Source organism: Hemitrygon akajei, chromosome 4 (genome assembly GCF_048418815.1).
Source record: "Hemitrygon akajei chromosome 4, sHemAka1.3, whole genome shotgun sequence".
Taxonomy (NCBI): Eukaryota; Metazoa; Chordata; class Chondrichthyes; order Myliobatiformes; family Dasyatidae; genus Hemitrygon; species Hemitrygon akajei.
Window position 1 is genome coordinate 120,338,543 of NC_133127.1, and position 271,274 is coordinate 120,609,816.

The following is a 271,274-nucleotide window of genomic DNA, read 5'->3' on the forward strand; positions in this document are numbered from 1 at the left end:
TGGCCCATGGAAACAAAACAGAACCTAGGCAATCTTTCCTGATCTACTTCTGCCCCAGATCACAGAAATGACAAGGTTGCAGATGCCTCTGCCAGTGGTTTCTTCACAGCGCAAGGACACTGGAATTTCAGTAGCTGGTTTATTTTCTTCATCAGTTGATTCTTCTTAGTGAAGTGACATAATCTCGTAAGTGTACATACATCAGCAGATTGCCAGTGGCAACAATCTGCCATGTTTGCTTATTTTATTGCACTAACTCTTTCTGTTCTGTTCCACTGTTCGCTGTTCAACAAATTCAGTTGTTCACCTACATAATTTGCATGCGTGCAACCTGATGCAGTCATTGGCCTACACAATATGGGTGTGACACTCCCAGCAACACTCTGGTATATATTATGAATCAGAATCAACAGAACTTCCTCAATCTTCAGAAGCCATATTTTACTGCAAGAAAACTCAACCTTTCCCATGGATTTTTTTGAACTACAGTCTAGAAGATAACTTAGACAGTAAAGTAAGTAGTGTTGCATCAAATTATCTGATCAAAAAGTGTGTAATTGCTGATTGTAACTTTTCACCTGGTGATACTGGACAGAGAAGGTGGGTTAATGCAGCATCTTGATTTTTAAATATACACTCTATGGTCACGTGTTTTTCTGTTCAATATCGAGGATGAATCTGAGATGTTACTTATAGGATTTCATCTGTTTTGATTGGCAACGTACAAGCTGTGAACTGAAGTGACAAATGACAGTAAAGCCGGTCTCTGATGTAAGCAAACAGTCCTTGGTGGTAACTGAAATATTCATTAAGTAGGCCCACTCAAGTACATAATCAGCAAAATCAATAGAGAATTAATTAGTATTACAGCATAAATAGAGAAGCTTTCAGCTGCATGTCAAGAAACCCCTTACATTTCAAATAATTGTAGGAGTGATTAGACTTGAAAGTAAAGGGAGTGGCAGTAAAAGACTTGCTAAACTATTTTCCATTAATCACTCTAAGTGATACAGGTTCCTCTCGGCAGCTTGAATCGCATTCGAATGTCTCTAGCTTAAGAAGAATAATTAATCCTTATGCTATTTGTGCTCTTTGCTTAGTTCTGTTCAATTATCCGTACGACATGGATCTGACCCCATAGGTGCCTCTGTGTGGTCATTCCATTAACACAATCATGTGCATTCTTTTTTCACCGGATTCTCTAAGATTATGAAACAGTTTTTTAAAACAGCACAGCATTCAGTGTGTGGACCCTTGCACAGAAATATGATCCACTTTGTGTAAACTGTTTATTTAGAGCCTGTTCCTGGAGCAAAGTGCAGTCACCTGACCAAACAGTCCTCCATCTCACCGTCGAGCGAACAGGAGCAGGCCAGTCTTTCCCACAAACCCAACACCAGCTAGTTATATCAGGTAGAAATGTCAAATACTGGTGCTTTAAGGTGAGAAGGACGACTTCAGCAGCAAGAGTTTTACTCAGTGCCAGGAACACGTTGCCAGGGGAAGACATGAAAGCAATGTTTTAAGAGCAGATGTACAGGCCAGCAGTGCAGGCAGATGGGATTAGTTTTGATTGGCACTATGGTTGGCACGGCAACATGGGCTGAAGGGCCTGTTCTTGTGCTGTAATCTGTTCCGTGATCTTTGTACTTAATCCTAATCTGCCCAATTTGTGTCTGTGCCCTTTTACACAAAAAAATACCAGTGTGTATGTTTTTTTAATTAATTAAGTTCGTATGTCAAGAGACAGATTTCCATCAGCCATCATGCAACAAAACACTGGCCCATCTTCCATATTAATTCCTTCAATCTCCTCAATTACTTTATTAATCCATTAAACTCAAAAGGGAATATATCCAGTCCTTAACTTCGAGAATTGACATTTATTTTGAATGAATGTTTCAGAATCAACATGTCAACAGTATGAAATTACTTACACTATGAATTTCCAACAAAGGTTCAAGTTTTCATTTATTTTTCCTGCTAAAACACCATAAAAGTCAGTAGCTATGCCCTAGTGTCATCTCAAACTCCTCCAGCTACACTGGACTTACAAACTCCTCCAGTTACACTGGACTTACAAACTCCTCCAGTTACGCTCCACTTACAAACTCCTCCAGTTACACTGCACTTACAAACTCCTCCAGTTACATTGCACTTACAAACTCCTCCAGTTACATTGCATTTACAAACTCCTCCAGTTACATTGCACTTACAAACTCCTCCAGTTACACTGCACTTACAAACTCCTCCAGTTACATTGCACTTACAAACTCCTCCAGTTACACTGCACTTACAAACCCCTCCAGTTACACTGCACTTACAAACTCCTCCAGTTACATTGCACTTACAAACTCCTCCAGTTACACTGGACTTACAAACTCCTCCACTGGACTTACAAACTCCTCCAGTTAAACTGGACTTACAAACTCCTCCAGTTACACTGCACTTACAAACTCCTCCAGTTACACTGGACTTACAAACTCCTCCAGTTACACTGCACTTACAAACTCCTCCAGTTACACTGCACTTACAAACTCCTCCAGTTACATTGCACTTACAAACTCCTCCAGTTACACTGCACTTACAAACTCCTCCCGTTACACTGGACTTACAAACTCCTCCAGTTAAACTGGACTTACAAACTCCTCCAGTTACACTGGACTTACAAACTCCTCCAGTTACACTGCACTTACAAACTCCTCCAGTTACACTGGACTTACAAACTCCTCCAGTTACACTGCACTTACAAACTCCTCCAGTTACACTGCACTTACAAACTCCTCCAGTTACATTGCACTTACAAACTCCTCCAGTTACACTGCACTTACAAACTCCTCCCGTTACACTGGACTTACAAACTCCTCCAGTTACACTGGATATACAAACTCCTCCAGTTACACTGGACTTACAAACTCCTCCAGTTACACTGGATTTACAAACACCTCCAGTTACGATACACTTACAAACTCCTCCAGTTACACTGGATTTACAAACTCCAACAGTTAAGCTACACTTACAAATTCCTCCAATTACACTGGACTTAAAAACTCCTCCAGTTACGCTACACTTACAAACTCCTCCAGTTACACTGGACTTACAAACTCCTCCAGTTACACTGCACTTACAAACTCCTCCCGTTACACTGGACTTACAAACTCCTCCAGTTACACTGGATATACAAACTCCTCCAGTTACACTGGACTTACAAACTCCTCCAGTTACACTGGACTTACAAACTCCTCCAGTTACATTGCACTTACAAACTCCTCCAGTTACACTGGACTTACAAACTCCTCCAGTTACACTGGACTTACAAACTCCTCCAGTTACACTGCACTTACAAACTCCTCCAGTTACATTGCACTTACAAACTCCTCCAGTTACACTGGACTTACAAACTCCTCCAGTTACCCTGGACTTACAAACTCCTCCAGTTACGCTGCACTTACAAACTCCTCCAGTTACACTGGACTTACAAACTCCTCCAGTTACACTGGATTTACAAACTCCTCCAGTTACGCTACACTTACAAACTCCTCCAGTTACACTGGACTTACAAACTCCTCCAGTTACACTGCACTTACAAACTCCTCCAGTTACACTGGACTTACAAACTCCTCCAGTTATGCTACACTTACAATCTCCTCCAGTTAAACTGCACTTACAAACTCCTCCAGTTACACTGAACTTACAAACTCCTCCAGTTACGCTACACTTACAAACTCCTCCAGTTAAACTGGACTTACAAACTCCTCCAGTTACATTGCACTTACAAACTCCTCCAGTTACACTGCACTTACAATCTCCTCCGGTTACACTGGACTTACAAACTCCTCCAGTTAAACTGGACTTACAAACTCCTCCAGTTACACTGCACTTACAAACTCCTCCAGTTATACTGGGCTTACAAACTCCTCCAGTTACACTGCACTTACAAACTCCTCCAGTTACACTGGACTTAAAAACTCCTCCAGTTAAACTGGACTTACAAACTCCTCCAGTTACACTGCACTTACAAACTCCTCCAGTTACATTGCACTTACAAACTCCTCCAGTTACACTGGACTTACAAACTCCTCCAGTTACACTGCACTTACAAACTCCTCCAGTTACACTGCACTTACAAACTCCTCCAGTTACATTGCACTTACAAACTCCTCCAGTTACACTGCACTTACAAACTCCTCCAGTTACACTGGACTTACAAACTCCTCCAGTTAAACTGGACTTACAAACTCCTCCTGTTACACTGGACTTACAAACTCCTCCAGTTACGCTCCACTTACAAACTCCTCCAGTTACACTGGATTTACAAACTCCTCCAGTTACACTGCACTTACAAACTCCTCCAGTTACACTGGACTTACATACTCCTCCAGTTACACTGCACTTACAAACTCCTCCAGTTACATTGCACTTACAAACTCCTCCAGTTACACTGGACTTACAAACTCTTCCAGTTACCCTGGACTTACAAACTCCTCCAGTTACGCTGCACTTACAAACTCCTCCAGTTACACTGGACTTACAAACTCCTCCAGTTACACTGGATTTACAAGCTCCTCCAGTTACGCTACACTTACAAACTCCTCCAGTTACACTGGACTTACAAACTCCTCCAGTTACACTGCACTTACAAACTCCTCCAGTTACCCTGGACTTACAAACTCCTCCAGTTACGCTACACTTACAAACTCCTCCAGTTAAACTGGACTTACAAACTCCTCCAGTTACACTGCACTTACAAACTCCTCCAGTTACACTGGACTTACAAACTCCTCCAGTTACGCTACACTTACAATCTCCTCCAGGTAAACTGCACTTACAAACTCCTCCAGTTACACTGAACTTACAAACTCCTCCAGTTACGCTACACTTACAAACTCCTCCAGTTAAACTGGACTTACAAACTCCTCCAGTTACATTGCACTTACAAACTCCTCCAGTTACACTGCACTTACAAACTCCTCCAGTTACACTGGACTTACAAACTCCTCCAGTTAAACTGGACTTACAAACTCCTCCAGTTACACTGCACTTACAAACTCCTCCAGTTACACTGGACTTACAAACTCCTCCAGTTACGCTACTCTTACAAACTCCTCCAGTTACCCTGCACTTACAAACTCCTCCAGTTACACTGGACTTACAAACTCCTCCAGTTAAACTGCACTTACAAACTCCTCCAGTTACACTGGACTTACAAACTCCTCCAGTTACGCTACACTTACAAACTCCTCCAGTTACACTGGACTTAAAAACTCCTCCAGTTAAACTGGACTTACAAACTCCTCCAGTTACACTGCACTTACAAACTCCTCCAGTTACATTGCACTTACAAACTCCTCCAGTTACACTGGACTTACAAACTCCTCCAGTTACACTGCACTTACAAACTCCTCCAGTTACACTGCACTTACAAACTCCTCCAGTTACATTGCACTTACAAACTCCTCCAGTTACACTGCACTTACAAACTCCTCCAGTTACACTGGACTTACAAACTCCTCCAGTTAAACTGGACTTACAAACTCCTCCTGTTACACTGGACTTACAAACTCCTCCAGTTACGCTCCACTTACAAACTCCTCCAGTTACACTGGATTTACAAACTCCTCCAGTTACACTGCACTTACAAACTCCTCCAGTTACACTGGACTTACATACTCCTCCAGTTACACTGCACTTACAAACTCCTCCAGTTACATTGCACTTACAAACTCCTCCAGTTACACTGGACTTACAAACTCTTCCAGTTACCCTGGACTTACAAACTCCTCCAGTTACGCTGCACTTACAAACTCCTCCAGTTACACTGGACTTACAAACTCCTCCAGTTACACTGGATTTACAAGCTCCTCCAGTTACGCTACACTTACAAACTCCTCCAGTTACACTGGACTTACAAACTCCTCCAGTTACACTGCACTTACAAACTCCTCCAGTTACCCTGGACTTACAAACTCCTCCAGTTACGCTACACTTACAAACTCCTCCAGTTAAACTGGACTTACAAACTCCTCCAGTTACACTGCACTTACAAACTCCTCCAGTTACACTGGACTTACAAACTCCTCCAGTTACGCTACACTTACAATCTCCTCCAGGTAAACTGCACTTACAAACTCCTCCAGTTACACTGAACTTACAAACTCCTCCAGTTACGCTACACTTACAAACTCCTCCAGTTAAACTGGACTTACAAACTCCTCCAGTTACATTGCACTTACAAACTCCTCCAGTTACACTGCACTTACAAACTCCTCCAGTTACACTGGACTTACAAACTCCTCCAGTTAAACTGGACTTACAAACTCCTCCAGTTACACTGCACTTACAAACTCCTCCAGTTACACTGGACTTACAAACTCCTCCAGTTACGCTACTCTTACAAACTCCTCCAGTTACCCTGCACTTACAAACTCCTCCAGTTACACTGGACTTACAAACTCCTCCAGTTAAACTGCACTTACAAACTCCTCCAGTTACACTGGACTTACAAACTCCTCCAGTTACGCTACACTTACAAACTCCTCCAGTTAAACTGCACTTACAAACTCCTCCAGTTACACTGAACTTACAAACTCCTCCAGTTACGCTACACTTACAAACTCCTCCAGTTAAACTGGACTTACAAACTCCTCCAGTTACATTGCACTTACAAACTCCTCCAGTTACACTGCACTTACAAACTCCTCCAGTTACACTGGACTTACAAACTCCTCCAGTTACAATGCACTTACAAACTCCTCCAGTTACCCTGGACTTTCAAACTCCTCCAGTTACGCTACACTTACAAACTCCTCCAGTTAAACTGGACTTACAAACTCCTCCAGTTACACTGCACTTACAAACTCCTCCAGTTACACTGGACTTACAAACTCCTCCAGTTACACTACACTTACAAACTCCTCCAGTTAAACTGCACTTACAAACTCCTCCAGTTACACTGAACTTACAAACTCCTCCAGTTACGCTACACTTACAAACTCCTCCAGTTAAACTGGACTTACAAACTCCTCCAGTTACATTGCACTTACAAATACCTCCAGTTACACTGCACTTACAAACTCCTCCAGTTACACTGGACTTACAAACTCCTCCAGTTACCCTGGACTTACAAACTCCTCCAGTTACACTGCACTTACAAACTCCTCCAGTTACACTGGACTTACAAACTCCTCCAGTTACCCTGGACTTACAAACTCCTCCAGTTACGCTACACTTACAAACTCCTCCAGTTAAACTGCACTTACAAACTCCTCCAGTTACACTGAACTTACAAACTCCTCCAGTTACACTGCACTTACAAACTCCTCCAGTTACACTGGACTTACAAACTCCTCCAGTTACACTGGACTTACAAACTCCTCCAGTTACCCTGGACTTACAAACTCCTCCAGTTACGCTACACTTACAAACTCCTCCAGTTAAACTGGACTTACAAACTCCTCCAGTTACACTGCACTTACAAACTCCTCCAGTTACACTGGACTTACAAACTCCTCCAGTTACGCTACACTTACAAACTCCTCCAGTTAAACTGCACTTACAAACTCCTCCAGTTACACTGAACTTACAAACTCCTCCAGTTACGCTACACTTACAAACTCCTCCAGTTAAACTGGACTTACAAACTCCTCTAGTTACATTGCACTTACACCTCCTCCAGTTACACTGCACTTACAAACTCCTCCAGTTACACTGGACTTACAAACTGCTCCAGTTACCCTGGACTTACAAACTCCTCCAGTTACGCTACACTTACAAACTCCTCCAGTTAAACTGCACTTACAAACCCCTCCAGTTACACTGAACTTACAAACTCCTCCAGTTACGCTACACTTACAAACTCCTCCAGTTAAACTGCACTTACAAACTCCTCCAGTTACATTGCACTTACAAACTCCTCCAGTTACACTGGACTTACAAACTGCTCCAGTTACCCTGGACTTACAAACTCCTCCAGTTACGCTACACTTACAAACTCCTCCAGTTAAACTGCACTTACAAACTCCTCCAGTTACACTGAACTTACAAACTCCTCCAGTTACGCTACACTTACAAACTCCTCCAGTTAAACTGCACTTACAAACTCCTCCAGTTACATTGCACTTACAAACTCCTCCAGTTACACTGGACTTACAAACTCCTCCAGTTACGCTACACTTACAAACTCCTCCAGTTACACTGCACTTACAAACTCCTCCAGTTACACTGCACTTTCCAACTCTATGATTTTAAATCCCTTAGGATAACAATTCAGATTACTTACTTTTTAAAAGTAAGTAATTTTCCCTCCTACCGATCCTACTGATATGAAATTTCATCTAATTAAGGAGGAAGAAAATATAGCCCTTTGCAAAGAAACTATTCGACATCAGGGAATATCTGGAATGTGAAGAAGGCCCTGGATAATGTGGCCTAAGGAAATGAACCACCAATTGCTGACTGTGCTCCTTTGATTCTTGTCTTTTTCATGACTGGCCTCTTCCAAAACTCTAAGACAAATAAGAGACTGGCAAAAGCTCAATGCATTTACATGCAGCACCAGCAAAATGGCAACACATTCAAATCATCTTAGCCTATTACGTGTTCTATGCGTTAACATAATCAGTAGGTTTAAAAGTATAACTCTAATAATAACACTGATTATTTAGAAATCCCAGTGGTTCAGTATCTGCCCCTAATTGCTGAAGTCTCTAAAAATTCACCAGGGCATCAGTCCCCATGGTCCTTGAAACTCAGCAGCTTTCCAGGAATGTATATCGTACAACAGCACTCGTTCATTCATTTGTTACGTACCATGTCCGATGACGTGGCCGATCATGGTCTTTCCACGACCATGATTGTTCTTGACAATGTACAACAGAATAACATCTAAAAACAAGATAATAGTTACTGCATCCCAAAAAAAATCCTTAGGGACTGAATTAATGGAGTTTTTTTCATATAGTACTGCTTAGGTATTTCTTACATTGGATTAACTTAATGGTTAATTTGTAATTCTTAGTTGGTTTATTTTTGTCACATGTGCTGAGATATTGTGAAAAAACTTTTGTTTGCATTCTATTCAGACAGATCATTCCATACACAAGTATATCTTCAATTTGCAAATTCCTTTTACGTTTTAAATCACATTCCTGCATGAAAAGATGCAATACACGAGGCAAGTATGAGGCTACCTAATATCAAACCTAACATATCACTAATATATACAGCATCTATGGAAAGGAATAAACAGTCGATGTTTTGTGCCAAGAACATAGAACAATACAGCACAGTACAGGCCCTTTGGCCCATAATGTTGTGCCGACCCTTAAACCCAGCCTCCCATATAACCCTCCACCTTAAATTCCTCCATATACCTGTCCAGTAGTCTCTTAAATTTCACTAGTGTATCTGCCTCCACCACTGACTCAGGCAGTGCATTCCACGCACCAACCACTCTCTGAGTGAAAAACCTTCCTCTAATATCCCCCTTGAACTTTCCACCCCTTACTGTAAAGCCATGACCTCTTGTATTGAGCAGTGGTGCTCTGGGGAAGAGGCACTGGCTGTCCACACTATCTATTCCTCTTAATATCTTGTATACCTCTATCATGTCTCCTCTCATCCTCCTTCTCTCCAGAGAGTAAAGTCCTAGCTCCCTTAATCTCTGATCCAAAGTTCTCTAGGATCACAAAACTTTGCCATGCTAGTGCTATATGTTTTCTGGATGGTAAACACTGCAGATCTGATAGGCTGTAGGCTGGCTGTCTAGCACAGAAATAATTAGGATGGCAGATGGTTGATACAGCTAATTTGTCTGGATGTTCCCAATCCTCTTTAATGCTGCTGGAAACGCACTAATCTAGTTAAGTTTTTTGCTATCCATCACACTCCTGTTGACACCTCATGGAAAAGCATCACTCAGCGTAGAACACAGCCTCTAATTTGCTGCTAGTATCGAAGTATTCATGTGATTGGTTCCTTTCAATATTAACCCTCAGAATGATGATGGTGGGGTGAGTGATCGCAGCAATGGCATTTAAAGATTATACTCTTCCTGAATATAGTCATTAGCTGGTACATTACTGGCAAAAATGTAACTTGCTGCTAACCTGCCAAAGCTTGATCTCATTCACATTTTGAAAACACAAGGGTGTACAGTACTTAGCTATCCAAGAAGTTACAGATAAAGGCAAATGCTGCACAATGTTCTGCCAATACCTGACTATAGAATGCAAGGGAATCCATTAATAAAATAGCTGAAGATGGTTGGCCCTAAAACACTGTCCAGATGAATCCTGCAGCAATGGATGAGATGATGAGATCAGAGATCTTTAGGGAGCAATTATCTGGATGAGGTAATTGCTCCTGAGTAATTGCAATGATTTTCCTTCATGCTCTGCTTGATGAGTTAGTTGAGGACCTTCCACTGACTTCAATACTCCTGAGGCTTTGTTGTGACGAAGAGAGTCAAGTGTTCTTTAAAGATTGTAAAGATTAGCTTGTCACATGCATATCAAAACATACAGGGAAGTGCGTCATTTGCGTCAGTGGCCAAGACAGCCCAAGTATGTGCTGGGGGTAGCCCACAAGTCTCACCGTGCTTCTGGTGCCAAGGAGCATGACCACAACTTACTAATTCATTAGTCATTGGAATGTGGGAGAAAATTGGAGCATTCAGAGGAAACCCATACAGTCACAGGGAAAACGTTCAAACTCCTTATAGACAGCAATTGATAGACTAACTGTTTCACTACAGTGTCACCCACAGTGATTCGAGTTGGAAACACTAATCTGGAAATTTCACAAGGCATCCCTTGGAGTAATTTTTCCCAGTATGCCTAACATGATTTTAGTCCTGTCTAGTTGTGCACAAATAATGTAATTTCTCCAAAGAATGATTGTTCAGGAGCCTTATGGGGAAATTGGATCATGCTGCCCCAGGAACTCCTGATATAATGCACTTCTGGGACAGGCAGAAGTTCTGGGTTTTGGATGTGGGACTTCCAGGAGACACCTAGCCTCCCTGATGGCCACATCTGCACCAGGTGCATCGAGATGAAGCTCCTTAGAAACCGTGTCAGAGAACTGGAGATGCAGCTCACTGACCCTCTGCTTGTTCAGGAAAGTGGGGAGGCGATAGGCAGGACCTACAGGGAGGTAGTCACCCCAAGGCTTACAGGAGACAGATAAATACGTGACTGTCAGGAGAGGGAAGGAAGAACATCAGATAGTGGGGAACACCTCTGTGGCCATTCCCCTCAACAGTAAGTACTCCATTTTGAGTACTGTTGAGGGAGGCGACCTACCTGGGGGATGCAACTATGGTCATACCTCTGGCACTGAGTCTCGCCCTGTGCAGCAGAAGGGCAGGAAACTGAAGAGGCAGCAGTAATAGGGGACTCTGTAGTTAGGGGGACAGATAGGTGATTCTGTGGACAGGAAAAGCAAATATGGATGGTAGTTTGCCTCCTAGGTGCCAGGGTCTGCAATGTTTTTGAATGCGTCCACTTGGATTTGCTTGGATTTTCAGGCATTTGATTAAGTGCCACACATTAGGCTGCTTAACAAGATAAAATCCTATGGTGTTACAGAAGATAATCTGGCATGGATAGAGGAATGGCTGACAGGCATGAGATAGTGAATAAAGGGGCTTTTTCTGGTTGGCTGCCCGTGACTAGTGGTGTTCCTCAGGGGTCAGTGTTGGGACCGCTACTTTTCACATTGTTTGTCAATGATTTAGATGGTGGAACTTATAGCTTTGTGGAAAAGTTTGCGGATGATAAGAAGATAAGTGGAGTGGTAGGTAGTGCTGAGGAAGCAATGCAATTGCAGCAGGACTTAGACAAATTGGGAGAATGGGCAGAAAAGTGCCAGATGGAATACAGTGTGGGGAAATGTATGATAATGCATTTTGGTAAAAGGAACAATAGTGCACATCATAATCTAAATGGGAAGAAGGTTCAAACATCAGAGGTGCAAAAGGACTTGGGAGTCCTCGTGCAAGACTCCCAGAAGGTTAATTCACAGGTTGAGTCTTTGGTAAAGGTGGCAAATGTAATGTTGACATTTATTTCAAGGGCAATAGAATATAAAAGCAAGAAGATAATACTGACCCTTTATAAGACACTAGTCAGGCCGTACTTAGAGTATTGTCAACAGTTTTGGGCCCCTTATCTCAGAAAGGATGTATTATCATTGGAGAGAGTCCAGAGGAGGTTCACAAGGATAATTCCAGGAATGAAGGGGTTAACATATGAGGAGTGTTTGGCAGCTTTGGGCCTGTACACACTGGAATTTAGAAGATCTCATTGAAACCTTCCAAATGTTGAAAGGACTAGATAAGGTGGATGTGGAGAGGATGTTCTCCTCTGATGGGGGCATCTGGAATTGGAGAGCACAGACTCAAAACTGAGGAGTGACCTTTTGGAACAGAAGTAAGAAGGAGTTTTTTCGCCCAAGAGTGGTGAATCTGTGGAATGTTCTGCCACAGACTGCGGTGGAGGCCAAGTCTGTGGGTATATTTAAAGTGGAAGTTGATCGATTCCTGATTGGTTGGGGCATCAAAGGATATGTTTAGAAGGTATATGGGGTGAATGGGATCCAGGATCAGCCATGATATAATGATGGAGCAGACTCAATGGGCTGAATGGCCCAATTCTGCTCCTATGTCTTATGTGTAAGCAACTTTAACCTCTTAGTGGTGACTGGACTCCTAGAAGGTTAGTCCCAAACTCACATTTTGATCCATCAGTCTGTTCCTACTCCTTCTCATAACGTGGCACTGACACACAACTTTGTCTCGGCAGTCTTTCTGTTTTCCAAAACCCAGATGGCCCCAGTTTCAAAACTCCACTGCAACTTACCAATGGATCTCCAGGCACAACTCAACCAAAGCCACAATGACCTCCTCCACTAACTCTTCTTCTGCTTGAAAGGCCACCTCGTTAGGCCGGCATCATTGCCCATCCCAGCTACTTCTATGATCACAGCCTGAACCTTCCTGAAACTGATTGCGGTCACCCTCCTGCACATCCCCCCATTGCTCCTGACATCAGTTCCTCTTGCAGCCCAGACGCTAATCGAACCTGAAAAGCCAGCACAGAAACAGGCCCATCTAGGCTATGCCAAGCTATTAATCTGCTTATTCCCATTAACCTACAGCCAGACCACAGCCCTCTATGCCCCTCCCTTCCATGTACCCATCTACATTTCTCTTAAATATTGAAATTGAACCCATGTCCACCACTTCCACTGGCAGCTCATTTCACATACTCAACACCCTCTGAGTGAAGAACTTCTTCTTCATCTGACTTTTAATGGTGGTTGGCAGTCCACCTTAAAGGTGTGTTACTGAATCCAACTTGACCGGAGTGTGTTGTAGAGAGTTGGGAAATAAAATCCCTACTTGTTCTTTATCAAATGAAAACTAGATTACCCTAAGTTAGCCTGATTGATTGTAAATAATGAAAGACAATAGTGCAAATTAAATTAAAGTCACTTCCATAAGTTCAAGTTTTTAAATGAAAACTATCAATTCCCAAAGATAGGAGTGAGGCTTGCATTTAATTTATTTTCAACCTTATACGCTTCACACTGTAGTAGAATGTGTTTGACTGTTTCATAATGATGACAAAACCTACACACCCCAGAGTGATGTTTTCCAACAAGATATAAGGAATAATTAAGCATAATATGCGCAAAGTCTCCACCCATCTCCGTTTTTCCGGGTTCTGAAGCAATTCAGAACAATTAATTGCTTAAACTGCAATTATATTAAAACAAATGATTTGATAAATGAAATTCAGGTCACCTGAAAGCATACAGCAGAAAAGACAGGTGTTAGTATTTCTGAAGACATTGCCCTTTTAACAAACGCAATCCCGAGCATTTTGGCCGCCAGCCCCACTTAAAACAGGATATTCAAATGCACGTGACCTTTGCACCGAGCGTCTTTCGCCAATGTGCTATACAATGAGGAAACAAAAGTGATTTATCATGGAGTTTGTTTTTGAAAGCAGCTCTGGCACTTCAGTGAAAAGCTTCTGAAGTTCTAAGAGGAGATAATATTGCATGATTTAGTTTCCTAACCTGCAAGGAGGGATAATGCAACTTATATGAGCGGCAGTAGTGTATTAACCCTATAGGTGGTGCAAAGTACTACAGTCAAAAAGAGTGCAGTTGTTTTTCCTTCACTGTTTGATATCAAGGGGAGGAGGAAGAGTGTTGTACTAAATATGTAGACTTGCAAGTAGCAGGCAACTTACTTTTAGGTGTAAAGTACTTTATACTAAAGTTAAAAACATATGGTTATGCATAGGATGTGTATGATTCTCCACATTTCAACAGCTGTATTTTAAATCCACTTTAAATACTTATTCAGTTTAATATTTTGGGTAAAAGGCACTTTCGTATTGCTTTCCTGTTACAACAAAAGAATTTCAGAGCAGAGTGGAAAGTAACATCCCTTTGTCGTCACAGCAGCTTTTGAGCAACTGTAGCATCAGGGAGCCTAAATACAACTGAAATCTAGGAGAAAGATATCAGCTGAGGGTAAACGTCATAGCCGTCTGAGGCACATCCTTCCTTTCTCAACACTGAGGTTTTATACGTCTACATAAGTTTGCATCTATTTTAATATAGTAAAAACTTTCCAGTTTGCTTCATAAGAGGATGTCAGTAAAATAAACTAACAATTTATGGTTAGGCCAGGTCTCCGAAAGTAAGTTAGTCTTTTGGAGTTATAAAGGGGAAGACATATGTGGAGAGGATAAGGAAGGGAATTCTGGGAAACAAAGGGTACAGCTGTAGCAAAGCCATGAATACCTCAGAATGCCAGTGAGTGCAGTTATCAGAGTATTGTCACACTGTGTGAAGAAGGTTGAAAAGTATTATTTTATATCTTTCCAAGATGGGAGCCGATGAAGAGTCATTATGCACCAGGGTGGTGAACTTATAATTGCATGACTAATAATGTATGAGGAATGTTAGTCTTCTGATTGGATTTCAATTGCCTGATTTCCAACTGCATCATTTGTTTGTCAACCCTGATCTAGCCTTGTTTCAAACATGGACAAACAGCCTTGATTTCAAAGGTAAAGGGAGCACATCTTTCCTTGACATCATGGCACCTTTTAACTGAATTGGGCATCAAGGGACACAATGTCCATGCAGTTTGGACAGCAGGCAGCTCAGAGCCATATTGCTAAGATCCTTTGCTGGCAACAGCAGCAAGAAATGTAACATGCAGCAAATTCTACTCCTCTGTTACTTGGACATTGACTTACTGATTGCAAATAGATTAGTATTGATATTTCTACTAAAATGCCAACCAGATGTTTCTGAAATTATGAGGTTAATTTCCTGTGTGATAGATATTCACTTTCCTGGACCCGAGAGGCTTATTGTCAGCCTCGGCTTTCTGCTGTAGAACCTTCCCAAAGAGTCAGAGCTGTTTGTGACAAAGTTAAACATTTAACATATATTCTTTGCTCAACTTCTTTATGCAATTTTTCTTCAGTTCTTAATTTAAATTGCAAGCAGAAATCTGTTTGAAGTTAAAAGGACACTGGGGCTGGCTGCTAAGAGATGTGGTATATGAAGTAAAGTGACCATGACCACCTTGTCTGCATTAGCTAAACAATGACAGTGGGGCTCAGTTAATCGGTCTACATTAAATCAGACAACTACAGCTAAATTACTTGCACCATTGTCCTCAGACCATCTATGTAAATTACTTTATCCCTGCAAAGGTATCATGCACATAATGTCATTTAGTAGCAAAACATTATAAGTATTAGAAAGCATTGGGGACTGTTAGGAATGACAAGCAGAATGACAGAAAGATGGAGTGACAGAAAGAAGAACGAGAATTCATTACTCAACCTTTGGTTTCTGCAACGGTTGACTTGTTCAGCTGCAACTCATTGACATATTGTTTTAGTTTGTAAGAATTGTACCTGTGTTTTGAAATCCTTTATAGTCTGTAAATCTTTTGTAATTCAGATATCTTTTATAAATCAGAAATCCTCTGAATGTTAAATTCATGTTAAAAACTATTTCTCTAAATGTAAACTGTCATCCATCACCCAGACTCTGAGTATTTGCAGCTAGAACTCACAGCAGAGACTAGACAGGGAAGTAAGCTTGTCCTTGGAGTAGATGGATAACCTCCCTAAAATGAGGTTACCCGTAGATATCTATATTGAATAGGGCTTAAAATCTTCTTTTGAACTTAAGGCTTTGCAGACAAGGAACCCAATACCATCACACTTGATTGGTCTTTAGCTTGAAGTGACTCCCTCAGGTTAAGAGTAAAGTTTCTTAATTTTGTACATTAATTGGGGCATCATATTTAGAGTTATTTAATAGAGGCTCCACCTGATCTCCCATGTTGATACAAATAGTATTATTAGGAGGATTGGTTGAGGAAATAGCCTTGGTGGCCTGGCCGATATTTATCCCAAATTTAAGTTACTACAGTAGGTTATCTTGTCATTTGTGAAAACTTTGTTCAAAACTGGCTGATTTTTTCCCTACATTACAACAGCACTGTATTTCAAAAATATGTCATTGATTGTGAGGTTCTGTAGCATGTACTGGAGTACTGCAAGATGCAAACTGGAATATTTAACTATTCTGTAAGCTCTGTAATTGGAATCCTACATTCTCACATTTCAGGGACAGAATCAGGATAACATCACTGACTTGTATGCCATTAAATGTAATGTATTGCAGTATCCATACGGTTCAGAAAATTACTATAAGTTCCAAAAGAAATAAATAATGCAAGGAAAAAGAAATAATGAAATAGTGTTCAAGGATTCTGAAATCTGATGGTGGATGGGAAGAAGTTGTTCCTAAATCAGCGTGTGTAGGTCTCCAGGGTCCTATACCTCCTTCTGGATGGCAACACCTAGACAGTGAGGAAGACATCTTCTTGAGGCACCAGCACTGGATGATGTCCTCAATGGTGGAGAAGTTTGAGCCCGTGATGGAGCTGGATGAGTCCACGAACCTCTGCGGCCTTTTGCGACACTGTACTGAGATAAACTCACCGGTTATGCTTACTTACTGCCCGTTACACTGCTGGCATTTAGGACAGCAATGAATATCCTCCATGTCTGTCTGTGTAGAAGTATTGTTCATTGCTGTTTCTGTCACAATAGTTTTTTGACCAATCAGTGTTGTTTACCCTGAGCTGAGCCCCTGAACCTGGAGGACTGATGAATCACTCTTAGTCTGGCCTCTACCCTTTGACCTGTTAGGCATGAGTGACCCTACCAAGAGCTAAAGAACAAGGTCCTGACTCCAGTCAACATAGCTCTCCGGGTCATTGAGGCATGTAAGCCTCCAAACCTTACGACAAGGTTGAGGTCCTCTTGGAGGCACTTTCCATAGACTCATCCAATTTCCAACAGCCATTGGCTGCACTAAGAGGCAAGCTTTTTTACAATGAGGGTGGTGTGTGTGTGGATCTTGCTGTCACAAAACCTGGTAGGTACAGCTGGAAGGTTTGAAAGAAATTTAGAAAGGTACATGGATTCAGAGAGACAAGGGCCTCAGATTTACTATGCTGATTTAAAATTCAAGGGAAGGGTGATCAAGTCAAATTTACAAAGATTTGAAGTACATTTATTATCGAAGTATGTCTGCAGTATACAACCCTGAGATACGTCTTCCCCACAAACAACCACAAAACAAAGAAAAACCATGGAACCTATTCAAAGAAAAACATCATCCACCCCTGCCCCCACTCCACGCACAGAAAATAAACAAATCACACAAATGGCAAAAAAAAAGAGTGAAAAACACAACAATTGAAAGGGTCCAGGCATATTCAGTTCAGCTCAGATTTGTTATCAGCAGGCCACCCCAGTTCAAAATTGCCCAAAATAGCAACAAAAAAAGGACCGGCCAGAAATCAGAAACACGTTAAACGTGAATTACAGAGTCCAATCCACAAAACCCAGTCTGGCACCATCCTCCGATAGCGTTGAAAGAGAGACAGACCATTCAAATGCAGGAAACTTGTCTGCGATTGGCCCGTGTCACTCCGAATCCAGCTACATTTATAAATGTCTTGTAACCCTCCTATGTTAAACACTGGCATTATTTTGATCCAGAGAAACTATTTCTCCTAGTAGTAGGTAGGCCATTCAGAAATTACATCTAAAAGCAGTTTTATGTAGTGATACAATATAAATCTGGGATTAAATTCTTAACAGACTATGGATAATGTGGTATTATCAAGACAGTGTAAAAGAGATTTTGGTGGTAATGCCATCAGGAAATATGAATCAAACACACGAATTGTACATTGAGGACTAGGTGAAAAATTAACTGACCAAATCGTGGAAACTGGAGAATGTTCCTGCTTAGAAAGAGGAGTCCTGTTCTTATTATCCCTCATGATCTCAGAATCAAGTAATTTTATAGCCATGGTTTTAACAAAATGACAAATGGATTAAGGCTCCCTGCATTTAAAAGAAAGTTAAGATATACCAAAAAAATCAATGATTAGGTTTCAGGTTTGAGCAATATTATTCATTCCTAAATATTAATATAGCTTCAAATCTTCTATGTGATGAGCAATTGCTTATAATCAGCACATTTTCCTCCTCCATTATTGATCAATTGGCTGGCTTACAAAAACAGTTATACAAAATGTATTATATTAATAATAGCAATGAAAAATGCATGAAAATAAAGAGTAATAACTTCCAGATATGCAGGGTATTTTTAGTAATCTGAGATTGTTACAATGCTATCTTGGCAGCCAAAGAAGTCCTGTAGCAGCACAGTTACATCTGATAAAGTCAGCAGTAAATTTGTGTACAGTAATCTCCCACTAATATCAATGAGTTAACAACCAAAATATTCTCTTCAGTGATATTGATTGAGGAGTAAAGTCTGAAGATAATTCACCTGCAACTTTTCTAAATATAGTGCATTCTGGTTAATTGGGACACATTGGGATCTGTACATTTTGGCCCAGTTAAGCAACTGCTCCAATTAGCTGAAGCTTCATGGAAATAGTTAAAAACATATTAAAAAAAACAAACTGAGTAACAAGTAACATATTTAAATGAAATACGAAAAATTAGAACACTACCAATACTGTTGCAGTACTATAAAACTGAGTATTAGTTCCTAATACTAATCAATGGAGGAATTCATCCACATCATGTTGTTTTCACTGTAAATACCCAAAATCAGCATGGACTCCTTGTGCAGATAATGGTCTGCCTTCATATAATGCTATTGACGATTGCATCCTCCATGTCCTCATTTTCATTGTAACATTTAAAATGATTGTTGATACCTTCAAATTCTTAGTAGTTCCTAACTTATTGAAGTAGTGAAATAATTTCATTTTCACTTCTGGCCGTTTCTGATATTTCCAATCTTGAATGTTTGAAACCGCAGTGAGCAAAACAGTTCTGAATAGTTTAATTGTTTATTTCTTGCCAACTATCAGTGCCAAAAATTGTTGCTTTTTGAACACAAACACACGCATCTGACTCGATTTAAAAACGCAAACAAGAGAAAATCTGCAAATGCTGGAAATTAAAGTAATATACACAAAAGGGTCTTGGCCCAAAACATTGACTGCTTACACTTTTCCATAGATACTGCCTGACCTGTTGAGTTCCTCCAGCATTTTGTGTGTATTACTATTTAAAAAAATCTTTGCTCAAAGTATGATTCTGTGTCTATGCAAGTGCACACAACTGACGCTATTTAGAAGGTGTTCGGCAGCGGTCTTCTGCCTAATTAACTGGCATGGTGTCCCAGATAAACAAAGGGAATCCCAGCTATTTTCTTGATGAGTTTTTGTTCTTTAAGAGTTGTCCCAAATAAGTGGTTGCCATGATTAACCGAATCTAGTGCAATGCCATGGGATCTTTGACGTCTACCTGGGAGGGCAGAGGAGGCCTTATTCTAATGCTAAAATAAGAAACGAAATCAGCAAAATGTTGGCACTTCTTAGCACTGCAAGCATTGTATCTATTGAAATATGATAGCCATATTAATATTGGAAATATGTATTTAATTGTCACTCCCAAATACCTCCCAAATAAATGAAGTTATGCTGTGATTTCATTCCAGAAATGATGAAAAATGAGCAAATTCTTGCCTTCATAAAAGAAATATCACCCAAATACCCCTCCTTTTGATAATTCAATCTATGTTCTAATAGAAATAATGGATTTTATCTGTGCTCCTCAGTCATGAATTAGCACACACAGCTATGCTTCTTTTCAAATAATTTGCCCTTTTTCAGTTGATGGGCAGGACACAGAGCCATTAATGCTATCACACATATTCATTGGAGCACAGTGTGTTTGTAGCACAATATTGGAATCTGTTTCAGCGGTACAGTTGTTTGTTTCTACTAGTTATAAATCCTTTCTGCAAAACAAAAGATTAAAAATGATGCCTTCTTTAATCTCATTTTAATGGTGTTTTTATAACTGGAAAGAGATTTCACACAAATAAAAACACTTTTTCATATGTTTTCCAGATCCCAATAGCTCTTGTATTTTCAGTAAACTCAGTGGAGAAGCACTGAATCCACAGACGTCATACACTGAGCTCCTTAGCTTTAATTGTATAGGACACGCTGATCATTCAGGTGTGTATAGTGAGGGAAGGAACAGCTCCCGTGACCTATTCACCGATTGTTGTTTCTAGTTGCCTTGGTTATGGTTCACAATGGAATCCAGAAGAAAAGTAATGTTTCACAAAAGGCACCCAAGTATATCTCCAACTGCTGAACAGATACATGAGATATGCAAATGCAAAGGCCCATTTGACAAAGCTATGGCCGAATAAAGTTGTGAAGTACTTTTATGTAAAGATGGTTGATATTAGACAATGGTTGCTGATACATAAGTCAGCATGATCTATAAGCTTATATGATCAAATATCTATACTTATTTTGTGTGGAGAATCCAGAATCTGTTAGAACAGCTTTTGAAATGCAGCACAAGTGTAGTTAGCGGTCTAACTGACAGGAAGTAGAAGCAGAGAGTGATAAGCATGTCTTCTCATAACATTTACACTCTGCAATAAAGGTTCTATATTTAGCTGTTGTTGGTAGCTGCTATAGTGGTTTTAATTTTCAGTAACAGCATTCACCCTATTTAAAGGTACAGCACTCTGCCATCAATTCCTGTTGTTGCAGCTACTTCCTGGCTAATGAGCTGCCATTATAACCACAGGCTCTCATTTATACTCCAAAATATATTATCAACTGCTATGTGAAAACAGATCATGTTGTTTTAATTGTATCAATACAGTTTTTCTCTGATAATTTGTCTATCTGTATATTCTTTACTATTGTAATATGGCTTTTATTGACATACAATAAATACTAGCTGTCTACCAGAAGACTTCCCCTGGGAGAACTAACACTTATTTATTAATTGCTATTGAATTCTCAGGAAATCACATGGCATCTTTGCATCAGGTTTGCAGTTTTGATGTGTTTTACATTAGTACTAATAGTAGTATTCAATATTGGAAAAGACAAGTTTCCCAAATGTTTCAGTTCAAGTTCTTGATTCCAGAATTATTTTACGTCCCATTTAAATCCACTTCCTGACCTAGATACTTCCATTCAACCAAAGCATGAGTATACTGCATAAGGAAAGCAATGAGACCTACACAAAAACTCAAAAATATCAGAGCAAAAGTAGTCCACATTGTCCCTCAAGCATCTCTCATCCCAGAAATTAGCACTGTTAGTTGCCTTTGGACTGCCTCCAATGCTACAATATTAATTTTTATGTACAGGGAGAAACACTTTGCACAGTACTCCAGGTATGGCCTCACTAGCGCCCTCACAGTAGTAACAAAAGCCTTCTTAAACTCAAACCCCTTCACAATAAAGGCCCGTTACTTTTCTTTTGTCTTCTTATCTAACAAATCACCAATAGTCTAAAACTTACAGAATTTTATCAAAATGCCTGTGGCCCCATAAATCCAGCAAATGGGAGGTACATCTGGCCCCACTTATTTCAAACAAATATGTTTAATCATAAAACTTGTAATAAATAATACAAATCATTCTCAATTTCCCATGTCCTTCCATTCTCACCATTGATTCGTGTTTCAAATGAACACAACAATTGCCATTCCACAGGTCTCTGGCTGAAGAAATGTCTCTCATCTCACCACAAATGGCCTCTCACTTATTTTGAAACTGCACTCCTGATCTGGGATTACCCAGTAGCGGTAACCTCCTTCCTGCATTTAGTTCTTTAACTATCTTGTTTATGTTAAAACACAAAACATAAAAACAGTACAGCACAGTATAACCCTTTGACCCAGAATGCTGTGCCAACCTCTTAATGTACTTCGAGATCAATTTAACCCTCTCTCCTACATATTTTTCTCTCATCCGTATGAGTAAGAGTCTCTTAAATATCCTAAAGAAAGCCTTTGAACACATTAGCCTCCGTAAATCAATGTATTGAGTACAGAAGATGGGATACTTGGTTGAAGTTGTATAAGATGTTGATGAGACCTAATCTGGAGTATTGGTGATCCTCACAGCTACCTGGACTCCACCTCTTCCCACTCTGTTACTTGTAAAAATGCCATTCCCTTCTCTGCCTCATCTGCTCTCAGGATGAGGCTTTTCATTCTAGAACTAATGAGATGCCTTCTTCAAAGAAAGGACTTCCCTTCCTGCTCTATCAATGCTGCCCTCACCCGCATCTCTTCCATTTTGCGCACATCTGCTCTCACCCCATCCACTTGCTGCCCCACCAGGGTTCCTCCTGTCCTCACGTACCACCCCGCTAGCCTCCTCGTCCAGTACATAATCCTCCGTAACTTCCACCATCTCCAATAGGATCCCACCACCAAGCACATCTTCTCCACCCCCCCCCCCCCCCACCTTCTGCTTCCTGCAGGAATCGCTCCCTACGCTCCTTGTCCATTCATCCCTCCACAATGATCTCCTCCTGGCACTCATCCTTGCAAGCAGAACAAGTGCCACACCTGCCCCTACACCACCGCCCTCACTACCATTCAGGGCGCCAAACAATCCTTTCAGTTTCTCCTATCACTCAACTTCTTACTCTGACTTCTCGTCTCTTTTTCCAGTCCTGCTGAAGGGTCTCGGCCCAAAACGTCGACTGTACTCTTTTCCGTAGATGCTGCCTGGCCTGCTGAGTTCCGCCAGCATTTTGTGTGTATTACTTTGATTTCCAACATCTGCAGATTTTGTCTTTTTTGAAGTATTGTATCCAGTTTTGGTCATCTACCTACAAAAAAGAAGTACAAAAGGTTGAAAGAGTACAGAAAAAATTTATAGTAATGTTGCCAGGTCTGGAGGACTTGAGTTATAAGCAAACATTGAATAGGTTAGAAGTATTTTTTAGAATGTAGTAGATTGAGAGGAAATTTGTTAGCTGTATACAAAATTCTGGGTAAGTGCAAGCAGACTTTTTCCACTGAGGTTGGGTGGGATGACAACCAGAGGTCATGGGTTAAGGGTGAAAGCTGAGAAGTTTAAGGGGAAAATGAGGGCAACTTTTTCACTCAGGGCCATGAGAGTGTGGAATGAGCTGCCAGCACAAGTGGTGCATGTGAGCTCAATTTCAATGTTTAAGCAAAGTTTGGACGGGTACATGGACGATAGGGGTGTGGAGGGCTGTGATCCCAGTGCAGGTTGATGGGAGTAAGCATTTAAATGGTTTTGGCATGGACTAGATGGGTCAAAGGGCCTGATTCTGTGCTGCCTTTCTCTATCCACCTCTACCACCACCCCCAACAATGTGTCCATGCACTTGCCTTCCTCTCTCTGTAAAAGAATCTACATCTGACTTATCCCTACACAATCACCTTAAAAGTATACCTTCTGGTATAAGACATTGCCGCTCTGGGGGATAAAAATCACTGGTTAACTCCACAATCTATGCCTCTTATCATCTTATATGCCTCTCATCCTCTTTCACTCCAAAGAGAAAAGCCATAGCTTGTTCCACCTATCCTCATGAAACATGTTCTCTAATCTCCAGTGCACTCTCTCTAGAGCTTCCACATCTGTCCTATAATGAGGCATCCATAACTGAGCACAACACTGCAAGCGTAGTCTCCCTTGATTGCGATGAGATCACCACTCATTTTCTAAACAATACTGTCTCAATCTACCCAATATTTCATCATATGGCAAATCTGTCATCCTGGAACCACTCTGGTGAAATTTCTCTGCACTCTCTCTTTTGCAAGTGTATCAGTCCTTCAGTAATGAGACCAAAACTCTACCTGTTACCTAATGTGGTAAAGATTATGTCAAATGCAAACCAAAAGAACAGCACCACATATTCAAAAGACAAGAGTTTCTACAGATGCTGGCCTCCTCTACTGCCACAATGAGGCCACTCTCAGGTTGGAGGATCAACACCTCAAATCCGACCTGCGTTGCCCTCAGCCTGTAGACATGAACATTGATTTCTTCGCCCCCCCCCCCCACCCCACCTTTTCCTATTCCCCTTTCTGGCTCCCCTCTCACCCCTTCTTGCCACTCCTTCTTCTCTTGTGCTCTCCTATCAGATTCCCTCTTCTTCCTCAGCCCTTTACCTTTTCTACCTATCATCTCCCAGCTTCTCACATCATCCCCTCCCCCAACCCACCTTACCTCCCCCATCACCTGACTTCACTTATCACCTGTCAGTTTGTGCTCCATCACCTGCCCCATCTTCTTGTTCTGGCTTCTTCCCATTTATTTTCCAATGCTGACGAAGTGTCTCGGCTTGAAATGCCAACTGTGTATTCCTCTCCATAGATGCTGCCTGGCCTGCTCAGTTCCTCCAACAGTTTGTGTGAGTTGCCCCATTTAACCCTAGCCTAATCACAATTTACAATAACCAATTCACCTACAAACTGGTACCTCTCTGGACTGTGGGAGGAAACCAGAGCACCCAGAAGAAACCCACATCGTTGCAGGGACAACATTTGAACTCCTTACAGGTAGAGCCGGGAGTTGCACCCGTGTTACCTGGACTATAAAGTGTTGTGCTAACCACTACGCTACCATGCCGTCCTTAATTTTCTGTAATTTCCCTGGTGGAAATCACCCTTAATTTTCTGATGTTGAGACACACTGGGACACCACCAGTGATGTAACCTGGGGTCATCAGGTATTTCAGCATCAGATACTCTCTCCTTGGTGACCCAGCCAGTGTTGATCAGGCCCTGGCTTGTGACCCAGCAGCATTGGTCCATGGCCCACACCCCTTGATCCACAGCCATCTGGAGGCCACTCACCAGCCTCTGTGACGCTCCTGACGGCTCCTTTCTTTGCAGCTCCCATAATGCCAAGGAGAGAGTGGGTTCTGCGTAGCAAGCAGAATCAGTTCTGAATTTATTACATTCCAAAGAGAAGTTTCTTAGAAGTAATCTGCGTTGAAGGAGAATGTAGCAGCACAACAGATTAAGAAATGAGGTGGTATTTAACTCAGCTTTGCTCTACACCAATCTGCACTGAGATTCAATGTAGCAGATGTAGGGCAGAAGCATACAGATTTGACAAGGATTTCAGCTTCGAATGATGGCTTCAAAGGCTTTCATTAGGTCAAAAAGACCTCAGTAATATTTAATACATAGAACAGTACAACACAGGAGCTGATCCTTCAGCCCGTGCAACATCTGTGCTAATCGTGATGCCAATTAAAATGAACTCCATCTTGCCTACACATTGTCTGTATCCTTCCATTCCCTGCCTGTTTGTCTGCCTTAAACATTACTGTCATATCTGTTTCTACCACCTCCTCTGGCAGTACACTCCAAGCACCTACCACTCTCTGCGTAAAAAGAAAACTTGCCTTGCAAAGCTCCTCGAAACATTTTCCCTCTCATCTTAAATGTTTACCTCTAACATTTGATGTTTAATCATGGGATTCTGGTCTCTGAATCTTGGAGTTGCCATGCAATGGAAGATGTGAGTGTGATGAAGAAGTTAAAGATTAGCTTTAGTTGTCACTTGTACATCAAAACTTGTGGTTAAAAGCATTGTTTGCGTCAATGACCAACTCAGTCCAAGTTGCTCTGCTTCTCATGCTAACAGGGTATCCCCACAACTTCCTATCCCTAACCTGTAAGTCTTTGGATTGTGGGAGGAAACCAGAGCACTGGGAAGAAACCCATGAGGTCACAGGGAAAAGCTATAAACTCCTTACAGACAGTGGTAAACATTGAACCCTGATTGGTGTGCACTGGTGCTGTAAAGAATTGCACTACGCTAATCCATACTATTACTTCGGGAGCAGCTCTTCAGCCACAGGGAGGAGGTGACTGAGGAGACCCTTGTGATGTCTATTTGAGATATAATCAAAATATATTTACTGTATATATTTAGAGTTTTGTGGTTATCGCTATCTTCATAAAGGTGCAGGGGTAAAGGTAATGTGGTTCAAGCTGAATGAGTTGTGGAGGCAAGCAGGCAAGCACGGGCAGATCTTGGTTCTGGTATGTAAAATGTTTAGTTGACTATAGCATTGTGTTGCATATTTCTCGTACGATGTAATTGGAAACCCTGCTGAAATAGTAAGCAAAATGGAGGTATGCAATGTGAGAGAACTGGATTTTCAAGTCCTTTCAAACAATTGCTTGTTGTTCCTTCTGGTTAATACCAGTGTCTGTGACTATGCACATTGACAGCAAAGGAGCTGCAAAGGATCCTTTCTGAAACCACACTGAAATAGGTCAGTCTGTGAAGGTAAGGCAAACTTCGCAATATAAATTTCTCCTGCTTGCTGGCAGACATTAAATTTACTGTAGAGATTGTGAGTTAACCTTATGGCCTGCCCTTATTTTAGGTAATGGTTCTGCTGTGTATGTTGAAAATGGGTAAATCAATATCATAAATGGAGCTGAGTTAAGATAATTTTGTTCAGAATGTTACCATATCACATTTCTTGTGAGTAATTGTTGGAGTTCTTGTAAGGAGTTGTTTGCAATCAAGCACAAAGCCATAGCAAAGCGATAAATGTAATGGAAGACAAATGTAAGAGGCACTTTTGGGTGTGAATCAGCAAAAGGGATTTGTAGTGTTATACATTCCATTATACAGCATTATGATAGAAGTAACAGACCAATTACAATTAAAACATGGTTGCTTTTTAGAAATAATTCCAAATCTTCATTCATATAATCTGTTACAAGCATCTGCCTGAATATTACTTAAAGTTTCTCTGATGTTTAACTGGATTGGTGAAGGAACTCTGCTAAACTCCTACAGTCAACCATCCCACTTTCACCATAAGTGGAGAATGCGTGTATCTTTTGTCACCAAACTGAGTCTGGTGAAAACTTTTTTTTCTCCTTAGGTTCATTACTTGATGTTGTTTTTCTCTTTCTTGCTATATTTGTTTTCCTTTATTCTTGTTTGATTTCACTCCCTCAAACTCCAGATATGAGCCTCCTCCCTGTCTTCTTCTTCCCTTGCTTCACAGAACATGCAGGGAGTGTCTTAATTCTATAGATGCGCCAGATGCTTTGCTATTGCAGCATTGTTTTAGCTGGTAGGTATATGCTCTAAATCCACATGTAGAGTCAGATCTAGAATTTCAAATATCACTGATTAGATGTGACGTTCTTGTTAGTTTCAGATGTGACCTGATTTAAGATCATCAGTGTGTCTGTGGGTGAACTGAATTTCAGTATCTCTATTAATCATGATGAACTTCTTGGCATGCTTTTCATCATTTCTGATATCCTGCTTGAATCTGAAAATGAACAGTACAAAAATGATCTTGATGTGATATTTACAGCATATTTACTGGACAGGACATATAAGGAAGGTAGAGTTTTGGGATGGAAATGCTGAAGTTGGGGTTTTCCTGGGGGTTTTAGAGTTTGACATATTTCTGATCTGTTTCATAAATCCAAAAGACTCTGTATGTGCTGAATCGATCAACATGTACAACAGTGCTGGAGGAACTCAGCAAGTCAGGCTGCATCTATGAAAGGGAATAGACAGTCAATGGTTCAAACCAAAACCCTAAATCAGGACTGGAAAGGAAGGGGAAAGAAGGCAGAATAAGAAGGAGGAGGTGGGGAAGGCATAAAGTTGGCAAGTGATGAGTGAAACCAGGTGACGAGGAAGGTGTGTGGGATGTATTTTTGGTTTAGTTAACCATGTTCCTCTTCCATCAGTGTTTCTCCTTTGTCATCCAGCTGGGTGGGCACAGACTCATCTGATTCCATTCTTAATTGTCCAACAGAAACAGAGAATCAACTTCACTATTTTCTCATCTTACAACCATATTTACATCTTTTGCATTCTCTACTGCCCGATCTCTTACCCCCATGATAGGTGAATTGCACTGGGCCAATGGCCCCATGATCATCTCCTTATACATATCTGATATTATTCATACAACAATTGATGTTGTACAATGTGCAGCCTCGTTTATACATTTGACTCAGAAATTGGCCATGAAAGGTAGATTCTGGTGCATTTTTCACTCTCAGTTAATCAAGATTCTAACCCTACAGAAAAGCATCAAGAGATCTGAATTAGAAGGGTCCATGCATTGTGCACATGGCCTCTTGTAGATACATTTTTGTCCACAGACCTCACTGTGGTATCTCACACATCATGCACTCCAGTGATCATTGGGCTCGTTTTGAGTTTGTAATGCAATGGCCTGGAACTCCATACGGAATGAGGGGTTGAACAAAGTTAGACATAGCCTTGGACAAAGTAACTCCCGTAGGTGAGTGGCATTGCACCTTTTCACCCCTCCCCCATGCAACCCTGACAGCTTTTTCTCACCTCCACAGCTTTCTTCTATGCTGATATACCGTGACAGCCATGAAAAATACACTTTAAGAGCTGATTGACTGCCCCATAAGCCTTACAGCCAGCTCCATCAGAAAACAGAGATAAACTGTTTTAGTAGATGAGTCAGATGAAAACAATAGCAGCGGATTTTTTTTTGCAAATTTCCCAACCTGTTGTGTGACTTTCAGCAACAGTTGCAGGAACTTTTGACAGGCCCTGGCATGTTTTTGGCCATCCTCAGCTGGTGCTTGCCACTCAGAAAATTGGAGCTGGAAGCACAACTCGTGTGTCCATCTGTACTGGGTCAAATGGTCAATCGTGCATTACACTTAATCAAGGCGTTTATCAATATTATTCACATCAGTTCCTACATCCAGCAAAAGATGAAGGGTTCAAGGCAACTTATGAGGCAAAGAGTAGTGACTGACAACATAAAGTAGTTGAGAGACTATTAGGATAGTAATCTGTAATCAACTAATTTACTGTGACCTGATTAATTAATTTTGCTCCATTTTTTTCTGCAAACAGAATCCACAATGGAAAATGTGGGATTATTCTGAAGAATGTTCAAATGGCACTTACTTGTTCTGTATTTTAGATTTAAAATGTGGCTAAAATTAACCTGGATGCAGAATTACTTCACATTCATAATGTCAGCAAAATATTAAACCACCTTCTAATTACAGGAATACATCAATTTTGCTTCCAAGCTTTCTTCCAGTGCATATAAAGAAATGAAACAAAAGAAAAAATGCAATAGATAGCAGGTCTGTTCATGTCCATGAAGTGAACAGGCAAGTTATTTATTCAGGGAGGCACCCCTTCTCAGAAAAAGAAAATATGATTTCTAAACAGTCAGATTGTGACTGCAATCAGTGTCATAGAGTTTGTGATGAGGTATGAACTAGAACTGGTACAAGCCAGAAAATAGTAACTGTGTTTTCAGAAATGAATAGGCCACTAGGAGATCATACTGGGGATAAAATCACTCTTGCTGATTAGTTGAGCTGATCTGGTTTATTAAAAACTTCCAGAATTTCTTGTTTGAAAGCTTTGTTGATACTTCACCATCACTGATCCTACCTTCACGTTGCCTTCAGCCGATTTCCTCATGATCTCCCTTCGAGCCAGGCTCAATGAGAATCTCTCATTTAGCTTTGTCATGACCTTTCATTGAATAATGGTAGGATGCTGTTACAGAAGCATGGCTTCGGAGTGACCAATGTCAGACATATTCTAGGACTAGCAAAAAATCTAAACAAATGGAGCAATATTGCAAATTAGGATGGCATCAGTATAGTAGTTAGAAAGGACCTCATATTGGCAGCCTCTTTCTTGATGTTGGATTTGGCATAAGTAAGGAAATCAGAGAGTCATGTAACAGGAGTATAGGCTATCCCTTGGGATACAACACTGTACATATGAATGAGCTCTCATAATATTAAATACAGGTCTAATATACATGATACGTTAATTCCTACAAACAGCAGAAATCATTTTCTCTGTCTCTCTGTCTCTCCGTCTCTCCACTATTAATAATTGTTCTCTCTAACAGTCTTATGTGCTTTTGATGCCATCTATTACAATACCATGCTGGTATGGTTACCATAATGAGGGACTTATAGACAAAATTAACTTGTGGACATTATTAAAAAAATACTGAAGGGTCTCAGCCCAAAGCGTCGACTGTACTTTTTTTCCATAGATACTGCCTGGCCTGCTGAGTTCCTCCAGCATTGGGTGTGTGTTGCTTGGATTTCCAGCATCTACAGATATTCTCTTGTTTGTGATTTTTAAAAAATGAAACCTGTTTGTTACCCAGAGGCAGCATGTATCCTGGGGTCCTAATCTACATACAAAGTGAGCAAATGAAATTAATTCTGAAAATCCCAAGAATACATTCCTTGATTATTTATAAAGTGGACTTTTGGATCAGTATTTTAAAGAAACAGTAGGTAACAGGCCAGTTTAGCTCTGGTAGTGTCTAAAGAGAAAGAGTTAATGAATAATCTTGTTGTAGAGGGGTGTCTGTAAAACAACCATGATGTATTCAAATACCATATTAAGTTTGAAAGTGACACAGCTCAGTGAGCAACTAGGGTTTTCAATCTAAACAAAGGAAACAATGAATGTATGAGGGGGCAGTGTGGCTGTGTAGGTTAGGAAACTAGGTTTAGGAGTGTGATGGTGAAAAGCCATTAGCTAACATTTAAAGAAATAATGATTCGTAACAGGTATAGAAGAGGCACTCAGGCAGGACAGGAAAAGTGGTGCAAGACATTACAGGGAAATTAAAGATAGCATGAAATCCAAGCAAAAGGCTTTTTAGAGGTGTCAGGAAGAATATTCAGACTCAGGAATGGGAACATTTTAGAATACAAAGCTTGGACAAGACATTGATAGAGAAAAAGGAGAGTGGAATATCAGGGAAACTAGCAAGAAGCAAAAAAATACATGCAAGAAATGTTTTAAAACTCAAAGATGTAAGAACAAAGGACTCCTGTTCTACCTTGGTTGCTCTCTTCTCCCTTCTCCCATCAAGCAGCAGATCTAAAAAGCCTGAGAGTGTGAACCACCAGACACAGGGATAGCTTCTATCACTCTCTTAAATGAAGCAAAGATAGTCGGTGCACTAATTATCATCTTATATAATCAAAATTCCACAGATTACAAAACTGTTCTCACAGACTGGAGGGTGCTAAATGTGATTCCCATTTATCCCACGCTGAAAGACTCTTGATCTCCCAGCCTATCTCGTCATGGCCTTTGCATTTTGTCTACCTTCACTGCACTTTGTCTGAAATAGCAACACTATATTCTGTATTCTGTTTTCTATTTCTGTCTTCCATGTAATTATGTATGGAATGATCTGTCTGGATAACATGGGAAATGAGAAGTTTTTCACTGTATTTTGGTGCATATGACAATAATAAACAAATATGATTAGATATGTAAAAGGAAAAGACCAGTTGTGAGAAATGTAGAGGCACAATCTGTCTCTACCAGCTGGCTAGTTGGAGATTCATTCTCCTGAGGTTGGGCTCAGGCTGCAGGCTGTAGACAATGTGACTGCTGAGACTGATCAAGGGAGGAAAATGAACGACTGTGGCAACCTCAAAGAGGTTGAGTAGCTGCAGTGATAGCAAGGCACTCAACAAATATCATCAAGCAGATTCAGCTTAAATTTATAAACAGAAAATCAAGTTTATTGGACTACTTGGAGGATCTATCTAGCAGAATTTGTTAGGATGGACTAGTGGGTGGAGTGTATCAACGTTCAGAAGGCTTTTGACAAAGATCCACATTGGATGGTGGTGAACACAGATAAAACTCATGAAATCAGAGGTAATGCACTAGTATGGACTACAAGTGTTTTTGCAGTAATAAGACAAGTGTTAGGAATAAGTGAGTTCTTTCTGATTGGAAGGCTGTTTGCATAGCAGGATACTGCAGTGCCTGTGCTTGGGCCCACTCTCTTCACAATTTATATCAGCAATTTGGATGAGGGGACCAAATATAATAACTCCAAGCTTGCTGATGGCACAAAAGCCAGCGCTGGACTATGAGGAGTGATGAGCCTACAAAATGGTACAGACAAGGAGGTACAGACAGTTTGAGTGGATTGGGCAATAACTGCAAGATAAGAAAAAAAAAAATGGAAACGTGAAGACATGCATTGAGTGGGGAAAATCTGAAGTGCAGAGTCTCTTTGGAACAGTGAGACATTGGGAAATGATAATATTCAAAAACCTGTGTATTGCTAAACCTAGAATGTTTGCCTTTGTTTTCTAGAGTAGAAGATTAATGATGACTTTCTATAATAATACAAGCTTTTGGTGAAACCATACCTGGGGTATTCTGAACAATTTTGTTCTCCTTTCATAAAATGCAATATATCTGCTATAGTTCAGTGAAGGTTCGTCAGACTAGTTGCTTGGTTGGCCATTCTGTCAGCTGAGGAGAGACTGAGAAGATTAGGCCATTGAGTTCAGAAGATTCACAAAAAAAAAGCTTAAAAATAAAGTTTAAGTTGATCTCTGTGAGGGAAAAAATTGAGGGCTCAACAGGAAAAATGGAGGAAGTGTGTTCTCTGGCTGAGGAAGCTAGAGCAAGAGTTGTCAGAATCAGAATAACAAGTATGCATGACATTTAAGAAGGAGGTATGTCTTCACTCAGAGAATGATGAATCTGTAAAATTGTCTTCCATGGAGGACAGTGGAGGTTCAGTCAGTGACTTCATTCAAAACATAGATTTGTATATTTCTGAATGTGAATGTAATCAAGAAATGTGTGAATAGAGCAGGAAAATGATGTTTGAGGTAGAAGATGAATTATGGTTGTCTTGATTTGTTGGTTAGGTTGAAGGGGCCAGCATTAAAGTAGATTATCTAGTCATTACTTAATGTCTTTAAGGGGAACTTCCTGTGTGAATTTGATGCAACTATAACCTTCACTCCAGAGGACAACCCTTGGTGTTATTAACTTTGTGGTATCAAACTTGAAACAAGTTCAGCTCTTTCTTTCACTGAGCTGTAAGAGAAGACATGTTTTTTTTAACGTTGTAAAACTGAAACAGCCATTTTGAATGCACATCAGCTGTAGCGATGAGTGGGCTGCTGGAAAGTTGACTAGGGCCCAGAATGGAAAAGTGATGATGTGCAAGAAGTTGTGCCTGTGCTCTGCAATTTGAGGTGTAGCAGATAAACCAACCTGCAACGGATTTCCCAAAAGTGATCTCAAATTTGAGTCAAGGGTTCCTGTTTTCAGTTCTCAGATAACACACCATTTAAGGAACGTCAAGTGAAAGAGTTCATTCAGAGTACAACTGAAAAACAGCAGCAGAAAATGAGTTGTCCAACATAGACCTGGGAAAGCATTAGAACAAAGAATAAACGCTGGGACTACAGTTACAGAGAAAAAGGTGTATTTATATAGCGTCCTGTACAACTGCTCATGCCTCAAACATATTGTCATGTAGTAATATGGGAAAATTACAGCCCAGACTTCAGAATTAACAGTAATCTGCAAAGTCAGTTGTACCTTTGACATCGTGCAGTCACAGAATGCTATGCTACTGATTTTTATTGTAACAGGCATACTACTTGAAAAATATCTGAATTAAATTGTATAGTCTATGTCTGAGATATAAATCTTGATCTTGTACAATGATGAGAGCAAACACAAAGACTTCTTCAAGGCCAAAATAACATGAAATAAGTAAATGGATTGCCAACTCAGTATCATCTGTTTTACTCAATGGGAGATGGTCAAGCTGTAACCCTCTGAGATAGTGTTCAGGATTGTATTCAAATGGCACACATGGGCTCAGCTTATTATCCTATATTATATGCATATTAGTTTCCTTCTAATTAATGTAAAACTCTTCTGGAACTCTGTTTTTATTCTGATTTTAAAATATTTCTGCTTTAATTTTCTCCTGAAATGAATAATCGTCACTGCTTTGACAGTCATTACTTGTTCATTTGCAGTATCTATATCTACATTTTCCAAAAACAATTCTTCCATCACAAAGTTCAAATAATACACAAATATAACTTTGGAAAAGAAACAGATACTAGACCAATCGGGCTGAGACTATCAAGGGTGAAATCCAACTGAGGTAATTTCAGAGAAGGCAAAGCCCAGACATCAGCATTATTTCCCAACTTGATCATATAGGGCAAAATACCTTTCTTGGTCATGGGGTCAACAGCGATTCTAATGATGAAACAGCTCAATATTTGATACCAGTGGGAGGAGCATCAAGACAAACAACCTCAAATATGTGTCCCTTACAATTCAATCCAGGGTTCTAACCAACTCATAACCTATTTCCTGAAATTGACAGGTACTCAGCAAATATCCTTTTAAATATATGATGTTTTAAACAAGATGTTAGCCTAATGAAACATTTTGTGGAAATCATCCCTAACAGCAGCAACTTTCCATGATCTTTAGTTCCCCTTTCCAGAATGTCCCAGTCTGACTTAGAATGAGAATGCTATTATAAAAAAAGGCAAGAGATAGGAAAGGTTCACAATGTTAAAATCAGCTTGCATCAATCTATACCCTTTGAGTGCCCTTGGAGTAAATGCAAACTGACATTTACGGGCTTCCCAAGTCAAGCACTGAAAGATTTAATTTTGAACTTTCATCACCAAGAGTTAAAAATTCATTTTTTTTCAAGTGGGTCTATTGATATTAAAAACAGCTGTGAGTCCACAGTGATTGCTTGAGGGAAAGTTACACCCATTAATGTTTTACCACCACCTCAGTGAGCTTCATCAGGAATGATTACAAGTACACAAACTATAATACATAAGTGGATTATTCATGACTGTGAATATTCATCCACATTTAGAAGTTAACAAGGAAGGAGTTGGTTTTGTATTAATATACCCAATATGACAGGAAGCTTTTCAAGTAAGTACATTCTTGGCTGAAATAAATGGTGTAGATTTATAAGTCACAGATTCAAGCAACTCAGAAGGAAACCTATTAGTCATCACACTGCTGGCAATTCTTTCTAATAATTGTTTAATTAGTCTATCTTTGATTTGCCTTACACCCGCAAATGTCCTTGCTTTTCAAGGGCATAGCCTAGTACCTTTCAAAAGTTGTTGTTGGATCACCTTCTGCCATACTTTCATGCAGAGCATTTGAAATCAAAATAAGTGGTAGTGCAAAGAAGTTTCTCAGTCGTGATTCTTTATCCGATTATTTTTGAACTGTAGTTAGCAGCACCTCCAGTGGTAGAAAATGCTTCTTGGAGAAACCTAGTTTGATTAGGGATAGACATGATGGCTTTGTGAGGGGCAGGTCACACCTCACGAGCCTGATTGACTTCTTAGAGGAAGTGTCAAAGCACATTCATGAAGGTAGAGTAGTGGATGTGACGTAAATAGATTTTAGTAAGCCATTTGGCAAGGCTCTCTTGGTAGGCTTATTCGGAAAGTCAAGAGGCATAGGATCCAGGTAATCTGGGCTGTGTGGATGCAGAATTGGCTTGCCCTCAGAAGGTGGGGGATAGTAGTATACACAATGTATTCTGCTTGGGGTTTGAAGACCAGTGGTGTTCTCAGTCCCCTATTCTTTATGATTTTTATTAATGACTTGAATGGCGAAGTGGAAGATTGGATGAGTAAGTATGCAGATGACATAAAGGTTGGTGGTGTTGTAGGTTACAAACGGACATTGATTTGATACAGAGCGGGGCTGAGAAGTGGCATATGGAGTTCAATCCTGAAAGGTCTGAGGTGATACACTTTGGTAGGTCAAATCTGAAGGCAGTGTACAGGTTTAATAGCAAGATTCTTCGCAATGTGAATGAACAGAAGAATCCATCTGTAGATCCCTTAAAATTGCTGCACAAATTGATAAGGTGGTTAGTCAGGGGATTTAATTCAAGGGCTGCAAGGTAATCTTGCAGCTCAATATTACTCTGGTTAGACCACACTTGAAGTATTGTGTTCAGTTCTGGTCCTCTCATTATAGAAAGTACAGTGCAGAGGAGATTTACCAGGGTGCTGCTGGAGGAATGATAAATAGAGGGATGGAGGGTGATGTAGGGGGGAAGGGTTAAATTGATCGTAGAGTCGATTATTTATTTTTTATTTAGAGATACAGCATGGAATAGGTCCTTTGGGCCCACCAACACTCTCCCACCGATTTGACCCTAACCTAATCATGGGACAATTTACAAGGAAAAAATAACCTATTAGCCAGTACATCTTTTAGACTGTGATTAGAAACTGGAGCACCCGGAGGAAACCTATATGTTCACAGGGAGGACAGACAAACACCTTACAAATGCCATCAGAAATAAACTTGGGAAGAGTGAGCTTGTATACTAAAACCATGTTTAAGTGTTTAATTTGAAAACATATAAATGCTTTAGTGCAAAATATTTCTCCTAAAATCTATTCTCTTCTTCAAAGATATTAACTTTGACTGAGAAAACACACACGGGCAAAGTAGCGATTAGCATGATGCTGCTCCAGCTCGGGTCATCAGAGTTTGTTTATACTGCAGTTGCCCCTCTCAATTGTTTTGAACAAGGGTTAATAACGGTTATTGAACTGCTCCATATATTGTGTTATGAATTTTTTTTCTGATTTAACAAAATACATGCTAATATCATGGAGAATATTTGAGCTTTTTCACAGAATACAACTTTGGTCAATCTCAACCAAAATCTTCAGACCAAAGAAAAGTTATTTAAAATAAAAACTGAACATTAAAATAATCGGAGACTTATTTTTCCCTCTGACTGAACTGGAGCCTTGTATTTTTCGTGCAAGCCAATGGAGAATGTTTGTTTGCAGTTTCTGGTTTGCCATGACGTAGTCAATGCTGTTTCCTTCCTGCTTCTTGCAAGGTTGCAGCAGAGATAAGGAAACAGTAGAAAGCAGCTGAACGTTGTTTTATAAACATACAATCCCGTGAAGATTCTTCTGTGACAGTCCATAGGACTCCTGTAAAGGGTCTGTTTCATTTTAAAATTGTCTTGTCATTAGTTGTTGAAGAAATTAGCTCCCATTGATTGGTACATCGTGAAAACTGACTGTTATCAATATTGTGTTGGCTGTGTTCATTAAAGTTTGACCAAACTTTTGTGAATCCAGTCTTTGGCTCCAGTCATATTCACTACAAATTTAAAATCGAAGAAAACCATCTGGTGTGTTTTTATACATTGATATTCTTAACTTTTCTTTCATTCTATGCTTGTTTTAAATGACAGAATCTATTTCTTTTCCAGAACAGAACAACTTGGTCTATACAGGAAACATTTGACTGTGGAAACAGGATCCAGGGCAGGAACTTGTTGCTCTCACACCCGAAGTCTCATAATCCTCTTTGCTGTTTTTGAAATTTTGAAATTCTTTGGGACTTATATCAACCCTGAAAGCTTCACCTTATCATCAGTACCCACAGCCAGCTATGAACTGAAATATTTGTAATCTAATGGGAACTCATATACTTCGATGAGAAGGACTTTCTCCATATCAAGTGGACCAACTCTTCTATTGCTGTAGCACAAGGAATGTACTGCTATGGCGACAGCAGTCAGACAAAATGAACTTGTATTTGAGTTTGCAAGTAATGACATGGAAAATGCACAGGAGGTAAGATGCTATCCACACATAGGTAGTAAAGATTGTTGATAGAATACCTAGAACAGTAGGAAAATGTTTTCCTTGGTGAATGATTAATGAATTTAATTTCCACATAACAGTAATTTGTACTTCTTGTTGGAAAGTTACAGGAAACCTGAATTCCTTACTCCAGGCAGAAGGTTAGTGTGTGTAATGCAGGCTGTAAGAATGAAATTGGTCCGCCTTCTCTCATCAAATTAGTTTGAGCTGAGCTTTGAAATGAGAACAATTTATAATGGCTAGCATGCCATCCTTGGATTCAAATACAATTTTACTGCAGCTTCATGAAGCTTATGCTGCTACACAGGGAATTAACATGCAGAATGTGCAGAGTAGTGCAGAGTAATGCACAGGAAACATGGAGAGTTCTACAGTGCACAAGAAAGGAGCTGAAGTTAATTGGAAGAGGGTGGTAGCAGGGATGATGGCAGAGCAGCAATGGCTGGAGGTTCTAGGAACAATTCAGTAGGTGCAGGAGAGATACATCCCAAAGAAGATATAGTATTCTAAATGAAGGATGAGACAACCATGGCTGGCCAGGGAAGTCAGGCAGCATAAAAACAAAAGAGAGGGCATAAAATACAACACAATTAGTGGGAAGCTGGAGGATTGGGTAGCTTTTAAAAGCCAACAGAAGGCAACTAACAAGCAATAAGGAGAGACAATGAAATATGAAGGTAAGCTAACCAACAATAATTAAAAGAGGATACCAAAAGTATTTCAGATACGTAAAGAGTAAAAGAGAGGTGAGAGTGGATATCAGACCACTGGAGAGATAGTCAAGTCAAGTCACTTTTATTGTCATTTTGACCATAACTGCTGGTACAGTACATCGTAAAAATGAGACAATGTTTTTCAGGACCATAGTGTTACATGACACAGTACAAAAAACTAGACTGAACTACGTAAAAAAAAACAACACAGAGAAAGCTACACTAGACTACAGACCTACACAGTTCTGCATAAAGTGCACAAAAACAGCACAGGCATTACAATAAATAATAAACAGGACAATAGGGCAGTAAGGTGTCAGTCCAGGCTCTGGTTATTGAGGAGTCTGATAGCTTGGGGGAAGAAACTGTTACATAGTCTGGTCGTGAGAGCCCGAATGCTTCAGAGCCTTTTCCCAGACGGCAGGAGGGAGAAGAGATTATATGAGGGGTGCATGGGGTCCTTCATAATGCTGTTTCCTTTGCGGATGCAGCGTGTAGTGTAAATGTCCGTGTTAAAGTCTCTCCCGAGCCATATAGGCTCATCAGGCTGGTGCTTATTTCCGGTTTCCGTGGCGTGAAGCGACTGAGAGTACGAGACTCTCCCCCGGATAGGATGCCAGTCTATCGCGAGGTTAACCCCCAGCATTTTTGCCAGTACCCATTTTCAGCTGGGTGGACTGGAGCAATGTGTGGTTAAGTGCCTTGCTCAAGGACACAACATTCTACCCTGGCTGGGGCTCGAACTCACGACCTTCAGATTGCTAGTCCAACACCTTAACCACTTGGCCACGTGCCACACAAACGTCCGTGTAATGGGGGACAAAAAAATGCTGAGCGAACTCTAAGTATTTTGCATCAGTCTTCACTGTAGAAGATACCAGCAGTAGGCCAGAAATTAGAGTGTGGGGGGCAGAAGTGAGTGTAGTTACTATCAATAAGGAGAAGGTGCTTGGGAAGCTGAAATTTCTGAAGGTATAAAAGTTACCACCCCATGGTTCTGAAAGAGATAGCTGAAGAGATTGTGGAGGCACTAGTATTGATCTTTCACTAGATTCTGGAACGGGTACAGAGCAGCAGAAAACTGCAAGTGTCACCCCACTGTTTAAGAAGGGAGGAACACAAAAGACAGAAAATTATAAGCCAGTTTGCCTGACCTCAGTGGTGGGGAAGATGTTGGAGTCACGTGGCCAAGTTTGCAGATGAGTGGAGGATGAGTAGTACTGAGGAAGCAGTGAGTCTCTAGGGAGTTAGACAGATTAGGAGAATGGGTAAAGAAGTGGCAGATGGAATATAGTATAGGGAAGCGCATAGTCATGCACTTTGGTAAAAGAAATAAAGGCATCGAATATTTTCTAAAATTCACAAATCAGAGGTGCAAAGGGACTTGGGAGTCCCCATGAAGGATTCCATAAAGATTAACTTGCAAGTTGAGTTGAGTTGAGTTGCAGGAAGGCCATTTATTATTAATGTTAGTATTTATTTCGAGAGGACTAGAATGTAAAAGCAAGGTGTAGTGCTGACACTTGATCGGGCCACACTTGGATTACTATGAGCAGATTTTGGCCCCTTATCTAAGAAAGGACGTGCTGGCAATGGAGAGGGTCCAGAGGAGGTTCACTAGAACGATCCCAGGAATGAAAGGGCTAACACCCAAGGAGTCTTTGGTAGCGCTGGGCCTTTACTCATTGGAGTTCAGAAGAATGGGAGAGGGAATCTCATTGAAACCCATCAGATATTGATAGGCCTGGTTAGAGTGGATGTGGAGAGGATGTTTCCTATAGTGGTGGATCTAGAACCAGAGGATCCAGCCTCAGAATACAAGGAAGCCCCTTTAGAACAGAGATGAGGAGGAAGTTCTTTAACCAGCTAGTGGTAAATCTCTGTAATTCATTGCCACAGATGACTGTAGAGACCAGCTTATTGGGTTTATTTAAAAGGAGGTTGATAGGTTCTTGATTAGTCAGGGAGTCAAAGGTTACAGGGAGAAAACAGGGGGATGGGATTGAGAAGGGATAATAAATCAGCCATGATGAAATGGTGGAACTGAATTGATGGGTTGAATGGCCTAACTTTGCTTTTATGTCTTATGGTCTAAAAGGGGTTTCTGATTTATTTGAGGTTTTCTTGGACTGCATTTGTGGACAATGATAACACGTGATCAAGTCCAACATACAGTGACTTTACACATAGCTGCATGTGCTAAACATTCAGTGAAGTGAAATCTTATTACACTGAAAATGTTTCTACATTATTAATACCCTGATGCAGAGTCACTGTCTTTATATTCTACATTCATAACTCTGTTTCTAAACCTAGCCTAGCATTCATGCCATTGACAATTCCAGTAGCATTTGATCCCAATTTTGACTTGGTCTCCTTAATCTATAAGGCATCCTGCAGAACAGTCATGAAATTCAGCTGTTGACATAAAGGTGTTTGCACAATAAGAAATGTATTAATCCTAGATCTACTGACGAATGTATTATCACAGAGCAGCAAAGATTGACGGCACAGCAGATCATTAAATATTACTATTTTAGTTTTAGTAATCCTACTAGAATTGTTCTAATGTTAAAATAACAGTCAACTGCTTTCAATATACTGTATTTGTCAAATAGTTGGATGTCATCAATCATAATCCATGATTGATACCTTATTGGCTCTGCTGGTGCTAAAAGTTTTAAAAGGTGGGACTTATAAATTAGCTGATAAATTGTGCTCCTTTATAATTTTAGTATTTCTGATGTAGCTGTGATTACAATCCATTTAGCTAGGTAAAGAATGCTCAGGCATCTTTAGTTTTATGAGGTTAAATTCTATTTGACAATATATTACCATAAATGTTGATTGTTAGATATGCTTTATTGATAAATAATAACACATACATAACATGCAGGTAACATATTAGCCTCACAATCTGAAACAGGAAAATCACCTAATACTTAAATTGTTAAAATTTAGCGAAGGCATAATTTCTGGTGACACTGCTACTTTAGAATTGCTGCACATGACGAATAGTGATCAGCTACAACCACAAACAAACTGAATCATTGACCAATCAGGATTCTGCCACGGTCTGCTGACATGGTGCTTAGTTTTAATTAAATAACATAGTTTAATTTAGTCTTCAATACATATGAAACTAGGATAGGTGCCACAATCAGCACACTGAAGGACTAAAAGGAATTACCCTAAACCTAAATGGCTGAAGTCGAGTTGTGTTCTACTGGAATTATTGGACTATTTTGAAACTTAAAATCCTGCTGTCTGGAAGGGATATTTGAATGATCATGTTGACTACCTATTTCTTTTCTAATCTTGTATATGCAATTCCTATTCAATATTATCATTTAATATTTTTTCTACATTCCTAACAGGCACTCACTCCTCTGTATTTCAGAATGATTTATTTCACAAAATAGCCTCCTCTCATTTCCTCTCCAGTTTGTTAAGAAATACTAAATCTGCACTTTTTTGGATACAAATACATTGATGTTGCATGAGGAAAAGAATTAAATATTTAATTTAATGTCATGTGATTTAATGACATACTTCACAACTGCAATGATCATTTTCTGTATGTTCAAAAAGAGCCTGGAACCGTCTGTTCTGGTTGCAACCTTTGTGCTATACATATCCGATTGATCTCAGAGGGAGAACATGCAGAGGAAGAACTTTCATATATTTAACACAGATGATTTGTAAAAATATTAATAAAATATTGGTAAACTCGCTGTGTTTGTTTGCTAGAGCAGTTTGGCTGTGGTCTATCTAGAGCTTTAACTCTGAAAAGCACTCTCTGAAGCTTTCAACCAATTGTCCCTTCTTATGGATGCCTCCATTTGAACTAATCTTATTGGCTTATGTAAGCAGAAGTTCCTGCAGATGGTTAACCTTTGTCATGTTGCCTTAAAATTGTGAGCAGTTGTTGGCTTAGTGAAGTTAATGAAATCTGTGACTAAATTGAACTTTAATGTAAAAGTTCTGTTAGTTGGCAGAATAACTACGAATGCAAAGATAAACAATTTATTGGTTACAGGCTCTCGCAGGGTTACAAATACCCATAGACACCCTGTGCATGTGAGTGAGTGTTTGGAAGGATGGTGGTTTGGATGGAAATGGTTTTGTGGCTGCCACAGGGCTGCATGTACTCTCTCCCAGGTGGGAACAGAGTATTTCCAGGTGCCCTCTCACTCTCCACCCACATCCCCAGCCAGAACAACTGGGGGCTGGGTCCAGCTGGCAGCTGCAGGTGCCCAGCAGACTCCGTGAGGTGGGCTGGTTTCTGATCTCCCCTTGCCTACTCTCTATCTTGTTACAGAGTTTCCACGATCCCTTCCCACACAGTTTTTATTCATTTCTGACTTAACGAGCATTTTCAGTTACAAATTTTGAGAACAGCACCCTGTCATAACTTGGAGACTGCCTGGACTTCAATATTTATAGAATTAAATAGGCTGAAAAGTATACTGTATATGAGTAGCACTGGGCAATGTAATAAGTTGTCCAGGTATATGTTGAACATAATCCATTTCCTATAGCATTCCAGAACCTCAGCACCATCCAGGATAAAACAACCCATGTAATTGCCACCCCTTCCATTACCCTTAACTTTCATTCACTACACTGTTGTGCTTGAGAACTGGATCACTGGAGACTGAAAGCTGGTAGATATAAAAGGTCTTTATCCGTCCCAACAAGCAGGCATTCTCTTAGAGATTCTCTTATTAAAATCTCTTGAAATCAAGCTTTGTACTCTTCAGAACAAAGATAATAGCAGATGATCTAATACAAATTCAATAGCCAAGTGACATTGTGTACTTCTATATTTTGAATCTGATAAACGGTTCCATTGAATTACATACTTACAATAGAAGCATACTATAAATGACAGATTGTGCAAACATTTTTGCTGGGACAAAGTAATTCACATGGATGGTAAAAAGCTTCTGATGGATAACTCAGACATCCAAAATTAGGAGGGTGAGAGAGAAAGCTGGGGTGAAATAGTGGGAGGTGGTTGTGAAAAGATTGGCAGAGGAATTGATAAAACAGCTCAAACTCTATAGTGGATCCTGATAAGCCATCAGATTGCTGGGCACTGTTAGTTGGAAAGCAGTTTATGAATAGTCTGCAGGTAAAGTAGCCCAGCTCCACTGATTTACAAGTAACTCTGAAAATGTAATTTCCTTTCCTGGACAGTGGTTCCCTGTTCCCCTCAGTTTCCAGGCTTCCTGATGCCCAGGCAACTTGGACATCATTGTCAGAAATTAAACTGATGAAATCTGCATTATTTAAATAATTGTCTGAAATAATTAGCAACTTGGTTCCCAGGACACACCAACCTGAAAGAGTGAAAACCTAACTTTAGAAATGGATTAAGTTTGGGTTTAAATTTTTTTTATTATTATTTCTTGTTTGAGATATAACCATGAGAGTAAAAATCAATCAATCCCAGCCCCTTTCCCAACTCACAGAATCTAAACCGCAAGATAAAATTATGTGAAGATAGAGAGTGACCAATAGAATTAAAAGAGGAAACAATCAAAGCAAAAGAAAGATATTTTAAAAATTAAAACAATTTTTTAAAAATCTTCAACAATCATTAGAATCAAAAAGAATGAAATCCTACAGCTACAAAAGTTTATTTTCAATTGTCAATAATTACTTGGCTTTATTTAAGATTTCCAACTCTTTAAAGACAAGCTAAATGCTTTTTGTTGTGTTTATTGGTTTTTTGTCAAGTGCCACAGAACCAGCACCAACCACTGTATGTGCTCTTTTAATTTTAGCCTACCCAGGCCTTAAACTCCGTCAGTCAGGAGAGAGTTCCCCAGATGGAGCTACATACAGGAATTCATTCCAGTCTACGTTTGACTCACGTCAGCATGCTGAGACTCTGGAAATCATGGCCCACTTCCCATTTCTCTTGGTGAAGGCCACCGTTGCCTTCACTATGCATGCACAGCCTGTGTTTGAATGAGCAAAGAGCATTTGAAAACCAAGATCTCAGAGCTAAGGTGGTATGGTAGCATAGTGTTTAGCACAACGCTTTACAGTGCCAGCGACCCTGGTTCCATTCCCATTGCTGCCTGAAAGGAGTTTGTCCACTCTCCCCCAGACTGTGCAGGTTTTCTCTGGGTGCTCTGGTTTCCTCTCATAGTCCAAAGATGTTCTGGTTGGTAAGTTAATAGGCTAGGATTAAATCAGGGGATTGCTGGGCGGCACAGCTTGAAGTGCAGGAAGTGCCTATACCATGCTGTATCTCAAATAAATAAATTAACTTCATGGTCCACAAGGCTGTGGTGATCCCTGCTCTCCTAGATATTTCTCAACAATCTACACCAAGCACTCAAGGTATTGGGAAAATGCCACCAACATTGTCTCTGCTAAATCCTCCAAATTCGCTGGTTGGACCAAAATCAGAATCAGAATTATCGTGAGATTTGGCAACTTAACAGCAGCATTTCAATGCAATACATGATAATACAAGAAGCTAAATAAGTAACTCAATTACAGTAAGTATATATATGTATATTAAAGAGTTAGATTACAAATAGTAAAAAATAAAAATAATATATATTAAAAAAAGTAGGTTGTGTTCATGAGTTCAATGTCCATTTAGGAATCAGATGGCAGAGGGGAAGAAGCTGTTCCTGAATTGCTGACCGTTTGTCTTCAGGCTTCTGTACCTCCTTCCTGATGCTAACATTGAGAAGAGGGCATACCCTGGGTGATGGAGGTCCTTAATAATGGATGCTGCCTTTCTGAGGCACTGCTGCTTGAAGATGTCTTGGATAATACAGACGCTAGTACTCAAGATGAAGCTGACTAATTTTACAACTTTCTGTAGCTTCTTTGTCCTGTGCAGTAGCCCCACCCCACAATACCAGATAGTGATTCAGCCTGTCAGAATGCTCTCCACGGTACATCTATAGAAGTTTTCAAGTGTTTTAGGTGACAAACCAAGTCTCTTCAAACTCCTAAAGAAGTATAGCCACCGTCTTGACTTCTTTATAGCTGCATCAATATGTTGGGACCAGGTTTGATCCTCAGAGATCTTGACACCCAGGAACTTGAAATTGCTCACTCTCTCCTCTTCTGATCCTTCTATGAAGATTGGTTCATGTTCCCTCATCTTACCCTTTCTGAAGTCCACAATCAGCTCTTTGGTCTTATTGACAATTCCTGCAACAACACTCAACTACAAACGTTTGTTGTTGGTATGTTTGCAAGTTCCCACTGAGCAGTTTTTTCATAATGTGAACGCTTTTATCCTGGTATCACTGGCTTTTGGAAGAGCAGATATGTAATCTGTCATGTTACAGACCAATTTACACTTTCATTAGTTTGAAAGCCCTACCATTTTTCTTGCTGCAAAATCCAAATCATTGTTTTGAATTTCTTTTAGAGTATGTTTTTTCCAGTGTAGAAATAGCTAATACGTACCAGAGAGCATGCATTGAAGGTGAGAGGGGGTAGGTTTAAAGGGGATATAAGGATAAGTTTTTTTTTACTCTGAGTGGCAGATGCCTAGAATGCGCTGCCTGATATGGTGGTGGAGGCAAATACATGAGAGGCTTTTCAGCAACGTAGAGATAGACACATGGATATGAGGAAGATGGAGGGATATGGGCATTATGTAGGTAGGAGAGATTTGAATTTGTGTTTTTTTGAATCAGTTTTTTGCTGGTTCAGCACAATATTGTGGGCCAATGGCCCTGTTACTGTGCTGTACTGCTCAATTTTGTATAAAAACAATGTATCAAGGAATTCCTGCAGCAGTAAGTTTAAAACTGCAGAATGGGATATAACTTCAATAACTTTAAAATAAACTAGGGTGATCAAGGGAAACATGAATGGAGTCAGGCAGACAAGGTTCATGGACGTTCAGAGACTTTGGGAATTGCAGAGAATGTTCTGTGTAGGAAGGGAAAAAAATGAGGAGAGTATTAATGATTTACGTTTGTTGAGCACACAATAGCTCCTCTCATTGACTAATCAGCATATTAGACATGAAAGTTAATTTTTAACTATTAACTACTACCATTGAACCAGTGAGTGAACATGTTCTGAATGGGATAGGTCAGCTGGATATTTACCATGACATAGATTAACAATCAATACTCTACAGAGCAGCAAGCTTTCTGTTTTTGTGGAAACACTTTGAAATGAGGATTCTGTTTCACAGTCACTTTCAGCCATTACAAGTAATCATTTGGTCAAAGCAACCCACCTGTTGTCTGAACCTGCAAGAACCCGTGAACAGCTACATCCAATGGTGGGAATGAGGAGTTAAAAAGGGCATGATTAATGTTTTACTGATTTTAAAAATTGGGCTGTGGTTTGCACAGTTCAATTCATTATGGTTAATATTTACTAAAAAACTTTTATAACTGTATGCATTTGAATAGAGTAAGTCTTTTATTTTCTAAAGCTTTGTACTGTAAGGCTGGCATGGTGACACAGCCCAAGCAAATCAGGTTCAATCCTGACCTCTGGTGTTGTCTGTGCAGAATTTGTACATTCTTCCTGTGACCGTGTGGATTTCTCCAGCTTTTCTAGTCCCCCCCCCACATCCCAAAGATGGCCGGGTTTAATTGGCCTTTACAAATGACCCCCCCTCCCCGTGTGTGGTGAGTGGCCAGATAATCAAGGGGAGGTAATGGCCATGTGAGAGAGAGAAAGTGTACAGAGAGATTAGTAGATAATTGGAAATGAATATTTGCTGACAGTGAGCATGGATTGAATGGGCTGAAAGATTTTCTCTGCCAAAGGAAATATGGAAATATTTGCTGCTTTGTACACTCTTGGAGGTCTGATCTGGTGAACTTAGTTTTAACAGGTTGCTCCAATATTTGTTCATGCTGGTTTGATAGGAGAAAATTGATGCAGTTGTGCTAGAGCCAGAAGCAGGGCCAATATTGGTCCTCAAACCTTACTTAAATGTATGGATGCATGCTGCTGAATAGCTGGCAATTAGACACAGTTACTGCACCCTTGGACAAATGCTGGAAAGGGGCAGGCTGATTAGGAGAAATGAGTGAGAGAAAATAGTTTGGGAAGAAAAGGCCATGTAGGGGTCTGATGATCATCTCCACGTCACAGTGCAATGTGATGAGCTTCTAGATATGTATCTATGCAGATGTGTTTAAGGCAGACTAACTCTGTATAAAGGGCATAGGGTCCAATTTTGCAGAAATTTGCAAGATCTTATTTGTTTCATACAATGCTTAATCATCTCTTTTTCTGGATTGTTTTTGGTGAAACAATCCTGGCATATTGGGCTCTTTGCCACACATGTAATGATCTGCAAAATAGATATGGCATCTCCCAATGTCCAGATAATTATTTTCCTTATGTTGTTGAAGCATAATTAGTCAAAACAAAGCAGCATGTCCAATGAATGGATAAATTAATTAGAACTCCACTGAAGCAAGTATTGTGTTGACTGTAAGGTTGCTGCTATTCCTGGATACTTACTCCTGGAGGCATTTTGTGTAATTAGTGTTTTTATGTTAGATTAACAACATTATTTCTTTTTGTATCTCCCAGTTCCTGCATGCATTACAGACCTTTTTTAATGATTCATTCAAAAATTTAAATGCACTCAAATAGATAATTACATAAAGTAAATAAAAACTCATTTTAACATAAGCTGGAATAAAAAGAACCCTCATTATTTGATGTTATTTATTTGCTGCCTGGTGCTAGAACCAATTCCTGATGAATGAATGTACTCCAGCGTCAGACACTGGGGAATTACATGAGGAATTTTTCTGGCAGATACTGTGCAGTTTTCTCCTCTTCCTTTAACCGTTATCTCATCTGAAGATCCCAGCCACCCTGCTTTAGTGTGAAACACAAACTTGCCTGTTTCAAGCAGCAATGTATTAGTAGAACCATAGAACCATAGAACACTACAGCACAGTACAGGCCCTTCAGCCCTCCATGTTGTGCCGACCCATATAATCCTTTAAAAAATGTACTAAATCCACACAACCCCATAACCCTCCATTTTTCTTTCATCCATGTGCCTGTCCAAGAGGCTCTTAAATACCCCTAATGTTTTAGCCTCCACCACCATCCCTGGCAAGTCATTCCAGGCACTCACAACCCTCTGTGTAAAAACCTTACCCCTCATGTCTCCCCTAAACTTCCCTCCCTTAATTTTGTACATATGCCCTCTGGTGTTTGCTACTGGTGCCCTGGGAAACAGGTACTGACTATCCACCCTATCTATGCCTCTCATAATCTTGTAGACCTCTATCAAATCCCCTCTCATTCTTCTATGCTCCAAAGAGAAAAGTCCCAGCTCTGCTAACCTTGCTTCATATGACTTGTTCTCCAAACCAGGCAACATCCTGAATCCTTCCTATAATGAGGTGACCAGAATTGAATATAATACTCTAAGTGTGGTCTCACAATCCCCCGTTAATGAAGCCTAGCATCCCATAGGCCTTCTTGACTACCCTAGCAACCTGAGCAGCGACCTTGAGGGATGTATGGATTTGAACCCCAAGGTTCCTTTGTTCATCCACACTCTTAAGTAACTGACCATTAATCCTGTACTCAGTCTTCTGGTTTGTCCTTCCAAAATGCATCACCTCACACTTGTCCGGATTGAACTCCATCTGCCATTTTTCTGCCAACTCTGCAGCCTGTCTATATCCTCTTGTAACCTTCGACAACCTACAGCTCCATCCACACAACTCCTCCAATCTTCGTGTCATCTTCAAGTGCATTCGCTTTTATCTTGCTAGGAGATGGTAAGGAGCGACCACAAATATGAATTTTATCTAGGATCGAAAGTTGTCACTTCTTTATTTGCAATTATGATCTTTTTTTGTTTCTCACTGTTGGTTATCTGCTTTTATTTACACTGATCTTTTTCTCTTCACATATTTATAGAAGCTTTTCAGTTTCATGTTCCCTGCAAACTTTCTCTCATACTCCTGGCTCCCCTCCTAAATCAGTCTTTTTGCTTTTCTTTGATGAATTCCAAGAGGTTCTCATTCTTCAAGCTGACTGCTTTTCCTGGCAATTTTGTATACCTTCTCTTTGGATCAATACTCTTCTTAATGTCCTTCAATATATATGATTGAGCATCTTTCCTGATTACTTATTGTAGCAGATTGGAATGAATAATTATTATGATGCATGTATACATTTTAAAATATTATCCATTGCCTATCCACAGTCAAGTAAACTTCTCTAATCCATCATAGCTAATTCATGCCCCATATCATTGTAGTTTCCTTTGTTCATACTTTGACTCCACTATCTCCATCCTAATGAAGAATTCCATCATTTTACAGATGCACACTTCTATAAAGAACTGCATGAAGTAAGATTATTACCTATTCCGGTCTTGCTATACAATACTAAGCCTAGGATAACCTGTTATCAGTTTGGTTCCGTAACTTTCCATGCAAGTGCCTCTAAACACCTATTTAATTCTGTCCACAATATCACCACTCTTGTCAGGGCAGCCTCCACCATTTCTTTCGGCCTCTTAGAATTTTATTCCAATTCTTTCCCAGGTCAATGCCAGCAGCAGAAATTTTAACAATTAAATATAGTTTGTTAGATAAGCACAAATTTTGGGGTTGAGCTAGATTTCCAACATTATTTAATACTGGGCAAGTGAGCTTCCATCCTGAAAGGTCTGTGATAAACTGGCAATGCAAAGAGAAGCCTGCATGAGTATTTTTTGTAAGGTCTCTCTGGCTACCAAAGTGAGTTGAGAATGGGACCTTGTGCATTATGTGCAGTTTAGAATTGGTCTTGCATGCTACATGCAAGTAAATGCTTTTCTGTCAGCTTTGTGCAGTTCCTCCTATACTTGTAAGTGTCCAACTTAAGTGAAGCCTGTATAGATGAATAAGTATTTGGAAGACCAGTGAGATGGACATGCTGCCTTCTGCAGGGATGCAGGGAACTCAGTTTGTGGCTTGCAAGTTGTCTGGGCTATGAACAATTTGCAGGAATGAAACTCGGTTGTAACCTGGGGAGGACCTGTGACGGTGAGTCAGATAGCCTGTGTAGAAGAGAGGGTATGCTTGAGGGAAGAGGAGAGATCAGGAATGTTTGAGGGATGGTGGCGAGATCAGGCAAGTGGACACACAATCAGCCCCTAGATCTAGAGATGGATTTGAGAAGTTTGGAGAATTATTCTGATTTCGACAGGTAATGGAGAGCAATACCAAGGAAACCCTTTAAAGTTGAATCGAGCTCTCAGCTGATAGGAACTTCAGGCTCCACAATAGCAGGCAAAGTAAAATCAGAAAGTACTCAACTATTTCTGAAGCACACTTAATTTCTGCTACTAGGGCTTGCTTCAAAGTAGGGGATCCATCTGGAATCAGGATACATTTCACAATTTGTTAGCACTGCACCTGCCCGGCAACCTCTGTCTGTGACTGTGTCATGTACACGGAGGATCTTTGTAAGGGTCAAACTTGTGTTGGGTCACATGTACTTTGTTGCAAAGTGTGCACTCCTGCTCATAGGAACTGAGGGATTGAAGCAACATCTTGAAAGTAGATGGAGGGTTAAAGAGATTAATGAAAGGGTGATCCTTGATGCTGAAATATCTGAGTAACAGTTGGTGTTGAAACAGGCCATGCTTTCCTCCTAAATAAAGCAGAAGTGGTCACAGGCAGTGAAACAACAATGGAAAGTCCTTGACTTCCTTTGCAATAGTATTTGTGACTATACATCTGAATTAGCCTCTGGAATTACCTGTCCAAAGATCTTGCCTCTTTATCTCTCCATCTGCTGTGGAGCTGCTGGTTTGAAAAATCAATGTACTTGATCAAGATTTGTGACCTGTGTCAAAGAGCCCTCCTTTAGTGTGGTGCATTATGTCAAGTCGCCTAACGGCAGGTAGTCTTTTTTGCTAGATTGGGCTGAAGTACAGAAGTCACAACCACAGTATCCTTCACAACCACTTTGTAATGCTGGATGTCCTTATGATGGATGCTGTTTGCCAATCGTGAATCAGCTGGTGAAATAATTTGTAATTGGTTTATTATTGTTACATGTACTGAAATAGAGTGAAAAACTTTGTTTTGTATTCAGTACACCACATCAGTACAAGGAAAAAGCAATAACAGCATGTGGAATATAAAAACACAAAATGCTGACAGAACTCAGCAGGCCAGACAGCATCCATGGGAGGAGATAGTGACGACGTTTTGGGCCGAAACCCTTCATCAGGAGGGTTTGCTGATGATGAAGGTTTTCGGCCCGAAACGTCGTCACTACCTCCTCCCATAGATGCTGTCTGGCCTGCTGAGTTCTGCCAGCATTTTGTGTTTTTATTTATTTCCAGCATCTGCAGATTCACTCATGTTGCATGTGGAATATAATGTTACAGTTCTAGAGAAAGCATTTTGCAGGAGAACAATTAGATGTAGGGCCATAACAAGGAAGATTGTAAGGCCAAGAGTCCATCTTTTCATAAAAGTGGTCCAACCAAGTTAGTAAATTGGTTGATTATTAATCACATGTAGCAAGGTAGAGTAATAAACTGCACTGATAAAGCTTTGTACTGATCAGTTCATTACAACAGTCCATCAGGGTAAAACAATAACAGAATGCAGAATAAAATGTTACAGTTACAGAGAGAGTGCAGAGTAGGAATCCAGGCCAAAACAAAGCTTGTCAAAGGCAGCTCTCCTCTGCCATTCCCAAGTAGATAGGCTTAGTCAGAGCACTACAGCACAGAAACAGGCCATTTGGCCTATCTAGTCTGTGCCAGCTAGGTTTTCTGCCTAGTCCCATCTACCTGTATCCATACCTTTTTTACTCATGTACCTTCTCCAAACTTTTCTTAAATGCGACAAATGAACCACATCTGCTGGCAGCTCATTCCACGCTCTGAGAGAAGCAGCTTCCCTTCAATTTCTCATTATATGTTTCATCTTTCAGCCTAAACCCATGATCTTTAGTTCCAGTCTCACCCAGACTGTGGGGTGATGTGTGCATCTTTGTTGTCCAGGTATTCCAGGGTTCAGTGAAGAGCCGATGAGTTGACATCTGCTGTAGGCCTGTTGCTCGGGTAGGCAAGTTGGAGCAGATCTAAGTCATTTCTCAGGCAGTAGTTGGTATGTCTCATCACCAACCTCTAGAAACACTTCATCACTGTGAATGTAAGTGGTACTAGATGATGGTCAACGAGGCAGGTCACCACATGAGCTGTGAGAGCCTAGTCAACCATTGTAAAAAGACATGTTTTCCCAAGCTTGCATGTCTTATGCTGTCTCCCACCACATTATCTGAAAGAAATTTTACAAATTTACATTTGAATTATCTTTTCCGGCTGCTTCCACCAGTAGCACGTCCAGTTCCATGGTTTGTCCATTCACACAGTGAAACAGTATTTCTATAAACTTGTTCTGAATATTCCCCTCTGCAATCTGTGCTCTGGTTTTGCTGTTAAGAAAAAATGTAATGTTATCTATTGTTATCTATTCCTTATGAACCCAATTACATCAGAAGGGTGCGTCTGAAGATTTTGGCTCAACATTTGACCCATAGTTTGAATTCTTTGCATAGAGTAAACTGTTGGATGATAAGACTGTTCACTCCAGATATCTTGGCATAATTTGAAACTTTAACAAGAACTGAACCTTCAAAAAGGTTCAGGAATATGTTAAATTTAATGACATGTTAAATGCCACAGGACATTAATTATTTGTAATAGGTTCCATGAACACCTTGTAAAAGTTCATTCCTGGTATTCTTAAGTAGCCTCTTGCATTGACTCAATGATACTTGTGAATTACAATATAGTAATCCAATGATGTGCTAATTAATTAATAACTAATTAATAGCTAACATTGGTTTAATTAATAGTAGTTTAACTTCATTCAGCACTTCTGCAGAAATTCCTTCCAAATCTTTATAGTAATCTACTATTAGTATTAATATTCAGTACATCCAATATGTTATCAATTTGCTTTCTATATTAACCTATTTTCTAGTAATGTGTTTCTGAAATACACTGATTTCTTTTTAAATTAACATCTAGTATTCATGAATAACCTTTTAGAAATCTATTGTTTGGTATGTTTGTAGAGGATGATTAATTATCCCTATTATAACAGAAAGGTCATCATCTGCAGATGACACACAGACGTAGTACTGCACATGGAGGCAATGTGGAGTGATCACATGTTCTGCAATTTTATTTGGGTATCAATGATAAATTCACTTTGGGAGATGATTATGTGGGTAAGAGGTTGGATTGCATAATCAGTGCATTCTTTGTTCATTCTCTGTCATTGCCCTACGAACAATTTTCAGCAAGCTCAGGTAATCTCATAAAATGTCAGTGCAAATTTCAAGTAATTTAACATATTACCACAATGGTTTCCCATTCATTTCGACCATAAACAGTCCATGTTTGTTGTGTGTGTGTATATATGTTTTAATTTGAATATAAATACAAGTAAGTCCAATGTCTTCTTAGATTGAACTACACTGGTGTGAAGTTCGATACATATCAGTCATGTGTCTGTAATGACAGACATATTTAGTCAAAGCTGGGATAATCATCAGGGAGATTGCTATATGTTTCACCAGCTAGATACCATATATATTTTAGTGTAGAGTGACTGGAGGTACTTAATTGCAGATATTACTGAAGATTTTATTAAAAGTGGCACAGTTAGAATTGAAATAGGAATGAAGAAAATCCACTAAGGCCTGGTTGGGAATTTGATGAGATCTATATGGCTGTACATTTTGCCTTATCTGCTGATGAGATGCAAAAAAGTGAGATTGTCAAGTCAAGTTTATTGTCATATGCACAACTACAGCGAGGTACAGATACAATGAAAAACTCATTTGCAGAAACTTCACCAGCACATAGATTCAAACAATAACGCATAAAACATAACATTTACTGGACAGTGGAGAAATTAAAAAAAACAAGACATTCATGTGAAAAAGAAGCATAATCAGGGACAAGTCCATGGTAGTGCAAGAAGTGACCTGTAGTGTTCTGTGGTTGAGGTGGGATTAGGATTGTGCAGGTCACTTTAAGAACCTGATGGTTGTAGGAAAGTAGCTGTTCCCACACCTTGTAGTGTGGGACTTCAGGATTCTGTACCTTCTGCCTGAGGGTAGCAACCAGAAGAGAGCATGACCATTTGGTGAGGATCCTTGAAACAAAGGCTTCATTATTTCCCTACTTGAATCACTTTTCCTTTGATTTCCTAGCTTACTCTAATGTTGTACAATCCAGCCTCAAAGGACATTACCTCACCTTCCATCTGAGCAGGTTGCAGCCTCGAGAATGAGCTGATTACTTTAGCAATTCCAAGCGACTACTCTTTTTTCCCCTCTTTCCACAGGTGTGGCTCCATTGTTCTGTTACAAATACAGTAATTTATATTTTCTGTCACTAACTGCCAGCTTTTAAATTAATTATCTCTTTGACAACTTTGGTCTGCGATTTATTTCAGAATTCCCTTTCTTCTTATTGTCCCCTTCCTGTGGAAAATACAGCATTCCTCACTCTTCCAATTCTGATAAAGGGTCTTTGATCTGAAACATCATTTCTACTTTATCCCTGCAAATGCCCGCAGCATTTTTCTGCTTTTGCTTAGAATCTGCAGTTTTTCTTCCAATTGCAACTCATGTTTTGTTCCTATCTGATTCCAGATAATTCTGTATGCAAATGTCCAATTACTTAGGGTAAACCTCATGAAGTAGGGAGCAGGAAGGTGAAAACGTAACATAGACCATTTGGGACCATGGTCAATGTGGAGCTCAGTTTCACTGCGTGCAGCTAATTAAACATGATTAAGAGCCACTACTTCATGTCCAACTGTAAAATGAACAGTTGCTTATTGAACTATTTTTCTTAGGTGTCTCCAAAGCCCATTACAAGCATTATCCAGTTAGTGTCATATGCCTGCAATTCCCTCAAAGCCATGCACTATTTTTCTCTTGATAAATATCAGTTTCTTCCCCCAGCGGTGGAGGTGGAGAAAATTACCAATGGGCCAATTACAAAACACAATAGGACGGAAGCCCTGTCTAGGGTATCGCTAACAAGCGAAAGAGCAGAATTCCTTATTGTATGGTAATATAACTTATTACCATTCCTTTTCTTTGTATTGTCAATGCTCCAGTCCGAGGCCTGATTGTTCATGACTATCCTGAAGATCGATCAATGAGGTACAACTTCTGGTGACTGATCTGATCACCAGTTCTCCAATTGCAGTCTCTGTTTCACAGTTTCAGCTATGGACTTCTCTGTGACTGACCACAGTGGCTCTATAAAATCATTAACAACTACAACTGCAGCTTCCTCTTTGATCTACACCTTGCACTCCATTTTCTGGTCAAAGAAAAGAGCATTTTCCACTCATTTCTCTTCTCTTTCTTGGTATTTGTCAACTGTTTAATAGAATTTAAAGACATTGTGAATGACATTCCAGGTGGTAAATCACAATTTCAATAGTCACCATGGCTTTGCAATCATAAAAGGATTTCAAGTGGAGAGAAAGTACAGTAAAGCTCTAATAATCCACTATCTGACTAAGTGGTAATAATAATGTTGTCATAGCTAGCTCAGCAGGTAATGTTTGCCCTACTGCCTTTCAACTCTCCTGGACCCTTGCTCCTGCATTGTCATGAAACTGGAACAGTTATAACAATACTGCCTAACATTAAACAAAGTGAATGGTGAGCAACAAACACAAAATTCTGGAAGAAGTCAGCAGGCTAAGCAGAGTCTGAGGAAAAGAGTAAACTGTCGATATTTTGCACTGTGACCCTTCATCGGGACTGGAAAAAAAGATGAGAAGTCAGAGTAAGAAGGTGTGGGGGGGGGGAGGGGAGGAAGAAGTACAAGGTGGTAGTGATAGATGAAATCAGGAGAGAAGTAAAGAGTTGGAAAGTTGATTGGTGAAAGAAATGAAGGGCTGGAGAAGGGGAATCTGATAGGAAAGGGTAGAAGACCATGGAAGAAAGGGAAAGAGGAGAGGCACCAGAGGGAGGAGATGGACCAGGAAGGAGAGAGAAGGAAATGGGAATGGGGAATGGTGAAGGAAGAGGGTGGCAATTATCAAAATTTAGAGGAATTGATTTTCATGCCATCAGGTTGGAGGCTACCCAGACAGAATATAAGGTGTTTCTCCTCCAACCTGAGTGTGTCCTCGTCACGGCAACAGAGGGGGCCACGGGCTGAATGTTGAGTTTTGAAGTTGAGTGTGCTTAAGCATTACATTCAATAGTCCATAAAACTGACTGATCCAGCACCACCGCACTCCAGAAAGTTACAATGGGATTACATTTCCAGTGGGAAAGTCCAAAGTTCAAGATCTGCTTGGCTACATTCCTTTGTGGAAAAAGCATTTCACAGCATATTGAAATGAAATCCTATTTGTACATAATCAAATCATTACCACACATAGACATAAAGTAATAACACTTGGTTTATCTACAGTAGATGGTTGAAGTTTTCATTTAATATTTTTAACTACTGTCATTCAAAGTATTATAACTACTATATTCAAAGATTTTGAATATAAAAGTAGACAAATTAAAAACTATTCTTAATTGTACTGTGAATATTTCAGACATATAGATAGCCAAAAACCACAGGAAATCTGAGAAGAAAAGATGCAGTTAAATTTTTAAAATGCATGCCTCTCCACTTCAATGCACCACCTGCACATTTTCAGAGTTCTCAGTTCCCTATAGAAGATTAAACTTCTGGTAAGTTTTTGCATATGTGGATCAGAAACTGTGTTTACAGTACAACCTTGCCCATGAATCGAGCTATACAGTCATTAGCCGTACTACATAATATCACCCTCAATACCTTGATTATCTCTTAAGAAATCCTGCCGAGGCTTCATCCATCACTGTTTCAAACGATACACTGAGATCAAAACAACCACCTTGGTTAAATGACACCTCATCTCCCATCAGATTCCTTTGTTCTTTGATTACCAGTCCTCCCACTGGTGGAAACAGTTTCTCCTATAACCACAAAATTTCTTATTATTTACCTTCTTTGCTCTGAAGAGATCAATCACATATACAGAGGTCCCTTATCCCTGGGACATTCCAGTAATTCTTCTCTCCATACACACCAAGACCAAAATGTATTAATCATTGTCTATTTACATTAAAAGATTCATAAATATCATTCAGCAGATATAATTGTACCTACTCATTACTTCAGTCAATTAAGGTTGTTCTTTCACTAAGCCTGCCTTCCTATCCAGTCCAACTTGTAGTTTGCCTGCTTTGCAAAGATTTCAGTGATCTTGCCCATCACACAGGTTTAATACAGTCATTCCTTGTCACTACTCTTTCTGTGAGAGTCTTGACTTTTCCATTCTTTCAGCCTTTGTTAACAAAGTGGGTTAGTTTTGCTGTGATATACAAGTCTTGTTATACACTAATGGAGAGTCTTAAAGTAATAGTTTGACACAGAAGGCCATCAGCCTATATTGTCTGTGCTGACTCTAGGCAGAGGCATTCAATTAATCCCATGCCCCTGCAGACATGCAGCCTCTCTAATGCACATGCTCACCATCTTTCCCCCTTCAGTTCTTTTGACACTTACTCTGCATCAAGGGGCAGTTTGCCATAGTCAGTTATCTAACAGGACATCTTTAGGATATGGAAAAAACCTGAGCACCCAGAGAAAACAAGCAGCCTCCAAACAGACAGAACCCGAGGTTTAACAGAACATTTTTAGTGTGGTTAAGTTCCCCAAGGTTCTTCATGAGTACTCTCACATAAAACATAAACATAAAAACATAAAATTCTAGGAGGAGATACTAGGACAAGCGACTAAAATTTTGATCAGGGAAAAGGATTTGAAGACAAAAGAATGAGGTTTCTGGGAGGAACTTCAGAGCTTAATTAGCATGGAAGCTGATGGCTTGGTTGAAATGGTGGAGTACGGTAATTAAAATGGGAGAACAGGTTCAAGTGATTCTAGGGTTGAGGCAGAATGCACAGAATCGCATACCAGCACGTGGATGAAATTGAAACAAGAAATCTGAATCTTGAAATCAGGGTATGTTTTAATAATGAGTCAATGCAATTTATTGCAAGTTAAGACAAGGGCAACATATTTTGGAATACCACAAGATTATTTAGTGGGGATAGTGAGAGGGACATGGGTTACATTGGAAAAGTCAGATCACACAAGTACATAGATCTGGTTCGGCAGCAGACTTGCAGAGATTGCATATTTTCCCTGTGATTATATAGCTTTTCTTTAAGTGCCTCACTTTCCTCCCACATTTCTAGATCAGGCTGGTTGGTAGTTTAATGAGTTACTTCCTGTACTTGGATGATAGAGTACCAGGATGGGTATGTGGAAGAGAATAAGTTACCTGAAGATGAAAAGCTGGGATTGTTGTGAGCCAGTATCGACTCAATGGGCTAAACTCCTTCCATAATATAATAAAATACAAAATGAACACGTTTACAGATGTGTATAATGTTATTGAGTTGAGAAGAGGCAGAAAGAGCAAGGATGTGGTCCAAAGCTCATCTCAAATAAAATATGGTATGAAGGGTTGCCCTCAAATAGTTATCTGCCAGTAGGCGGAGTCACTAAATAGTGAAGTGATGTCTAGCCACGTCTGATTCCTTAGCACTCTCTGTCATGTACCTGGCCCTGACCCACCGAAAGAATAAGGACACTGACGTCAAAATTCTGTTTCTGGATTTCATTTTGGCATTTACTGCTATTGTCCCACAGACCTTGGTGAACAAACTTCTGCTCCTTGGTCTAAATATGCAGTTGGGTGTTGGAACAGTGATGTGACGACATAGGGGAGGTGGAAGAGCTCCAAGCCCGGTGCTAGGCAAATAAATTCTTCCTCAACATCAACAAGACCAAGGAGATGGTTATTGACTTTAGGAGAACTTCTGGCACTCACATCCTCTTTACGTTGGCAGCACAGCAGTGGAAACTGCGAGCAGTTTCAAACTCATGTGAATGCGCGTCCCACATACACTCTCATGGTCCTACACAATCAGGAAACCTCACCAACTCCTCTGCTTTCTGAGGATGCTGAAGCAAGATGGACTATGCACATCAATACTCGTGACCTACAGATGCACAGTAGAGAGCATCCTAAAATGCTGCTTCACTGCATGGTATGAAAACTGCACTGCAGCAGATGACGGGTAGATAGATATACATCTATATATGTGTATTAAAGTCCTGAAAAAAGACCAGCAATATCATGAATGATTGCACCCACCCTGTTCATGGACTGTTTATTCTACTCCCATCAGGGAGGATGCTACATAATATCCAAGCCAGGACCACCAGATTCAAAAACAGTTACTTTCCCCAAGCAGTAAGGCTGATCAACACCTCCACCCACTTATCCACTCCACTACACCCTCCTCCACCACTTCTTTATTGTCTCCTGTCAGAATCACCTTATGTTCAGTCACTTTTTGTATATCCAATCAATGTCTATAATCTAACTATGTATTTATATTTTTAATGCAAATTTTATTATTGTGTTCTTTATGTTATTGTGATTTTTTTTTGTGTGTGTGTTGCTTCAGATCCAGGGTAACAATTATTTTGTTTTCTTTATGCTTCTCTACTGTATGCTTGTAATGAATCTTGAACTTTCCTCGAGGTAATTTCTGCTCAATGTGTGAAGGAGTAGGGCTGCTGAAGAGACTGAGAGTGAGGTTTTGGTGTGGTACAGCTGAATTGTGTAAGTATACATGTCTTTAATGACATACATAAGGATGGGAAATAGGAGAGTGCAATAGGTCTTTTAGTTGGGGAGAGTTGTGGAGTCTGTCACCAGAACTAACTACTCCAGGCACCTCTGCCTGTGACTTGAAAAACAAGAGTGGAATTAACTAAATATCATCCAGTGGGCTAAGCACTAAGAGGGATTGGAGGAGGATATTGTCATCAGCTATGTCAAGGGTGTAGACCAGCCTTCCTCAGCTGTTTTGCCATGGAGGAACCCTTGAAATAATTTTCAGCTCTCGGGGGGAACCCCTGCATTAACATTATATATCTGCAGCTCACAGATGTTAGCGTGATCAGTAAGTTGTAGACATAATAATCGAAATATAATTGTCAATGTTTTTGAGTAGAGAATGAATTTTTAGCCAACCTTTCTTGAAAAAAACCCAGATAGTTAAGCGTAGCTAACACTTCTTGAAATTACCTCTTTACTTCCCTTTCATAAATTTTAAAAACTCATGAGGCGAACATAATAAGTTTTCAAGTCTGAGTCGAACTTGAGAGAAGTACACACGGATTTCACCTTCAACTGAAATGAGGCTATTTCTGTCCTTGCTCTTGATGCTTGCTCAATAAGAAAAAGCTTGCTCACATATTTCAGAAGTTGAAAACTGTAGCAAAATGTTCATTGCTTTCTTATGAATGACAGGATACTCTTCTTTCACAGAAATCTAGAATTTGTCCAAGAGTAGGTCAGTTAGCTCTCATCTTGAGCGCATGATCAGACTACAGCTCACAAAGTTGTTCATCTTTACTCAAAGTCAAGTTCTCAGGCTGAGCAGAAGATTCAGACAAAGGGTCCTCACCCAGTCATACACTTGTGTTGAAAGGGAGGAAAATACAGTTCAGTTTTGTTCTGCAGTTCTTCCAGGTAGTTTTCAATAAGACTCAAAACGTTCTGATATGCTTCCACATTCTCAAGCCCAATCAACAGTGGAAACATTTCAAGATTTCCTTTTGCAGTATGATTTTTCCAAAGATTCAGTTTCCTTTTAAATCCAAGAATCTTGTCACTTGAAGTGAAAACATTTTCTCCAGGGCCTTGCAGAGACATCATTCTTCATATGATGAAAAATGTCTGCTAAGTAGGCTTTGTGATATGGTGCAACTCAAACTACCTGCATCTCAATATCACCAAGACCAAGGAGATGGTGGTGGACTTTAGGAGATCTAGGCCTCATATGGAGCCAGTGATCATTAATGGAGAATGTGTGGAGCAGGTTAAGATCTACAAGTATCTGGGAGTACAGTTAGACGAGAAGCTAGACTGGACTGCCAACACAGATGCCTTGTGCAGGAAGGCACAGAGTCGACTGTACTTCCTTAGAAGGTTGGCGTCATTCAATGTTTGTAGTGAGATGCTGAAGATGTTCTATAGGTCAGTTGTGGAGAGCGCCCTCTTCTTTGTGGTGGCGTGTTGGGGAGGCAGCATTAAGAAGAGGGATGCCTCACGTCTTAATAAGCTGGTAAGGAAGGCGGGCTCTGTCGTGGGCAAAGTACTGGAGAGTATAACATCGGTAGCAGAGCGAAGGGCGCTGAGTAGGCTACGGTCAATTATGGAAAACCCTGAACATCCTCTACATAGCACCATCCAGAGACAGAGAAGCAGTTTCAGCGACAGGTTGCTATCGATGCAATGCTCCTCAGACAGAATGAAGAGATCAATACTCCCCAATGCCATTCGGCTTTACAATTCAACCGCCAGGAGTAAGATAGGTTAAAGTGCCGGGGTTAGGACTCAATGTATTTAAGTAAACTACTTAAGAACTTTTTAAAAGCTATTATTAATGCTTTTTGAGAGGGTGATTTTAGATGCATATCATATTTTTACTGAGTTAAGTATTGTATGTAATTAGTTTTGCTACAATAAGTGTATGGGACATTGGAAAAAATGTTGAATTTCCCCATGGGGATGAATAAAGTATCTATCTATCTATCTATCTAGTTTCTGCAGCCATTCTTCATCTTCAAAGCACTTTGCAAAATCTGGTCTACTATTTTCTTGAAACTACTCCTGCAATTCACCTTTCAGCTCAAACACCTTGTTGAGAACTCTTCCTTTGCTACACATATGTAGCAGTAGATTGGTGTGCTCTTTGTCCAAGTTTTCAGCTTTTTAAACACTCTCAAATGAACTGGTCTTAAAGCTACTAAATAACCTGCTTCCTGAATCCTTTTACTGACTGTGACTTTACTTTCAAAAGCTTTCATCTGTTTTGAGATTCCAATTGTCATTATAAATAATCAGCACTTTTACATGTCATATGACTGTGATTTGTAGTTAAGTGTAGTTAACTTTGCTGGAGCCATTACTACAGTTGTACATTATTTGCCACAGACGGGGCACAATGGAACAGGACAACTCAGATCACCAGTAAAGCCCATTGATAAGTAGCTTGGAAAGACAGGCAACACTCACAGAATGCCAGAGGAAAGACAGACTTTTTTGTGTCCGTTGTTGCACTAGTGCAGTGAAATGACTCAGATTGTAATTCTTCATCATTAACCATATCAGAATTGCCCAGAGGCCTAGGCCTAGGATGCGCTTCTTCCATCTCATACGTCCTTTTCAAAAATCGCCACTCTGGACCTTCTTTAGAATGAAAACTTCCCTCAATTTTCTACTATACAAGTAGTTTGTTCGCTCACATAAGTCAGTTACTGATGCATAAGGGCAAGTTGGGGGAAGGAATTCAGGAGGGACAGATTAAAATAGCAGCCCAATTTGGGCAAATCTATTCAATGCTCAGAAAAAGTGCATCATGCTCATCAGCCTACTGTCTTCTCCCTCCGTGCAATACAGCATTCATCAATAATCAGCCTACTGTCCTCCCCCTCCGTGCAATACAGCACCCATCAATTATCAGCACACTGTCTTCCCCCTCCGTGCAATACAGCACTCATCAATTATCAGCCTACTGTCTTCCCCCTCCGTGCAATACAGCACCCATCAATTATCAGCCTACTGTCTTCTCCCTCCGTGCAATACAGCACTCATCAATTATCAGCCTAATGTCTTCCCCCTCCGTGCAATACAGAACCCATCAATTATCAGCCTACTGTCCTCCCCCTCCGTGCAATACAGCACCCATCAATTATCAGCCTACTGTCTTCTCCCTCCGTGCAATACAGCACTCATCAATTATCAGCCTACTGTCTTCCCCCTCCGTGCAATACAGCACCCATCAATTATCAGCCTACTGTCTTCTCCCTCCGTGCAATACAGCACTCATCAATTATCAGCCTACTGTCTTCCCCCTCCGTGCAATACAGCACTCATCAATTATCAGCCTACTGTCTTCCCCCTCCGTGCAATACAGCACCCATCAATTATCAGCCTACTGTCTTCTCGCTCCGTGCAATACAGCACCCATCAATTATCAGCCTACTGTCTTCTCCCTCCGTGCAATACAGCATCCATCAATTATCAGCCTACTGTCTTCTCCCTCCGTGCAATACAGCACCCATCAATTATCAGCCTACTGTCTTCTCCCTCCGTGCAATACAGCACCCATCAATTATCAGCCTACTGTCTTCTCCCTCCGTGCAATACAGCACTCATCAATTATCAGCCTACTGTCTTCCCCCTCCGTGCAATACAGCACCCATCAATTATCAGCCTACAGTCTTCCCCCTCCGTGCAATACAGCACCCATCAATAATCAGCACACTGACTTCCCCCTCCGTGCAATACAGCACCCATCAATTATCAGCCTACTGTCCTCCCCCTCCGTGCAATACAGCACCCATCAATTATCAGCCTACAGTCTTCCCCCTCCGTGCAATACAGCACCCATCAATAATCAGCACACTGTCTTCCCCCTCCGTGCAATACAGCACCCATCAATTATCAGCCTACTGTCTTCCCCCTTCGTGCAATACAGCACCCATCAATTATCAGCACCCTGTCTTCTCCCTCCGTGCAATGCAGGACACTCCAATTATCAGCACACTGTCTTCCCCCTCCGTGCAATACAGCACTCATCAATTATCAGCCTACTGTCTTCCCCCTTCGTGCAATACAGCACTCATCAATTATCAGCCTACTGTCTTCTCCCTCCGTGCAATACAGCACTCATCAATTATCAGCCTACTGTCTTCCCCTCCGTGCAATACAGCACTCATCAATTATCAGCACCCTGTCTTCCCCCTCCGTGCAATACAGCACTCACCAATTATCAGCCTACTGTCTTCCCCCTCCGTGCAATACAGCACCCATCAATTATCAGCCTACTGTCTTCTCCCTCCGTGCAATACAGCACTCACCAATTATCAGCCTACTGTCTTCCCCCTCCGTGCAATACAGCACTCATCAATAATCAGCCTACTGTCTTCCCCCTCCATGCAATAGAGCACCCATCAATTATCAGCCTACTGTCTTCCCCCTCCGTGCAATACAGCACCCATCAATTATCAGCCTACTGTCTTCCCCCTCCGTGCAATACAGCACCCATCAATAATCAGCCTACTGTCTTCCCCCTCCGTGCAATACAGCACCCATCAATAATCAGCCTACTGTCTTCCCCCTCCGTGCAATACAGCACCCATCAATTATCAGCACCCTGTCTTCCCCCTCCGTGCAATACAGCACTCATCAATTATCAGCACCCTGTCTTCCCCCTCCGTGCAATACAGCACCCATCAATTATCAGCACCCTGTCTTCCCCCTCCGTGCAATACAGCACCCATCAATAATCAGCCTACTGTCTTCTCCCTCCGTGCAATACAGCACCCATCAATTATCAGCCTACTGTCTTCCCCCTCCATGCAATACAGCACCCATCAATTATCAGCACCCTGTCTTCCTCCTCCGTGCAATACAGCACTCACCAATTATCAGCACCCTGTCTTCCCCCTCCGTGCAATACAGCACTCACCAATTATCAGCACCCTGTCTTCAACCTCCGTGCAATACAGCACTCATCAATTATCAGCCTACTGTCTTCCTCCTCCGTGCAATACAGCACTCACCAATTATCAGCCTACTGTCTTCCCCCTCCGTGCAATACAGCACTCATCAATAATCAGCCTACTGTCTTCCCCCTCCATGCAATAGAGCACCCATCAATTATCAGCCTACTGTCTTCCCCCTCCGTGCAATACAGCACCCATCAATTATCAGCCTACTGTCTTCCCACTCCGTGCAATACAGCACTCACCAATTATCAGCCTACTGTCTTCCCCCTCCGTGCAATACAGCACTCACCAATTATCAGCCTACTGTCTTCCCCCTCCGTGCAATACAGCACCCATCAATTATCAGCCTACTGTCTTCCCCCTCCATGCAATACAGCACCCATCAATTATCAGCCTACTGTCTTCCACCTCCGTGCAATACAGCACCCATCAATTATCAGCCTACTGTCTTCCCCCTCCGTGCAATACAGCACCCATCAATAATCAGCCTACTGTCTTCCCCCTCCGTGCAATACAGCACCCATCAATAATCAGCCTACTGTCTTCCCCCTCCGTGCAATACAGCACCCATCAATTATCAGCACCCTGTCTTCCCCCTCCGTGCAATACAGCACTCATCAATTATCAGCACCCTGTCTTCCCCCTCCGTGCAATACAGCACCCATCAATTATCAGCACCCTGTCTTCCCCCTCCATGCAATACAGCACCCATCAATAATCAGCCTACTGTCTTCTCCCTCCGTGCAATACAGCACCCATCAATTATCAGCCTACTGTCTTCCCCCTCCATGCAATACAGCACCCATCAATTATCAGCACCCTGTCTTCCTCCTCCGTGCAATACAGCACTCACCAATTATCAGCACCCTGTCTTCCCCCTCCGTGCAATACAGCACTCACCAATTATCAGCACCCTGTCTTCAACCTCCGTGCAATACAGCACTCATCAATTATCAGCCTACTGTCTTCCTCCTCCGTGCAATACAGCACTCACCAATTATCAGCAGCCTGTCTTCCCCCTCCTTGCAATACAGCACCCATCAATTATCAGCCTACTGTCTTCCCCCTCCGTGAAATAAAGCACCCATCAATTATCAGCCTACTGTCTTCCCCCTCCGTGCAATACAGCACTCATCAATTATCAGCCTACTGTCATCCTCCTCCGTGCAATACAGCACTCACCAATTATCAGCACCCTGTCTTCCCCCTCCGTGCAATACAGCACCCATCAATTATCTGCCTACTGTCTTCTCCCTCCGTGCAATACAGCACTCACCAATTATCAGCCTACTGTCTTCCCCATCCGTGCAATACAGCACCCATCAATTATCAGCCTACTGTCTTCTCCCTCCGTGCAATACAGCACTCATCAATTATCAGCCTACTGTCTTCCCCCTCCGTGCAATACAGCACTCATCAATTATCAGCCTACTGTCTTCCCCCTCCGTGCAATACAGCACCCATCAATTATTAGCCTACTCCCTCCGTGCAATACAGCACTCATCAATAATCAGCCTACTGTCTTCCCCCCTCCGTGCAATACAGCACTCATCAATTATCAGCCTACTGTCTTCTCCCTCCGTGCAATACAGCACTCATCAATTATCAGCCTACTGTCTTCCCCCTCCGTGCAATACAGCACCCATCAATTATCAGCCTACAGTCTTCCCCCTCCGTGCAATACAGCACCCATCAATAATCAGCACACTGTCTTCCCCTCCGTGCAATACAGCACCCATCAATTATCAGCCTACAGTCTTCCCTCTCCGTGCAATACAGCACCCATCAATAATCAGCACACTGTCTTCCCCCTCCGTGCAATACAGCACCCATCAATTATCAGCCTACTGTCTTCCCCCTCCGTGCAATACAGCACTCATCAATTATCAGCCTACTGTCTTCCCCCTCCGTGCAATACAGCACCCATCAATTATCAGCCTACTGTCTTCCCCCTCCGTGCAATACAGCACTCATCAATTATCAGCCTACTGTCTTCCCCCTCTGTGCAATACAGCACCCATCAATTATCAGTACCGTCTTCCTCCTCCGTGCAATACAGCACTAATCAATTATCAGCCTACTGTCTTCTCCCTCCGTGCAATTCAGCACCCATCAATTATCAGCACCGTCTTCCCCCTCCGTGCAATACAGCACTCATCAATAATCAGCCTACTGTCTTCCCCCTCCGTGCAATACAGCACCCATCAATTATCAGCCTACTGTCTTCCCCCTCCGTGCAATAGAGCACCCATCAATTATCAGCACCCTGTCTTCTCCCTCCGTGCAATACAGGACACTCCAATTATCAGCACCCTGTCTTCCCCCTCAGTGCAATAGAGCACTCACCAATTATCAGCCTACTGTCTTCCCCCTCCGTGCAATACAGCACTCATCAATTATCAGCCTACTGTCTTCCCCCTCCGTGCAATACAGCACTCATCAATTATCAGCCTACTGTCTTCCCCCTCTGTGCAATACAGCACCCATCAATTATCAGCACCGTCTTCCCCCTCCGTGCAATACAGCACTCATCAATTATCAGCCTACTGTCTTCTCCCTCCGTGCAATTCAGCACCCATCAATTATCAGCACCGTCTTCCCCCTCCGTGCAATACAGCACTCATCAATAATCAGCCTACTGTCTTCCCCCTCCGTGCAATACAGCACCCATCAATTATCAGCCTACTGTCTTCCCCCTCCGTGCAATAGAGCACCCATCAATTATCAGCACCCTGTCTTCTCCCTCCGTGCAATACAGGACACTCCAATTATCAGCACCCTGTCTTCCCCCTCAGTGCAATAGAGCACTCACCAATTATCAGCCTACTGTCTTCCCCCTCCGTGCAATACAGCACTCATCAATTATCAGCCTACTGTCTTCCCCCTCCGTGCAATACAGCACCCATCAATTATCAGCCTACTGTCTTCAACCTCCGTGCAATACAGCACTCATCAATTATCAGCCTACTGTCTTCCTCCTCCGTGCAATACAGCACTCACCAATTATCAGCACCCTGTCTTCCCCCTCCTTGCAATACAGCACCCATCAATTATCAGCCTACTGTCTTCCCCCTCCGTGAAATAAAGCACCCATCAATTATCAGCCTACTGTCTTCCCCCTCCGTGCAATACAGCACTCATCAATTATCAGCCTACTGTCATCCTCCTCCGTGCAATACAGCACTCACCAATTATCAGCACCCTGTCTTCCCCCTCCGTGCAATACAGCACCCAACAATTATCTGCCTACTGTCTTCTCCCTCCGTGCAATACAGCACTCACCAATTATCAGCCTACTGTCTTCCCCATCCGTGCAATACAGCACCCATCAATTATCAGCCTACTGTCTTCTCCCTCCGTGCAATACAGCACTCATCAATTATCAGCCTACTGTCTTCCCCCTCCGTGCAATACAGCACTCATCAATTATCAGCCTACTGTCTTCCCCCTCCGTGCAATACAGCACACATCAATTATCAGCCTACTCCCTCCGTGCAATACAGCACTCATCAATAATCAGCCTACTGTCTTCCCCCCTCCGTGCAATACAGCACTCATCAATTATCAGCCTACTGTCTTCTCCCTCCGTGCAATACAGCACTCATCAATTATCAGCCTACTGTCTTCCCCCTCCGTGCAATACAGCACCCATCAATTATCAGCCTACAGTCTTCCCCCTCCGTGCAATAAAGCACCCATCAATAATCAGCACACTGTCTTCCCCTCCGTGCAATACAGCACCCATCAATTATCAGCCTACAGTCTTCCCTCTCCGTGCAATACAGCACCCATCAATAATCAGCACACTGTCTTCCCCCTCCGTGCAATACAGCACCCATCAATTATCAGCCTACTGTCTTCCCCTTCCGTGCAATACAGCACTCATCAATTATCAGCCTACTGTCTTCCCCCTCCGTGCAATACAGCACCCATCAATTATCAGCCTACTGTCTTCCCCCTCCGTGCAATACAGCACTCATCAATTATCAGCCTACTGTCTTCCCCCTCTGTGCAATACAGCACCCATCAATTATCAGCACCGTCTTCCCCCTCCGTGCAATACAGCACTCATCAATAATCAGCCTACTGTCTTCCCCCTCCGTGCAATACAGCACCCATCAATTATCAGCCTACTGTCTTCCCCCTCCGTGCAATAGAGCACCCATCAATTATCAGCACCCTGTCTTCTCCCTCCGTGCAATACAGGACACTCCAATTATCAGCACCCTGTCTTCCCCCTCAGTGCAATAGAGCACTCACCGATTATCAGCCTACTGTCTTCCCCCTCCGTGCAATACAGCACTCACCAATTATCAGCCTACTGTCTTCCCCCTCCGTGCAATACAGCACTCATCAATTATCAGCCTACTGTCTTCCCCCTCCGTGCAATACAGCACTCACCAATTATCAGCACCCTGTCTTCCCCCTCCGTGCAATACAGCACCCATCAATTATCAGCACCCTGTCTTCCCCCTCTGTGCAATACAGCACTCACCAATTATCAGCACCCTGTCTACCCCTCCGTGCAATACAGCACCTATCAATTATCAGCCTACTGTCTTCCCCCTCCGTGCAATACAGCACTCACCAATTATCAGCCTACTGTCTTCCTCCTCCGTGCAATACAGCACTCACCAATTATCAGGCTACTGTCTTCTCCCTCCGTGCAATACAGCACCCATCAATTATCAGCCTACTGTCTTCCTCCTCCGTGCAATACAGCACTCACCAATAATCAGCCTACTGTCTTCCCCCTCCGTGCAATACAGGACTCATCAATAATCAGCCTACAGTCTTCCCCCTCCGTGCAATACAGCACTCATCAATTATCAGCCTACTGTCTTCCCCCTCCGTGCAATACAGCACTCAGCAATTATCATCACCCTGTCTTCCCCCTCCATGCAATACAGCACCCATCAATTATCAGCCTACTGTCTTCCCCCTCCGTGCAATACAGCACTCACCAATTATCAGCCTACTGTCTTCCTCCTCCGTGCAATACAGCACTCACCAATTATCAGGCTACTGTCTTCTCCCTCCGTGCAATACAGCACCCATCAATTATCAGCCTACTGTCTTCCTCCTCCGTGCAATACAGCACTCACCAATAATGAGCCTACTGTCTTCCCCCTCCGTGCAATACAGGACTCATCAATAATCAGCCTACAGTCTTCCCCCTCCGTGCAATACAGCACTCATCAATTATCAGCCTACTGTCTTCCCCCTCCGTGCAATACAGCACTCAGCAATTATCATCACCCTGTCTTCCCCCTCCATGCAATACAGCACCCATCAATTATCAGCACCCTGTCTTCCCCCTCCGTGCAATACAGCACCCATCAATTATCAGCCTACTGTCTTCCCCCTCTGTGCAATACAGCACCCATCAATTATCAGCATACAGTCTTCCCCCTCCGTGCAATACAGCACTCATCAATTATCAGCCTACTGTCTTCCCCCTCCGTGCAATACAGCACTCATCAATAATCAGCCTACAGTCTTCCCCCTCCGTGCAATACAGCACCCATCAATTATCAGCCTACTGTCTTCCCCCTCCGTGCAATACAGCACCCATCAATTATCAGCCTACAGTATTCCCCCTCCGTGCAATACAGCACTCACCAATAATCAGCCTACTGTCTTCCCCCTCCGTGCAATACAGCACTCATCAATAATCAGCCTACAGTCTTCCCCCTCCGTGCAATACAGCACTCAGCAATTATCAGCACCCTGTCTTCCCCCTCCGTGCAATACAGCACTCACCAATTATCAGCCTACTGTCTTCCCCCTCTGTGCAATACAGCACCCATCAATTATCAGCACCGTCTTCCCCCTCCGTGCAATACAGCACTCATCAATTATCAGCCTACTGTCTTCTCCCTCCGTGCAATTCAGCACACATCAATTATCAGCACCGTCTTCCCCCTCCGTGCAATACAGCACTCATCAATAATCAGCCTACTGTCTTCCCCCTCCGTGCAATACAGCACCCATCAATTATCAGCCTACTGTCTTCCCCCTCCGTGCAATAGAGCACCCATCAATTATCAGCACCCTGTCTTCTCCCTCCGTGCAATACAGGACACTCCAATTATCAGCACCCTGTCTTCCCCCTCCGTGCAATACAGCACCCATCAATTATCAGCCTACTGTCTTCCCCCTCCGTGCAATACAGCACTCACCAATTATCAGCCTACTGTCTTCCCCCTCCGTGCAATACAGCACTCATCAATTATCAGCCTACTGTCTTCCCCCTCCGTGCAATACAGCACTCATCAATTATCAGCACCCTGTCTTCCCCCTCTGTGCAATACAGCACTCACCAATTATCAGCACCCTGTCTTCCCCCTCCGTGCAATACAGCACCCATCAATTATCAGCACCCTGTCTTCCCCCTCTGTGCAATACAGCACTCACCAATTATCAGCACCCTGTCTACCCCTCCGTGCAATACAGCACCCATCAATTATCAGCCTACTGTCTTCCCCCTCCGTGCAATACAGCACTCACCAATTATCAGCCTACTGTCTTCCTCCTCCGTGCAATACAGCACTCACCAATTATCAGGCTACTGTCTTCTCCCTCCGTGCAATACAGCACCCATCAATTATCAGCCTACTGTCTTCCTCCTCCGTGCAATACAGCACTCACCAATAATCAGCCTACTGTCTTCCCCCTCCGTGCAATACAGGACTCATCAATAATCAGCCTACAGTCTTCCCCCTCCGTGCAATACAGCACTCAGCAATTATCATCACCCTGTCTTCCCCCTCCATGCAATACAGCACCCATCAATTATCAGCACCCTGTCTTCCCCCTCCGTGCAATACAGCACCCATCAATTATCAGCCTACTGTCTTCCCCCTCTGTGCAATACAGCACCCATCAATTATCAGCATACAGTCTTCCCCCTCCGTGCAATACAGCACTCATCAATTATCAGCCTACTGACTTCCCCCTCCGTGCAATACAGCACTCATCAATAATCAGCCTACAGTCTTCCCCCTCCGTGCAATACAGCACCCATCAATTATCAGCCTACTGTCTTCCCCCTCCGTGCAATACAGCACCCATCAATTATCAGCCTACAGTATTCCCCCTCCGTGCAATACAGCACTCACCAATAATCAGCCTACTGTCTTCCCCCTCCGTGCAATACAGCACTCATCAATAATCAGCCTACAGTCTTCCCCCTCCGTGCAATACAGCACTCAGCAATTATTAGCACCCTGTCTTCCACCTCCGTGCAATACAGCACTCACCAATTATCAGCACCCTGTCTTCCCCCTCCGTGCAATACAGCACTCAGCAATTATCAGCCTACTGTCTTCCCCCTCCGTGCAATAGAGCACTCATCAATAATCAGCCTACTGTCTTCCCCCTCCGTGCAATACAGCACCCATCAATTATCAGCCTACAGTCTTCCCCCTCCGTGCAATACAGCACCCATCAATAATCAGCACACTGTCTTCCCCTCCGTGCAATACAGCACCCATCAATTATCAGCCTACAGTCTTCCCTCTCCGTGCAATACAGCACCCATCAATAATCAGCACACTGTCTTCCCCCTCCGTGCAATACAGCACCCATCAATTATCAGCCTACTGTCTTCCTCCTCCGTGCAATACAGCACTCACCAATAATCAGCCTACTGTCTTCCCCCTCCGTGCAATACAGGACTCATCAATAATCAGCCTACAGTCTTCCCCCTCCGTGCAATACAGCACTCATCAATTATCAGCCTACTGTCTTCCCCCTCCGTGCAATACAGCACTCAGCAATTATCATCACCCTGTCTTCCCCCTCCATGCAATACAGCACCCATCAATTATCAGCACCCTGTCTTCCCCCTCCGTGCAATACAGCACCCATCAATTATCAGCCTACTGTCTTCCCCCTCTGTGCAATACAGCACCCATCAATTATCAGCATACAGTCTTCCCCCTCCGTGCAATACAGCACTCATCAATTATCCGCCTACTGTCTTCCCCCTCCGTGCAATACAGCACTCATCAATAATTAGCCTACAGTCTTCCCCCTCCGTGCAATACAGCACCCATCAATTATCAGCCTACTGTCTTCCCCCTCCGTGCAATACAGCACCCATCAATTATCAGCCTACAGTATTCCCCCTCCGTGCAATACAGCACTCACCAATAATCAGCCTACTGTCTTCCCGCTCCGTGCAATACAGCACTCATCAATAATCAGCCTACAGTCTTCCCCCTCCGTGCAATACAGCACTCAGCAATTATCAGCACCCTGTCTTCCCCCTCCGTGCAATACAGCACTCACCAATTATCAGCCTACTGTCTTCCCCCTCTGTGCAATACAGCACCCATCAATTATCAGCACCGTCTTCCCCCTCCGTGCAATACAGCACTCATCAATTATCAGCCTACTGTCTTCTCCCTCCGTGCAATTCAGCACCCATCAATTATCAGCACCGTCTTCCCCCTCCGTGCAATACAGCACTCATCAATAATCAGCCTACTGTCTTCCCCCTCCGTGCAATACAGCACCCATCAATTATCAGCCTACTGTCTTCCCCCTCCGTGCAATAGAGCACCCATCAATTATCAGCACCCTGTCTTCTCCCTCCGTGCAATACAGGACACTCCAATTATCAGCACCCTGTCTTCCCCCTCCGTGCAATACAGCACCCATCAATTATCAGCCTACTGTCTTCCCCCTCCGTGCAATAGAGCACCCATCAATTATCAGCACCCTGTCTTCTCCCTCCGTGCAATACAGGACACTCCAATTATCAGCACCCTGTCTTCCCCCTCCGTGCAATACAGCACCCATCAATTATCAGCCTACTGTCTTCCCCCTCCGTGCAATACAGCACTCACCAATTATCAGCCTACTGTCTTCCCCCTCCGTGCAATACAGCACTCATCAATTATCAGCCTACTGTCTTCCCCCTCCGTGCAATACAGCACTCATCAATTATCAGCACCCTGTCTTCCCCCTCTGTGCAATACAGCACTCACCAATTATCAGCACCCTGTCTTCCCCCTCCGTGCAATACAGCACCCATCAATTATCAGCACCCTGTCTTCCCCCTCTGTGCAATACAGCACTCACCAATTATCAGCACCCTGTCTACCCGCCCGTGCAATACAGCACCCATCAATTATCAGCCTACTGTCTTCCCCCTCCGTGCAATACAGCACTCACCAATTATCAGCCTACTGTCTTCCTCCTCCGTGCAATACAGCACTCACCAATTATCAGGCTACTGTCTTCTCCCTCCGTGCAATACAGCACCCATCAATTATCAGCCTACAGTCTTCCTCCTCCGTGCAATACAGCACTCACCAATAATCAGCCTACTGTCTTCCCCCTCCGTGCAATACAGGACTCATCAATAATCAGCCTACAGTCTTCCCCCTCCGTGCAATACAGCACTCAGCAATTATCATCACCCTGTCTTCCCCCTCCATGCAATACAGCACCCATCAATTATCAGCACCCTGTCTTCCCCCTCCGTGCAATACAGCACCCATCAATTATCAGCCTACTGTCTTCCCCCTCTGTGCAATACAGCACCCATCAATTATCAGCATACAGTCTTCCCCCTCCGTGCAATACAGCACTCATCAATTATCAGCCTACTGACTTCCCCCTCCGTGCAATACAGCACTCATCAATAATCAGCCTACAGTCTTCCCCCTCCGTGCAATACAGCACCCATCAATTATCAGCCTACTGTCTTCCCCCTCCGTGCAATACAGCACCCATCAATTATCAGCCTACAGTATTCCCCCTCCGTGCAATACAGCACTCACCAATAATCAGCCTACTGTCTTCCCCCTCCGTGCAATACAGCACTCATCAATAATCAGCCTACAGTCTTCCCCCTCCGTGCAATACAGCACTCAGCAATTATTAGCACCCTGTCTTCCACCTCCGTGCAATACAGCACTCACCAATTATCAGCACCCTGTCTTCCCCCTCCGTGCAATACAGCACTCAGCAATTATCAGCCTACTGTCTTCCCCCTCCGTGCAATAGAGCACTCATCAATAATCAGCCTACTGTCTTCCCCCTCCGTGCAATACAGCACCCATCAATTATCAGCCTACAGTCTTCCCCCTCCGTGCAATACAGCACCCATCAATTATCAGCCTACAGTCTTCCCTCTCCGTGCAATACAGCACCCATCAATTATCAGCATACAGTCTTCCCCCTCCGTGCAATACAGCACTCATCAATTATCCGCCTACTGTCTTCCCCCTCCGTGCAATACAGCACTCATCAATAATTAGCCTACAGTCTTCCCCCTCCGTGCAATACAGCACCCATCAATTATCAGCCTACTGTCTTCCCCCTCCGTGCAATACAGCACCCATCAATTATCAGCCTACTGTCTTCTCCCTCCGTGCAATTCAGCACTCATCAATTATCAGCCTACTGTCTTCCCCCTCCGTGCAATACAGCACTCTCCAATTATCAGCACCCTGTCTTCCCCCTCCGTGCAATACAGCACTCACCAATTATCAGCACCCTGTCTTCCCCCTCCGTGCAATACAGCACTCACCAATAATCAGCCTACTGTCTTCCCGCTCCGTGCAATACAGCACTCAGCAATTATCAGCACCCTGTCTTCCCCCTCCGTGCAATACAGCACTCACCAATTATCAGCCTACTGTCTTCCCCCTCTGTGCAATACAGCACCCATCAATTATCAGCACCGTCTTCCCCCTCCGTGCAATACAGCACTCATCAATTATCAGCCTACTGTCTTCTCCCTCCGTGCAATTCAGCACCCATCAATTATCAGCACCGTCTTCCCCCTCCGTGCAATACAGCACTCATCAATAATCAGCCTACTGTCTTCCCCCTCCGTGCAATACAGCACCCATCAATTATCAGCCTACTGTCTTCCCCCTCCGTGCAATAGAGCACCCATCAATTATCAGCACCCTGTCTTCTCCCTCCGTGCAATACAGGACACTCCAATTATCAGCACCCTGTCTTCCCCCTCCGTGCAATACAGCACACATCAATTATCAGCCTACTGTCTTCCCCCTCCGTGCAATAGAGCACCCATCAATTATCAGCACCCTGTCTTCTCCCTCCGTGCAATACAGGACACTCCAATTATCAGCACCCTGTCTTCCCCCTCCGTGCAATACAGCACCCATCAATTATCAGCCTACTGTCTTCCCCCTCCGTGCAATACAGCACTCACCAATTATCAGCCTACTGTCTTCCCCCTCCGTGCAATACAGCACTCATCAATTATCAGCCTACTGTCTTCCCCCTCCGTGCAATACAGCACTCATCAATTATCAGCACCCTGTCTTCCCCCTCTGTGCAATACAGCACTCACCAATTATCAGCACCCTGTCTTCCCCCTCCGTGCAATACAGCACCCATCAATTATCAGCACCCTGTCTTCCCCCTCTGTGCAATACAGCACTCACCAATTATCAGCACCCTGTCTACCCGCCCGTGCAATACAGCACCCATCAATTATCAGCCTACTGTCTTCCCCCTCCGTGCAATACAGCACTCACCAATTATCAGCCTACTGTCTTCCTCCTCCGTGCAATACAGCACTCACCAATTATCAGGCTACTGTCTTCTCCCTCCGTGCAATACAGCACCCATCAATTATCAGCCTACTGTCTTCCTCCTCCGTGCAATACAGCACTCACCAATAATCAGCCTACTGTCTTCCCCCTCCGTGCAATACAGGACTCATCAATAATCAGCCTACAGTCTTCCCCCTCCGTGCAATACAGCACTCAGCAATTATCATCACCCTGTCTTCCCCCTCCATGCAATACAGCACCCATCAATTATCAGCACCCTGTCTTCCCCCTCCGTGCAATACAGCACCCATCAATTATCAGCCTACTGTCTTCCCCCTCTGTGCAATACAGCACCCATCAATTATCAGCATACAGTCTTCCCCCTCCGTGCAATACAGCACTCATCAATTATCAGCCTACTGACTTCCCCCTCCGTGCAATACAGCACTCATCAATAATCAGCCTACAGTCTTCCCCCTCCGTGCAATACAGCACCCATCAATTATCAGCCTACTGTCTTCCCCCTCCGTGCAATACAGCACCCATCAATTATCAGCCTACAGTATTCCCCCTCCGTGCAATACAGCACTCACCAATAATCAGCCTACTGTCTTCCCCCTCCGTGCAATACAGCACTCATCAATAATCAGCCTACAGTCTTCCCCCTCCGTGCAATACAGCACTCAGCAATTATTAGCACCCTGTCTTCCACCTCCGTGCAATACAGCACTCACCAATTATCAGCACCCTGTCTTCCCCCTCCGTGCAATACAGCACTCAGCAATTATCAGCCTACTGTCTTCCCCCTCCGTGCAATAGAGCACTCATCAATAATCAGCCTACAGTCTTCCCCCTCCGTGCAATACAGCACCCATCAATTATCAGCCTACAGTCTTCCCCCTCCGTGCAATACAGCACCCATCAATAATCAGCACACTGTCTTCCCCTCCGTGCAATACAGCACCCATCAATTATCAGCCTACAGTCTTCCCCCTCCGTGCAATACAGCACCCATCAATAATCAGCACACTGTCTTCCCCTCCGTGCAATACAGCACCCATCAATTATCAGCCTACAGTCTTCCCTCTCCGTGCAATACAGCACCCATCAATAATCAGCACACTGTCTTCCCCCTCCGTGCAATACAGCACCCATCAATTATCAGCCTACTGTCTTCCCCCTCCGTGCAATACAGCACTCATCAATTATCAGCCTACTGTCTTCCCCCTCCGTGCAATACAGCACCCATCAATTATCAGCCTACTGTCTTCCCCCTCCGTGCAATACAGCACTCATCAATTATCAGCCTACTGTCTTCCCCCTCTGTGCAATACAGCACCCATCAATTATCAGCACCGTCTTCCCCCTCCGTGCAATACAGCACTCATCAATTATCAGCCTACTGTCTTCTCCCTCCGTGCAATTCAGCACTCATCAATTATCAGCCTACTGTCTTCCCCCTCCGTGCAATACAGCACTCATCAATTATCAGCCTACTGTCTTCCCCCTCTTTGCAATACAGCACCCATCAATTATCAGCACCGTCTTCCCCCTCCGTGCAATACAGCACTCATCAATAATCAGCCTACTGTCTACCCCCTCCGTGCAATACAGCACCCATCAATTATCAGCCTACTGTCTTCCCCCTCCGTGCAATAGAGCACCCATCAATTATCAGCACCCTGTCTTCTCCCTCCGTGCAATACAGGACACTCCAATTATCAGCACCCTGTCTTCCCCCTCAGTGCAATAGAGCACTCACCAATTATCAGCCTACTGTCTTCCCCCTCCGTGCAATACAGCACTCACCAATTATCAGCCTACTGTCTTCTCCCTCCGTGCAATACAGCACTCATCAATTATCAGCACCCTGTCTTCCCCCTCTGTGCAATACATCACTCACCAATTATCAGCACCCTGTCTTCCCCCTCCGTGCAATACAGCACCCATCAATTATCAGCACCCTGTCTTCCCCCTCTGTGCAATACAGCACTCACCAATTATCAGCACCCTGTCTTCCCCCTCCGTGCAATACAGCACCCATCAATTATCAGCCTACTGTCTTCCCCCTCCGTGCAATACAGCACTCACCAATTATCAGCCTACTGTCTTCCTCCTCCGTGCAATACAGCACTCACCAATTATCAGGCTACTGTCTTCTCCCTCCGTGCAATACAGCACCCATCAATTATCAGCCTACTGTCTTCCTCCTCCGTGCAATACAGCACTCACCAATAATCAGCCTACTGTCTTCCCCCTCCGTGCAATACAGGACTCATCAATAATCAGCCTACAGTCTTCCCCCTCCGTGCAATACAGCACTCAGCAATTATCATCACCCTGTCTTCCCCCTCCATGCAATACAGCACCCATCAATTATCAGCACCCTGTCTTCCCCCTCCGTGCAATACAGCACTCATCAATTATCAGCCTACTGTCTTCCCCCTCTGTGCAATACAGCACCCATCAATTATCAGCATACAGTCTTCCCCCTCCGTGCAATACAGCACTCATCAATTATCAGCCTAATGTCTTCCCCCTCCGTGCAATACAGCACTCATCAATAATCAGCCTACAGTCTTCCCCCTCCGTGCAATACAGCACCCATCAATTATCAGCCTACTGTCTTCCCCCTCCGTGCAATACAGCACCCATCAATTATCAGCCTACAGTATTCCCCCTCCGTGCAATACAGCACTCACCAATAATCAGCCTACTGTCTTCCCCCTCCGTGCAATACAGCACTCATCAATAATCAGCCTACAGTCTTCCCCCTCCGTGCAATACAGCACTCAGCAATTATCAGCACCCTGTCTTCCCCCTCCGTGCAATACAGCACTCACCAATTATCAGCACCCTGTCTTCCCCCTCCGTGCAATACAGCACTCAGCAATTATCAGCCTACTGTCTTCCCCCTCCGTGCAATAGAGCACTCATCAATAATCAGCCTACTGTCTTCCCCCTCCGTGCAATACAGCACCCATCAATTATCAGCCTACTGTCTTCCCCCTCCGTGCAATACAGCACCCATCAATTATCAGCACCCTGTCGTCCCCCTCCGTGCAATACAGCACTCATCAATTATCAGCACCCTGTCTTCCCCCTCCGTGCAATACAGCACCCATCAATAATCAGCCTACTGTCTTCCCCCTCCGTGCAATACAGCACCCATCAATTATCAGCCTGCAGTCTTCCCCCTCCGTGCAATACAGCACTCACCAATAATCAGCCTACTGTCTTCCCCCTCCGTGCAATACAGCACTCATCAATAATCAGCCTACAGTCTTCCCCCTCCGTGCAATACAGCACTCAGCAATTATCAGCACCCTGTCTTCCCCCTCCGTGCAATACAGCACTCACCAATTATCAGCCTACTGTCTTCCCCCTCCGTGCAATACAGCACTCAGCAATTATCAGCACCCTGTCTTCCCCCTCCATGCAATACAGCACCCATCAATTATCAGCACCCTGTCTTCCCCCTCCGTGCAATACAGCACCCATCAATTATCAGCCTACTGTCTTCCCCCTCCGTGCAATACAGCACCCATCAATTATCAGCCTACTGTCTTCCCCCTCCGTGCAATACAGCACCCAGCAATTATCAGCACCCTGTCTTCCCCCTCCGTGCAATACAGCACTCACCAATTATCAGCACCCTGTCTTCCCCCTCCATGCAATACAGCACTCATCAATTATCAGCACCCTGTCTTCCCCCTCCGTGCAATACAGCACTCATCAATTATCAGCACCCTGTCTTCCCCCTCCGTGCAATACAGCACCCATCAATTATCAGCACCCTGTCTTCCCGCTCCGTGCAATACAGCACTCACCAATTATCAGCCTACTGTCTTCCCCCTCCGTGCAATACAGCACCCATCAATTATCAGCCTACTGTCTTCCCCCTCCGTGCAATACAGCACCCATCAATTATCAGCACCCTGTCTTCCTCCTCCGTGCAATACAGCACTCACCAATTATCAGCCTACTGTCTTCCCCCTCCGTGCAATACAGCACTCACCAATTATCAGCACACTGTCTTCCCCCTCCGTGCAATACAGCACTCACCAATTATCAGCACACTGTCTTCTCCCTCCGTGCAATACAGCACTCACCAATTATCAGCCTACTGTCTTCCCCATCCGTGCAATACAGCACCCATCAATTATCAGCCTACTGTCTTCTCCCTCCGTGCAATACAGCACTCATCAATTATCAGCCTACTGTCTTCCCCCTCCGTGCAATACAGCACTCATCAATTATCAGCCTACTGTCTTCCCCCTCCGTGCAATACAGCACCCATCAATTATCAGCCTACTCCCTCCGTGCAATACAGCACTCATCAATAATCTGCCTACTGTCTTCCCCCCTCCGTGCAATACAGCACTCATCAATTATCAGCCTACTGTCTTCTCCCTCCGTGCAATACAGCACTCATCAATTATCAGCCTACTGTCTTCCCCCTCCGTGCAATACAGCACCCATCAATTATCAGCCTACAGTCTTCCCCCTCCGTGCAATACAGCACCCATCAATAATCAGCACACTGTCTTCCCCTCCGTGCAATACAGCACCCATCAATTATCAGCCTACAGTCTTCCCTCTCCGTGCAATACAGCACCCATCAATAATCAGCACACTGTCTTCCCCCTCCGTGCAATACAGCACCCATCAATTATCAGCCTACTGTCTTCCCCCTCCGTGCAATACAGCACTCATCAATTATCAGCCTACTGTCTTCCCCCTCCGTGCAATACAGCACCCATCAATTATCAGCCTACTGTCTTCCCCCTCCGTGCAATACAGCACCCATCAATAATCAGCCTACTGTCTTCCCCCTCCGTGCAATACAGCACTCATCAATTATCAGCCTACTGTCTTCCCCCTCTGTGCAATACAGCACCCATCAATTATCAGCACCGTCTTCCCCCTCCGTGCAATACAGCACTCATCAATTATCAGCCTACTGTCTTCTCCCTCCGTGCAATTCAGCACCCATCAATTATCAGCACCGTCTTCCCCCTCCGTGCAATACAGCACTCATCAATAATCAGCCTACTGTCCTCCCCTCCATGCAATACAGCACTCATCAATAATCAGCCTACTGTCTTCCCCCTCCGTGCAATACAGCACCCATCAATAATCAGCCTACTGTCTTCCCCCTCCGTGCAATACAGCACCCATCAATTATCAGCCTACTGTCTTCCCCCTCCGTGCAATAGAGCACCCATCAATTATCAGCACCCTGTCTTCTCCCTCCGTGCAATACAGGACACTCCAATTATCAGCACCCTGTCTTCCCCCTCAGTGCAATAGAGCACTCACCAATTATCAGCCTACTGTCTTCCACCTCCGTGCAATACAGCACTCATCAATTATCAGCCTACTGTCTTCCCCCTCCGTGCAATACAGCACTCATCAATTATCAGCCTACTGTCTTCCCCCTCTGTGCAATACAGCACCCATCAATTATCAGCACCGTCTTCCCCCTCCGTGCAATACAGCACTCATCAATTATCAGCCTACTGTCTTCTCCCTCCGTGCAATTCAGCACCCATCAATTATCAGCACCGTCTTCCCCCTCCGTGCAATACAGCACTCATCAATAATCAGCCTACTGTCTTCCCCCTCCGTGCAATACAGCACCCATCAATTATCAGCCTACTGTCTTCCCCCTCCGTGCAATAGAGCACCCATCAATTATCAGCACCCTGTCTTCTCCCTCCGTGCAATACAGGACACTCCAATTATCAGCACCCTGTCTTCCCCCTCAGTGCAATAGAGCACTCACCAATTATCAGCCTACTGTCTTCCCCCTCCGTGCAATACAGCACCCATCAATTATCAGCCTACTGTCTTCCCCCTCCGTGCAATACAGCACCCATCAATTATCAGCCTACTGTCTTCCCCCTCCGTGCAATACAGCACTCATCAATTATCAGCCTACTGTCTTCCTCCTCCGTGCAATACAGCACTCACCAATTATCAGCACCCTGTCTTCCCCCTCCTTGCAATACAGCACCCATCAATTATCAGCCTACTGTCTTCCCCCTCCGTGAAATAAAGCACCCATCAATTATCAGCCTACTGTCTTCCCCCTCCGTGCAATACAGCACTCATCAATTATCAGCCTACTGTCTTCCCCCTCCGTGCAATACAGCACCCATCAATGATCAGCCTACTGTCTTCCCCCTCCGTGCAATACAGCACCCATCAATTATCAGCCTACTGTCTTCCCCCTCCGTGAAATAAAGCACCCATCAATTATCAGCCTACTGTCTTCCCCCTCCGTGCAATACAGCACTCATCAATTATCAGCCTACTGTCTTCCCCCTCCGTGCAATACAGCACCCATCAATTATCAGCCTACTGTCTTCCCCCTCCGTGAAATAAAGCACCCATCAATTATCAGCCTACTGTCTTCCCCCTCCGTGCAATACAGCACTCATCAATTATCAGCCTACTGTCTTCCCCCTCCGTGCAATACAGCACCCATCAATTATCAGCCTACTGTCTTCCCCCTCCGTGCAATACAGCACCCATCAATTATCAGCCTACTGTCTTCCCCCTCCGTGCAATACAGCACTCATCAATTATCAGCCTACTGTCTTCCTCCTCCGTGCAATACAGCACTCACCAATTATCAGCACCCTGTCTTCCCCCTCCTTGCAATACAGCACCCATCAATTATCAGCCTACTGTCTTCCCCCTCCGTGAAATAAAGCACCCATCAATTATCAGCCTACTGTCTTCCCCCTCCGTGCCATACAGCACTCATCAATTATCAGCCTACTGTCATCCTCCTCCGTGCAATACAGCACTCACCAATTATCAGCACCCTGTCTTCCCCCTCCGTGCAATACAGCACCCATCAATTATCTGCCTACTGTCTTCTCCCTCCGTGCAATACAGCACTCACCAGTTATCAGCCTACTGTCTTCCCCATCCGTGCAATACAGCACCCATCAATTATCAGCCTACTGTCTTCTCCCTCCGTGCAATACAGCACTCATCAATTATCAGCCTACTGTCTTCCCCCTCCGTGCAATACAGCACTCATCAATTATCAGCCTACTGTCTTCCCCCTCCGTGCAATACAGCACCCATCAATTATCAGCCTACTCCCTCCGTGCAATACAGCACTCATCAATAATCAGCCTACTGTCTTCCCCACTCCGTGCAATACAGCACTCATCAATTATCAGCCTACTGTCTTCTCCCTCCGTGCAATACAGCACTCATCAATTATCAGCCTACTGTCTTCCCCCTCCGTGCAATACAGCCATCAATTATCAGCCTACAGTCTTCCCCCTCCGTGCAATACAGCACCCATCAATAATCAGCACACTGTCTTCCCCTCCGTGCAATACAGCACCCATCAATTATCAGCCTACAGTCTTCCCTCTCCGTGCAATACAGCACCCATCAATAATCAGCACACTGTCTTCCCCCTCCGTGCAATACAGCACCCATCAATTATCAGCCTACTGTCTTCCCCCTCCGTGCAATACAGCACTCATCAATTATCAGCCTACTGTCTTCCCCCTCCGTGCAATACAGCACCCATCAATTATCAGCCAACTGTCTTCCCCCTCCGTGCAATACAGCACTCATCCATTATCAGCCTACTGTCTTCCCCCTCTGTGCAATACAGCACCCATCAATTATCAGCACCGTCTTCCCACTCCGTGCAATACAGCACTCATCAATTATCAGCCTACTGTCTTCTCCCTCCGTGCAATTCAGCACCCATCAATTATCAGCACCGTCTTCCCCCTCCGTGCAATACAGCACGCATCAATTATCAGCCTACTGTCTTCCCCCTCCGTGCAATACAGCACGCATCAATTATCAGCCTACTGTCTTCCCCCTCCGTGCAATAGAGCACCCATCAATTATCAGCACCCTGTCTTCTCCCTCCGTGCAATACAGGACACTCCAATTATCAGCACCCTGTCTTCCCCCTCCGTGCAATACAGCACCCATCAATTATCAGCCTACTGTCTTCCCCCTCCGTGCAATAGAGCACCCATCAATTATCAGCACCCTGTCTTCTCCCTCCGTGCAATACAGGACACTCCAATTATCAGCACCCTGTCTTCCCCCTCAGTGCAATAGAGCACTCACCAATTATCAGCCTACTGTCTTCCCCCTCCGTGCAATACAGCACTCACCAATTATCAGCCTACTGTCTTCCCCCTCCGTGCAATACAGCACTCATCAATTATGAGCCTACTGTCTTCCCCCTCCGTGCAATACAGCACTCATCAATTATCAGCACCCTGTCTTCCCCCTCTGTGCAATACAGCACTCACCAATTATCAGCACCCTGTCTTCCCCCTCCGTGCAATACAGCACCCATCAATTATCAGCACCCTGTCTTCCCCCTCTGTGCAATACAGCACTCACCAATTATCAGCACCCTGTCTACCCCTCCGTGCAATACAGCACCCATCAATTATCAGCCTGCTGTCTTCCCCCTCCGTGCAATACAGCACTCACCAATTATCAGCCTACTGTCTTCCTCCTCCGTGCAATACAGCACTCACCAATTATCAGGCTACTGTCTTCTCCCTCCGTGCAATACAGCACCCATCAATTATCAGCCTACTGTCTTCCTCCTCCGTGCAATACAGCACTCACCAATAATCAGCCTACTGTCTTCCCCCTCCGTGCAATACAGGACTCATCAATAATCAGCCTACAGTCTTCCCCCTCCGTGCAATACAGCACTCAGCAATTATCATCACCCTGTCTTCCCCCTCCATGCAATACAGCACCCATCAATTATCAGCACCCTGTCTTCCCCCTCCGTGCAATACAGCACCCATCAATTATCAGCCTACTGTCTTCCCCCTCTGTGCAATACAGCACCCATCAATTATCAGCATACAGTCTTCCCCCTCCGTGCAATACAGCACTCATCAATTATCAGCCTACTGTCTTCCCCCTCCGTGCAATACAGCACTCATCAATTATCAGCCTACTGTCTTCCCCCTCTGTGCAATACAGCACCCATCAATTATCAGCACCGTCTTCCCCCTCCGTGCAATACAGCACTCATCAATTATCAGCCTACTGTCTTCTCCCTCCGTGCAATTCAGCACCCATCAATTATCAGCACCGTCTTCCCCCTCCGTGCAATACAGCACTCATCAATAATCAGCCTACTGTCTTCCCCCTCCGTGCAATACAGCACCCATCAATTATCAGCCTACTGTCTTCCCCCTCCGTGCAATAGAGCACCCATCAATTATCAGCACCCTGTCTTCTCCCTCCGTGCAATACAGGACACTCCAATTATCAGCACCCTGTCTTCCCCCTCAGTGCAATAGAGCACTCACCAATTATCAGCCTACTGTCTTCCCCCTCCGTGCAATACAGCACTCATCAATTATCAGCCTACTGTCTTCCCCCTCCGTGCAATACAGCACCCATCAATTATCAGCCTACTGTCTTCAACCTCCGTGCAATACAGCACTCATCAATTATCAGCCTACTGTCTTCCTCCTCCGTGCAATACAGCACTCACCAATTATCAGCACCCTGTCTTCCCCCTTGCAATACAGCACCCATCAATTATCAGCCTACTGTCTTCCCCCTCCGTGAAATAAAGCACCCATCAATTATCAGCCTACTGTCTTCCCCCTCCGTGCAATACAGCACTCATCAATTATCAGCCTACTGTCATCCTCCTCCGTGCAATACAGCACTCACCAATTATCAGCACCCTGTCTTCCCCCTCCGTGCAATACAGCACCCATCAATTATCTGCCTACTGTCTTCTCCCTCCGTGCAATACAGCACTCACCAGTTATCAGCCTACTGTCTTCCCCATCCGTGCAATACAGCACCCATCAATTATCAGCCTACTGTCTTCTCCCTCCGTGCAATACAGCACTCATCAATTATCAGCCTACTGTCTTCCCCCTCCGTGCAATACAGCACTCATCAATTATCAGCCTACTGTCTTCCCCCTCCGTGCAATACAGCACCCATCAATTATCAGCCTACTCCCTCCGTGCAATACAGCACTCATCAATAATCAGCCTACTGTCTTCCCCCCTCCGTGCAATACAGCACTCATCAATTATCAGCCTACTGTCTTCTCCCTCCGTGCAATACAGCACTCATCAATTATCAGCCTACTGTCTTCCCCCTCCGTGCAATACAGCCATCAATTATCAGCCTACAGTCTTCCCCCTCCGTGCAATACAGCACCCATCAATAATCAGCACACTGTCTTCCCCTCCGTGCAATACAGCACCCATCAATTATCAGCCTACAGTCTTCCCTCTCCGTGCAATACAGCACCCATCAATAATCAGCACACTGTCTTCCCCCTCCGTGCAATACAGCACCCATCAATTATCAGCCTACTGTCTTCCCCCTCCGTGCAATACAGCACTCATCAATTATCAGCCTACTGTCTTCCCCCTCTGTGCAATACAGCACCCATCAATTATCAGCACCGTCTTCCCCCTCCGTGCAATACAGCACTCATCAATTATCAGCCTACTGTCTTCTCCCTCCGTGCAATTCAGCACCCATCAATTATCAGCACCGTCTTCCCCCTCCGTGCAATACAGCACTCATCAATAATCAGCCTACTGTCTTCCCCCTCCGTGCAATACAGCACGCATCAATTATCAGCCTACTGTCTTCCCCCTCCGTGCAATAGAGCACCCATCAATTATCAGCACCCTGTCTTCTCCCTCCGTGCAATACAGGACACTCCAATTATCAGCACCCTGTCTTCCCCCTCCGTGCAATACAGCACCCATCAATTATCAGCCTACTGTCTTCCCCCTCCGTGCAATAGAGCACCCATCAATTATCAGCACCCTGTCTTCTCCCTCCGTGCAATACAGGACACTCCAATTATCAGCACCCTGTCTTCCCCCTCAGTGCAATAGAGCACTCACCAATTATCAGCCTACTGTCTTCCCCCTCCGTGCAATACAGCACTCACCAATTATCAGCCTACTGTCTTCCCCCTCCGTGCAATACAGCACTCATCAATTATGAGCCTACTGTCTTCCCCCTCCGTGCAATACAGCACTCATCAATTATCAGCACCCTGTCTTCCCCCTCTGTGCAATACAGCACTCACCAATTATCAGCACCCTGACTTCCCCCTCCGTGCAATACAGCACCCATCAATTATCAGCACCCTGTCTTCCCCCTCTGTGCAATACAGCACTCACCAATTATCAGCACCCTGTCTACCCCTCCGTGCAATACAGCACCCATCAATTATCAGCCTACTGTCTTCCCCCTCCGTGCAATACAGCACTCACCAATTATCAGCCTACTGTCTTCCTCCTCCGTGCAATACAGCACTCACCAATTATCAGGCTACTGTCTTCTCCCTCCGTGCAATACAGCACCCATCAATTATCAGCCTACTGTCTTCCTCCTCCGTGCAATACAGCACTCACCAATAATCAGCCTACTGTCTTCCCCCTCCGTGCAATACAGGACTCATCAATAATCAGCCTACAGTCTTCCCCCTCCGTGCAATACAGCACTCAGCAATTATCATCACCCTGTCTTCCCCCTCCATGCAATACAGCACCCATCAATTATCAGCACCCTGTCTTCCCCCTCCGTGCAATACAGCACCCATCAATTATCAGCCTACTGTCTTCCCCCTCTGTGCAATACAGCACCCATCAATTATCAGCATACAGTCTTCCCCCTCCGTGCAATACAGCACTCATCAATTATCAGCCTACTGTCTTCCCCCTCCGTGCAATACAGCACTCATCAATAATCAGCCTACAGTCTTCCCCCTCCGTGCAATACAGCACCCATCAATTATCAGCCTACTGTCTTCCCCCTCCGTGCAATACAGCACCCATCAATTATCAGCCTACAGTATTCCCCCTCCGTGCAATACAGCACTCACCAATAATCAGCCTACTGTCTTCCCCCTCCATGCAATACAGCACTCATCAATAATCAGCCTACAGTCTTCCCCCTCCGTGCAATACAGCACTCAGCAATTATCAGCACCCTGTCTTCCCCCTCCGTGCAATACAGCACCCATCAATTATCAGCACCCTGTCTTCCCCCTCCGTGCAATACAGCACTCAGCAATTATCAGCCTACTGTCTTCCCCCTCCGTGCAATAGAGCACTCATCAATAATCAGCCTACTGTCTTCCCCCTCCGTGCAATACAGCACCCATCAATTATCAGCCTACAGTCTTCCCCCTCCGTGCAATACAGCACCCATCAATAATCAGCACACTGTCTTCCCCTCCGTGCAATACAGCACCCATCAATTATCAGCCTACAGTCTTCCCTCTCCGTGCAATACAGCACCCATCAATAATCAGCACACTGTCTTCCCCCTCCGTGCAATACAGCACCCATCAATTATCAGCCTACTGTCTTCCCCCTCCGTGCAATACAGCACTCATCAATTATCAGCCTACTGTCTTCCCCCTCCGTGCAATACAGCACCCATCAATTATCAGCCTACTGTCTTCCCCCTCCGTGCAATACAGCACTCATCAATTATCAGCCTACTGTCTTCCCCCTCTGTGCAATACAGCACCCATCAATTATCAGCACCGTCTTCCCCCTCCGTGCAATACAGCACTCATCAATTATCAGCCTACTGTCTTCTCCCTCCGTGCAATTCAGCACTCATCAATTATCAGCCTACTGTCTACCCCCTCCGTGCAATACAGCACTCATCAATTATCAGCCTACTGTCTTCCCCCTCTGTGCAATACAGCACCCATCAATTATCAGCACCGTCTTCCCCCTCCGTGCAATACAGCACTCATCAATAATCAGCCTACTGTCTTCCCCCTCCGTGCAATACAGCACCCATCAATTATCAGCCTACTGTCTTCCCCCTCCGTGCAATAGAGCACCCATCAATTATCAGCACCCTGTCTTCTCCCTCCGTGCAATACAGGACACTCCAATTATCAGCACCCTGTCTTCCCCCTCAGTGCAATAGAGCACTCACCAATTATCAGCCTACTGTCTTCCCCCTCCGTGCAATACAGCACTCACCAATTATCAGCCTACTGTCTTCTCCCTCCGTGCAATACAGCACTCATCAATTATCAGCACCCTGTCTTCCCCCTCTGTGCAATACAGCACTCACCAATTATCAGCACCCTGTCTTCCCCCTCCGTGCAATACAGCACCCATCAATTATCAGCACCCTGTCTTCCCCCTCTGTGCAATACAGCACTCACCAATTATCAGCACCCTGTCTTCCCCCTCCGTACAATACAGCAACCATCAATTATCAGCCTACTCTCTTCCCCCTCCGTGCAATACAGCACTCACCAATTATCAGCCTACTGTCTTCCTCCTCCGTGCAATACAGCACTCACCAATTATCAGGCTACTGTCTTCTCCCTCCGTGCAATACAGCACCCATCAATTATCAGCCTACTGTCTTCCTCCTCCGTGCAATACAGCACTCACCAATAATCAGCCTACTGTCTTCCCCCTCCGTGCAATACAGGACTCATCAATAATCAGCCTACAGTCTTCCCCCTCCGTGCAATACAGCACTCAGCAATTATCATCACCCTGTCTTCCCCCTCCATGCAATACAGCACCCATCAATTATCAGCACCCTGTCTTCCCCCTCCGTGCAATACAGCACCCATCAATTATCAGCCTACTGACTTCCCCCTCTGTGCAATACAGCACCCATCAATTATCAGCATACAGTCTTCCCCCTCCGTGCAATACAGCACTCATCAATTATCAGCCTACTGTCTTCCCCCTCCGTGCAATACAGCACTCATCAATAATCAGCCTACATTCTTCCCCCTCCGTGCAATACAGCACCCATCAATTATCAGCCTACTGTCTTCCCCCTCCGTGCAATACAGCACCCATCAATTATCAGCCTACAGTATTCCCCCTCCGTGCAATACAGCACTCACCAATAATCAGCCTACTGTCTTCCCCCTCCGTGCAATACAGCACTCATCAATAATCAGCCTACAGTCTTCCCCCTCCGTGCAATACAGCACTCAGCAATTATCAGCACCCTGTCTTCCCCCTCCGTGCAATACAGCACTCACCAATTATCAGCACCCTGTCTTCCACCTCCGTGCAATACAGCACTCAGCAATTATCAGCCTACTGTCTTCCCCCTCCGTGCAATACAGCACCCATCAATTATCAGCCTACTGTCTTCCCCCTCCGTGCAATACAGCACCCATCAATTATCAGCACCCTGTCGTCCCCCTCCGTGCAATACAGCACTCATCAATTATCAGCACCCTGTCTTCCCCCTCCGTGCAATACAGCACCCATCAATAATCAGCCTACTGTCTTCCCCCTCCGTGCAATACAGCACCCATCAATTATCAGCCTGCAGTCTTCCCCCTCCGTGCAATACAGCACTCACCAATAATCAGCCTACTGTCTTCCCCCTCCGTGCAATACAGCACTCATCAATAATCAGCCTACAGTCTTCCCCCTCCGTGCAATACAGCACTCAGCAATTATCAGCACCCTGTCTTCCCCCTCCGTGCAATACAGCACTCACCAATTATCAGCACCCTGTCTTCCCCCTCCGTGCAATACAGCACCCATCAATTATCAGCACCCTGTCTTCCCCCTCCGTGCAATACAGCACCCATCAATTATCAGCCTACTGTCTTCCCCCTCCGTGCAATACAGCACCCATCAATTATCAGCCTACTGTCTTCCCCCTCCGTGCAATACAGCACCCAGCAATTATCAGCACCCTGTCTTCCCCCTCCGTGCAATACAGCACTCACCAATTATCAGCACCCTGTCTTCCCCCTCCATGCAATACAGCACTCATCAATTATCAGCACCCTGTCTTCCCCCTCCGTGCAATACAGCACTCATCAATTATCAGCACCCTGTCTTCCCCCTCCGTGCAATACAGCACCCATCAATTATCAGCACCCTGTCTTCCCCCTCCGTGCAATACAGCACTCACCAATTATCAGCCTACTGTCTTCCCCCTCCGTGCAATACAGCACCCATCAATTATCAGCCTACTGTCTTCCCCCTCCGTGCAATACAGCACCCATCAATTATCAGCACCCTGTCTTCCTCCTCCGTGCAATACAGCACTCACCAATTATCAGCCTACTGTCTTCCCCCTCCGTGCAATACAGCACTCACCAATTATCAGCACACTGTATTCCCCCTCCGTGCAATACAGCAATCATCAATTATCAGCCTACAGTCTTCCCCCTCCGTGCAATACAGCACCCATCAATTATCAGCACCCTGTCTTCCCCCTCCGTGCAATACAGCACCCATCAATTATCAGCCTACTGTCTTCCCCCTCCGTGCAATACAGCACTCTCCAATTATCAGCACCCTGTCTTCCCCCTCCGTGCAATAGAGCACTCTCCAATTATCAGCACACTGTCTTCCACCTCCGTGCAATACAGCACTCACCAATTATCAGCACACTGTCTTCCACCTCCGTGCAATACAGCACTCACCAATTATCAGCCTACTGTCTTCACCCTCCGTGCAATACAGCACTCACCAATTATCAGCCTACTGTCTTCCCCCTCCGTGCAATACAGCACTCATCAATTATCAGCCTACTGTCTTCCCCCTCCGTGCAATACAGCACCCATCAATTATCAGCCTATTCCCTCCGTGCAATACAGCACTCATCAATAATCAGCCTACTGTCTTCCCCCTCCGTGCAATACAGCACTCATCAATTATCAGCCTACTGTCTTCCCCCTCCGTGCAATACAGCACTCACCAATTATCAGCCTACTGTCTTCCCCCTCCGTGCAATACAGCACTCACCAATTATCAGCACCCTGTCTTCCCCCTCCGTGCAATACAGCATCCATCAATTATCAGCCTACTGTCTTCTCCCTCCGTGCAATACAGCACTCATCAATTATCAGCCTACTGTCTTCCCCCTCCGTGCAATACAGCACTCATCAATTATCAGCCTACTGTCTTCCCCCTCCGTGCAATACAGCACCCATCAATTATCAGCCTACTCCCTCCGTGCAATACAGCACTCATCAATTATCAGCACCCTGTCTTCCCCCTCCGTGCAATACAGCACTCATCAATTATCAGCCTACTGTCTTCTCCCTCCGTGCAATACAGCACTCATCAATTATCAGCCTACTGTCTTCCCCCTCCGTGCAATACAGCACCCATCAATTATCAGCCTACAGTCTTCCCCCTCCGTGCAATACAGCACCCATCAATAATCAGCACACTGTCTTCCCCCTCCGTGCAATACAGCACCCATCAATTATCAGCCTACAGTCTTCCCCCTCCGTGCAATACAGCACCCATCAATAATCAGCACACTGTCTTCCCCCTCCGTGCAATACAGCACCCATCAATTATCAGCCTACTGTCTTCCCCCTCCGTGCAATACAGCACTCATCAATTATCAGCCTACTGTCTTCCCCCTCCGTGCAATACAGCACTCAGCAATTATCAGCCTACTGTCTTCCCCCTCCGTGCAATACAGCACTCATCAATTATCAGCCTACTGTCTTCCCCCTTCGTGCAATACAGCACTCATCAATTATCAGCCTACTGTCTTCTCCCTCCGTGCAATACAGCACTCATCAATTATCAGCCTACTGTCTTCTCCCTCCGTGCAATACAGCACTCATCAATTATCAGCCTACTGTCTTCCCCCTCCGTGCAATACAGCACCCATCAATTATCAGCCTACTGTCTTCCCCCTCCGTGCAATACAGCACCCATCAATTATCAGCCTACTGTCTTCCCCCTCCGTGCAATACAGCACCCATCAATTATCAGCACCCTGTCTTCTCCCTCCGTGCAATACAGGACACTCCAATTATCAGCACCCTGTCTTCCCCCTCCGTGCAATACAGCACTCATCAATTATCAGCCTACTGTCTTCCCCCTCCGTGCAATACAGCACTCATCAATTATCAGCCTACTGTCCTCCCCCTCCGTGCAATACAGCACCCATCAATTATCAGCCTACTGTCTTCCCCCTCCGTGCAATACAGCACTCACCAATTATCAGCCTACTGTCTTCACCCTCCGTGCAATACAGCACCCATCAATTATCACCCTACTGTCTTCCCCCTCCGTGCAATACAGCACTCATCAATTATCAGCCTACTGTCTTCCCCCTCGTGCAATACAGCACCCATCAATTATCAGCACCCTGTCTTCCCCCTCCGTGCAATACAGCACCCATCAATAATTAGCCTACTGTCTTCCCCCTCCGTGCAATACAGCACCCATCAATTATCAGCACCCTGTCTTCTCCCTCCGTGCAATACAGCACCTATCAATTATCAGCCTACTGTCCTCCCCCTCCGTGCAATACAGCGCTCACCAATTATCAGCCTACTGTCTTCCCCCTCCGTGCAATACAGCACCCATCAATTATCAGCCTACTGTCTTCCCCCTCCGTGCAATACAGCACTCACCAATTATCAGCCTACTGTCTTCCCCCTCCGTGCAATACAGCACTCACCAATTATCAGCCTACTGTCTTCCCCCTCCGTGCAATACAGCACCCATCAATTATCAGCACCCTGTCTTCCCCCTCCGTGCAATACAGCACTCGTCAATTATCAGCCTACTGTCCTCCCCCTCCGTGCAATACAGCACCCATCAATTATCAGCCTACTGTCTTCCCCCTCCGTGCAATACAGCACTCATCAATTATCAGCACCCTGTCTTCCCCCTCCGTGCAATACAGCACTCACCAATTATCAGCCTACTGTCTTCCCCCTCCGTGCAATACAGCACCCATCAATTATCAGCCTACTGTCTTCTCCCTCCGTGCAATACAGCACTCATCAATTATCAGCCTACTGTCTTCCCCCTCCGTGCAATACAGCACTCATCAATTATCAGCCTACTGTCTTCCCCCGCCGTGCAATACAGCACCCATCAATTATCAGCCTACTCCCTCCGTGCAATACAGCACTCATCAATAATCAGCCTACTGTCTTCCCCCTCCGTGCAATACAGCACTCATCAATTATCAGCCTACTGTCTTCTCCCTCTGTGCAATACAGCACTCATCAATTATCAGCCTACTGTCTTCCCCCTCCGTGCAATACAGCACCCATCAATTATCAGCCTACAGTCTTCCCCCTCCGTGCAATACAGCACCCATCAATAATCAGCACACTGTCTTCCCCCTCCGTGCAATACAGCACCCATCAATTATCAGCCTACAGTCTTCCCCCTCCGTGCAATACAGCACCCATCAATAATCAGCACACTGTCTTCCCCCTCCGTGCAATACAGCACCCATCAATTATCAGCCTACTGTCTTCCCCCTCCGTGCAATACAGCACTCATCAATTATCAGCCTACTGTCTTCCCCCTTCGTGCAATACAGCACTCATCAATTATCAGCCTACTGTCTTCTCCCTCCGTGCAATACAGCACTCATCAATTATCAGCCTACTGTCTTCCCCCTCCGTGCAATACAGCACCCATCAATTATCAGCCTACTGTCTTCCCCCTCCGTGCAATACAGCACCCATCAATTATCAGCACCCTGTCTTCTCCCTCCGTGCAATACAGGACACTCCAATTATCAGCACCCTGTCTTCCCCCTCCGTGCAATACAGCACTCTCCAATTATCAGCACACTGTCTTCCCCCTCCGTGCAATACAGCACCCATCAATTATCAGCACCCTGTCTTCCCCCTCCGTGCAATACAGCACTCATCAATTATCAGCCTACTGTCCTCCCCCTCCGTGCAATACAGCACCCATCAATTATCAGCCTTCTGTCTTCCCCCTCCGTGCAATACAGCACTCACCAATTATCAGCCTACTGTCTTCACACTCCGTGCAATACAGCACACATCAATTATCAGCCTACTGTCTTCACCCTCCGTGCAATACAGCACCCATCAATTATCAGCCTACTGTCTTCCCCCTCCGTGCAATACAGCACTCATCAATTATCAGCCTACTGTCCTCCCCCTCCGTGCAATACAGCACCCATCAATTATCAGCCTACTGTCTTCCCCCTCCGTGCAATACAGCACTCACCAATTATCAGCCTACTGTCTTCACCCTCCGTGCAATACAGCACCCATCAATTATCACCCTACTGTCTTCCCCCTCCGTGCAATACAGCACTCATCAATTATCAGCCTACTGTCTTCCCCCTCGTGCAATACAGCACCCATCAATTATCAGCACCCTGTCTTCCCCCTCCGTGCAATACAGCACCCATCAATTATCAGCCTACTGTCTTCCCCCTCCGTGCAATACAGCACTCACCAATTATCAGCCTACTGTCTTCACCCTCCGTGCAATACAGCACCCATCAATTATCACCCTACTGTCTTCCCCCTCCGTGCAATACAGCACTCATCAATTATCAGCCTACTGTCTTCCCCCTCGTGCAATACAGCACCCATCAATTATCAGCACCCTGTCTTCCCCCTCCGTGCAATACAGCACCCATCAATAATTAGCCTACTGTCTTCCCCCTCCGTGCAATACAGCACCCATCAATTATCAGCACCCTGTCTTCCCCCTCCGTGCAATACAGCACCCATCAATTATCAGCACCCTGTCGTCTCCCTCCGTGCAATACAGCACCCATCAATTATCAGCCTACTGTCCTCCCCCTGCGTGCAATACAGCACCCATCAATTATCAGCCTACTGTCTTCCCCCTCCGTGCAATACAGCGCTCACCAATTATCAGCCTACTGTCTTCCCCCTCCGTGCAATACAGCACCCATCAATTATCAGCCTACTGTCTTCCCCCTCCGTGCAATACAGCACTCACCAATTATCAGCCTACTGTCTTCCCCCTCCGTGCAATACAGCACTCACCAATTATCAGCCTACTGTCTTCCCCCTTCGTGCAATACAGCACCCATCAATTATCAGCCTACTGTCTTCCCCCTCCGTGCAATACAGCACTCACCAATTATCAGTCTACTGTCTTCCCCCTCCGTGCAATACAGCACCCATCAATTATCAGCCTACTGTCTTCCCCCTCTGTGCAATACAGCACTCACCAATTATCAGCCTACTGTCTTCCCCCTCCGTGCAATACAGCACCCATCAATTATCAGCACCCTGTCTTCCCCCTCCGTGCAATTCAGCACCCACCAGTTATCAGCACCCTGTCTTCTCCCTCCGTGCAATACAGCACCCATCAATTATCAGCCTACTGTCCTCCCCCTCCGTGCAATACAGTACCCATCAATTATCAGCCTACTGTCTTCCCCCTCCGTGCAATACAGCACTCACCAATTATCAGCCTACTATCTTCCCCCTCCGTGCAATACAGCACCTATCAATTATCAGCCTACTGTCTTCCCCCTCCGTGCAATACAGCACCCATCAATTATCAGCCTACTGTCTTCCCCCTCCGTGCAATACAGCACTCACCAATTATCAGCCTACTGTCTTCCCCCTCCGTTACATACAGCACCCATCAATTATCAGCCTACTGTCTTCCCCCTCCGTGCAATACAGCACTCATCAATTATCAGCCTACTGTCTTCCCCCTCCGTGCAATACAGCACTCATCAATAATCAGCACACTGTCTTCCCCCTTCGTCCAATACAGCACTCACCAATTATCAGCCTACTGTCTTCCCCCTCCGTGCAATACAGCACTCATCAATAATCAGCACCCTGTCTTCCCCCTCCGTGCAATACAGCACTCACCAATTATCAGCCTACTGTCCTCCCCCTCCGTGCAATACAGCACTCATCAATTATCAGCCTACTGTCTTCCCCTTCTGTGCAATACAGCACTCATCAATAATCAGCACCCTGTCTTCCCCCTCCGTGCAAGACAGCACTCACCAATTATCAGCCTACTGTCCTCCCCCTCCGTGCAATACAGCACTCATCAATTATCAGCCTACTGTCTTCCCCCTCCGTGCAATACAGCACTCATCAATAATCAGCCTACTGTCTTCCCCCTCCGTGCAATACAGCACTCACCAATTATCAGCCTACTGTCTTCCCCCTCCGTGCAATACAGCACCCATCAATTATCAGCCTACTGTCTTCCCCCTCCGTGCAATACAGCACTCATCAATTATCAGCCTACTGACCTCCCGCTCCATGCAATATAGCACCCATCAATTATCAGCACCGTCTTCCCCCTCCGTGCAATACAGCACTCATCAATAATCAGCCTACTGTCTTCCCCCTCCGTGCAATACAGCACCCATCAATTATCAGCCTACTGTCTTCCCCCTCCGTGCAATACAGCACCCATCAATTATCAGCACCCTGTCTTCTCCCTCCGTGCAATACAGGACACTCCAATTATCAGCACCCTGTCTTCCCCCTCAGTGCAATTGAGCACTCACCAATTATCAGCCTACTGTCTTCCCCCTCCGTGCAATACAGCACTCATCAATTATCAGCCTACTGACCTCCCGCTCCATGCAATATAGCACCCATCAATTATCAGCACCGTCTTCCCCCTCCGTGCAATACAGCACTCATCAATAATCAGCCTACTGTCTTCCCCCTCCGTGCAATACAGCACCCATCAATTATCAGCCTACTGTCTTCCCCCTCCGTGCAATACAGCACCCATCAATTATCAGCACCCTGTCTTCTCCCTCCGTGCAATACAGGACACTCCAATTATCAGCACCCTGTCTTCCCCCTCAGTGCAATTGAGCACTCACCAATTATCAGCCTACTGTCTTCCCCCTCCGTGCAATACAGCACTCACCAATTATCAGCCTACTGTCTTCCCCCTCCGTGCAATACAGCACTCACCAATTATCAGCCTTCTGTCTTCTCCCTCCGTGCAATACAGCACTCATCAATTTTCAGCACCCTGTCTTCCCCCTCTGTGCAATACAGCACTCACCAATTATCAGCACCCTGTCTTTCCCCCTCCGTGCAATACAGCACCCATCAATTATCAGCACCCTGTCTTCCCCCTCTGTGCAATACAGCACTCACCAATTATCAGCACCCTGTCTTCCCCCTCCGTGCAATACAGCACCCATCAATTATCAGCCTACTGTCTTCCCCCTCCGTGCAATACAGCACTCAGCAATTATCAACGGCCTCCCGTCTTGCATTGAAAACTGAGATTGGACTCAAGCAAATAAACACGGTCCGACTGCACACTGCCATACTGGGCTGAGAGACCTCTAGCAAGATTGCCAACGGGGCTGCTCGGTCACAGTCCAGCACTGCGAGCGCTAACATAGCACATTGTATAAAGTTCAAAAAACAATGTTTTTTTTAAATCATGATCTCTCCTGGAGCCCCTGGTGACCTCTCACAGAACCCTGGCTGAGAAACCTTGGTAAAGGCAGATCCAAAGGAATAATAATAGTTAGTTTAGCTTTCCCACAATCGCATGTCATTTTTGATTTTGCAAATTGTTTCACTTATGTGGTGTGAAACTGATCAAAATGATTCTAAACAGAAGTTCCAGAAAATTAGATAGATGGTTAGACACTTTATTGAGTCCAAGGAAATTATCATGTCACAGTAGCATTACAAGTGTACAGATTTACAAATATTAGAAGAGAAGTAAGAAAGAATAAAAACAAGTTACCTCAAACAGTCTAACAGGAGGGGGTCATCACTTCCCCGGCTACAGGTTGACCTATTATAGACCCTAACGGCCAAGGGTAAGAATGACTTCATATAGCGCTCTTTGGAGCAGCACAGTTGTCATCGTCTACTACTAAATGCTCCTCTGTTCAGCCAAGGTGGCATGCAGAGCGTGAGAAACGTTGTCCCAAATTGCCAGGATTTTCCATATGGTCCTTTGTTCTGCCACAGTCTCCAATGTGTCCAGTTTGACTCCTGTAACAGAGCCAGCCTTTCGAGTCAGTTTATTGAGCCTAGTGGCATCACCCATGTTGATACCATTGTCCCAGGGCACCACCACGTAGAAGATTGTACTGGCAACAACAGACTGGTAGAACATATGAAGGAGAGGCCTGCATACTCCAAAGGACCTCGGTCTCCTCAGGAAGTAGAGGCAACTCTGGCCCTTCTCGTACACAGCCTCAGTGTTGGTGCTTCACTCAAGTCTGTCATCCAGGTGCACCCCCAGGTACTTGCAGCAAGAATATGAAAGGTGGAAATAATGTTGAAAGATCTTGGTGGTGAAAGGATGTCTGGAAATGCAGGAGCAGTTTGCAAGGTTAAACCAGCAAAAAAAATCATTTTTGTTTGAGTGACATAGAGTAGGTTCTTACACTGAAGTCTTAAAGGCTTGGACTTACGGAGGGAGTGGAAATCAATGAATCACAGCTAAATAGCCTTAGCTGAGTTACAGCTTGAGACAAGCGGCATTGATAGAATTTTCCTAGTCAAGGAAAATAGACATGTTTTTGAATTGTTGATTGTTTTTGTATGAAAACCCACTATCTATCCAAATGAATGTATATTTCAGTTTCACCATTCTCATTACGAAATATTTTGTAATTTATAACAATGTCTTTTTCATCAATATGAAACTGAAAATTAATGTTAGTCTGTGATAATTGGATTGTCAATTGAAATTTCTCAATGAAATTTGACAGGATCCGCATTAGAATGTTTAGTATTTTCCAGGTGTCAATCATGTATGCAATATCACTGGGCACCTGTTTTTCCCAGGATGGTGGTCTTGGTCTACAAATCAATTGAGCCATAGGAATGCTGCTCTACAAAATGAGTATCTCTGTCTGGATTCCACTTGACTGATATTGAGAGACTTCAGACATCACTGGAGATTGCTTCCACACTAAAACCAACATTTAGAGATCCTTGTTAGCGAACGTAATAAGTGCTTACGTGGTCATACTTCTGGTAGAACTCTGAGTTGGAGATTTACATTAGGCATCATAGACAACAAGAAAATTCTCAGAAGTGCACATATACAAAGTTACTAATCCAAAAGATTATCTCAGATATGCAAATCTCTTTTGACGCCCTTGAACAACACTCATTCTGCAACCTCAGTTTTGCTAACCAGTCCTTGCTTAGATAAGTGATGTTCTGTGGGAGACCTGTAGCCGTGTTCATGGGACTAGACTGCAGTCACTATAAAGGACAATGTCATAGTCCCTCTCCACCATCAGCCACCCTTACTAAGTCCCACAATTTAAGATCTGCTGCTCACTGCTCTGAGAAGTCATTCAAGCTCGATACTCAAGGAGAAGTAACTTCTTATGCTTTGACTTAATTAAGGTGGTGGAATTGTGTGCATGGGCATTGTCAACAATGACAACTTCCCCAAGGGTGAAGCTCTATCAACTCTACTGCTGTGACTGTATAGGTTCTCCTGGTGAACCCTGAGCTCTCATGATTAGGAAGGCTTTCTACGTTTTCAACATGGCTGTCATTGCAGACTATAAAAAAACATTGTTTGTCATTGGTCTTGTGTTCCCTGATGGCTGATACAACCCTTCCATTATTTTGGGAATATGCTTTGCTAGGCATCTTTAGTAGATATTTTTGTCCTGAACCATGGATTTTGGAAGAAAAGAGCTTCTTGATGCATGCATGGCTTCCAACTCCATAATGCACACCTTGCTTTCCAGCTGTGTGTCAGTATCACAGCTACAGCATTACCAGGACAGTGGTGGAGAATACTAACAGCTTTCTCAGGATGAAAATCCACTGTCTGCACCAGTCCAGGAGCACACTCTAGTCTGAACTCAACAGATGCTGAGGTCTATTCTGAATGCTCCACATCCTCACTAATGCAGGGACACAATCCACATTCACAGATGCACTGCTTGAAATTTCAAGGAGTTCGTGCTATTCATGTAATCATCGCAGGTTGGAGATCTATGTATTCTAACAAGAAACCCTGATCAAAACTGTATTGAAGGTTGTAACTATGCAACATAGAAGGAGATCATTCATTCTTTCTTAGCTGTACCAACCCTTTGAAAATGTTATTTAATTAACATCCACCATTTTCTATCACCCTGAAAATGCTTCCCTCTCGTGCATATATGCAGTTCCTGTTTGAAAGTAACTGTTGAGTTTGTTCTAACAGTTTTCCAGGAAGTGCAGCGCTGATCATAACTTGCTGATTTGCTGTTTAAAAATTATCTCATTTTTCCACCAGTGTTGATTCTCCTCTGTGGAAACCGCTTCCCCCTTTTTAAATCCTCTCTATATTAAATAACTCCCCTGCCTTGTGTGAACTTACTTGGCTTAACTCCACATCACTGAATTTAATCGTAACTGGTATGTCTGAGATTAATGTTCTTTCATGATACTGGGTCTTTTAATATTGATCAACTAAATGAACAAATAATTTATTTAATGATGTTAGTTGGAAGACAGATGTCAATAAATATTGGCCAAGATGCCCAAAGATTTTACTGCTCCTGGAACCAAGTCATGGAATACTTTATATCCATTTAAGGATATAGACTGGTTCATAGCTTAAATCTGATCCAAAATGTGAGACATATAGGAATATACTGTAGTTCTCCCTCAGAGCCACTCCAGTCACTTGAGCATGAAACCCAGCTATATTTTAGACCAGTGCATAGAGTATACTTTCAAGCCATAATCTGCTGATTTAAGAGATGAATCTGACAACTCTTCAGAAACTTTTGTATCAAACCATAGAGCTGCTGTGAATAGAGCCCCATTTCTAACTATACATTCAGAATATTTTCAGAAAGACAAATAATGGATGCATACAGCAGAATGATCGACTAACCATAAATTCAATAATACATTTATTTCAATATATTTTTAAAAAGTATTAGCTATGATTCTGCTCATCCTTATTAACTCCTACCTACCTAAAACTGTAAAGGCAAGCAAATAATTTATATGAAGATCTCGTGCTGATAGGTTAATGCAGAAGCTGGTCTCTGAGACTGGCCCGCGTTATCAGGCCCCTAGATGAAAACCCAGATGTGTGTTTAGAACACTATTGGTCACGAGAAGCCAACATTTCTTATCACAACAGCTGGCTTTACAGATATAAGCACACAACATTAATGCAATAAACACCATACTTCATTTGATATACAGTATGTAATCTATTTACAGTTGCAAATTTTTACTTTATAGAGAATGATCAGAAAATAAACATCGATAATTTTAAAGCTGGGGTCTGTCGAATCACGGATTCTAGTTTCATTTTACTGTGACATTGGGATCAGAGATATGCACTGCAGTTACTTAGCTTGTCAGCCGATGAACAGAACAGAACTTGGACAACCAAGCCACTCCCAGAATCTTCCCAATTAAGATAAGAATGAATTTAAGTTTCAGAACATACGGCTGTCAGTAACTCATTGGTTGTTTTGCTTTTGCAGGTTGGTGGGTCATGTATTTTCCCCGCAGTCATTGTGGAGCAAGTGCCCAATGCAGACCTGCTACAGGACTACTCTGGTCTTGCTTCTGATGAAGAAACAAACGGAATAATTAATGACAGCTCACTGGATGTTGTTGAAGAACAAGTTATTGGAGAGGAGATCACAGTTTCAGGTTGGTGTATTCACCTTTAATGAAAATCTGTTATATTGAGATCGAAGGAAAAGGTTTTTCCACTAAAAGTAAGAAAAGTAATTTGAAAATAGAAACTAAAAAGGAACCATTAGAGTGTAAGGAAAATGAATGAATTAACAAAAAAGTGTAAGAAAATTAAAAAGAATGAAAAATAATAATTTAGAGGAATTAAAGTTGATTGCCCAAAATACAGGTGTGCTTCTGTAGACACTCACAGTAGAGTCTCTCAAATTCAAAAGTACATCACATTTTTATACCCTTAAGGTCAAAAGTAACAGTAGGTGATGCAATACAATTTCAATAGTGACAATGACATTGCTTACTTGAATAATTTGGGCAGACAATGCTTCCTTTGAATTACGTATCTAGAGTGGGAGACACCTCTGAATTTTCACCTTTGCTCGGTCAAACAAATTCACATAGATATTCTAAAAACTTCTGTGAAGGCAGAAATCCCAGACACCAAAATTAATGTTGTCAGGACTGTCTATGCGTACTCAAATATCCCATCTATTGATTGCCTATACCCGTGACCTTGTTGCCTCCTTTCCTGCTGGCCCATTAATCACATCCTTCTCCTTGCCCCTTTATTCTCTGATAGCTAAAGCTCAAGTAATGGCTATCAGCAGATACTCAGTGGGCAGGGGAACAGTGAGCTAACTTTGTTTTAGGTTCACAGGCAACAGTTCACTTTCCATGCCATGTCAGTGGATAATCTGATAACAAGATTCTCAGCCCCTTTGATCGATCTACAGGAGAGTTAGGGGTAGTCTCTATTGCGATGGCTGCAAGGACCTCACCCCAGTGGCACCCTCTCCTGAACTAACCTTTCGATCGCTGGCCTAACTGCTGAAGGGGCCCAGCTCATTGAGTCCACCTCCATTCCAGGCTGGGGCGAATGCCTTCGGACACTGTGCAATTTTTCTCTTTCTCAGCCTGCGTTAACATCAAGGTTGTGGAACTTAATGTCTCTGCCGAAACTAAGCTACTTTCCCCTCTATTGATTCCCACACGCTGTCCCAGCTCAGGGCTGCTGTCTCTCTGTAGGACATGGTGTCTATTCCATGGGTCACACACATTGGCTGGCCCTGTCTTGTTTTTGGCACTTCTCCCGTTCCTGAATCTATGATAGTGTGTCTATCCCCAGGACATTGTTTGGGCACACTCAAGAATCTACAGGAAGCTGCACCCTCTATTTCTAGTACCTGAGGTTTACTTCACTCTGCCTTCATTATTCCACCCCCTGAACCGGGAACATAGATCACCTCTCCAGTGTTGGCAAGGGTGGATTAGTTATCGACACTGACCCTGTGTCCACTAACATATCACATTGCTGGCCCCTAATAAACCTCTTGTGTACATTTGTGGGTGACCAGTACTAGCAATGGAGACTGCTGACAGCTATTGGTCTGTCCTAGATGCTGTCAACACTTGCCAAATCAGACAGAGAATGCATTGCTTTCATTTCTGCCTGTTGTGGTGGGTAACTCTCATGTCCTTCGCTCTTTTTAGGACATTGCCTCCGACTCTGAGAGGCCACGGTGTAGTAAATCATCTCCTTTACATTTCTGTGCCCGTTCTGGCGTTTCCTTGCTAGGTGTCCTGGTTGCTGGAACACAAAGCAAGTCCTCTGCATCTTCACAGCAGCTGCAGTGCATTCACTACAGCCACTTTACGATCTCACTTCCCCCTCCTCTGGTCTATCTCACCAGCCCATGATACTATCACTGGGCAGGTCAACCCCACTGCTATCCCCAAATCTAAAACTTCCTGGTGGGCTGAGCTCAGAACTCCTTTCAGCATTTTCAGGAAGACCAGATCATTCCTCCCTGGATTGACCAGCCCTGAGTATTCATCATGTGCTTGGTATTTATGCTGTGTGGTTGGGAGTAAATTGGTCAGTTCTAGGGACTACATTTTGGAGAGGAAGTAAGGTCTTGGATAGGTAGCAGAAGATGTTTTCTGGGTTGCAGGCTTTTTAAAATCTCATCTGGAATGGGCAGTGTTACCGGCATTTGGATAAGCATGGATGTGTGTGAAATGAATTGAATAGTTTTTCCAAACAACCTAACCTAAAAGCTCTCCTTAGTTGCTGGTAATTTTATATGTCCATTATTATTTGACTAAAGAATGAAAAAAATATGATCTGCAAATTATTATGGGGAAGGACAATGAACAATTAAATGTAACAAAGAATTCTGAAGATCTTGAGAGATCTTAATAAGTCAATAATGGTGAAATAGATTTCCTTCTGAGGATAACTGAGCCCCTGCTGGGGACAAACAGAGACATGAACAGTAAAATAAACGTTGCAGAATATTCAAGCCGTGGATTAGGTCTGAATTCTGAACTGTTTCTGTTGACTGTTGTGTAGTATGCATCCATTATCTGGCTTTATTTTTCTGAAAATATTCTGGTAAAAACAAATCCTAAGCAACAACAACCCAAATCAGATCAAATATCATTCAAACCATACACAGATACAGCTAAATGAAACAGCATTCTGGGACCAAGGTGCATTTAAAAATAGTGAGTAACATAATTCAAAATATCAAGCTAAGAAGCAGATTCACTTGGAAAAGAAATATATAAAGTCCAAGACCCTGAGCGACAACGTCCAGCAATCGATGATACAATCTCCCGACAGCGTACAGATGCATGCAATTCAGCCTGTCGTTCCACTGCTTGAACGCAGGAGGGCAGCACCAATGGGAAAGGCCAGGTCCCAGCGGAGCTCAGAAGCCATTCTGTAAATGCCTCCGCGTCTCTCACCTGGTCTACAGCAGCAGGCAAGCCTGAGGTTTGAGGCCTAGACCTCGCTACGACCCAGACTACACAGCCCCCGTGCTGTCTACACCTCCACCAGACAAGGGTAACAGGCTTGTGGCAACTTGCATTACCACTGCTCAACAGAGTCTTGCGACTGCAAGTGAAACATCCGACACAATCTCCCACTGTCAAACTGCACCAAATTCGATGCTTACGAGTGGCAGACAGAAACACGGTCTGTAGCCAGGTCAGCTCCTCTGACACAGCGACGGGCTCCTCCGACACCATTCTGGCTCGCCCCTTCGACGCCTCAGCCGGCTTTCTCTCCAGCAGTCTTTGACACGTCAGCCGGCTCCGCCATCGACACGAGTCCAGCTACTCTGATCCACGAGCAGCTCACTGATGCCCTCCAGTACCCGCTGTTCTTGGAGTGGAATAGTCCAACACAGCAGTTACGGTGTTGTGGAGCCACATATCTACTGCTATACACAATTGCTAACTTCAGAATAGAGTCCGTTTGACCAAGCCATTTGATGACCGTTTCTGAGATCTTACTGCACCTGCCACTTCCAACACCAGAAGTTTCAACAGGGACAGTGATTGAAGTCATGTGCTTAAAGGCAGCAACATAAACATCTTCACCAAAGACATGATTTAAGTTGTACCAGCAGAGGCAGCAATACGATCAGTGCAAAGACATCAATGTAAAGAAAGCCAAAAGATCAGTGACACCAGACAAAGGGTTACCAGATATTCCAAAATAAACAATGTCATCAAAGACAGCAGTGCCAGCGATCACCAATGCCAGCGATATCATCAGTGCTCCTCAGACAGCAGTTTCAAAAAACCCATTAGAAGCAGCAGTACAAAAAGTACAAATAAAGACGGCAACATAAAGAATGCCAGGAGAGACATTGATACAATCTGTGATAGCAGATAAACCAGAGATTACCAGAGATTACAACATGCACTGCACCACCATAGACACAATGTCACCTGGTGCATCGATGTAAATTCTTCCTCCAGCAACTTAAATATAAACAGTGCTGCGTCAAACACAAACATTAAAGCTCCTAGAGGAAGCAATTGAAAATGTACCAACAGAGACAATGGAAACAGTGACAACTGAGACACTATGGAAGTTACAATATTTAAAATGCTACTGTCAGAGAATTATGAAGAGTTTCACTGGAGAGGTCAATGAGCGGCCAAGCTATCCGTGGCACAGGGTAAGCCTTCCCCGCAGAGAATCTGCACCATAATATAAACTGTCTCCGGAGGGATGGCTAGATAAACTGTGGCACAAGAAACAGTAGTGTTGACATGACAGTCAGGATATCAGACACAGAGGAAAGCGAGCAATGCAACTAGAGACAGTAATTTAAAGACTACCACCAGAGGCCACAATACAGCTGTTCCACTACTAGAGGCGGCAGTATAAGCTGTGTCACAGGCAGCTGCAGTACTGCTGTATCACCAGAGACAGCAGTATGAACAGCTCCATCACACTTCCACCAGAGACAGCAGTATAAACTGCGTCACCAGACTGAACAGTACGAACTGCTCCACCAGAGGCAGCGGTACCAAAGGTGTCACTCGATGCAGCAGTGTAAGCTGTGTTAACGGATTACTATCGCTAAGCAGTGCAGTCGGCAGAGATAAAGCCGGCCAAAGGCATCTGTTTCTGAGCTGACAGGTTTATAATTCTGCTAAACAGTGTAATACGTGCCACTAGAAGCAAGTGTCACCAGAAACAGCAGTATAAGTTGTTCTGCTGGAGGCAAGAACATAAATTACGCTCTGAAATGCAGCACTATCAGTGTTCCAGACTGTAACATGATGTGTCTGAAACACCTGTAAACATGGCGCCATCCGAGAAAGCACTGTAGGTACTGCCAGCAGATACCTCAGCAGAAACCATGCCCTGTTTGCTGGGATATCAACAATGCCTTCAGATACAGCAACATTGACTGTCCCAGCAGCAGCTGTAATAGAAATAGCACCTCTAGATATACATTATAAAGTATAACTCTAAAAAAAGGAATCATTTCCTTAAATAAAAACACAAAATGCTGGCAGAACTCAGCAGGCCAGACAGCATCTATGGGAGGAGGTAGTGACGACGTTTCGGGTTGAAACCCTTCATCAGGAGTGAAGTAACATGGGATGGTCGAGGGGGGATAAGAAGTGGGGGGAGAGATAAAGTAGAGAGCTAGGAAGTGGTAGGCTGGAGGGAAATGGGCTGGGGGAAGGTGGAGAATTATGGGAAATAAAAGAGAAAGAAAGGTAGGGCTGGGGGGGAGATTATAGTGAGGGGGGAAAAAAGAGAAGGAGAACCAGACTAAAATAATAGATATGGATGGGGGTAAGGGGGAGCAGGGGTATCAACGGAGGTCTGTGAGTTGAATGTTCATGCCGGCAGGTTGGAGGCTACCTAGGCGGGAGATAAGGTATTGCTCCATTGACCTACGTGTGGCCTCATCTTGACGGTAGAGGAGGCCATGGACAGACATGTCGGAGTGGGAGTGGTCTGTGGAATTGAAGCGTGTGGCTACAGGGAGATCCCGCCACTGCTGGAGGACCGAGCCCCGGTGTTCGGTGAAACGGTCTCCCAGTCTGCGGCGGGTCTCCCCAATGTATAAATGGCCACATCGGGAGCACCGGATACAGTATATCACCCCAGTTGAATCGCAGGTAAAGTGGTGCCTCACCTGAAAGGACTGTCTGGGATGGTGGTGAGGAAAGAAGTGTGGGGGCAGGTGTAGCACTTATTCCGTTTGCAGGGATGAGTGCCCGGAGGGAGGTCAGTGGGGAGGGATGGGGGGGATGAATGGACAAGGGAGTCGCATAGGGAGCGATCCCTGGGGAAAGCTGAGAGTGGGGGGGAAGGGAAGATGTGGTTGGTGGTGGTATCACGTAGGAGGTGGCGGAAGTTACCGAGGATTATGCGTTGGATCTGTAGGCTGGTAGGGTGATAGGTGAGGACAAGGGGGACTCTATCCCTGGTGGGCTGGCGGGGGGATGGGGTGAGGGCAGAGGTGCGTGAAATACGGGAGATGTGATGGAGGGCAGAGTTGATAGTGGATAAAGGGAAGCCCCTTTCTTTAAAAAAGGAAGACATCTCCTTTGTCCTAGAATGAAAGGCCTCATCCTGAGAGCAGATGTGGCAGAGGCAGAGGAATTGAGAGAAAGGGATAGCATTTTTGCAGGGGACAGGGTGGGAGGAGGAATAGTCTAGATAGCTGTGGGAGTTAGTAGTTTTGTAGTAGACGTCGGTGGATAGGGTGTTTCCAGAGATAGAAACAGAAAGATCTAGAAAGGGGAGGGAGGTGTCAGAAATAGACCAGGTGAATTTGAGGGCAGGGTGAAAGTTGGAGGTGAAGTTAATGAAGTCGACGAGCTCAGCATGTGTGCAGGAAGCAGCGCCGATGCAGTTGTCGAGATAACGTAAGAAAAGAGGAGGACAGATACCGGTGTAGGCTTGGAATATAGATTGTTCCACATGGCTGACAAAAAGGCAGGCGTAGCTAGGACCCATGCGGGTGCCCATGGCTACACCTTTAGTTTGGAGGAAGTGGGAGGAGCTAAAGGAGAAATTGTTAAGGGTGAGGACTAATTCCGCGAGGCGGAGAAGAGTGATGGTAGAGGGTGACTGGCTGGGTCTGGAATCCAGGAAGAAACGGAGAGCTTGGAGACCTTCCTGGTCGGGGATAGAGGTATATAGGGCTGGACGTCCGTGGTGAAAATGAGGCGGTGGGGGCCAGAGAACTTGAAATCTTTGAAGAGATGTAAAGCCTGGGAAGTATCACGGACATTGGTGGGAAGGGATTGAACAAGGGGAGATAAAACAGAGTCAGATAGGCAGAAATGAGTTCAGTGGGGCAGGAGCAAGCAGAGACAATCATTTCCTTGCTGTTTTTCTCCATAATATTACAGTTCCTACTCCACATGCTTCACAACAGTATTCCATGCGTTGCCCTGCAATTATCTTACTTCTCTGGAGTGAACAGTAGCTGAAAATGACTGTAGAGGCTATGCTTTAACAATATTTATTGGTAGATCACCTTCTACAAATGAGACCCATTATTCAACATTAACAGTCAATGACAGAATTTACGTAGTCCTTACAAATTAATCTACCATTAGTACTTGATTCATGAGGAAGCATCAGAAATTAGAACAGCACAGCGAAGAGCTGGTAGAGCCACTACCTCATTGCTTCATCCTATACTTAATTGTCTGCGGAGACATACAACCCTCCTCCTCTTCTAGGATACGGCACTCTGGTTCTCTGCCTGTTCTGGATCTTTTCATTTCTAATTGCCAACGGGACATCAACCAGCTCGACTTCAGCACTTCTCTCTCCTCTTCAAACCTCCGAATGTGCTGCCCTCCACTCTCTCTGCACCAATCCCAACCTCCTCAGCAAACCCGCAGACAAAAGGGGTGCTGTTGTAGTGTGGCAGATTGATCTCTGCATTGCTGAGGCTGGCTGGCAGCCCTCTTAGTTACCCCTTGAGGAGGACCCCACTCAGAACCAGCAGAAAATTGTCTCTGACACCAATACCAATCTCATCAACCCTGGAGATCACACATCCACTGCCACCAAACGCCTGTTTCTCTTACCCTGCACTGCTTGCTTCCAACTCAAACCCAACATCTACAAACTTAACTCTCCGGGTAGGCCAACACCAGGAAATCTGCAGGTGCTGGAAATTCAAGCAACCCACACAAAATGCTGGTGGAACGCAGCAGGCCAGGCAGCATCTATAGGGAGAAGCGTTGTCAACGTTTTGGGCCGAGACCCTTCGTCAGGACTAACTGAAAGGAAAGATAGTAAGAGATTTGAAAGTAGGAGGGGGAGGGGGAAATGTGAACTGATAGGAGAAGACCGGAGGGGGTGGGGTGAAGCTGAGAGCTGGAAAGGTGATTGGCGAAAGTGATACAGAGCTGGAGAAGGGAAAGGATCATGGGACAGGAGGCCTAGGGAGAAAGAAAAGGGGAGGGGAGAACCAGAGGGAGATGGAGAACAGGCAGAGTGATGGGCAAAAGTGATGAGAGAGAAAAAAAGAGGGGGGGAAATGTAAATATATCAGGGATGGGGGTGAGAAGGGGAGGAGGGGCATTAACAGAAGTTAGAGAAGTCAATGTTCATGCCATCAGGTTGGAGGCTACCCAGACAGTATATAAGGTGTTGTTCCTCCAACCTGAGTGTGGCTTCATCTTGACAGTAGAGGAGGCCATGGCTAGACATATCAGAATGGGAATGGGACATGGAATTAAAATGTGTGGCCACTGGGAGATCCTGTTTTCTCTGGCAGAGCGTAGGTGTTCAGCAAAACGGTCTCCCAGTCTGCATCGGGTCTCACCAATATATAAAAGGCCACACCGGGAGCACTGGACGCAGTATACCACACCAGCCAACTCACAGGTGAAGTGTCGCCTCACCTGGAAGGACTGTCTGGGGCCCTGAATGGTGGTGAGGGAGGAAATGTAAGAGCAGGTGTAGCACTTGTTCCGTTTACAAGGATAAGTCCCAGGAGGGAGATTGTTGGGAAGAGATGGGGGGGGGGGGGGTGGAAACAATGGACAAGAGAGTATCTTAGGGAGCAATCCCTGCGGAAAGCAGAAAGAAGGTGGGAGGGAAAGATGTGCTTGGTAGTGGGATCTGGGTAGGCTGATTGCTTCTGCCCACTGACTTCATGTCTGCATACCTTGACTCCATTTTATCCCCCTTGTTTCAGAGTCTTCCCAGCTATATTCACAACATTTCACATGTTCTCCATCTCCTCAATATTCAATTCCCTGGCCCCAGTTGCCTCATTTTCACCACACTGGTTGAGTCCCTAAGTACTTCTATTCTCCCTTCAAGAAGGCCTTAAAGCTCTCCACTTCTTTCTTGACAGTAGATTTGAACAGGCTCCCTACACCACCACCTGCCTCTGTCTCCCAGACCTGGTCTCCACCCTCAACAATTTCACTTTCAGCTCCTCCTACTTTCTCCAAACACAAGGTGCAGTCATGGGCACCTGCATGGGCCCCAGCTATGCCTTGCCTTTTTGTTGGCTACATGGAACAGTCCATATTCCAAGCCTTCCCTGGTAATGCTCCCCACTTCCACCTCTGTCACAATGATGAAGCATTGGTGCTGCTTCATGCACCCAATTTCATCAACTTTGCCTCCAACTTCCACCCTGCCCATAAATTTACTTGGTCCATTTCTGACACCTCTCTCCTCTACCTCCATCACTGGAGACAAACAGCCTACTTTTATATTTTATAATCCCACCACTCCCCACAGCTCTCCTGACTATACCTCTTCCCACCCTGACTCCAGTAAAAATGCTATTCCCTTTTTAGTTCCTTCATCTCTGCCACATTTGTTCCCGGGATGAGGTTTTCCCATCAGAGATGTCCTCCTTCAAAGAATGGGGCTTCCCTTCCTCCACCATTGATGCTGCACTCACCCACATCTCCTCCATTTTCCAGATACCCACGTTCACCCCATCTTCCTGCCACCTTAACAGTGATAGTCCTTCTCTGTTCTTACCTATCACCTCATGAGCCTTCATATCCAACACATCAATCAGAATCGGAATCAGGTTTATTATCACCGGCATGTAATGTGAAATTTGTTAACTTAGCAGCAGCAGTTCAATGCAATACATAATATAGAGGAAGAAAAATAAATAAATTACTGTATATGTATATTGAATAGATTAAAAACATGCAAGAAACAGAAATACTGTATATTTTTTTAAAAAGTGAGGTAGTGTCCAAGGGTTCAATGTCCATTTAGGAATTGGATGGCAGAGGGGAAGAAGCTGTTTCTGAGTCACTGAGTGTGTGCCTTCAGGCTTCTGTACCTCCTCCCTGATTGTAACAGTGAGAGAAGGGCATGCCCTGGGTGCTGGGGTCCTTGGACGCTGCCTTTCTGAGCCACCACTCCCTGAAGATGTCCTGGGTACAACTTTCACGTCGCACGCTGGTGATAATAAACCTGATACTGATACTTCTTAGGCTAGTGCCCAAGATGGAGCTGACTAGATTTACAACCTTCTGCAGCTTCTTTCGGTCCTGTGCTGTAGCCCCCATCCCCCATACCAGACAGTGATGCAGCCTGTCAGAATGCTCTCCATGGTATATCCGTAGAATTTTTTGAGTGTATTTGTTGACATGCCAAATCTCTTCAAACTCCTAATGAAGTATAGTCACTGTCTTGCCTTCTTTATAACCACATCGATATGTTGGGACCAGGTTAGATCCTCAGAGATCTTGACATCCAGCAACTTGAAGCTGCTCACTCTCTCCACTTCTGATCCCTCTATGAGGATTGGTATGTGTTCCTTTGTCTTACCCTTCCTGAAATCCACAATTAGCTATTTCATCTTACTGACGTTGAGTGCCAGGTTGTTGCTGCGGCACCACTCCACTAGTTGGCATATCTCATTCCTGTACGCCCTCTCATCTCCATCTGAGATTCTACCAACAATGGTTGTATCATCAGTGAATTTTTAGATGGTATTTGAGCTATGCCTAGCCACACTGTCATGTGTATACTGAGAGTAAAGCAGTGCGCTAAGCACACACCCCTGAGGTGTGTCAGTGTTGACCTTCAGTGAGGAGGATATGTTATCACCAATCTGCACAGACTGTGGTCTTCCAGTTAGGAAGTCAAGGATCCAATTGTAGAGGGAGGTACAGAGGCCCAGGTTCTGCAACTTCTCAACCAGGATTGTGGGAATTATGGTATTAAATGCTGAGCTATAGTCGATGAACAGCATCCTGATGTAGGTGTTAGTGTTAGTGTTGTCTAGGTTGTCTAAAGCCGTGTGGAGAGCTATTGAGATTATGTCTGCCATTGACCTATAGTGGTGATAGGCAAATTGCAATGGGACCAGGTCCTTACTGGGGCAGGAGTTCAGTCTAGTCATGACCAACCTCTCAAAGCATTTCATCACTGTCAATGTGAACGTTACCAGGCGATAGTCATTAAGGCAGCTCACATTATTCTTCTTAGGCACTGGTATAATTTTTGCCTTTTTGAAGCAAGTGGGAACTTCCACCTGTAGCAGTGAGGTTAAAAATGTCCTTGAATACTCCGCCAGTTGATTGGCACAGGTTTTCAGAGCCTTACCAGGTACTCCATCAGGACCTTCCACCTTGTGAAGGTTCACTTGCTTTAAAGACAGCCTATTATCAGCCTCTGAGACGGAGATCACAGGGTCATCAGGTGCAGCAGGGATCTTCACAGCTGTAGTTGTGTTCTCCCTTTCAAAGTGGGCATAGAAGGCACTGCTTCACTACCAGATGAACTCATTGCTGCTATTCATGCTATTGGGTTTCGCTTTGTAGGAAGTAACGTCTTGCAAACCCTGCCAGCATTGCCGTGCATCCGATATCGCTTTCAACCTCTTTCGAAATTGTCTCTTCACCCTTGAAATAGTCCTCCGCAAATCATACCTGGTTTTCTGGTACAGGTCTGGATCCCCAGACTTGAATGCCACAGATCTAGCCTTCAGCAGATGACATACCTCCAGGTTCATCCACGGCTTTTGGTTTGGGAATGTACAGTAAGTCTTTGTGGGCACACACTCATCCACACAGGTTTTAATGAAGTCAGTAACAACTGCAGCATACTCATCTGGGTTCGAAGATGAATTGCTGAATACAGTCCAGTCCACCAATTCAAAGCAGTCCTGTAGGTACTCCTGTGCTTCTCTTGTCCATACCTTCTTGATTCTCACTAATGGTGCTGCAGTCTTCAGTCTCTGCCTATACTCAGGGAGTGGAAGTACAGCCAGGGGATCAGACTCTCAGAACTGAGGGCGTGGAATAGCACGGTAGGCATTCTTGATGGTGGTGTAGCCATGGCCCAGTGTGTTGTTTCCTCTAGTCTTCGCAACCTCTGCAATCCTCTATGGGACCCTACCACCAAACAGATCTCTACCTCCCCTCCACGATTCCCTTGTCCATTCATTCCTCCTGGAACTTACCCCTGCAAGCAGTAAAAGTGCTACAGCTGCCCATTCACCTCCTTTCAGAACCTGCCCTTCCAGGTGAGCAAACATTTCACCTGTGAATCTGCTGGGGTGGTCTACTGTACCCGGTGCTCCCAATGCGACCTCCCCTACATTGGTGAGACCCGATGCAGACTGAGAGACTGCTTTGTCAAGCATCTCGGCTCCATCCACCAGAAGTGGAATATCCCAGTGGCCAACCAGTTCAATTCCTATCCCCCATTCCCATTCCAATGTCGGTCCTTGGCCTCCTCCTCTGCCATGTTGAGACCACGCTCAGGCCGGAGAAGCAACACATCATTCCATCTAGGTAGACTCCAACCTGATGGCTTGAACGTCGATCTCTCCAACTTCTGGTAATTTTTTTTACCCTCCCAATCCTCATTTCCCCACTGGCCTCTTATCTCTTTTCCTCAACTGCCTGTTTACTCTCCCTGGTGCCCCTCCTCTTTCCCTTTCTCCAATGATCCGCTCTTCTCTCCTATCAGATTCCTTCTTCTCCAGCCCTTTGCCTTTTCCACATCACCTCCCTGATTCTAACTTCATTCCCCCTGCCCCACCCACCTGCCTTCACTTACCACCTTCTAGATCAGGGGTTCCCAACTTTTTTTATCCCATGGACCTATACCATTAAGCAAGTGGCCTGTGGCCCACAGACTGGTAACCCCTGCTCCAGATTATCTTCTGCTTTATTTTGGCTTCTTCCCCTTTCCTTTCCAGTCCTGCTGAAGGGTTTCAGCTGTTCGTTCATTTCCATTGGATGCTGCCTGACCTGCTGAGTCCCACTTGCATATTGTGTATGTTGCTCTGGATCTCCAGCACCTCTTGGGGGTTCTGGAGTCTGCAGGCTCTTCTTGCATCCACGTGTTTCCTCCACGCTCTCTGGTTTCCACCCACATGCCAAACACATATTAAGTTACTTGGCCATTTGTAAATTGCCCCTAATGGAATAGGCTGATAGAATTGGGTGGGGGAGGGGCAGAACATAGTGGCTGTTGAGATTGTGTGGAGAATAGATCACAGAGAAGATCAGTGAAATAATGGGATTGCTCTGTGAGCTAGCATAGAGTGAGTGGACTGAATGGCCTACTTAACCAAAAGGAAATATGAAATTGTGAAACCACATTGTAATGAAACAGCATGCTACATTGATCATTTCTATTGTTCCACATACAGTATGAATTAGAGTTTTAGTGTTTTTAGGAAAAGTTGCAGTTTTTCTTTTTGTTGTTATACCATAATCTCCAGGAATTTATATGATTTCATTCTGCATATGCTGAATAGTAAACCCTCCGTTAACATTACCTGCCATGTGTACTATGTTATAGAATCATCTTTAAGGCCTTTGATCACCAGTCTATGATCAACCCTGCACACTTGGTTCCACTGACTGGATTTAACTTGTTCACCTTCCACACTCTTAACCAAACACCCGACATGCCGAAATGTATCGGATACAACAGCTCTCACTTGAGTAAAACTTTTATGGAGAATGGGACTGAATGCTTTGGCTCACATGGGGTTAAACAGTGTGCCTTAATGATTCCAAGAATTCTATGAAGCCAGCACACAGTGCTGGGCTCTACTGGTAGCAGGTGAGCTGGATGCCAAAAGCCAACAAATACTGCAGGTGTGTTTTTGACTCACTCCAGCTTTAACCTTCTTCACTGACCAATTGTTTTGCTGATGAATTGAATACAAAAATCTGCAACAGAATACTTCCTGTTGCTGGTGTCGTACCCTGTCGGGGGCAAGACGCTGATTTCCGCTCCGGTGTCGACCAAGAAGCGGCGTCCCGACTGTTTGTCCCAGACGTACAAGAGGCTGTCCTGGTGGCCAGCCGCCATAGTCATTAGTGGCTGCTGGCCCTGTCCCTGGCCCTTGCAGGGCAGACGACAACGGCGGGCTTCTGTGCCCCACCGCTGGTGGTAGAAACACCACTGTTCACTGTCCTCCGCACTCCTGCTCCTGTGTTGTGTGCGCCCCCCTGCCAGGCCTGGTCTGGTCTGCTGTTGGGCACGTGGCCTGGTAATCTGACCGACGGACGCCACGCTCTCCCCCTTGGCTTTCCACAGCACGTCTGCCCAGGCCGCCACCTTCTGGGGGTCACTGAAATCTGCATCGGCCAGCAGCAGATGTATGTCCTCGGGCAGCTGCACTAGGAACGCTTGCTCGAACATGAGACAGGACATGTGTCTGTCAGCCAGGGACAGCATCTCATTCATCAATGCTGATGGCAGTCTGTCTCCCAAACCGTCCAGGTGAAGCAGGCGGGCACCCCGCTCACACCGTGAGAGGCCAAAGGTCTCAATGAGCAGCGCCTTGAATGCTTCATATTTGCCTTCTTCCGGGGGCGACTGTATGAAATCCGCAACCTGGGCGGCCGTCTCCTGGTCAAGGGCGCTCACCACGTGGTAGTAATGCGTGGAATCAGAGGATATCTGCCGAATCTGGAACTGGGCTTCTGCTTGGCTAAACCACACGCCTGGTCGCAGCGTCCAGAAAGTCGGCAGTTTTAGCAAAACTGCACGAACAGATGAAGAGTCGGTCATCTTTGGTCCAAATCCCGTTTGGACCGTCGGGGTCACCAATGTAGCGATGTGCTATACACAGCGCTGAAATAACGACACGCAGTCGGTAAGTCGTTTCGAGACTAGTTTATTCAAACTTTACAGTGCTGGCATTTAAATCCCTAGCGCCCGCCCTCTCTGGGCGGAAAAGACATCAGAGGTGCATTACCAAAGTCTCTCCCCGTGCACTGGCTATTTGTGAGCCGGTTCGCCTGTGCAGAAAGTGGGTCGCCACAATAGATTATTTGATCAGGTGCTTCCAATAGTCCCATATCTCGTTCCCAAGAAATCCTCATGCACCATAAGGAGCAACCACTGTTTTGGTTCTCTGGTGAAATCTGCCTTCAGTGTAACATTCCATACGTAGTGGCTGCTCGCTTCTCCTTCCTGATGCCCCAGCTGGGAGGGAAATGACTATGATCAAAGGTTGGCTAGAGGTCTTGGAGCTCAGTGTTTGCTGGTGAGGTTTGAGGGATGCTCGGCGATTGATATAGTGGAGGGAATGGTGGCCAGCAGTACATTTGATGGAGGATTGTGAGTGACAGGCATCAGCTGAAGGGGTCAGGGGTGAAGAGTCTGCCACATCATCGTGCACGGTTTGAGTTCCGAGTGGGCGGGATGGAAGATCATGCAGCTAAGGTGACTAAATACGCAGAAATGCGCTGAATTATCTGACTCACAAATTAACCAACTGGCCTTCACTAAGTTTCACGCCAGAAAAATATTATATTTTTCATTGGCATACATTTGAGAAGTATAGTATATTGAGATTATATGCAACTGAATTTCTTTTCATGTGCTTTTAACCAACGACAGGTCATGAGTTTAAAACTCACACTAAATGACTCACTTTTCTGCTGCACCATGATGCCATCAAGCTCATGTGCCCGGGCACTGGTGATCCTGAACCACCAAGAACATCGATAGCTCCTTCCCGCTGCCCATACCCGAGCTGATTGGTAGTCACAGACGAGTTTAAACAAAGATCATGGAACTGAGCGTATATTGCCTGTGATAGAGCCCACATAAACCCAATGTCATCAACATCACATGTTCTTCTTACTTTGATGGCTTACTAACTCTGAAACGGTCCATAGGTAAGGCCCTGTGCTCAGATTCAAACATGTTTGGGTCCACGCCACAGTCTCATGTTCACGACAACACATTCAGTCGCGAGGTATTTCTCATATTCACAGATCACAGTTACAGTCCACATGTACAGTACCAAATTATGTTTCATAAGCACAACCCAGTTACAATCCACATGCTAGGCCCTAAGACACACTTCACGTGTACTGCTCCAAGTCACAAACCATGTGCACAACTCCAAGTCATAATCCAACTGCAATCCACATGCATTTTCTTGTCAATCTTTTTGTTTATTTTATCATTGATTCTGCTGTATTTATTTGTCCTACTGTGAATGCCTGCAAGAAAATAAATCTCAGGGTTGTATACAGTGACATATATGTACTTTGATAACAAATTTCCTTTGAACATGCAAAACCCAGAATTATGATCCACACACAGCCCTAAGTTATGATCAACAGAGATAGCTCCAAATGTTCCTAAACTACAGTCTATACTCACAGCCCAACTACAGTATGTGCTAACACCCAGATTCCAGTCTGCCACATTACTTGGAGCATAAGCTGCAGTTCACATACTCTGGGCCGAGTTCAGGTCTACATACACAGCAATCAATTCAGACCCACACTTGCTGCTATTTCTGATATACACGCACAGTTCAAGCCCCCATGCAGAGCCTTGTGCTCCAATACGCAAATTCAAGGTCAAGTCTGGAGTTTTCACCGTGTACCACTGCACTCCAGTTATTTTCTCAAGATACTGTACTGAAAGAAACTCATAAAATCTTGACGTGTGTAAATTGGCTGATGCATTTCTTTTGTATCAACAATGAAATTACTTCGGAATGGCATTAGTTAAGAACACCCTGATACTAGGAAAGGCACAATATAAATTTCCGGTCAGCATTTAACAGAATTTTGAACTTTTTTGAAATATGCACATTTAGTATTTTTGCCTGCCGAAATTTAAAATCACAGTAAATTTACAAGCACAAATTTTCAAAAAAGTAGTCTATAAAAACGTTCCTTGAAACACTGAATATTTAACGATAAAGGGGAGGGCTAAAATCATGTCAGCTGACTACTTCTCAAATCAAATATTATTCTGGTTAAAATAATCTGAAATAAAGAGGTAGAGGATGCGATGCGGGCGTGTTGAAGCGTGTGTCCACAAATGTGGCTTCTGTTTCCCCTTCCCCCCGAGCGTGGGCCAGGACGGCCGGGTTCTGGCTTCTTGTCCAGGGGCTCAGCGACGATGAGCGGCGCCTCACCAAGAGCCGCTGCCTGCACTAAACCGCCCATTCACTCTCCACATGGATCGACCTTTCTCCAGGAAGTCTAGCAAAACATTGGCGCCGACCATTGCACCGGGCGCCGGAGGTGGCTGGGCTGCAGCCCCGCCGTACCCTCCCACGGCCAGAGACATGGGGCGGCGAATGGCAGCCTCGGGCGGTAGCGGGCATCCAGTACAAGGGGCAACCGAACTCCCTTCCCTGGTGCAGGAGCAGTCGGCAGGGTTGGCGCCCAACGCGCTTCCCTCTCCACCCCTATCTGGAGTTGCCGAGTTTGGTCTGCAGCTGATTTCCGGATGGTTTTCCCCTTTACTTTGGCTGAGGAAGACTGCATCATTGCCCGAGTCCTGCAATAAGAGTTTCTGCTCTTTTATTGCCATTGTTTAGGGGGCGGGGTGGGGGTTAAGATGGCCACAGCCCTTTACGAGGGACGTAATCAGCTGGATCTGTTGATAAAAGCAGGTAAGAACTAAAAGGGAAAGAGGTGTCAGGGGTGGAGGCTACAATCCAGTTTGGAGCTCTGCACGTAAAAGGGGGAGGGAAAGGGAGCAGTCAGGAATCTTGAGACCAGGAAGTAAGATTAGTAGCGCGTTTCAGTGAATGTGCAGCGTTAATGCAGCGCTTCCTTTACCGTGGGTGAGGGTAAAGCGGCACAAATGCATTGTTAGTGAACGCTGGAGAGAGTAATACTATACTGCAACGAATTTGTAGAATTTATTACTTCCCTCTCGGTGCCAGGTACTCAGACGGCAGCGCGATTACAACTCTGCCATTTCAATTCCCATGCACACCATTTACTGGTAAAATCCTTCCAGACACTAACAACTTCCATAACTCTCAGCAGATCCGTTCAAAAGGTTGGATTTGTATGCCACTGACTGTGCATTTCATCCTCGATCACTTTTATTTGTTGTTTATGCTGTTTCTGGAATTTCTTCCAAACATAATATTTCTTTCTTCCTTAATGTTGTTCCTTAAAATTTACTTTGCATTGGTCTAAGCACTTGTGGAGCACTTTGGGGCATTTTAAAAAGGTAAAGTTGCTGTGTAAATTCAGGTTGTTGGATGTTTCTGGGTGGGTTTTATACACAAGACAAATTGCAACAGGTGGAAGTGTGAGTGTGTATGGAGTAGTGGCCACGGTATCTTAAAGCAGAAAGTATGTGTTGTAACACAACTTCAAGTAGCACCAGCTAAGTTGACTGGAGAATTTCACCATTGTCTCCAGCAGATACAGTGAGTGCACAAGGTTTTGCCACGTTTATTCTGCTATGATTCGTGTGCTCAGCATCACTGCAAAGCACAGGGCCAAAACTAGGCTTCACCCAGTGGTTAATAATTACTTGCCTCAAATGATTTATGTAACCATCATCTGTGCCATGGTACCTGGTCTTTAATTATCTGTTTCCTTGTTTATGTGTCACTAATGAACTGTTCATTAACTCATGCCATGGAGAAATTTGAGCTTAATTAGATTTCTTTTAAGAGTGGGATGGCAATTTTGTACAATACACAGTAAAGCTACGGTGTGTTTAAGTACCTCAGTATCTTTCAGAGATTCTCCATTGAAATCCATACTACTTCAGTTTCCAAGATTCACTTTTAACTAATCAGCACATCAAGTTTTTCCATTCTTCTCAATTTCAAGTCTTATTTCCAGAGCAGACAAAATTTTAAAAAATGTCTTCTCACATCAATAAAATGCAGTTCTCTAAATGCACAAGGTAAAGGAATTTCTTGACTCACCAATGGAGGAATGGGGTGATGATGTGTTGGCATTCTTGCTGAACTACTGTGGTCCATCTCCATTTATGTACACTGAACTAATGTCAACATAGGTTTCCAAACTTAGCACAGTGTGTGAAGTAGAGGGTGTCTGCCAAAATAATGGGCAGCTGATAGAGCTGCGAATCATACGCTGGACACACTGACTTGTTTTCAGTTGCATTGCAAACTGGAGTCATGAAACAGTGCCTCCCTTCCTCGAAATTTTGTTAATTCCAATTATATTTTAATGGCAAACTCTTTAATATATACAAAAGATTATTTTAGGTAAGTACATTAGTTGCCGTTAAGTCAGATATTGACTGCATTTCAGCTCACTGCTGAAGTTTATTTTTAGAAGGAAAGTCATTGGTATTCCTTCAAGTCAATATAATTAATTATCCCTTTATTGATTTTTTTATTTCATCAGTCAGTTCTGTTAATATTGAAGATAACCAACTGAGAAGAATTACTGAGTTTCTTATTAATTAAATAACACTTACAATTCAGTTTTTTGTAATAAACGAAGGTAGTGTAGGTAACTATACAGTTGACATAAGTTGCACAATAATTAGATTAAGGCAAACAATACCATTGCAGGTCAAAAACATAAATATTTGACCAAATAGGCATTGGAGCACATTGAGTACATTTTAAGTAAACAGATGTTTGTATTTTTACTGCAACCAAAAACACAAACTGCTGAAGGAATTCATTAAATTGAGCAGCATTTGTGGAGTTGAAGGGATAGTCAATGTTTTTGGTTCAGGACTAAGAGTGTAGTGGAAACATCGTCTGTGTACAGAGGTGAGGCAGGAGCCAGTGGTGAGTTGGGAGATGGTGGGCAGGTGGAGAATTGTGAGATAGATAAGGGGGGCAGATTCTGATTATCAAGGAAGGTGGTAAGTGAAACCAAATGAAGAATGGGTAGTGGGCACTTTTTCTTCTCTACTTTTAATCCACCTAGGTACTCACCTCCCTACCTGGTTCCATCTGCTTACCATCCACACACTATACCCTTCTGATTTCTTACCCTTTCTCCCAAGTATTTCATCTGCCCACCATCCCTTTATTTAGTTCCACTAATCACCTTCCTTAATAATCAGATTCTAGCATCTACAGCTTCTTGTACCTCCTCTTCATCATCCTACAGCCTGTCTCCCTCTGCCCACCACCCCCCCCCCCCTTATTTAGGTGTAACATCAGTCGTATCATCTTTCCATCTCTTTCTGCTTTTCGTGGGGACCTCACTGTCTGTGAGCCCTGGGTTACACATCCATTCCAGTTCCTTATTTTCCCTGCAGCCATGGGGGTAATGCTTATCCCTACACCTCTACTCTCACCACCAGCTCAAATAATTGGGAGAACTACCTACTTGTCTCTCCTGTGTCTAGCTATAGAATTGTCATATCTGGCTGTACTGGAAAAAGGCATTTAAATTTGAGGGATTTATTCAGGAAGACTTAAAGAGGTGAATTTTTCAAAGGCATCTTAAAGGAGAAAATGGAGGGATATTTTTAAATTATAATTTTCAGGATCTTCCCTTGAGACAGTACCAGCACTTTTCCCCATCCCTGACTTTCTTTTTGAGGCTACTGGTGAACCACTGCAGTCCTTTTGCTGCAGCTGTGTCTGCTGTGCTGCCGGCCGTGAGTTCCAAATTTAAATGCTTGAAACCTGAAGTACTTTTTCAAGTCGAGGTGCTACACGAGTTGGAAGGGAACCAGTTCCTGGTTCATGTTCGGAGTTTACATTTCCTGGCAAACTTGGCCTTCTACGATGTGCTACATGAGTAATCTAGGCAGGTAACTGGAATGTATGTTTGTTGATGCTACACACTGCAGGCACCTGGTGTGAAGGGAGTGAATGTTGAGGGTAATGGAGAAATTCTGGGGGAGAGTATCTGGTAAAATATTTGTGACTTCAGGAGAGGAGAAAGTTAGGTAACAGGGATATGCAATGTTCCAGGATTAACTGGGGCCTTAGAATTTAAACACCTAATTGAAAATTTCAAATAGAGTAGATTGGGAAATGTGGAGTTGATTATTAGCATGGTCAGAAGTGTAACAGAAAAATATCACGTGCCACAAATTGAGTGAGGGTAGCTTGTGGTATTTTCTAGATGGGAGGTCATTGGAGGTGACGATCACGCAAGGATCTTGCAGTTTGGCAAATACGTAGTCACTTGTGTGAGGGATGCAGTAAGAGGAAGCATTGCGCCGGTTGATGCAGCCAGACTTTGTGACACAGACGATTGAAGCACAAGTTCATCTGGGACTAAGTGTTGAATAGAAAGCTGAGACTGACTGGCAAAGTGGTTGGGAAGTTATTGAAACTGGTGTTTGGGGGGGTGGGGGGGGGGATACGTAGCAGGAACCAAAGGCATAACAGCTGCAAAGATACTAATGTTGAACTCTATACTTTAAAAACCTGTTTTATTCAGTGACAATGATATTACCAGCTGAATCTCAAGGCTGATGCAGTACAGAAGCATTGTGTTTTGATGTTGTAGTTGTCACAAAGCAGGGCTTCGGCCCAGTGATCTGTGTATTGTTTGATTCTGCCATTCACCAGCTGGATGATTCGCCCTTAAATTGGCCAGCATAACATTTAAATGACAATCGGAGGGTAGGGTTTGGGCATGGAGGAGGAAAATAAATAAATACAATTTAGCCTTCAGAATTTAGAGTTTAATTGATAGCTTCAATTAATAGAGATGTGCAGGTAATTATTAGGGAAATACAGTTACTCCAATCACTGTTTATGCAGTGAACCTTAATTTGAATTTTTTGTTATAATTTTCATAAGCTGGGCTTGATAATATTTCATAGTAAAATGTTCTGTTATTGGCTTTTTGCTCCAATGTTTATAAGACAAAATGTGAAATAATGTTCTGCTGGTAACAAAATCAGTTTGAACATAGCCACTCTGGATGTATTTTCAGACTATTTTTATAAGAATTTACTAAGAATTGATTGCATTTTCTCAGACTTCAGTGAGCAATATTCATCCCTGGTGCCCACTGTATTATAAATGAGAGGCATCCACATATTAAGCAAGAAACTTTCAGCCCAAGCCAAAAAATGCAAGTAGATTCTGTTGCCAAGATCTAGATAGCCTGAACTGATAAACAAGCATTTAGAAAGCAGGCCTGGTGAAAGGCTGCAAGCCTGAAGCACTAAGCTTGCAGTCTTTGCCTCGTATGTTACCCAATTTGCCGAATAATTTCTGTATTTTTTGTTTCTCTTTCATCATCCACATTTTGTTTTCAGCACGTGTCCCTTTGAAAGAAGTGAACAGACATTAGACACAGTAACAAAAGGTCTTTCACTCTCTTATTTCTTCTCCCATTCACTTAGCTATTGGTTTACTTCCCTATGCTAATAAATTTTCCCCCAGATTGCCTGAGCTCAGGTCTGTTGACTTCTTTTAGATCACTGGTCAATTTTCTGCAGTTGGCAGAATCCAAAACAAATTTATGCAATCTCAGACATCCCACCTCTCCCGGAAGTTCTGGGAGTCTCTCGCATATTGATAGTGACTCCCTGATGCCCGCAAATTATATACAATATCCTGGAAATCGTTTCTTTTCTTTTGAGAGAGAGAGAGAGAGAGCGAGTGACAGACATAGTGAGAGAGTGACAGAGAGAGCATCCTGATTGGTCTCTCTTTGTGCTAAGTAAACCTATCAGTTTTCTCTGTGGGCGGGCTTTACAGTCGACCTCTCTCTCTTTCATTGTCCATCAGTTCAGTTTAGTGTCCTGCAGCGCCATGGCAGTATTCCATAAAGAGAAAATATAAAACGTACTTCACCCCTGCCTAATAGGGGTCAAAAATAATGACAGTGTTGCTCGCTGCACTGTTTGCAACAGTGACTTTTCTATTGCCCATGGTAGGTTAAGTGACTGTAAAAGACATGTTGAGTGAGTTTAACAGGTGTCATTTGTTCATTAGCATAGCTAGCGTTATTTAAACTAGCTGGCTAGCTGCTAAGGAGCTACTCTATTGATGTCCTACGTGATGAGGCCAAACTCCCTGTAGACTTGCAAATTGTCAAATCTGCCAAGCAAGCCACATCACAGTACAAGGAAAGTTTGCAAAAGAAACAGAAAAGCTACTTGCATTATCATTTAGCTACTAGCTATGAGACTGCCAATAGTTTCAATATGTGATCAAATAAATTGTTGTGTTCTTTCATAATCAAATGTCCTATACACCCTTGGAGGTCGATGGGGGGGGGGGGGAGGGATGTTACCTCCCTGATAATGAGCTTTTGCAGGGTGGGATGTCTGCAATCTGACCTTGAAAAGCTTTGTATCATTATGACAAATATGCTTTCTGGTAGGTCCTCTTTGAGGTGACACTTGGCATTAAATGCAAATGCACTAAATGGGATTGATCTAAGCTTCTGTGAAACTATAATGTTTCTCCCTTCCCCTGAATTTCACTTAATGAGACAAAGCTCAGTGATGCTTTTTAATCATGGTCCACTGTTGTGTGGTACTACATTAGTTTGTGTACCTAGACATCCATTCCCTTTGTCCTTTTGCTTTTTAACTGTCTCTTTTCTGTTTAACTACTGTGCTCAGTTTAGAAATTTGGGACTGATTTTAGCTGATTCTTCAGCAGAAATTTGTAGTTGGGGTGTTAGAGTTGAAGGACAACTTTGCTCATAATAAAGTGCCTATTTTCTGTCAAAAATGGAGTTGCTTTTAATCATGCTTTTTTACTCCACATTTGCTGTACTCTATTGTTATGTAAATTGTCACTGTGTAGCTCCTTGAATCAAGGCTGAAAAGTCTTGATCCTTGCCAGACTCCAGACTGTTCAGACCAGCAAGATAAACCCTTAACGCCTAACTCTGTTGAGCTTGGAAGAATGGCCATTCAGGCCGGGGCTTACCTGTAATTTCCAAAGAAGAATTTGTTATCAATATTGCAGAAACAGAGGAGAGAGGTAAAGGAACTGAATGTGTTTAAAAATAAAGTCAATGGCTGGCAGTCACTTGGTCTGAATGGTCCAGGCTACCTAGACTGTGGCTGCAACCTTTCAGTGCTCCTTGGATTTAGAAATGGGGCTGGAGGACCCGAAGGTTAAGAACATTACATTCTTGATTAAGAAAGCAAATGGAGACAGGTAGGATAATTATTGGACACTGATAGTGGTGAGAGAGGTTTAAATAGTTTAAATATATGTACATAGTTTCTGATACATGGAACTATGTATTTTAATGGATGTCCACCTGCAGTGCTTCCACGGTTAACAGCAATCTTGGCAGAAATTTCATGATCACTTCTTATGAGGGGAGACTTTGATTTCAAATTTCATGAACATTTTTATTGCTTTTCCGAAACAAGTTTATTATCATTGACTTGGATGATGTGAAATTTGTTGTGTGGCAGCAGTCCAGGGCAAAGACATAACTATAAATTACAAAAAGAAAAAATGCAAAATAAAAAGGAATAACAAGTTAGTGTTCATTGGCTGTTGAGAAGTTTGATGTCAGAAGGGAGATATGTGTTTCTTCAGGCTCCTGTGCCTCCTGTCTGATGGCAGTAACAAGAGGAGGCATGTCCTGGTTGGAGTGGATCCTCGGCAGTGGATGCTGACTTCTTGAGGCACCTCCTCTTGAAGATGTCCTCAGTGTTGGGGGCGGTTTTGTCACAATGGAGCTGACTGAGTCCGAAACCATCTGCAGCCTCTTGCAGTCCTGCACATTGAAAGCCCCGTGCCAGACTCTGGGTCAGCACTCTCCATCATACATCTGTAGAAATTCATAGGAGTCTCTGGTGCCATTACCAAATCCCTCAAATTCCGTACAAAGTCGAGCCCCTGGCAACCCCTCTTTGTGATTGAAGCACCGAGTTGAATGCGGAGGTGGCCGGCGATCACTCCCAGTGGAGGCTACTGAGGTGACAATGGTTAGTAACCAGGTCGGCGGCATTCAGACCTGGCATGGTGGTTCCTCTTCACAGAAGGACTGAGTTTGTGTGGCTGCTCTCCTCGTATGCTGACAGAAAGACGCTTTCGATATTCTGAGATTTATGTAGTTACTGGTCTCCTTCAGTTTTTCAGTGCTTTTCTTGTGGCCAGTTGGCGGGTGGGTGATCTGTTAACTTGGTGTGAGAGAGGGGGTTGGGGGTTTTGATGCTATTGTCAATGTTCTTTTTGCTGTGGTGAGGAGATGAGGATTTGATGCCATTGTAGCTGTTTTTTTCTGCAAGGGAAGGGGTGGGGGGGGGGTCTTGGGGTTTTTGGGGTTTGTGAGTTTTGTTCCTTTTCCTGCCAGGGGAGGGGAGGAGTTGATGTCTTTTCTTCAACAATACCCATGGTCTTTCTGTATCTCATGGCTCTTTGGAGAAGACTCATGTCAGAGTTGTATTATACATGCATACTTTGACAATAAATGAAACTTCGATTGCATCAATGTGCTGAGTCCTGGATAAATTCTCCTGGGATGTTGACACCCAGGAACTTGAAGCTGATCACCCTTTTCACTGCTGACCCCTGGACAAGGACTGGTGGGAGCTCACCCAACTTTCCCCTTCCTGAATTCCATAACCTGTTCCTTAATTCATTGCGAGCTATTTGTTGTGACCATCTGTCACCATCTCGTCACCATTCGAGATCCTACCAACAACAGTGGTGTTAGCTGTGAATTTATAAATGCTACTTCAGTGTAGAGGGAGTAGGGCAGTGAGCTAAGCATGCATCCTTCAAGTACACCTGTGTTGATTGTCAGTGAGGGCGATGTGTTATTGCTGATCTGTTTGATACAGTCCTTTTGAAGTTGTCTGGCCAAGGTTATTGGCAGATAGTGGGAATCTTCTCGTTAGTTCACCTCGACTTTAGATAGCCCTGGCCCCTCTCAAAATCTAATTTGCCGCAAAACTGGGGAGCATTGCTGCTAAGCATCTCTCTCACAGTAATTGATGTTATTTTCTGGAGCTAGGATAGTCCTTAATCAAGGATGTGATTGATCTAAGTGTTTGATTGCACTTAGGAAATGAGTTGGGAGTAGATTTTTTTGGCACATTTGTTTAAGATGACAACAGTATTCCTCAAGGAGAAGGGCGTGTATTTGAAGAATATGCTTTTACATTTTATAATGTACTTCAAGCATCTCTGTTTGCTCCTGTAATTTTCCTGATATCAATTAAATAGGGCCTTGGGAAGAGGACTATTGAGCTCATTGTGAAGCATTGGCATTGAGTCAGCATGGGTCCTGCGGTGACATAAACATAAATCTTGGAGAATTGAGCACAGAAGTCAACACATCCAATGCCCATTGCTTTGATTTTCCATTTGAGGAGTATGACTGACTTGCTGAAAAATAAGAATGACCAATTTTCTAATTGGTATGCTTGTCCTGCGGGACTCAGTTCCCAGAGAAAACTTTAGCTAATGCAGCTTCATCATCCCTCTGGGTTTAACTCATTCATCCAACAGGTGAAGGAATAGAGGTTGAAGTTTATTCTGTATTCAATTATGCTGCTGTTCTGTCATAGCAATTAAAAGTCAGATCTGATAAAATTACACTATATGTATTGAAAGCAGGCAGCAATAGTTTCTGACTGCAATTTCTTATAAGGTAGCATAATAGCAAGGACATATGCAACAACAGATGCCTCACAAAATTGACCCAGATGGTGATTGTAGGCAGCACAATGGAATGGGATTTTTAGTCAGCAAGTCATAAATATTGCATATTCCAATAAAAGTTAGTTAATGTTAGATCAGAACAATGTGCTGCTTACAGTTTGTAGTTCAAAGTTGTCTAACTTGAATTACTATTCTTCAAAAACTTAAACTACAAGAAATTAGTGAATTAATAAAGCATACTACATTCTCTACTGTCAATATTTACTCAGCAATGTCGCCTGCTTAGCAGGAGGCAAAATGCAGCAACATGAGAAATTGGTGAAGCTAATTGTCAGTTTCTAGAAAACTCGTTGTTCACAACTGTAAGAAGTTTGTGTCATTCCCCCTTATTTTACTACTAATAACCTTTGATATGTTTACATTCAAAGATTATTTTTTCTATGCAATGAATGTGAGCTTTGCATTTTGAGCCAGTATTTAGTTGTCTTCCCCAATTACCTTTGGGAAGCTGGTGGTGAGCTGCCTTCTTGAATGGCTGTTATCCTTGATGTGTGGGTATACCCACTATGCTGTTCAGGAGAAAGTTACAAGGTCTTAACCCTGTGGTAGTGAAGTGATATTTCCAAGTCAGGGTGGTATGTGCTTGGAGGGCAACTTCTAGCTGGTGGTGTTCCATACCTTGGTTGCCTGGTCCTTTTGGCTCAGCAATACTGTGGATTTGGAAGGTGTCCTCTAAATATTCTTGGTGCGTTGTGGAAGTGAATCCATATCAGGACCACAGCGTGCATTGATCTCCTTTAAAAATGTTAATGCATTGTATATAGTTGTGTATCTCATGTTTTACTAGTTACTATTTGGAATAAGCATGTTATCTTATGCTGATAAGTTGGATAGGCTTAGTTAGTGTGTGCTAGAATAAGTAACAATGAGAAGAAACTTGGTTTAACATACAAGGTCCTGAGGGGTTTACATAAAGTAGGACATAAGGGGACTTTTCCCCATGGAAGAATTGAAAATCTGGATCATTATTTTGAAATCAGGAGCCATTTGAGACAAGTGAGGTGAAGTCATTTCTGACAGAGTTATATAAAATATCTTCAAATGATGGAAGCAAACATTTTAACATGTGTTAGATAAATGCACGTTAACAAGGGTTAAAGGTCATGGTCACAGTAGTTTGATATGCAGAGTTGAGGTGACAATAAAATCAATATGTTCATTAAGTAGGTTCAGTGGGCTGATTGGCCTATTCCTCCTCCTCATTTGTATGTTTCATACTCATAAGAACAAGAGGAACAATGCACCATCAAGGTTGCTGTTCAACTTTTTTTATTTATAAACAAACTGATCTTTTAAGTTGCGTGCTCAGTGGTTATACTCCTGCATCTGTCAAGAACTCATGGGCTCAAGTTTCACACCAGATATGACCAAAGCTTAAGACTGTCCCATTGTTTTTTTTTGGATCTAACTGTCCCTATGCTAGAACAGTATTCTCATTTCAAATATAACTAGCTACATCTCACTCCAGGATAATCAAAGGATCACGTTGATAGAAGTCATCATTTTGTTGTGTATGCTGCAGAAGACATTGTGTGAGAGACAGATCTTCAATGTTCATTTTTTAAACAGATTGTGGTAGGTAGCACCGTAAATGGGAGAGTTTCATGAGGAGAGATAGTTGTGAAGATTCATGGTTGAAGAAGCGCTTCAGTCAGACTAGAGTAGGGCTTAGTTTGCTGGAATGTGGAAGATTGAGGTGTGCAAGATCATGAGGGGCATAGGTGATGAAAACATTGTCTTTTTCCTAGTGAGGAAAAGTTTAAAAACAAGAGGGCATATATTTAAGATGGATGCAGGAGGTTTGAAGGGGACATCAGGGGCAGCTTCTTTATGCGAAGGCGCCTGTGTATTTGGAATGAGCTGCCAGAGATGGTGGTTGAGGCAGGCACATTATCAATGTTTAAAAGCCATCCAGATAATTGCATGGATAGGAGAGGTTTAGAGGTCTGTGGGCCAAATGTGGGCAGATGGCACCAGCTTCCTAAACAAGGTTGGCATGAAGGATTTGGACCAAAGGGCCTGTTTCCATACTGCAAGACTCTAAAACTTTCATAGCGTTAATATCTTGCATCCAACTGTTGTGTTGGCTCATCTGTCATTTCATTCATTTATTCACCAAACTTTCCATCATTTCTGTTCATTCTGCTTCCATTTGTACATTAACTTTATCTGATTTTTTTTCTCTCTACAAGTTCTGCCTCTATTGTTTGACTTCTGTATTCCTCTACATTTAATGTAATTGATTACTGTACTTTAATTTGTGCATAAATGTATGTTCAAGCTGAGTATATCCATCCACCAGCTGTCATAGATGGTGCTATAATCTATACTGAATTGACACCCTTCCTCATTCACTTTTCAAAATTTAGAATTTCATTTGCTAAATTGCAAAGTATCTCAGGGACTCTTGTACAAGTGTGTGCTGCGTTATAATGCTGCAATTAGGCATTTAGAGTTCTGCTTTATTCTGGACAGCAAATATAGTGAGGCTGGAACAGTCATAAAAATTGTTAATTGATTGCCATACAAAAGCCTTATTGGACTGCAGATCATGGTCTCTCTTTGGGGGCTTTGCTATTGCTTGCTTGGTGGGTGGTGGGCTGCTGATGCTTGTACTTGGGGGAAGAGAGGTGCTTTAGGGTTCTGTTGTTTTTTTTTCTGTTATTCATTCTTTGGGGCTCTCTTCTGTTTTCATGGATGTCTATGAAGTGTAAGAATTTCAGGTTGTGTACCAGGTAGGTTCTCTGATATTAACTGGAGCCATTGATTGAACCATTGAACTAAAATTCTTATTGTCTTTGAAGCACTTGAATTGGAGGACCATGTCAGAAAATTATGTGGCCCTACAAGAGCTGCTCACTACTTCACTGAAATAACTTGCTCCCTCATGTACATTTTGAACATCTATTGCTTCTTGTGCTATTTCTTTTCCTTGCATGCTCTCTTTATGCTGCGTTGTCCTTTTGTGTAGCCCTGTTGCATTTGATGCTTGCCTATATTCAACCTTCTAGTTTCCTATTCTCCCTCCTCTACATTTAATATAATCCCCAGCTGTGTTTTTATACTTTAATCTTGTCTTCTTGCTCCTCTGTTTCTCCCCTCTCTTCTTTGTGCATGTTTTAAGATGTATTTATTTCAACTTCTTTAAACAAGCATGAGCAAGTCAGAAGTACCGTAGCCACTTAAAACAACTTACATCCTCCTGCAATGGTGAATCTTTCCATGGGCACTTCATAGCGGATGAAATAGAGAGAGAGAGAGAAGTAGTCTTGTAGTCATAACAGAAGATACATGACCAAGTCCCTGTGTGATACTTTGAAGAGACTGGGAAGTGGTGAGCAAAGTAGCTTGTATGTTTGCTTTGGGTGACACCGATCTGAGGCGAGGAGGCTAAATGTCTTCAAAGTGGGTCAAGTCTTTATGTACATTTAAGGCAGAGGTTGATCGATAGTTGATTGGTCAGAGCGTGAAGGTATGGGGAGAGGGCAGGAGATTGGGGCTGAGAGGAGATGGACATCAACTGTTCAGAGCATATGGCAGTGATAAGATTGAAAGATCATGAAGTGGTTTGCAGCTTGGACTCTTAAAGTTTTGTCTGTAAGGGAGTAGGTAGACTATAATGGAGAAGTGCATGGGGGAAACACGGGCAGAATAGAGAAGATGTGGTAGGATTTTGTTTTTCATTTTGGGTCAAAACCCTAGTGCAGATCCGACAGCTGGGATAACAATAAGGCTTTTGTATTGCAATCTATTTGTTAGAGAATTTGGATAAGTTGGAATTGATGAGGTAGTGTTAGCTCTACAATCAGACAATTCTATGGGAAGATTTGAAATAATCAAGTTCTTTGACTGGATTTGCATGAATGTTTTAAATAGAAACTTTGGTCATTGCATCACAAGCATTTTAATCTATTGAACAAACCCTTGAATAAAACAGTAAATAAACTATCAAAATTATTCAGTCCACCATTCACTTTGGCAATGAAATATATTCAGGTATACACTCAAGATGTTTATTGCTTTTATTGTATTGCCAGATTACAGAAAGAGATTCCACCTTCACTGAGAGTATTATCTTGTGCTAGGAATTTGTCAGGTTTTGTGACCGTAATGTTTTCTGTGTTTCTGATTGGCTGCAGTGGAGGCTTCCTGTCAGAATGGAGATGAATCCATGGAAACAATTGAGGCTGCCGAGGCTCTGCTTAACATGGACTCACCTAGTCCTGCCACAGAAGAAAGGAGAATAAGTGAGTTCTATTTCAGTACTGTCTGTACATCTGCTAAATATGAAGATTATTAATAGCAGTGGATTACCAGTGAAACAATAAAGCCAATTAGATTACTGATCTTTATTGTTAGAAAGGATGTGTCTATCTTAACTTCCAAACAGCAGACCTAGATTCATAGTCAAACATCCCTGACAGTTCCTTGTCCCACTGTCTGTAAGGACCATTGTACACCTATTAGTCCAAATACTGTTTTATTCTTCGTACATTCCATTAACTTTGGAGGCAGTCTGGAGGAGGAACAGTTAAGAACCTATCACCTGTCCCATCTCCTTTGCATCCTCACTTACTCCTACAGCTCTGTCCATGGTTCTTGGTGTAACTGTACACACATTGCTAAAGAGATTACCCCTTCCAGACAAAACTTTAACAGAGGCCAAGTTGTGGTGTTTGCTGCAATCCACTTTATGATCTTTCAGTCTTTAATTTGCGTTATTGCATCATTATGCTCAGAACTGTTAATGTCCAACTTATTTCTGCCAATTTTCCTTTCAGCCCCAATATCCTGCCTTCTCCCCATTTCCCTTCGTGCCCTGACCAATCAAGAATCTATCAACATCTGCCTTAAATATAAAAAAAGAATTGACCTCCACAGCTGCCTGTGCAAAGAATTCCACAGATTCATCACTCACTGGCTAAAGAAATTCCTTCTCATCTCCGTTCTAAGAGGACAGCCCTCAATTCTGAGGCTGTGTCCTCTGGTCTTAGACTATCCCACCATAGGAAACATCCCCTCCACATCCACTCTATCAAGGCCTTTCACCATTCAATAAGGTCCAGTGAGGTCACCACTCATTCTTCTGAATTCTAGTGAATACAGGCCCAGAGCCATCAAACTCACTTCATATGACAAGCCATTCAATCCAGGAGTCATTTTTGTGAATCTCTTTTGAACCTTCTCCAGTTTCAGCCCATCCTTTCTAAGATAAGGGGCCCAAAACTGCTCACAATCCTCCAAGTGAGGTCTCAACATTAGATCCTTGCTTTTATATTCTAATCCTCTTGAAATGAATGCTAACATTACATTTGCCTTCCTCACCACAGACTCAACCTGCAAATTAATCTTTAGGGAATCTCCCAAGTCCCTTTGCACCTCAGTTTTTTTGTATTTTCTCTCCATTTAGAAAATAGTCAACCCTTTCATTTCTTCTACCAAAGTGCATGGCTATACACTTGCCGACACTGTATTCTATCTGCCATTTCTTTACCAGTTTTCCTAATTTGTTTGTCCTTTTGTAGCCTCTCTACTTCCACAAAACTACATGCCCCCTCCGCCTATCGTCATATCATCTGCAAACTTTGCAACAAAGCCATCGATTCCATCATCCAAATCATTGACGTATAATGTAAAAAGAATCAGTCCCAATACTGTCCCTGTGGAACATCACTGGTCACTGGCAGACAACCAGAAAAGGTTCCCTTTACTCCCACTCTTTGCTTCATGCCAATCAGCCACTGCTTTATCCATGCTAGAATCTTTCCTGTAATACCATTGACTCTTAGCTTGTTAAGCAGCCTATGTGTGGCACCTTGTCAAGAGCCATCTGAAAATCCGAGTACAGAACATCAATCAATTCTCCTTCGTCTATCCTTCTTGTTATTTCTTCAAGGAATTCCCTTGAGGAAACCACGCTGACTATGGCCTATTTTATCATGTGCATCCAAATATCCCAAAACCACATCCTTAACAATTAACTCCACCATCTTCCTAATGACTTCCTAACTGGCTTATAATTTCCTTTCTTCTTCCTCTTTCCCTTCTTGAAGAGTGGAGTGATATTTGCTATTTCCCAGTCTTCCAGAGCCAGTCCAAAATCAAGTGATTCTTGAAAGATCATTAGTAACGGCTCCACAATCTTGTCAGCCACCTCTTTCAGAACCCTGGGATATATACCATCTGGTCCAGGTGACCTATCTATCTTCAGACCTCTCAGTTTCCCAAGAACTTTCTCTTTAGTAATAGCAACTTTGCACACTTCATAACTCCTGACACCTGGAACTTTCACCATATTGCTCGTGTCTTCTACAGTGAAGACTGATGCAAAATACTTACATGAGGAAATCTGCAGATGCTGGATACTTATTCAGTTTATCCGCCATTTCTTTGTCCCCCAGTTCTACCTCTCCAGCATCATTTTCCACTCTCTTTTACACTTCATGTTTCTGAAGAAACTTTTGGTGTCCTCTTCAATATTACTGTCCAGCTTACTTTCAAATTCCATGTTTGCCTTAATGACATTTTTAGTTGCCTCCTGTTGTTTTTTTTAAAGCATCCCAATTCTCTGACGTTGGCTCTATTATAGGCCCTCTCTTTGTCTTTTATGTTAGCCTTGACTTCTCTTGTTAGTCACGGTTGTGTCATCATGCTTTTAGAATACTTCTTCCTCTTTGGGATGTATATGTCATGTCCCTTCTGAATTGCTTCCAGGAATTCCAGCCATTGCTGCTCTGCTATCGTCTCTGCCAGGTTATTGAAAGAAAGAAAGGGGGCTTGAATGATGAGACAGAAGAGATGAGTTACCCTCTGTCAGGCACTCCTACAAGGTCTGCAGTGATTTATAGGTCCTAAATATGTGGAAGATTATGCATAAGTAAGGGTAACATGGTGCAGATTAGTTTTATTTTGAAGTGGTGCTTCCTCTCCAGAGTGAATTGTGTATTTTGTGTAATATGTTGATGTCACAATATTTTTGATATGTTGTCAGTACCTTTCAGTGCAACTGTTCAATTTGCTGTGACAGATTTATTCAGGAAATTCTGTGTAATTAAAGTACAGAATAGATGTGTTAATTGAATTTTCTTTTACTTTGTTTCCACAAACTCCAGCTCATGTGTTCATGCCATCAGCAAGTGGGGTGATCACAGCTCCCATCACACACATCTCTGTGCGGGCAGATGGAGTTCCTGAGGTGGTAGAGAATGCAGAAGAGATTATACTGATGGAGGAAACTGCACAGCAGGAGGTAGCTAGCGAATCATTGGAACAGAACAAGAAAAGAAAAGGCAAGTCTTTCATAAAATTGGTTTGAGTCTCCTCAAGTATCCACATGAAGTAGTTCTCAGGTAGATGTGATTGGCCAGTTGGCCGGTGTTTGACCCAGTCTAGTGTGTGTGAATAGAATCTGTACCTTAACGCTGCTGACATGTACATTTTGGATTACCTGCCTGACGGCAGCCAGGTTACTCAGAGGTGATAATCTGGTGGATTTTCATGTGGCCATTGAGTCAACAGTGATTGGTGACAGGTCAAGGGTTTACAGAACATAGAACAGTACAGGCCCTCTGGCTCACAATGTTGTGCCAATCTTTTAACCTTCTCCAAGATCAATTTGACAATTCCCTTCCACATAGCCTTCCCTTTTTTTGCTGTCCATGTACTTACCTGAGAGATTCTTAATTGCCTCTGAAGTCTCTACTTCTACTACCTTCCCTGGTAGCACGTTCCATGAACCCACCTCTCTCTGTGCAAAGGGGAAAAAAACCAAAAAACTTTACTTACCTCTGGCATCCCACCCCCACCCCCATTCTTTCCTGCAATCACCTTAAAATTATGCCTCACGTATAAGCCATTTCTGCCCTGGGAGAAAGGTGTTGGCTGGCCACTGTATCAATTCCTCTTATCATATTACACCTCTATCAACTCAGCTCTCATTCTCCTTCGCTCCAAACGGAGAAGTCTGAGATCACTTAACCTGTCCTCATATGACCTACTCTGTAATCCAGGCTGCATCCTGATAAATCTCCTCTACACTCTCTAAAGCTTCCACATTCTTCCTATAATGAGGTGACCAGAACAGAATACAGTGTTCAAAGTGTGGTCTAACCAGATTTTTATAGAGCTGCAATGTTAACTTGTGGCTTTTGAGCTCAATCCCCTGACTAATGAAAGCCAATGCTCCAAACGCCTTCTTAACTACTCTATTAATTTGCACATCCATGGACCCCAAGATCCCTCTGTTCCTGCACGCTGTTAGGAATCCTGCCCTTAACCCTGTACTCTGCCTTCAGGTTCAACCTATCACTACACTTTTTCAGATTGAGCTCTGTCTGTCACTTCTGGAGGAGTACAGTCTGGAGTAGTGTAGCCTGTATTGTGCTGGATTATTCTATATTCTATGGCTCTTCATTCTTCTTTGCACCATGCTTCTACTGTTCTTTGAATTTGCATTGGTGTGAAACAGGTCTATTGTCATCTTGACTGTTGAGTTTCCCACAGTGCATTAGTGACTTCATCTTAAATACTTGCATTGTGGTTTGAAGCGTCCTAGAGTTATGAATAATTTTAAATGCACTTTTTCTTTCTTGTGAGGTAACTCAGAGCAATTTCAAATTGACTACTTTTTCCCCATGTTGTTTTCTTGTCTCAGGCAGAGATTCATTTTTCTACCTCCAAAACAGTGTTTGTATGACTTTTATATTTTCATTATCTGACCACTTGAATTTTATAAATGGAACAGTCATAAATGTCAAAATAGAACCGATTACCGAACATTGATTGACTTCACTCTTCAACCTTTAATTCGTAAAACTTGCATATTTATATTGGGATTGTCTTGACGCAAGATTCCAGTATCACTGGCTGTTAAAATACGTTATATTATAACTGGATTTCAAGAGCAAACAGCCAAACTGGGCAATAAATGTTCCATTTTCATTGACAGTTATACAAGTACATTTTACTGATAAAATGGATTCATCAAAGGAATGGATGAAACTTGTAAATGAAGACATATTCTTTTTGAAACCGATTCTTACTACATGATATTGAGATCCGTCTTTGATCATTACTATTAACTATGCTTGTTGGATAGTTTGTAGAATGTAGGTTAATTAGAAGCACACATTTAATTATCAGCTGGGGAAGATGGAGAGTGGGCTTTGTCAACTGCCTTTCAGAGGATGGACCCAATGTGATGCTATACATAATAGAAACCCATTCATCCCGAGTAGCCTTGCCATGATGTTGGAGCCAGCCTTGTCATGGTAGTTTCCACTAAAAATGAGAGGAGACAGCTGGGTACCAGGATACCCTGGGCCTTTATTTCTTACTGCTAACATTCAAAATTTATTTAAGTTCTGGAATTCTAATCCATTATATGGTATACAAAATGCCCAATGTTTCTTTTTGGCTTAAATCTTTCATAACTGCACTTCCAAGTTCCACATGGACAAATCACTGCCAAGCCATCTATGATATTAGTCTCCATACATCCTGAAGAGCTATGTGCTGCCAACTTGAGACCAAACCTGGAATATCATGTACAGGGTTAGTCTCCCAGTGTAAGCAGATATACTTGGGTTGGAGGACTGCAATAAAGCTTTATCAGATTTCTTCCTGGGGTGGTGGATTTGTAGTAACGGAGAGAATCAGCAGAGTGAGAATACGATATACTGTCATCGTAAGAATGCAAAATCATCACATTGAAAATATAAAATTCTTATGGGGCTTGACAATGTAAATAGGAAAATGTTTCCCCAGTTCAAAGTGTCTAGAATTAGAGGTTAAAATCTCTTAAGTAAGGGAGAAACCATTCAGGACCAAAAAAAGAACTCTTTATACATGGTGAATCTTTGGAAATCTGTACCCAGGAGGGCTGTAGTTGTTCATTTATTGATCATATTCAACACAAGTACTGATTTATCTTTAAATACTAAGGGCATTGAGGGTTACAAGATTATTACAAGAAAGGTGCGCTGAAACACAAGACCAGCCCTTATTGGATGGCAGGTGCACTTGCTCCTCTGTCACCAATGTTCTTGTGTCACAGTGTGCAAGTCTCGTATAGTGTAATGTTCATTGCTGCTTGGGGGCTTTAAACTACGAAGCATCCACCATCTATTTGGCTCAAGTAAACCAACATGTGTGTAACCACAGAAATTAAGCAGAGGAATTTGTTTGCAGGCACTGACCGACATGTAATGCAGTGATGTTATCGCCTCTTGCTGAGAATTGCACCTTTTTCCTCTAATGAAGTTGGTTGGTCATACCATGGTGTCGATGTTTCTAAGAATTATCCACAGTTTCCTTTTGTGATCCACACACAAATACTGACACACGCAACGTGTACCCCTCTTCTGAATGCTTGCACTCCATTTAATTGTACTTGTGGCTGCTGTCCTGATCCCAACTTCAATCCACTCAGTTACCTCCACTGAGTTTTCTGCTCTACACCAACTCCTTCTCTAATGTGGTCTTGATTTTGGAAATGTTCGTCCTTTTATTAAAATCCTTGTCCTCCAGTTTCTGACTCTGCTGTGCCTCTGCAGCCGTTTGTGTACCCTGCATGACACCAGCTTGGCCCAGGGAACTTCACTTGGCCTGCTAATTAACCATGCTCTCTTTTTCTTTGATGCTGTCTTTGTCAGTCACAGTTGACACATCCTCCTTTTAGAATACTACTTCATCTTTGGGATGTATCTATTCTGTGCCTTCTGAATTGCCAGAGAAATTCCAGCCATTGCTCTTCTGCCATCGTCCCAGTTGGTGCCCACTTGCAATAAACTTTGGCCAGTTCCTGTCTCATGCCTCTGTAATTCCCTTTACTCCACTGTAACACTGATACATCTGACTTTATCTTCTCCCTCTCAAGCTGCAGAGTGAATTCTATCATATTATGACCACTACCTTCTGTGAGTTCCTTCACCTTATGCTCCCTAATCAAATCTGGTCCATTACGTAATACGCAATCCAAAATTGCCTTTTCTATCGTCCATCGTATTTTGTAGTCCCCAACCTTGCTACTATTTGGAGGCCTGTATGCAACTCCCATCAAGGTCTTTTAACCCTTGCAGTTTCTTAACTCTACCCACAAGGATCTTCGATCCAAGTCATCTCTTTCTAAGGGTTTGATTTCATATCTTACCAACAGAGTCACCCTCACCCCCCCCCCCAACCCACTACTGCCTGTCATTTTGATACACTGTATATCCTTGGATATTAAGCTCTCACTATGATCTTCTTTCAACCACGACTCACTGATGCCACCAAGTCATACCTGACTATCTCTAACTGCATTATAAGATCATCTACCAAATTCCATATACTGCCTGCATTCAAATATAACACCTTCAGTCATGTGTTTATTGCCCTTTTCAGTCTTGCCGCATGTTACACTTCAGCTCATCCTACTGGCTGCAATTTTGCCCTATCATCTGCCTGTCCTTCCTCACAGTCTCACTCCATACTGTAGCTAATTGTGTAACAATTGCCCCATCCTCTGCCCTATAACTCTAGTTCCCATTCACCTGCCAAATTAGCTCAAACACTCTCCAACAGCTCTAGCAAACCTGCATGCAACAATATTGGTCCCCCCTCAGGTTCAGGTGTAACTTCTTTTTTGTATAGGCCATACCTTCTCTAGAGGGGATCCCAATAGTCCAGAAATCTGAAACCCTGTCCCTGCACTAATTTCTCCGCCACACATTCATCTGCCGACTCAAACTATTCTTGTCCTCACTGACAAGTGGCACAGGCAGCAATCCAGAGATTACTACCCTGGAGGTCCTGCTTTTCAGCTTTCAACCTAACTCCCTATATTCTGTCTTTGGGACCTCTTCCCTTTTTCCACCTGCGTCATTGGTACCAGTAATCACCACAGCTTCTGGCTGCTCACCCTCTTCCTTTTAGAATGTTGTGGACTCGATCCAAGACATCCCTGACCCTGGCACCTGTGAATCAGATTGTCAGGTATAATGCTGTGGCTATCACTGAATCATGTTTGTAGTTGGTAGCTGAATGTCCAAGGTTACACATTGTATCAGAGGGATAAGAGGGGGTGTCATGGCTCCGCTGGTAAAGAATGGCATCAAATCAGTAGAAAGATGTGACATAGGATCGGAAGATGTTGGATCTTAATGGGTTGAGTTAAGAAACTGCAAGGGTAAAAGGACTCTAATGGCAGTTATATACAGGCCTCCCAACAGTAGCTGGGATGTGGACCACAGATTACAACAGGAAATAGAAAGGGTGTGTCAAAAGGGCAATGTTACGATAGTGATGGGAGATTTCAACATGCAGGTCGATTGGGAAAATCAGGTTGGTAATGGATCTTAAGAGAGTAAATTTGTTGAATGCTATGAGATGGCTTTTTAGAGCAGTTTGTCATTGAGCCTACTAGGCGATCAGCTATACTGGGTGCTATGGAATGAACCGGAGCTGATAAGGGAGATGAAGGAAAAAAAACCTTAGGAGACAGTGATCACAATATGATTGAGTTCAACTTGAAATTTGATAGGGAGAAAGTAAAGTTTGACGTAGCAGTATTTCAGTGGAGTAAAGGAAATTACAGTGGTACGAGAGAGGAGTTGGCCAAAGTAAATTGGAAGGAGCTGCTGCCAGGGATGACAGCAGAGCATGAGTTTCTGGGGAAAAATGAGGAAGATGCAGGTTGGATGTATTCCAAGGACAAAGAAATACTCAAATGGCAAAATAGTACAACCGTGGCTGACAAGGAAAGTCAAAGTTAATGTAAAAGCCAAAGAGAGGGCATACAACAAAGCAAAAATTAGCAGGAAGACAGAAGATTGGGAAGCTTTTAAAAACCCACAGAGAGCAACTAAAAGACTCATTCGGATGGAAAAGATGAAATGTGAAAACACGCTAGCGAACAATATCAGAGTGGACAGCAAAAGCTTTTTCAAGTATATAAAAAATAAGGGAGCTGAGAGTGAATATGCTAGAAAATGAGGCGTGAAAATAATAATGGGGAACAAGGAAATGGCAGATGAACTAAAGGAGTATTTTGCATCAGTCTTCACTGTGGAAGATTAGCAGTGTGCCAGGTGTTGAAGGGTGAGGAAAGAGAAGTGAGTGCAGTTACTATTACAAGAGAGGTGGTGTTCAAAAAGCTGAAAGACCTAAGGGTATATAAGTCACCCAGGCCAGATGAACTGCACTAAAGGGTTCTGAAACAGGTAGCGGTAGAGATTGTAGGGGCATTAGTAATGATTTGAAAAAATTATTGGACTCTAGCATGGTGCCAGAGGACTGGAAATTTGCAAATGTCACTTCACTCTTTAAGAAAGGAGGAGGGCAACAGAAATTAAATTAGAGACCAGTTAGCCTGACCTTAGTGGCAGGGAAGATGTTGGAGTCAATTGTTAAGGATGAGGTTATGGAGTACTTGGTGATACAGAACAAGATAGGACAAAGTAAGTATGGTTTCCTTAAGGGAAAATCTTGCCTGACGAACCTGTTGGAAAATCTTTGATGAGATTACAAGTAGGAGAGATAAAGGAGATGTAGTGGATGTTGTATATTTGGACTTTAAGAAAGCCTTTGACAAGGTGCCACACATGAGGCTGCTTACCAAGTTAAGAGCCCATTGTATTACAGGAAAGTTACTGACATAGTTAGAGGATTGGCTGATTGGTAGGAGGCAGCGAGTGGGAATAAAAGGATCCTTGTCTGGTTGGCTGCCAGTGACTAGTGATGTTCCGCAGGGGGCAGCGTTGGGACTGCTGCTTTTTATGCTGTATATTAGTGGTCACCAACCTTTTTAAGCCCAAGATCCCCTACCTCGGCCTTTAGTGAAAGGCGAGATCAACCCTAGAACGATTAGTTACACTCATGTGCATTGGGGCAGAAAAGACCAGAAGTAAAACCCCGCAACCCGGAAGTAGAAATAATGTATAAACACCAGGGGTACCCACCCTTTTTTTTGCACCATGGACCAGTTTAATATTGACAATATTCTTGCGAACCGGCCGGGGGTAGGGGGGGTTAAACACGACCGGAATACAGCCATACCCGAAGCAGATTCCTTATGTCTAGTCTATTCCGCAATTTAGTTTTCACAGCTCTCGGCATTTACCTGCTGTCACGCTTGCTCACGTTTTTTTCCGCTGGAAAAACCTCAACGGGTTTGTCTTTAAGTGCAGGGTGCTTGGACTCAAGTTTTGAGGGCTTCGTTGCCTCATTAGACAGCCTCCCACCCGCCGCCAGACGCCTTGGCCAGGTGCGGCTGGTCGTGGGTGGGGTGAGAGGACGTTCAGGGCCGGAAGTCCCCATGCTGGGGCCGCGGCGGTGGCAGTCCAGAGAGAGCGACCGACCGAGCGAGGAGTGTGACAGGGCGCCCGCCCCCCCCCCCCCCCCCCCAGTTGGATCTATAGGCAGACGAAAGTTTGTTTCAGTAGGTCGCAGCGCAGTAGCTACTCAGGTACTTACGGAACACTGAGCTCGAATTAGATCGTCTGCGAATATCTTAGCACTGGGTTCCCCACAAACATTCGATGTGGTAAACAGGTTTAGAGGCGGCGCCCATCTGTCCACGCTCCAGGCCAGTAGCAACGGCACTTCCCACCGGCCACGCAAGGCGGCCAGTGATCCCTGGTGCGAGGGTATCACGGCGTTTAGGCAACTGATGACCTCAAGTGGGTTCAAGTTCAACAGTGGGCGTGACAGGGAATGAGGAAAGATGCAGCTGACTCATCGTTTCCTCACAGCCCAGTGGTTGGGGACCACTGAAGTACACTGTAGTGCGTGGCGGGGGAGCTACACGCATGCGCACTGGGCAGAAAGAACGGAACTAAAACCCCGCAACCCGGAAACAATCTCTCAACAGTATTTGTGCATTTGTTTTTCTTTTTTTTTTGGGGATCTACTGAGAAAGTCTCAAAGATTGACCAGTCGATCGCGATCGACGGGTTGGCAACCACTACTTTATATCAGTGATTTAGATGATGGAATAGATAGCTTTGTTGCCAAGTTTGCAGATGATACAAAGATTGGTGGAGGGGCAGGTAGTGTTGAGGAAACAGGTAGGCTGCAGAAGGACTTAGACAGATTAGGAGAATGGGCAAGAAAGTGGTAAATGAAATACAATGTTGAAAAATGCATGGTCACGCACTTGGTGAAGAAATAGATGTGCAGACTATTGTCTAAACGGGGAGAAAATCCCAAAGTCTGAGATGCTTGGGAGTCCTTGTACAAAATACCCTGAAGGTTAACTTGCAGGTAGAGTCAGTGGTGAGGAAGGCAAATGCAATATTAGCATTCATTTCAAGAGGTCTAGAATACTAGACCAGGGATTTGATGGTGAGGCTTCACCTTGAGTATTGTGATCAATTTTGGGCTCCTAATCTAAGAAAAGATGCACTGGCATTGGAAAGGCTTCAGAGGAGGTTCATAAGGATGATTCCAGGAAGGAAGAGATTATCATACCAGTAACATTTGATAGCTCTGTGTCTATACTCACTGAAATCTAGAAGGATGAGGTTTCAATCTCATTGAAACCTTTCAAAAGTTGAAAGGCCTAGACAGAGTAGATGTGGAAAGTGTGTTTCCTCTGGTGGGGGAGTCTAGGTCAAGAGGTCACAGCCTCAGGATAGAGTGCGTCCATTTAAAACAGAGATGCAGAGAAATTTCATTAGCCAGAGGGTGATAAATTTGTGGAATTTATTACCACAGGCTGCTATGGAGGCCAGGTCGTTGGGTGTATTTAAGGCAGAGCTTGATAGGTACTTGATTTGACACGGCATCAAAGGTTATGGAGAGAAGGCCAGGGTGTAGAGCTGAGGAGGGGAAAAAAGGATCAGCAATGATTGAATGGAGGAGCAGACTTGATAGGCCAGATGGCCTAATTCTGCTGCTATGACTTGTGGTCTTATAGTCTAAAATACCTCCCAGGTGTCATTTTCACATCCACAGAACCTTATGTCTGCTCCTCTAACTATAAAATACCCTATCAGTACTGGACTCCTCTACTCCCCTCTTCCTTTCTGAGCCACAGAACCTGAATCACTGTGGCTTCCTCCTGGTAGGTCATCTTCCCCCAACGGTGTCCAAAGTGGTCCACTTATTTCTGAGGGGAATAGCCACAGGGGGACTTTGCACCAGCTGCCTAATCACTGTAGCTCCCATCTATCACCTCATTCTCCCATGTGAGCTGAAGGTCATCGAGCTGTAGCTCCAGTTCCTTAATTTGATTTTTGAAGAGCTGCAACTTGATGCACTGTGTGCAGATGGAGGAATCAGGGAGACTGGAGGTCTCCCAGAGCTCCCACATCTCATGCAAAGAACATGCCATAAATTCTGGACATATTCTTGGCATACTAACTATGTACTAATAGAAAAAGAAAGAGGGCTTGTTTAGAATCTCTATCTGTGCTTGCACGAGCCCATTCTCACCAAAGGCTTTGGCTTCAAAGTCTAACCACTTTAACACTGGCCCACTGCTACAATGGCCTCTCTAAATTATGACTCACTCCTGGTAAGACTTGTTCTTTTCAACTCGTTCTGTCTCTCACATTTGAAGTAACCTTTCTAAAAACAGGACCTTTTCTTTTGGTTGTGTTGCTGTTGATCAAGTACATATTGTGTCAGAACTCTTCTTGGGTCTTTGGAAGAAATGAGGACATAAATCACTGTGAGGAGATACAGTTTACATCAGTATCTGACATTCTCCATATGTTGAGGCTGGCCAGCTAGGAAGGAGCCAAAGGCCTGGAAATATTGTATAGAGGCCAGCGTGTGGAATAGAGAGCTGTGTATAGTGAATTAATGATTTAGGGCATGTTGTATTTGATTGATGCCAGCTGAGTTCCACTTAGTGTCTGTAAATGATTTTGAAAATAATTTCCTGAGTGCTCCCTAGCTGATGGAGGAAATGACTTCGGTGACATGACTGCAGTACCCATTAACTGTCCAACACTCCTGTAGAATTCAGGTCCTGCTGCCTCACTGTTTTCCGAAAAGTGGAAGTAGAACTTTGTGCAAAATGCAGGCTGTCAGATTATGTTGATCCTTAAGACTGTAAAAGTAAGTCATATCAAGGCAAAACCAGAACACAGGAATCATCCATTTCTCTTGCAAATATGCATCATTATTGAACTTCTCGTTAGCCCTTCTAACAACCTTGGGTTTTAGATGAATATTAGACCACAAGACCATCAAGCATAGGAACAGAATTCAGCCCAAGGAATCCGCTCACCATTCCAGAATGGCTGATTTCTTATCTCTCAACCCCATTCTCCTATCTTCTCCCTATAATCTTTGACATCCTGACTAATCAAGGACCTATCAACCTCCACTTTAAATATATCAAGTGATATTCATTGAATTCCACAGATTCCAACCTTCTGGCTAGAGAATTTCCTCCTCATCTCTGTTCTAAATAGACATCCCTTTATTCTGAATTTGTGCCCTCTGGTTCTCGACTCCCCCACAATAGGAAACATCCTCTCCACATCCACTCTTTCTTGGACTTTCAAAATTCGATAGGTTTCAATTAGATCCCCCCTCATTCTTCTAGCTCCAGTGAGTACAGGCCCAGAATCATTAAACGCTCCTGATACATTACCCATGTCATTCCCAGAAACACTCTCGTGCTACTCCTCTGCACCCTCTCCAATGCCAGCACATCTTTTCTTAGACCAATGCCTTATAAAGCCTCAGCATTACATCCTTGCTTTTGTATTCTAGTCTATTCAAAATAAATGCTAACATTACATTTGTCTTCCCTATCACCAAATTAGCCTGTAAGTCAACCTTTAGGGAATCCTACACAAGAACTCCCTTCTCACCTCTGCTTTTTGAATTTCCTTCCCATTTAGAAAATAGTCTACACCTTTATTCCGTCTACCAAAGTGCATGACCATACACTTTCCTACACTATATTCCGTCTGCCACTTTTTTTTTTGCTCATTCTCCTAATCTTTCTAAATTCTTCTGCAAGTTCCCTATTTCTTCAACGTTACCTGCCCATCACCCTATCTTCATATCATCCGCAAACTTGGTGACAAAGCCCAACAAGAAGGGGCACTATTATTTCCACTCTTTGTCTTCTGCCATTCATCCAATCTTCTATCCATGCTTGTATCTTTCCTGTAATACAATGGGCTCTTGTTAAGCAGCCTCATGTGCAGCAACTTATCAAAGGCCCACGGAAAATCTAAGTAAACAACTTGCACCAACTCTGCTTTGTTTATGAATGTGAGGAAGATGGAGAGATATGGACGTTGTGTAGGTAGGAGGGATTAAGGTTTGGGTGTTTTTGATTTGCTTTTTAGCTGGTCCAAAGCTCCTTTTCCTGTGCTGCACTGTTCTGTGTAAGTGTTCTTTCTTGCCTGTTATTTCCTCAAAGAATTCCAACATATTTGTCACGCAATCCTTCCCCTTAAGGAAACCAATCTGACTTTGGCCGACTTTATCCTGTGCTTCCAAGTATCCGGAAACCTCATCCTTAATAATTGACTTCAACGTCTTCCCAATCAACTGAAGACAGGCCAACTGGCCTGTCAGTTCCTTTTCTCCAGCTTCTGTCCTTTGCTAAAGAGTTGAATGACATTTGCAATTTGCAAGTACTCCAGAACCATTCCAGAACCCAGTGGTTCTTGAAAGATAACTACTAATGCCTCCACAATCTCTTCAGCTACCTTCATCCCCCCCCCCTTAGAATATTTCTTCTTTGCAGTATCTATACTGCACCTTCTGAAATACTTCCAGAAACCCCAGCTATTACTGTTCTTCTATATTCCCTGAGAGTGTCTCCTTCCAACCAACTTTGGCCAGCTCCTCTCTCTTTTCTTTGCAATTCCCTTTACTCCACTATAATACTGACACATCTGATGTTACCTCTCCCCTCTCAAACTGCAGGGTGAATTCTATCATATTATGATCACTGTTGTCTAAGAGTTCCTTTACCTTCACCTCCATAATTAAATCTGGTCCATTATGCAACACCCAATCCAGAATTGCCTTTTCCTAGTGGCTCAGCCACAAGGTGCTTTGACTTGAGGTTGAGAATTCATCTGATATTGTCATCATATTATAAATTATTCATGCATTTTTTGTAATTTATTTTTTATTGAAGTTCATCATCAAACAAACATTTCCCTAAGATGTATTTCAGATATTGTGCATATATATCATATAGTCATATTTGCCACAAATCTCCACATACAGTTCTGGTCACCGAATTATAGGAATGATGTCAACAAAATAGAGAGAGTACAGAGGAGATTTTCTAGAATGTTACCTGGGTTTCAGCACCTAAGTTACAGAGAAAGGTTGAACAAGTTAGGACTTTGTTCTTTGGAGCGTTAAATGGTTGAGGGGGGACTTGATAGAGGTATTTAAAATTATGAGGGGGATAGATAGAGTTGATGTGGATAGGCTTTTTCCATTGAGAATAGGGGAGATTCAAATAAGAGGACATGAGTTGAGAGTTAGGGGGCAAAAGTTTAGGGGTAACACGAGGGGAAACTTCTTTACTCAGAGAGTGGTAGCTGTGTGGAACGAGCTTCCAGTGGAAGTGGTAGAGACAGGTTAGATATTGTCATTTTTTTTAAAATGGATAGGTATATGGACAGGAAAGGAATGGAGGGTTATGGGCTGAGTGCAGGTCGGTGGGACTAGGTCAGAGTAAGCGTTCAGCACAGACTAGAAGGGCTGAGATGGCCTATTTCTGTGCTGTATTTGTTATATGGTTATAATATTTATCTGAGGTATACACTTATAGAAAAGAGTGGAAAGAAAGAACAAGCAAAAGGAGTAAACTGTACAAGTAGGGAGTGGTCCTTTTCTTTACAACATATTCATTGATTTGTGAGAATAAAATCAGGCCTATGAGGTGTTATGTAGTTAAACCATTTTTCCCAGTATGAATCAAATTGTTCCAACTTATGATTAACAGATACTTTTATCTTCTCCATTTTGTAAATGTCCATTGTAATTTCCATCCATGCATTTAAAGCTGGGTTCTCCTGTGATAACTATCTCCTGGTAAGAGTCTTTTTACCAGCCACCAGCTGGTTAAATATTTATTTATCACTTTTCAACCATTCTTGAGGTACATACCCAAAATATATGGTCTTACTCTCTAAGGGTATTTTTAAGCATATAATGAGTTCAGTTGTGTGGACCTAAATTGACAGTGTTTCTCATTATTAGATCAGTCAATGTCAAAGAAATATGCAGAATTTTTATGACCAGCAATAAACAAGCTATTTTAAACAAAAAAGCTCAAATTATTTTTACATGGGATGTTGGGTTAAATTTAGGCCATCTTTTTTTTTAAACAAAGCAACTGCCATTCAGTAGCTATCATGAATGTGGGAAGTCATATGTTTTACTGCTATGCACTTTGGACAACTTTGCAGTTCAAGTTTGGATTAGCAGAAAGGCAGAAGTTTCTTTAGGCACATGCAAGTTAAGATGAGAGATTTTATTTCCCCTTTGTGTAAATAATATTAGTTATTGTTTACATGGAAATAGGCCATTTAGCCCATTTAACTCAATGCCAGCTCTCGAGCATTCCCATCAGTCCCTTTTTCCTGTAACCTGTTCTCTCCCTCTCTCTCATTCCCATTCACTTGTGCCAATTCCCCTACACCTATTACATTACAGATAATGTACAGAAACCAATTAACTGACCAGTCGAAGTGTCTTTAGGATGAGGGAGGAACCAGAAGTTAAACCATATGGTTCCAGGGAGAACATGCAAAGTCTACAGTCAGAACCACACACCAAGGTACTCCAGTAGAAGAGAATATTTGAAGGAATGAAGAAGATCTGGAAAAATAATTGATATAGTGAATTGTTTTGATCTGAAGTGCACTCACATAATGAGAAGGAAGCAAATTCATCAGCTTTCAAAATGGAGTTAGATAAATATTTAATAAGGTAACACTTGCAGGCCAAATGGAAGGGGCTGGGGAGTGCGATGACTGCTTCATGGTCTCAGCTTTGCCCCAGTATTTCCAGCAGGCTTCATTTAACACTGAAAATGTAATGTTGAATATAATGATAACATTATTTGAAAGTTTAAATGTTTTGTTTCAAGGGCGAAAACTGAAAGCACCTCGTCCAGCTTCACCGGTGGCAAATGCAGACTTCCCTGTGAAAAGGAAAAACAAAGATGGCAAAGGTAATGCAATGTAATGGCACCTTGACGATCCAGGGCTGAGCCTTGGCTCTCAGGTTCAAGTGAGTGGGAAGCTTATACGAAGAAAATATAGAGTAGAGATACTTCATCAGCCTGCTTTCTTCTGTTTTTAAAGGAAGTGAGTTGAGGCTTTGTTGGATAAATATAATAGTGAGGCATCATTTTAACTATCATGTCAACAGGAACACTTACTGCTTTTCCTTTGGGAAATGGTTATTTGAAGGAGTTTGAAGAGTGTGAGCTATGAGACAATGCTTTAAGTGTGTATCAGTTAAGGTCTGACGTGCAATTCACTCTCCTCCAGTCAGGTTGCATCAGAACAACGTTAAATTCTGGAAGATGCAGAGGATCCAATCGTTTTTCCAGTGAGGCTCTCCATAGGCCAGAGTCGACCATGGATATTGCATCCTAGCTCTCAACATGATACGCAAGCCAGGACAGCTTGATATGGAGAGCAAGCTGTTGCCTATTCAGCAGGCAACCCCTCTCCACGCAGCCGATGAATCCAAAGGCACTGCAGAGACCGACACAGTTTGACAGCAGCGGCATCGCAGGAGTTGCTAGTCAGCATCGAGCTCAATCTAGCGACTCCAGCTACGGACTTTTCCTCTGGGTTTACTCCCAAAGCCTTCCCCTTGAGTGGGTAGCAGAGGTTTCAGATGAGGTTTCTTTCTCCTAGATGAGCTGTCATACCACAGCTGTCAAGCCCCATCTGCCCAAAGAGATAGGCTTAAAGTCCAGCTCCCGGCCTTCATGTGTGGTTTAGCTACCAAGACCTTTGCCCTTTCTCTTGTCAGTAGAATCAGCTCCGCTGAACCACACATGAAGACCGGGAGCTGGACTTGGTTGTTAGAGGCTATTTGGGACGCACGCCATTGAGATACTGTAATAGGTAGTGGGAGTTTATCCCCACTACCACCCCCTTCTATGACAACCTTAAAGAACCTTTTTCCATTAGAGTGTGCAAAATGGGGTGCCAACAAGATCATTTGCAAGACGGTGAACAATGCACATTATTTTTATTTTCCAGTACTTCTTCACAAGGCCAATGTTGAGGTTAGCAACATGCAGTGTGCCAGATCGAGAGCAATCTGGGCCAGCAACCCACACTCTCTGTATATGATGTGGGTATCTCTGAGGTCCAGGCTTTGTTGCTTCAAGGAGAGCTGGCAAAGAGTGGAACTTTGGAACTGCTTGTAAATCCTTCCAATGACTAGAGACATTTCAAACAGGATGCAGATAATTTGAATAACAAAAAAATTGATTATGAAATGGAATGAATTTCTTTAAGGGCACATATAAATTTAATTGAAGGTATCATAATTAATTTAAATAACATTTATAAAGGATCAGCTCTCTTGCCTGCATGAGCCCATAAGGGCAAAGCAGAACACTTGATTATCAGCCGCCTTTAACCCTTCAGCTGCCACACCGAGTGCAGTGTGTCCTACCGACACAATTCACTGCCGTTACTGGGCTGGGCCAACAGCACCTTACAAGCCTGCAGCCAGGAGCATCAAGAAGAACACTGCCCCTTGTAGATTTCCCCTGACGGCCAAGACCAGCTCCTGGCCTTCACATGTGACTTAGCTACTAAGCCCAGCGGAAATGTTTCTACTGACAGGAGAAGGAGCAAATGTAGGGTACTGGTGCCTTAAAACCACTCGCTTTAGGCAGATGGGACTCATCCTCCATGGTTGGCAGCTCATCTAGGAGAAGGAGAACTCTGATCTCAACCCGCCACCACTTTGTGGCAATACCCACCCATAGGGAAGGATTCGAGAATAAGGCTGTCCTGTGTTGAGTTCAGTATTGACTGGTATCTCCTGCCGAGCTGCTGGTGCCAAACCGTTTCAGTCTCGGCCATTCCTTTGGCTTCATCAGATACATGAAGAGGGGGAGCTTGCTACATGGGCGACAGCTTGCTCTCCACATTGTACTGCCCAGGCTGGCATCTCTAGACAGCCAGGACGCAGTATCCATGGTTGTCCCTGAGTGACAGAGGCCTCATCATTAAAGTTCAGTGAAGAGAGAGTCTCACTTCTTACTGCAGCAGGTGTTGTTCACCTCTTAACCAATATCACTCGCTGTTGATGCAACACCAAGGCTCGTGGGGAGCACTGCCCTGTGAGCCCAAAAGGTCAAAGATCTGAACTGAAGTCAAGATACTTGACCATGGAATCCAGGTGGACCAAAGGAGGGCAGAAGATGTCATGAGACTATTGCAAGTTGAGCCGAGGAGCTCTACCTGATGTCCTTCCTCTGACGGAGACCCCAACCTAACATTAACTAAAGCAAGTTTGCTGGTGGATATCTCACTGATTGTTCTGATAGAAATTGACTTTCTTGTTTCCTTTGTAACTCTGCACTTTGAAAACCACTTTATTGGTCATAAAATATCTTGGGGTAAACCTATTATTGTGAAAGCATTATACAAGTATGAATCTTAATTTCTGGTCATCAAAGGAAAATCATCAGATGGATTGTAACATCCAAAGCAGCTCAGTATATGAATACTTAGCTTAGTATGCACAATGCTTTACATGCTGTTAAATATTTGCAGGAAACACAATCTACCTCTGGGAGTTCCTTCTGGCTTTGCTCCAAGACAAGAATACATGCCCCCGATATATCAAATGGACTCAGAGAGAGAAAGGCATTTTCAAGCTGGTTGACTCGAAAGCTGTGTCCAAACTGTGGGGTAAACACAAAAACAAGCCGGATATGAATTATGAGACAATGGGCAGAGCTCTCAGGTGCGTTACGTTAGTGTGGTGAGTATAGAAATACACCATTCATCTGCGAAGGGTTTACTCTGTTTATGGAATTGTCAAGATACAGCTCTGTTACTAGTGATTTCCGCACACAGGCCTGGTCAATCATCCTTATGAGGCTGTATACTGTCTAGTGTTGACTTTTTAATCACACTTGTCCTAGTTGAAGCATCATAGACTACAAGGTACAGAAGCAAAATTAGGCTGTTCAGCCAGTAAGTCTGTTCTGCTATTCAATAGTGGCTGATGTTGTGTTTGTTTTTACATAACTCCATTCTTCTACGTTCTCCCTGTAACTCCTAAATCTGCCCCCCCCCCCCATATCCAACCAAAAACCTACCAATCTTTACTTTAACTATCCCAAATTACTTAACCTTCAGCCATTCACGGCAACAAATTTCACGCTTTAGTGAAGAAATTACACTTCTTCATCTTAGTTCTAAAGGGATGTCTCTTTATTCTGAGGCTGTGCTCTCAGATCCTAGATTTTCCTACTAATAGAAGTATCTGGTCCACTTCCGTTCTGTCTCGGCCTGTCAGTATTCTGTTGCTTTCTACCAGATCCCCCTTTAACCTTCTGAACTCCTAGCAAGTACAAGCCTAGCGCTGTCAAATCCTCATCAACCTTGCAAATCGGGCAATCTCTTTCTTCAAGGTTTGTGACCATTTTCATCGCCAAGTTGTACACTTCTTTGCTGTTCTTTTTTTCTTCAATTACTCAAAGGTCTTCTTCCTATGAAAACTGAGCAAGTCCAGCCTTTGTTCTTTTTAAACCAATCTGTCAAAACTTTGCGTATTGAGCTCCATAAGTATTTTTTCAAGTTTTTTAAATCCATTTTTATGTCAGTCTACCTCAGAAACAGTGGAATTTGTATCAATTTTTACCCTGAGAATACAATTATAGAATACTTTTCATTAATCCAGCACATTCTCCAAATATAAAACAGGGATTCAGTGGAAAATTCATGGGTATTTGTAATGTTTGTTGCCTAACATATGGCAAAGAAGTGGTGTTCTGGCTCCCAGTCCAGTTAAACAATAATGTAATTGTGGTCGCTTCTGTTGTGAAGGCAATGCCTTAATAAAGGAAAAATTAACATTACTGCTGAGTTCAGTTTGAGCTGGTATGCCTCAGGAAGGATATACAGTAATTTGGAGAAGGCGCTGAGGGCCGATCTGCTGGAAATTCTCTAAAATTTTAAAAATAATTTGATGAAGTAGACACAGAGAAACTCTTCTCTGATAGTGGGAATAATTCATAATGTATAGCAACTGAATTATGTGGGATTGTATTAACATTGCAAATTGAAAATCAAAACTTGGATGTCAGAAATTTAAAATTAAAACAGCAGGGCTTTTGAAAACAATTTCTTGGGCTAACAATATCCTTTGAGAAATGTATTCATCCCTTCATGTCACAAGGCATCCTTGCAACCCTGGCATAACTTTAGTTGCAAAGGATGGTACAGTAAATGATGACTGGGGAACACAATGGTGATCCCACACTACCAGGCAGGGTGACCTGCAGATAAGAACACAATCAGTGCAGACCCCCACTAGCTTACCAATGCTTCTTCTACTGTAACCCTTTATCCTGCATTTTGTTATTACTTTTCCCATGTACAGCATCTAGGTACTGAGGTAATGAAATGATCTGGATAGATGGCGTGTAAACATGCCATGTGACAGTAATAAACCAATTTACCAGTCAGTGACTGTCAATTCCACTACACACCTCCAGTTGAAGATTAGCATTGATTTCCTGATGTTGCTAGCTTGCCTGCAACCCTAGCCTGATATGACACCCTCCCCACCCGCCCCACAAACTGGTCATTGACAGAATTAGACCTGCGGATGGTCTCCTGAGTTTGACCTTCCAAGAACACCGGGCAGTATATTTTTAGTACATTTACATTTTTAATGTAGTCACATGTAACAATATTAAAATTGGAGCAAATCCATTGGACAAATCAGAGAACATTTGCCACTGAAGTTTAGGAAACTGTAATTCTCGTGTCTTCGTGGCAATGGATACTAACAAGTCCAAGATTTAGATGGATAAGAGTATAAAGTAATGTGGAGCAAAAGTGTGTGGGGGAATTGAGTTGCAGATGAATTGAAAAGGGTAGCATTTATCAGATGAATAACTCGTGTCCCTGATGTTCCCTGTCCACTAGCTGAGTTCTTCACATCTCCGGCTGGTTACAGGAGAGCTCACTTGTCTTGGGTATCAGAGTTGTGGAAGAGGCATCTCGTGTAGCAATTTCTGTGTAGCCAAATTAGTCAGCTAAGACAAACCAAACTAAAATTGTAGGAAACTAAACTTTGTTTCGGAGAAACTGGGAAGACTGGTTGAATGCCTGTATCAACTGTGATGCTTGAAACTATTGGCCTCATATTTGCATAATAATGACGGCAGTCTGAAGGATAGACTGGTGCAGCTTTCCTAGATCCAATCAACACAATTGGTGATTTGTTGGAACGGCAACTAATTATTGCACAGTCACACTAAATACCATTGAACATGTTAAGTGTTTTCAACAGCTTTAATTGTGTGCCATATTAGACATGTTTAGAGATTTAGAACAAGGCAGCACTCTTTGGCCTAATGTGTCCATGCTGGCCCAGCTGGTCCTACTTTTCTGCATTTGGCTCACATCCCCCTAAGGTCTGCCTTGCCATGTACTTCTTAAATGTACATGCCACTCCTCTGGCAGCTCCTTCCATAAGCTTACCATCCTCTGCATGGGGAAAGAAATGCAAATCTTCACCCTAAATCTATGCTCCCCAGTTTTGGTTTCCAACCCTCAAGGGAAAACACAGTTACCATTTGTCTCTCATAATCTTAAGCATTTCTATATGGTTGCCCCTCATTCTCCTCTGTTACAAGGAATAAAGATCTAATCTGGCCACCTCTCCCTGTAACTCAGACCATCTGGACTTGTAACATCCTCTTAAATCTTTCTTTTAGCTGAGCAAATTGCTGTCCCAAAAAAATTGTCATTTTAGTCTATAAGATATAGGAGCAGAATGAAGCTATTCAGACTATTGAATCTACACTGCCATTTGATCATGACTTATGTACTTTACTTCTCTACTCCATTCTCCCCCCTTCTCCACATAACTTATAATATAAGAACCTACAACTCTCTGCTCTAGAGTTCAATAGTCAATAATTTAATGTCAGAGAAATCTATGCGATATACATCCTGAAATTCTTGTTCTTCACAGTCATCCACAAAAATAGAAGAGTTCCCAAAGAATGAGAGACAGTAAAAACGTTAGAACCCCAAAACCTCTCCTGCTCTCCCCTCCCACACACAAGTAGCAGCGAAGCAACGACCCTCCCCCACTCTACCCACTTCTGCAAAAAAAGCATCAACACCCTCCACCCACCAAGCCAGCAATAGCAAAACCTCCAAGAAAGACCATGATCTGCAGTAGAACAAAAACTAATTTGACACACTCGCTCTCCCTGATAATGGGAACTAGAGGTATACCCCTTTCACAGTGAACTTGATGATTTGCGATGATCAAGTCTGTCACATTGCTTTTCTCCAACTTCTCAAACTCAAAAATCAGCAACAAACTCTCCCCCACCAATGAGAGAGGGAGTGCTAGATTCGCTGATTACAGAGCCCCTGTTCCTGATTTTCCGTTTTCTCCTGCGATGCTTCCTTTGGTGGCGCCTGCTTGGAATCAGTTCATCTACAGGGTGGCGAAGCCTCAGAAACCCCAAAGGAGCACTTTTCTTCTAGGCCGCGTCCTTGGGATTTTGAAAAGCGGCTGGTCATGAGCCCCCGGGAGTAGATCCCACCACCGCAAAGAACCAAAATCCAACAGAGCCCCACCCACCCTGAAAATGGAAAAGAGAGACACTAAAGGTAGAAATTAAGCAGCTTCTGCAGATGAGCTCAAAGGAGTTGCTGTTAAGTGCCGTCATAGATCTACTCTCAATATACTCAATGAATTGGCTTCCGTAGCCATCTATGGCAATGAACACCACAGATTCACTACCCTTTGGCGAAAAGAAATCCCTTCTCATTTCCATTCTAAACGGACATCCTTTTATTCTGAGGCTATGCCCTTTGTTGCTAGACTCTTCCACAATAGGAAACATCCTCTCCACTCTATCTAGGCCTTTCAATATTTGGTAGGTTTTAACATGTCCCCCCCCCCCCCCCCAATTCTTGTAAATTTCAGTGAATAAAGACCCAGAGCCATCAAACACTTCTCATACATCAATCCTTTTATTCCCAGGATCATTCTCATAAAGCTCCCCTATACCCTCTCCATTCTACATCCTTCCTTTGATATGGAGCCCAAATTGCACACACTATTCTAAGTATGGTCTGACTTAAACCTCGGCATTACATCCTTGCTTTTATATTCTAATCCTCTCGAAAGGAATACTAACATTTAATTTGTCTTCTATATTACTGACTCAACCTTTAAGGAATCCTGCACTAGGGCTCCCAAGTCCCTTTGCACCTCTAGTTTTTGAATTTTCTCCCCGTTTAGAAACTAGTCTATGCCTTTTTTCCTTCTACCCAAGTGCATAACCAGACACTTCCCTGCACTTCTGCCACTCCTTTGACAATCTCCCTATCTAAGTCCTTCTGCAGGCTCCCTGCTTCCTCAACACCACCTGTCCCTCCACCTATCTTTGTAGCATCCGCAAACTTGGCCATAAAGCCATCGATCCATCATCCAGATCATTAACATGTAACATGAAAGGTAGCGGTCCCTACTCAGACCCCTGTGGAGCAGCACTAGTTACCAGCAGCCTACAGGAAAAGGCCCCTTTCACTCCTGCTGTCAATCAGCCTAGTACTGAAGGTGTTGGAACTTGGAAATAAAATAGTAAATGCTGATGAGAGGCAATCAGCTGGATTAATAATTGTTTTTTTCCTCCGTGAATGAGGCCTGGTGGCGCTGAGTCTTTCCAACACTTTCATCTGTTAAGCTGTATTTGTAAATCAGAAATTCTACATTTGGCAATAATAAATTTGACAATAATAAAATGTCTTTATAGACATTTTGCTCCAATGCTGATTGGAAAAGCTGTCTTCAGTAGGTTTCTTTGGGTGGTTGGGCAGTGAACTTCCAGCTGAGGTTAACCTCTTCAAGTGAGGCCATTGTACATTTGGAGGGTGGCTTTGCACACTAAGATCTTGCAGAGAATTTCCTGTGTTTAAGTGGTTTGCTGCAGTAATTCAGGAGCCACTCACAAAGTTGTTCATGAACAGTAGATGCAGGATTCTAATGCTCTATTGACAGGAAGTTGTTTAGATCCCAAAATGAGAACCAGGGAAATACTGGGGGTTTGCATGGTTGAATATACTCCAATAGCTGGAAAATCTGAATATTAACCTGCATCCAATAGAGATTTCTTTCAATTTAAAAAATATCTTTCAGTAGCATTAAATGTGCACCAATGACTATCTCACATTGTCATGTTGAGAATTACTAGCAAGGAGGCTTTTGTAGATCTCCAGCTCCATCCTTGTTACTTTTCACTAATTGGCATCATCTTCACTGATTGTGCATTTAGATGTTGAGGGATGTCAGATGTCCTGTCGGTATTTGGTGGCATTTTGAAGAGTCATTGTGTGCTGCACCTGAGGACCAGGAACTTAATAAAACCATGCAACCTAATTTCCAGGCAAAATCTTGAAGGAGCATTGTGTGGCGAATGGGGCTTTCTCACTCCAATCTAACACACAAAATTATATGGAGTGATATAATTTGAATCAATCTTGTTCTGTTCTAAAATTTTAGTTTGTTTTCAAATGCACCATATGACAATGTTTTTAGACATTTGTTGGTCTATATAGATCTCCAAATAAATCTGTGGCAGGCAGTGTAGTCAGTTATGTACTGTAGATGAGCTGACTTTAGATTAATCACAAGGTATTTTGCAGTCATCACAAATAATATGGTTACAGGAGATATGCTGTGGTTGTCAAAGATCTAGTATTGTCTTAGAAGTCATTTTCCTAACCAACTCAGAATGTTTGAACTCAAAATGTCTTTGTTTTCATGGTTCTCAATCAAGTTGTTGATTAGCTTGGTCAGATTTCAGCTTGATTACTGCCTTCATTTGGAGAAAGGAAATAGAATTGCAAGGAGTACAACATAAACTTGATTTATACTTTCTTGAGCGTAATTGTTTATGCAGTGCTCAAGACTTGTGCATAGTACTGAGGTAATTTTCTGTACTGCTGCCACACAAAAAAAACACAAATTTTATGACATGGGTGATGCTAAACCTGTTTCTGATATTGGTCTCTACTTTGGACAGAGAGTAGGAAGGTGGCAGGGAGAGGGGAATCATGGTTAGGCAGAAGGGAAGCACCAGAGAAACATTCTGTAATGATCAATAAACCAGTTGTTTGGTATCAATTTATCTTGCCTGGTGTCTCAGGGATGGGTGTGTCTGTACACGCACCATCCCCCACCCCAACCTGCCCTGTCACTCCTTCTCTGCCACCTGTCCCACAGTGCTCCACCCTCGCCATTCCCAACATCCTTTGTTCCCACCAGATTTGCAATCTCACTTTCCGCTACATGTTAACGATGCTTAACTGTGCTATATACAAATGTACCCTGGCTCTATGTGTGTGTGTGTGTGTATATATATATATATATACACACACACACACACACATACACACACACACACACACACACATATACATATATGTATGTGCCTAAGACTTTTGAGATTAATAGGTTGAAGTAAATGAAAATTTAAACAAAACTGCAGATATTAGAAATCTGAAATAAAGTAGAGAAAATACCAGAAACATTCAATAGCCCAACAGCATATGTGGAGAGATTGTAAGTATAAGAAGATGGAAGGAGTGGATGTCTAGCAGGTAGAGCCAGGTTCCAGGCAGATGAAGAAGAGTGGAAATAATATGGAAAGCTGGGAGCTGATGGGTGGAAATTACAAATGACTGAAGAAAGAATCTGAGGGCAGTGCCCCATCGAATAGAAGGAAGGAAGAGAAGAAGGAAACTCAAGGGAGGGGTGTGTGTGGTTAATGGGCAGAGGAAAGGAAAGGGAAGATGGGAAACATCCTTTTCTGTCACTTATGGTCAGTGCTTCCCTGTGCCTCTACTTTTTCCTTCATTCCACCAGCACCATCACTCCTTTCCCTTCCTCTCACCTTTCATAGCACATTGTGCAGGATGTTTCCCACACTCTGTCCTTTCATAACACATTGTGCAGGACGTTTCCCACACTCTGTCCTTTCATAACACAATGTGCAGGATGTTCCCCACACTCTGTCCTTTCATAACACATTGTGCAGGACGTTTCCCACACTCTGTCCTTTCATAGCACATTGTGCAGGATGTTCCCCACACTCTGTCCTTTCATAACACATTGTGCAGGACGTTTCCCACACTCTGTCCTTTCATAGCACATTGTGCAGGATGTTCCCCTCGCTCTCCCCTTTCATAGCATATTGTGCAGGATGTTCCCCTCGCTCTCCCCTTTCATAACACATTGTGCAGGACGTTTCCCACACTCTGTCCTTTCATAGCACATTGTGCAGGATGTTCCCCTCGCTCTCCCCTTTCATAGCACATTGTGCAGGATGTTCCCCTCGCTCTCCCCTTTCATAACACATTGTGCAGGATGTTCCCCACACTCTGTCCTTTCATAGCACATTGTGCAGGATGTTCCCCACACTCTGTCCTTTCATAGCACATTGTGCAGGATGTTCCCCACACTCTGTCCTTTCATAACACATTGTGCAGGATGTTCCCCACACTCTGTCCTTTCATAACACATTGTGCAGGATGTTCCCCTCACTCTGTCCTTTCATAGCACATTGTGCAGGACGCTTCCCACACTCTGTCCTTTCATAACACATTGTGCAGGATGTTCCCCTCGCTCTCCCCTTTCATAACACATTGTGCAGGATGTTCCCCTCGCTCTCCCCTTTCATAACACATTGTGCAGGACGTTTCCCACACTCTGTCCTTTCATAACACATTGTGCAGGATGTTCCCCACACTCTGTCCTTTCATAGCACATTGTGCAGGATGTTCCCCTCGCTCTCCCCTTTCATAACACATTGTGCAGGATGTTCCCCTCGCTCTCCCCTTTCATAACACATTGTGCAGGATGTTTCCCACACTCTGTCCTTTCATAACACATTGTGCAGGATGTTCCCCTCACTCTGTCCTTTCATAACACATTGTGCAGGATGTTCCCCTCGCTCTCCCCTTTCATAACACATTGTGCAGGATGTTCCCTACACTCTCCCCTTTCATAACACATTGTGCAGGATGTTTCCCACACTCTGTCCTTTCATAGCACATTGTGCAGGATGTTCCCCTCACTCTCCCCTTTCATAACACATTGTGCAGGATGTTCCACACACTCTGTCCTTTCATAACACATTGTGCAGGACGCTTCCCACACTCTGTCCTTTCATAACACATTGTGCAGAATGTTCCCCACACTCTGTCCTTTCATAGCACATTGTGCAGGATGTTTCCCACGCTCTGTCCTTTCATAACACATTGTGCAGGATGTTCCCCACGCTCTGTCCTTTCATAGCACATTGTGCAGGATGTTCCCCACACTCTGTCCTTTCATAGCACATTGTGCAGGATGTTCCCCACACTCTGTCCTTTCATAACACATTGTGCAGGATGTTCCCCACACTCTGTCCTTTCATAACACATTGTGCAGGATGTTTCCCACACTCTGTCCTTTCATAGCACATTGTGCAGGATGTTCCGCACACTCTGTCCTTTCATAACGACATTGTGCAGGATGTTTCCCACACTCTGTACTTTCATAACACATTGTGCAGGACGCTTCCCACACTCTGTCCTTTCATAACACATTGTGCAGGATGTTCCGCACACTCTGTCCTTTCATAGCACATTGTGCAGGACGTTCCCCTCACTCTGTCCTTTCATAACACATTGTGCAGGACGTTTCCCACACTCTGTCCTTTCATAACACATTGTGCAGGACGTTTCCCACACTCTGTCCTTTCATAGCACATTGTGCAGGATGTTCCCCACACTCTGTCCTTTCATAGCACATTGTGCAGGATGTTCCCCTCACTCTGTCCTTTCATAACACATTGTGCAGGATGTTCCCCACACTCTGTCCTTTCATAACACAATGTGCAGGATGTTTCCCACACTCTGTCCTTTCATAACACATTGTGCAGGATGTTCCCCTCACTCTGTCCTTTCATAACACATTGTGCAGGATGTTTCCCACACTCTGTCCTTTCATAACACATTGTGCAGGATGTTTCCCACACTCTCCCCTTTCATAGCACATTGTGCAGGATGTTCCCCACACTCTGTCCTTTCATAACACATTGTGCAGGATGTTCCCCACACTCTGTCCTTCCATAACACATTGTGCAGGATGTTCCCCACACTCTCCTTTCATAACACATTGTGCAGGATGTTCCCCACACTCTGTCCTTCCATAACACATTGTGCAGGATGTTCCCCACACTCTCCCCTTTCATAACACATTGTGCAGGACATTCCCCAGACTCTGTCCTTTCATCGCACATTGGGCAGGATGTTTAAACTCTTAACAGCATCAGAATACAAGAACATCCCTTCAGAACAGAAATGAAATAGATTTCTTTTAACCAGAGAATGATGAATCTGTGGAATTCATTGCCACTGACGGCTGTGGCGGCCAAGTCATAGGGTGTAGTTAAAGCTGAGATCTATAGGTCCTTGATTAGTGACTACATCAAAATGTATGTGTAGATGGCAGGAGAATGGGGTTGAGGGCGATAATAAATCTGCCATGATGGAAGAATCCTGTGATGTTGTCTTTCACAAACTGCTGAACATCCCCAGCTGTGTTCTTCAGCACTAAACAATCTGTTCAAACTTCACACAGCCTGGCAGCTGCAGCCAAAACACTTGACATTCAAATTTTAAATCAGTCAATGTTTCAGGCTGAGACCCCTTGTCAGGACCCTCACAAAGGGTCTCAGCCCGAAACGTTGACTTTTCATTTCTACAGATGCTGCCCGACATGCCAAGTTCTTCCAGTGTGTTGTGCTTGTCAGTTACTAACCGAAGGCATTTTGCTGCCCACCTTATGGTAGATCACAGTGGGTTAACAGTGTTTGAGCTGGACCACTCTTCCTGGTGCTGAAGTAATTCATACCAGGTGGTAAGCAAAATGAGGCTAAATGGTTTTGGCACAGGCTGTGAAGGAACTTCTGCAATTTTGGCTGAGCCAATGATCTAGGTGGCAATGGTGTTCTGAAATGTTGGTTGTAAAATGACCCCAGAACTGAATATTTCTGTTGGGGTTGGAGACCTGCCAGTTTTCATGAAGTAAGCCCTGTATGAGCATAATGCATATTATAAGCCAATGAAAACCTGTATTGTAACTTAGAGTCGTAGTGTTGTTTAGAACAGATACATGCCCGTCAGCCAAGCTTGTCCACACCGACCAAAGTCTCTAACTGAACTAATTCCATTTTTTTGCAATAGAGCTAAACCTTCTCTGCTTATAAAACTAAATAAAATAGCAAAAAACAATGATGAGGTGCCAATTAGATGAGAAATCTAATTTTTAAGCCCTTCACTCATAAAATCATGTGAAGCAAATTATACCTTCAAACACAGAAACACCAGTCATATTTCCTGGCATTTTAAGTGAGGAATTCTTGGTGTTTTACTGTTTGAGAGCAGTTCAAATAGTAATTAGTTTAAAAAAAAGACTTTTATGAAGTCACATCTGGCTAGACATGGTTGGAACAAAGTAAGTTTCATGTAAGTAGCCCTCAGAAGTGATCTAGGTTTTCATTCCGGCCATAGCCACCTGAGCTGACAGTCTAGGACTTTCAGCATTTGAGAGCATGTCAGTGACAGACAGAGAAGTGATGCAATTACGATGTTTTACTCAGAGTCTGAATAATGTGAAGGCCACATATGAGAACATTGTAGTCGGTATGCTGTGTTGCCTTCACTTAAGACGTTAACTAAGAGCTTCAGTTCTCTGTCTCCAGCTTATATTGTTGAAATTAGCATATGGGCACTTTGGGAGGAGAATAATTTCTTTCAGAGGCGAAGGCCAAAAGGAAAACCACACACTTGATTTCAGGCAGCGTGCATTAGTGAAGTTGTAACACAAAAACGAAGAAGTAGTAATTCTTCGTGAATCAGTATTTAGACATGGACAGGTTGGCTTTTTGCACTGAAGATGAAAAATTCAGGAAATATTCAACAGGTCTGTGGAGAGAGACCTTTCATCAGAACTTCCTTCATATCACTCATTTTGTCAATGTTTATTTGTAATGAGATTCCAGGGTGTGCAAATTTTCACCTTTTCCGATTGTGAATAATAATGGTAGTTCTGTATTTTGAGAGATTTCTGCTAGCAAGAATTTGTAAGCTATACTCCTAGTACCATAGTGCATGACTGTGTTTCTATTAACTAGAAATTTTGATTCTCTTGCACAATAAAGGAATTGTAAGTAAGTTGCTTTGTAAATCTACAAACCAGTTCTTTCCTTTCAATTACAGATATTATTACCAAAGAGGAATCCTGGCCAAGGTGGAGGGGCAGCGCCTGGTCTATCAGTTCAAGGAGATGCCCAAGAACCTCATCTGCATTGATGACGATGAGCCCAGTTCTATTTCTGAAACACAGGAAAATCCTCCAAAACTCTCAGCATACAAGCTTCCCTCGGCTTCAGAAACACCTTTTTCAGCAACAGTCTTGCCGTCGGTAGTCACAAGTTGTATCCAAACCCAGAAACCCAGAGTTGCCTCACATGTGATGTCCAGTGTGAGGGAAGCTTCACCCCAGCCCTCCACTGTAGTCAAGTCAATGAAGACAAGTTGTGTTGGAGAGACTGAGCAAGGGTCAGTGCACATACTGTCACCAGAAATGTTGAAAAATGTTCAGTCCCTTCCCAAAGTGCAGCAGCCCAGTGTTCTCAAGACTGCGCAGGGGGTACACCCGGCTCTGATTCACCATGAGCAGCAGAAGGTCACCAGCAGGAACATCCCATTTTCAGCATCGATGACTCCGTCAGCACAGTCAGTGAGGTAAAGAGCAAGTACTATTTTAAAAACCTGAGCTTAGAGGTAATGGCATAGCTGGTGGTATGGCAGCCTTGCATCTTCAGAGATCAGGATCAATCCTTGCCTCTGATACTATCCTTGTGGAGTTTCCACAGCTCTCCCATGTCCCAAACTCACGCTGGTTGAAAGGTTAATTGGCCACTGTAAATGACACCTAACAGGTATGTGGAAAGTCAATCGACCACTTGTAAGGGTAAATAAGAGAAGGGGACAACATGAAATGGGGTTGTTCTGAGAGCTAGAATATACTCAATGACCCAAATACCCCCCATGTCATCAGAGATAATCAAAGAATATCCATCGATAGCAAACTCTTGAAAGGCTTAATTCTCTTAATAATAGCAGAAGAGAGTAGAGCTCAATCATTCAGCTGCTTTTGTCAGAAAATAGTTAAATCATTTGCCAGGCATATCCATTCAACCTTAGACTAATCTGGGAGCAGGGGTCGGTGAGATCTTGTAAGGTTTTACTGCAGACTGTTGTTAGATGTGATAGGCCGAGTAATCTGTCAATCTGAGTAAACTGTCACTGAACTCATTAGCAATGCCAAGATGTTGATCAGCCAGTTTGCGTTGTTATTGTGATCCTATGCTGCACAATATAATCCAATAAGATAACCTCTTAAACGTTAGTGTGGTCTCAGAAGAACATGGAAGAATTTTGCCAGTGCTACGCTTTTTTTGTTGGCTGAAGGTTCGCACTTCCTCTGCACAGAGGTTTCCGGGCTTTTGGTTATTGTCATTCTTGGTCATGAATTCTCTGGTCAGTGTGGTGGGAACTGTTCTCAATGTCGGGCAAACAAAATTTCTTCCCATATGCTTTTCTCCATGGTTTGCTTTGGAGACTTCTGGGGAATGGCACTGCAGGATGAATGCACCAGACCTGAGCTTAGGGAAAATAGAAAGTGTGTTCAATTACACAGAGGAAGTATTAAAGATCAGTTTCTCTTCCCTGCCATATGATACCCCTTTGGTCTGAGGCAAAGAGACACACGGACACTCAGGACCGTGGTAGGCTGGTATTCATTAATGCATAAAATGCAGAATCTATCAATTACTTTAACAAAATGCTCATATTGTTCTCCTAGCATATGAAGTGTTTTATGGTAGCAGCTTGTATCCTTCCGCCGTCAAGAAATGACTGGCAGTGTTTGAGTGGAGAGTAGCAGTCATGTATACCAAGGAGGAGTATGGTTATTTGATAGGCTGCAAGTTGTAGACAGGCTAGTCTTTAATCAGTGTCTATACAGTTACACTTTCCATTGGAGTTGCATCAGAAACCTTAGTTCTTAGTTATAGAAGGTTAACTGGTTTGCCCAGTAGGTTAGCTAAGATCTGACTGTGCCGTACCAAACTGGAGTTTGCATATTCTTCATGGGACCACATGCATTTCATCCCACATTAAAAGGCGTGCAGGATGGTCAGTTGATTAAACACTGACAATTGCTCCCAGTGTGTGAAGGGTATAATCTAGGAGAGGGGGATAGCTGTTGGGTCAGTAAAATGTGTTCAAGTAGAATTAGTGCAAAAAAAGGGGCAGTTAAAACGGACCTAGTGGGCAAAGGGCCAGTTCCATGGTCTATGGCTGAGTCTGTGGAACTGGGGAAATGTTCAAAACAACAATAGTTTGAAAATTGTGGAAAACATTTCTAATCTTCTAATTTTGTTCTTTCCCCAGAACAATAAAGACTCCGTCACAGGTTCCAGTGGTTGTATCACCAGGAGCCCAGCGAATCAGCACTGTTACATTGCAAACTGTCCCACTCACGACTGTGATCACAAGCACTGATTTAGCAACGTCCTCTCCCAAGTTCATTTTCCAAACAGTTCCATCTTCCCATCAGGGAACGGTGCTGAAAGAAAACGTTGCCTTGCAAGGGGACTCGCTCATTGCAAAATTAGTCACACCCACCTCTCTTGCTGTCCATGGTGCCAGCATTCAGCAGGTTATTCCAACTAGCCCACAGCTACCAGATAATACAACACAAGGTGCGTCTTTGTACAGTGCAGTAGGGGCCGCCACTCCCGTGGTAACCTTTGCATCTACCAGTCAGCCACAAGGCACAGTGTTCACATCGGTGATCAAAGCACCTGAAACTAAGCAACCTGTTATACAGACTGCAGCCAAGCAGGAAGATCAGAAAGGGACCATGGGACCCAGCCAGCAAAGTGAGCATAGAACCCAACAGTCCCAAGTCATTGTGCTCACAAATTCAGCAATGCTCCCTCATCACATGCTTTTTGGAGCAGGGGAGCACAGGGAAGTGGACTCACAGTGACACTGCAAGCTTTCCCTCTCAAGTCTCCTCAGCTCCATTCCCAATCCTTTTTAAAGTTAGAGCTACAAAAAAATATTTTCTGGGTGGTTTACTTGAAGTAATGTTCAACTCGATCTGTGCTTAGTTTTAACGTTATAAATAGAAGGTTACAGGGCAAAGGTGCTACTAAACTGGAGGTAATGACAGAAGTTAAAAATATAATCTTAAAAGAAGCTTTTGCTCTTTTAATTTTTTTTTGGTTTCTGGATGACTTTGTTAGAAGAATTTAGAACATTTTTCAAAACTGAGTTGCATTTCTTACAATTATAGCACACTACCATACAGAAACGAATTGTAGACCAGTCAGCTTTTGTGGATTGGCACACTATGGTGATAAACTGGTATCGAGATTGTTTGCGCTGATAATTATCCCTGTGTTACATGAAAGCTATCAGTTAAAGAGGTTAGACGAATATAAAAGGCAGCTCTTTTAATATCTAGATCCACATGCTCAAGCATAAATTTGGTTTCTTTGCGATTAAGTATTTTTTTCTCTGTTCGATTTAAAAAGAAGGCGAATATTTGGCTGGTTTATTTCACCATGACCCCTATTCTTTCTATTATAAATATCTACAAACTTTGGTATGAATCCAATGGGTAAAGAAAGGAAACAGTATTTGCTTATTAGATGGGCTTTTGTCAATGGGATTTTTTTTAAAAAGAATTATCCAAGGGATTTTTATTTTCGCAGGAACCTTCAGCTCCATGATGTAAATATTTTTTTAAACTTTTCCTTGATTTTGTAAATAATGTATTTTGTGTTCTATTTTTGAGGTTGAAAAAATATTTGAAAATTCCAATTACTAGCTCTTTTTTTAAAAAAAAAAGAGGTACATTTTGTATAGTTTTGAGATTTGATGTTAAAACCATGTTTCCACTGGCATTAGTGAGCATATGTTCAAGGCAAAAATAAATAATTTTAGTTGCTATGGTTGTGTGTGTTTTAAATTTTAAAATGTGTATTGCTAGCATTTGCTGTATGGCAGATGGAGGATTCTTCATTGTATTACAATCTCCTGCTGAAGGTACAAAATAGGCCCCACTAAGTACACATTTGAATGGTTATGTATTTGCCTGCACACCTACAGTGGAGCAGATTTTGTCTTCCAAACGTACTTTTTCCATTTCACCATCCTACAAATCATTTATAAAGAGAATGTGGACTTTTCTGGCCTGCAAAAATATGACCTTGTGTACCGCTGTGTCATACCTTATTGGAGTTTTTAAAAAATATAATCCATATGCAAACGTGGAATTTTCACTAAGAACGTGTTCCTTCACAATGTGAAGGTGGTCTTTGATGCACAGTTTGCCGGTATTCTCTCAAACCCATTACATTCTATACTTAACAATCCAGATATTGTTACAGAATTGACCGCAGAGACCTTTTGTCAGCTCGTGTATAGTTGCAACTGATGGGTCTATCCTTGGCTCCTTCATTTTTCACATCTGACTGCTGCCTTTCAGCATATTGTCCAGATACATGTCAGTTTCATGATATCACCCACTTCTACCACCTCTTTTGGGTGCCCTTATTCCAATGGCAAATGAAATAAGGCAAAGTGTAAAATAGATTAATTTCAGCTTGGTTATGTATGTCAACCTCAGTCTCTGCATACTACTCAAACTCTTCCTTGGCCACTGATCCTTTTCTCCCAGGTGGATCAAAAATTGTTGTTATAGAACATCCAATTGCTCAGAATCCCAGTGGTTTGACACTGCCTAACTCATTTGTTCAATGTGAGGCCAGAGCGAGGAGCATTGGCTGGATTGTGGCCAGGGATGAGATCTGGATTGTTTCATCCTGCTTCTATTTCCCGTTTTCCTTAAGCTCATATGGATAGTTTTATTTAGATGTACACCATGTATTTCAGCATTTTAGGTGTAATTTTTCAATTTTAGATAACTGTAGTTTGAAGTGAATTGCTATTTTCCCAGTTAGCAGATGTTCCTTTTATGTGTCTGACCAAGCAGCAGTATTTATAGGTCTTGTGTTTTGTCCACCAATTGATAGTTCATTGTAGTCTAAGATCATGCATAAATAACAGATGAACACACCACCCAGGACATACCCAGTTCTCATTGTTGCCATCAGGAAGAAGGTACAGAAGCCTGAAGGCACACATTCAACAATTCAGGAATAGTTTCTTCCCCTCTGCCATTATTTTTCTAAATAGGCATTAAACAACACCTCACTAATTCTTTTATTTCTGTTTTTACACTACTTAATTAACTATTTAATATAGTTGCCATAATTCAGTTTTTACTATATTTATCATGTATTGCATTGTACTGCTCCGTAAAGTTAACAAATTACATGACATACGTTGATGATCTTAAACCTGATTCTGAGACTCAGGGTTGTATCACTAGTGTGAGAAGAGCTGGGATTACACAAACCTGGACACAATGACTACACTTAAATGCTTTTGGAGTCTGTTCCTTAGTTCAGTATAATTTTAGTTTGGTCTGAACTGCACAGTATAGTCTTATTAGCATTAACTTTGATTCCAACAGTTTTCAAATAGTCTTAAATACAGTGAAGGCAGAGCCCACCCCACCCGCGTTCTCTGCAATAAAGACAGGCAACACTTTGAAAGAAATTCTTCCTTGTCTCAGTCTGAAGTGGCAATCGCCTTATTGTGTGACTAATTCCATGCCCAGAATTTGAATTAGAAAAGGTTTTTTTATATATATATTGAAGAACTGGGAACTGAAAATACACGATAAGGTTGTGTCACAGATTTAAGGCTGGCACTGGGGTTTGTGTCTCCATGGGGAAGCACAATAGACTCCAATTGCATGAGTAAAGACAGACTACACAAACAAGAACTGCAAGCTTTTCTACACCAACTCTGACCTTTAGCTTCCCTCTCCATTGGGTGTAGAAGCTTCCATTAAACATGAACTTTGCAAGTAGGCTTTAAGTTATGCAGCTTTGGTACAAACAGCTGAAGCCAGGTTTTCCTGTTTTGATTTATAATTGGACAACATTTGGGGAAAAGCATGACTGAGAAAACAGTGCTGTCAGATTTGACATAACTTGGTTTGCATTAGACAACAGATATCACCAGTGCAAATGCAAATCATTCCATGAAGTGCTGAGATGAATTTATGGAGCAAAATAACTTGGAAATTGTCAATACTCTGTTTAACCGGGCTGGGGGGAGAAAACTATTTTCAGTTAAGTGACGTTGCATAAAATTATATATACAATTGAATTCCTTGAAGGAATCTTTGATATTTTGGACTTTAAACATTTAGGAAATGTAGATTGTGAATGCTTTGCAATGTTTAATTAACCATAAGTGAAGAGCGTGACTGTCTCCAGGTGATAGTGGGTGTTTTGGGAGGAGGGTACTGTTCAAATCAGCTGTGATTGTGTAGAAGCCATTTCACTCTGCGTTTGTATTTTGTGCAAAAGGAAACCATGAAGTAGTTCCTAAAACCATGTTCTTTTAAGTGTGGCTTGTGGTTGTGATTGAAGATGACGATCTCGTACAGCACAGCTCGATGGAATCGATTAAATATTCCCCTTTCAGCATGATATAGGTGAGAAGGTCTGTACAGTTAATAAAGAAGTTTTAGTGCGATTGAATCATCTATCGCTGCATAAAACCCACAGAAACCGATTGTGGCCGCACTTCTCGCCGGACTCCTCGTAGGAAATGTGGCAGCTGGACAGGGATACAGGTGCGTTTAAGAAAAAGGGCTTTTCGACTCCCTATGCCAACTATCTGGATAGCAGACGTACAGTCTTTAGGAAATAAAATCGAAGAACTCAGACATAGAGGGGCATTAGAACTGCTTATGCCCTCGTTTCACGGAGTCCTGGTTAACCTCTTCCATACCGGACGCAGCGATTCAGATTGACGGGATCACTACACACTGTCGTGTCTCTCAGAGTTGGAGGTGTTTGCCTCATGATCAATTCCTCGCGATGTGCTGATGTGTCAGTGACGTCCCAATATTGCTCACAAGACCTGGAATACCTCGCAATGAAGTGCCGTGCATTTTACCTGCCGCGGGAGATCTCAGCAATCATTTTGGCAGGGAGGCGCAGTACGTTCCACTTCAGGCCAGTGTCAAACAGGATACACATGATCTGAACAATGTGATCAACGTGCCTGAAACAGCACACCCTGAGGCCTTCACCATTTTAACCAGGTAGCTTGAAAAAGTCACTAAATTATTACCATCATCAAATCACTTGTAGAGCCAGAGGAAACAACACGGTGGACACTGTTACACCACCATCAAGAATGCCTACGGTGCTATTCCACGCCCACCACTAGGAAAGTCCGATCACTGGCTACTCCCTGAGTACAGTACAGTACAGGCAGAGACTGAAGACCGCAGCACCAGTAGTGAAGACAAGATGGACAAGGGAAGCACAGGAGCGTTTACAGGACTGTTTTGAATCAGTGGACTGGACTGTATTCAGAGGTTCATCTTCAGATCTGGATGAGTAAACCACTGTGTTACGCTGTCTTTCAGGCTCTGAAAACTTGTGCCAACCAACTGGTGGGAGTATTCAAGGACGTTTTGAATCTCTCGCTGCTACAGTTGAAAGATCCCACCTGCAACAATTATACCAGTGCACAAGAAGAATTGTGTGAGCTGCCTTAATGACCGTCGTGCAGGAGCACTCACATCTACTGTGATGAAAGGTTGGTCATGGCTAGAATGAACTCCTGCCTCAGCAAGGATCTGGACTCACTGCAATTTGCCTATTGCCAAAATAGGTCTACGGCAGACACAATCTCAATGGCTTTTCACACAGCCTTAGATCACCGGGACAACACAAACACCTATGCCAAGATGCTGTTCGTTGACTATATCTCAGCATTTAACACCATCATTTCCACAGTCCTGATTGATAAGCTATAGAACCTGGGCCTCTGCACCTCCCTTTACAACTGGATTCTCAGCTTCCTAACCGGAAGACCACAATCTGTGCGGATTGGTGATAATATCTCCTTCTCGCTGACGATCAACATTAGCTCTACCATGGGTACTAGTCTCAATAGTATCCAAAACATCTTCAGGGAGTGGTGCCTTAAAAGGGGAATGTCCATTATTAAGGATCCCCATCAACCAGGGCATGCCCTCTTTTCATTGTCACCATCAGGAAGGTGACGCGGAAGCCTGAAGGCACACAGTCAGCGATTCGGGAACAGCTTCTTCCCCTCTGCCATCTGATATCTTAAGTGGACATTGAATCCATGAACACTGCCTCAATTTTTTAAATACATATTACTTCTGTGTTTTGCACTATTTTAATCTATTCAATATACGTCTATATACTTACCGTAATTGATTTACTTATTTCTTTCTTTCTTTCTTTCTTTCTATATTATCATATATTGCATTGAACTGCTGCTGCTAAGGTAACAAATTTCACATGCCGGCAATAATAAACCTGATTCAGATCAACTGTGATCGTAGAATGATGAACTCTGCCAGGGTGAAATTGAGTTCCCCAATTTCATCAAATTAAACCCAATGTCTTGATTGGCAATCAATAAAAACAGATCTACACTTGTGTAGCATCTTTCATAATCTTGGACTATTCTAAAGCACTTTGTGAAAAAAGATCTTTGGAAGTTTTGTAGTGATGACTATATAACAGTCAATTTGCAACCAATTATGACCTTGGCTTTGCTTATATATTTTCAATGATAGCAGAGAGCAAAATATTGGGGATACTGGGAAGTATATTAATTGACAGAATGCTCAAGATCTTTTAAATTACCTGAGAGGTTTAAGATGTAATCCTTCTCCCTTTCTCCCTCAACTGAACCAAAGTGTTCTGTTAGCTTTATGTGCTCAAATCTCTGAAACAGAATTCAAACTCATTTCCTTCAGTTGCTTGCGATAAGTACTGTAATAAGTAATCCTTAAATTCCATGTACTTCCAAGATGGCGGCGCGACGCAGCTTACAGTGGCCACTCCGAAGCTGATTATATGTGAAGAGGGGTGCAGTGCACAATCATAATTGGATGAAAAACGGACGTGGGAGCACGGAGGAACATATGGAAAACCCCAGGAAGACCTTCTTCATTGCTGCTGCTGCGAAGAACAGGCCCCCAGTCCTCGGGGTCGCATTGCCGATGGCCGTTGGCGGGGGCATCTTAATACACTCGGCAGAGGATGGTGCTCAGAGGAGCTGTGCCAGAGGGGATGGTCGGAGGTTCGGCGGACTTGGAGTCCACTGTGGTCAGGTCGCTTTCGGTGTGTGCTGTGTCTGCGAGGCTGGGTTCAACGGAGCTTTCATTGTGTGCTGCGTCTGCGAGGCTGAGTCAGGCGGTGCCATGGAAATCCATAGCGGGTGTATTCCCTTCTGCCACCAGCGTGGGATTACGAGTCTATCGGGACCCTGGGGACTTGTGGAAACTGTGTGGTGGTTTCTTTTGAACTTATAGTCTTTTAACATCTTTGGACTATTTTTACTGTGTCCATGGTCTGTTTTTTTTTTATCAGTTATGCTATTGTTTGCGCTGTTGTAACTATGTGGTTTTGTGCAGATCTTGTAGCTTTAGTTTTTGGTCCTGTTTAGTCTGGTGGGATTGAAGCTCCTTTCCGGGGAACGCGCTAAGATGGTAGCACGATATTAATACATAGCAGCCTCTCTGGACTCTGGATTGGGGATTGCTAAACATTACGTGGATTTTCTGGTGTAGTCTGTTTTGTCACGTGCTTTTGTGATATCATTCTGGAGGAACATTGTCTCATTTTTTAACTGCATTGCATTTGTGGTTTCTAAATGACAATAAACTGAATCTGAATCTGAGCTTTAATGGAATCAATGTTTCAGACTGCAGAATGTCAGAAATATTCAGTATATGTTGTCACAGATTTTAGAAACATAGAACATAGAAACATAGAAAACCTATGGCACAATACAGGCCCTTCAGCCCACAAAGCTGTGCTGAACATGTCTTTACCTGAGAAATTACCCAGGGTTACCCATAGCCCTGTATTTTCCTGAGCTCCATATACCTGCCCAGGAGTCTCTTAAAAGACCCTATTGTATCCACCTCCACCACCGTTGCTGACCGCCCATTCCACACTCTCACCACTCTCTGCAAAATAAAAACTTACCCCTGATATCTTCTCTGTACCTACTTCCAAGCACCTTAAAACTATGACCTCTCATGCTAGCCATTCTGTCCTGGGAAAAAGCCTCTGACTATTCACACAATCAATGCCTTTCATCATCTTATACAACTCTATCAGGTCACCTTTCATCCTCCGTTGCTCCAAGAAAAAAAGGCCGAGTTCACTCAACCTATTCTCGTAAGGCATGCTCCCCAATCCAGGCAACATCCTTGTAAATCCCCTCTGCACCCTTTCTATGGCTTCCACATCCTTCTTATAGTGAAGCGACCAGAACTGAGCACAGTTACTCCAAGTGGGGTCTGACCAGGGTCCTATATAGCTGCACTATTACCTCTCAACTCCTAAACTCAATCCCATGATTGATGAAATCCAATGCACCATATGCCTTTTTAAGCACAGAGTCAACCTGCACAGCAGCTTTGAGTGTCCTATGGACTCGGACCCCAAGATCCCTCTGACACTGCCAAGAGTCTTACCATTAATACTATATTCTGTCATCATGTTTGACCTACCAAAATGAACCACCTCACACTTATCTGGTTTGAACTCCATCTGCCACTTCTCAGCCCATTTTTGCATCCTATCAATGTCTCTCTGTAACCTCTGACAGCCCTCCACACTATCCACAACCTCCAACCTTTGTGTCATCAGAAAATTAACTAACCCATCCCTCTACTTCTTTATCAAGGTCACTTATAAAAATCACAAAGAGAAGGCGACCCAGAACAGATCCCTGAGGCACACAACCAGTGTCCAACCTCCATGCAGAATATGACCCGACTACAACCACCCTTTGCCTTCTGTGGGTAAGCCATTTCCCCTTGGATCCCATGTCCCCTTACCTTCTCAATAAGCCTTGCATGGGGTAACTTGTCAAATGCCCTGTTGAAATCCATATACGCTACATGTACTGCTCTACCATCATCAATGTGTTTAGTCACATCCTCAAAAAATTCAATCAGGCTCGTAAGGCGTGACTACCTTTCAGGAAGCCATGATGACTACTCCAAATCATATTATGCCTCTCCAAATGTTCATAAATCCTGCCTCTCAGGATCTTCTCCATCAACTTACCAACCATTGAAGTAAGACTCACTGGTCTATAATTTCCTGGGCTATACCTACTCCCTTTCTTGAATAATGGAACAACATCCACAACCCTCCTATCTTCCCGAAACTCTCCCATCCCCATTGATGATGCAAAGATCATCACCAGAGGCTCAGCAATCTCCTCCCTCACCTCCCACAGTAGTCTGGGGTACATCTCATCTGGTCCCTGTGACTTATCCAACTTGATGCTTTCCAAAAGCTCCAGCACATCCTCTTTCTTAATATCTACATGTTCAAGCTTTTCAATCCACTGCAAGTCATCCCTACAATCACCAAGATCCTTTTCCATAGTGAACACTGAAGCAAAGTATTCTTTAAGTACCTCTGCTATTTCCTCTGGATCTGTTGTGATGGAAAATAATTGGTTCTTTGAGTCTCAACAGTAGAGGCCTGGACATACACAGTTTTAATAATAAGGAATTTATTTACAAGGGGAAGTCGGGTCAACACAAGCAACTACAATATTCTAACAAAAAAACACTTAGGGTTAACACGTGTGGGGAAGGTCAGGTTGGCTGTACGATACACAGAAAGTGGTGTGGGGACAGGGTACAGTTACACATACAAAGAACAAGGGAAAAGCACTACGACAGCTACCCCTTGACCTTGGATAGCTGTGGCTCCCTTACCAGGACAAACGATAAACCTTCCCAAACATAAATCAATGCACTTACCTTTAATGAGGTGGTCTGTAAGAGAGACCGAGCCAGGCACATGTCTCACCTTTTATAGCATGGGGCTGGGCAAGATAATCCAATTAAGGTGACCAATAATTTAGGTGTGCATTGATTAGTTGGGAGGGACCAAATGTTGATTGGCGTGTGGTGTGTCCTCCGACCAGCCAGGTGGCAGTGCGTCTGTCACGTGGCCGGAATCTCTGGATACAGGATCCATACGCACTTTTCCATTGTCCTATTCTCTCACATCTTATCCTCTTGCTCTTAACATACTTGTAGAATGGGGTTTTCCTTAATCCCGTCCACCATGGCCTTCTCATGGCCCCTTCTGGCTCTCCGAATTTCCTTCTTGAGTTCCTTCCTGCTAACCTTATCATCTTCTAACTCTCGATCATTACCTTGCTTTTTGAACCCTTCATAAGCCCTTCTTTTCTTCTTGATTGGATTTACAACAGCCTTTGTACATATTGGTTCCTATACCCTACCATCCTTTCCCTGTCTCATTGGAACGTACCTATGCAGAACTCCATGCAAATATCCCCTGAACATTTGCCACATTTCTTCCATACATTTCCTTGAGAACATCTGTTTCCAATTTATGTTTCTAAGTTCCTGCCTGATAGCCTCATATTCCCCTTACTCCATTAAATGCTTTCCTAACTTATCTGTTCCCATCCCTCTCTAATGCTATGGTAAAGGAGATAGAGTTGTGATCACTATCTCCAAAATGTTATCCCACTGAGAGACCTGACACCTGACCAGGTTCATTTCCCAATACCAGATCAAGTACGGCCTCTCTTGTACGCTTATCTACATATTGTGTCAAGAAACCTTCTTGAACACACCTAACAAGGTCCATCCCATCTAAACCCCTCGCTCTAGGAACATGCCAATTGATATTTGGGAAATTAAGATCACCCACCACAACAATCCTGTTATTATTACACCTTTCCAGAATCTGTCTCCCTATCTGTTCCTCAATGTCCCTGTTACTATTGGGTGGTCTATAAAAAACACCCAATAGAGTTATTAGACCATAAGTCAAAGGAGCAGAAGTCAGCCATTCAGCCCATCGTCTGCTACACCATTTTATCATGAGCTGATCCATTCTCCCATTTGGTCCCACTCCCCCGCCTTCTCACCATAACCTTTGATGCCCTGGCTACTCAGATACCTATTAACCTATTGACCACTTCCTGTTCCTAACTTCCACCCACAGAGACTCCATAGACAATCCCTCCATGTCTTCCTCCTTTTCTGCAGCTGTGACACTATCTCTGATCAACAGAGATAGTGTCACATCCCCACCTTTTTTGCCTCCCTCCCTGTCCTATTTGAAACATCTAAAGCCTGGCACTCAAGGTAACCATTCCTGCCCCTGAGCCATCCAAGTCTCTGTAATGGCCACAACATCACTGATCCACGCTCTAAGCTCATCCGCTTTGTTCATAATACTCCTTGCATTAAAATAGACACATCTCAAACCATCGGTCTGAGCACCTACTCTATCACCTGCCGATCCTCCCTCTTGCACTGTGTCCAAACGTTCTCTACTTGTGAGCCAACCACCTCTTCCTCTGTCTCTTCAGTTTGGTTCCCATCCCCCCTACAATTCTACAAACGTAGTTTAAACTCTCCCCAACAGCCTTAGCAAACCTCCCTGCGGGGATATTGGTCCCCCTGGGATTCAAGTACAACCCGTCCTTTTTGTACAGGTCACTCCGGTCCCAAAAGAGGTCCCAATAATCCAGAAGTCCGAATCCTTGCCCACTGCTTCAATCCTTCAGCCACGCATTTATCCTCCACCTCATTCTATTCCTATACTCACTGTCACGTGGTGCAGGCAGTAATCACAAGATGATTTTTTTGTTAAAGTTTACTCCCTATTTGGAATATTCACAGGAATAAGGAATTTACAATGGAGTGGCACCAATTGTTCTCCAATTGGTTACACTTTGAATATTATATCCAGTCCACTTGCTGGAAACCAAGGGTAGTTCAAGATCTGGCGGCCATTGGTGACAATACAAGTTATGAGGAACAAATGGGGAAGTTTGTATTTCCTGACATCGGTGGTGGGGAAAATGCTAGAGTCGGTTATCAAAGATGTGATAACAGCACATTTGGAAAGAGGTGAAATCATCGGACAAAGTCAGCATGGATTTGTGAAAGGAAAATTATGTCTGACGAATCTTATAGAATTTTTTGAGGATGTAACTAGTAGAGTGGATAGAGGAGAACCAGTGGATGTGATATATTTGGATTTTCAAAAGGCTTTTGACAAGGTCCCAAACAGGAGATTGGTGTGCAAATTAAAGCACACGGTATTTGGGGTATGGTATTGATGTGAATAGTGAATTGGTTGGCAAACAGGAAGCAAAGAGTGGGAGTAAACCGGACCTTTTCAGAATGGCAGGCAGTGACAAGTGGGGTACCGCAAGGCTCAGTGCTGGGACCTCAGTTGTTTACAATATATATTAATGATTTAGACGAGGAAATTAAATGCAGCATCTCCAAGTTTGCGGATAACACGAAGCTGGACAGCGGTGTTAGCTGTGAGGAGGATGCTAAGAGGATGCAGGGTGACTTGAATAGGTGTAAGTGAGTGGGCAAATTCATGGCAGATGCAATTTAATGTGGATAAATGTGAGGTTATCCACTTTGGTTGCAAGAACAGGAAAACAGATTATTATCTGAACGGTGGCCGATTAGGAAAAGGGGAGGTGCAATGAGACCTGGGTGTCATTGTACACCAGTCATTGAAAGTGAACATGCAGGTACAGCAGGCGGTGAAAAAGACAAATGGTATGTTGGCATTCATAGCAAGAGGATTCAAGTACAGGAGCAGGGAGGTTCTACTGCAGTTGTACAAGGCCTTGGTGAGACCACACCTGGAGTATTGTGTGCAGTTTTGGTCCCCTAATCTGAGGAAAGACATTCTTGCCATAGAGGGAGTACAAAGAAGGTTCACCAGATTGATTCCTGGGATAGCAGGACTTTCATATGAAGAAAGACTGGATCGACTAGGCTTATACTCGCTGGAATTTCGAAGATTGAGGGGGGATCTTATTGAAACGTATAAAATTCTAAAGGGATTGGACAGGCTAAATGCAGGAAGATTGTTTCCGATGTTGGGGAAGTCCAGAACAAGGGGTCACAGTTTAAGGATAAAGAGGAAGCCTTTTAGGACCGAGATGAGGAAAAACTTCCTCACACAGAGAGTGGTGAATCTGTGGAATTCTCTGCCACAGGAAACAGTTGAGGCCAGTTCATTGGCTATATTTAAGAGGGAGTTAGATATGGCCCTTGTGGCTAAAGGGATCAGGGGGTATGGAGAGAAAGCAGGTACAGGGTTCTGAGTTGGATGATCAGCCATGATCATACTGAATGGCGGTGCAGGCTCGAAGGGCCGAATGGCCTACTCCTGCACCTATTTTCTATGTTTCTATTTGAAAATACAACGTATGTAAGAGGGTCATTATAGCATTGCTACAAAAACATTAATGGTAAATCTATGCTGATTCTAAGTTATAAACATATACATCATTTCAACGGTGAATTCTGCACTGAGATCAAAAAAATTGTAATCATCCAGAAAATGACTGGGTATGCAATCAACTGACAGTGTACAAGAAGGGCCAGAGTTGCCTCTACTTCCTGAGAGGACTGAGGTTTCTTTGGAGTATGTAGGCCTCTCCTTCACATGTTCTACCAGTCTGTTATCACCAGTACAATCTTGCATGCGGTGGTGTGCTGGAGAAATGGTATCAACCTGATTAGAAAGGCTGGCTCTGTTATAGGAGTCAAACTGGACATACTGGAGGCTGTGGTAGAACAAAGGATCCTACAGAAAATCCAGGCAATTCTGTACAATGTTTCTCATCATTTTAGCTGAACAAAGGAGCACTTTTAATAATAGATAAAGACAACTGCGCTGCTCAAAAGAGCACTATATGAGGTCATTCTTACCCTCAGCCATCAGGCTCTATGGGTCAACCTATAGCCAGGGAAGTGATGACCCCCTCCTGTTAGACTGTCTGAGGTAACTTATTTTTTATTCTTTCTACTTCTCTTTGTATATTTGTATATCTATGCACTTGTAGTGCTACTATGACACTGCAATTTCCTTTGGGTTCAATAAAGTATCTATCTGTCTATCTAAAATTCATATTCTAGCATGTTACTGTTAAAAAGAAATCCTGTGGATGGGGTGGGGGGAAGGGGGGATAGAAATCATCTTTCTACCTTTGTGTAATGTGATTGTCCTGGTGTAACAACATTTATTCTGGGTCTATGTGTCGAACCTTCCAGGTATAAAACTAGAGATGCCATATTTCTCAATAAACATGGCTCGTGCTGCCCCTTGCAGTATTCTTACTGTCCAATAATGTCTAATAGAGGGAAATTAGAGACAGAGAAAGAGTGGGGAGTTTATAAACTACAAAGTAATGTCTTAAACACTTAAAACATTTATTGAAGTTGGTGCAAGTCAGATCTTTAAGTTGAATATTTAATTAACAATGAAAAATTGAATATTTTTGTTGGCACCAGTATTGCGGAAGAAGAAAGATGTTCCGATGAGATGGGCTCCACCTGAACCAGTGCCTTAGCAAATCGTATAACCAGGGTTTAAACTAAATCGTGTGTGTGTGTGTGCTTGTTTTTTTGGTGGGTGGGGGTGGGGTTCAACAACATGGGAAAGCGTGGATAAAGTAAAAACGAGAGTGCAGAAGAGGTTACTGACATCCCAGAATTTTAGAAAAGCTTAATAATTTATCCCAAGGCAACAAAGTTGAGAAATGAGAATACAGGACTGCAGGTGTTTTATTTGAATGCACACAGTATATGAAATAATGTAGATGAGTTTATAACACAGATAGAAATTGGCAGGTATGATGCTGTGGGAATCACAGTCTTGGTTGAAAAGATGCGAGATGGGAGTTAAGCATCCAAGGGTACACATTTTATTGAAAAAACAAGCAGGTGGGCAGAGGGGTGGGGTGGCTCTTTGGTAAAAGAATGAAATCATAACTTTACAAATATAAGCAATATAGGATTAGAAGATGTGGAGTCCTTGTAGGTAAAATTAAGAGACTGCAAGGGTAAAAAGACATTGATATACAGGCCTCTGAAAAATAGCAAAGAAAGTCAGGTTGGTGTGGATCCCAAGAGAAGAAATTTGTAGAATTCCACAAGATGACTTTTTAAACAGCTTATGGTTGATCCCACAAGAAATAAGGCAATTATGGATTTGGAGTTGTGTAATGAATCTGGTTTGATATGGAGCTTAAGGAAAGGAACCCTTAGCAGCCAGTGATTAGAATATGATGAGAATTCACTCGGAGGTGTGAGAGGGCGAAGCTAAAATTGGATATATCGGCATCACAGTTGAATAAAGGTAACTACAGAGACACAAGAAAGTTCCTACCAGGAATGGCAGAAGAGCAGCAATGGCTTGAGCTTATGGAAGGCTGGAAAGTATAGGCCAGTTAGCCTGACTTCAGTAGTTGTTAAGATGTTGACTCCATTATTAAGGATAAGGTTTTGGTGTATGTGGAAGTACATGATAAAATAGGCTGAAATCAGCATTGTTTCCTTTAGGGGAAATCCTGTCTGATCAGTCTGTTGGAATTCTCTGAGGAAGTAACAGGCGGGATAGATAAAGGCGTGTCAGTCATTGTGGCTCACTTGGATTTTCAGAAGGCCTTTGATAAGGTGCCGCACATGAGACTGCTGGACAAGACAAGACCCCATACTATTACAGGAAAGATTGGCTGGCTAGCAGAGAAGGCAAGGAGTCGGGAAAAAGGGAGCCTCTTCTGGTTAGCTGCTGATGACTAGTGTTGTTCTGCAGGAGCCAGTGCTGGGTCTGCTGCTTCTCACGTTCTATACACTCATGATCTAGACGATGGAGAAGATGACTTTTGAGGCCAACATTGCAGGTGACATGAAGACAAGTGGAGGGAATATCTGTTAAGGAAGCAGATATTCTGCAGAAGGACTTGGACAGATTAGGAAATGGACAAAGAAGAGGCAGATGAAATACAGCATATGTAAGTGTATGGTCTTGCACTTTGGTAGAAGGAGTAAAGGTGTAGACTATTTTCTAAACAAGGAACAAATTCAGAAATTGGAGGTGCAAAGGGACTTGGGAGTCCCAGAGCAGGATTCCCTAAAGACTAACTCGCAAGTTAAGTTAGTAGTAAGGAAGAATAATGCAATGTTAGCATTGATTTCAAGGGAAGTAGAATATAAAAGCAAAGTTGTAATGCTGAGGCTTATGAAGATGTTGGTCAGACCACCTTTCAAGTATTGTGAGCAGTTTTGGACCCCGTATATAAGGAAGGACATGCTAACCTTGGGGAGGGTCCAGAGAAAGTTTACAAGAATGATCCGTGGAATGAAAGGGTTGATGTACAGTATGAGACGTGTTTGACAGCTCTGGGCTTATACTCATTGGAGTTTAGAAGATTAAGGGAGAATTTAATTGGAACCACTCAAATATTGAAAGGCCTGGATAAAGCGGAGAAAGAGCAGATGTGTTTTAATAATTGTACATTATACAATCAAAGGGCACAGCATCAGAACAGAAGGGCATCTCGTTAGAATAGAGATAAGGAGAAATTTCTTTAGCCAGAGGTTGATAAATCTGTGGAATTCATTGCCACAGATGGCTGTGAAGGCCAATTCATTGGGTATATTTAAAGTGGAGGTTTAGAGGTTCTTGGTTATTAAGGGTATCAAAGATGGGGAGAACACAGGAGAATGGAGTTGAAAGGGAAAGTAAATCTGCCAAGATGAAATGGCAAGAAGATTCAATGGGCCAAATGGTTGAGTTCTGCTCCTATGTCTTATGATCGTATTATGGTCTTAGATTGTATTTCACACTTCTTTTGTTTGGATTTTATAATGTTTTTATATCATTTTTCTTCCCTGGATATGTTTTTTTTTCATTCATCTAGATTACTGCCAATCTATATCTATCTCTTCAAACTAAGTTCCACTGAGACATATACAGTAAATTACCAGAACTTTTGGAGGTTTGACGTACAGAGAAACCTGGAGTGCAAGTGTATAGTTCCCTGAAAGTGGTGATGGGGACAGGGTAATTTTTACAAAAAAACATTTAGTACGTTTGCTGCTTTAGGCTGAAGCACTGATGTCATATTGCAGTATGACAAAACGTTGGTTTGACTGCACTTGGATACAGTCCTGGTTGCCATGTTACAGTGCAGCAACTGAGAGTGTGAAAGTGATTCCCCAGCGTGATGTCTGAAATGCAAGGTTGTAGTTCGGAGAGATTGGATAAGCTGGCTTTATTCACATTGGAATGCAAGAGGCTAAGGGGAGACCTAATCGAAGTTTACTAAATCATGAGGGGCATGGATGGTCAGGATCTTTTCCATTGGCAGGGGGTGTTTAGCACCGGAGGGTGCAGCTTTAAGCTGAAAGAGGAGAAATTTAAAGGAGATCTGAGTATCTGTTTTTATATAAAGTACAAGTTGGTGAATATCAGGAATGAACTGCCAGGTGAGATGTGGGGGCTGATACAACTACACCCTTTGAAAACTATTTGGATAATTACTTGGACTGGAAATGCACATGTTGGCAAATGAGATTAGAGTAGATAACTATCATAGTTAGCTGCTCAGTGGTGTAGTGGCATCTCATCGGACTTCAGGGTGCGTGGTTCCAGCTTCAGATCTGGCCGCTCCTTGCGTGCTTTCCATCCTCGCTGGGTTAAGCATCAATCTCGCAACTCGGCTTCATCAAAACAGACAAATGATAAAGAAACGGCAAGGTTGCCACCCGATGTGCGAAGTGGAACAACGGTCATAATTCGTGAAGAGTTAAAGAGATGAAGACATGGAATCCACCCCCAAACAGAAAAAAATCTGCAGATGCTGGAAATCTGAGCAACAAACACAAAGTGCTGGATGAACTCAACAGGCCAGGCAGTTTCTATGGAAAAGAGTACAGTCGATGCTTTGTGCTGAGACTGTTCGGCAGGACTGGGGGAAAAAGCTGAGGAGTAGATTTAAAAGGTGGGGGAGGGGTGAGAGAAACACCAGGTGATGGGTGAAACCTGGAGGGGGAGGGATGAAGTAAAGAGCTGGGAAGTTGATTGGTGAAAGAGACAGAAGGCCACGGAAGAAAGGAAAGAGGGAGGAGCACCAGAGGGAAGCAATGAGCAGGCAAGGAGTTAAGGTGAAAGAGGGAAAAGGGAATGGGGAATGGTGAAGGAGGGGGGTTGAGGGTTGGAGGCTAACCAAATGGAAAATAAGGTGTTGTTCCTCCAACCTGAGTGTGGCCTCATCACAACAGTGGAGGAGCCATGGACGGACATGTCAGAATGGGATGGGAAGTGGAATTAAAATGGGTGGCCACTGGGAGAGCTTCCTTTTTCTGGTGGACGGAACGTAGGTGCCAGGCAAAGCGGTCTCCCAATCTACGTCGGGTCTCACCAATATACAGGAGGCCACAACAGGAGCACTGGACACAGTATTTGACCCTAACAGACTCACAGGTAAAGTGTCACCTCACCTGGAAGGACTTTTTGGGGCCCTGAATGGTAGTGAGGGAGATCTGGGGGCAGGTGTGGCACTAGCTCTGCTTGCAATGATAAGTGTCAGGAGGGATATCACTGGGGAGGGACAGATGGACAATGGAGTCACGTAGGGAGTGATCACTGCGGAAAGCAGGAAATGGGGGGGGGAGGAGGGAAAGATGTGCTTGGTGGTGGGATCCCATTGAAGATGGTGGAAGTTTGGAAGTTTCAAAGAATTATGTACTGGCGGCAGAGGCTGGTGGGGTGGTAGGTGAGGACAAGAGGAATCTTATCCCTGGTAGGGCGGTGAGAGGATGGGGTAAGAGCAGATGTACATGAAATGGAAGAGATGCAGTTGAGGGCAGTGTTGTTGGCGGAGGAAGGGAAGCCCCTTTCTTTGGAAAAGGAGGACATCTCCTTTGTTCTAGAATGAAAAGCCTCATCCGGAGAGCACTCCTCAGTCTTGACCTGCAAAGGATGTTTCGTCTCCTTTTTGCGACAGACATGTTCTTCCGCAACTCAATGGTATGATTTACTAGCTTTATGAATTGTACTTGTGGTTGGAAATCCTTTCTAGAATTATAATCTCTGTTAGATTTGTTCATCAAAATAGATGTGTTCCGCTTTATATCTATGCTTTGCTAGCTGGAAGCATCTCCTCTTTGGTTGGGAAGGAGCACTAATTACTTTGGAAATTAGCGGGAAATTGCTTCTATTGATATCTGTGCAATGGTACTCTAAAAACAATTTAATATCCATTGACCCTTAAAGTCCATTGAAACTAGTCATTGAGCAGAGACATTTTCATTCTGTACCACTGTAACAAGGCAGGGGAGGATGAATAAATGTTGGCTAATAGTTTTTATTCATCAATATACATCACAATGCTGTAGGAGTGTGGTTACTGTAAAGGATCAAAGTACTGTTGCACTGTACTGCTGCAAAGAAAATCTAACATCATCTCAGCCAAAGATATAAAAATCTGATGGAGGGGAGGGGGGGGGGGGGAAGAGAGAGCGAGAGAGCGAGAGAGAGAATGAGAATGAATATCGGAAGGTCCCCACATGCTCCATGGAGTTCATAATAGCTTTAATATATATATTTATTTCTTTCCCCAGATAACCAATAATTTTATCTTCGGAGCACCTATATATTCAATCCTATTTTTTGTAAATAAGGGCGCCAAATTTTCAGAAATATTTCATACTTATCTCTTAAATTGTAAGTAATTTTCTCAAGTGGAATGCAGCTAAAAATTTCATTTTTCCAACGATCTATATTCAAGTATGAATCCGATTTCCAAGTAACTGCAATAGCCTTTTTGGCTACTGCCAATGCAATGTTTATGAATTAACCATATAACCATATAACAATCACAGCACGGAAACAGGCCATTCCGGCCCTCCTAGTCTGTGCCGAACTCTTAATCTCACCTAGTCCCACCTACCCGCACTCAGCCCATAACCCTCCACTCCTTTCCTGTCCATATACCTATCCAATTTTACCTTAAATGACACAACTGAACTGGCCTCTACTACTTCTACAGGAAGCTCATTCCACACAGCTATCACTCTCTGAGTAAAGAAATACCCCCTCGTGTTTCCCTTAAACTTTTGCCCCCTAACTCTCAAATCATGTCCTCTCGTTTGAATCTCCCCTACTCTCAATGGAAACAGCCTCTTCACGTCAACTCTATCTATCCCTCTCAATTTTAAATACCTCGATCAAATCCCCCCTCAACCTTCTACGCTCCAATGAATAGAGACCTAACTTGTTCAACCTTCCTCTGTAACTTAAGTGCTGAAACCCAGGTAACATCCTAGTAAATCGTCTCTGCACTCTCTCTAATTTATTGATATCTTTCCTATAATTCGGTGACCAGAACTGTACACAATATTCCAAATTTGGCCTTACCAATGCCTTGTACAATTTTAACATTACATCCCATCTTCTGTACTCAATGCTCTGATTTATAAAGGCCAGCGTTCCAAAAGCCTTCTTCACTACCCTATCTACGTGAGACTCCACCTTCAGGGAACTATGCACTGTTATTCCTAGATCTCTCTGTTCCACTGCATTCCTCAATGCCCTACCATTTACCCTGTATGTTCTATTTGGATTATTCCTGCCAAAATGTAGAACCTCACACTTCTCAGCATTAAACTCCATCTGCCAACGTTCAGCCCATTCTTCTAACCGGCATAAATCACCCTGCAAGCTTTGAAAACCCCATCATTATCCACAACACCTCCTACCTTAGTATCATCAGCATACTTACTAATCCAATTTACCACCCCATCATCCAGATCATTTATGTATATTACAAACAACATTGGGCCCAAAACAGATCCCTGAGGCACCCCGCTAGTCACCAGCCTCCATCCCGATAAACAATTCTTTCTGATATTTATTTTATTTGGATTTCGATTTTATCCCTTCAATATCGCCTAGTAAAAATAATGTTGGATTATGTGGAAGTTGTATTCCAATAATTTGTTCCAGTAAAACTCTTAAATTTGTCCAAAAAGGTTGAATTTTAAAACAAGACCAAGTAGAATGTTAAAAAGTACCAATTTCTTGATTACATCGAAAACATTGATCAGATAAATTTGAGTTTAATCTATTTATTTTTTGTGGTGTAATATATATTTGATGTAAAAAGTTATATTGTACTAATCTTAGTCAAACATTTATTGTATTTGTCATACTGTCAAGACGCAATCTTGACCAACTTGTTTCATCAATTTTAATATTCAAATCAGTTTCCCATTTTTGTCTTCATATGAATTCCTTGTTTAATTGCCTGTTTTTGAATCAAATTATACATACCAGAAATAAATTTAATTTTTCCTTTATGAATTAAAGTTTCTATTTCATTAGGTTTTGACAATAACATTGTTTGACCCAGTTTATCTCTTAAATAAGCCCTTAATTGGAAATAACAGAAAAGAGTGTTATTTGATATTTTATATTTATTCTTTAATTGGTCAAATGACATTAATATACCTCCTTCAAAACATTCTCCTATATATCTAATCCCTTTGTGAAACCAGTTATATAAAAGTTGATTATACATTGTAAAAGGGATAAGTTTATTTTGAATTAAAGGTCTCTTTGCTAATAAAGATTTCTTTATCTCATCATCAACATTTATCTTATTCCATAAGTCAATCAAATGTTTTAGTATAGGAGATTCTTTCTTTTCCCGTATCCATTTAGATTCCTATTTATATATAAACTCTTCTGGTATATTTTCTCCTATTTTGTCTAATTCTATTCTAATCCATGCCAGTTTATCTTCATCAAAAAAATGCAATAAATCTAAGTTGATTTGCTTTGTAATAATTCTTAAAATTTGGTGATTGTAACCCTCCTAGGTCAAATTTCCATGTCAATTTTTCCTCACACATTTATTTAACTCTTGAAAAAAACTGAAAAATCTAGAATTGTAAGTATTTAATTGTAATAGTTCAATGTGTTGACCATCCATTGTAAAGAGGTTACAATAATTATTGGCGGCCCAGTAACACTCACACTATAGGCTCTGCCAAACCTTATGTATTTAGAAATATTGGGATCCACAAAAAATAGAGGATGACTTAAAAACATAATGGCTTTAAATGTACAAACAGGTAGATTTTAAATAATAATTCAATTAATGTTATAAGCAGTACTCTTAGAAGAAACCTTTGTGGGAGACAATAGTGCAGGATTTTTAATGAACTCCCCATGTATGTATTACTACTGAGATAAACTTGTTCCGAGTATCCATTTAGTACTCACTTTGGCCTGGTGAAATCTAATACATTGACACAGCTGTTTTAAGTAGGCATTACTCCCCTGCTTGTCTTCGAATTCATGGCCATTTCAGATATACCAAATTAGATCCATCCATGGAAACCGTAGCAGTCCATATTTAACTCCTTACTTAACTGTTCATTAAAATATCCTCTTACCAGCCTTCATTTTTATGTATTTCATTTGAACACTCAATATTTCAATTCAACAACTTCCAGTCTGACAGCTTCTTGGCAGGGCAGAGTTTATATAAATATGAGTCTGTCAAGTTCAATAGCTGAGCCATATCACTTACAGCCCAGAATATCACATGAGCAATAGCCTCCTATCTACACATTTTCACAATTCACACACAATTTTAATTAATTTTGATTGTGCACACATTGATGTACAAAAAAGCTGTGTCCCTGTTGATATTTTCACTACACACAAAACTGAAGTCTTACTCCCAATACTGCAGGTCAAATACTTGGGCCAAGGTTCCATTGAAGTACTGAGGTACATCAATGTTTTAAGAGTCCCCTTTCTATTAAGTCAGGAAACTGGGATGTCATTTACTCAAGCATAGATGATTCCATGGTGCTATTTCAAAAGAAAAGTGCTTTAGCTAATATTTAGTTCTTAATGAGCATAACCAAAAAAGATTACTTTTCCACTTTCATGTTGGATTTTGTAGCACTTCACAATTAATCTAAAAGGTGGTTTATCAATGTAATACTTTTTCGTCATTTTTAGAAAATAATCCTTTTCTTCCTTGTAAGAAAACAGCACACAAAGCAGGAATACAGCTTCTTGAGGGTTGTAAGCTCCTTCCTACTGTAAGAGTAACACACACGAATTACTGGAGTAACTCAGGAGGTCAGGCAGCACCAGTCGAAAAGAACAGTCGATGTTTTAGGCCAAATCCCTTCATCAGGGCCACTAAAGGGTCTCAACACAAAACGTTAACTGTTTATTCCCCTCTCCACAGATGTTGCCTGACTAGCTGAGTTCCTCGAGCATTTTGTTTGTGTTATTCTGGCTTTCCAACAACTGCAGTATCTCTCGTGTTTATCATAGTGCAAGATCTACTTATTGAGGTTGCCGTGCAGAACCACAGATGCATCACAAATAGAAGGAACATTCAGCTACTATAAGACTATGCACTGCGTGTGATAAAGATTGTGTCAATGTCTTCTACTTTCACCAGTTTGCTACTGCCTCACAAACCAAAAGTTCTCCGTGAAGTTACTTTATTTATTTTGAGATACATCGCAGTAATGAGACTTCCCAGCCCAACAAGTCTATGATGCCCAATTACATCCATGTGACCAATTAATCCACTAACCTGTACATCCTTAAAAGATGGGAGAAAACCAGAGCACCTGGAGGAAACACATTGACAGGGAGAACGTACAAACTCCTCACAGAGAGCGACAGGAACTGAACTCGGGTTGCTGCTGCTGTAAGCGTTATGCTAAGTACTATGCTGCCGAGCAGCCATTACTTCAACTTTTAGTTGGCCATTGGCTCATCAGGACGTTCTATTCAACTATCCTGTCCAGTAAAGGTACAGAGGTTACAGTGCAGAGTTAGTGGACAAGTAATCTAGATATCCAAGTTCAAAACCGACTGCAGTAGCTGGTGAATTTAAATTTCTGGCATTTACCTTGCAGAGTTTTTATTCTTTATAATGATGGTCAGGAAACTACTGTTTTGGTACAAATGCCCTCGTGGTTCACTAATGTCCTTCAGGGGAGGAAATAAATTCTCGTTGTATTATCTGCTCTGACCTATGTGCAACTCTCAATCCTTTCACCACTCTGAAGTAGTCACTGAGTTCAATTAAGGTTGGGCAGGCATCCAATAAAACAGGAATAAAAAGTGCCCGTCAGATGCAAATTGATAAACAGGCAATTGTTGTTTGCTGAGTGGTTTAATATCTTGAACCATTCCAGGGGAATCCTGCAATATTCAGCAGTGGAGGTTTCAAATTCCACTGTGACCCATTGTATGGTGCAGAAATTATAATCATGAGGGCTGCAACATTTCCATAAAGCACAAGGAGCGAGATATGGACCAGGAACAAGAATGGAGGACACCCCGTGAAACCTGGCCTTTGTGTGCATTCCAAAGTCAAATCGTCAGACTGTGAAAGCAACCTCAATCCCCAACTCGTAGGAGTTCCTACCTTACTTTCCATTTATCGCTGACCACAATGCAAAATGAAAGTTAATGCAAAGTCAATACTCCAGATCATACTTATATATCAATCCTCACAGAAATAATCACCTAGTGCATACCATTCTTTGCTGTCTTTCATCGGCCCTTGTTTATCCTGGTGCTCCTAACAATGCTTCCCAATAAATTCAACTTGACTGATGGGAGGCTATTAATGGAGGCTTCAGCTGGTCTTGCAGGACATCCTTCAAAAAAGTCCGGACCAGGAAACCACCTTCAATGTACTAGCTCAATGTGAACATGCATCTGACCTGGTCAACAGAGAACAACAGAAACTAATGGAGTGGCAGTAGGCAGACCTATGGATGAGATGGTGGCAGACTTGGAACCAGAGATCTATTGCTACTCCCAGCAATGCCTCATAAATACTAATGAGAGTGCTGCAATATCGTGAGATACTGTTTTCCCTTGAATCCGACCATTCGTTGCCATGGTGACAGGCTCCTGAGCTTCCACTGACCACCTGCCTGTTAAACAGAATGCCCTGCTAGAAAAGATGTGCTCCACACAATGCTCCTGCCCTCGATTGAATTTGTTGCTGAACAACTCCAGAACTCTTTAGCATTGTACTTAAGGGCTTTTGGAAAGAAGATAAGGCAAGCAATAGCACAATTAGCACTGGCTGGGTGTTGGAATTGTGGTAATGAGTAAGTGCGTGGTACCATCTGCAACAGATCTTGGCTTCTGGCTCACTGACTCCAGCCCAATAGAACTCAATTATACATGCCTGAGACTCAACCATATGTATTCACTTCCCAAATTTCTCCTTTCTTACAAAGTTATAGGACTTTATTCCCTGGAGCATAGAAGAATGAGGGGAGACTTGATAGAGGTGTATAAAATTATGACGGGTATAGATAGAGTAAATGCAAGCAGGTTTTTTCCACTGAGACTAGGGGAGAAAAAAAAACCAGAGGACATGCGTTAAGGGTTAAAGGGGAAAAGTTTAAAGGGAACATTGGAGGGGGGGGGGGGGAGCTTTTTCACACGGAGAGTAGTGGGAGTGTGGAAAGAGCTGCCAGATGAAGTGGTAAATGTGGGCTCACTTTTAACATTTAAGATAAACTTGGACAGGTACATGGATGAGAGGGGTATGCAGGGATATAGTCCAGGTGCAGGTCAATGGGACTAGGCAGAAAAATGGTTCAGCGCAACCAAGAAGGGCCGAAGGGCCTGTTTCTGTGCTGTAATGTTCTATGGTTCTAACGTTGATGAAGTGGCTACATGATATGCATCTGGGTGAGGATTCTCTGAATTATAACATGCTTGGTTCGGGCAAGAGTTTTAAGGCACTGGGATTGGGTTAACTTCAAGTTGGTTATAGTTGGATACAGTTCAGCTCTGATTCAAATTTTATATCCAAGCAGTTGTCCATGTCACAATTCTCTTACATATTTGTTTTCAATGTTTTGCAATTTAACCTCCAGTTTAATACCGGCAGTTCTCTCTAGGACACTTCTAAGATTTACTAGCTTCTGCAACAGTTTTAACTCCCTTAATCCAGTACATTTAGGATTTTATTGGTGCCGCACATGCAGATTTTCTGACTTTTGGATCTTACTTTCCTAATATTTCAACGGAGTTCTAATTCACCCTTTTAAGGTTTTTTTAAAATTGTTATTCAATAACTCTTCAGTAAAGCTGGTAAATTTAAGGAAGAACAGAAACTGAGGTCCTGACAAGTAGTCAGGGAGCATGGGAACAGGGGCTCTGCAAGTGACTGGAAAACATGGTGCCAGTTTTCCCTGGGAGTACATGGGGAGCATTGGAGTTTTACTGAGCAGCCAGAATTTCCCATGATCCTCATCACCCTTCCTCCCCAACACGCTCACGCCCCCACCCCCCCACCAATATAGGCCTGTATTTGGGACTACGGAGATATGGGGCCAGCCTAATGTGATACAGACAAAGATATTGATGAATAAACCTACTTTCATTGACATTCTGTATACATTTCCACATGAGGAACTTGCTTTCACTGTACAGTTCAGCATATCCCTGAAGGTTTTAATCACATGATCATCATTCTAGACAATTACTTCTGAGTGTGGGTGGATGGTGGAAGAATTGAACGTGACAAAGTGTAGGGTTGTGGTAGTGTGTTCCCGGTGCTCAGTACTGTGGAGTTTTTTCAGATAAAAGAAAACCTTAGGAGGCAGTGATCACAATATGATTGAGTTCAGCTTGAAATTAGATAGGAGAAAGTAAAGCCTGACATAAGCAGTATTTCAGTGGAGTAAAGGAAATTACAGTGGTATGAGAGAGGAGTTGGCCAAAGTAAATTAGGAGCTGCTGGCAGGAATGTCAGCAGAGCAACAATGGCACAAGTTTCTGGGGAAAATGAGGAAGGTGCAGGACATGTGTATTCCAAAAATGAAGAAATAATCAAATGGCAAAATAGTACAACCGTGGCTGACAAGGAGAGTCAAAGCTAATGTAAAAGCAAAAGAGAGGGCATAAGACAAAGCAAGAATTAACAGAAAGACAGAAGATTGGGAAGTTTTTAAAAATCCACAGAGAGCAACTAAAGACTCATTCAGAGGGAAAAGATGAAATTTGAAAGCAAGCTAGCAGACAATATTAAAATCGATAGTAAAAGCTTCAAGTATGTAAATAATAAAAGAGAGCTGAGAGTAGATATGGAACCATTAGAAAATGAGACTGGAGAAATAATAACAGGGGACAAGGAGATGGCAGATCAACTAATTGAGTATTTTGCATCAGTCTTCATAGTGGAAGACACTGGCAGTGCACGAGATGTTGAGGAGTGTGAGGGAAGAGAAATGAGTACTATTACAAGGGAGAAAGTGTTTAAAAAGCTAAAAGACCTAAGGGTACACAAGATACCCGGACCAGATGAACTACACCCTAGGGTTCTGAAATGGGTAACAGGAAAGATTGTGGAAGCATTCCAAAAATCATTGAACTCTGGCATGGTGCCAGCAGACTGGGAAATTGCAGATGTCACTCCACTCTTTAAGAAAGGGGGAAGGCAGCAGGAAGGAAATTATAGACCAGTTAACCTGACCTCAGTGGTTAGGAAGATGCTGGAGTTGATTGCTAAGGATGAGGTTATGGAGTACTTGGTGACAAGGACAAGATAGGACAAAGCCAGCATAGTTTCCTTAAGGGAAAATCTTGACCAACGAACCTGTTGGAACTCTTTGAGGGGATTACAAGTAGGATAGATAAAGGGGATGTAGTGGATATTGTATATTTGGACTTTCAGAAGGCCTTTGACAAGGTACCACATATAAGGCTGCTTACCAAGTTAAGAACCCATGGTATTACAGGAAAGTTACTGGCATGGTTAGAGCATTGGCTGATTGGTAGGAGGTAGAAAGTGGGAATAAAAGGATCCTTTTCCAGTTGGCTGCCAGTGACTAGTGGTGTTCCACAGGGGTCAGTGTTGGGACCGCTTCTTTTTATGCTGTATATCAATGATTTAGATGATGGAATAGATGGCTTTGTGGTCAAGTTTGCAGATGATATGAAGATTGGTGGAGGGGCAGGTAGAGCTGAGGAAATCAGTAGGATACAGAAGGACTTAGACAGACTGGGAGAATGAGCAAAAAAGTGGCAAATGAAATACAATATTGAGAAATGCATGGTCATGCACTTTGGAAGACTATTTTCTAAATAGGGAGCAAATCTAAAACTCTGAGATGCAAAGGGACTTGGGAGTCCTTGTGCAGTACACCCTGAAGGTTAACTTGCAGGTTGAGTTGGTGGTGAGGAAGGCAAATGCAATGTTAGCATTCATTTCAAGAGGTCTAGAATACTAGAGCAGGGATGTGATGCTGAGCCTTTCTAAGGCACTGGTGAGGCCTCACCTTGAGTATTGTGAACAGTTTTGGGCTCTTCTAAGAAAAGATGTGCTAGCATTGGAGAGAGTCTAGATGAGGTTCACAAAGATGATTCAAGGAATGAAGGGTTATTGTATGAGGAATGTTTGATGTCTTTGGATTTGTACTTGCTGGAATTTAGAAGGGTGATGGGGAGATCTCATTGAAACCTTTTGAATGTTGAAAGGTCTTGACAGAGTAGATGTGGAAAGGATATTTTCCATGGTAGGGGAGTCTAAGACAAGAAGTCACAGCCTCAAGGTAGAGGGACATCCATTTAAAACAGAGATGCGGAGAAATTTCTTTAGCCAGAAGGTGGTGAATTTATTACCACAGGCAGCTGTGGAGGCCAACTCATTGGGTGTATTTAAGGCAGAGTTTGATAGGTCCTTGACTGGACAAGGCATCAAAGGCTATGGGGAGAAGGCTGGAGAGTGGGACTGAGGAGGGGAAAAATAATCAGGCAGGATTGAATGGTGGAACAGGCATGATGGGCCAAATGGCCTAATTCTGCTCCAATGTCTTATGGTCTGACTACATTCATTTAAGGACTCTTGTTATTGCATGTTTGTTATTGATTGCTATTTATTTATTTATTATCTGCATTTGCACAGTTTGTTCACAGTTTACAGATCCTGTTTACAGTTACTGTTCTATAGATTTGCTAATTATGCCCGCAGAGAAAAAATTCAGGGTTGTATGATGTGATATGTATGTACTCCAATAATAAATTTTACTTTGAACTTGGAATAAATCTATTACTAAATCTGGGCTGTTAGTTCTACTGTTTGTTGATCTCCTTGGAATAAAATGTTTGTTCACTTGTACAGTACTTGGTAATACCGATAAATTCCTTACCTCCCTCAAAGCAAAGATGGCTTATTGACATCAGTGGAAGATTCAGGCACACAAATAAATCCTTGACCCAAGAAGTTCTGTTACATCCCATATCTGTCCTAAAAAGCTACTCCACAAAACTGTGTTTTAAAAATGTTTGATTTCTTATTTTTTTGTCCTCAAGTTCCCCTGAATATTGTGCAAATTGTGGCCACAGACTATCTGCAGAATTGCTTCAGACTTGTGTTAAGCATATCTGCAACAGAACAAAGAGGAGTGTGTCAGCACACAGTTCACTCATTTTGGAAATCTTACAGTTCCTCACATACAAGCTGTGGAGGAACTCAGCAGGTCAGGCAGCTATGGAAATAAATAAAGTCGATGTTTTGGGTTGAGACTCTTCTTTAGCACTGGAAAGGAAGGGGGAAGATGCCAGAATAAAAAGGTGGGGGGGGGGGGAGAGGAGAAGGGGGCCTAGCAGGTGATAGGTGAAACCAGGTGCATGGGAAAGGTTAAAGGCTGGAGAAGAAGAAATCGGATAGGAGAAGAGAGTGAACCATGGGAGAAAGGGAAGCAGGAGAGGCACCAGGGGAAGATGATAGTCAGGTGAGGAATAGGGGCAAGAGGTCAGAGTGGCGAATAGAAGAGGGAAGGAGCAGAAAATGTTACGAGAAGGAGAAATCGGTATTCACGCCATCAGGTGGAAGGCTCCGTAGACTGAGGTGTTGCTCCTCCACCCTGAGAGTGACCTCATTGTGGCAAAAGAGGAGCAATGGACAATGTGGTGGACGGGGACTGGTACAGGAATTGAAATGGTTTGCCACCAGGAAATTCTGCTTTAGGCGGATGGAGCAGAGGTGCTGGACAAAGCAATCCCCCAATTTACGTTGGGTTTCACCAATACGGAAAAGGTCACATCGGGAGCTCCAGATGCAATGGACGACCCCAACCGATTTGCTGGTGAAGAGTTGCCTGACTGGGAAGGACTGTTTGAGATCCTGAATAGAGGTAAGGGAGGAGATGAATATGCAGGTGCAGAATTTCTGTCATTTGCAGGAACACATGTCTGGAGGGAGATTCATGGGGACGGACAAATGGACAAGGGAAGTGCAGAAGGAGCAATCCCTGAGGAAAGCGGAAAGCTGGGGAGAGCGGAGGTAAAGATGTGTTTGATGGCGGGATCCCATTGAAAGTGGCAGAAGTTGTGGAGAATGTCGTGTTGGATACAAAGGATGGTGGGTGAGAACTAGGGGAACTTTATCACTGTTAAGACAGTGGGAAGATGGGGAGAGCACAGATGCCCAGGAGATATAGGTGAGGGCAGCATCAATGGAGGAGAAAAGGAAACTCCATTCTCCGAAGGAGGAACATCACAAGAAAGCCTCATCCTGGGAACAGATGTGGTTTAGACGAAGGAACTGAGAAAAGGGGATAGCATTACTTACAAGAGAGGGTGGAAAAAGCTTTAATCAAAATAGCAGTGGGATTTGTTAGGTTTATAAAAGATATTGGTAGACAGGTTGTCTCCAGAGATGAAGACAAAGAAATCAAGAAAGGGGAGGGAGGTGTCAGACATAGACCAAGTGAATTTAAGGACAAGTTGGAAGTTGCTGAGATTGACAAGCTCAGCATGGGTGCATGAAGCAGCACCAATGCAGTCATCAATGCAGGAAGAGTCAGGGAACATTAACGGAGAAGGTCTAAAACATGGACTGTTCCACATAGCCAACAAAAAGGCAGTCACAGCTGGAACCTATGTGTGTGTCCATAGCTACCCCTTGAGTTTGGAGAAATTTAGAGGAGCTGAAAGGTAAATTGTTGAGGGCGAGGATCAGTTCTGCCAAGTCAGAGGAGGTGGTGGTGAAAGGGAACTGGTTGGGTCTATTTTTGAGAAAGAAGTTGAGAGCTTTAAGGCCTTCTTGACGGGGATAGAAGTGTATAGGGACTGGATACCCATGGTGAAAAGAGGCAGTCAGGGCCAAGGAACTGAAAGTTTTTGAGTAGATCAAGAGAAAGTGAAGTGTTACGGACGTAGGTGGCAAGGACTGAACCAAGAAGGTAGAGTGGAGTCCAGGTATGCTGACATGAGGTTGGTGCAGAAGGAGTAGGCAGAGACACTGGGCCGAGGTGGCCTACCCTGAATTTCTTTCGGTTCTTTGCTTTCCTTTTTATGTATAGACAAAGTGAAAATAAATCTTCCACTTGCAGTGAGATAGGGTGAAGTTTGAATATGATGCTGTAGGCAGTTGGATGAGGAGATTGGTAATATATTTTTGTCATAACAAAACTCAATGTAAAAAATAAAAATTGAGGCTTTGAAGAAGCTTGTGGTGATAAGGGATTGTGCAGTGAAAAGGATTGAAGGATGAAAATGCTCAAGTGACATTGATGGCTGAAAAATCACAAAGTGTGTATGATGAGATAAAGGTGTATTAGAAAGAGCTGTAGTTTTATAATGAGGACTTTCACCAACTGAAACCCGTGGAGGACAAGTCAAAGAAATTACTCTTTAATGCATTTTAGTATTAAGAAGGATTTTGAAATGATTTTGGAATGTGATTACTCAGTACCTAAGAATAGGCTTCCATTTGAATTTTGTATCTAATTTTGGTCATAGCTCATTAGGAAGGATGCCAAAGCCTTGAGTAAAAGTGTGAAGAACAGAGGCTGTGGAGCTTCTGTTATGTGAAGAGATAAGTAAAGGTGGGAAAAACTCTGAAAAAATGGATATAAAAGGAATGGTGTTGTCTATAAAAGTATGTCAACCTAGTAAAGGAGAAAGTTGCCCAGAAATTCATCACTGGCTATAAATAGTATTTTTCATTGAATTAACTTTGTGCTATTTAATCAGTTCAATACCATCTATTGAGGAGGAATTTCTAAGCAATTTGTTCCATATACAGGAGAGAAGGTAAATAAAGAAAACAGGTTTAAGATATTTAGCAACAAAAAAATTAGAGGAGAGGAGATTTCTTCTTAAGGTAACAGAAGGAATGTTGCTGATTGGTCATAGAAAGATATTCAATAACTTTCAAATGAGAACTGGATGCAAACTTGGAAAAGAGAAATTGTAGGAACATTAATAAAGACCAGGGAGTTGAACTTAATCTGATGCTTTTCCAAAGAATGGGCACATGCACAATTGAGATGATTCACTTCTTTTGTGCTGCAAGTTTCTCTGAAAACCAACAGAAACCCTCAACACAAACCTTCTTTGCCAAATAGCAAGCCTTAAATTGTTATGAATTGGAAACAAGCCTTAAAAATAAATATCAAGGGGCTTTGTAAAGAAACAGATACATAATTAGGAAAATATCCTACCCATTATCACTCAGCAGCAAGCTATTAAAAAAATCCCAACTTTTATATCTGAGTTCCCAGGGATGCTTTCATTGAAATGCTGAGCCTAATTTTTTTTTTTAATTGATTTTTTTATGCATTTCTAAAAAAAAACCCCAAGACCAAAATAAGAGATTAATACAGTGTAAGATAACCACAGAATGATAATATGATTCAAAATAGTGATAAAAAAGCACCCAAACTAAAGTCGTGTAAAGTTAGTACCCCCCCCCCCGCAAGAAAAAAAAACTCCAGATCAACCACAGCAAAATGTAGGAAATGTAAATCAGAACATTCAAACCCCCAAAACTGGACACGAAAATAAGAGCAATTTAAGAGCTTATAAGAGCTTAAATTTTTAACTGTCCTTTCAGGTACATGTCATTCCTTAGCAATCAACTTCCCAATTTATTTAAAATTTCTACTTCTGAATCTTCACAGTAGAATTGTATTAAGTCCCTCTGTATTGAGGAAAGTAAAGGTATAGGGGAAATCTTTGGATAATCTAATAATCATCTAGATTATTAATAATCATTAGAGTCTGGTGGCAACAGTTTGAAGAGAGCAGGGGAGCATGCCTCTTGTATTTTAATTGGTCTCATTCTGTTCACAATTCATGACATTGACTGTACTTAAAAAGTACCTCGAGCCTATAAAGATTTTTTAGATGACTTGGAATTCTGAGAAGTTCTCTATAAAAGCAAAAAAAACACTTCTAATGCACTCAAATTCTCCACTAGGTGGCAAATTGCAGAAAGCCCACAGTAATTTTCTGGTTGTGCTTCTGGTAACTGAAAATTAGTGAAATGAGTTGAACAGGACAGCATAACTATTAAATTTTTTAATAAAGTGTTAAATTTAAGGCCAGAAGTACAGCCTTAACAATTTAAAAATAAAGATTCTGCAGTCGGATTGAGAACGGCAAATCGGGTTCAATTAGTTTGGAGAAGATGTAATAACAGGGAATCATTTGAGATTCCCTAGGGCAATACTGTACCTCTGAAATACAATTTAGTACGCTGTACTCTGTCTCACTCTACGTCTTCCCCTATGAGATTTTGCCGGTATCTTTTTATCTTAAATTTAAAATTGGAGTCCATTTTAACTTTTATAAATGAAGATATTTTAATAACATGATTTTATAAACAGTGCAATTGGTACCTTAGAATTCTTACAAGGTCATATCATCTCATATTTCTAATTTGACGGATTACAAATGGAAGGTTTGATGTAATAGACTTTATAACCACTAGGTGGCACTCTCGATTAAAATATACAATTGTCCTTCAATTGCAAACTGATATTATTCACATATACAGTATATAAACAGTTGGTTACTTCATCTCACAGAAAATGATGCAGAAACATAATTATATTTCTTTCTCAGGTACACAGTTGAAAACAATGACAGTTCTGGGCTAAAACCTTCATTAACTATTAATAATTTTCTTTTAACATACAAAACTGTAAATGTTTATTAAAATATGCCTAAGTGCTATCTACGAGCTGTAACTTGGTGATGTCATGCACATATTGTTAATGAGATCAGCTTCCATACACACATTGATGATAACCGGATTAACAATGAGGATGTAGTAACCAAGCAAAGGAGGACGTTGATTTAAAATGGAAAAATGGGGTTTGTTCTAATTAGGGCAATAATGGTTATCTGAAGTGAAAACTGGACATGGAGTAACCAAGTTGAGTGGGGAAGCCCCTCAAACTTTGAAATGGCATACAACCCCAGAGGCTAGATGAGTAAACATGCTGCTATCTAGTTTAAAGTAGTATTACACTATATATTCTTTTGCATAATTGTAGAATGAATAAAGTTTATTTTTGAAATAAAAAAAGAAAATGCTTGAAATATTGATTGGCCCAGATAAAGGCAGTGGAGAAGTAAAGACAATGTTTCAGATTGGTGAAATATTGTGATTGTAACTATTTCCATAGTTGTTTCCCGACTTGCTAGCTATTTGGAGCATTTTCTGTCTTATTTCAGGTTTCCAGCATTTTGATTTTGTAAAGGTTAATAGTAATTCTGATTCACTAAATGAGGGGGAACTAGAAACAAGATGCTGGAAATCAAAGTAACACACACTCACACACAGACGTACAGACACACTCACACACACACTCACACACAATGCTGGAGGAACTCAGCAGGTCAGGCAGCATCTATGGAAAAGAGTAAACAGTCGATGTTTCGGGCTGAGACCCTTCACCAGGACTGGGGTGGAAAAGAAATGAGAAGTCCAAGTAAGAAGGTGGGGGGAAGACAGACAAGGTCATAGGTGACACCAGGGGAGGGGTGAAGCAAAAAGCTGGGAATTCGATTTGATTGTTGAAAGAGAGAAAGGGCTGGAGGAGGGGGAATCTGATAGGAGAGGGTAGAAGACCATGGAAGAAAGGGAAGAGGGAGGAGCACCAGAGAGAGGTGATGGGCAGTTAAGTAGCTAAGGTGAGAGAGGGAAATGGATAATGGTGAAGATGCAATTACTGGAATTTCAAGAAATCGATCTTCATGCCATCAGGTTGGAAGCTATCCAAATGGAATACAAGGAGTTGCTCCTCCATCCTCATTGCAGCAGTAGGGGGGGCCATGGACTGACATGTCAGAGTGGGAACGGGAAGTAGAATTGAAATGGGTGGTCGGTGGGAGATCACACTTTTTCCAGTGGACAGTCCCCCAGTCTACGTTGGATCTCAACAACATACAGGAGGTCACACTGGGAGCATCGGATACAGTAGATGGACCCAACAGACTCACAGGTGAAGTATCATCTCACCTGGAAGGGCTGTTTGGAGCCCTGAATGGCAGGGAGGGAGGAGGTGTAGGGGCAGGCACTGGCTCTGCTTGAAAGTATAGATGCCAGGAGGGAGCAATCCCCGTGGAAAGCGGAAATTGTGGGGGGGGGCGTGAAAGAGGGTTGGGAGGGAGAGATGTGCTAGGTAGTGGGATTCCATTGGACATGGTGGAAGTTATGGAGAATTATGTGCTGGGCACGGAGGCAAGTAAGGACCAGTGGAACCCTACCACCCCACCAGCCTCCGCGTCTAGCACACATAGGGTTCCAGTATTGTTATCTGAGCCTATGTAAATGAAGATTGCTGTACTCGTCAGTAAATAAATATACCTTCTAGTTCCAAAATAAAAAGCTGAGAAATTAGGTGTCATCCTTTCCTTAATATGCTAAAATGCTTGATTTTCTAACAATTGTGAAATTGGTTCTGCATTTAGAAAAAAAAAACTCAAAATTGGACAAAAATAGCGTTGTAACGTACAAGTTAGTCCAAGGCTTGGTCCTTCAGCCTTTCAAAACTGCTCCACTGTTCAGTAACGTCACTACTGCTGTGATTGTTACCTCCAATCCATGTTCTCATCTGCACACAATCATCTTTCATCCCCCTTTTAAGCATTATCTGCCTCCATATTTAAAAATATATAAAGCTCTTTGCAAAACAGAGCTCCAAATATTTAGGACTTCCAAAGAAAATTATCTCAGCCAAGTTAAATGGTTGACTCCTAGTTCTAGATTTTCACGCAAGGGAGAAGCTCCTCATCTCTACTGTGCAAGGTTCCTCACGATCCTTCTCACTTTGATATGACAGATACAAGTCTTGCCTGTTCAACTTTTCTACAGAAGATAAGCCATCCATTCTAGTTTAGTAAACTTATTGAACTATTTGCAATGCATTAACGTGATGTAAATAAGATGAATTCTACACACGTTACCCAAAAAAAGGCAGGGACCAGATATCTCGGTGGATCAGGAAGAAGCAGTAAACCTTTGTGCGGCCTTCATTTGTACCTCCACAGCAGCTGTCACCTGACCCAGTTGAGCACCACACAAGGCTTCTATAATGGAATCATGGTCTCTGTTCCCCACAAACTCCTGTCAGCTCCTGTATTCAGCAAGGTGGGACCAAGGGCTCTAACCAGATCCCAATCATGATCGTTCGAGTGCTCTGGGATAGTACAGAAGCAAGGATCACCCCAGCTCCCTCCAGTAAGCCATTGGGTTAATTCCTTGTGTCAGTCTGCAGACAACTCTACCCAGAGTATCTTCTTGTGATACTTATTCCTCTACTTAACCTGCTCAAAACTTACTGTCCCAATCTTTGGGTGCTGCTGTGAAGTATCAGGAGTAACTATATACAACATCCCTCATCACCATCAATCTCTGCTCCATCCAGCGTCTCCCTGTTCTCCATGGCCTCCTCCTCAGAGCAGGGAAGGATCATGTGGCCTAAAAAGACAAAGTGGAAAATAATAGCAATTGTAGGCTGTAATCAACAAACCTTTATAGTGATGCGGGGTATGCATGGTATTGTGGAGGTTTGGCAAACTAACTATGAAACAGTGCTGGTGAGCACCCCTAGCAAACTGCTTATCGAATCGCTCTTCATTGATTTTGGGTTTGGTGGCTCCTTTACCCTCTAGCAATTGGATGGTCTGTCAAAAAAACAGGTGTTCCCAACCTGGGTCCATGGACCACTTGCTTAATGGTACTGGTCCATGGCATAAAAGAGGTTGGGAACCCCTGCTCTGTAGGAATGTGTGCTCTGCTCTATACACGCACGAGGGCCTGTGTTCTCCTGTCCCTCAGCGTCTCAGCCAAAATAGAAAGCTGTCACTTTGGGATGGCAAGTTAGAATGTGAATAACAGGCAAGGTAGAGACTATGATATCTGAAGGAGTGGGGTAATAGATAGGATGTCAATATGGCAAGCATGAAAGATCAGAATTTATTTCAAAAGTGACGGGTTACAACTGAACCTGAGGGGGACCAATATTCTTGTGGGCGGGTTTGTTAGAGCTGTTGGGGAAGGATTAAACTAATTTGGCGGGGGGTGGAAAACGGAGTGAAGGGACTTAGGATAGAACAGAAGGTAAAAAGGCAAGGGTAGCATGCAGTCAGATTGTCAGGAAGGGCAGGCAGATGATAGGACTTAGTTGCAGCCAACAGACTGAGTATCAAAACATTAGGGATGCAGAATCAGGAAGGATAGCAAATATGGTATTCAAGGTGTTGTATCTAAATGCGAGTAGTACAAGAAATAAGGTGGACGATCTTGTTGCACTATCACAGATTGCCAGGTATAATGTTGTGGCCATCACTGAATCGTGGCTGAAGGATGGTTGTAGTTGAGAGCTGAATGTCCAAGGTTACACATTGTATCGGAAGGATAGGAACAAAGGCAGAGGGGGTGACATGACTCCACTGGTAAAGAATGGCATCAAATCAGTAGAAAGATGTGACATAGAATTGGAAGATGTTGAACCCTTGTGGTGTGAGTTCAGAAACTACAAGGGGATAAAGGACATTGATGGCAGTTATATGCAGGCTTCCCAACAGATTACAACAGGAAATAGAAAAGGCGAGTCAAAAGGACAATGTTATGGTAGTCATGGGAGATTTTAACATGCAGATTGATTGGGAAAATCAGCTTGGTAATGGATCTCAAGAGAGTGAGTTTGTTGAATGCCTATGAGATGGCTTTTTAAGAGCAGTTTGAGTCTACTAGGGGATCAGCTATACTGGAATGGGTGTTCAGTAATGAACCAGAGGCGATTAGGGAGTACACTATGGAAGGTGGCAGAAAGGAAATTATAGACCAGTTAACCTGACTTCAGTGGTTGAGAAGTTGTTGGAGTTGATTGTTAAGGACGAGGTGATAGAGCATTTGGTGACACAGGACAAGACAGTACAAAGTCAGCATCGTTTCCTTCAGGGAAAATCCTGCCTGATGGAAACATAGAAAACCTACAGCACAATACAGGCCCTTCAGCCCACAAAGTTGTGCTAAACGTCCCTACCTTAAAAATTACGTAAGGTTACGCATAGCCCTCTATTTTTCTAAGCTCCATGTACCTATCCAAAAGTCTCTTAAAAGACCCTATTGTATTCACCTCCACCAGCAGCCCATTCCACACACTCACCACGCTCTGAGTAAAAAAAAACTTACCCCTGACATCACCTCTGTACCTACTCCCCAGCACCTTAAACCTGTGTCCTCTCATGCTAGCCATTTCAGCCCTGGGGGAAAAACCCTCTGCCTATCCACACAACCAATGTCTCTCAGCATCTTGTACATCTCTATCAAGTCACCTCTTATCCTCCATCGCTCCAAGGAGAAAAGGTCAAGTTCACCCAACCTATTCTCATAAGGCATGCTCCCCAATCCAGACAACATCCTGGTAAATCTCCTCTGCACCCTTTCTATGGCTTCCATATCCTTTCTGTAGTGAGGTGACCAGAACTGAGCACAGTACTCTAAGTGGGGTCTGACCAGGGTACTATATAGCTCAACATTATCTCTCGCCTCCTAAATTTAATTCCACGATTGATGAAGGCCAATACACCGTACGCCTTCTTAACCACAGAGCCAACCTGTGCAGCTGCTTTGAGCGTCCTGACTAGGACCACAAGATCCCTCTGATCCTCCACACTACCAAGAGTCTTACCATTTATACCATATTCTGCCATATATTTGACCTACCAAAATGAACCACTTCACACTTTTTTGGGTTGAACTCCATCTGCCACTTCTCAGCCCAGTTTTGCATCCTATCAGTGTCCCGCTGTAACCTCTGACAGCCCTCCACACTATCCACAACACCTCAACAAATTTACTAACCCATCCCTCCACTTCTTCATCCAGGTCATTTATAAAAATCATGATGAGTAAGAGTCCCAGAACAGATCCCTGAGGCACCCCACTGGTGACCGACCTCCATGCAGAATTCTTTGGAATCCTGTTGGAATTCTTTGAGGAGATTACAATTAGGATAGGTAAAGGGGATGCAGTTGATGTTGTATATTTGGACTTTCAGAAGGCCTTTGACAAGGTTCCACACATGAGGCTGCTTACCAAGTTAAAAGCCCATGGTTTACAGGAAAGTTACTAACATGGTTAGAGCATTGGCTGATTGGTAGGAGGCAGCGAGTGGGAATAAAAGAATGGTTGGCTGCAAGTGACTAGTGGTGTTCCACAGGGGTTGGTGTTGGGGTCACTACTTTTTATGCTGTATATAAATGATTTAGATGATGGAATAGATGGCTTTGTTGCCAAGTTTGCAGATGACATGAAGATTGGTGGAGGGGCAAGTAGTGTTGAGGAACAGGTAGGATGAAGAAGGACTAAGAGAATTAAGAGAATGGTTGAGATTAACAGATTAAGAGAATGGACAAGAAGGTTGCAAATAAAATGCAATGTTGGAAAATGGATGGTCATTCACTTTGGTAGTAGAAATAAATGTGTGGATTATTTTCTAAACAGGGAGAAAATCCAAAAATCTGAGATGCAGAGGGATTTGGGAGTCCTTGTGCAGAACACCCTGAGGTTAACTTGCAGGATGAGTTAGTGGTGAGGAAGGCAAATGCCATCTTAGCATTCATTACAAGAGGTCTAGAATACAAGAGCAGGGATGTGATGCTGAGACTTTATAAGGCACTTGTGAGGCCTCACCTTAAGTATTGTGAACAGTTTTGGGCCTCTCATGTTAGAAAAGATGTGCTGGCATTGGAGAGGGTCCAGAGGAGGTTCACAAGGACAATTCCAGGACTGAAAGGGTTACCAAATGAGGAACGTATGATAGCTCTGGGTCTGTACCCACTGGAATTTAGCAGGATGAGAAGGGATCTCATTGAATCCTTTCAAATGTTGAAAGGCCTAGACAGAGTAGATGTGGGAAGGATGTTTCCCATGATGGGAGAGTCTAGGACAAAAGGGCACCACCTCAGGATAGAGGGGCGTCCTTCCAAAACAGATGCGGAGAGATTTCTTTAGCTCAAGAGTGGTGAATTTGTGGAATTTGTTGCCACATGCAGCTTGGAGGCAGCGTTGTTGGGTGTATTTAAGGCAGAGATTGAAAGGTTCTTGATTGGGCATGGCATCAAAGGTTACGGGGAGAAGGCCGGAAACTAGGATTGAGGAGGAGAAAAAAAAAAGGATCAGCCATGATTGAATGGCGGAGTAGACTCGATGTGCCAGATGGCCTAATTCTACTCCTAGGTTTTGTGGTCTATTTTGGTTTAGAACTTATGTTGATAGATCAAGTAAGGTCATAAAGTTTCTTTCAGCATGATGGCATGATTCAGGGATTTTCATTTCTTCTTGACATAATCTCAGCTGCTTGCTGCCACATTCCTCTAATGGTGGCCAGTCCACTCTGCTGACCACACTTTCACATGACTTCAGCACCAGGGCTGCAATATTCCATTTCTCGAGTCATTGAGGTCTAACCCTTTCATCTGCATCCTCTGTCTCTCATGTCAGAATTGTGCGTATTGCTGATGTTTGGCTACCAGTACAGATAAATCATTGAGAATTCATTCAAGATACATTACATCACGAATGTATTTCTGTGCACAAGGATAGTCTGAGTAGAAACTTGAAAAGATTTGACTTACCTTATTCACCCTCATGTCTCTCCTGTATTCATCTGCAGTATACGCTCTACAAAATAATTTGTTTGGGTAAGAACTCACCGAGTACACGTCCCCTGCACTGCCAGCAAGGGTGGGATAGCAAAGAATCTCAACCATTAAAAGTGGCAAAGTCACCAAGGATATCCATGGACAGTGTTACTTTTGGTGGGTCAAGTCTGAGAGGCTCCTTAATCAAGAATGTGAGGTGCAGCCTCCAGCACAGGGGAAATGAAAGCAAAGTCAGTTCCTACAAAATCTGTTCCAAATTAAAAGTCAAGATTTGTAATTGTCAAAGTATTCTCTAGTAGAAAATGACAGTCAGTTCCAGGCTAGTTATGTTGGGAAGCAAAACAGACCCCTCCAATTCAGATATCAAATGGATGGAGTTGCTCCTCTTGCTGAATAACATCATTGAAATAAAAGATGCAGGTGAAAATGCATGAAATGAAGCCACATGGGAATGAAAGGAAACAAATCTGTCAGTCGAAATAGAGTCAGATCTTTCTGCTACATTTGCAAATTTATTCCCTTTCAAGTGTTCAACTGACCAAATGTATTACAAAAACAACAAGATCATTTCAGTGGTGTTGGAGAATGTGAAATGTTATTAGCTTGGAACCCAATACCAGTGTCGGATTACAATTACGTTATTTTCTTAAAAAGCTGTCACAACATTGTGACTTTTTCCATTTTCGGATTACATGCAGTTAGGCAAATTTGTTTTGTGGACTAACTAATGAGCATTTCCAGTCTAATAAGATTGATATATCTATCTATATATCAGACATGCAAGAAAGCTAGACCTATGGTAATGAATTGTAAAAAAACAAAGAAATGTTGCCTGGCACAGACACTTGTGTAAACTTGATATGTGAAACAACAGAAAGAGCAGCAGTGGGAAGTTGGATGTCAATATTGAATCTCATGAGCAGGTCTGGTGAGAAACCTTGCCGCTATTACAAGGCAGTCGTTTAGCAAGAATGTGTCAGTTCAGAGCAACAAGATGCTTTAGTTGTAGAAAGGGCACATAATCCTGCAGGGTCAACAACATAACAATTCAACGTAATGTCAGTCAAACAGTTTACCAATGGAAGTGAAACAATTATGGAGAAAACCACTGAAACAGGGTTGCATGACATTAGAGCAGGTGAGCAAATCTAGGAATGGATTTTAACCAGCATATACAATTCCAGTGGTGACAAAGAACAGTGATATAATCATAACATTAATATGAATGAACTCACACACCATCATTTATGGGAAGGGATACACATGATCAAACGTTCAGTCAGGCGCCATTAGCAAAGCACATTTAAAAAGCTGACACTACATTAAAGTGAGATCCTACAACATGCAATGCATAGTCCTCCATAACGGGGAAAATGGTAAGGCCACTAATTGTGTGAATGGAACAATTCTGTAAGGGAGCAATTAGATAAGGGGGTTGAAAATCAATTTCAAGATCATATTTAATACGAATAATAAAGAAGCTTCTGGGACAATGATTATGGGTTCACACACAAGCATTAAAAAGCAACAACTTTACATATATTATGAAATAGAATACCAAGCTATTATAAATTTAGACCAATGTCATAAGTACTAAAAGCCTGAGTAGATGAGCTCAGCAAATTGGAGCAACACAGCATATTGGTGAACATGTCATACAGTAACTAGGTAATGCTCTACCCTGTGGTACCAAAGGCAAATGAAATTGTCTACTTCTATAAAGATAACAACGTGATCCTTAGAACAGTGAATGATGAACAATACCTTTTGTCCACATCATGCAGTTTGCATCCCAATTTTCCAACTTCAGGTCTTTAAGTTATCCTGTTATGTACTTTTGCCCAACCGAATGTTGATAAAGAAAATCAATATTACTTAACAAATGAGAGCAACTAGGGATTGCATTTGTGTATCATACAAGGTAAATTCATAGCTAATCATCAGCAAAAAAAAATCCAGGTAAATATGTATAAGCAGTTGGCATCCAGCATTATTTTGAAATAAGAATGTCACCTTCAGAGTGATTTATATTCTGGTCTGCAAACAGATGAGGATAGACTGCAATGAGTTAAAGAGAAAGTTGTTGCCATCATCAGATCTAGAAAACATTACTGAACACTGGCTAGGTTTCTATCCAACATTGGCATAGTGCTGACAAGACAGCAGTAACTGTTGAAGAGAGCCAACCTTTTGTTGAAAGAGAAAAGGTTATCAAGCACACACAACCTGTGCAAGAAAGACACCAGCTGTGATCTCTTTTTGGTAACTACAGCAGCAACTGCCTATTAAAACTTGCATGCAATGTTCAAATAGTGAAGGAGACAGCTATGATTCCAGTTATAAGGTTTTGCTATTCCTTTCTGTAAAGGCTATTCACACGAGTTACTTTCATAAGCCTTCATTGGCTGCTCTTGTGCTAAACCCCCATTTCTACAATGATGGATCAAGAGTGCAGAGATTAGTTGTTCAATCATTTCAATGTCACTATGATATTAAGCTGAAGATTTGCAGCCTTTGCCATCTGAGATAAGGAATACTTAAAGATCAAGCTGTCAAAATCAGGCAAAAAAAAAATCAAGGTCTATCAGATAGCAGTAATCCACACTCAAAATGAGAAAGGCACTAAAAATCTCCAGCCTTTTAATCAGAAAAACATTGGAGCACAGTGAAAACGGCTGAAAGACCACTTCCTATTAGACAAAGTCTTCAGTACGCACAAAACTTGCATGAAATCATAATACATCTGATCCCAAGGAACTGCCTGAAAAGAATATCACACTGAGTATGGGGGATCCAAAATAAACTTATGATGGCAGCCTAATTAATACTACCTTACGTGAAGCCACAAAAAAAAACCCACTGGAAACATAACTTATACTCAAAAGGCCAAAGAAGATGAGCAATGGAAATAATGACACAAAAGACCTGATCCTACAAACAGATATTAAGTGGATGGTATGTTCAGTCGCAGGTCTAAATGAAGTAACGAAGCAACAGCATTGCAGGGGTTAAAATTGTTGTCCAGCCAAAGTAATATAGAATAGGGATATGGATAGTGCAAAGCAAGATCATGAACTCAATGAGCATATGTGTGTGTTGGTTGTCGGTCATTTCTAACAATGACATAACCTGTGCAGGAGGAGTTTTATAGTGAAAAAGCTGTTACACTGGGGCAGTTCCACTCTGTCAGCCTTAAAAATCTTGGTCCAATGGTACAAAACATCATCACGACTGGAGACTTCCTTGTCTGCAGTGGATAGCCGTGATGCCTTCTGTGTCTTGTCATGTGCCCTTCATTCTCCATGAAGGATTTCAGCACCTTTATGTCCATTGGATCTTGTAGTTGATCTCATCTGCCCAGTCCACCAGAACTGGCTTCGCATGCTGGGGTAGTCGTATCCCTATCTCACCGGGTTGGAGGTTCCTGGCTACCCTGGCCTGGTTTAGCCCACCTGTCAAAGTGGTAAACCAGGGCATGGCTACTGTCGCATGCAAGCAATTACTTGGAGCCACAGATGAGAGCTGGGTGGAAGGTGGGGACCAAAGGTGGACAAGTTGCCCCTGGGTAGAGCACAATAAACCCACCACCAGAGGTGCAACCTCTCCTTGGACATTCCATAGACCATAAATATAAAGGCAGTTGTTAGAGGATTGGTCAATTACCATGGTATACTCAAAAATATACTGTATATCGATTAATGTGAAAAAGATATGGATACCTTGTTAGTTTTAACCTACACCCAACTGAAGCAAAAATCAGAAAATGACAGAAATACTCAACAGATCATGTGCCATTAATACTGTTGACTATTTCCTGCATTTTCTATCTTTTTTTCCAGATTTCCAGTATCTGCAGATTTTTTGATGGCCATCCGCTTGGAAGTGGTTACAAATAAAACTTGGAGTCATTCATCATTTTCAATTGCAGGATAGAGAAATTAAATTCTATCCTTGAGGTATAATTTTCCAGAAAAAAATAATATCATAATGACCAACATCAAGCAGTAGTAAATCATGGCAACAGGACTTCCTGTGTTGCCTAGAAGATGTTTCACTACTCACTTAAGAGGCTTCTTCAGTTCTGATCCATGAAGGCGCGCTCTCTCTCTCTCTCTCCCTCTCTCCCCCTCTCCCCCTCTCCCCCTCTCCCCCTCTCCCCCTCTCCCCCTCCCCCTCCCCCTCCCCCTCCCTCTCCCTCTCCCTCCCTCTCCCTCTCCCTCTCCCTCTCTCCCTCTCTCTCCCCCTCTCCCTCTCTCTCCCCCTCTCCCTCTCTCTCCCCCTCTCCCTCTCTCTCTCCCCCTCTCCCCCTCTCCCCCTCTCCCCCTCCCTCTCTCCCTCCCTCTCCCCTCCCCCCCCTCTCATTTTACGGTGGTTGGCACCCAGCTTAATGGTGCATTACCGCCTCCTTCTGTTCCGGAGTATGCGATGGACTCACATTCTAAATCCCTTCACCCAATCGCACACATACACATACCCTAACCTACAGTTTATCCTCCCCATCCTAGTACCCTATTTCTGTTAATCCATCATATCCTATAAAAAAAAAACCCTGTACCCCTTAAGAAAGCTAAAAATACCCTGACCTGTGTTCTCTCACCCATGCCCAGCAACCCTTTTAATGTGAATTCCTGCACCCCCAATTCCCTTAGATTAATTCTCATCATCTCTCTCTGTATCCCATACTTCCTGCAACTCAGAACTACATGTTCTACTGACTCCTCTTCCTGACATTCTGCACACAATCCTGTCTGGTGTTTCCCTATCAATTTCAATGTTTGGTTTAGTGCACAGTGCCCCAGCCTTAACCTAGTCCACACAATTTCCTCTCTTCTGTATCTACTTCCTACCCTAGTACCTGCAACACTTTTTTGTATTTGATACAAGTGCCTCCCTTTCCCCTCCCTGTCCCATCTTTCTTGCCACATTTGGTTAATTTTTTCCCAGATTACACACTTAACCTCTGCTTTACTGATACTAATGTGCATTTCTATATTTTCTTTATTTATTGCCCTCTTTGCCAACTCATCCACCCTTTCATTGCCCTTCACCCCTACATGAGCTGGAACCCATAGAGACTTAACCTGACCTCCCTGATTTGCAACTCTTGTGACTGACTGAAGGACTTCATGAAGTACATCTTGCCGGCTGTTTGAGTGAGAAGACCTTAAACTTGCTAGTACTGAAGATGAATCTGAGCATATCAATGCTTTGACTAGTTTAGTTTTCTCCACCCAACGCAACCAACACTGCCATCATCTCCACTGTATACACCGCTAACTTATCAGATGTTCTTCTGCTGATTGCAATTGCTTTTGCTGGTATAGCCACCCCAAACCCTATCACTCCTGTCTCAGGTTCCTTAGCACCATCTGTATAGACCTGAGTATAATCACTATACTTTTCCATCACATGACAGTTAAATGCACTTACCAAATCAGTTTTATACTTTCCTTTCCTTTTTACCTCTAACAAATGCCAGTCTACGTCAGGCCATACCAGCTTCCATGGAGCTACAACTGGATAAACTACTGAAGGACTTATCCTTAGATCAAACACTCCACATGATCTAGCAATATCATTCCCTACCCGACTAAAGTTTTCCCTCTGAAACCTCCCATTTTCCCAGGACTCCTGCAACACTCCTTTAGCAGGGTGAGAATCATTGTGTCCCTGCAAATTAACCCAGTAGTTTGCCATCAATTGCATCCTTCTTAATTCCAAAGGCATTATTCCCATTTCTACCTGCAGGGCTGATACTGGTGATGTTTTAAAAGCCCCACTGCACACTCTCAAAACCTGAGCCTGAATCACATCCAGTTTCCTTATAAGAGACCTAGCTGCTGATCCATATGCTACACTTCCATAGTCCAACACAGATCTTACTAAAGCCACATACATTCTCTTTAATGCTGAACAACTTGCTCCCCATTCCCTACCAGTCAAACATCTCATCACATTTATTACTTTTTTGCATTTCTCCTCAACTTTCCTGATATGGTCTGCCCATGTTAATCGTGAATCAAATATAACTCCCAGAAATTTAAATGATCCAACCCTTTCTAATTCAATTCCATACATCCTTAACTTCTTCCCTACTTCAATTATTTTCCTAGTGAAAAATAGTTTGAGTTTTTTCCACTGAAAATCTACATCCCCAATCATAACTCCACTCTACCACTTCATCAATTGCTCCTTGTAGTTTCCTGATTATATGCTCCGTGTTCCTGCCTCTTTTCCACAAGGCCCCAACATCCGCAAACAGTGACCTACCTATATCCACTGGTACCTTTGTGAAGACATCATTGATCATAATGATGAAAAGTAACAGGCTAATCACACTACCCTGAGGTGTGCCATTTACAACTATGTACTGTTTTGATGATTCTGATCCAATCCGAACTTGAATTTTTCTACCAAACAAAAAATCTTTAATCCAATTAAAAACTCTCCCCCAACCCCCATCGTGCAGTTTAATTAATAATCCTTCCTTCCACATCATATCATAAGCTTTTTCAATGTCAAAAAACACCACAACTACTGATTCTTTATTTGCCTGGGCCTTTCTTATTTCAGTCTCTAACCTTATCACTGAGTCCATGGAATTCCTTCCCTTCCTAAAACCACTCTGATAACTTGCCAGCATTCCTCTCTTCTCAAGATCATACGATAACCTTTCAGTTATCATCCTTTCCATTACCTTACATATATTTGATGTTAGTGCTATTGGCCTGTAGTTAGTGGGTTTTGACGGATCCTTGCCAGGTTTCCTTATTGGAGTTACTACTGCTTCTTTCCATGCACTTGGTAATCTTCCCTCCTCCCACACTCTGTTGTAAAAATGCAGTAACTTCAAGAGCGCTCCTTCTCCTAGATTTTTTAGCATAACATAGCATATTAGATCTTTCCCTGGGGAGGTTGGTCTCAATCTCTTTATTGCTCTCACCATTTCTGCCAAAGTAAATGGATCATCAATTATATCATCTGTTTCTTTCCTCCTGTTTAACACACCTGGGTATTGACTCATTGTTCTTTCCCTTCTCCTTCTCCCTTCTTCAGACAAATTTTCTGAACTATGTATCTTTACAAATGACTTGGCCATGATCTCAGCCTTATCCCTGCTGGACACTGCTGTTTCCTCCTCAGATATCATTACTGGATACTCCCAATCCCTTCTATCTCCCCTCATCCTCTTAATCATTCCCCATACCTCTCTCACAAGCGTTCTTCCTATTTTGTTGCAAAAACTCCTCCAACTTGCCCTTGGCTTTCTGGCTGATAAACTCTGAGTTATTTAAAGGTATAGCAATCACATGAGGGTCATTAAGAGTCATTGAGGTAATGAGAGGGTCATTAGTCTTATCTTTGCATGAATGGAGGTGTGAACTGTTTTGGAGATACCAGGGTAGAGATGTTCGGATTGCATTGTGAGTAGCTGATAGGTGTGTCATACCCTACCCCCTCTGTTCAGACAGTTTGACAAACTGACTGCTAGATCCTTAAACAACTCAGTTTATAAACCAGAAAACTACCCACCATGCATCAGAACTGAAGAGGCTTCTTGGATGAGTGGTGAAACGTCTTCTAGGCACAGCAAGTCTAGTTGTCTTGATTTACTATTGCTTGATATATAATTGCTCAGTAAGATTAATGATCTTGTAGGCAGGGAACCTCTTGGAAAGAGTGATCATAGTATGATTCATTGATGAAAGATGAAATAGTTAGATCTAAAACTAGTGTATTATGTTTGAACAAGGGAGACTACAACAGGATGAGGGAGGAGTTGGCTAATGTGGATTGAGAGCACAGGCTATTTGGTAGGACAGTTGAGGAACAGTAGAATACTTTCAAAGAGCTTTTTCACAGTGCACAAAAGTATATTCCAGTCAAAAGTAAGGACAGTAAGTGTGGGGAGAGCCAGCCTTGGATAACTAAGGAAATAAAAGATAGTATCAAATTAAAAGCTTATGTGTACAAAGTTGCAAAAGAGTAGTGGGAGACTGGAGGATTGGAAAAACTTTAAAAAGCAACAAAGAACAACTAAACAATAACTAAGGAAAGGGAAGATAGAGTATGAAAGTAAATTAGAACAAAATATAAAAACAGCAAAAGTTTTTATAAATATATAAAGCGGAAGAGGATGGCTAAAGTCAACATAGGTCCCTTGGAAGACGAGAAGGGGAAATTGATATTGGGTGATAAGGAAATGGCTGAGGCCTTGAACGACGATTTTGTGTCAGTCTTCAAGGAGGAGGACACATCTAATATACCAAAGAATGATGTTATGGATGAAATGGGAGGTGCGAACCTTGATAAAAATCACTGTCACTAAAGAGAAAGTGATGAGCAAACTAGAGGGCCTGAAGGTAGACAAGTCCCCTGGTCCTGATGGGATGCATCCCAGGGTGCTGAGGGAATTGGCGGAGGTTATAGTAGACGCGTTGGTAATCATTTATCAAAACTCTCTAGACTCTGGGCAGGTCCTGACAGATTGGAAGACAGCAAATGTCACGGCACTTTTTAAAAAAGGATGTAGGCAAAAGATAGGCAACTATAAGCCAGTTAGCTTAGCATCTGTAGTCTGGGAAATGCTTGAAGTTGTCATTAAGGAAGAAATAGCAAAACAATTAGAAACAAGTGGTTCCATTACACAGACGCAGCATGGATTCAGAAAGGGCGGGTCCTGTTTGACAAACTTACTGGAGTTCTTTGAGGACATAATGAGTGTACTGGATAGAGGGGAACAGGTGGATTTCCAGAAGGTGTTCGATAAGGTGCCGCACAGGAGACTTATAAATAAGATACGGATGCATGGAGTAGAAGGAAGTGTATTGGCATGGATAGTGGATTGGTTAACCAATAGAAAATAGAGAGTTGGTATAAATGGGTGTTTCTCCAGTTGGCAGTCAGTGTTGAGTGTGGTGCTGCAGGGGTTGGTGCTGGGCCCACAGCTGTTTACTATTTACATTGATGATTTGGAAGAGGGGACTGAGAGTAGTGTAGCAAAATTTACTGATGACACTAAACTGAGTGGAAAAGCAAATTGTACAGAGGATGTGGATAGTCTGCAGAGGGATATAGATAGGTTAAGTGAGTGGGCCAAGGTCTGGCAGATGGAATACAATATTGGTAAATGAGAGATCATCCACTTTGCAAGGAATAACAGAAGAGCAGATTATTATTTAAATGGTGAAAGATTGCAGCATGCTGTTGTGCGGAGGGATTTGGGAGTGCTTGCTCATGAATCACAAAAAGTTGGCTTGCAGGTACAACAGGTTATTAAGAAGGCAAACGAAATGTTGGCCTTCATTGCTAGAAGGATTGAATTCAAGAGCTGGGAGGTCATGCTGCAACTATACAGGGTACTGGTGAGGCTGCACCTGGAGTACTGTGTGCAGTTCTGGTCTCCATACTTGAGGAAGGATATACTGGCTTTAGAGGCAGTGCAGAGGAGGTTCAACAGGCTGATTCCAGGGATGAAGGGGTTAACCTATGAGGAGAGATTGAGTCGCCTGGGACTATACTCTCTGGAATTCAGAAGAATGAGAGGGGATCTTATAGAAGCAAATAAAATTTTGAAAGGGATAGATAAGAGAGAAATAGGAAAGTTGTTTCCATTAGTAGGTGAGACTAGAACTAGGGGACATTGCCTCAAGATTCAGGGGAGAAGATTTAGGATGGAGATGAGGAGAAACTGTTTTTCCCAGAGAGTGGTGAATCTGTAGAATTCTCTGCCCAGGAAAGCAGTTGAGGCTTCTTCACTAAATATATTTAAGATACAGTTAGATAGGTTTTTACATAGTAAGTGAATTAAGGGTTATGGGGAAAAGGCAGGTAGATGGAGCTGAGTTTACAGACAGATCAGCCACGATCTTATTGGATGGCGGGGCAGGCCAGATGGCCTACTCCTGTTCCTATATCTTATGTTCTTATAATGACCTGAATGACCAAGAACCTTCATAGACACAATGATCTACAGTTAACATAGAAACATAGAAAACCTACAGCATAATACAGATCCTTCAGCCCACAATGCTGCACCGAACATGCACTTACATTAGAAATTACCTGGGGTTAACCATAGCTTTTTCCAAGCTATACGTACCCATCCAGGAGTCTCTTAAAAGACCCTATCATATCTGCCTCCACCTCTGTTACCAGCAGCCCATTCCATGCACTCACCACTCTGAGTAAAAAAACTTGCACCTGACATCTCCTCTGTACCTACTAAAACTATGCCCTCTCATGTTAGCCATCTCAGACCCGGGAAAAAAACCTTTGACTATCCACACTATCAATGCCTCTCATCATCTTATACACCTCTATCAGGTCACCTCTCATCCTCCGTCACTCCAAGGAGAAAAGGCCGAGTTCACTCAACCTGTTCTCAAAAGGCATGCTCCCCAATCCAGGCAACATCCTTGTAAATCTCCCCTGCATCCTTTCTATGGTTTCCACATCCTGTAGTGAGGCAACCAGAATTGAGCGCAGTACTCTAAGTGGGGTCTGACCAAGATCCTATATAGCTGTAACATCACCTCTCGGCTCCTCAACTCAATCCCACGGTTGGTGAAGGCCAATGCACGATATACCTTCTTAACCACAGAATCAACCTGCACAGCAGCTTTGAGAGTCCTATGGACTCGGACCTCAAGATCCCTCTGATCCTCCACACTGCCCAGAGTCTTACCATATTCTGCCGTCATATTTGACCTACCAGAATGAACCACCTCACACTTATCTGGGATGAACTCCATTTAGATTGTTTTATTTGAAGGCATACAATGCTGTGCAATAAGTAAATCACCATTTCACTTCTCCTTATCTCCAAGCTTAAAGTGGGAAAGTGGAAAGGTCAGTTTATATGGTAGGGGTCATAAAGAAACCGATCATGGTAAGGTTGATTGAATATCACCACAGACTATCAAATGCAGCAATTCTAAGCTCTAGAATAATTTCAGCCTCCCCAACAAGGTACACTTCTGCAGAAATGCTGAATCACAGATGTCTCAGGACATGTTTGGGTCTGGTTCACTCAATATGGAAGGAAAAGGAGTGAAGATTATTGAAACAGAGTAGGCATCACAGCTGCTAGGAAACAAGGTTCAGTCTACACGGTAAGGTCTGTATGCTGAGAGCCCCTTGAATTGAATTTCATAATTACCCAAGTAGAACCAGAATGTACTGTAACATTTTCAATCAAGGTCAAAATGAGACATCATGTGATATATCAATGATATAAGAGGAGTATCATCTAGCTCTCATATCACTGATACAAGAGGTGGATGATGCTTCAATAGTAGTTTGCAAATCTGCAGGTTCAAAGCAAGTTGCATCAGCTATGAATCAAAGAATGTTATACACAGGGCAGCTGAAGAAGCAGCTTTGAATAACACCCTGATTGAGGTCCTCGTATCTCATCGGTATTCTACAAAGAAGTTTGTCAGAGATTAAGAAATCAAGGTACATGTAAATCAGAATACCGTGTTATTATTGTGCAGCATGGTGTTGGCCGATGATTGAGTGTGATCCTGTCAGGAACTGTGCTAGTCCTGGTTTAGTAATTGTAGGAACAGCCTTAAGGAGTTCAGCAATCTATTGCTGCTGCTAATTTGAATACCATCAAGGAGTTGGCTCATTACCCTTACTGAGCATAGAGATGCCACTCCTGAGAATATCAATGTTCTCATTGAGAAGCAGAAAGTTATTTGTGAACAGATTGCTACTGTCAGTGGATGTAGGGATGCTATCTATGCCGAGCTTGTGGTTCTCCAAGACCAAGAAAATGCTGTATGTTGCCAGACTGGCCTTCTGCACAGGCAGAAAGATGCCACATGTGAGCAGATCACTCCCCCGCAGAAGCAGAGATTTGGTCTCCCTTGCAGGATCAACTCATTCCCTTGTGTGCCCTGCTCAAGGGTCTCTTAGTTGCCTCATTTCTGGGTCTGGAAGTTGAAGCAATTGTGAAATGATCTGATGCACCATCATCTACATAGTCTCCTGAAAGGTCACGTGTGGGGCAAGTTCAGGACACGAATGATCTCTCACTCATGAAAACACTAAATCACAACCCATCTTGGTTTTGCCTCACATCTGTGCCCCACAGCTAACCATTCTAAACTGCTCACTCAATTACATCCATGAAAAGAAAAACAGAGTTAACACTTCAGATTAGGGACTCTCCCAAAATGTTAACCTGCTCCTCTTCCATAGCTGCTGCCTGATGTGTGGGAATTTTCCAGCATTTCCTGTTCTTATTTCAAAGTTTCTGCATCTGCAGCTTTTTTGATACCCACTCAATTGTCCAGACAACAATCTGAAGCTGGCCCATGTAGGGTCATTCAGGATATCTCTGAGGACTTCTCAGCAGTGAAACTACAGTTACAAAAGGAGGTGCTGAGATATAGAATTAACTCCTATAAACCCACATACACAATTACAAAGCTAGAAAGGCACTAGGGTGTTAAATAACATGATTTTCAACTTCTGTGTTAGTTAATCTTTTTGTTGGTAGAAATATGGTCAGGACACTGGCATCATCCAAATGTTCCTTCGTTTGGGCAAATCATTACCTTTGCTCTGCAGAGATAAATACAGAGGCTGCTGGCATAGTTGCAGATGCTGCCACATCTCACCTCAATGCTAAAAAAGTGCAGCTAGTATTGCAACTAAGACACCCATGCAACTTGGATGGGTAACAACCAAATGCTGGAGAAAGCAGCCCCATGTAATTGTTTGTGTTTGAGCAGTCTGCAGTGAGTTGTTCAGCCATGTAGTCAGGTCTCCCATTATCAGCCAAGTGTGCTATATTAATAAGCTAAGGCATCTTAGTGATGTATTCTTAGTTGCACTTTGACCGTTGCAGGTTGTACCTTTGAGTTCCAAATGATGTTCTTATTGAAAAACTTGTTGAGTCCACTAGGAGATCAGCTCTGCTGGAGTTGTGCAATGATCTGAACGTGATAAGAGAGCTTAAGGTTAAGGAACCTTTAGGCCTTAGGGAACAGTGTTCACAATGTGATTGAGTTCACATTGAAATTTGAGAGGGAAAAATAAAATCCAACGTGTCAGTATTACAGTGGAATAAAGGAAATTACATGGCAAGAGAGGGGAACTGGCCGAAGTTGACTGGAAAGAGTATCTGCAGGAAAGACAGCAGAGCAGCAATGGCTGGAGTTTCTGTGAAAAATGAGGGAAGTGCAAGTCAGATATATTCCAAATAAGAAGACATTTTCAAAGGGAAGGAGGGCACTACTGTGGCTTACAAGTGAAGCCAGAGCCAAAGTAAAAGCAAAAGAGAGGGCATACAAGGAAGCCAGAGTTAGTGGGAAGATAGAGGATTGGGGAGCTTTTAATAACTTGCAGAAGGAAACTAAGAAGGTCATTCAGAAGGAAAAGATGAATTATGAAAGGAAGCTGGCAACTAATATCAAAGAAGATACTAAAAGCTTTTTTTAAGTACAGTATATAAAGGGTAAAAGAGAATCGAGAGTAGATATAGGACCAATACAAAATGACGCTGGAGATATTGTAATGATAGATGCAGAGATGGCAGAGGAACTGAATGCATATTTTGCACCAGTCTTCACAGTGGATGACATCTGCAGTATACCAGACATTCAGGAGTGTCAGGGAAGTGAAGTTTGTGCAGTGAAAATTACGACTGAGAAGATGCTCAGGAAGCTTAATGGTCTGAGGGTGGATAAATCACCTGGACTTGATGAAATGCACCTTCAGGTTCTGAAGGAAGTAGCTGGAGAGATTGCGGAGGCATTAACGATGATCTTTCAAGAATCGATAGATTCTGGCATTGTACCAGATGACTGGAAAATTGCAAATGTTACTCCGCTATTTAAGAAGGGTGGGAGACAACAGAAAGAAAACTATAGACCTGTTAGCTTGACATCAGTGGTTGGGAAGTTGTTGGAATCAATTGTTAGGGATGAGATTATGGAGTACCTGGAGGCACATGACAAGATAGGCCAAAGCCAGCATGGTTTCCTGAAAGAAAAATCCTGCCTGACAAACCCACTGCAATTCTTTAAGGAAGTAACAAGCAGGGTAGACAAAGGAGATGCAGTAGATGTGGTGTACTTGGATTTTTTGAGGCCTTTGACAAGGTGCCGCACGTGAGGCTGCATAGCAAGATAAGAGCACATGGAATTGGAGACATTGGAGAAAGTTCAGAGAAGGTTCACGAGAATGATTCCAGGAATGAAAGGGTTACTGTATGAGGACCGTCTGGCAGCTCTTGGGCTGTATTCCCTGGAGTTCAGGAGAATGAGGGGGAATCTCATAAAAACATTCTGAATGTTGAAAGGCCTGAACAGATTAGATATGGCAAAGTTATTTCCCATGGTAGGGGATTCTAGGACAAGAGGGCATGACTTCAGGATTGAAGGACGTCCTTTTAGAACTGAGTTGTGGAGAAATTACTTTAGTCAGAGGGTGGTAAATCTGTGGGATTTGTTACCATGAGCAGCTGTGGAGGCCAAGTCACTGGGTGTACTTAAGGCATAGATAGATAGGTTCTTGATTAGCCAGGGCATCAAAGGGTATGGGGTGAAAGCAATGGAGTGGGGATGACTGGAAGAATTGGATCAGCCATGAGTAAATGACAGAGCAGACTCGATGGGCCAAATGGCCTACTTCTGCTCCTATATCTTATGGTCTTATGGAAAGGAAATAGATGTTACTAAAATACTGATATAGTAAGATGCCTGATGATGTACAAATGTCAGGTCTACTAATATGAATAGCCCTGGGAGGTCTTGGTCCATTTTTACTATAGGTGTAATTTCATTTGCAGATAATTGCTAGAGGGATCAATGTTTCTATGAATTGAACAGAAAATAATTCCATAAATACAGCTCATGTATTCATTGGGATATCTTTTAATGTTATGTAAGAGATTTGACATTCCAGATTTAAAATGAGATTAACATTTCTATGCTTATGCAAGGGTTTTGCATCAGTGTTCTGGGCATTCTACGTGCTTACAATGGATGCCACCAGTAATTATGATGGAGTATTCTCAAATGACCTGGATGAATGTAGTTCCAACAAAACCCAAGAAGCCCAATATCATCTAGGGTAAAGCAGCCTGCTCATTTGATGCCCTTTTCATTAAACTAAGCATTATCTTGTGCCTTCACTGACACACCATACCTACAATGATACTTACTAAGACAAAACTTTGCATATCCACAACCACTAATAGCAGCTGTGGAAAGGAAAGCAGCTGAAGCACTTCTCCTCCAGGTCACACGTGGCACTTATATGGTAATATTCCTTCATCATTGTTAATTCCTGGAACACCCTTCTCAATAAGGACTGTATCAATGCAAGTAGATGGTACACCATTATTTACAATGGCAACAAATATTAAAAATGAAGTGAATAATTTTTTTAAAAATGTATGCTGACCAACTGGTCAAAGACAGTTGCTGTGTCATTAGCGTCAATTCAAAAGGGAGTAAAAGTCCTACTGACAATGCTTAGCACATTAGGCAACATCTTCTGATTGAAAAATAAAGTCAATGTTTTAGGTTAAGACTCCCATCCTGTTAAAATTTCGAGCACTGCTTTCAGTTTTGGCCCAAGAGCAATTAATGAAGATTGATCCTGGAACTCAAGGAGTTTAATTATAAGCATAGATTAGTAAATTTGGCATGTACCTCCTTTAACTTCAGAGGCCAGCACCAAATTCAGGTACTTAATTTAATTAAAGGATTCACTCAGGTAAATCCTCTGATTGTGGAACTCAGAGCAATTTGGCATAATATTAAAGGTAGAAATTGGGTCTTTCAACAATGATATTAGAAATTACTTTTAGGTTCAAAGGGTAAAGAAAATATGGCAATTAATAGTGGATTAAATTGAGTTTAAATAGAGTGGCCAAATGATTTAACAGAAATGTGCATTAAGGAAGATAAATGTCACTGGCATATAGATCAGTCATGACCTAAAGGTTTAGTGAGATTGGTTTGAGTGATTGAATAGCTTTCTTCTATTCATACAACAGCCTTCATCTCTGTGCGAATGAAAGCATTGCTGCTTGGATAAGTATCAGGCTACATAATGTTAGTACTGTAGTCCCCACTCTCCTCCAACTACCTGTGGCAAATGCAATTGTAACCATGTTTATCCAGAAGTGCTACCTAGATGATCCACCTCAACATCCTCCTGACATCCCACCTTGGCAGAAACCAATGTTGAGCCAAGGTGAATTCACCCCATATGATATCAAAGTGTCTGATCACACTGGATATTGCAAAGGCCTTGGCACAAGGCAACATGCCTGATGTAATCGTGAGGGCTAGCACTTCTGAAGTAGCTGCATCTCCAACCAAGCTTTCCACTAGACGAACAACACTGATGTTTAAATTACTTGTGGGGTACGCCTTGCTATGGTAGGTATGCCTTGTTCACAAAATTCATGACAAATCCAAACCAAGTAATTGCTACTCTATTAGTCTATTCTCAGTCACAACAAGGTCATGGAAGAAATTATGAACAGTGATATCATGAATCACTAACAAATCAATGATATGCTTGCTGAAGGCCATTTTAGGTTACACCACGACCACTCTGCTCCAGAACTCACCACAGTCTTGGCTCAAACATGGACATAGAGCCGAGTTCCTGCAGTGATATCAACGTTTCATTTGACTCATGTGGCGTCAAGTGACCGTCATTAAGCTGCAGTTAATGGACATCAAGGGAAGACAATTGGCTGGAGAAGGAAAGTTGTTTACAGCTGCTGGAAGTCAGTCATTCCGACATCAGCATATCACTGCAGGTATTCCACAGGCACTGTCCTAGGCCAAACGATGGTCATCTGTTTCATAGGTGACCTTCCTTCCACCATATCAAAAGTGGGGATGGTTGCTGATAACAGTATAACATTCAGTTACATTTGTAAAAGAACCAATCTAAGCCTGCAAGCAATTAGATCTTGACAACATTTACCATGGTATCATGTAATATGCAACCTTCCTAAGACAAACATGCCAGGCAGTGATCAACTTCAACAAGAGAGGCCACCTCTGCCATTCAATGGAATCTCCTGCCATCAGCATCCAGGGGTCACCATGATGAAAATCTCAACTGGACATGCCTCATAAATATTGTAGGTACAAGTGTAGTTCAGAGGCTTGGTATCCCATTGTGAGATCTCATCTTCCAAAGCCGAAGAAACATTTCTACCATCTACAAATCACATTAGAAAAGTGATGGAGTGCAGCTCCAAGAATTCTCAAGAGGATTAACTCCATCCAAACAGGACAAAGCAACCCATTTGACTCAACCCACCGGCCACCACCTTAGACAACCATTCCCTCCACACCAGTACACAATGGTTATCGTGTGTACCATTCACACACTGTGCTGAAATTATTTGCCCAATTTACCCCAAGCCTGTAAACCCTATCATCAAGAACAAGGGTAGCAGGAGCATTAGAGAACCATCACCTACTGATCCTTAGCAAATCACACACTTTTGTAGAACTCACTGGTGAGACTTGGAAGTAGCCCACCTTTTTTCATTGTGAGTGGGTCTTAGTCCCAGAATTCAACATCATTGTGGCAGGAACTCCATCAACAGCAAAGTAGCACTTTAAGAAGACAGCTCCTGAAGGACAATTAGGGATGACAACAGATGCTGACTATGCTAGCAATGTCCAGATTCCAAAAATATGGGGGGGGAGGATATGAGAAAAATTATTTTGTCTGTACAGTTACATGGGTCAGGAACTCAAACCCTGAGCAGGTGGTAAAGGCAGACACCTTGGGACATTTAATAAGGGCTTTGATATACTAGAAACAGAAAACCTACAGCACAATACAGGCCCTTCAGCCCACAAAGCTGTGCCGAACATGTCCTTACCATAGGCATTACCTAGGGTTACCCATAACCCTCCATTTTTTCTGAGCTCCATGTACCTATCCAGGAGTCTCTTAAAAAACCCTGTCATAACCACCTCCATTGCCAGCAGCCCATTGCACACACTCACCACTCTCTGCATAAAAAACTTACCCGACGTCTCCTCTGTATCTTCTTCCAAGCACCTTAAAACTATGCCCTCTCATGCTAGCCATTTCAGCCCTCAGAAAAAGCCTCTGACTATCCACATGACCAATGCCCCTCATCATCATTATGCCTCTTGAAGAACCATAATCTACAGAGGTCTGGAGCCAGTGCTGGACATTATAATTAAGCTAGGTTGCTCCTTTACAGTTGGCATTGATAAAGTACACCTAATTGCCCCTTTTCATGTTTTAAACTTTTCATTATTTCAACTCCTGATGTGAGATTTCTCTTGAACAGGCAGAGTGTGCTAGCCAACCACAAGTTCTGTTTCGATTGACATACATATTCACTTCTACCAGATGCCAAGATGACATAAAAATCATCAGAATTAGATTTATTCTGACATAGATTATTTGAAATTCATTGCTTTGCTGCAGAAGTACAGTACAAAGACAAAAAAATCTATAAATTACTAAAATAAATAAGTGTAATAAAAGGAATGGTGGAGTTTATGGGTTCATAGAAAGTTCAGAAATCTGAAGGCACATGGGAGGAAGCTCTTTATAAATTGCTGAGCGGGATCTTTGGGCTCAACTCCTCTTATGGTAGTTACATAAAGAGTGCGTGTCCCTAATGATGGATGCCACCTCCTTGAAGTGGCACCACCACTTGAAGACATCCTCACCAGTGGCGAGCATTGTGTCCATGATGGATCTGGTTGAGTCTATAACCCTCTGAAGCTCTTACAAACCAATGGATTGGAGAACCCATTCCAGGCCATGGTGCAACCAGTCAGAATGTTCTCCAACGTGCATCTACAGAAATTTGTAACAATCTTTGTGTCCGGTTCTGTCAGGTTACTGTGGGACTCAAGTGCAGACCAATGAATGCTCTTTTACCAGGATTTATTAGGGAGCACAAAGGCAACAGTCTTTCAAAAACAGGAGGCAGGCACGAATCCGAAATGGCAGGCAGAGGTCTTACCCAGGAAAGGCAGTCCGGTGAGGGCAGATGATCCAGAGCGCACAGGCAAAAATCAGGTTCAAGAACAGGCAAAATCCAAAAACATAGAATCAGGCAAAATCGGTTGGCAGCAGCCACCACAATGACAGGCTAGAACAACACAGGTCAGAGCTGGGACAAACTGGCAGAGAATACAAGTCAAGGCAGGGTTTAAATGGACAGGGTAATGAGTGAAAATAGAAACAGGAGGGTGCAAGTGAGGAGACAAGCAGGTAATTGGAGAAAGTCCAAAAAGGAAAGGGGCTGGGCCAAAACCCACATGACCAGGTGAAAGGAAGCAGAAATTAAAGACTGTCGTGGTCCAGAGCTACCAGCAGAGGCCCTTCGACCCAGTGTTCAGGCCGGATCCTTCACACTTCAGTGATATACCAGATCTCTTCAAACTCCAAATGGAGTAGAGGCACTGGCATATCTTCTTTGAGATTATATCAGTGTGTTAGGTCCAGAATAGATCCTCCAAGGTGCTGACACTCAGGAAACTCAAACTACCTGCGTCTCAATATCACCAAGACCAAGGAGATGGTGGTGGACTTTAGGAGATCTAGGCCTCATATGGAGCCAGAGATCATTAATGGAGAATGTGTGGAGCAGGTTAAGACCTACAAGTATCTGGGAGTACAGTTAGACGAGAAGCTAGACTGGACTGCCAACACAGATGCCTTGTGCAGGAAGGCACAGAGTCGACTGTACTTCCTTAGAAGGCTGGCGTCATTCAATGTCTGTAGTGAGATGCTGAAGATGTTCTATAGGTCAGTTGTGGAGAGCACCCTCTTCTTTGTGGTGGCGTGTTGGGGAGGAAGCATTAAGAAGAGGGACGCCTCACGTCTTAATAAGCTGGTAAGGAAGGCGGGCTCTGTCGTGGGCAAAGTACTGGAGAGTTTAACATCGGTAGCTGAGCGAAGGGCGCTGAGTAGGCTACGGTCAATTATGGATAACTCTGAACATCCTCTACATAGCACCATCCAGAGACAGAGAAGCAGTTTCAGCGACAGGTTACTATCGATGCAATGCTCCTCAGACAGGATGAAGAGGTCAATACTCCCCAATGCCATTAGGCTTTACAATTCTACCACCAGGACTTAAGAACTTTTTAAAAGCTATTATTAATGCTTTTTGAGATAGTGATTTAGATGTATATCATATTTTTTACTGAGTTAAGTATTGTATGTAATTAGTTTTGCTACAACAAGTGTATGGGACATTGGAAAAAAAAAAGTTGAATTTCCACATGGGGATGAATAAAGTATCTATCTATCTATCTATCTATCTATTGAAACTAAGCTGCTCCCTGTTTCTACCACTGGCCCCTTGATGAGGACTGGTGTGCATTTGCCTGACTTCCCCTTTCTGAAGTTCACAATCAGTTTCTTGGTCCTACTGATATCGACTGTGAGGTTGGTGTTGATATTCACTATCCTTGGGGGCCTTTTTCCCCCAAGCTCAACTTTCAATCACAGCAGGGGGCTAGAACTGTTTTTGAGCAAGTTACATTTCTACCCAATATCCTTTGTTCAGCCTCTTGTTGTAAACAGGAGCCAGTCTTCAGTTCTTAATATAAATGGCAAGCAATAATAAGTTTGAAGCTAAACGAACAGCTTTGCAAACATTATCTATAGAGCACAGTCTGCTGGCCCACAGCACGCAGCTGACTACTCAAGAGATGCAGTGTAAGACAAAGGGATATTGGTCTGTGTTAAACTAGACAACACTGGCTAAGTTATTTAGTTTAAGGAAGTTTACAGAGCAGATTAATCCCATCACTTAAAATATCAAATAACTGATCTATCAATAGTGAAAGATTTGTGTACCCAGAGAGTCAACCTTCACAGCTTTATTTTTAGGTGTTTTTGGGATCTCAGTTGCCTGAAGCTTTGGACCCTCTGGGTGAAAATGTAACTGAAAAAAGTATCACATGCATGTGAATTCAGCAAGTGGCAAGAAAGCAGCATAAATGTAAAACAGTAGTCAGGCATACTTGTTAGAAATGGTCAAGTAACAACAGGGAGAATGACAGAAAGTTGGGGTGAACTAGAATCCATTACTCTGCCTTCGATTTTTATGATAGACAACTTGGGCTTGTTTTTCTGCAACTCAGTGTGTCTTTATAGCTTATAGGAATTGTACCTGTGGTCTGAAAAACTTGTGTATTTTAGAAATAGTTTGTAATTGAGAAATCTTTTACAAGATAACATTTCTCTGAGTTTCAAATGTGTTTTAAGAATTTTATCTAAATTTAAGCATGTATCACAAAAAATAAATAAACTGTGTTTAGATTACTATGTTAGCTGGAAGTATCTCCTCCTTTGTAGGGGTGGGGGGACTCACCACTCAAATAGTGGGAATTGGCACCTAAATTCGCTGTGGAGGATAAACAGGGATGTGATCGAGCTCTTAAAGAGTAGGTTTGATGCACCATCAATAACTCACTCTGAGACGTAAGAAGCGAGGTATCGGCTTTTATTGACTGGAAGAATGAACAACACTACATCCTGGGGAATGAGGCTGGGCATCAGGCCTCAATCGCCTTTATACAGGGGTCTGTGGGAGGAGCCACAGGAGCAGTCCAGACAGGTATATGTAGTTCACCACAAGGTTATAAACAGTATAACCTCTCTTTAGTTAGGCAACCCATGGCTATCTATATTGGTTAGGGCTTAAAATCTTGTTTGAGTTCAGAACTTTGTGGACAGCAAACCCAATTCCATCACCAACCTATCTTACTTTGTAAGTTTCCTCATCGTCGCCTGAGATTCTACCAATAACAGTGGTGTTGTCCGTGAATTTATAAATGGCATTTGAGGTGTGCCTAGCCATTGTGATGAACATAGGGAGAGTAGACCAGTAGGCTAAACATGCATCCTTGAGGTGCATCTATATCGATAGTTAGTGAGGAGGAGATGCTATTATCTAACCGCAGTGACTGTGGTCTCCCAATAAGCACATTGAGGATCCAGTTGCAGAAACCTAGGTTTTGAAGTCAGGATATTAGTACTGAGGTAATAATGGTGTTGAACACCAAGCTAGAATTGATAACCATTAGCTTGACATCTGTCTTGCAATTTTCTAGGTGTTCCAAAGCAGCGTGGATAGTCAGTAAGGTTGTGTCATTTTTCAGGCAAAATATCCTAGTCATAGAAGTATACAGAACAGAAGCAGGTGTTTCAGCCCAACTAGTCCATGCCAAAGTACCCCATGCAAGTCAGCACTTGGCCCATAATGTTCTAAACCAGGGGTTCCCAACCTCTTTTATGCCATGGGCCAGTACCATTAAGCAAGACGTCCCTGGACCCAAGTTGGGAACCCTTGTTCTAAACCTTTCCAATCATGTACCTGTCCAAATATCTTTCAAATGTTGTTATTGTACCTACCTTAACCACTTCCCCAGTAGCTCATTCCAGACATATACCACTCTGTAAGAAGTTTGCCCCTCAAGTTGCTATTAAATTATTTCCCTCTAACCTTATATTCTCCAGTTGTTGATTCCCCAACCTTGTTTAAGAAGATTGAGTGCATTTTCCCTTCATGTTTTATACACTTCTCTAAGATCACCCCACAAAGAATAAAGGAACAAATGCCCAGCCTGTCCAACCTCTCCCTACCATTCAGGCTCTCAAGTCCTGGCAGTGTCTTGTAGATACTTCTCCTCTCCAGTACTTGAAATGTCATTCAAAGAACATTGGAAACCCAAGTAGGTGATTCATTCCCTTGAGCGAGTTCCATCAGTTACATCACTACTGACCCTGGACCACAACTCCATTTACTTGCGTTGGCTCTGTATCATATCCTTCCCAGCCTAATTCTTAAAAGCTCCAATTGTCACTTCATCCACAGTCATTAAAGGAGAAATGAACATATTTCTATTATCTCCTCTATGATGTGTATAGAAATGTTCCTGAAATTGGCTGAGGTGTATATGAAAATCTATCTAATTTACCCAGCATGTTAAAACTGTGCCTCTATTACACTAATATTCCAAATGATGGACCTTTGAAGTTAACTGCCCATATTACAAAATAGTTATGTAGGCAGCAGTTATCTACTACATGATTGATATTTTAGTTATACTCAGGGACTCATGTTAATGATTATGCTCAAAAAATATTCCCTTTTCATATCCTAGTCTGGTGAAATGAATATCCTGAGGTAGTGCATTTCTGTGGTCTTCCTTCTCTAACACATGCTTATTTCACAGACATGCTTATAGTACAGCTTTCATCGCCATGCAGGAGACCTCGCTTTATGTATTGCCACTGCTGCACTCCTCCCGTACCTTCAGCTTCACAAAAAATATCAACCTGGTCTCCACACTTCCCCAGCCCCTGGCCAAATGCATGCAAGGGTCTGTCCCACCTACCCCTACATCATTACCTGACCATATGTCTGAGACTTCAGTTCCCAAAGCCTCCATTCCCAGTACTGCAACCAAAGGCAGGTAGACATGAAAGTGCGGTTGCAACAGAATAAACATGCTGACACTTATTAGAATGCTCCAGGAAAAGTATCATTAGCATTCAAAAGGTTAGGAGAAAAATAGGGGCAGAGACTTTGAGTCATTGATGGAGGTGTTTGTGAGGAAATGAAGAAAATCCTTGGGAACACACTGCTAGAAAGGGTGATACAGGCAGAAACCATAAACCATTTAAACAATACCTGGAGGTGTATGTGAAGAGACATGACCTGCTGGGCATCAGGCCAAGTACTGGAGAATGGGACTAAAGTGGAACATGCAGAGTACACTAAAGGAGCACCTTGCTTATTGTATTTTTTTTTAATAGTTCCGTGAGTCAGGCCAAGATGAACTGCTGCCTCTTTGCTTCTCCAGCTGAAAACAGATTCTGGGCGTGTAGGTGAAGAAGCTGTTAGGAACTCGGCAATCCTACTTCCTCTACTATTTTTCCAGGTGGGAGCAGTTGGAAAAGCTCTAAATTGCCACCAGCAGTGATGAATATAAGAAATATGCCTCTGGCAATATTTTGTCCAGGTGGGAGTTCGTACATCTAAAAAGTTCACTTCAGTGATTAAAGGTTATATTATACATAATATTATATTATAATTAGTGTCACACTATTTTCTGCTCTTTGCTGTGTCATTGGGAAGTTCTCTTATTTTTATATTGTTTTAAAATACAAGTATTGAAGGTAAGAAAACAAAAAAAAAGCAGTAAACTCATAAATAGAATAAACAGTCAGTTTACCTTTGTGGGATATTTGGGAAAAAAAACATTTTCAGTTCATGCCACTACTCTGTTCTCTCCCTGTGGCCCTACTTATAAGAAGACATACAGTACCTTGTGATGATCATGAAAATGATAAAAGACACATTTCCTGAGTCTAACTATTGTTCAGGATCACACATAGTAAATACTACAATCCCTGTGATGGAATAGTTCTTTAAAAGTAAATTGCTGTTTTTGATTGTAGGCATTCCATCATTTTTGGCAGCTTAAAATCAGCTATTCACTAATTCCTGCTGCAGTACATTTTATTTTCCCTTTGAGATGATTTGTGCACCTTGACCTAAACATTGACAGTTATGCTTCTTCTCAGATATTAATGGATTTTTAATAGTTGTTTTCCCTTTTCATCTTCAAAGTGGAATTCATTATTGAAATAGTTGCTCTGGAAAAAATGTTTTCTTTTTTAACTCCTTCCTTGTGGGATAAAGAGTTTCAGTCTTAATAGATTCAAAGATGCAAAGTACAACGTGTTTATGCAGCATACACCCTAAGATTCGTCTTCCCTACAGGCAACCATGAAACAAAGAAAACCATGAAACCTGTTCAAAGAAAAGCACCAACCACTCCCCCCACATGCAAAAAAAAATAGGCAAATGGCAACAAAAACAAAACCTAGCGAAAAACACAGAATATAAAACACAAAAATTGTAGTAGTCCAGGCATATTTAGTTCAGTTCAGCGTTCATTACCTGTAGGCCACCCCGATTCAGTTACCCAAAATAGCAACAACAAAAAAAGAAGCAACCAGAAACCAAAAACAAGTGAACCACAGAATCCGATCCACAAACCGGGTCGAGTAAACATTACCCAACACCCAGAACTCTGCCACCATCCTCCAGCAGCATCGAGGGGGAGAGGGTGGAGGGGTAGAGAGGGGGGAGGGGACCCCCTCAAATACAGGGACCTTCTTTTGGCAGCAGTGAGCAAGGAGGAAAGAGAGGCTGACACAGGCAGCCGCCTTCCTCCGGCAGCAGCAAGTGACAGCTTGGTAGAATCTGTTGAGCACACGTGCACCTTCTATACTCTCCTTGATGATTTCAATCTTCCTTGATGCTTTAAACAGCGAGATCACAGAGAGAAATAAAGTCAATCATGGGTTCGCGCCCTGTCTCCAGGCTTCTTGGCCTCAAAGCCACATACACCTGGTGGAACTCACTCAGACACAACAAAGCACCAAATCACTCAATCGACCCAAAAACACACCACCAAAATATAGATAACAGGCACCAACAGAACCACATTGGAAAGAAAAAGAAGATGTAAAAGATGTGGAAGAAGTGGTTTCATGAACTGTCTGGAGGATATCACCCTTGGTTGCTGTGCCATTTTCTTCCGGGTGACAGATATGCAATTTTATAGCAGTTCTTTAATGAATGTCACACTTAGTCTAATTATTGGCCAACAATTCTTTTTACTGAAAAGCCATCTATAAGTATAACTCTTAATGAAGTATATACATATCAAAACATGTTACATGTCATTGTGCTTTCTTAGTGCACAATTTTCTAACAGCATGTCTTGAGGAATAGGCATTTTTATGAGTTGGTGTGCCAGTCATGTGATCATACAATTTGACATCATTGTGGTCCAAACCAAGCTGGCTGTGGCTGTCAATTCCAAAGGGAAACATTGGCATTCATCTTGTTGAAGTTTACATGTAGACAGGTTGTGTATCAAATCCTAGAACATCTGTCATCCTGCTCCATGAAATAGTTCAGCAGAAGAACATGATTCTACTGGAAAACCTCAGTATATATTGGAAACTCCTCCAGCTAGATCTTGTGTAGATCTGAATCTTAACTTATTTCAATGGGAATTTAGTACTTCAATAATTTTATTTTTTGATTACTTAAAACAATTTTGATCAATTTTAAATGTCTTTATATAATCTATTAAAGCTGTGACAACTTTGCCTCTTTGCCTCCTGTGAAGGCCTAACTAGAAGCAGAGACCTCACTGCTTGATTCTGGGATTGGGAGGCTCAGGGCAATTGGATCCACTTATGGAGCACTTCTCAGACTTCTGCCATAAAAAAAATATATTATTAATGTTTGATATCAAAAAAGCACCAGACAACATCTCTGAAGGCCAAACTTGCCTGTGTCAGAATTTTCTTGTTTCCTTCCAATATTTTTGCTCTATCCACTTACATCCATTGTTTTATCAATCCATTCTCTCCTAATTTTCCCCATGTTCACATTATTTTGCCTTGAAAGTAATCCGCGGTGTTATTTAATCATACTCGCCTTCCACTCAATCATAGATTTTCTGACCTGTTTTGTCTCTGCTTTGAACATGGACAGGGGCCTAGTGCAGCAGAAATCAGCAGCCAGGCACAGATGCTACTGAATGGCCCTTCTATTTTGTGAGTTGTTCACCATCCAGGAGGCTGACAAGCTCCAAGATATTCCTGGGGTAAAGGAGTGCTCCGGTTAAGCCAAAAATTAAATTAGGGAGCTAAGGAGTGCCAGTTGTGAGGTCATGAGGTGAGACAGGTCAGTATGATAAGGCAATGAAAAAACTTGCTGAAGGAGAGGTGGCAAGTAAGGGAACACACCTGAGTAGGGTTCCTGTCCTGGGCTGAAGGCTGGGCTCAGCATCATTAAAAGATCATGGTTCTAATGACAGGTAGAACAGGAAAAAAAAACACACTGAAGTCAAAAAAGTTGTGTCATTGCTCCAACCTCAATCTTTTATGATCCAATCTTCATCAGTCTTCTTGCTGGTGTAGACCTAATTTACTGGATGAATGAAAAGCTTTATAGCCGCACAACATTACCCCCACGCATTCATGGTTCATGAGACAGTAGAAAACTTACCATACTTTGGGGAGTGTTATCTCAGACAAACCCGGCATTGTGGACAAAATTTACTGCTCATTCCAGTATGCTTGGTTGTCTGAATGAAAGAAGCTGCAAAGATCACACTATGAAGTTGATGATCTTCTGAGCAGCAGAACCACCATCCTGTATGCTCCATTAAACTGAACAGGCTTTAACAGGAATCTCAAAACAGAGTTATGCCACCAAATCCACTGGAAGGAAAGGTAAACTAACTGCTCTCCCATTCAAAAGCCATAGCAATACATTTAACCAGCCCCGGAGATGGACCACCTTGTCCAACACTGGACCTCTGAAATAGGTGTAACACATGTGTAATCCTCCTCTCATCTTGTGTGACTGGTCACCCCATTCTTTATAAAAATATCAAATTATATAGGACTACACCAGGTGCGAGTGGGCCTTCAGAAGCTTTAGGTATTGGATGGGGGCAGTGAATAGAAAACACACACCTCTGGAAGTTTGTTTATGCAGCAATATATACACAAAATATTTACATGAGTAGGAACAATTCAAAATTCCAATATTCTGCTTTAGGTTCCAAATCCCAGATATCAATGAAAACCAAATTCCTTTTTACTTAGAATCAGTGATATTCATTAGAATAATCTTTATTACTCCAGTTTCTCTAACCAACTAGATCTAGCGTTATTTCCTTTTTAAAGTTTTACAGACTGACATTTGCCTTTTTATTTACCCCTAGTTAGTTGGGAAACTAATCAATTCCTATTTTGAAGTATCACGGGTAACCTCAGTTTCAGATTTGGGTCAGTATGTCTACAAATTCAAATCCAATCCCAAAAATATACACAGTGCCTATAAAAAGTATTCACACCCCCCCCCCCCCCCCGGAAGTTTTCATATTTGTTGTTTTACAACATTAAATCAGTGGCTTTTTTGACACTGATCAACAGAAAAAGACTTCGTGTCAAAAGGAAAACAGATCTCTACAAAGTGATCTAAATTAATTACAAACATAAAACACAAAATAATTGATGGCATAAGTATTCACCTCCCTTTAATATAAGATACCAAATCATCACTGTTGCAGTCAATTGGTTCTGAAAAATCACTAATTAGTTAAATGGAGATCACCTGTGTGTGGTCAAAATGTTTCAGTTCATTGTAGTTTTTTAAAAAATCACAGGTATCTGGAAGGTCCGAATACTGGTGAGTCAGTATCCTGGCAAAAACTACACCATGAAGACACAAGAACACTCCAAGCAACTCTGCAAAAAGGTTATTGAAAAGCACAAGTCAGGAAATGGTTACAAGAAAATTTTCAAATCACTGAATATCAAAAAAAATGAAAAGAATATGGCACAGCTGTAAATCTGCCTAGAGCAGGTCGTCCTCAAAAACTGAGTAACCATGCATGAAGGAGACTAGTGAGGGAGGCCACCAAGAGACCCATGACAGCTCTGAGGAGTTGCAAGCTTCAGTGGCTGAGATGGGAGAGACTGCACATACAACTGTTGCCCGGGTGCTTTATGGGAGAGTGGCAAAGAGAAAAACACTGTTTGAAAAAAAAACACACATGAAATCTCGGCTAGAGTTTACCAGAAGGCATGTAGGAGACTCTGAAGTCAACCGGAAGGTTTTATGGTCTGATGAAACCAAAATTGAGCTTTTTGGTCAATAGATTATACACTATGTTTGGCATAAGTCACATACGGCACACCATCCCTACCATGAAGCACAGTGCTGGCTGCATCATGTTTCACTGCAGCAGGCCCTGGAAGGCCTGTGAAGGTAGAGGGCAAAATAAATGCAACAAAATACGGGGAAATCCTGGATGAAAACCTCTTGCAGTCTGCAAGAGAACTGTGACTTGGGAGAAGTTTTGTTTTTCAGCAACACAATTGACTAAGATAAAGCCCACAGCTACACAGGAATGGATTAAAAACAACAAAGTTAATGTCTTGGAGTGTCCAAGTCAGAGTCCAGACCTCAATCCAATTGAAATTTTGTGTCTGGACTTAAAGGGCTATTCACTTACAATCCCCATGTGATCTGACAGAGTTTGAGCAGTTTTGTAAAGAAGAATGGGGAATAATTGTAGTGTCCAGATGTACAAAGCTGATAGAGTTCTATCCACACAGACTCAAGGCTGTAATTGCTGCCAAAGGTGCATCTACTAAATACTGAGCTGAAGAGGGTGAATACTTATGCAATCACTTATTTTGTGTTTTATATTTTTAATTAATTTAAATCACTTTGTAGAGGTCTGTTTTCACTTTGACTCGAAAGAGTTTTTTCCTGTTGATCAGTATCAAAAAGGCCAAATTAAATCCATTGTGACTCATCTTATAAAACAAAACATGAAAATGTCCTGGGGGCGGGGGTGGTAGGTGAATGCTTTTTCTAGGGACTAAATATACAGCTTAACTGCTTTCATGACAACTTCTCCAACATCACAACTTTTAAAGGAAGTACATTTCCTTCAGTCACTTACCAAAGTCTTCACAAAAATAATCAGTTCTTCAAGAAAATCAAATTCAGATCCTTCAAACCGTATGAAATCCATTACATCTTGAAACATTTCTTTCCCACACTGGTCTTCATTCTAGGGTGGCTCGCTGTCTTGTTTCTTGGTTCATTGGATGAAATAGTTGGTCATCCACAGAAAGTTATTCACAAAACTTACAAAAAAAAAACCTTGACGACCTCTATACAACAGGATTGCAATCTGTAAGTTCTCATACACATTTTATTTTGTATTTCAAAATAACTCAATGTCACATTGTCATTTCCAAACATTTCTCAGTTCCAACACTACTGAACACATTTCTCATACAAATTATACACTCAGAGCAGTATAAGTGTTTTAACTCACCAAATCCCTTGGTATGATTTAACAGAACTAATTCCCGGTTACACTGTAGAGATATTGGACACTACTCTCTGCTGATATTGTCTCGCTATAGCTGATGGTCGTTATAGCCATAGCTTCAATAAATTTTTTATTAAACCATAAGATCATAAGACACAGAAACAGAATTAGGCCATCTGGCCCTTTGAGTCTGTTCTACCATTCAATCATGACTGACCCTTTTTTTTTAAATCTCCTCCTCAACCTCGGTTCCCAGTCTTCTCCCCATAACCTTTGATGCCATGAGAACCTAAATACACCCAACAACTTGGCCCCCACAGCTGCATGTGGCAACAAATTCTACAAAGTCACCATCACTTTGTGAAGGAAAAGCATTTCAGGATGTATATTGTATACATCTGAAATTAAATTGAACCTTTGGCAAAAGAAATTTCTCTGCATCTGTTTTGAAAGGGCGCCCCTCTATCCTGAGGCTGTGTCCTCTTCTCCCAAACTCTCCCACCATGGGAAACATCTTTTCCACATCTACTCTGTCTAGGCCTTTCAACATTCAAAAAGTTTCAGTGAGATCCCCTTTCACCCTTCTGAATTCCAGCGAGTACAGACCCAGAACCATCAAACTTTCCTCGTATGATAACCCTTTCATTCCGGAATCATCCTTGTGAACCTTCTCTGAACCCTTTCCAATGCCAGTACATCTTTTCTTGAGCCCAAAACTGTTCAAAATACTGAAGGTGAGGTCTCACCAGTGCCTTATTAAGCCACAGCATCACATTCCTGCTCTTATATTCTAGATCTCTTGAAATGAATGCAACCTGCCACTTTTGAACAGTCATACTCTCCCCAGAAGAGAACCCAATGATCCAAGAATCTGAAGCCTTGCCCCCGCACCAGTTTCTTAGCCACGCATCTTTCTGCCAAATCATCCTGTTTCTACCCTCACTGGCACGTGGCACAGGCAGCAATCCAGAAATTACTACCCAGGAGGTCCTGCTTCTCAGCTTTCTACCTAGCTGTCTAAATTCTCTTTTCAGGACCTCATTGCTTTTCCTTCCTATGTCATTGGTACCAATATGTATCAAGACATCTGACTGCTCCCCCCTTCCTCTCCAAAATGTTGTGCACCACGATCTGAAACATCCCTGACCCTGGCACCTGGGAGGCAACATACCATCCGGGTGTCCCATTCATGTCCACAGAATTTCCTGTCTGTTCCTCTCAGTACTGAGTCTCCTATCACTACCGCCCCCTTCTCCTCTCTTTCCCTTCTGCACCACGGACCTATGCTCAGTGCCTGTAACCCAGTCGACGTGGCATTCTCCCAGGAGGCCATTCACATAAAAGTGGTATCACGAGTGAATCTGCAGATGCTGGAAATAAATTAAAAAAACACAAAATGCTGGCAGAACTCAGCAGGCCAGACAGCATCTATGGGAGGAGGTAGTGACGACATTTCGGGCCAAAACCCCGATGAAGGGTTTGATGAAGTTTCCAGATTTCTTTCATCAGGTTTGATACATTGATTACGCATTTCCTCATATGTTGTTTTTTCCACAGGGTTTTCATCAGGACTGACAGTTAATTTACTTTCTAAAGTGGATTCCACCACATCATCAGGTAAATAACTTCCATTTCTTTGGGGTTCCAGCACGGGGTCTGCAACCAGAGTGGTTGTAAGTGGCTGGTTTGGCTTGGGTTACCACAAGGCCATAAGTCATAGGAGCAGAATTAGGCCATTCAGTCCAACAAGTCTGCTCTGCCATTTTATCATGGCTGATCCTGGATCCCATTGAAATCCATACACCTGCCCTCTCAACATATCCCTTGATGCCCCGACCAATCTGGAATCTATCAACTTCTGCTTTAAATATACTCATGTGCTTGGCATCCACTGCAGTCTCTGGCAGAGCATTCCCCAGATTCACCATTCTTTGCCTAAAAAAATTCCTCCTTACCTCTGTTCTAAAATGTCACCCCTCAGTTCTGAGGCTATGCCCTCTAGTTCTGGATACCCCTGCCACAGGAAACATCCTCTCCATATCCACCTTATCTAGTCCTTTCAACCTTCGGAAGGTCTCAATGAGATTCTCATGCATTTATTTAAATTCCAGTGAGTGCAGGACCAAAGCTGCTCCTCGTATGTCAACCCCTTCATTCCTGAAATTACCCTGTGGACCTCCTTTGGACTGTTTCCAATGACAGTTACCTTTCTGAGATAAGGGGCCCAAAAACGGTCGACAAGTGCGGCCTGGCTAGAGTTATAAAGGTTCAGCATTATCTCCTTGTTTTTATATTCTATTCTCCTTGAAATAAAAGCCAACATGTTCTCTGTTCTCCATTATCCTGCCAGTATACTTCTCCAATCCACCTGGGCAAGCACGTCCCTCATGCCTCTGTAATTCTCTTTATTCCATTACGATACTGATACATGTGAGTTAAGCTTCTCCTCTCAAATTACAGTATGAATTCAATCATGTTATGATCACTGCCTCCTAATGGTTCCTTTACATTGAGCAGACAGGGTTATTACACAACTCTCAATCTAAGATAGTCTTACCCCGAGTAGGCTCAAGCACAAGCTGCTCTAAAAAGCCATCTCATAGGCATTCAACAAATTCCCTCTCTTGCGATCCAATCCAATCCCCTTGCATACTGAAGTCCCCCATTACAATTACCCTTATTACATGTCCTTTCCAGCTCCCTTTGTAATCTCAACCCACATCTTGCCAGCTATTTGGAGGCTTATATATGATACCTATAATGGCTTCCCCCCCCTTGCAGTTCCTTAATTCCACCCATGAAAACTTAACATTCTCTGACCCTATATCACCTCCTTCTAAGATAATAATTCCATCTCTTACCAAAAGAACCACACCACCATTTATGCCTTCCTGCCTGCCCTGTCAATACAAAGTATTGATGTTAAACTCCCTACTATGACCTTATTTCAGCCACGACTCAGTGATGCCCACAACATCATACCAACCAACCTCTAATTGCACGAGTTCATCCACTATATTCTGAATGCTACATGCATTAAATACAGCACCTTTAGTCCTGCATTCTTCACTCTTATGAACATTACAGAGGCAAAATTCATATGGTCCCAGACTAGTTCTCAGGATGTACCTTGTAGATAGGCAGATCACCACTTTGGCTCACCACTACATAGACTATTTCTTCCCATTTATCGGCAAGTTTGTTTTTACTGCGTATGCGCACATTCTTTACTAGCACTCAGTCTCCTTTCAACTCTGAAGCTGTCACATGCTTGTCTTATCTGGTCTTGTTTCATTCTGCCATTTTCTGTGAGTTCCCCATTGCTATCTTGAAGCTTTTCTCAAGATGGGTTTTTATATTTTGTACATACAGTGAGTGTGATGTGATATATCAGGTTTTAAGTGTAGTCCAAAAGCCAAGTCAACTGGGAGTCTGGGTTGTCGTCCAAACATCAAATCATATGGACTGAAGCCAACCGTCTCATTCCTAGAACAATTATAAGCGTGGATTAGAGGCTTCAGAAACTTACCAGCGACTTTTACTTTTTGTCTCCGGGGTTCCCAGCTTATTTAAGAGGGACCTGTTAAACCTCTCAACAGTTTTCCTCCTTTGTGATGAAATGACGTAGTTCTGACTTTTTGAATTCCAGTTATCTCACACAGTTCTTTAAATCAACCTAGATTCAAAATCAGGCCCTCTATCGCTCAGCAGGCGCTCGGGATAACCATAATGTGAGATGAAATGCATCCATTGGCACTTTGCAACTGTCTTGGCTTTCTGGTTAAGTATAGGAATAGCCAAAGCAGATTTAGTGAAATGATCAGTTATTACTAACACATCTTTTGTGTTAGTTTTATCAAGTTCTAATGTAAGAAAGTCCAAGCAAACCAGCTACAAGGGTCGAGTAGTTACAATATTTACTAGCGGATCAGCTTTCTCTGGTAAGGTCTTTCTTCTTACACATTGACCGCATGTTTTAATCTTGTGTTCCACATCAGTAGCTATCTAGAGCCAATAGAATCGGCTTCTGACTAAATCTAGGGTACGATCAATAGCCATGTGACCAAGTCATCGTGAAGATTCTTAAATACATCAGATTGAAACTTTTCAGGTAAAACAAGCTGATGAGTTTTATCATCTCAGGTTAATCTTTTCCTGTAGGGAATTCTGCCTTTGAGCTCTAGATGATCCCATTCATCTAGGTAGGGTAGTCTGGGGATTGCGTTTCTCACTGAAGGGGATAGGTTTTTTCTCCAGTTTCCATCTCTTTGATGACTTCCCTAATACAAGGATTAGCTGACTGGGAGTCTGTAATCTCAGCATCAGAGAGATGAGAAATGACTGGTAATCCCCCACACTGATCTTCTTGGGTGCAACTATCAGATATAGCACTTGAGTGCATCACTAAGGATCCAACAAATGCAATGGCGATGCTATTGGTTAAAATGACTCTCACATACTGCTTACACAGCGTCAGCACCAACTTCATCCGCATCACCCAAGTTCATCAAGTGACTTTCAGTAAATTTCAAGATGTGATCCCACTCTTTCTGAGACGAGAGATCATCTGATAGTTCTCCACATGTCAGCATCATTGTTCACCTTCCCAGACCTATATTATAGCTTAAAATTATAGGTTGACAGAGCAGCTAGCCATCTGTGACTGGTTGCATCCAGTCTAGAAGTGGATAGTATTTAAGTCAGTTGGTTACTGTCTGTTACTACAGTAGATGAACTACGATAAAGATAATCATGAAATTTTTCACTGTCTGCCCATTTTAGGGCTAGGATCTCTAATTTATGAGCAGGATATCTCGATTCACTATAAGTCCCCTACTGGCACAGGTGATGACCCCAAGGTGCCCATCCTGTTCTTGGTAGAGGGCGGCCCCTAAACCAGTAGTGTTGGCATCTATATGTAAAATGTATTGCTGTTGACGGTTAGTAAACACCAACACTGGAGCAGATGCAAGTTCCTTTATGATTAGATCAAATGTTTGTTGATGTGCAGTAGCCCATCTGCTTCCAAATGGGTCTTTCAGATTATGATACTGGCTATCATTCTTCACCTTGGAGTTCTTCCTGCTAGGTGGGTATCCCGATGTCAAATCATTGAGCAGCTTAACGTTTCAAGAGAAATCCTTGATAAATCGGTGGTAATACCTGACAAATCCCAGGAAGGACTTCAATTCCTTCAGATTTCTGGGAATTGGCCGGGGTTTGACCATGGCTATCTTGTCAGTCAGTCTGAACTCCTTGCTGACACATTATGTGTCCAAGGTATTTGACTGAGGTCTGTGCAAAATCTCACTTTCCTGGAGCTAGCTCAAGACAGTTCAGGACACTCATTAGTCTTTCCATAAATGTGACTTCGAGCTTTGGGAGTGCAGAGGCATTTTTAATTGTCTGTTGGTTTAACTTCCAGTTATTTACACACAAACAGACATCCCCATTCTGGGACTGTAAAACAGCATGTTGTTTGACTGTTCCTAAATGCTGCTTCATGCATGTGGTTCTGGAAGTATGCTTGTCTTTCTCTGTGCATAGAAATGTCAATAGCTTGGTAAACAATGGCAGATTTTGGGTTTTTTTCCTGTTCCGGTTGCAGCTCTAACATTGGGGAGTGGTCCCAACATCCTCTACAAAACTGCTTTAAGAGATGCTTGTTAGCCTTAGTTTCAGCAGCTCCGCCTCACTTTACAGTCAGTGTTAATGCTACTTGTAGCCACTGTAGGTAGGCAGAGGGGTTTTCACCCATGTTCTGTACCACATTCATGAATTTGGCAAATAATTCATCACCATCTTCTATGGTGGCAAAAACTAAATCTAGGAGTAAATAGCAGGTGAAGCTCCAAGACATATTGACTTGATGACAGAAGCTGGTGGAAGAATACTTTCACATATTTTCCATGTTCTATGAAGATCAGACACACTTGGATCTTGCAAGAGCAGTTCAACACTAGCACGCCGTCTCATAATCCACCTCATTAGGTGGGTGAGGGGTTCTACCAGAAAAAGTCTGGAGCCTTACTGGTGGATTGCCATGAGCCAGCAAGCCAGTACTGCACACAATGTGCTCCACTATGATTCTTTGAACATCTGGAGTGTTAAGATCACTGGGAGAGAAAGGTGGGTTTCCTGCAACTCCATTAGTCTGTATTACAGGGACCGTGTTATTCTGCATAGCAACTAGAGCTGTTTCTGTCTGGTTAGTATTAGTGTAGTCTGCTCTGAAATGAGGAGTTGTGGTCTTGTTATGTACATCTTCGGCAGTTTCAACAGTGACTGTGTCCCTACTCTCGATGGCAAGGGTTTTACTGATCTGTGATAACACCTCTCTCAAGATTTTGTCATAATCTTTCCCACAAAGGTTTGCAATTCACCAAGGTAAGCTTGAGTGGTGCCTTTTCCAACTTTTGAGTATAAACACTGGCAAAAGTAACTACATGGTAAGAAACATTTTGGTCACTGCTTGCCTGTTGAGTGTACAGTAGCAAGGGCTGGAGATCTTGCACTGTAGAGCCCGAGTTGTACTTCACTATGAGGGACTTAGGAGATTCTGCACTGGGGTCAGTTAGAGGAATAACTCCGGGAACTGAACCATATTCTTTTAGAAAGTCTAGTAAATCCTCAGTTTTTTTCCTCTGTTCCTGTTATGCCACTGACTAAAACAGCATTTGGGATTTTGACACTTTTCTTCTAAGGCTTCCACTTTCTTTCACTGTAGTTTTAAATTGAACAAGAGTGAGTTTCAACAAGAAGATTCTCTTTGTGCTGTGTATTCTAATCAGTGTGTTAACATTTACGTAATAGACTGCCTCCTGGCTGGCTTGCCATATTTTATGTAACACCTGTGTAGTGCTCATCTTATCTCATGTGACAAGTCGCCACCACACTATGAGAAAACCAAATTACTTAGTACTACACCAGGTGTTAGTTGTCCTTTAGAAACTTCAAGTATCAGAAAGAGGTAGTGAATAGAAAACACACACCGCTGGAGGCAAGTTAGTTGATAAAAAAAAGGCAATATATACAAAATATTTACATTGGTAGGAACAATTCAAAATTCCAAAATTCTGCTTTAGGTTCCAAATCCCAGATATCAATGAAAACCAAATTTCTTTTTAGTTAGAATCAGTGATATTCATTAGAATAACCTTTATCATGCAATTTTTCTAACTGACTAGATCTAATGTTATTCCCTTTTTAAAGTTTTACAGACTAGCATTTGCCTTTTGATTTATCCCGAGTTAGATAGGAAACTAATTGGTGAAGTATCATGAGTAAGCTCATGTTAGTATGTCCACAAATTCCAAAAAAAATACACACAGACAAACACACACACAGCTCAACTCATTTCATGACAAATTCTCCAACATCACAACTTCTAAAGTAAATCTCTTTCAGTCACTTATCAAAGTCTTTGCAAAAATAATCAGTTCTTCAAGAAAATCAAATTCAGATCCTTCGAATAAGAAATAAAATTATACATTAAACCGTATTAAATCTACTATGTCTTGAAACATTTCTTTCCCACACTGGTTCTTCAATCTAGCGTGGTTCTCCATTTTGTTTCTTGGTTCATTGGATGAAATAGTTGGTCACCCACTGAAAATCAACGCACAAAACTTACACAAAAAACCCTAACCTGTATACAACAGGATTACAATCTGTAAGTTCTCATACACATTTTATTTTGTATTTCAAAATAACTCAATGTCACATTGTCACTTCCAAACATTACTCAGTTACAACACTACTGAACACATTTCACTCAGAACAGTAAAAAGTGTTTTAACTCACCAAATCCCTTGGCATGATTTAACAGAACTAATTCTCGGTTACTCGGTAGAGATATTGGACACTACTCTCTGCTGATATTGTCTCGCTATAGCTGATGGTCATTATAGCTGTAGCTTCAATAAATTTTGTACTGATATTGTCTCTCCTCCAGGGGTTTCATCCTGAGGATTTCCAGTAAGTAGGGTAGAGATACTCACCAATTCCACTTTCAGTAGCTTTTACCTTTTGTTACTTCCTAGAGCTCGCAGCTTGTCCATGCCTGTGGCAGCCACACCTTATTCTCGCATGGCTATTTTATTTTAAGTTCTCTTTGCAATCTGATAAGTCTCGTGATCATCGCTCCTCAGGTGGAGCTTTCTAACATTACATATTTGGGTTTAATTAACCTGGGTTACATAGGCACTTTCCACATGGCTACTTCATTGCAAAAGACTACCAGGAGGACCAAGATGATCACTTCAAAGATGATCACAAAGCTTCCTGGTAAAGATCCAATATTCTTATCAAATCATGGGAATGTCAAATTAAGAGGAAGAGACAGAGTATGTTCAGGGAAAGCACAGAGAAACAAAATGAAAATGACAGAATTAGTACAACACTTCTAATCCACCCACCTTTGCCACATTGACCTCACCAAGCTCTTCAGAATCCACAAGACCGGGGAGGAAGGAGGTCATCTTTGACTCGAGAAACTAGCTAAGGAAAATATCCTATAATAATGGGAAGATGCAAGTGTGGTAGAGTTGATGGAAAATCTTCCCCAGGGCTAGAAAACCTGGAGAAGAACATGTCCTACGGGAAGCATGTTCTTTGTACATGGAAGTCACAGATAACCTCTGGGCCCGCAGCTAGATGCTCATGGCAGAGAGTATACAAGAATGGTGACCACACTGACCCTGGTAACTATAGACCAGCAAGCTTAACATGTACTGTCAGCAAGATAATAGAAACAATAAAGAATGAGATGGAAAAAGCAGCAGATAAGAACAGGCATGTTAATATAAAGCCAGCATGGTTTCAGAAAGGGGAGATCATATTTTACTAATATGCTAGAGTTCTATGAAGAGGCAACTTAAATTTATGTTAACAATAGAGTGGTTGGTACCACTTACTTGGACTTTCAGAAGGCTTTTGACAAGGTACCCCATGAGAGGTTAATAATCAAATTACAGAGGGTAGAGAATCAGGATAAAAGTGCAAATAGGTGCAAATCAGGGTGATTAGCTCAAAAACAGAAAACAGTGAGTTATGGTGAGAGGATCATTTTCGCACCTAGATGTTGTTCTACTGGGATTCTTTTTCAGCCATTGCTGTTTTAAACTTATGTTAACAATTTGGACAAGCACATAACGAATAAACCAGGAAAGTTTGCTGATGGCATAAAATTAACGAGACGGCTGATAATATTCAAACAACAGAATCAACACAGTTCAACCTAGATGTGGGGAGGTAGATGACAGATGAAATTTAATGTAAGTAAATGTAAAATATTAAATATAGAAAGTAGAAATATTAGATATAACTATACAATGGGGGGTCTTGAGTAGAAAGTGCACTCTATGAGAAGGATTTGGGCGTGCTGGTAGACTCATCTAGTCAATGCACAGAAGCGATGAGGAAGGCTAATAGAATGTCAGGCTATATAATGAGCTCAGTGAAGTTCAACTCAAGAGACAATCTCCTTAAGTTGTATAATGTGCTTGTGAGGCCACACCTTGAGTTACTGTGTACAGTTTTGGTCTCCATACTGTATGAGGGATGTGAAGGCACTGGAGCAATTAGACTCATTGGATGTCTGCAGCATATAAGCCATGAAGAAGCATTTAAAGAATTAAATCATTTTAGCCCAAGTAGATATAGAATAAGAGGAGACATGATAGAAGTACTCAAAATGATTAAGGGCATAATTAAAGTGGATGCCAGCTGTTACTTCAAAACTAATCCATCACCAAGGACACAGGGCCATAGGTGGAAACTGGTTAAGGGGAGATTTCAGACTTACATCAGGAGCATTTCTTTACACAGTGAGTTGTGGACACATGGAACAAGCTACCTAGTTGAGAGTAGTACATGTGGAATAAACTACCTATTTGTGTATTTGAGTAATACCTTAGAGACTTCCAAATTTAAACTTGATAGTTATTTCAACACACTACGTGAATAGGAACTTGGCGAGCTTTGTTGGGCCAAATGGCCTGTACTTGTCAAAAAATTTATAGTTACTGGGAGATGCTTTCTATGAAGGCCAGAGCTTTTCTGGTCTGCCCCTGTTTGCTCCCGTGAGCTTGGAGAAAGGAAGATAGAGTCATACTTCAAAAATAAACTCTGGTGACCTCCCCCCAACTCTGTAATGAGTAGCAAACTGAGATAATCGACAGAAACCTGAAACAAACCTGAGAATCACCATAACCCTGACCTCCATAGGCAAGCTAGTTATGTGAGGTTATATTTTAGGTGATATGAGATTGTAGATTTCAATGAGGGCGTAGAATCCAATTTGAATGTTTACCCTTTAGATAACATGGTTTCAATTGAAATGGGCTCAGCACAACCACCTTCTGTGAAGTTGTTTTTCAGAACAGTTAGATTGAAAATGTCTTTATAAATGAATTTTCCACACTGTACTTCTGATGAAGTCAGGAGCTTATGCTGAAAAGCAAATGTGTTCGGGGAGTGAGAATCCTGACGAAAAATAAGAACCAAACCTCCAACACATGCACAGAAATATGTTGAAGATCACTTCATTACAAATCCAATTTTTATCTTCATAACACCTTTTATTTGGAGTTGTAAGAGTGAATTTCTAGCCCAGAACATACAAAAAATGAGCACTTCACTCAAATATTCAGTTTTGCTTACACTGAATTAGACTAACCATTTATGTTCAATTTATTCAACAATACAATTATAATACCTACTAAATGTGGCAAATTTGATTCATTTTGCATGCAGTAAAACATAATAGTTCTACTCTTAGTATCATTAGTGTAGATAGAGAATATTGAAAATCCAAACTGTTTATTTATTTATTGCTATTCTTGCTACAACGATAGTAATTTTGCTTCTGAATTAGAAAAATATCAATTAATGTTCACTTCACAGAATTGGCCTTGTAATTCAAACTGGCCTTTAGTGAAATGTTATTCTATTAGGTAAAATACTACATATATAATCCTCTTAGAGAAATACAAAGTACACCAATCACTTTGAAGAGTAGAAGATTGAAGTGAGCATTCATTAACCAACATCTCTGAAATTAATTATTTATGTAAAATATACCTACATAACATGAGGATTTGGTTTAATTTCTTTTAATATGAATTTTTATTTTCATTTATAAACAGCTTAGCTTGTATTGAAGCTAGAAATAATGGAATGATCTAGTTGTCCATTATAAGTATTCAGGCAATGGTGACATTTAAAAGTGAAAAAAATGTCATTAAAAAGAATTCTTCTAATGGCCAGGATTGCTGAAAATTGGATCATCAGAGAAAAAAGTAACCTGTACAACAAACAGAAGCAACAAAATTATTTTTATCAATTCAAAAGGAATCATGAAGGAAGTGTATACAATTAGAGCTTTAAAAGAGTGGTATGCTTTCATTTATAATTTGTGGAGACACAAGAACAAAAGAATTGACATTCTCATTTTATTTGCATAAACATTGCTTTGCGAAGTTCAAATTAGTCAAACTTGATAGAGTTTGTCACCTTAAGATAGAGGAGCAGAATTAGTCCAGTCAGTTCATCAGATCTGTTCTTCAATCACGGCCAATTTATTTTTCAACCTTATTTTCATAATTTCTCCCCATAACCCTGAATCAATCAAGAACCTATTTGACTTAAAAACACTCAATTATTTGGCCTACACATCCTTCTGGCAACAAATCCACAGATTTGCCTCACTGGTTGAATGAATTCCTCTTCACCTCAGTTTTAAAGAGACAACCCTATTTTCTGAGGCTGTGTCCATAGATCCTAAATCCTCCTACTAATAGAAACATCCTCTCCATGTCTAGTCTACCCTAGCCTCCAGTACTGGTAGGTTTCATTAAGATTCCCTCCCTCATCCTTCTTAACTCCAAGTACAGGCCAGAGACATTAAAAGCTCCTCACATGTTAAAACTTTCATTCCTGGGATCATTCATAGAGTCAGAGTAATACAGCACATATACAGGCTATTTGGCCCAACAGGTTCACACTCACCATGGTTTCCACCCAGCTGATCCCCAATTTCCTGCACTTAGCCCATATCCTTCTCAGCCCCATCCCTCTGTGTACTTACTCAATTGCATCTTAACTGATGCCCTTGTACTTATCTCAATCACTTCCACCAGCAGCTCTTTCCAAGTACTCAGCATCCAATGCACAAATATTCCTGTGACCCTCCCCAGAACCAGCATATCCTTTCTCAGATACGAGGCTCAGAACTGCTCACAATATTACAAATGTGGTCTGGCAAACACCTTACAAGGCCTCAGCAGTATATTCTTGCAATTATGTCGTAGTCCTCCCAAAATGAATGCTAACATTGCATTTGTCTTTATTGCTGACTCACCCTGAGGTTAACCTTAAGGGAATCCTGAACTACGATTTGCAAGTCCCTTTGCACTTCCAATTTCTGAATTCTCTCTCCATTTAGAAAATAGTCTACACCTTTATTCTTCCTACCAAAGTGCATAATCCTACACTTTACTACGCTGCATTCCATCTGTCACCTCCTTGCTCACTCTCCCAACCTGTCCAAGTTCTTCTGCAGACTCCTGCCTCCACAATACCAACTGTCCTTCCACCTGTTTTGGCCATGGTACTTCAGTTCCTTCATCCAGATCATTAATATACAAAGTGAAAAGATGCAAAGCCAACACAGACCCCTGTGAACTCCAAAGTCAGCAGTGGTCATTTTGAAAAGGACTTTTATCCTTACTGACTTCTGCCAGTCAGCCAAACTTCTATCCACTCTAGTACATTGGTCCTAACATTCTAGGTCTCATCTCGATTAGAAGTCTTTTGTGCACCACTATGTCAAAGCTCATCTGAAAATCCGAGTATGATCCACCAGTTCTCCTTTATCTAACCTGCTTGTTATCTCCTCAATGAATTCTAACAGATTTGTCAGGTAAGATTTCCCATTACCAGAGTTGTGCTGACTTCATCTGATTTTATCATGTACCTCCACGTACTCCAAAATGTCATTCTTAATAATAGACTAAAATCTTACCAACCACTGAGGTCTGGCCAACTGGCATATAATGTTCTGTCATTTGCCTCTCTCCCTTCTTAAAATGCATGTCACATTTGTGATTTTCCATTCCTAATGTCTCCACATCGTTTCAGCTACCTTTTTATAAACCTTAAGGTATAGTCCATCTGGATTAGTTGATTTATCCACCTTTAGACCTTTTCAACTTTCCTAGCCCCTTCTCCTTTGTAATGGCCATTACATCCTCCTCTGCCCTCAACTCTCTTGGATTTCTGCCATGTTACTGGTATCTTACATTGTGAAAAGTGTTGCAAAATACTCATTCAGCTCTTTTGCTTTTATGCTGTCCCTGACTTTCCCTGGCAGCAATAGTTACCTCATCCTCCCCTCTGCTTTCTTTTTCTATTCCTTGTATGAAATTCTGCTGCATCTTCCAGATACTCCCAAAACGTCTGCTATTCTTGCTCCATTGTCTTCCCTGCTGGGATCCCCTTCCGATCAACTCTGGCCAGCTCTTCTATCATAACTCTGTAGTTTATAGTTATAAAGTCATAACGCACTGAAGCAGGCTCTTTGGCCCAACACTGGTTGCCATGCTGACGACAACATTCTCTCTAGATACAGTTGTCCACAGTCATCTCATAAACCTCCAAGCCCTTCCCTTCCATGTACCCATCCCAATTCCTCTTGAATGTTGCAACTGTACCCACCTTGACCATCCCATCTGTAACTCATTCCAGGTATTTACTACTCTGTGATAAAAAAAAGTTACCTCAGGTCTATTTTAGATCTCTCCCCTATTACTTTGCACTATGTCCTGAAGAAGGGTCTTGGCCCAAAACATTGACTGTTTATTAATTTCCATAAATGCTACCTGGCCTACTGAATTTCTCTAGTATTTCTTGCGTCTCTCCATTCTTACCTTGTATCTATGCGCTCTAGTTTTGGACTCACTATTTCTGAGGAAAGGCTATGATTGTCCACCTTATCCATTCCCTTAATGATATAATGAACTTCCATGAGGTCACCTCTCATTCTCCTATGCTCTAGCGAATAAAGATCCAGTTTCTATTATTCAACTGAAATATCATTACATTAGATTTCAGTTTCTCTCTCAAAGTGTGGGGTCAATTACAAAGCGAAAACTATTGTCAAAGATCATTTTGCTTTTGGCTTGATAATGTGGGATACACAAGTGGCTACTTAAGTTCCTACTCCATGGCATCAACTACATTTCTAAGGTGCATCATAAAATTCATCATACAAATTCAAATTCTTTCTTTGTTATTGAACCATTTAACTGATAACAAAATACATTGTTTTTCTATAACAGAAAGTGCTGGAGGAACTCAGTAATTCAGACAGAGTCCTGGTGAAGGGTTTTGGCCCTTAATATCATCAGTTTATTCCCCTCCAGAAATGTGGCCTGATTTGATGAGTTCTTCCAGCAATTCATGGTCATTTCTCAAGATTTCCAAAATCTCTTGTGTTTTTGTTTTTCTAATAACCCATTTTCAATTATTTTCCTGTGTACACTAATACTTTTGTACAATTATTATTATCTTTGGTGAACTACTTAGTTTAAGGAGGGCATGAAATGATTATGAATCATATTGCCAGCAATGATGTACCTTCTTTCAAATGTATCTAGTTCTGTATGTCACGTCATCAGAAAGAAAGTTGCTTTGTACAGATTGCAATGATTTGAAACTGTACTATGTATGGGATCACTTCAACTTCATATCTAATCCATACTGAGCTGCAAATGCAATCTCTGAATATGGAACTAATTCAGTTCTATATACTATAGGATAGTGTAACACCAATCTATGTTGGCAAATGCAAATTTGTTTCAGTGCAGCTAACTGCTATGAGCCACTGCCAATTTCTACAACTAATGATTTGTATCTGACAGGCATGTTTTTGACTTCAATGCCCACACAATTTTGCGCTCCTCCTGCAAGGAAGTGATTTATGACAGAATTCTATTTAATTCATGTCAATTAATGGATAATATGACAGATTTTATAAAATAAAACATTGCAATTACATGTTAACTTTTGCAGCCTCAGAATGAAGTGCTTTATAACCAATGAATAACTTTTGAAATATCAACAATCTGCTGGCGGAATCAGAATTAGGTTTATTATCACTGACATTTGTCATGAAGTTTGTCAGCTTGTGGCAATGGTGCAGTGCAAGATATAAAAATTACTGCCAGTTACAAAATAAGTAAGTAATGCAAAAGAGGAAAAATGAGGTAATGTTAATGGGTTCGTGGGCCATTCAGAAATCTGAAAGGGGAACAGTGAAGAATTCGTTGTTAAAATGTTCAGTGTGGGTCTTCAGGCTCCTGTACCTCTTCCCCAATGGCAGTAACATGAAAAGAGCATATCCCAGATGGTGAGGGTCTTTAATGACAGATGCTGATTGGTGTTGAATCTCAAGTGAGAAATTTGTAAAATACCTATAAGACTGCTTTTTAGAGCACCTGGTAGTTGAGCCCTCTAGGGGATCAGCTAATCTGGATTGGGTGTTGTGTAATGAACCAGATTTGATTATGGAGCTTGAGGTAAAGGAACCCATAGGAGACAGATCATAATATAATGGAATTCATCTTGCAGGTGGAGAGGGAGACGATAAAGTCAGTATTACAGTGGAGTAAAGGGAATTACAGAGGCCTGAGAAAGGAACTGGCCAAAGTTGACTAGAAGGGGACACTAGTAGGGATGATGACAGAACAGCAATGGCCGGTGTTTTGAGGGGCAATCCAGAAGGTGCAGGGATACAGGGACTTGGGTGTCCTCATACAGGATTTCCTCAAGGTCAATTTGCAGTTTGAGTTGGTGGTGGGGAAGGTGATTGCAATGTTAGCATTCATTTCAAGAAGACTAGAATATAAAAGCAAGAAAACAATGCTGAGGCTTTGCAAGGAACAGATGCAGCCTCACTTGCAGTATTGTGAGGAATTCTCAGCATTTCAGATTCCTTGCATCGGGCTGATAGTGGAGGGGTGAGAGGACCAGTATAAAGAGGTGAAGGAATGTGGAGGGATGCAAGACCACAGGCAAGTAACATCAGATAGGGGATGGAGTTGGGAAAGGACACCTAGTTCTGGAATCTGATAAGTAAAGGAGGTGAGATTAGGAGCCATTAGGGGAAAACTGCAGATGGACCCAGAAGCAGATGAGTTTGGGGGAAGGGTGTCAGAAACCTATGGGTGAACTGTGTGTTATGGGTGAATGGAGCCAGTGGGATGGGGAAATGAAAATAGGTCATGGGGGGACTGGAGTCTGATGGAAAGAGAACTAAATGGGAGAACTGGAAGGGAAATTAGGGAGGGGAGAATGTGGAAACAACTCATCATAGGGGAGAGTCAACTAAAATTGGAAAACTCAATGTCAGTGCCATTGGTTTGTAGACTACCCAGGTAGAAGTCTGTCTGGATTGTGTTGAGTCTCAGCTGGCTGTAGAGAAGGCATAGGATGGACAGATTAATGAGGGAAGGGGAATTGAAATGGCATGCAACTAGGTGTTCAGCATCGTCACTGTGCATGAGCATAGGTGCTCTGTAAAACAGTCACTCAGTCCACACTTGGCCTTGCCAATGTAGTGGATGCCACATTTGGAGCACTGAATACTGTAGATGAGATTAAAGGAGGTGTGCATTAATCTTTGCCTCACCTGGAAGGGCTGCTTAGGTCTCTGGATGATGGTGAGGGAGGTGATGCAAGGACAACTGTTCCATCTGCTGCAACCAGTGGGAAGCGCCAGGGCTCAGGGAGGGGAAGGAGAATATGTGCCTGGTGGTAGGATCTTGGTGCAGCTGGTGGAAATAATGAGGAATGATATGCTGTATTTGGAGGCTCATAGGATGCAATGTGATTACGAGGAGAACTCTATCTCAGTTCTGCAGCATCTATGGAAAAATAAGAATACAGTTGACGTTTTGGGCCAAAATCTTCAGCAGGACTAGAGAAAAAAAAATGAGGAGTAGATTTAAAATGTTGGGGGGGGGGGTGGGATGGGAGGGAGAAACACAAGGTGATAGGTGAAACCCACACAGTCCAACTTCCTCTACATCAGTGAGACTTGACGCAGATTGAGGGATTGCTTCATTGAATACCTTGAGCTGTCTATCATTATGGCCAAGATCTCCAGATAGCCAGCCATTTTAATTATATTTCCGATTCCCACACTGATAATGACTATCCATGGCCTCCTCCACTGCCACATTGAGGCCAGATGTAGACAGAAAGGGCAACACCTCATATTCTATAATGGTAGTCTCTAACCTGATGGCATCAACAGTGATTTCTCTAACTTTGGCTAACCACTCTCCCTCACTTTGTTTCCTCTTATCCTTCAGTCAACTTCTCATCCCTGTCCCTGCCCTCATGACTTGCCCATCACCTATCCCTTATTCCCTGTGCCCAACTCCTTCAATTCATTCTGTAGTATAGTACCCTCTGTGATTAGATTCAATCTTCTTCCACCCATCACCTCCCAGCCTCTCACATTGTCCCTTCATCTCCCTCCCTACCTTACCGCCTTTTCCTTTTTACTTGGATTCACTTATCACTTGTTTCTTGGCTCATGCTCCTCCCTCTCCCCCACCCCACCTTTTTTATTTTAGCTTCTGTCCCCCTTTCTTTCCAGCCCTGATGTAAGATCTTAGTCTAAAATATTGACGAGTCATTTCCCTCCATAGATGCTGCCTGACCACTGAGATCTCCAGTTTCTCCAGAATTTCAGCATCTATCATCTATCCTGCGTCTCAACAACTGCAATTGAGTCTTTTGAACACAGATCACACACTTCAGTAAGAAATCCAGGACCTTCATACCATAATTCACAAAACCACAGAAATCAATGAGCATGTGTAGTGATTTCAAAGACCATGCAGAGCCAGCCTGAAGGCCACTAATCCAGAAATAATTTGTGCATTTGAGACTAGAAAACAGCAAGCATCACCTTTAAATGAAGATCAGATTTAGCATTATTTATAACAACTACACTTAATTAAGATGCTGCTAGGATATCCAAAGTGTTCACCATTAGCCATATAGGTCACCTTTAAGCATATTCTTTTAAATTCGTTCTTCCCACATCCCTCAAATTTGTTACAGTTCACAAAGTGTTCAGTATCACTCTCAGATTAGGCCTTGGTCATGAATAGATCTCACCTTTTACCAACTTCTCTCCCTCCCTCTGCTGTTCTATATTCAACCAACAGCACCACACCTTTTCTAGAAGGGGTCATTGTACACCCACCATATCTTCACTTGGTGTATCTTTACATGTGGGCATATACTGTACCATATGATACCTTGGGCCCCATATTCAATAGAATATCACTGGCATGTGGCCTTTGCACAAAATGAGTACTGCTCCCATCTTCACTTTTCCCTTTCAGTATCATTTTAATGTGTCTTGTTAGAACCCTATTGTGTTTTCCACTATGGAGGGAGGGTTAAAACCACAGAATTAGACTCAGATACAAGTGCTACCAACCACGTCAGGATCCTACAACCAAGCAATGAGAAATCACTTTCTTTTTCCCTCCCGAAATTGGGTCAAAAATACAAACTCTTAAGAACTGCAGTGAATGTCGTCTATAATTTAATAAATCAATAACTAAACAGGTCTAATATTTATTGATGATGGGTCATTGGCCTGAAATATTAACTGTTCCTCTGTCCACAGATTACTTGACTTTTACTGAACTGTTGTGTATGACTAGCATTTAATACGTACTAGGTTAAGGACCCACATATTTTTGTACGGAAGGACAGATTTTATTATCCAAACCACTTCCAAGGTCCTCTCATATGAAACAACATTCATTTTTAAACCATAAAAATTAGACAAGGATATTTTTAGACATGTTTAAAAACACCAGTGCTGTAGCGATGTGCTACACACAGCGCTGAAATAACGACACGCAGTCGGTAAGTCGTTTCGAGACTAGTTTATTCAAGCTTCGCGGTGCTGGCATTTAAATCCTGAGTGCCCGCCCTCTCCAGGAGGAAATAACGTCGGAGATGCATTACCAAAGTCTCCCCCCACGTGCTGGCTATTTGTGAACCGGTTCGCCTGCACAGAAAGTGGGTTGCCACATAACCCCCCCCCCAGAACCGGCGATACACCTCCCAATGTTCTCAGTCTGGGTCGGACTCTGTTTGGGAGGTCTGCCTCTGCGCTGCGGTGCCTAAACCTCGACCAGCTGCGCCAAATCCACATGGGCTGCTTTGAGTCGGTCCACCGTGAAAACCTCCTTTCTCCCCCCAATATCCAGAACGTACGTGGACCCGTTGTTGTTGATCACCTTGAATGGCCCCTCGTACGGCCGCTGTAGCGGTACCCAGTGTCCGCCCCTTCGTACAGACACAAACTTACAGTTCTGCAGGTCTTTGGGTACATGGGTCGGGGTCCGTCCGTGCTGTGAAGTCGGTACGGGGGCCAGGTTGCCGAGCCTTTCGCGTAGCCTGTCCAGGACTGCTGCGAGTTCTTCCTCTTGCCCCCTTGGGGCTGGTATGAACTCTCCCGGGATGGCCAGGGGCACGCCATACACCAACTCGGCCGACGAGGCGTGCAGATCCTCTTTGGGCGCTGTGCGAATTCCAAGCAGTACCCAGGGAAGCTCGTCCACCCAGTTAGGTCCTCTCAGGCGGGCCATGAGAGCCGACTTCAAGTGACGGTGGAAGCGTTCCACCAGTCCGTTTGACTGTGGGTGGTAGGCAGTAGTGTGGTGTAGCTGCGTTCCCAACAGACTGGCCACAGCCGACCACAGGCTGGAGGTGAACTGGGCGCCTCTGTCGGAGGTAATGTGGGCCGGTACCCCAAAGCGTGCTACCCAGGTTGCGATCAGTGCTCGGGCGTAGAAATCGGCAGATGTGTCGGTGAGCGGGACCGCCTCTGGCCACCTCGTGAACCGGTCTACCATCGTTAGGAGGTACCACGCTCCTCAGGACACTGGTAGGGGGCCCACGACATCCACATGAATGTGGTTGAACCTCCGGTGGGTGGGTTCGAACTGCTGCGGCGGGGCTTTAGTGTGCCACTGCACCTTGGCTGTTTGGCACTGCGCGCACGTTCTGGCCCATTCACTGACCTGCTTGCGAAGTCCGTGCCACGCGAACTTGCTGGAGACCAGCCGGACGGTTGTCCTGATAGATGGGTGCGCCAAACTGTGCATGGAGTCGAAAACTCGCCGCCTCCAGGCTGCCGGGATGATGGAGCGAGGTTGGCCGGTAGCCACGTCGCACAGGAGGGTCCTCACACCTCGGCCTACGAGAAAGTCCTGCAGCTGCAAACCCGAGACTGCGGTCCTGTAGCTGGGCATCTCGTCATCTGCCTGCTGCGCCTCCGCCAGTGCTGCATAGTCCACCCCCAGGGACAGGGCCCGGACAGCTGGTCTGGAGAGTGCGTCCGCCACAACGTTGTCCTTTCCCGAGACATGCTGGATGTCTGTCATGTACTCAGAGACGTAGGACAGATGTCGCTGCTGGCGAGCCGACCAGGGATTGGACACCTTCGTGAACGTGAAGGTCAACGGTTTGTGGTCCGTGAACACGGCGAACGGCCTGCCTTCTAAGAAGTACCTGAAATGCCGGATTGCCAGATACAGTGCCAACAGCTCCCGGTCGAAAGCACTGTACTTGAGTTCGGGTGGTCGTAGGTGCTTGCTGAAGAACGCCAGGGGTTGTCAGCATCCCTCGATGAGTTGCTCCAGCACCCCACCGACTGCTGTGTCGGATGCGTCCACCGTGAGGGCAGTCGGAAAGTCCGTTCTGGGGTGCACCAGCATCGCGGCATCTGCCAAAGCTTCCTTGGCTTTAACGAAAGCGGCCGCAGCCTCCTTGTCCCAAGTAATGTCCTTGCCTTTACCCGACAGCAGAGTGTACAAAGGGCGCATGATACGGGCTGCTGAGGGGAGGAAACAGTGGTAGAAGTTCACCATACCAACGAACTTCTGCAGGTCTTTGACCATGTTGGGCCGGGCAAAGTGGCGGATCGCGTCTACCTTGGCGGGCAGAGGTGTTGCCCCGTCCTTGGTAATCCTGTGGCCCAGGAAGTCGATGGTATCGAGACCGAACTGGCACTTGGCCGGGTTGATCGTAAGGCTGAAATCACTCAGGCGGGAGTAGAGCTGGCGGAGGTGGGTCAGATGCTCCTGACGACAACTGCTGGCTATAAGGATGTCGTCCAAATAGATGAACGCAAAGTCCAGGTCGCGTCCCACCGCATCCATCAGCCGCTGGAACGTCTGTGTGGCATTCTTCGGGCCGAACGGCATTCGGAGGAACTCAAACAGGCCGAACGGGGTGATGAGTGCTGTTTTGGGGATGTCTTCAGGGTGCACCGGGATTTGATGGTATCCCCGGACGAGGTCTACTTTGGAAAAGATTCTTGCCCTGTGCAGGTTTGCTGCAAAGTCCTGTATGTGCAGCACGGGGTAGCGGTCTGGACTCCAACCCCCGGCTGCTTTGGGCACCATGTGCAGGGGGGAGGCCCATGGGCTGTCGGACCTCCGTACGATCCCCAATCCCTCCTTCCTCTTGAACTCCTCATTCGCCAGGCGGAGCTTTTCCGGGGGGAGCCTTCGTGCACAGGCGTGGAGGGGTGGTCCCTGGGTCGGAATGTGGTGCTGTATCCCGTGTCTGGGTATGGCTGCCGTGAACTGCGGTGCCAGAATCGATGGGAAGTCCACCAGGATTCTGGTGAATTCGTTGTCTGACAGCGTGATGGAGTCCAGGTGTGGGGCTGGCAACTTGGCTTCACCCAGGGAGAATGTCTGGAAAGTCTCGGCATGTACCAGTCTTTTCCCTTGCAAGTCGACCAGCAGGCTGTGAGCTCGCAAGAAGTCTGCCCCCAGGAGTGGTTGGGCCACGGCAGCCAATGTGAAGTCCCACGTGAACCAGTTGGCGCCGAACTGCAGCTGCATTGTGAGGGTGCCATAGGTCCGTATCGTGCTGCCATTTGCGGCCCTCAGGGTGGGTCCTGGCTTCCTGTTGCGGGTGTCGTACCCCATCGGGGGCAAGACGCTGATCTCCACTCCGGTGTCGACCAAGAAGCGGCGTCCGGACTGTTTGTCCCAGACGTACAAGAGGCTGTCCTGGTGGCCAGCCGCCATAGTCATTAGCGGCAGCTGGCCCTGGCCCTGGCCCTTGCAGGGTGGGCGACAATGGCGGGCTTTTGTGCCCCACCGCTGGTGGTAGAAACACCACTGTTCACTGGCCTCCTCACTCCTGCCTGTGTTGTGTGCACCACCCTGCCGGGCCTGGTCTGGTCTGCTGTTGTGCGCATGGCCTGGTAATCTGACCGACGGACGCCACGCTCTCCCTCTTGGCTTTCCACAGCACGTCTGCCCGGGCCGCCACCTTCTGGGGGTTGCTGAAATCTGCGTCGGCCAGCAGCAAATGTATGTCCTCGGGCAGTTGCTCCAGGAACGCTTACTCGAACATGAGGCAGGGCTTTTGTCCGTCAGCCAGGGACATCATCTCGTTCATCAATGCTGACGGCAGTCTGTCTCCCAAACTGCCCAGGTGAAGCAGGCGGGCACCCCGCTCACGCCGTGAGAGGCCAAAGGTCCCAATGAGCAGCGCTTTGAATGCTTCATATTTGCCTTCTTCCGGGGGCTACTGTATGAAATCCGCAACCTGGGCGGCCATCTGCTGGTCAAGGGCACTCACCACGTGGTAGTAACGCGTGGAATCAGAGGATCTGGAACTGGGCTTCTGCTTCTGCTTGGCTAAACCACACGCGTGGTCGCAGTGTCCAGAAAGTCGGAAGTTTTAGCGAAACTGCGTGAACAGATGAAGAGTCGGTCATCTTTGGTCCAAATCCCGTTTGAACTGTCGGGGTCACCAATGTAGCGATGTGCTATACACAGCGCTGAAATAACGACACACAGTCGGTAAGTCGTTTCGAGACTAGTTTATTCAAACTTCGCGGCGCTGGCATTTAATCCCTAGTGCCTGCCCTCTCAGGGCGGAAATGACGTCGGAGATGCATTACCAAAGTCTCCCCCCACGTGCTGGCTATTTGTGAGCCGGTTCGCCTGTGCAGAAAGTGGGTCGCCACAGTGCCATAATTATTGCTGCTGCAGTGTCAATGTTTCCTGTTCATCAAATTCACATACCCCCCTCCCCTCCATGTTTGCTAAGCATTGGCACGTTTAAAAAGAATTGTAACCATCCCTTCCACTGACTGCCGTTTGGTGCCACAGTGCTGGCTGATGACAATATGGTACCAGCAGAGTATATATCCAGCACACTGAAAACACCAGGTCTCTTGCTTTAGGAGCTCACTGACAGACCAGGATCATGACAGGTGCTGCGGGAATAGTGGAAGTGTGCTGTAGTGAGAGGGCCCAAGCATGCACTTTAAATAAGTATTTTTTAACCGAGTTCATGGCACCATGGGTGGCTCTGTGGCACAGGGGGGAAGGAAAAGGAGTGGGAGAGCTATAGTGATAGGGGATTCAATTGTAAAGGGGAATAGACAGGCATTTCTGCGGCCGCAAACAAGACTCCAGGATGGTATGTTGCCTCCCTGATGCAAGGGTCAAGGATGTCTCTGAGTGGCTGCAGGACATTCTGGAGTGGGAGGGTGAACAGCCAGTGGTCATGGTGCACATAGGTACCAACGATATAGGTAAAAAACAGGATGAGGTCCTACAAGGTGAATTTAGGGAGTTAAGAGATAAACTAAAAAGTAGGACCACAAAGGTAATAATCTCTGGATTACTACCAGTGCCACATGCTAGTCAGAGTAGAAATAGGAGGATATTTCAGATGAATACGTCGCTTGAAAAGTGGCGCAAGGGGGAGGGATTCAAATTTCTGGGGCATTGGAACCAGTTCTGGGGGAGGTGGGACCAGTACAAACAGACAGTCTGCACCTGGGCTGGACTGGAACCAATGTCCTAGGGGGAGTGTTTGCTACTGCTGTTCAGGAGGATTTAAACTAATGTGGCAGGAGGATGGGAACAAGTGCAGAGAGACAGAGGGGTGAAAAATGAGGGTAGAAGCAAAAAGTAGTAAGGTGAAAAGTAAAAGTGGCAGGCAGGCAAATCCAGGGCAAAAATCAAAAAGGGCCACTTTTCAACATAATTGTACAAGGGCTAAGAGTGTTGTAAAAACAAGCCTGAAGGCTTTGTCTGTCAATGCGAGAAGCATTCGTAACAAGGTGGATGAATTGAATGTGCAGATTGATGCACCATCAATAACTCACTCTGAGACGTAAAAGCGAGGTATCGGCTTTTATTGACTGGAAGAAGGAACAAGCAGTGATTGACCACCATACTACATCCTGGAGACTGAGAGGCCGGGCTCAGACCTCCATCACCTTTATACAGGGGTCTGTGGGAGGAGCCACAGAAGCAGTCATCAGGGGGCGTGTCCAGACAGGTATATGTAGTTCACCACACAAATAGTTATTAATGAATATGATATAGTTGGGATCATAGAGACATGGCTCCAGGGTGACCAAGGATGGGAGCTCAACATCCAGGGATATTCAATATTCAGGAGGGATAGACAGGAAGGAAAAGAAGGTGGGGTAGCATTGCTGGTTAGAGAGGAGATTAACGCAATAGAAAGGAAGGACATCAGCCTGAGGACGTGGAATCGATATGGGTAGAGCTGCATAACACTAAGGGGCAGAAAACACTAGTGGGAGTTGTGTACTGGCCACCTAACAGTAGTAGTGAGGCTGGGGATGGCATTAAACAGGAAATTAGAAATGCGTGCAATAAAGGAACAGCAGTTATAATGGGTGACTTCAATCTACATATAGTTTGGGTGAACCAAATTGGTAAGGGTGCTGAGGAAGAGGATTTCTTGGTATGTACGCCGGATGGTTTTCTGAACCAACATGTCGAGGAACCAACTAGAGAGCAAGCCATTCTAGACTGGGTATTGAGCAATGAGGAAGGGTTAGTCAGCAATCTTGTCGTGCGAGGCCCCTTGGGTAAGAGTGACCATAATATGGTGAAATTCTTCATTAAGATGGAGAGTGACATAGTTAATTCAGAAACAAAGGTTCTAAACTTGAAGAAGGGTAACTTTGAAGGTATGAGACGTGAATTAGCTAAGATAGACTGGCAAATGATACTTAAAGAGTTGATGGTGGATATGCAATGGCAAGCATTTAAAGATTGCATGGATTAACTACAATAATTGTTCATCCCAGTTTGGCAAAAGAATAAACCAGGAAAGGTAGTGCACCCGTGGCTGACAAGGGAAATTAGGGATAGTATCAAGTCCAAAGAAGAAACATACAAATTAGCCAGAAAAAGTGGCACACCTGAGGACTGGGAGAAATTCAGAGTCCAGCGGAGGAGGACAAAGAGCTTAATTAGGAAAGGGAAAAAAGATTATGAGAGAAAGCTGGCAGGGAACATAAAAACTGACTGTAAAAGCTTTTTTAATTATGTGAAAAGAAAAAGATTGGTTAAGACAAATGTAGGTCCCTTACAGTCAAAAACAGGTGAATTGATCATGGGGAACAAGGACATGGCAGACCAATTGAATAACTACTTTACTTATGTCCTCCTTAGTGAAGACAGAACCAATCTTCCGGAAATAGTAGGGGACCGAGGGTCCAGTGAGATGGAGGAACTGAGGGAAATACATGTTAGTAGGGAAGTGGTGTTAGGTAAATTGAAGGGATTAAAGGCAGTTACATCCCCAGGGCCAGATGGTCTGCATCCCAGAGTGCTTAAGGAAGTAGCCCAAGAAATAATGGATGCATTAGTGATAATTTTTCAAAACTCTTTAGATTCTGGATTAGTTCCTGAGGATTGGAGGGTGGCTAATGTAACCCCACTTTTTAAAAAAAGGAGGGAGAGAAAAACCGGGGAATTATAGACCGGTTAGCCTGACATCGATGGTGGGGAAAATGCTAGAGTCAGTTATCAAAGATGTGATAACAGCACATTTGGAAAGCGGTGAAATCATCAAACAAAGTCAGCATGGTTGTACAGGAGGGATGGGTTGGTAGATGATTTTGTCATGTGGTTGCTGAGTACAATACCTTTTCCTTCCTCTACTTGACAGGAAAGGTCCACACTGAGAAATAAAAAACTGCTGGAGGAACTTAGTATGTCAACCATTTAGGTTTATGATGCTGTGGCAGTGGCCTGTCTGGACACGCCCCTCTGCTGACTGCTCCTGTGGCTCCTCCCACAGACCCCCGCTGACTGCTCCTGTGGCTCCTCCCACAGACCCCCGCTGACTGCTCCTGTGGCTCCTCCCACAGACCCCCGCTGACTGCTCCTGTGGCTCCTCCCACAGACCCCCGCTGACTGCTCCTGTGGCTCCTCCCACAGACCCCCACTGACTGCTCCTGTGGCTCCTCCCACAGACCCCTGCTGACTGCTCCTGTGGCTCCTCCCACAGACCCCCGCTGACTGCTCCTGTGGCTCCTCCCACAGACCCCCGCTGACTGCTCCTGTGGCTCCTCCCACAGACCCCCGTTGACTGCTCCTGTGGCTCCTCCCACAGACCCCCTCTGACTGCTCCTGTGGCTCCTCCCACCGACCCCTGCTGACTGCTCCTGTGGCTCCTCCCACAGACCCCTGCTGACTGCTCCTGTGGCTCCTCCCACAGACCCCCGTTGACTGCTCCTGTGGCTCCTCCCACAGACCCCCGCTGACTGCTCCTGTGGCTCCTCCCACCGACCCCTGCTGACTGCTCCTGTGGCTCCTCCCACAGACCCCTGCTGACTCCTCCCACAGACCCCCGCTGACTGCTCCTGTGGCTCCTCCCACAGACCCCTGCTGACTGCTCCTGTGGCTCCTCCCACAGACCCCTGCTGACTGCTCCTGTGGCTCCTCCCACAGACCCCTGCTGACTGCTCCTGTGGCTCCTCCCACAGACCCCCACTGACTGCTCCTGTGGCTCCTCCCACAGACCCCTGCTGACTGCTCCTGTGGCTCCTCCCACAGACCCCTGCTGACTGCTCCTGTGGCTCCTCCCACAGACCCCTGCTGACTGCTCCTGTGGCTCCTCCCACAGACCCCCGCTGACTGCTCCTGTGGCTCCTCCCACAGACCCCTGTATAAAGGTGACTGTGGCTCCTCCCACAGACCCCTGTATAAAGGTGGTTGGAGGCACTGCTCCCCCCTCTGTCTCCAGGATATTGTGTGGTCGTTTCTTGCAGCTAATAAAAGCCTGTCGTTTGCCTCCCGTCTCTGAGAGTTATTGATGGTGCATCAGTGGCAAAAACAAAAACTTGGCTACAAAAGAAAATACAAGAGTAAATTCCAAATAGTCCCGAACATGGGATGCTCAGGGAAATAACAGAATTGTGCAAAATCCATAATGTAATCAGAGGGGATTTCAACTGACTGATAAGGATTTAGACAGCAACAACACAGGGGAAAAGAGGGGAAGTAGTTTCTATAAAGTGTGGAAAACTGTCTTGCTCAGTACATGTCTGCCCCAGAGGAAGTTAGTATTGTTAGACCAGGCCATATAGGACAAGAATCAATGGGGAACTAAGAGGCAGAAATACTAATACCATAACATTTAGATTAGTTTGGAACATGATGTACACTGTAGTTGGATTCAACTGACCAGAGCAAATTGGAATCAAAGCATAGCAGACTTAACTACAACTGTACAATAGGAAGCTTTTAAAAAGATGCTTCAATTATAGTTTAGATATTGTATGTAAAAGCCAGGGTTCTAGAGATGACCAAAAACCAAGTTTAGGGCAGTACAATAAAAGAGCACAAATGTGAGAAACAGACAGATTACAAGAACTTCAGTAGGAAAATAAAGAAAAATATCAGGCAAGTAAAGAGCGTGAGAAAAGATTGGCAACAAATATAAAAGGGAATCCAAAAATATCCTATAGGCATGCAAAAAGGAAAAGGGAGAAGGCACATCACAGACCAAAATAAAACATTACCATGGAGGCAACATGGATGGTTAGAGTCAAAACTGAGTACTTGACTTCAGTTTTCCAGAAGGTAGCTAATGCTCCTGCAGCAAAGGAAGATACAGTGTCTATAAAAAGAATTCACCCCCACTTGGAAGTTTTCATGTTTTATTGTTTTACAACATTGAATCACAATGGATCGAATTTGGCTTTTTTGACACTGATCAACAGAAAAGACTTTCACATCAAATCAAAAACAAATTTCTACAAATTGGTCTAAATTTATTAGAATTATTAAACGCAGAACTCACCCCCTTCAAATCACTATTTATGTGGAACCTTTGGCAGCAAGACTAGAGTCTGTATCGATGGTCTCTAACAGCTTGGCGTATCTAGATACTGCAATTCTTCCCCCTTCTTTACAAAACTGCTCAAGCTCTGTCAGATTGCATGGAGAATGAGAATTTGTGGCCCTTCTCATGTCCAGCCACAAATTCTCAATTGGATTCGGGTCTGGACTCTGACTTGGCCACTCCAGGACAATAACGTTATTGTTTATAAGCCATTCCTGTGTAGCTTTAGTTTTATGCTTGCAGTCATTGTCTTACTGGAAAACAAATCTTCTCCCAAGTCACTGTTCTTTTGCAGACTGCATCAGGTTTTCCACCAGGATTTCCCCTCAACCTTCAAGCCTTCCAGAGCCTGCTGGTGTGAAGCATCTCCACAGCATGATGCAGCCACCACAATGCTTCACTGTATGGATGTTATGTTTTTGATGATGTGCCATGTTTGGCTTATTGCAGACATAGTGTTTAGTCTGATGGCCAAAAAGTTCAATTTCAGTTTCATCAGACCAAAGAACCTTCCTCCAGCTGACTTCAATCTCCCATATGCCTTCTGGCAAACTCTAGCCAAGATTTCATGAGAGTTCTTTAAACAATGTCTTTCTCTTTGCTACTCTCTCATAAAGTTTCAACTGGTGAAGCACCCGGGCAACAGTAGTTGTATGTTCAATCTCTCCCATCTCAGCCAATGAAGCTTGTAACTCCTCCAAAGCTATCATAGCTCTCTTGGTGGCCTCCCTTACTAGTCCACTTCTTGCATGGTTACTCAGTTTATGAGGACAGGTACTCTATATTCTTTTCATTTCTTGATGATTGATTTAACTGTATTCAAAGGGATATTTAGTGACTTGGAAATTTTCTTGTATCCATCTCCTAACTTGAGCTTTTCAATAATCTTTTTGCAAGGTTGCTTGGCGTGTTCTTTTTGTCTTCATGATGTAGTTTTTGCCAGGATACTGACTCACCAGCAGTTGGACCTTCTAGCTACAGGTGTATTTTTACTACTAGCAATTGACTGCACACAGGTGATCTCCATTTAACTAATTATGTGACTTATAAAACCAATTGGTTGCACCAGTGATGATTTGGTGTGTCATATTAAAGGGGGTGAATACTTATGGAATCAATTATTTTATGATTTATATTTGTAATTAATTCAGATCACCTTGTAGAGATCTGTTTTCACTTTGACACAAGGGTCTTTTTCCGTTGATCTGTGTCAAAATGCCAAATTAAATCCACTGAGATTCAACGTTGTAAAACAATAAAACATGAAAACTTCCAGGTGGAGGGGGCTGAATACTTTTTATAGGCACTATATATACGGTATGTAAATTTAATGTTACAAGATTGTTCAAAAAATAATACAAACATAGTTTGGATCGCAATGCCAAGGAGATTACTGGTGCCCCACTAGTCACAGTTGTCCGTCTGAGAATAATCCCTGTCTCCACTGCTGGCATTCTTACAACCTCTCGCAGTTCATAAAGATCAACCCCAGCTAATAAAGATCAAAATAGGAACTGTAGAACCATTCCTTCTGGTATTGCACAGAATGTGTACTTTATGATTAATTATTGAACATCAATGCCCATCTGAGGAATATAGTTAAAATAAATCACTTTATCATAATGACGAACAGAAGTTAAATAAGATGCCAGAAAGCAAGATGAACAGAGGCTTATGAATGTTTACAATTAATAAGTATGGTTGAAAACGGATGGTTTTAATTCCTTGATCTTTCAAGACTTTACCCCTTCAGCCAGCTTACACATGACACCAGACATAAGACAAGGGGAATTTGCCTTTTCGATGAGGGAGGAAATAGTGACAGTGCTAAGAGAAAATATCATCCAGCATGATTGTTCCCTGTAGAGATTGGCTGCAGAGGTTTCCCAGCCAAATCAGCATGGCGGTTGTTGTCAGCTCTGGGCCTGGAAGAAAGGAGCAAAAAACAAGCAGCTCATAGGATGGGGGAAGAGGCAGAATGAGCCTCTTGTTGGATTTGGAGTAGGAGAGAGGAGGGGAGCTGGAAGCCGGGAGCAGGTGGGCAGTGATTTGGCCACCACTGCCGGCCCACCAACTGGAGAGTGTCATGGCTAAGGGTCGAAACACTCTGTGAAGGTTGGGAACCACCTGATGACATCTGCTCCTGGCTGAAGGATATGGTTACCTTATAAGGTATCCAGAGAATGCACCCTAACAGGTGTATGTAACAAGTGAGGCAATATAGATAGAAGAAGGGGAAGGAAACTTTAATGGGACTGCATTTCAAGCCCCTTTTGCAATAGAACAAATTTGAGAGAAGATCTGCAGAAATATTGCGGATAGTTGTAAGATAGCTGAATAAAGTTGCCGACTCAGCCGGTTCATCATGGGAACCAGCCTCTCCAGCATCCAGACACTTTCTGAAGGCCGTGCTTCAAAAAGGCTCCCCCATGATGCATTCAATGATTAGCTTCTCCCAAATGCTATCAGATTTCTGAATGAACAATGAACCCATCTGCATTACTTTACTTTTTTTGCTCTCTTTTTGCACCACTTGCCTTATCTGAAATGCTTGGGGCCAGAAGTGTTTTGGATTTTTGAATTTTTTTTGTATTTTGGAATATCCAATGAGATGACTTGGAATTGCTTCATTTTCGATTCTGAAATTATATGCTGTCAGTAAGCAGTCATTGTCTTACACTTGTTCATAACACGTATGTACTTAATAGCAACAATTATTAAATACATTAATATAATGAAACTACAATGTGTGCGGTGTAACAAAAGCAGCACAGCAGCATCGGAATTCCTGAATCAGCTGTTGAAACACAACAAACAACGGTAGGCTTTCAGTCTCGACTTATAATAATAACAGGTAATAGTACACTGTAATGGAAAGGTATAAAAATAACGAACAATGATGTTCTCATGCTAGATTTTTGTGATCAGCAGATGATATAAAAAATTAATGCCATGCCTTTTCTTAAATTCCTGCAACCAGCTTGCTAAATATTCATAATTACCTTAAATTTTCAGTTTCCCATGATAGATCTTTGCTTGTTTCATGATCAACATACCATTAAGTGCCGTTCACTACACAATCAAGATCTTCATTTTTCACTTCATGCAGTGTTTTTCCATTTTTCATTAACTTCTGTTTATTACGTATGTGAGGTCAATTCTGAGAAATGTCAGTGGTGCGCAGAGACACTGTGCATCACCTGGGAATCTTCCGAGCATCTTGTGAAATTTTCCATTTGTGATATCATGTCTGTGCTTAAAGAAATTTCTGATTTCAGAGGTATTTGGATTTTGGATAAGGGATACACAACCTCTATACATGTATAGTTCTGCTTTTATTATTATGTATTCAACTATACTGCTGCCACAAAATAACAACACTCACAACATATGCCAGTGATTTTAAACTTGATTCTGAGTAATAAGTTAGGTAAGTTTAGGGAATGCTGGTTGACAAGAGATATTGAGGCTCTGGTCAGGAAAATGTATGCATACTGTACATTAGGTTTAGGCAATCAGGAACAAGTGAATTAATGAATCGCTCAATGGCTACAAGTGTACGAGTACATTTGAAACAGAAATCAGAAGTGCAAAAAGATGGCATGAGATAGACCTGGTAGAAAGGATTAAGGAAAATCCCAAGAGATTTTATTAACATACTAAAAGGGTGGCTAGGGAGAAAGTAGGTCCACCTAAAAAAAAGTATGGCTGTCTATGTGTAGAGCCACAGGAGGTGGGTGAGATTTTTTAATCAAATTTTCTCATCAGTTTATACTGTGGAGAAAATTATGAATAACAAAGGAATGAGGGAAATGAATGAAGATGCCTTGGATTCCAAATGAATCCCCAGGGAGGAGGAATTAGCAGTCTTAATCCGAAGATGCAGATGAAGATATACAAATTATGAAGGGTACAGATGGGGTAAATGCGAGCAGGCTTTTTCCACTGAGGTTGGGTGGAACTATAACTAGAGGTCATGGCTTAAGCATGAAAGGTGAAATGTTTAAGTGGACAATGAGAGGGAACTTCTTCTTTCAGAGGGCGGTGAGAGTGTGGAACAAGCTCCCAGTGCAAGTGGTGGATATGACTTTGATTTCAACACTTGAGAAGTTTGGATATGTACATGGATAGGAGGGGCATGGAGGGCTATGGTCCGATGCAGGTCGATGGGACTAGGCCATTTAAATGATTTGGCATGGACTAGATGCGTTGAGGGGTGGCTGAAGCTTTCAAACACCAAGACTCTAAAGTGGATAAATCCTTAGGCCTGATCGAGTGCCTCCTTATGGGAAGCTAGGGAAGAAACTGTGGAAGCCCTTGCAGAGATATTTGCTTCATCTTTAGTCACAAGTGAATTTCTGGAAGACTGGAGGTAGAAAGGCAACAAAGTCAGTCCAGGGAATGCACACCTGTGAGTTAAATACCAGAGGCCAGTAAGAAAGGATTGTGAGGGATAAGATCAATTAACATTTGTCTAATCAATAGTCAGCTAGCTTTGTTCATAGACAATTATGTCAGACAAATGTCTTAAATTCTTTCAAAGAGCTAACCAAAAGGATAGATGAGGGTAGAGCAGCGGACATTGTTTCCGTGGAGTTTAGCAAAGCTTTTGACAAGGTCCCGCATGGCCGGCCAGTCTAGAAGCTTAGATTGCAAGGTACACAGGGAGAGATGGTTATTTGGATTTGTAATTGGCTTGATGGTTGGGAGCAGAAAGTGATGGCTGAAACAAACCTTGGTTACCAAGACTGGCTTTCATTATTGTGCTACAAGGAAAGAAAAGATCGATAAAACACTCAGAGTTGGTTTATTATTGTCACGTGCATCCAAGTACAGTGAAAGCTTGTCCTGCATACCCAGTTCATACAGATCAAATCACTACACAGTGTATTGAGGTAAACCAAGAACAGAATGCATAATAAACAGTTGCAGAAAAAGTGCAGTATAAGCAAATAATAAGATACAAGATCAAAAAGAGGTAGATTACAAGGTCAAGGTTCCAATTTATCTTACTAGGGTTTTATAATAGTGCGATAGAAGCTGTCTCTGAACTTGGAAGTATGTGCTTAAAGGCCTTTAAATCTTCTGCCAGATGGGAAAGGGAAGAGAGAATCTGACACTCTCAAATCCCCCTGCCCAGCTACTTATTTTATTTATTTAGAGATAAAGTAGGATCAGGTCCTTCCAGCCCAAATGAGTCACACTACTCAGCAACTCACC

At 42.9% G+C, this 271,274-nt stretch overlaps 1 protein-coding gene across 4 annotated transcripts; it reads left to right on the forward strand.

Annotated features, from left to right (window-relative positions):
• Positions 1 to 395: 395 nt before the first annotated feature.
• On the forward strand, positions 396 to 168,830 carry LOC140726607 (ETS-related transcription factor Elf-1-like). 4 transcript variants are annotated; one of them, XM_073043199.1, is made up of 9 exons: positions 396 to 514; positions 37,557 to 37,923; positions 103,176 to 103,347; positions 133,673 to 133,780; positions 136,646 to 136,822; positions 150,601 to 150,684; positions 153,266 to 153,458; positions 165,023 to 165,550; positions 167,264 to 168,830. In XM_073043199.1, exons 2-9 carry the CDS (start codon positions 37,852 to 37,854, stop codon positions 167,862 to 167,864), a joined length of 1,935 nt encoding a protein of 644 aa, XP_072899300.1. In that variant the 5' UTR covers positions 396 to 514; positions 37,557 to 37,851; the 3' UTR covers positions 167,865 to 168,830. The 4 variants fall into 4 exon arrangements, with proteins under 4 accessions (XP_072899300.1, XP_072899302.1, XP_072899301.1 ...); XM_073043201.1 differs by lacking the exon at positions 396 to 514 and adding an exon at positions 26,593 to 26,728; XM_073043200.1 differs by lacking the exon at positions 396 to 514 and adding an exon at positions 37,180 to 37,281.
• The last annotated feature ends 102,444 nt before the right edge of the window (positions 168,831 to 271,274 follow it).

Excerpts from the sequence above, each read along its gene's own strand:
- LOC140726607 (XM_073043199.1), top strand. The coding sequence starts at position 37,852 with ATGGCGACAGCAGTCAGACAAAATGAACTTGTATTTGAGTTTGCAAGT. Across the intron at positions 150,685-153,265 it reads GAAAAACAAAGATGGCAAAG|GAAACACAATCTACCTCTGG; the intron begins GTAATGCAATGT and ends AAATATTTGCAG. Across the intron at positions 165,551-167,263 it reads CCGTCAGCACAGTCAGTGAG|AACAATAAAGACTCCGTCAC; the intron begins GTAAAGAGCAAG and ends TTCTTTCCCCAG.